The sequence below is a fragment of the Mesoplodon bidens genome, assembly GCF_964165515.1.
Source record: "Mesoplodon bidens genome assembly, chromosome: 9".
Classification (NCBI taxonomy): Eukaryota; Metazoa; Chordata; class Mammalia; order Artiodactyla; family Ziphiidae; genus Mesoplodon; species Mesoplodon bidens.
The window spans coordinates 84,092,286-84,371,174 of NC_138166.1; the positions used below are offsets into that span (position 1 = coordinate 84,092,286).

At 44.3% G+C, this 278,889-nt stretch overlaps 3 protein-coding genes across 11 annotated transcripts; all 3 read left to right on the forward strand.

Annotated features, from left to right (window-relative positions):
* The first annotated feature begins 1,110 nt into the window (after positions 1 to 1,110).
* Positions 1,111 to 45,546, forward strand: STRIP2 (striatin interacting protein 2). Its single transcript, XM_081244454.1, has 21 exons — positions 1,111 to 1,376; positions 7,027 to 7,096; positions 10,337 to 10,411; positions 11,416 to 11,550; positions 12,886 to 13,006; positions 13,782 to 13,850; positions 14,048 to 14,154; positions 14,891 to 15,018; positions 15,899 to 16,102; positions 17,334 to 17,569; positions 17,821 to 17,886; positions 18,573 to 18,636; positions 19,556 to 19,627; positions 23,726 to 23,800; positions 24,474 to 24,571; positions 25,030 to 25,156; positions 27,981 to 28,081; positions 31,420 to 31,486; positions 39,473 to 39,577; positions 40,460 to 40,664; positions 43,184 to 45,546. Exons 1-21 carry the CDS (start codon positions 1,230 to 1,232, stop codon positions 43,432 to 43,434), a joined length of 2,523 nt encoding a protein of 840 aa, XP_081100580.1. The 5' UTR covers positions 1,111 to 1,229; the 3' UTR covers positions 43,435 to 45,546.
* A 6,617-nt stretch (positions 45,547 to 52,163) lies between these two features.
* Positions 52,164 to 59,050, forward strand: SMKR1 (small lysine rich protein 1). The gene is made up of 2 exons (XM_081244529.1): positions 52,164 to 52,342; positions 58,381 to 59,050. The coding sequence occupies exons 1-2, from the start codon at positions 52,340 to 52,342 to the stop codon at positions 58,573 to 58,575; spliced, it is 198 nt and encodes a 65-aa protein (XP_081100655.1). The 5' UTR covers positions 52,164 to 52,339; the 3' UTR covers positions 58,576 to 59,050.
* A 41,141-nt stretch (positions 59,051 to 100,191) lies between these two features.
* On the forward strand, positions 100,192 to 227,403 carry NRF1 (nuclear respiratory factor 1). Of its 9 annotated transcripts, XM_081243786.1 has the most exons (14): positions 100,192 to 100,353; positions 145,015 to 145,246; positions 152,631 to 152,745; positions 155,651 to 155,777; positions 170,612 to 170,752; positions 182,995 to 183,153; positions 184,178 to 184,375; positions 185,373 to 185,474; positions 191,719 to 191,876; positions 192,065 to 192,170; positions 193,681 to 193,739; positions 199,385 to 199,509; positions 223,014 to 223,055; positions 225,290 to 227,403. In XM_081243786.1, exons 2-14 carry the CDS (start codon positions 145,024 to 145,026, stop codon positions 225,451 to 225,453), a joined length of 1,719 nt encoding a protein of 572 aa, XP_081099912.1. In that variant the 5' UTR covers positions 100,192 to 100,353; positions 145,015 to 145,023; the 3' UTR covers positions 225,454 to 227,403. The 9 variants fall into 9 exon arrangements, with proteins under 9 accessions (XP_081099912.1, XP_081099910.1, XP_081099905.1 ...); XM_081243779.1 differs by lacking the exons at positions 192,065 to 192,170; positions 193,681 to 193,739 and adding an exon at positions 136,008 to 136,080 and having other exon boundaries at positions 100,196 to 100,357; positions 225,290 to 227,402; XM_081243781.1 differs by lacking the exons at positions 192,065 to 192,170; positions 193,681 to 193,739 and adding an exon at positions 136,008 to 136,080 and having other exon boundaries at positions 100,196 to 100,357; positions 145,018 to 145,246; positions 225,290 to 227,402.
* Positions 227,404 to 278,889: the final 51,486 nt, after the last annotated feature.

The window sequence follows — 278,889 nt, forward strand, 5'->3', positions numbered from 1 at the left end:
ACCAGCACAGCCTGAGTGGGTTGATGAGGGTCAAAAGAAACGCTCTCTGGAGGAGGAGGTGATGACTAAATAGAATCTTTAAGGAAGAATAGAAGTTAGCCAAGAGAAGAGCAGAGTTTCCTCCAGTGAGAGACACTGAAACAAGATATTAGAATATGATACCTTGGGAACTGCAAGCAAGGAGTAACTAGTCTCTGAGAGTCCCGGTTTCCTTGTCAGTAATATGGGATTAGTGAAAACAGCCTGTAGGAGAGATATATCTGGAAAGAGTCTAGTGCAATGCCTGGAACAAAGTGGCAGTTCAACAATCCCCCCCAACTTGTTTAGGGCTTCTATTACTATCCCAGACTGCACACATATTTACTGTAAGACGCTTTTTACGTAAATTCCAAAGTGGGCAAACCACACAGCCTCATTTGCCCCAGGTAACACTGAGCCCTTAGGAAGGATCTTAGAATGAAGGAAAGGACTGGGGAACAGGTGGCGATGGGGATTTGTTCTCCAATCAACTTTTACTCCCTAGCTCACACCATGAGGAAGATGCCCCCCTTCAGCAGAGAAAGGCAGATGGCCAGGAACAGCCCGGAAAGGCACCAGCAATTTCAGTGAAGTAAAAACGGCCCCCTCAACCCCCAGTCTCCCAGTCAAGCCCTCACTCCGAGTGGAATGAGTTCGCCTCTGAAATCTCAGCTTCCAGAGAGGGAGAGTCGCTCGTTTCCTGCGGTGTCCCTGGCCACCCGGCGGTGCCATCCCTCCCCTTCGACTGAAGCGGGATTTGGAAAGTACTCAGGAGCCAGGCCTTGGGGGCAGAGGGCTGTGATACTGGGGAAACGAAGACTGCAGTGGAGCAGGAGGCGGAGACTAGAGCTCCCCCAAAAGGTCGCTATTTGGGAGGGGGTGAGGGCTAAGGGACACCTAGTGAGAAGCAGAGCTGACCACCTAGAGCTCAAGGCCCAGGACGTGGGAGGTGGAGCTAAGAGCCGACCCAGGAGTGTCAGGCTACCAGCGACGCCGCGGGAGTGGGAAAAAAAAATCCCTTGAATGAGCCCCCTCCAAGTCCCGCTCAGAGAGGTCGAACAGCCAATCGCGCTGCAGGGTGGGGCTGCGGAGAAAGGTCTCAACCAATAGCTGTGGAGGGGGCGGGGCCTGGCTCCCGGCGCGCGGCGGCTGTGGGGTAACCCCTGGCCGAGAGGGCAGAGCGGCAGAGGGGAGCTGCTAATGAGAGCCGCATGGAGGACCCTGCGGCACCCGGGTCCGGGAACCCGCCTGTCAATGGCTACGGCAACGGCAACGGCAACGGCAACGGCGGCGGCAAAGGGAAGCCGGCGGCGCCTAAAGGCCGGGAAACGTTCAGAAGCCAGCGGCGGGAGTCGGAGGTGAGGAGCCCGGAGAGCTTTCAGTTGGGGCCGGGAGACGCCCGGGGCGAGAAGCGTTGGCTGAGGTAGTTCGGTCGCATCCCCCTCCGCCGCCGGGAGACCCCTGCGCGCCCCGTGCCGCCTCTCGGAGCGGGCGCCTGCGGGGCCCGCCTCAGCCTGAACTCCGGGCTCTGCAGCCCCTGACCCTCCGTCTCCTGCCGCGGGTCTGGGGCTTTCTAGCCCCCTGGCCTCCCTCTGGGGGCGCGAAGATAGAGCGTGATATCCACCGTCCCGGATACTTTCACATATTTATCTCACTTAATCGCTGTAGCCCCCCCGGAGTGGTAATTCGTAAGGCCAATTTACGGAGGAGGAACAGGCGCGGAGAGGTGAAGTGAGTGGCCTGAGGGGTGGGAGGCCGGAGCCCGGCCGCAGTGAAAAGGGCCCGGCGTGGGGGCAGCCGCCCTCCCACCCCGAGGCGCCCCGAGCCGAGCAGAGCAGCCGCGTGACTTGGGCCCTTCCCCTTCCCCCCGTGTGCTGGCGAGCCCTTGAGGGAGCACTTTCCACGGACATCAGGCCCCCTCCCCGTAAGGGTTAATGATACAGGAGTCAGGCGGGGCAGTACCGGAGCGAGTGGATGGACACCCCCACGATACAGACCCACAGAGAGGAGTATGAATGTTCCCTCTTCTTAAACCCTAACTAGGAGGATGAAAGGAGTGAATTAACATTCACTCCAACCCCCTCATCCAGCCAGCTTCCATCAACTAGCCAAGAGCAGAACCGGATCTGAGCGGGGAATCAGACCACAAAATGTCAGGTGTGGAAGGGTCTGTAGAGGTCACCGGGTTTTAGCCCTTGCTTTGACGGAAGTGGGAGACAGAAGTAGCTTCTGGCACAGTGGCCAGGGGTACCAGGCTTTGCGTTCAATCAGAGCAGGTTTTGAGGTTTTGAGGTTTTGAATCCCAACCCTACCATTTATTCTTGGTGTGACTTTTGGCAGATTGCCAGCCTCTGAGCTCAGTTTCTTCCTCTGTAAAATGAGGTTAATACTACCTGCTTCAGAAGGTTGCGATAAAGTCAAAATGAGATAATTGAATGTGAAATGCTTAATTCAGTGCAGGCACGGTGCATGTAGTTGGTTAGCGCACGGTAGCTCTTAGTACTATATTATCATCATCATCAAGGGACAGAACTGGTAGTAGAAGCCAGATCATAGGCATCCCAGTCCACGGTTTACCATTTGAATTGTATTTCAGTTTCAAAGGGATTTCATGTGTGCTTTCCATTTTGATACAGGCAAGCAGGAATCCATCCCATTTTATAAAAGAGAGAAGTGGAGGAGGTGAAAAGACTGGCCCCAAATCACACCACCTTTCAGAGGCAGAGCTCAGCCCGCCTGCCATACTGGATCAGGGTTTTATGCACCATATCAGCTCCCTCCCTGCCTCAGGACGAATCTGGCCCTTTAGGGCACCCTGTTTCTCCTTCCCCCATAGAGACATCGTTCTTGTTCAGATGGTTTTTGGGGGGTGGGGCAGGGGGATGAGTCTTTTATTAATTCAGCAGTTGTTGAGTCCTTTCTGTATGCCCAGCACTGTTTTAGGTGCTAGGGATACAGCAGTCTCTCCACAGTCGGGGTGGAGAGACAGTGTGGGAGTGAATAAAATAATTTCGGAATGATATGTTCTGTGGGTGAATTAAAACTCCTCTTGAACCAGGAGGCCTTTTCCCTACCTATCGTCTTCCTTCAGGAAAAGACTCTGATAGTTTTACTCTTGCCAGTGAGTTCAGTATCCAGAGACTCAGAGCTTTCCACCTGCACCACGGTTTACCCAGTTTACCGCCTGATTGTCTGCAGCTGCACTTTTCATGTGGAAATGAACAACTGCAGTGATCCTCACCATCTGAGCTCATTGCCTGCCCAAAGGTTGGCTGGAAACATTAGCTTTCCTTCACCTTCCACTGCAGCAGGAGAGCTGCTCTTACCAGTACATCCCCTATCACAACACCCAGGTGCCAGACTCTCTGCTTGACTCTCAGATAGATGACTATCTGCTTTTCCTTCCCTCCCTCCTTTTGCATTCCTGTGGAAAACAGTCCTGGGGAGGATGATTTTCTTTCCTCTCTAGGGCTTCAGGAATTACTGGAAGAGAATTACTGTTGGCACAAGTCAACAGAGCCTCGTACATCACTGTGTTTATAGGGGCACCGTTGACCTACCCTCTCCCAATGGCTTAGTGTATGGATATCCTAACCTTAAAAGGAAGCTAGAGAATGATTGTTTGCTTAATAAAAAGATTCTTAACCTAACCAAAAGGTTCACCTCAGACCTCTTACAGCCAGATTTCTTGCTTCAGGTGGTTCCCAAAGTCCTTGACAAAGTTTAACTGGTTTGTAGCAAAATGAGGAAAATTCAAGGCATTGAAGTGAGTTTTTCATAAAATGTAGTTCAATACGTTAAATTTAAAGGATGTATGTAATTTAAAACAATGTTTTTCAAACTGTAGGGAGTAACCTGTGAGTTGAGACCAACATTTTTTTAAGGAAATAGACTAATTGGAAGTACTGGTTTATCACATATAATAGTGGTAAATATTCTTTTGTTAAACTTCTGTTCCAGTTTTGTGTGTTGGGACATGATGTAAAGTTTACTTATACTTTGACTTGCAGTCAAAAAAAGCTTCACTGCTTTTAATGGCTCTTATTCTGATATTTTGTCTTTTGCATTTTGGGGGTATTAAACGATTTTTTTAAATTATATATATATTTAAGAGATTTTTAAAGTTTCTACTTAGCAAATAAAACATCAACAACCTTACGTCATTCTCCACCATCCACCTTTTTTTTTTCTTACTGGTCCCTGTAATCCAGAAGTTTGGAAATCTTTGCTATAGTGGATTTAAACATGAATCACCTTTTTGGCAGTGTAAATTCATAAAGTGGTTTTGGAAAACAACTTGTTATGTACAAAGAGCCATACAAATAGTCATAAGGTTTGATGCATTCATTCCCATTATAAAAATCTGTCAGAAAAAAAAAATCTGTCAGAGAAGATCCTAAATATGAAAAAATTTATAAGTGTGTTACAGCTTCATGTATATAGTAAAGAAAAATTAAAAACAAATGTTCAACAATAGAGAATTGATTAAGTAAGCCAATAGATATCTGTCCACTTAGCTGTTTATTTATTTATTTATTTTTAATAATTTTTTTTTTTTTTTTTTTTTTTTGGTTGTGCTGTGCAGTTTGTAGGATCTCAGTTCCCCAACCAGGGACTGAACCCAGGCCGTGGCAGTGAAAGCCCAGAATCCTAACCACTAGGCCATCAGGGAACTCTTCACTTAGCTGTTTAAAGTGACAGTTATAATAATATGAGACAGGGACTTCCCTGGTGGTCCAGTGGCTAAGACTCCATACTCCCAATGCAGGGGTCTCTGGTCAGGGAACTAGATCCCACATGCATGCCGCAACTAAAGATTCTGCGTGCTGCAACTAATGATCCAACAAACTGCAACAAAGTTCCTGCATGTGGCAACGAAGATCCTGCGTGCCACAGCTAAGACCCAGCACAGACTAAATAAATAAATATTAATTTTAAAAAAAGTAAACCTTTATCTTTAAAAAAATAATAATAGTATGAGAAAAATGCCTTTATAATATAATATTAAAACCATAAGTAGAGTAAGTAAAGTTCTTAGAGTAACCGTCCACATAGTGCTACCAGGTGCTGGATTGTGTGCTAAGTGCTTTTCCTCTATTATCTCATTTAGTCCTTACAATGACCCTATGAATTATCCTCGTTTTACAGATGAGAAAACTGAGTACATCATTTTCCAACAATTCCCTGATACCAATTCAGTTCTGACACTACCCGTAGTTAGCACAGACCCCACAAGTTAAGGGCTCAGTCCTACAAGACTGCCCCCACTTCAGATGTCAGCCACAGTGGAATCCCCAGACTACCTGCACTTCTGCCTGGCCAACTACAGATTCAGGGGTTACCATGACTGTCCCCCTCAGGTTCGATAGATTGCTAGAACAACTCGCAGAACTAAGAAAAGTGCTATATTTATGACTACAATTTTATTATAAAGAATACAACTCAGGAACAAAATGAAGATAGGCATAGGACAAGGTATGGAGGTGGAGTGGTGGAGAATTTCCATGCCTTCTCTTCGGCATTACCCTCCTAGCACATTGGTGTGCCCAAATCACATTGTTTCAGAGTTTTTTTTGTTTGTTTGTTTTTACGGTATGCGGGCCTCTCACTGTTGTGGCCTCTCCCGCTGCGGAGCACAAGCTCTAGACGCGCAGGCTCAGCGGCCATGGCTCACAGGGCTAGCCGCTCCGCAGCATGTGGGATCCTCCCAGACCGGGGCATGAACCCGTATCCCCTACATCAGCAGGCGGACTCTCAACCACTGCACCACCAGGGAAGCCCCAGAGTTTTTATATGGAGTTTCATTACCTAGGCATGGTTGGTCAAACCATTGGCCACTTGATTGAACTCAGTCTCCAGCCTCCTCCCCTCCCTGGAGCCCGTTTTTTGAAACTCTCACTCTAAGTCACCTCATTAGCATAAACTCAAGTATGGTTGACAGGAGCTCCTTATGAATAACAGGCACTCCTACTACTCAGGAAATTCTGAAGGTTTTAAGAGCTCTGTGCCAGGAAGGTGGGTGATGGGGCCAAGACCAAATACATTTTTTATACCACACTGAGGCACAAAGAGGTTAAGTAACTTGTTCAAGATCGCATAGTATGTGACAAGACCTGGGATTCAAGTTTTTTAAAATTCATATTTATTAATATATTGGTAGGAGAAATCTATCCCAAAATGCTTAAAGAGGTTCGGGCGTAGGATTATATTAAAAATACTTTAAAAAGGGTATTATAAATTTATACATACAACATCATAGGAAATCTTGCCTTTAATACAATTTGAAGTAGAAATGCTACCTTATTTGACAGTCCTAAAATTGTGGAATATTGGAACTGAAGGACGTCTTTTTATAGATGAGGAACTATGATCCACAGAATGAATTCATACAAAATCATACAGTGGGTTAATAACAGAGCTGAAGTCAGAATCCAGTTTACTTTTTTTTTTTTTTTTGCGGTACGCGGGCCTCTCACTATTGCGGTCTCTCCCGCTGCGGAGCACAGGCTCCAGACGCGCAGGCTCAGTGGCCATGGCTCACGGGCCCAGCCGCTCCGCGGAATGTGGGATCTTCCCGGACCGGGGCACGAGCCCGCGTCCCCTGCATCGGCAGGCGGGCTCTCAACCACTGCGCCACCAGGGAAGCCCCAGTTTACTTCTTTTGTTTTCATCCGTCTTGTTTTTCTAGAGATCAGCTAGATGTTCTTCAGGTCTGTGTTTATGTAGATCAGATACGGGCACAGATTGTAGCTTTCATATCTGTTCATGATCCTGGTCCTTTGCCCAGAGTTTCTGATTCTATATAGGAATCTTCAGCCCAGCCCCACACTGAGCCTCTAATTTTGGCTTGGAGGAGGGTACTTCTTGGATGAAAGGCCCAGATGGAACTCTCCTAGTTGCCTTCTTCCTCTAACTTTGGCCTCCAAGAGAGGTGGAAAATGAAATGAGGGTATGATCTCCTTTTGTCAGCCTTTTCCCCAAGTTACCACAAAGATTTCTCCATTACAGGGCTCTGTGGACTGCCCTACCCTGGAATTTGAGTATGGAGACACAGATGGGCACGCAGCAGAGTTGTCAGGTATGAGATAGATGGGTCTGTAAAGAGTGGAAGGTTGGCCAGGAGGAGAGGGAAGATGCCTGTGCTCTCCCCTGGCAGCTTGTCTGTTCTCAGCAAGTGGCTATAGAACACAGACTGTTCTCCACATTCCCACTTCTCTACGCCTTCCAGTGGTCAGTATCTCTTTGTTTGCTTTCACATTTCTTTCTGTGAATGCTTCCTTGGCTATGTATGGCATTCTCCATTCTTTCATTCTATCCCTGTTTTCTGCTCACCCATCTTTATTCTCTTTTGGTGCACTCTCAAATCTGTTTTCTCTCCAGCTTCTCTCCATTTCTCCTTTCTTTCTCTTCCCATAGTCACCCATATCTTTTGGGTGCCCCTTTCTGCCACCCACTCCATTGCTTTCCCATTCCATCTCTCTCTCCTTTTCTTTTCTACCTCCATCTCACCCCCTTCCCCTAATACTTGCCCCTTATTAAAGTCTCAGCAATGTCTGAAGAAAAACTGTGTAGACAACTGGCCAGCTGAGCAAAGCTGAACATGTCATCTATATCCATCACAGTGGAGCTCTGCTTGGATGTTTCTGAGCTGGGATTGAGTGATCCCATTCTTCTTTTTAGCTTGGCTAAACGTGATCTCCTTGCATTAAGGGCCTCCATGTTACACGTGCTACAAATGCCAGTTATTAATAAATGAGCTTTGGGTGGAAATTATGTGAAAGTTAAATATTCTGTCACATGAAAGTGACACTTTAAGACAGGCTTTTTCAGAGAAAAGAGACAAACACTTTTAAAGAAGTTCTTGTGAATAAGCATAGGGAGTAAATTTTGTGATGAGTGACAGAAATAGAGAGCTAAGTTTAATAACTAACAAAGGATTAGAATCCAGAATATGAATACACACATACACACACACACATAGAGAGAAAGAAATGAACATCCCAATAGAGACTATAGATAAATGGTCAAAGAATATGAATAGGAATTCACAGAACAGAAAACCATGTGTTCAGTAAATATATGAAAAATTTTCAATTATGTTAGGAAATGGGGAAAAACAAATTAAAATGGTGAGATATTATTCAACAATCATCAGATGCAAAATTTAAAAGCCTGGGGTTAGTGAGGGTACAGAGAATTGAGTACTTTTTATACATGGCTTGGCATGAGGGAACAGAGTATAAAATTGGAAAACAGTTTGGTTATATCTAGCAAAGTTGAATTCACACGTATTATGACCCAACGATTCTAGATGTACACTTTAAAGAAATTCTTGGGCCCAAAAAAACACTTACAGAGACGTTTGTTGTCGCCACTGTGAAAAATTGAAAACAACTTAGTAGGGGAATGGATAAACTGCAGTATATCAATATATTAGGCTACTGTATAGTCATTAAAATAATTGATCTATATCAATATGCTTCAGTGTCAATAAATATTAAAAACATATTAAAGGAGAGAAGAAACAGTGACAAAATAATTTATACATGCATCAAAAACCTGCTTAAACACACAAGTCTAAAAGATGTTTCTAAGAAGTCTAGTTGCACACTTGATTGAGAACCGTGTCAGTTAAGTGAATGGATGTGTTCATCACACTGCTTTTCATGTAAACTATTGAAAGACATAATAAAAAATGCTTCTAAGAAAAAATAATTTATACAATATGATACTGCTTGGATAAAAACTTGAAAAACAGAACAATATCATGTGTTGTTTACAGGCACATAGATATGTACTAAAAGTATAAAAATAGGCATGTGAAGCATACATACCATTTCATCATAGTGATTATCTCTGGAGAGGAAAATAAGACTGGGAAGGAAGAAGGGACTTTAGCTGTCTGAAGCAAATATGACAAGTGTTAACATTTGTTTAATCTGAGTAGAAGATAAACACGGTGTCTTTTATGTACTCTGTATTTACCTGTAGTATATGAAAGTTCATGATCTAAACTTTAAAAATAAGACAAAAGCAAAGTTCAGTCCCTAAGAGCCTTGCTCCCTGTTTTAACTGGGTTTGTGCTCTACTCTTAAAATATATATATATATATATATATATATATATATATCTACACTACTCACTAATGACTGAAGAATTTAACAGGCAGAGCTGGGATTTGTTTCTGGTCACTCCAGGATTCTGGAACTCAGGACTCAAAAGCCCTGGCTCCCAGACAAGGTATTCTTTTTTTTTTTTTTTTTTTTTTTTGCGGTACGCGGGCCTCTCACTGTTGTGGCCTCTCCCGTTGCGGAGCACAGGCTCCAGACGCGCAGGCTCAGCGGCCATGGCCCACAGGCCCAGCCGCTCTGCGGCATATGGGATCCTCCTGGCCCGGGGCACGAACCCGTGTCCCCTGCATCGGCAGGCGGACTCCCAACCACTGCGCCACCAGGGAAGCCCCCAGACAAGGTATTCTTGACCATTAGACAGCTGGCTGGAATATAAGTGAATTTCTCTTGCTTTGTGAATTATCTGTGACCTAGTTAAATTTCCAGCAAGGGTCTTAGTTAGGGAACAGAGTTTTGAGGAAGCACCTATTGGCTTAATGACTTCACTTCTTCATCCTCTGTAAGATGAGTGTACTTATGTAATGTTCTGGAGTGTGTGTGTGTGTGTAGGAAAGGGCATTTTTATTTCTCATAAGCTGTCTGCATTTTGTATTGAGAGGCTGCTGTCAGCAAAGTTAGATTTTCCTGGGCACAGGCCGCCCTTTGGCAATCAAAGCTGCTTCTGTATGGTTTGATTCTGCCTCTGCCCGGGTGGCCGTGGGCAGGAACATAAACTTCTGTACCCTTCGAGGAAACTCAGCAGGGAGAGAATGAACTGGCTCCTTGTATAGCACAAGGATCTTGCCTCTAAATTTCAGGAGTTGTGTTGCCCCCTTTTCCCCTAGAGACAGGATTAGTCCCAGTCTGGGTTGACAAGCAGAAGGGGTTGCAGCCCTAAGAACCAGGAGTGATGATATTCAGCCCTCTCTGTTCCAGCCCTCCTCCTGGCCCTCACCAAATGTTGGAGCCTGCCTTCTCTGCTGTAGCAGCCAGCTGGCAGGAGGAGGACAGGTTTGATGGTTTAATCACCCAGGGACACAAGTGGCTATTTTTAACTGCTCCGAAAAGGAGGAAGCTGACTCTGGGTTGAATTGGACACAGGAATGTGTTGGAAGCTTTAGCTCTTTCATGCCACCTTCTCCACCCCAGGCCCCTTCTATAAGGATCTGCTGAATGTTTGTGACTCTGTCCTATCTTTCCTGCCACAGAATTGTATAGCTACACTGAACACCCGGAATTCACCACTAACAGGAGGTGCTTTGAAGAAGATTTCAAGACCCAAGGTGATCCCAGATCCTTATTCCTAGAGATATGCTTTTTCTCTCCATGATATTCAAGGCTGATCTAGAAAAAGCCTAAAATAAAGTATGATCCTTCTTCATCCTCTCCATAGCCATATAACTTCTCTATTCCTTTTTGCATATGGGACACAGAGTTTCCTATATCTCAAGTGGAGAAGTCACAGAGTGGAAGCAAGAGAAGCCTGAACTGGTTCCCTTTCCCTGATGTCAAGGGCCCAGAGAACAGAGGAATGGGGAGGTGGGGCTGGACTGGTTCCCTGCTGCCTGGTAACCCTGTGCCCAGCCTAGTCTTCGACCTTAGTGTTCAATCCCTGTTTCCAATTCTGCCTCACTCCTCATAGCATCTGGTAATAATTTCATGTGCCCACCCTGTGATCCACTCAGACCTCCATTTCCTTATTTGGTCAGTGGCAATTCAGTGTTCAACTCAGAAAATGTGTGGTGAGTACCCATTTTGTGCCAGAGATGCAGGAGGCAAGGGTGAAGGTGAATTTATAGTATCTTTAAAGAAATTGTAGTCAGATAGCAGAGGGGAGATGTGTACGTCACAAAACTAGCTAAGGCCAAGAGAAAAATGGGAAGTGTCATTAGAGAAGTAAAAAGTATCATGGGGGACAGAGCTTCTGGCTGGAGCATTAGTGGAAAAGAGGTGATTTTGTATTGAACCTGTAAGGATGAATAAGAATTGGATACATAGGGAGATAGAGGGAACTCCTTGAGGAAAGGCAGAGAGATGGAACCGTATAGGCTGGGGAGGGGAAGCGGAAATGGAGGGGGTGTGGAGGAAGATGAGGCTCTAGAGTGGGCCAGAACATTTGGGTTTTTTACTTTTCCCATCCCTTATTCTTTCTCAGCTAAACAAGGAAAGCGTTCGAAGAGAAGAATTTATTGGGGGGCTGAGATCAGAGGTACATATGCTATCAGGAGCCTTTCCAGGAAGGAGAGGCAACAGCTGACACTAGATCTGTATGGCCTTCTGTTCCCAGTGCAGGGTAAGGAGTGGCTGGAGTTGGAGGAAGATGCCCAGAAGGCCTATGTGATGGGACTCCTGGACCGGCTGGAGGTGGTCAGTAGGGAACGGCGACTGAAGGTGGCCCGAGCTGTTCTCTACCTGGCCCAAGGTGAGTGGCCAGCTTTGCCAACTTGAGAGGGGTGGACACTAGAGAGAGAGATGGTGTTAGCAGGACTAGGATGAGGCAAGCCACGCTGGGAAAGCAAGCTTCCTGCCTCTCGAGGACAGATCTTGTCATGTGCTAGAAGTAACCTTGTGCTTATGCGAAAGATGAGGAGATGATGGTAGGTACTGTTCTGGATCCCTTGGAATCGGCCTTTCTCTTTCCAGACATGCCAGGATTTCTTATAGGGTTCTTTTTTTCCTTAGCCTGGGCTATAATCCTATGTGGAGACTAGCAAGAGGGTCACTGTGGCCAGAGCCGACAGTGTACCACCAGCTGAGCATGGAGGTTTCTTTTACCAGCTGTGGCCTGGCTCTGACACTGAGAGGAGGCAGGGAGGGTGCCACCAATTTACACATGGACCCGCTGCATTGTTTCTCATTGGCATTTAGAAGGTCCAAGCCAACACAGCAGGAGGAATGGATGCTGTGAGTAATTTGGAGAATCAGAACTCAATGAGATTAACTAAGGAAAGCTTCCCAGAAGAGACCTATTAGCCAGGTGTTGGAAAGAAAATTGAGCCTAGCTGGAGTGGTAAAAGAAAGCCCTGAGGTCAGAAATAAGAGGACTGTTGACAGAACCAACTAGTTGGGAGCTAAAAAAACTGTAAAAGAAAAATCATAAATGGAGAGGAAAGAGAGTGGACATCTGGTGAAGGGACGACTGCAGTAAACAAGGCAGTGCTCAAGCCTATCTCTTGGGTCTGGCACTCTGGCCAAGTTCCAGCTGCCAGTACCTTTATCTTTTTGCCTGAGGACTTTCTGTGCAGCCAGGAAGTGCTAGGGAATTAATGTTCTCCCCTAGCCCAGCAGCATGCCTCAGTGACTGCCAGGGGTTAGTGGATGAGCAGCTTGACCACCTCACCCCTCTTGGGTGGGATGATTCTGAGTTGTTTGTTTTATGTTTTCCAGAGCTTCTCCCCACTTGGGATTGAGCTCTTGGCTGCCTTCTCTTCCCTATCTCACTTCCCCACTTCTCTACCGATGGTTCCTGGGGTCAACTCCCAAATAAACTACTTGCACTTGAATCCTTATCTCTGGATCTGCTTCTCAGGGAGCTCAAACTTAAGACAGACCAGTGATGAGCACATTGCACCTAACCCTGGAGACTGCTTCTCCTCTCCCCTGCCTCATTCCAGGAAGTTCTGGGGGGCACTTGTCCTTCGTTAACCTAATTTTTGGGCAGAGTGTTGGGAGATAGTCTTCAGATCATGGGGCAGGGTGGAAAGAACTGGGATAACCCCCTCCCCCTCAACCCCTGTGGCACTGTCTGGTCCTTTAGGCACTTTTGGGGAATGTGATTCAGAAGTCGATGTACTCCACTGGTCCAGGTACAACTGCTTCCTGCTCTATCAGATGGGGACCTTCTCAGCCTTCCTGGAGCTACTCCACGTGGAAATCGAGTGAGAAGCCTTAGGGGAGGGCTGGCGACCCCCTTCCTTGAAGGGTGCCTCATCTCCTGTGCTGGTTCCCTCACTGTAGAGCCCTCTGTGGAAGCTGGGTCTACTCACACCTCCTCCAAAGCTCACTCACAGTCCCCCTCCATCCAGCCATGGTCTCCGATAGTCTGTCCTGCTCCCTAAGCTTGGGCTCATCAGCAGGCTCTGCCCCATTTACAGCTTCAATCCTGGGCTTCAGGGGCCGATCCTGTATTGCTTTTGTATCCAAATACCTTCTTAGCTCAGCCTAACTGTGGACTCCATGAAGGAAGCTGTTCTACCTGAGAACATGACCCAAGACGGACGGGACCAATTCCTGTTGCTGTGCCCAGTTCTTTCCCTCATGGTTACAGCTCTAGAAGTGGCCTTATCTGCTGCTACCACTATAGTGACCCCTCATATTGTCTCATGCCGATCACCCAGGAGTTTTAGTGGAGCGAATTCTGTTTATTATTCACCAAGTGTTGCTTAGCATCTGTTTTGTGTCCAGCACAGTACTAGACACAGCGGAGATTTTAAGAGGAGCAAATATCATAGACCCTGCCCTTGCCTATCTTCACCACAGATAAGGGTTTGTCTAGGTGGCAGGAGAATTCTATGGGCTCCTCTACCTTAGACCAATTTCTTTAACTACATAGCCAGGGAATGGCAGGTACTCATGTTTGTGCATATGATAAGTGTGCAACACGGAGTAAAGAGGCCTTACGGGTTCCTGTTTTCTCCCTCATCCCTGTGGCAGCAACAGCCAGGCCTGTAGCAGTGCTCTTCGGAAACCAGCCATCTCCATTGCTGATAGCACAGAGCTCCGGTGAGTGGGCCTGCCCATGGGATTGGAACAGGGGATCGTTAGCAATGGGTTACCTTTGCCCAAATTTCAGACGCACCCAGGCCACTAGAAGTTGCTAATTCCACTGGGTTGGGCCACCACAGAGACCATCCCTGAGGTCTCAGACTATAGGTTGGAAACTGCCTTGGGAACCTCTTGTGACCCTTCTATAACCTCAGGGTGCTGCTGAGTGTCATGTACCTAATGGTGGAAAATATCCGCCTGGAGCGAGAGACAGACTCCTACGGGTGGAGGACAGCCCGGGAGACCTTCCGCACTGAACTGAGTAAGAAGTGGCACTCGAGGTGCCTGTGGCAGAGGGGAGGCATAGCATCTGCCTAGGAGAGACAGACAGTTCTTCTTTCTTCTTCTTCTTCTTCGTCTTCTTCTTTTTTTTTTTTAGAACTAACATTCCTTCTTTTAGGACAGAGATACTTTGTGGTGGGCTTGAGGGCCTGGTTTGATTGCCCCTGTGTCTATGAGCTAGGCCCAGTCATATGTCTTCTCTATATCTTGGTTTTGGTTTCCTTGGTTATAAATGGGAATAGTCATCCCTCTCCCATTCGATCACAAATCCCACATGAAAAAAATGAGTTGACTTACCTTGAAAATATGAGTTGGTATTGTCATCAGTCAGGGATAAGATATGAAGGCCTTTGGGATTTAAAAATATATACTATATTTGTTGATGTGGGAAAGTGAGTTGTGATCTATAAAATGCATTGAGTTCCTCAGCCAGGAAGCATCTTTATTACCGTTGATTATCTTTATTACCGTTACTTCTAGTTTGATATCCACCCCCAAGCTTTGGGAGCTATGCCATTTTAACTCCATGACCTCCCTTATCCTGCCCTCAGGGGGTTCACTCTGGGGGCTCTCTAAACCTCCTTCTAAGGACCAAGTACTCAGATTCTTTGTGGGAAGGTGAGTGCCTTCCTCAGCTTCCAGAAACAGGGTTACAGGGACTGCGTCTCAGCTGCTTCATCCTCACTTTCTCACTTGCCTCTCTCCACAACCCCCAGGCTTCTCCATGCATAATGAGGAGCCTTTTGCCCTTCTGCTTTTCTCTATGGTCACCAAGTTCTGCAGCGGTCTGGCTCCCCACTTCCCCATAAAGAAGGTCCTGCTTCTGCTCTGGAAAGTAGTCATGGTGAGTGACTGATTCACCCCTCTCCCATCTCATCAGATCAGCAGTGCCCTCTGCCACCTCAGTTTCTTCTAGTCTGGTTCCAGGAGGCTGGAGCTAGGCAGAAGAATAGGGCAGCTGTTAGCCAGTGGAGGGGCAATAAGGCTGTCCTAGAGAAATCAGATGTTCTGTTTCAGAGTAGGTTACCTATTTCTTTTGGACTGATGGGAGATGCCACTTTTTGAGTTGGGGTGTCATTGCACCTTCCCCTGATAGAGCTAATGTTTCATGGAAAGAACACTGGCTGAGAGTTGGGAGATCTGGCCTCTGCTGATACTGAGAAACCTCGGGCAATTCTCTGTGTCTCAGCTTCTCTAGCTGTAAAATGTGGGCTTTAGTGCCTGCTCTCCATCCAGATAAATAGAGGATTTGCTTTTAAAAAATGAAGTCCTCATAAGTGTATGGTTGCAGTTTTGTTACTAATTATTCAACCCTATCCTTCCTCTGACTGGCTGAACAACATACCCTCCAGGGCAGGCCTTGAGTGATTCTGGGGGGTTGTAGTATCTAGATCTGCTCCTTAAAAGGGGGTACATTTTCCTGTTTTTTTCAGTGGAGGCCCCCAGTAGTCCTTTTCCTTATTTCTGGTGATGTTTCCAGCCCTGGGTCAGTAAATAATGCTTTATCCTGACCCCTGAGCTCTGAGGGTTAATAACCACCTCTGAGACTGGGGATGGTGACCATATTTTTTGCCTCCTGCTGTTTTATTACTTCCTAATTAAGGAGGGGGTCTGAGGGGACTGGAGGTTGTGGCTCTTCCTCTCCATCCATGCTTCCCTGACCTTGCTCCCTCTGACTTCCCTCCCTTCCTCTCTTCTCTGCCCCTTTCCCGTTTAACCCTTAGTTTACCCTCGGTGGATTTGAGCAGCTGCAGGCTCTCAAAGTACAGAAGCGAGAAGAATTGGGCCTGCCTCCACTGGCTGAGGACAGTATCCAGGTGGTGAAGAGCATGCGTGCTGCCTCCCCGCCCTCTTACACTCTCGACCTGGGGGAGTCTCAGCTGGCACCACCACCCTCCAAACTGCGAGGCCGCCGTGGTTCTCGAAGGGTATGGACTAAAGCAGACAGTAGTGTTGTGACACTAGCTGGCCAAAAATCAAGATTCTAAGCAGCTCTGGATATGGTAGGAAAGAGCAGTAAATGAACCAGCTCTCCTGCCCCTGACTGGCCCTGAGACCAACCTGAAATCTTGGAGTCTATACTTCGGCCTCTATTCCCGAGCCCCGACAGGGTCCTGGGCTGTCAAGATGTAACATTGTGATATCACATCATAGATCCATGTCTTGCTAAGTATCACCGGCCTAGACCTCAGTGCCTGGAGTTCCCTAGCACCCTGAACAACAGTTGGGGTATAATCCTGGGCATAGGTACCTGGTTGAGGCACTTTATCATTGTCTTCGCAGTAAGATTTACTCTGAGCCAGCCATGCTCTTATCTGGCCTTGGAACCAGAGGCTTACACTTACGAGATGACTGGTTAGGGTTCTATAGTCTGCATCCCTAGAAAGGTCACAATGACAAGTTGTGCTGAGAGGTGACCATGCTCCCATGAACTTACCTGCCTGATCTACTTGAGTTCACCAACTACAGGTGACAGGCTCGGACAGTCACACTCAATAATCTAGTCTACATTATCTGCAATGTGATTTTTTTTAACCTTTATTCTTTTGTTTTATAAAGTAATGCTTACTCATTATAGAAAATTTAGAACAAATATAAAAATGTGAAGAAGGGAGAAAAAAAAAGTCACCCACAATCTTAACAACCAGAGGCAATCACTGTTAACTTTTTGGCCTATTTCTGTCCAACCTTTTTTTCTTTCTGTGACAAGATTTAAAATTCCAGACTTGCTTCCCTCTGCCTAGCAGCAAGCTTCTGTCCTCCTCTTCCTCAGTCAGCCAGCTGGTGTATGCTCACAGAAGGCAAACTAATTGAATGTTCACCTAAGTAGAGCATAATTAGGAAGGAAAGTGCTGGCAAAAAAAAAAAAGGCATCAGTGCTTTCTGAAAGCTAAGTAACTGTGACTTTGGGATTATCAGTGCTCTGTTTCCCAGCCTTTGGCGTGGTTGTGGGAGAGCTGCTTGCTTGCAATTGGGCCTGGTGGGGACAGTAGGGTTGAGATGGGAAGGGAAAGGTCTCACTAGAGATGGGTTCTTACTTCCATGTTCCCTGCAGTCTAGCAGCCTGTGGGTTGGGGTGGTCTCAGACAAGGATGCCCAGGGTGAGATCTCTGCACACCTTCCCTCTCTCCTTCCACCCACTCCCCTCCAACCCCCCAGCAACTCCTTACTAAGCAGGACAGCTTGGACATCTACAACGAAAGAGATCTCTTTAAGACTGAGGAACCAGCCACAGAGGAGGAAGAGGAGTCTGCTGGCGATGGAGAGCGTACCTTGGATGGAGAGTTAGACTTGCTAGAGCAGGACCCTCTAGTACCACCTCCACCCTCACAGGCACCCCTCTCTGCTGAGCGGGTGGCCTTTCCCAAGGGCCTACCGTGGACCCCAAAGGTCAGGTAGGTTTGATAACACCAAGCACCCTGAGCTTCGGGGTTTCAGTCACTGGAGGCCCAGGGTGGAGTGGTCTATGTATTCAAGGCTCAGTAAGCTGGGCTGGGAGTCAGAACCCCTGGGTTTGAAGTTCCCTGCTGTCTTCCCCTACTGTTCCAGTTCTCCAACTGGAAGAGTAGGAGCCCAGTAAGGGTCCTTCTCTCAAGGTTTGCTTTTCTTCCCTTCTCTGGGATTTGTCTCTCCACCATCCTCTCAGACAGAAGGACATTGAACACTTCTTGGAGATGAGCAGGAACAAGTTCATCGGATTCACTCTGGGGCAGTAAGTGACTGGATGGTCAGAACTGGCTATAGAGTGGTTCTTAGGGGGCCAGGGGAGCGGGTGGCCTAGAGTGAGAGATGTTGCCTGGTCGTGATTATACAACCCAGAGCCATGGGCAGCTCCCAGTGACTGCTTTGGGTTCTTGCCATGGAGTTTTTTCCTTCCAGTTTCCTAGAACTTTTATGTTCTCATCCAGGTGTAGGACCTTGAGCAACAAGTCATTTCCCTCTTGCACATCAATTTCCTCGTCAGAGTGTTATTTTATGGTCCCTGCAAGCCCTTCTGTAATGGGCCAGAATTCTGTGAAGAAGCGACATGGTTGGAACAGATCTTTCCCCATTCCCCCACCCTCTTGAATCCTCACTGGTTGCTACAAAACCTGAGAAACCATTGTTACTACCATTTCACTGTCAAAAGTGTTGGGCAACATGCCCTTTTAAGTAGGAACCTGCTCCCAGACAAAGTGAGTCCCCAAAAGACTATACAGAAATCCTAATTTTCAGGGACACTTCTCTGTACCATTATTCTTTTTGTGTCCTGAAGCAACGATGGGGGACCTGGTAGCTTGCAGAGAAAGATCCAGGATACCAGATGGTGAAAGTGGCATGGTCCACATGACTCCAGGGGGTATTGGTGATTCTCTCTACTTTTGATCCTTATGATCTGGTGTGTCTTGCATTTCACAGGGACACAGATACCTTGGTTGGATTACCCAGGCCCATCCATGAGAGTGTGAAGACCCTCAAGCAGGTGACCAGGGTGGGCTCTAAGTCTTCAGGGATAGGGAGCCATCAAGGCAAGTTGGATGACTAGGGTCCTGGGTCCTGGGTGGTGCTCTTCCACCAGACACGTTCTGAACCTGTTATTCCGTACTTCCTCCGCAGGCATTTTGGCCAAAGAGGTAAAAAATCAGGTCTCTCTGTACCTACTCAGTGTCCTACATTTAGATAGATGAACAAGTTCTCCTTTCTTCCTCTCATTCCTTTTCCCTCCTCCCACCCTTCTCTCTCTTCCCACTTATTGCTTCCTTTCCTTTCCTTCTCCTTAGAGGCTCACTAACTTCCACAGGCCCAGGATTGAGTAGCAGTCTGCTCTGTATCCAAAGTGTGTGTGTGCACGAATAAGAGTAGTCATTCCTTGCACAGACCTTGATCCCCACCCCACCCCATCATCATCACTCTGTACACACACGGACACACATACAGGCACATGCAGCAAAACTCTCAGGGCAGTGGTTCAGGGGCAAGGACCTATTCTTGGCTTCCCCTTGCACGTTTTTTTTTGTTTGTTTATTTTTAAAGGCTGCGCCATGCAGCATGCAGGATCTTAGTTCCCCAACCAGGGATTGAACCCGTGCGCCCTGCGTTGGGAGCACGGAGACTTAACCACTGGACCACCAGGGAAGTCCCTCCCCTTGCACTTTGGTTGAAGGTAAACGCTAAGGTATTTGCTGCCCTTCAAACATGGAAATATGGAATAAACACTGTATTGAAGCACTTTGCTGCTGTTCATGATGCAAAGGTATTAAGGCTCCTGCCTTCAAAGGGTGCGTGGTGTATTTGGGCTGACAGACCCATAAACAGGACATTTCCTTGTCACTGGGGAAATGATCGCTGGTACACATGTGATCGAGGCCCTCAGCCCCTTGTTAATGTCTTATGTTTCCCAGCACAAGTACATCTCCATCGCAGACGTTCAGATCAAGAATGAGGAGGAGCTAGAGAAGTGCCCGATGTCTTTGGTGAGTCACGGGGATCCTGCACAGGAGGAAATCTGTCTGCAGTGCTGTCGCAGAACTCGCGTGCATGCTCTCGGACTCTTACTGTACGCTAGGCAAAGCAAGGTCTCTACTTTCATGATACATTAAAGTTGGAGAAAAACGATAAGTAATTAAGGAAAAAAGAAGACTTTCAGAGAATGGTAGATATGGTTAAGAAAATTTAAATAGGGTGACATATCATGTAGTAGACTCTTTTAGATTGGGCAATCAGGGTATGTAGACCTCTGAGATGGTGATAATTACCTAAGATCTGAGGTATAAGAAGGAGCTGGCCGTAAGAACATCAGGGGAAAGAGCATTCGAAGCAGAGCGAACAGACTTATTAAGAAGGTGAGAGCAAGCTCAGAATGTTAGAGGTAGTGGATGAAGGCTAGTGTGGCTGGAGCACGGTGGGGAGGGGGAAGGTTGTCTGAGATGGGGTCAGAGAGGTGGCCTGGGGCCACTTTACACAGGACATTTAAGCGAACATAGGGAGCTTGAAGTTGATTCAAGTGACAAAGGGAAGCCTTTGGAGATTTTAAACCGGGGAGTGACATCTATCTTTTTATAATAAAAACCATTGGCTACTTTGTAAAGGCTGGATGAGGAAAGAGTGGAAGCAGGGAGGTTGGGAAGCTCTTAAAATAGTCAAGGTGAGAGATGATGGTGTTTTAGATGGCGGTAGGAAGTGTGGAGATAGGGTGAAGTGGATGAATTTGGTTTATATTTTGGAGGTACAGCTGACAGGAGTTGCAGTTCAATTGGCTGTGGATAGAGAGACATAAAGGGCAATAAAGAATAAGTACCGGGGCTTCCCTGGTGACGCAGTGGTTGAGAGTCCGCCTGCCGATGTAGGAGACACGGGTTCGTGCCCCGGTCCGGGAAGATCCCACATGCCACGGAGCAACTAAGCCCGTGAGCCATGGCCGCTGAGCCTGTACTCCGCAACGGGACAGGCCACAACAGTGAGAGGCCCGCGTACCACAAAAAAAAAAAAAGAATAAGTACCATTTGTCAAGATGAGGAGTTCTGTTTTTTGTTTTTTAAATTTATTTATTTATTTTTATTTCTGGCTGTGTTGGGTCTTTGTTGCTGCGCGCAGGCTTTCTCTAGCTGCAGTGAGTGGGGACTACTCTTCGTTGCGGTGTGCGGGCTTCTCATTGCGGCAGCTTCTCTTGTTGCAGAGCGTGGGCTCAGTAGTTGTGGCACAGGGGCTTAGCTGCTCCACGGCATGTGGGATCTTCCCAGACCAGGGCTCGAACCCGTGTCCCGTGCATTGGCAGGCAGATTCTTAACCACTGCGCCACCAGGGAAGCCCTGTTTTGGGGGGTTTTTTAATGTGTTTTTTCCCCCTGTTTTTCTTTTTCTTTCATTTCTTTTTTGTGGGTGGGGGCACCGTGCTGTGCGGCTTGCAGTATCTTAGTTCCCCAACCAGGGACTGAACCCCGGTCCCACAGCAGTGATAACGTGGAGTCCTAACCACTGGACTGCCAGTGAATTCCTAGGAGTTCTGTCTTATCAAGGGTTCTATTTTGGTTGTACTAAGATTTAGATGTCCATTAGACACCCATGCAGAGCAGCCAAGCAATTAGGTATATGGGTCTAGAGTTCTAGAGAGAGGACTGACTTAGGGAAATAAATTTGGGAACTGTTGACTCATGGACAGTGTTAAAAGCCGTCGAACTGGCTGAGATAACCTGAGGAGGGAGTAAAGATAGAGAGAGAATGGAACCCAGGACAAAGCCCTGGGGCACACCAATATGTCAAGGATGGGATGATTCAGGAAAGGAGCCAAGAAAAAGAAAAACCTTCAGTGAGGTGGGAGGAAATCCAGGAGATTGTGATGCCATAAAAGCTAAGCAAAGAAAGTCTTTCAAGGCTTCCCTGGTGGCGCAGTGGTTGAGAATCCGCCTGCCAATGCAGGGGACACGGGTTAGGTCCCTGGTCCGGGAAGATCCCACGTGCTGTGGAGCAACTAAGCCCATGCGCCACAACTACTGAGCCTGCGCTCTAGAGCCCGTGAGCCACAACTACTGAAGCCCACGTGCTTAGAGCCCGTGTTCTGCAACAAGAGGAGCCACCGCAATGAGAAGCCTGTGCACTGCAACGAAGAGTAGCCCCCGCTCACCGCAACTAGAGAAAGCCCACATGCAGCAACGAAGACCCAACACAGCCAAAAATAAATAAATAAAATAAATAAATTTATTTAAAAAAAAAAAGTCTTTCAAGAAGAAGGGGGCGATCAGCTATGTTAAATGTTGCTAATAAATGGTGCTTGATAAGACCTGAGGTGCCCATCGACTTTGGCAACATAGAGATAACTGGTGACCTTGATAAGAGCAACCTCAAGTGAAGTGGTGGGGCTGGAAGCCTAGTTGGAGTGTATTGAAAAGGGAATGTAAAGAAAGGAGGTAGACTTAGTCAACATAGACAAACCACATAGAAGTTCTGTTGTGAAAAGGAAGGTAGAAATGGGATGGTAGCCGAAGGAGGATGTGGGTCAAGGGAACGTTTTATAGCTAGGAGATACTGGAGTGTGTTTATGTCCTAAAAGGTTGATCCAGGAGAAAGGAGATAATTATAGAACTGATGCATTCGATAAAGCAAAAGGGTGTGAGCACCAGCGGAGGGTAGCCTTTGATAGGAGCACGGGTGGTTCATCCTTCATGTCAAGAAGGAAGGTAGAGACTCTGATAGATTTGGTGTTGAGAAAATAAGGCTGTGCCTGTCTGATTGCTTCTGTTTTGTCCATGAAGTGAGAGGTAGGGTCAACAACTGTTGAGGGGCTGTGGGATGAGGGGATTGGTTTGAAGAGAGGGGAGAACGTATGAAATAGGCCTTTTAGAGAACAGCAATGCAAACATGCAGGATTGCCAGGGTTATTATCCATTTAAGCAGCAGCCGAGTTGTGTGGGATAGAAGGGGGCTGGTTACTCCTCCTTGCCTCAGGGTCTCATGGCAGTGACCCTTGTCCTGTAATAGAGCAACCTGTGGGGGAGGAAGGACTGCACGGGCCAAAGATGACAGTGGCGTGAGTAGCCTCTTGATAAAGGGCTACTCTGATAAAGGGCTTAAGTGCGGTCATCACAAGGACAGAGCTGTGCATGAGGGGCCTGGTCAGAAAGGAGGAAGGGATGTTGTAGAGGGTAGTGGAGAAGGGAAGAAAATAGTTTCCACCTAAAATTTTCCCTGCTTATACTCCTTCCTGCCTCTCCAGGCCTTTATTAACCCTCTCTATTGAGTCACCTACCTCTCCTTTCTGACTTTGGAGCAGCCCAGAGCTCTCAGATGGCCTCAGATTGACACCATAGGAAGTGCCTCTGTGTGGGGTGTCAGTTCCAGTGTCCCAGGCGTACCTGTGGCCTGAGCTAAGCCCAAGTATGTCCAGCAAAGCAGTAGTCTGAGCCAACTCCTTGGTGGGAGTTCTTTTTTTTTTTTTTTGGCTGCGTTTTTCGTTGCTTCCCGCGGGCTTTCTCTAGTTGTGGTGAGCGGGGGCTACTCTTCGTTGCAGTGAGCAGGGGCTACTCTTTGTTGCGGTGCACAGGCTTCTGATTGCGGTGGCTTCTCTTGTTGCAGAGCACGGGCTCTAGGCGTACAGGCTCAGTAGTTGTGGCGCACAGGCTTTAGAGCACAGGCTCAGTAGTTGTGTTGCACGGGCATAGCTGCTCCGTGGCCTGTGAGATCTTCCCAGTCCAGGGCTCGAACCCGTGTCCCTTGCATTGGCAGGCGGATTCTTAACCACTGCGTTGGTGGGAGTTCTGACTCCTGACCTAGCAAGAGTGACATAGAAACAATTCTGGATTGATTCCAGATGATAGGACAACCAAAATCATAGATTCTCAGGGCTGGAAGAGCCCTCAGAGGTCATCCAGACCAGCCCACTGATCCTAGGAAGAGGAAATTAGGTCTCAGAGAGGGAAAGTAACTTACCCAAGGTCCTACAATGAATCATTAGCACAACCAGGTTAGGAATCCTGATCTGACTCCCAGATCTTTTCCTGCCACCCTCCACAACCAAGGAAACATAGGTTTTGGTCAACTGGAAAATGGCCTGGGCAAACTGTATGTTTCTTGCCATAGGGAGAAGAGGTAGTACCAGAGACGCCGTGTGAAATCCTCTACCAGGGCATGCTGTATAGCCTCCCCCAGTACATGGTAAGGAGGTGACTGGGCCAGAGTTGCTCTTCTCAGCTACGAGGAATAGATAGCTGAGAGCCCTCTTAAGTTGAGCCGTCTGTCATTTGTGCTTGCTTCCTGAGCCTTCACCCCTCAGGCAAGTCATTCTCTGAGCTTTCCTCAGGGCTCCTCCCAGAGGAAGAAGGACTTGGCTATATTCCCAAGTCCTTCTTTGCGACGGGTGGAGAATGAGGTGGGATCCCTGCGGGATGCATAGGGGGCCCTCCTCCTAAGTAAGTGCCTTAGTCCCCCTGAGGTCTGCCGTGGACTCTGGTGTTCTAGTTGGCCTCAGGCTATGATGGTGAGGACGCTGATGGTCTGAGGTAGAGGAAGGAAAACGGTCGGGGAGGGAGATCTTGCTTATACCTCCCACCTAATTTCTAGGCATTGCCCCTCTCACTCTGCTCCTTCAATCCTCTTTGGAAAGAGCAGTCTTGAAGCAGAACAGCCCATAAGCTCCCTTCTGGCTCCTTAGCCTCACAGGCAGGCCTGTCAGGACAGGGCACCTGTTTGCCCTTCTGGAGGCTGGGCAGATTTGGTTATTGAGGGAAGAACTTAGAGAAAGGCTTTAAAACATTTCTTTTAGGGCTGTTGAATTGTGGAAGAATAACCTTGTTGAATGGGGGGGATTTCCTCATTTTCTACTTCCCAGATTGCTCTACTTAAGATTCTACTGGCTGCAGCCCCTACCTCCAAGGCTAAGACAGACTCTATCAATATCCTGGCAGATGTCCTGCCTGAGGAGATGCCGTGAGTGCTTCAACTGGGGCAGCTGCTAAATATTAGCTACCTTGTCTGCAGGGTCTCTTTAGTCCCCACCTCACCTTGTTAACACTTATAGGGATTGTCTCCAAAGAGATCTCCTCTCTGCCACCAGTAGCCCCTTTCCACTGCAGTGCTCTCTGCTGTGCTCTTTTCAGCTCAGAATTGAGAGTCTGGAGGGTAACATCAGTGCCAGTTACTGGCTGCACATGTATGTGGGTGGACATTGCCAAAGGATGAGCTTGCCAAAGGAGAGAGAAACAAAGAGATCAGAGGAGCTTTTCTCCTGACTCATAAGTGGGAACTCTGGAGGTTTCCCTAGCACAGTTCAGGTTTCTGAAGTTCTGGCTCTCTTGTGTTTATTGTATCTGACCCAAATACCTGGGTCCTTGTAGGCCTCGCTCTAAGGTCACCCTCTGCACTGACTCTTCCTTTCCCCGTTGTAGCATCACTGTTCTCCAGAGCATGAAGTTGGGCATTGATGTGAACAGGCACAAGGAGATCATTGTAAAGAGTATCTCTGCCCTGCTCCTGCTACTCCTCAAACACTTCAAACTGAATCATATCTACCAGGTGAGCAGCTTAGAGCACTTCTCCACATGTCTCAGGTGTCCTCCAGGTCCTGTCTCCCAAAGGAGGAACGAAAGGGCCTTTGAGGTCCAGCTAAGCATCTTTCAGCCTTTTCTTTGTCTCACGGAATCCAGATACCTGTTGCACAAGCTTGGGGTGGGAAGTGGGGAATTGTCCTAGAAAGTTGCAAATGTCTGTGTCCTTTGAACATTATCCAGCGGTTGTGCATAGGAATCCTTAGCTTCTTGGAAATATGCCCAGCCAGCTTTGAAGCAATGGACGACAGGATTCAAGCATGCCACAAAAAGGGGAAGTGAGGGAGTGCTGAGCATACTTTTCTATATGTGAAGCACTTTTTTTTAAAATTTATTTACTTTTTAAATTTTTGTCTGTGTTGGGTGTTCGTTGCTGCTCGCAGTCTTTCTCTAGTTGTGATGAATGGGGGCTACTCTTTGTTGCTGTGCGTGGGCTTCTCCTGTTGCGGAGCACGGACTCTAGGCGTGCGGGCCTCAGTAGTTGTGGCTCGCAGGCTCAATAGCTATGGCTCACGGGCTTAGTTGCTCTGCGGCATGTGGGATCTTCCTGAACCAGAGCTTAAACCCGTGTCCCCTGCAATGGCAGGCAGATTTTTAACCACTGCGCCACCAGGGAAGTCCCGTGAAGCACTTCTCTAACATTTGAGATGTAATTCTATATAAGACACACTTCTGGCTGTTAAGGGCTTTGAAGTTTTGTAAAGGATACAGATGTATAAATTAGCCAATTTTGGCGTGATAAGTGCTGTTATACAGGTAAGCATTGGCTGCTATGGAAACACCTAATCCAACCAGAGGTGGAGAAGATGTGACTTCTAACCTGAGTCCTAAAAAAACAGATGTTAGCCAGGGTACGTGAGTTGTCAGGGAAAGGTAGCAGGAAGCATTTCAAGCAGAAAAGCTAATTTTTGAAAGTCCAGAAGGGAGAGAGTAGAGTACCTTGGAAACTAATTAAATGTTGCTGGAGTTCTGCCTGGAGTGGAGGGAGTGGGGAGGTCTGGTGATACACGAAGCTGGAGGGGATGGCAGGGAGCAGATCATAATACATGTGCCAGCACACAGTTCTGAGTACTTACAATGTGGCCAGCACTCTGTTAAGTTCAGGTAAGATCTTACTTAATTCTCTCAACCCTACGAGTTGGGTCTTATTTTATTCCACTGAGGCTAAAAAAGATTAAGAACCTGCTTCCCTATGAAAGCACTGTTTGCCATGCTAAAAAGTTTGGACTTGGTGCTCTGGATGTTGCCAGGATATAGGAGAACATGGGGGCAGTGAATGGATGTTCTCTGTGGTGAGACATGGAGAGGAGAGGGAGCCTTCTCATTCCTGCACAGGGCCTCTGCCTCATTTTCCTCCTAAGGAGTCAGAACCAAGCTTGCTGGTAGAAGAGCAGGACCTCAGAGTGCAGGGAAGCCCCTGCACGGTATGTGTCCATGGAAGGTTTGACTGTACAACCAGGATATTTCTCCACTTTCATACATTCAGAGACATCTTTGGGTCTGTTAGGTGCCCTGAGTACTCACACTTCTTCTGCCAATGTTTGCCGAGCAGCAGCAGCGCTGGAAGGAGTAGGAATGGATGAGAAATAGTGCTCCTAGTAGAAAGAGAACTGTGTATGTGTGCTTCTGTCTGCTTCTTTTGGTGGGCAATATGTGGATCAACAGCCAGACAGGTGGGTGGCTTGATGCATCTTGCCCTGGTCTGTGCATCCTGACAAGGCTACAGACATGTCTCAAACTGAAAAATGTTTTTCCATCACTTGATAGTAGGTATGCATTGGCTTCTCCATCTGAGGCTTTGGAAAATACTCTGGGTCAGCTGCCAGGGAGAAAGTATTAAGGCAGAAGAGAGAAATGGGCAACACAACCTGACTCCCCACTGCTAACCACACACCTGAGCAAAGGGCAGCTTAGCTTGCTGTCATGGCTATTTCTCGGTGATCAGGAAGAGCTAAGGGATTTAAAACACTACAATTTTCTGCTTTTTCAACCCAGTTTCTACAATTCCCAGCAGTCTAGGTTCTGGATCTGGAGACAAACTGTGTCTGATGTTCCTTAGTGTATCATGGGCAAAATCCAGGTGACACAACTCCATGACACTGCCCCAATAGGTCTTCCTGGATGCAAACCCCATCCAGATTCAAGAGAGCAAAATGTAACCCTATGTTCTGGTGTTCAGCCCATCAAAAAGATCTTGGACTTATTCTCAGTGCAGTGTCTGTTGACTGAAGGACTCTTGTTGATTCATTCATTAAAATACTGATATTCTAAGTATGGGGGCTAATATAGTGAACCAGACTCATGCTGGAGCCCACATTCCAGTGGTTCATTTGGTTACTGTGTGCCGTATCCATCCTGACTGAGTGATGCCAGCAGTTGCTGGGCTGCACCTGTTCCTACTATATCAATCACAGTTGAAACCCTATGAGCCAGAGCTTTGGTATGGAAGACAACTCCCTCAGGGAGTTCCTTTCCTGTAGAGCTTAGGAGCAAATCTCACAGCAATTCTTTCTGTTTATCTGGAGTGGGATTCTCTTTCTGGCTTATTTATGTTTTGTGCTTTTGGTCAGGTGCTTGCAACATACACACACTGCAGATTGTCCCCTTCTCTGTAGGATGGGCTGGCTGAAGATGGTTCTTCCCACTTCCCAGACAGGAAGACTGATAACAGAAGTGGACAGTGGATATTCTTAGGAATGGATATTAGAACTGTACTTGCCTCTTTTTTTTTCATACAGACCTTCTATTCTCCCCCAAATAAGCATCATTTCTGCTTTGATCTTTTAATTCAGTTTGAATATGTATCACAACATTTGGTATTTGCCAACTGCATTCCATTGATCCTGAAGTTCTTCAATCAAAATATCTTGTCCTACATCACTGCCAAAAACAGGTAAGAACTCTGGACAGGTTTATTTCAAAGGGATATTTGGGATGGTTGAGAAGTTACATCGTCTCAGAGCCGACTTTCTGTTCTCCTGGTGTTCCTGGTCCTTTCTATCTTAGAGCTGTCACTGTCAAATTTAATTTCCTTGAAGTGCTACTGGTGGGGTGTATGGTTTGGCCTCTTCACAAAGATATTTGTATTTTAATAGTTTTGAAAACTGAAAATGCCATGACTCAAGGAAATGAAACTGCAATGATGAAATTTCAGCCCTGTGGCAGAAAGATCCAGAAAATATTTTTTGTGAAGTTTCCTACTTGTCTGGTCAACCCTAATTTTAATATAAATCATAAGTTGGATCAATCACACCACTTTGTAAAGTGTTATACAGAATTTGTAACTAAAGATAAATAATAGAACCTTACTTAGATAGATCAATTTGTAGTTTAAAAAAATACAGGATTTTCACATCCATTATTTCATTTAATCTCCTCAAAGTGCTAAGACATATCACAATAAGTTTTATTCCCATTTCACCAATTAGGAAACAAATTCAGAGAGGTTAATTGACTTACTTAAGGATAACATGCTAGTGAGACCCCTTAAGTAAGCAGCAGAGGCAGGGTTAAAGCATAAATTGCTTTCTGATCACAGTTGCTATGGATTGCTCCAGCCAAGTGGGGACTTGGGGGGTTAACAGAGTAAATCCTTGTTCCTCAGTTTGCTACTTACACAAAAACTAGAAGCATGATAATCAGTAGAGTTGACCAGAAGTGTTTTACCAGAGGCAAAGTTCGTAAAGTAGAAGAAGGCTGACCTGACACTTGAGGTGACTGGAGAGGGGCTAGGAGATACTGCCCCACCAGTCTGTCAGCATGGCCAGAAACTCCACCCTGGAGAGGCAGCCTACTTATATGTAGTTTAAAACACACAAACAGAACCTGAAGTCACGGGACCTGGATTCCTGACCTGGATCTGCCACTTGCTAGCTGTGTCATCTCAAGTGTAAGACACTTTGTTTCTCTGAGACACAGTATTTTCATCTTTAAAATGAGAATAATACCTAATCTGACTATATCATAGAGCTTTTATAAGCATTAGTTAAGGTAAACATAGATGAGAGTGCTTTACTTTTCCTGTTTGGAGGAAGCCTTGGAGAATGGGTTTTTCCTAACTGCAGAGACACTTGGGCACCACCCGCCTTAAAAATGGCACTTACAGGAATACCCTGGCCAGTGGTTAGGACTCTGCACTTTCACTCCGAGGGCCTGGGTTTGATCACTGGTCGGGGAACTAAGATCCCACAAGCCGCGTGGCACGGCCAGAAAAAAAAAAGACACTTAAGACATACTAGTTGGGTTACCGGGGAAAATGAAAGTGTAGGTCGGGCTGGGTAAGGGTCACAGCTTCATGAAGGTACCTGTGTGTATCAGTCAACCCTCTTAGTGATAAGGAACCAAAAAGAGCTGGACCTGGCTCACACAGAATGGGGATTTTTTAGGAGAAAATGGGCAGTATATCATCTCGAGGAACCTAGGACAGAGATGCAGCTCTGGGCCTCAGAGTTGGTCTGTAGCATAAGGAGCCCAGGAAGCTCTCCACCTCCATCTATGACCACCAAGCCTCTGTACCTCCACTCCAGTTTTTCCTCTCTCACTGACAGATAGTTTTGTCTGCTTCCTAGGCCACTTAGTGAAATATGCCCACATGAACTAAACATATTCCTGTGCCACTTCAGAGATTGAATTGGCTCTCAATCTCTGTTCCACATTTCCAGGGTTAGAGGCCCACCCTTGGATCAATCAACTGTGACTGGGGAGTGGGGTTCAGGAACTAAATGCCCCCTGTACCATGGGCCTAGAAGCAGGGGGCAGACAATCCAATAGGTGTCCATCAGGTTCAATTTGGAGTTGGAAGAGCGGTAGTGCCAGACTACACCGTTTGCTAAGCTTGGCCTGGATACAGTGGTCCTCTCATGCGTTACCTGTAACCTTTACTGTTGCATGATCTTGAGAACTTGAGCACCTACAGCTCGTTATTGCAGTTTCCTCATGGCTCTTACAATCTAGATATCCTAGAAACTTGCAACTTTATTTTATGCCCCCTTAGGCTAGAATTCAGTACAATGAGATTGGAACAAATCCATCTTTGATTTCCCACCCTCATTTCCTGGTTGCCAGTACCTACTTTGCCATGGGGCTTTGTCAGTGGGAGGTGGGTAGATAAGTAGATGAGCCAGCCAAGAATGTTTATCCTAATGAAGTAGTGCAAAGCCCTGGGAGAATCCAGTAGGTAGGTCCACTGCCCTCCCCTCTCCTACCTTGGTTCCCTTAGGTTACCTTTGTGGGTTTCTTGGACAAAGGTCAACATTTCTAGTCAAATAAATTGTTGCGTTTTACTTGGATAGAAGTTTTGACTTTGAAATGTAGAGACAGGTTGAAGGAACCCCATATTCCTCTTTATAGCCTATGCTTTGCCAACATCCTTTACCCATTTCCAACTGCTCTAGTTCGGATGGATTGGAGTTTAAAACCTTATGGAATGTTGGAACCAGAAGAGGCATTAGAGATTAGCTAGTCTAAATTCTGCATTGTACCAGTGAAGAAGGGAGAAGAAGAAAGAAAGAGAGCCATCATTTCGAGTGACCATGTCCCTGTCATCATGTGGTGCCTTATTTCCCCTGCTGACTCATGCCTGCTTCCCTGGGCTCACCGCAGAGCCTCTAGCTCCCTTGCAGTTCCCCACTGTCTGTTTTGAGGGCAGATGCTATTACCATTCTTGAGCTACTAGATTGGCCCTGCTGCAGGAAGCTGCCTCTGTCTCAAGCTTCCTCTAGGAGTGGCTTCTGTGATCATTCCCCAGAGCTCCTGAGTTTCAGGAACATCTGGTAAGAGACACAGGAGAGGTCTTCATTTCATTCTCACGTCCACAGGTTGTTATTATTGGGATGAGTTTGGGCAGCATCTCTGGGCGCACAATTTTATGTACATGCATACACACAAGCATACACTTAAATGCAGAAACACAAATGCACACAAGCTTAGGTATTCCTTTAAAGAAGGGAGGAGAAAGGTGGCTATACAGAGGCTCTCCTTCTGCTTTCTCTTGCCTCTGCCAGATAGGGGCCAGCCTGAAAGAATTCTGTTGGTTCCTCTCATGGCTATGAGGAGAGGAGACTGGATCTGGAGTTGCCTGGCACCAGAACCCTCAGTTTCAGCTGAAATCACTAAGCAGTTTTGGAAATAGATGCAGCCTGCTGAAGAGAAATACCTCCTGCCCTTTCAGATATAGCCATTTGCTGCCATTGCCATTTACCTAAAGCTTGTCCTTATCTCTGCATCTTGCAGTATCTCGGTCCTGGATTACCCATGCTGTATCATCCAGGATTTGCCAGAGCTTACTACGGAGAGTCTGGTAAGCAAGTGGGGATTTGATACCCTTTGAAATTACCAGATGGCAGAGGTTGGCATTTGCTCTTCCTTTTCTTCTCTAGGCCCCTAATGCCCTGGTTTGGGAGTCTCAGATCAGTAGAGGCATATTGGCAAGAGCACAGAGGTAGTAGGGGTTTAGAGCTGCTGACCCAGTTGAGAAAGATTTGGAAAAGCTAAGCATAGCATTTTGTAGAGAAAAGGGTCAGTGAAAAGCACTAAGGAGGAGAGGAAATTTAGAAAGATAATGGGACTGAAATTGAGTGTGAACATCTGTGATAAATGGCAGGAGAATCTCTTCTGGTCTAGCCTAAATCAATTATCAGGCTTCTTTCTGCTGTGCTACAGAAAATACCCAGGGGTGTGTACTTCAGAAAATACCTTACCTAGGTCTCTCTGAGGCAAAATTCAATATGGCCACAGAAGGATGACCCAGAAAGTTCCTCATGCTGGAAACAGTTCTAGGCAAATCATAGAAGTCCCTCAGTTACTCTGAATCCCATGAAACTGACTGATGAACAGTATGTTGAAATCAAGTGTCTATCTCATCTCTACAGCTCTTTAGATATACCTCAGCCCATACCTTCACCCTGTTGCACTGTAATTGTTTATCTGTATCTTTTTCTCCATTTGACTGAAAGCTCCCTAAAGGAAGAGATAGTATCATCTTCATTTTAGAGCCTCAGAGTCTAGCACCGTGTTCAGTACACGGAAGGACCTTAGTAAATGATCAGATGATGGTACCCGTATGTGCCCCAACCCCTTCCTTGTCCCCCAACTTTAATACCTGCAAGATGTCACATCAGAGAAGTTTATTGTGCAAAAGTAGAATGGTACCTTCTGTGGCACAAGTTTTACAGAACCATAGGATTCTTGGCTGGAGGGGACCTGAGAGCCATTTGGCCAAACCCCCTATTTCAAAGATGAGAAACCTGAGGGCCCAGTGGATGAAGTGACTCGTCAGGTCCACTCCTCATGACAGACCCTGAATTAGAGAAGGACCCATGTCCTGAGACACTAAGTCTAGCACCTTTTTAAGCACCAGGACAGAGATTCCCTTTCTTACTTAGATGTGGTCTCAGCAGCCAAGGAAGCTGGGAGCTTCTTACCTCTGCAGAGAGGTAATAAGTTGTCTAACCCTGTTTATGATGTTACTCAATCTTTAAAACAACTGTATGAGGTTGGTATTAGTGTTTTATAGATGGAGAAGTTAAATAGCTGCCAAAACTTTATAGTTGAAAGTAGCAGAGCCAGGGTGGAGACATGCAGCCCTGTCATTCAGAGTTGGAATGAGGAATGCACTTTCTCACAGAAACAGTGGTACAGGGATAGCATTAAAGCTCTACTGTTACTAGGGTACTTCAAAACATAAAGTCAACTTTTATGACCTGAATCAATTTCTTGATACAATGTGTTCTCTTTTCTCAATCCCATAAGTAGGAAGTGATGGGAACTAAACTTTCTTATCTCTTCTGATTGACCTTTTGGGATATGAACAGAATATTATTGAAATACTCGTTATGCCTCTGAGAAGACTTTATTATCTAAGAGTAGGTAAAAGAATGTATCTATTCTTGGGCTTCCCTGGTGGCGCAGTGGTTGAGAGTCTGCCTGCTAATGCAGGGGACACGGGTTCGAGCCCTGGTCTGGGAAGATCCCACGTGCCACGGAGCAACTAGGCCCGTGAGCCACAACTACTGAGCCTGCGCGTCTGGAGCCTGTGCTCCGCAACAAGAGAGGCCGTGACAGTGAGAGGCCTGCGCACCATGATAAAGAGTGGACCCCGCTCACCGCAACTAGAGAAAGCCCACGCACAGAAAAGAAGACCCAGCACAGCCAAACATAAATAAATAAATGAAATATTAAAAAAAAAAAGCATGTATCTATTCTTAATGAAAAACAGATTCATGCTAGGGATTCCTGTCCTTTCTGTGAAGCAACAGTGGCGCCTGGTGGTTTCATTTGGTAACCACAGATTTTTTTATTTTTTACTTGCCACATAGATCCTCAGTATAGTGGTTTGTTTATCTAAACTGATGGCTTCTGCACTCAGAAAGGAGTAGTGTTTATATGAGTAAGATTTATGTCTTTTTCAGACTCAGTGAATTAAGTGTAAGCACAGAAAATGTACTGGCATTTTAAGTGTATAGGATTTTCTTTAAGTAACATTTCAAATTTTTTTTTCTGACTTTAAAATTGATATATACTTTTGCAGAAAATTGGGGACATACAGAAACATATGGGAAAGAAAATAAACCACTGTTAATATTTTGCTACAGTGGAAGAAGTGCTACAAGTGGAATATTTATATATTCACTCATATATACACACATATTATTTAAGAAAATAAGGACTTTACATATGTTCCAATTCACATAGTAAAATTTAAATGTTCACAATATGATTTTATTAAACATTCTTAGAACATAATTTTTAATAGTGACATATAATATTACACTACTTAATTTTTTTTTTTTTTTTTTTTTTTGCGTTATGCGGGCCTCTCACTGTTGTGGCCTCTCCCCTTGCGGAGCGCAGGCTCCGGATGCACAGGCTCAGCGGCCATGGCTCACGGGCCTAGCCGCTCTGCGGCATGTGGGATCTTCCCAGACCGGGGCACGAACCCGTGTCCCCTGCATCGGCAGGCGGACTCCCAACCACTGCGCCACCAGGGAAGCCCTACTTAATTTTTTTAAATGATTGTTTTCTACTATTGTTGGGCATTTATTTCAGTGTTCTTTGTATAAATCCAAAATGAACATCCTTACACATGAATCTTTGACCTCATTTCTGATTATTTCCTTAAGACAGATTCCTAGAAGTGGAATTACTTGGCTAAGGTAGTCTTGATTCATATTTTCTCAGTTTTCTGTATTTGAACTGAGTTCAACTTCATTTGGGATTCCAACTGCACATATAATGGACATGAAATAAAGGCAAAGTTAATGGCACAGTAAGTCAAAATATCTAGCTCTACAATAGGCCATCTTTACTCATGTACTGAAGAGTTTCCTCACCTACCTGGTGCAGGAAGGCTTACAATTTCTAGATCTCCAAAAGTCTGTATTCAAATTCAATCTACTAAACTAGGAAAAAATTAAAATTAAATTCCAAACATAAGAGAAGGATGGTGAATGTATGATTGTGTGGAAGTTAGGTATGGTCTTTAGAAGGAGGTTGCTAGAGAAGGCAGTGGGTATGGCCTCAAGTACTGTAGGATGCTCAAGATCTGGGTGGTTTAGAGCAATGGTATGAAAAATAGGGTGTACAACATGATGCTTTAGGGGTGGGATATATTAGATCTTTTATATGTATTAATATCCCTTTTTACTTTATATGTACTTTATAACATATATCATGTTATTACAACAATGCATTTATAATTTCTAACTAACCATACACTGTATTTTGGAGTCATTGAGTATCAGACCTAGAAGTTTCTTAGTCAGTATCTTGCCCAGTCTTACCCTCTACTGATATGGAAGCAGGTGGAGTGGTGAAGTGTTGTCCAAAGCAGAGGGTAAGAATTTGCATGACCTAGCCGTTTGCAAAGAAATATTTGTCATTTCCTTTCAGATCTAGGCAAGTGAAATTATTAAGTTAATTCTTAAAAGGTAGTTCACTGCAAAATTCTTCAAATTTGGGTATGATTTATATTCAGAAATACCTATAAAAATATGTTCATATCACTTAAATTTATATACCTGATCCTTTCATCTATCTTTATTAGTTTTTATAACTTCCTAATCCAGATATTTACAGATATTCCAGAAGATTTTTGTTATTGTTTTGATTTTTATTTTCTTTATGTTCAGGTATTAAGGTCTCTAGCATTCCTTTTAGGCATTATTTAACCAGTGATTTGTGACCTCCTTAAATAAAAGTCTTTGTTTTGACATTCACCATCACTATTTAAAACCAATATCACCATTAGCATTATTGTTTCTCTATCCTAGACAAAGTGTGAACATATCATAAGGTATATATCCATTTTCCATGAGGTATTTATACAGAGGAAGGACCATGGATAAATGTTTTTTTTGCATTTTATCAATTTTCCTGGTTGTCACCCTTTCTGTAATGCGGTGATTTTTTAAATTCACATGCCCGGGTCCCTCCCAGGGCACAAGTAGTTTGCTAAAGCTCCCCAAATGACTTTGAAATTTTCTTTTCTCCTTCCTCCATACCTCTTCACATCACTTTTGAGAATCATAACTTTTATGATACCTAGATCTGGGTCCTTAACCTAGCAGTAACTTAATCAGAAGATGAACAGTAAATAAAGACAAAGTGTTAGAATTCAGTAAATACTGGAAATCTAGGTTCAAGCCCTGGTTGGGGCACTTACCATGTGACCTTGGCCAGACCACCTTCCTCTTTCTGGGCCTCAGGTTTTGCTTCTATGGATAACAGAATTGGACTAGAACAGTTAAGTCTCTTCCAGTGCTCAGATTCTAACCAATCTGATTTCCTCAGTACAAAAGGAAGAACCACTCTGTTCTTCCTTTCCACAGTCATCTGAGTTAATTATCCACTTAATTGTCTTAAGCCTGTTTTTTTTAATGTATTTTCTTTTTCTTTAACATTTTAACTTTATTTATTTATTTGGCTGTGTCGGGTATTAGCTGTGGCACGCGGGATCTTTCGTTGTGGGGCGTGGGTTTTTTGTTGCGGTGCACGGGCTTCTCTCTAGCTGTGGTGTTCTCTAGTTGTGGCGTGCAGGCTCCAGAGCACATGGGCTCTGTAGTTTGCTGCACGCAGGCTCTCTAATTGAGGCGCCAGAGCTCAGTAGATGTGGTGCGTGGGCTTAGTTGCCCTGCAGCATCTGGGGTCTTAGTTCCCCGACCAGAGATCGAACCCGTGTCCCCTGCATTGGAAGGTGGATTCTTTACCACTGGACCACCAGGGAAGTCCAGAGCGTGGGTTTTTTTTTTTGGCTTGGCTCACTCAGCTGAGCTATGGATGGATCTTTGAGAGCAGAATCTTGTAGGGTCTTAGAAATGCTCTGAAAGGGTAGGATGTGGTTGCTAAACTGAATCTTCAGACCAAATGTGTATGCAAACAAATATTTATTTGTGAGAGTGGAACATGGTCAATTCTTTTTTAATTTTAGCTGGTTGAAAGTGAGTAAAGGTCTTGCTTTGGATACTGCTAAGTACCAGGAACAAGAGAATATAACCAAGTGCTGCTGTTCACAAAATATATCCCCCTGCAGAAGTTTGCATCTTACTTAATATGCTGAGTCCTGAAAAACAAAAAAAAACAAAAAAAAAAAGAGGAAGGAAGAAGGTAACCTGCTTTATTTAGTTAGTTAGTTTTATAAATTTATTTATTTGTTTTTGGTTGCTTTGGGTCTTCGTTGCTGCACACGAGCTTTCTTTAGTTGCTGTGAGCAGGTGCTACTCTTCATTGTGATGTGCGGGCTTCTCACTGTGGTGGCTTCTCTTATTGTGGAGCATGGGCTCTAGGTGCAAGGGCTTCAATAGTTTTGGCACGCGGGCTCTAGAGCACAGGCTCAGTAGCTGTGGCGCACGGGCTTAGTTGCTCCGCGGCATGTGAGGTCTTCCCGGACCAGGGCTCGAACCCATATCCCCTGCACTGGCAGGCAGATTCTTAACCACTGCGCCACCGGGGAAGCCCAAACCTGCTTTAAATGAACATAAAAAGAAAAAACTCTCAAGACAGGTAGTTCTGAAAGGACACCCATGGACCTAAAGGCTTTCTGGGAAAAAGATTATTTGTTGGGTTGGAAGAAGGGAGAAGGCTTGAGCAGGGCTCCAGCAAAGAAGACAAGCCTGGACTCAGCTGTCCAGGGAGAGCCACTGACCAGCATGTGTGCTTTCAGTGCCCACTCCAGGCAGCATCTGGTGATGCAAGAAGTGGGGCTAGTTATAGACATCAAGGAAGCATTATCAGAGGGAAGGGCCCTGGGCAGGTGAGACTACCTTCAGGAGGGGACTGGGGCAACTCTTGGGACTCTTGAGACTCAGCTCTGAGAAAAAGGCAGCCACAATCAGCATTCTCCCCCTCAAAACTTTAACTTTTAAGCCAACTGGAGAAAGTAAGCCACAGAATTATTGAATGATCAGAGATAAAAGGATTTTAAAGGTTATCTTAGTTCAGCCTCTTACAGGAAACAGGGAAATTACTTGCCTAAGGTGACACAGCCAGGGCTGAAGCCATAACCTGGGTGTCCTGGTGCCTACTCCAGTGCTGCTTCTCCAAGACCATGCCACTACTCCCATATCCCACAAGGGATGCAAGTCTTTTTATGTGGCTACCGTATTAGAAGTCAGGATGAAGAAAGCTCACAGCTGAAATATACTTACTTCTCTCTTATGTTTTTGTTTCCCCTGCTTCTTTTTAAAACATAAACATTTAGAAGTCTGTCTCTTCTGTTAGCCGCACAAAAGGTAACATCTATAAAACCTGATCTGTTTTGCACTAGAGTGGAGGCTCCCATGGAAGTTTCTCTTAGAACAAAACAGATAGCGGGCTTCTCTGGTGGCGCAGTGGTTGGGGGTCCGCCTGCCGATGCAGGGGATGCGGGTTCGTGCCCCGGTCCGGGAGGGTCCCGCATGCTGCGGAGCGGCTGGGCCCGTGGGCCTTGGCCGCTGGGCCTGCGCTTCCAGAGCCTCTGCTCTGCAACGGGAGAGGCTGCGACAGTGAGAGGCCCGTGTACCGCAAAAAAAAAAAAAAAGAAGAAGAAAAAAAACCAGCTTTTCTGGGACTAGTTCTAAACACAATATTGAACATTTACTAGAGGAAGAATAACATTATTATTATTATTTTTGGCCGTGCCACGCGGCTTGTGAAATCTTAGTTCCCTGACCAGGGATCGAACCTGGGCCCCTGCAGTGAAAGTGCCGAATCCTAAGTGCTGGACCACCAGGGAATTCGCAGGAGAACATTATTTCTAAACAATATTTCTGAAAAGTTTCCCTGGACCTTTTTGATCCTCAGTCTTATTTCTTTCTTAGGAGAGCCTAATATTCTCAAAAGTCTTGGCTGTTCATTCCACAGTTGATGTATGTCTGCCTTGCTTGCTTCAAATTAATTTGGGAGAGGAGGGGGTAATCTTCCACTCACCAGAAAGCAGTTCACTTCTGCACATCTCCCACTCCTACATTCTCTTACATTGTAGACGTGAGAAATTTCCAAGATGTTAGTTTGACCACCAAGTGTATTAATTGATTTATATAGCTTCTGACACCAGTATATAGGTGCAAGCCCCAAAATCCAGACTCTTATTTTTGTCCCTGAAAGATGTTTCTATGAGTAGTTACCTGTTTCTGATCTGACATCCATCTGTTATCTCTGGTTGGGTGCTCACAAGCTATCAAGAAGCATTCAAGAGAAACACCTGGTTCCAATTAGCTATCTGCCGTTTTTCCTTCCATGCTAGAGAATTAAGCAGTTTACTGCAATATGGTTTGATAAGGAGGGTGGAGGTTGATTTTTTAAAGAATTAATTGTAATGAATATCAGATCCATACAATATATAGGATTGGCCAAAAAGTTCGTTCGGGTTTTGTAAGCTGTTACAGGAAAACCCGAACGAACTTTTTGGCCAACCCAATAGTTTGAAATCTACCAGAATAACTCTTACCAATTATAAACATAGCTTACTTAAGTGCAGAGTATATGGGGGCAAAATTCTATCATCTCTTTTCTGATGTTAAAGCAGAAAACTACACAAGAAAGCTTGCTTAAATGAAGTTTCTATGTTCATTTACCATCTTTCTAGCCAGTACTTGCTCTAGGTACAGAGTCTTCCAGGATTGGCAGCTGTGTGTTTTCAGATGAAGAATATTGCATGCCTTGACGCCTCACTATGTGAAGAGCGGGATGGAAAGGAGGTAGCATTTCATATGGAAGGCCTCACCTAAATTGACCAACAGTGACTTCCATACTTCTGTGGGAAGGAATGCCTTATAGGTGTTGAGATAATGATGAGTATGCCTTATTACAGGAAGCTGGAGACAACAACCAGTTCTGCTGGAGGAACCTCTTTTCCTGCATCAACCTTCTGAGGCTGCTCAATAAACTGACCAAATGGAAGCATTCCAGAACCATGGTGAGTGGAGCTTCAGATCATGGTGTCCACCTTTTTTTTTATCTTTAGTAAATATGGACTTCTCGCTTTGCGAGCTTTATAGATAGACACTGAATGCTCCATAAGACTTAGCACCTCCTAATTCTGGGTACTTATTCTATGATAATTATTTACTGGTCCATTTCTTTTCAGGGAGCTGAATATGGACCCTCCCTCAGGGCAGCTCTGGTAGGGAAGTTAGCATTGTATTTTGGATTATAGTCACGCATCTCAGATGATACAAGTCTAAGATTATTCACTGCAGCAGTATTTGTAATCATGAAAGATTGGAAAAAACGTAAATGCTCATTAATACCAACTGGTTAAATTATTTATGTACATCTTTATAATAGAATATTAATACAATCATTTAAAAGAATGCAACGGTTCTGTACTGCTGTGGAATAATTTTCAAGATATATTAAATAAAAATCAAGGACCTGCTGTATAAAAAATATTTTAAAATAAAAATAAATAAATAAAATTTAAAAAAAATCAAGGTATGGAACAAGGTGAAAGGGTATGTAGTTGCTATCATTTTTGTTAATAAAAGTAACATACACATACATAGAATTATCTCCAGAAGATACACAGGAAACTGGTAACAGTGGAAAGGGGATGTGTGGCTGACAAAATTTTTTTGCACTTTGAATATTAGAAATTTTGAATTGTGAAATATAAATGGAGTGCTTCCTCTGTTCTTAAAGACTAAGTCTAAGTGGAGCTTGGACCATAGATTTTTCCAAAGCTCCCCAGGGTAGTCTGAGGTTAGCCAGGTTTGGCTTAATTTTTCTGTGAGTTGGAAATTCCAAGAAACTTTAGATCCTTATCTTTCTTCATTCCTATCCCTGTTTAAATGGGCAGATGCTGGTAGTGTTTAAATCTGCTCCAATCTTAAAGCGGGCCCTCAAGGTCAAACAGGCCATGCTGCAACTTTATGTGCTGAAGCTGCTAAAAATACAGACCAAGTACCTGGGGCGCCAGTGGAGGAAAAGCAACATGAAAACCATGTCAGCCATTTATCAGAAAGTACGCCACCGCATGAATGATGACTGGGCTTATGGGAATGGTGAGTATTCTCAGAGCTTTTGACCTCTGGGAGTTGCCCAGGATTGAAACAAAACTAAACAAGCATCTCTACTCTTTTGGTATGAATTGTTACATATTTTAGATGAAAATATATGATTATAGTCAGGTGCTGTTATAACAAACGTTAAGGCACTGCCTCAAATTCTAGCACGTACCCTGTTCCATGTAAACTATGAAAATCCATTTTATAAAACAAGTCAATTGAGGGATAATTACCCCTTTTCAAAACATTCCTTTAAGTGACAGGTTTCTCTGAGAGATTTTTTTTTTAACATCTTTATTGGAGTATAATTGCTTTACAATGGTGTGTTCGTTTCTGCTGTATAACAAAGTGAATCAGCTATATGTATACATCCCCATATCCCCTCCCTCTTGCGTCTCCCTCCCACCCTCCCTATCCCACCCCTCTAGGTGGACACAAAGCACAGAACTGATCTCCCTGTGCTATGCGGTTGCTTACCACTAACTGTTTTACATTTGGTAGTGTATATATGTCCATGCCACTCTCTCACTTCGTCCCAGCTTACCCTTCCCCCTCCCCATGTCCTCAGGTCCATTCTCTACGTCTGTGTATTTATTCCTGTCCTGCCCCTAGGTTCTTCAGAACCATTTTTTTTCTTTTTTTAGATTCCATATGTATGTGTTAGCATACGGTATTTGTTTTTCTCTTTCTGACTTATTTCACTCTGTATGACAGTCTCTCTGAGTGATTTTTAAAAATAAAATAACCTTTTATTATTACAAAGCAGTTAGAAAATACAAGGAAGCAAACATTTTACAATATTACCATATTTATGCCATATTTGAACCGTCCAAAGATTGCCACCAAAACCTTATTGTATGTTCATACAGATTTTTTCCTCTACATATACACATACATTTTATTTATTTATTTATTTATTTATTTATTATTATTTTTGGTTGCATTGGGTCTTCATGCTGTGCATGGGCTTTCTCTAGTTGTGGTGAGCGGGGGCTACTCTTCATTGTGGTGTGTGGGCTTCTCATTGTGCTGGCTTCTCTTGTTGTGGAGCATGGGCTATAGGCGTGTGGGCTTCAGTAGTTGTGGCACGTGGGCTCAGTAGTTGTGGCTCACAGGCTCTAGAGCACAGGCTCAATATTTGTGGCACACGGGCTTAGTTGCTCCGCAGCATGTTGGATCTTCCCAGACCAGAGCTCGAACCTGTGTCCCCTGCATTGGCAGGCAGATTCTTAACCACTGCGCCACCAGGGAAGCCCTACATTTTATTTAAATGAAAGCAAATTGTGTATGCTATTTTATAATCTTCTCATTTTTTTATTAATTTTAATTGGAGTATAGTTGCTTTACAGTATTGTGTATAATCTTCCCTTTTTAGTTAACATTATTTCTACCTTTCTATATCAGTACATTTTCATTTTATCTAAAAATCAAGTCCATGTTCAGAATTTCCCAGTTGCCCCAAAATATTCTTTAAAGCTATTCTTTTCCAAGTCATAATCCAACCCAGGACCGCAAATTTCATCTGATTGTTATATCCTTTTATTTGTTTTGAATCTAGCAGGGTTCTTTTCCCCCCCGCATAACACTGACATAATTGAAGAACTAGGCCAGTTGTTCTGCAGAATATCCACCTTCTGGATTTGTCTGCTTGCTTCTTCTTTTTTTTGGCTGCGTTGGGTCTTTGTTGCTGTGCACGGGCTTGCTCTAGTTGTGGTTAGCGGGGGCTCCTCTTCGTTGCGGTGTGTGGGCTTCTCATTGCGGTGGCTTCTCTTGTTGCGGAGCATGGGCTCTAGGCGCGTGGGCTCAGTAGTTGTGGCATGCGGGCTCAGTAGTTGTGGCGCACAAGCTTAGTTGCTCTGCATGTGGGATCTTCCCGGGCCAGGGCTCGAACCCGGGTCCCCTGAACTGGCAGGCAGATTCTTAACCACTGCACCACCAGGGAAGCCCCACCTCATAATCTTAACATAAGCTGCATATAGATTTTTCGTGTGCTGGAGAAGGTTCCATGGAATCAGGAAAGTCTTCAGTAACTGGTTCATCTAGTTCTCCTTGTTGTGCCCCTTCCTGCCTCTTACCATTCCTTGAAAACTGTGATTTCATTCAAGTGGGAAACTCCTATTCCTAAGGAAAGTTCAATAAAGGGAACTGAGTTGCTGTTTTGGAAAATATAATACATATAACTAGTAAGAAAGTGAAGTAATGGAAAGGAAATACAATAAAAAGAAGTCTACCTCCCTCAGGGCCCTCATTTCCTTCTCAGTGGTAATCACTGTTAACCAGTTTCTAGACTCTTCCAAAGATAGTTTCTGCATATATAAGCATATGTATGTGGGCATGTGTATATTTTTTAAACCTGACTGGCAGCGTGTTATATACTTACTTTGTACATTGCTTTTCACAAAAAAAGGAATTTCTGAGCAGCTGCATTGTTGGTATCCCATAGACCATGCTCTGTGCTAAGAGGAGCAGTGTCCTGAGGTGTATACATCTTTTTCTTTCTAATCTTCCCAACACAGACATCGATGCCAGGCCATGGGACTTCCAAGCAGAAGAATGCACCTTGAGGGCCAACATTGAGGCTTTTAACAGCCGCCGGTATGACAGACCCCAGGACTCTGAGTTTTCACCTGTGGATAACTGCTTGCAGAGTGTGCTGGGGCAGAGGTTGGATCTGCCTGAGGATTTCCACTACTCATATGAGCTCTGGCTGGAGAGAGAGGTTTTTTCACAGCCCATCTGTTGGGAGGAGCTGCTCCAGAATCACTGACTGAGCTCTTGTCAACAAGCATCTGATAGATGGGGGTTGGCTCCAATAAACGGTGCTCTGCCTACCCTGCCCACTCAGCCTTTGTTTCCAGCTCTAGGAGTGCTTGTCCAGGGTAGCGGTGACCCAGCCTTAGGACATCCAGTGTAGTTCAGGACTATTATGGGGGCAGTTAGGCCTGGAGATAATATAAGGCTGGGAGCCTGAGTGATTAAAAAAATTGATCTAATTGCCCTGGGGTCATTTGGGTGCCCAGTTGCCCTTGAAATCTGCTGGATCAGTCCTGGACAGGCTCTTCTGTGGGACTGCTCCCTACTTTAGTCTTGCCTAGAACTAGGCTAGCCTTTGCTGGCCCCAAAAGTGAGAATAAGCTTACTGTGGCATTTGACTCATGGCATTCATCATAGGTAATGGGAAGTGCAGGTCATAAAATAGGGAGAACATTTCCTTCTTGCTCACCCTGGATTACCAGAGGTTTGGCAAACCCAACTTTGAAATTAAGTCTGTATTTTAAGTTTAAAATTCTGACACTCACCTCTTTCTAAAATCATTAGCTCTGAGATGATTTTTAGAGCAACTGCATCTTCTTTGTGAAGGATGATGATTTCCTATTACCTAGATACTGCATGTTATAGAAGGGTATATTGTGTAGTGTTTTTTCTTTATTAAGAGATCTATGTTCAGTGTGAAAAGTATTTCCTTGTGTACTCTGTATAGGGCATGGACTGCTCTGCCACAACCAGTACAAAACAGTCAGGCCTCCTCTAAGGATGTTTCATATTTTTCTGAAACTATTTCAGTCTTAAAATGACTATAGTACATTGCAGAAAATTTTTCTTTTCATCCAATTCATTTTTAAATGACAAGTTATCTACAGGAGGTTTTATTTATTGAGATGGCATGTCCATTTGTGCTCGTGATCGATTTATTTTTTAATTGAATAGAACAGCGAGAGCATCACAGGTTACCATTTTTCTTTGTCTCCTATGTTGATTAATGATTTTTTTTCCCTTTTTACTGCTAGCAGTTTCAAAGTGTCATGTGGGTATTTAGCAATACTGTTTCTACCTAGAAGTATTACACATTTCTTTGAAAATATAAGGGTTGATGTACCAACCTCTTTAAACTTCTCCCTTTTACAGCAGAATCACAGTCTTCCCAACCGAAACATGGTTTTTAGAAAACTTTCTGATTCAATCAGGATCATCTTATTTCTCTTCCGTCCTCAAAATTATGGCATCTATACTTTCAAGCTTTTTTACTTTAAATGCCCCCACCCTGCAACATGGACACTACTGAATCTTTTTTATGATAGCACCAGGCCACTTTAATTGGGCCAGGAGGTCTAGTCAAAATCAGCTTATTTACTCCATCCTTTGTCAACCACAGTCTCTTTTGAAGTCATGATAGATTGCTTAAGATTTCCAAAGGAACTATACCAAAATTCTGATTATAGCTTGAATTTCACCTCTTTGTGCTTTACGGGTAGCAGGATTTCTATTTTTATGGTGAGGTCATGAAGAATGTAAGTATGTAATGGATGAAACTTAAAATAGTCTGTAAATTTTGTCTGAGTAGGACAGCAGTCCTCACTGCAATTAAAGTAATTTACTGAGTATATCATTATTGAACACTATTGAACCCTATTAACCTATGATTTTAATGTGATTTAAGTGAAAAGATAACTTTCAAGGAAAGAACAATTATCAGTCTATTTATTTTGAATAAATAGTATGTAGTATTTAATTTTATCAAGAACAGATAAGTTATCCTCTTAAAAATATGCACGTGAATTCTTTCCAAGGCATAGATGTATGCTAAGCTTTAACATTTCATATTTTTTAATAAATCTTCTCTAAGGGAAAATTAATTCTCAGTGCAGATGGAAAAACTGAGGCACCAAGGATAAATGATTAGTTTCAAATTACATCATTTTTCTACTGACTTTCTGGGACTAGCGTTCAGGTACTGATAGCCAGCCCCATATGTTACAGTAACTGATTTGAATCTCCCAATTTGAGAATACATGTGTGTGGTTAGGAATAAATCAGAGTAACCAACCTCCAATGGTGATTACTGTTACAACACAGAAGAACATTATTTGAGTGATTTATAAAGTAGTAGATTTTTATTTGTGAATATTTCAGTAAAGTTTGTGTTGATTGTTGATAACACTGTTTCTCTACTGAAGCACTTTAATAAAAAGAATTGTACTGGAGTTAGAAATTTGGTCTTTAACTTCTTCAACACAAGAGAATCTTAAAGACATTAGATCTAGAAAGGAAGGGTATAATTAAAGAGACGAATATATAAAATCTTATATTAGTATTCCCTGGGGCTAGACTGATATAAACAGCTGCAAAATCTCAGTGACTTATGACAAACGTTTTTCTCTTGTTCTTGGTTCTGGCAAGCAGCTGCAGCTCTACTCAACTCGACTGACTTGCTAGATTAGCTCTGCTCTGTATGTTATCTCATTCTGGCACTAGGCTGATGGACTAGCCCTTACCTGGGACATACTGTTCTCATAGTGAAGGGCAGGAGCAAAAGACCAAACCATACCACGAAAACACATTTAAAGCTCCTGCTTGGGGACTTCCCTGGTGGTCCAGTGGTTAAAAATCCATCTTGTAATGCAGGGGACTTGGGTTCGATCCCTGGTTGGGGAACTAAGATCCCACAATCTGCAGGGCAACTAAGCCGGCGTGCTGCAACTACAGAGCCCACACACTCTGGAGCCCGTGCACCGCAACTAAGACCTGACGCAGCCAATAAATAAGTATTTTTTTTAAAAAAGAAGAAATTCCAACTGAACAAACACTACTCACAGAAGAATAAATAAATAAATAAAGCTCCTGCTTGGATGTGGCACAAGTTAAATTGCTCATAGTCCACTGGCAAAAAGCAGTTCACATAGGTGAGCCTAACATTGGTCCAGAGAAGCATACTACCTATAGGGAGGCAAGTTGCAACCAGACATATGGGTAGACAGTGAGTCAGAGCAGCTTCCCAGGGAGCTCTTGAGATTGGTGGTGGGACTATCTGAGAGATTCCTCTTTTTTTTTTTTTTTTTTTGGTCGCACTGCACAGCTTGCAGGATCTCAGTTCCCCCATCAGGGACTGAACCAGGCTAGGGCAGTGAAAGCCCGGAACCCTAACCATTATGCCACCAGGGAACTCCCTAGAGATTCTTCTTGAGAATATCAACAGGTTTCCAGTGAATATTTGAAAACACTCATTTCAGTGCTTTATGCTGATACTTGCAGTGTGGCTTTCTTGACCTTCCTTGCCCATAGATCCCCAGCTCTTCCACCTAACAATTATTAATCATTGTTTATTAAAGACAAGTGTTTTGATGGTTTCTGTTTTTCCCCCAAGTAGTGGTAAGTTAGAATTCATTCCTCTAGTCCTTCTTGAGATGACCCATATTTACAATAAAACTAGCTGAGATTAAGAATGCACCTGTGGGGAAATTCACTGGCGGTCCAGTGGTTAGGACTCGGTGCTTTCAATGCCGGGCCCTGGGTTCAATCCCTGGTTGGGGAACTAAGACACCACAAACTGTGCAGCACCGCCCCCCCAAAAAAAAAGTTCACCTGCGCTTTTGGAACAAAAATGACACTTGTTCATACAACAATCAAACTCACAACTTTGATCTCATTGGATGCTATAATTGATGAGCTCTGTAACCACCTAAGTATCCTTAACTTTTTTTTCTAATTAATTTTTTTTTTTTTTTTTGGCTGCATAGTCTTCGCTGCTGCGTGCGGGCTTTCTCTAGTTGCAGTGAGCGGGGGCTACTCTTCGCTGCGGTGCAAGGGCTTCTCACTGCTGTGGCCTCTCCCGTTGTGGAGCACGGGCTCTAGGACCGTGGGCTTCAGTAGTTGTGGTGCGTGGGCTCAGTAGTTGTGGCTTGTGGGCTCCAGAGTGCAGGCTCAGCGGCTGTGGCACGTGAGCTCAGTTGCTCCACGGCATGTGGGATCTTCCCGGACCAGGGCTCGATCCCGTGTCCCCTGCATTGGCAAGAGGCTTCCCAACCACTGTGCCACCAGGGAAGCAATCTAAATATCTTTATCTTTTGCCATATTCACAGGTTTCAGGGTTGAGGACATGGACATACCTTTTGGAGGGCCACCATTCAACCCACTAAAACTCATCAGACACTAACAAATAGCAATATTGATTCATTTACTCTTATCAGTATTAGAGGTTTAAGGCAAGACCCAGGGAAGTTATTTTTATCTAGAAAATACTTGCAGCTATTGATGTAGTCAAAGGAGATTCAAGTAAAGAAAGAGTTTTAGGCTTGGGTAGAGGATATGACATGAGGGAACATGTGTAAAACTGAAGAATACATTTATGTATTGGCATTTTTGTTAAGAAGATACATGCAAAAAATTCAGATGATTTTCAAAGTACACAAAGAAATATGTAATCTCCCAACCCAGATCTCTTGTCTCATTCCCCAGAAGTAATCACTGCCAATATTTTTTTCTATTTTTTATTCTTTCAGAAAATCCCCATGATAATACCCATCTCCTCCTCATCGACATTTTTATTTTACAATGAGGAGCACAATGTACTGTTCTATTCTTGCTCTTATCGTTTATCCTGGAGATCTATTTTTCTATATCAATATTCTCTTATATGACTATAAATTTAATATATCAAATAATTAAATCAGATAATTCTTCCCTAACACTGCTTTCAGACATTTTCTAGCTAGGAAGAAATGTTATATGAAAGGGTATAGATGGGAAGAATAGGGTGTGTGTGTGTGCATCTGCATGTGTGTATGTTGTGGTGGCGGATGAGGTGAAGGGAGATTCACTCAGTTCTCATAGCAATAGGCCAAAGCAATCTGAAATGTAATTTCCTACAAGCAGTTTTTCTGGTCATTCAGACACCCCCAGATCCTGTAAATGGAATAAGATTGGGCCTGAGTGAGCTATGTGGAGATGTTCAGCCTATTTGCTCCTTCAGTAATTAGCCAGATTTAAATTTCAAAAAGGAAGAATTTAAAATTTTTACTTTTATAGAAAAGAAAATAAAGTCTTTCAAAGGAACTGCAAGAGTACAAAAGTCATCCCACCTCTGCTCAAACACCTTTGGTGACTGTGACTTTCTTACTAAATAAGATAGCGCCATCTGTCCCCTTGCCTCCAAATGGAAACATTACTTTGAACATTCTGTAACTTTTTGTTCAAATGCTTAATGGAGCTGTCAGGACAAAGATTCTCCATGTGGATGCCTGTGAAAATATGTCTTTGCTGGAAGATGTGAGATGTTTTACCCAGAAAGGCCTTGCAGCATAAGGGCTCAGATTGACAGTGCTGGACCCAACTTGGTGAGTTATTATACACCCAGGCTCTGCCTCCATTAGCTGTGTGATAACTGACTAGTTATTTCATCTCTCTGTGTCTCAGATTCCCCATCCATAAATGGGGATAATAACACTACCTACTTTCTAGAGTTGTAAGGATTAAATGTGTCAATATAATAGTGCTTAGAATAATGCTTGTTAAACATGAGTGTTCAAAAATTGCTGGTTATTTCCACCTCATTCCCCTCCCTATTAAAGAATCCCCCAGCAAGAATAATAAATAGCATTTAAATTCTCTAGCTCAGGGATCAGCAAACTATAGCCCATGGGCCAAAACTGGCCCACCAACATTTTTATACAGCCTGTGAGCTAAGAATGTTTTTTTATTACATTCTTAAATGGTTGAGGGGAAAAATCCGTAGACAAAAAATACTTTATGACACATGAAAATTCTATGAAATTCAAATCTTAGTTTCCATAATAGTTTTATTGCAACACAGCCACACTCATTTGTTTATATGTTGTCTATAAATGCTTTCATTCTACATCAGCAGAGCTGAGTAGTTGGAAAAAAGAGGACATGAGAACTGAAAAGTCTAAAATATTTACTGAGTTTGCCAACCCCTGCTCTAGATAGTTTCCTGAGTCTGCCCTGCCTGGTCTTACTGTACCCCAAGGTTCTCACTGCTGGGACCCTAGTAACTGACCAGAGATTATCTACAAAGAACATTTTATTTTTTCTGTAACCTCCTGTTCAAAATTAGGACTATACTGGGTGAAGTGAACAGTGCTATACTGTTGAACTTAATGAGATAAAAAGAAAAAGAGAAGGAAGGGAAGGAGGAAGGGAGGGAGGAAGAGAGACCACCAGAGTAGAGAGGAAGAAATAGGATTTTTTTTTAATTTATTTATTTATTTATTTATTTTTGGCTGTGCTGGGTCCTCGCCTCTGTGTGAGGGCCCTCTCCAGCTGCTGCGAGCAGGGGCCACTCCTCACTGGGTGCACCGGCCTCTCACTATCGCAGCCCCTCCCGCTGCGGAGCACAGGCTCTAGACGCGCAGGCTCAGCAGTTGTGGCCCACGGGCCCAGCCGCTCTGCAGCACGTGGGATCCTCCCAGACCAGGGCTCGAACCCACGTCCCCCGCATTGGCAGGCAGACTCCCAACCACTGCACCACCAGGGAAGCCCCAGAAATAGGAATTTTTAAATGTAACTTCTAAGAAAGATAGTGATAGAATATTCTAAGTTTGAATATTCTAAGAATGTGCACTTTAATTCTGGTAATTTTTTTTTTAAAGAACAGCACAGTTAATGTTAGTATTTATAAAGAAGACATAGGATGTGTACTCATAAACAAAATTAACTAGTACTTTTCCAATGTGAGTTTGAATAGTTATCTAAATTTAACATCATCTTCCAATTTATACAGGAAGATTTGTTCGGTTCTTGTAAAATAAACGGATCTTAAGTGCTAAACATTAAGAGATTCTTAAGTGGACTGGTGTTTAAGAAAAATGCTTATGTTGTCAATGACATTTTCCTTTGATTCTAACAGTAACCTGCGTTCTTTGTTATAAGGAAGTCTGCCTTTCAGCCCCACCCCCCAGCAGCCCTCCTCACCTCCCTTCAGGTCAATGCTAGGGCTTTCTCCAGTGCAAAGGCTGACGACCCATTTGGTCAATGGAAGATGGTGCTGCCATTGAAGCTGTACCAATTGTCACTAGACCGTTCATTTTATGTTTCACCTGTCCACTGACAAATCGTGCTTTCTTGTGCTTTCTATCTTTTTTTTCAGACCTCCAATCTGGAACTCAGGAAAAGCAGGACTAGAACAGCTTTGGGAGTGAGCCCGATAGGGGTTAACCTGAGAGAGTTGTGATGACCCAAAGAAGTGTACACAGGCAGTGTGAGCCACCCCTACCCAGGGAGTAAGGCGCCAGCAGAGGAGAAAGCACAGGCAGAAGGCAGGAGAATTTGCCATGTCAAGGGCCTATGTACTCAAAAAAACTACCAGACAAATTAAAAGCCATTGGAACTTGGGTTTGCTTTGTTGATGATTAGAGAAAGCAAATGCATGAGAACCTGGTACACAAATACTCCCCCTTGGAAGTGAGGTCATCAATCAAAAGAAGGAAAACAAAAAAACACCTTACCCTTGGTTGCAGAGCCTTTCAGGACCCCACCCCTGCTTCTGGGTCCAGTCTCATCCTCCTGCCTTGGGCCTGCAATGTCCTGTCCCCTGACCTTGGCATAGCTGACTCCTCCTTATCACCCAAATCTCAGTTAAACCTCAGAGAGACCTTCCCCATTCACCAGTCTAAAAGAGTAGTCAGCTATCATCGTATCAGTTTAATACACCCAATGTAATACATCCTGTTGCACCCATCATTTTTAATGTCTGCCACGTGCCCCATTTGACACCCCCCCCAAAAAAAAGAACTGCGTTCAGGGCTGAATTCCCGGGGCCCAAAACTGAGTGTCAGGCACACGACAGATGCCTAATAACTTGAATAAAAAGAAATGAGTCATTAAAATGAATGAGGGTCCAGCTTCTAAACTGTATATTCAACTGCGGGGAGGAGGATGTCAGGATGACTTCAAGGTTGGAAGCATAACTGAATCCACTGTATCCTTGCGTAATCCCACGACGGGTATGAGAACTTTTTTCAGGCTCTTTTAAAAAACATTTTGTAATGTTTGTATTATTACAGGCTCTTTTACAAACATTTCCCCATGTTATTTTCATTTCAATCCTCAAAGGCTTTATCTCATTTTGCAAAAAAGTTCATGGAGTCTTCGATAACTTCTCCAACGTCAGCCAGTGAGTGACCTAGCTCTCACGCACAGCCGAGTCCGCCCACTCCAAGGTCAGTACGGTACACGCGGAGCATCGCCCGCCCGGCCGGCTTTGGTCAGTAGCTCGCCTGCGCTCTCCTCGGTCGCCCAAAGCCAGCCTCCCCCGCGCGGAGCCCGGGTTCCGGGCGTCTGCAACCTTAGCCGCAGTCGCGCGAGGTGAAATGGCCCAGCCAGGGCAGCGAGGCCAGCAGAGGACGGAGGCTGCTCTCACGAAGGCGGTTGCGGGCGGGCTGGGCGGACTGGGCGGGCCGGGCTCCGTCCAAAGGCTGAGCGCCAGGCCCCGGTGTCCTGGCAACAGGTAAACACTGAGCGGCCCCGCCCCCCGCGGCGTGCGCTGCCCCGGTGTGTTGCTCACCACCCGCCGGCAACCGCGAGCCCGGCGCCTCAGCCCTCGAGGCGCGGTCGTCCGAGACGCGCAGCCCGCAACCTGGTTGCGGTGGGTGCCCCAGCGTGTAGTGGCGGCGGCCCAGTGGCTGACTGCCCCCTCACCCCGCCGGGCTCCCCTGAGCGCCTCGGCCTCCTCGCGCCGCGCCGCGGGAGCGGGCTCCTGAGAAGCGTGGCGAAGTCCCAGGCTTGCGGCGGTTCGTGGGCGAGAGCGGAGGTGGCAGTCCCGTGAGCCGCAGGAATGGGCGTGGGGGCGCCGCCCCCAAGCGACGCGGAGAACTGGGGTCTCTTTCAGGATTAGGAACCCATGCCACACTCACCTGATCAACTGAGAAAGCATTACCATGGTAATACACGTCTTATTTAAGTGTAAGGGGTTCCCAGGCTGTTGTTAAATTAGTTTAATACTGTTTGCCTCGTAGAGGCACGCTTTACTAAGATTTGCCCGCGCCACGAGATTGGTACCTTTATCTCCTCGCGTTGCTGGTGGTGTCCAGTCCAGTGATCTGAACGCTTTGGGTCAAGATGAGGTGGGAAAGGGGTTTGCTAGGTGGTCTGCGCCCGCCCAAGGGGACGGCAACCGCAGAGTCAGGCTGAGCCCTTTGTGTGTTTGTGTGAGTTGGTTGGTTGCAGTCCCTTGGTTCTGTTGAGCAATTTTCACACCCAGAAAATGCCCAGGGCGCCAGTATGTGCCAACGGCGACTGGCCAGGCATCTAGCTTCTGCTGCCCCCGCTAGGGTCCCAGGTGGGATTCCTCTGAGTGGATTACGGAATTAGAAAATGAGCCTTGGTGGGACTCGGAGTGCCCGCTGTAGAGAGTGATTCTTCCTTCCAACCTCAGTTTGAGGAAAGGCTTTGGAAGGAGACCTTTTGTGCAGGGAGTTCTTGGGTTTATGCCCAGGAAATCTTGCAACATCCTTACTTCCATCTGAACCCCAAGTCGTTGGCTGACAGAGCTACATCTTAAACCAAACCTCACTGATGCCAAACCTTCATTTCCAACTTCCTGCTGGATCTCTCCATCAGAGAGCCTTTTCAAACTGTGTGCAAAATCCAGCTCTTTTAACCACTACCATCTCTGCACTTCCCAATGGCACGTTCATTCTCCTGGCCGCAAACTCGAAAGCATTCCTGTTCCTGAGTCCTCATCCAGTCTCTTGTGACCTGCCTGCCACTGTTGGTCAGGCCATCCTTACTACCACCTGCCTGGTTCTGGCAGTAGCCCCCTATCACTGTTCAGGGGCTGTCCATCTCCTCTGTCCTTCCCTGCCAGTTTGATCAACCCATAATGGCTGTGACCAGGTCCTCAGGGACTTTCCACTGTCTGCTGAACTAGGCACTGCTCTGCTTGAGCTTGGCACTGGGAGCCCTTGGTAAGGGGGCCTCAACCTCTTGAGCTTTATCTACCATATTATCTTCTCTGCTTTAAAAAACAAAAACAAAACCACATCCCACATAGACCTGCATTCTTCTGGAAGTCTTCTGCACCTTCCCCACCTCGAATGATCAATCTACTCAAAGACGGACCCACCTCTGAAGTACCTCCTGCTCCCCTGTTGCTTCCTAAGCACCTGTAGCCTTCTGCACCTCACTTACTGTGCTTTGCCTGTTTCTTGGAAAGCCTTACTCCTCACCCCCATTAGACTGTAGTATAGAAATGTGTTTGGTAAACCTGTGTTTCTTCCAGTGTGTTGCGTGTAAAAGCACTAAATAAATATCTCTTGATTTAAATTGAGAGCTATTCCCTGGTTACTTCACGTGGTTGACACTGCCGTTTTCTTTCAGAGGCCAGGAAACTGAAGCAGAATGGTTTAATAAGTAAAGCCATTTAAGCTGATGGCTTCTCACTGCTCCTTGGATAAAGGTCAAACCTTAGCTTGCAAGGCCTACAGGCCAGAGCTGTACGCTGCCTACTTTTCCAGCCTCAACTCCTCTCACTGCCCCCATGGTTGTTGCTTACAGGCCAGTCACACTGACCTTTTTTTTTTTTTTTTGGTCCCTTTGACTTGAAAGGTTGTTTGCTCTGCCTGGGAATTCCCTACCCCTCAGCCCACAGGCCATTCTTCAGGAATCCTTCTTCCTTCATGTCCCAGATGAGGTCACTCCCTGCCCATCCCATGTCATCATAATGCCATGTACCCTCGGCTTCCTTCACAGTATAGTTGGTGACTAAATGTGTTTGTGATTTTCCCCCTCACTGGACTGTAAGTTTCTTGAGGGCGGGAGCCCAGATCTGCTTTGCTCTCCATCTAACATGAGGCCTCATGCACAGGAAGTATTTGTTAAAAATTTGTTAAATGAATGAAAGAGGCATCTTAAAATCCAGAGAAGGAGAAATCTACATTTGCTTTCCCTGAGTTGCATTTTATTCACTCAGGATATTTTATTCATCCCTACAATATGCCAGACATTTTTCTAGGTCCTGAAAGTTCAGTGAACTCATAGACAAAACCTCTGGTTAGGGAAACATACAATAAATACACAAACAAAAAAATATTATTAAATAGTGAATACTTAGGGTAAGGAGATGGAAAATGACACTGCTGGGAGGGTTTTGTTTTGTTTTACATTTATTTATTTTATTTATTTATTTTTGGCTGCATTGGGTCTTCATTGCTGCACGTGGGCTTTCTCTAGTTGCGGCAAGTGGGGGCTACTCTTCGTTGTGGTACACGGGCTTCTCATTGCAGTGGCTTCTCTTGTTGTGGAGCACGGGCTGTAGGCGCACAGGCTTCAGTAGTTGTGGCGCATGGGCTTGGTTGCTCTGTGGCATGTGGGATCTTCCCAGACCAGGGCTTGAACCCGTGTCCCTGCATTGGCAGGCAGATTCTTAACCACTGCGCCACCAGGGAGGCCCTGGGAGGATTTTAAAGAGGCCATCTGTACCTCCTCCCCCTTTGCCTGGGACAGTGCCAGTTAATGTTTGTTGAAGTGTCTTGTTTTGGGCAATAAATTATATGGTCACCCTAATTATAGATAGAATAGAGGCATGATGTCTGGGAGGTTTTTCTGAAGAGGTGGTTTTTGAGCAGAGGCTAACACAAAGGTAAGAAACAAATGATGCTCTCTGTGAAGATCTGCAGGAAGAGGAGGGATCAGGAAAGAGCTTGGCAAGTTTGGGAACTAGAAAGAAGGAATAGTCTTCATTAAGGAGTTCAGAGAGTTTTAAGTCAGGAGCTCTGTGTTCTGCACCCAGGAAGAGTCAAGAGCCATGGAGTTGTATTCAACCAACCAACCAGCTCAGAAACTGAAAACTTTCACTCCCTTACAATAATTTCCTAACAGACTTATTGAGGTATAATTGATGTACAATAGATTGTGCATATTTAAAATGTACAGTTTCAGCTTGGCATAGGCATACACTCATTAAGCCATCACCACATTCAAGACTTATGATTTGCAGATATTTTCTCCCAGTCTGTGGCTTTGTCTATCATTCTTCTAACTATATCTTTTGAAGAGCACAAGTTTTAATTTTGATGTTGAATTTATCAATTTGTTCTTTCACAGACATCAATTTGGATATCATACCCAGGAAATCTTTGCCTAACCCAAGGTCACAAAGGTTTTTTTCTATATTTTCTTCTCTAAGTTTTATAGTTTGGGGTTTTATATTTAGGTCTATGAGCCATTTGAGTTAATTTTTGCATATGGTGCAAATATGGATCGAAGTTCATTTTTTTGCAAACGGATATTCATTGTTCCAGCACCATTTATTGAAAAGATTATCCTTGTTCTGCTGAATTGCTTTGGTGCTTCTGTTGAAAATCAGTTGAATCAATTGTTTGTGTATGTGTTGATCTATTTCTGGACTCTTCTATTAATCTTAATACCAATACCATACTGTCTGCATCCTGAAGCTTTATAATAATTCTAGAAATAAGGTATTATTAGTCCTTCAAATTTGTTCTTCTTTTTCAGAGTTCTTTGCATTTCCATATGAATTTTAGAGTCATCTACAAAAAGAAGAGAACTTTGAATAAAAATGTCAGACTTTGGTGTGAATCTTAGTTCTCAAACCGTTTTAGAGATTAAAACACACACATTATTGGGGGCAGTTATTCCACGTAAGTCAAGCATGTTTGACATGCAAAAAAGTATAAAATCAGAAAGGAAGCCAAGACTCAAAATCTTTAAGAGCTTATGGCAGTGCACATCCCACACCCCAAGATGATGCTTTATCAGGAGATGCAGTTATCATATGGGACTCCATATTGTTTCTCTTCATTTCGATTTCCTCACAGAAGCTGGGCCACTGTGTTGCAAGATATATCTCTCTTCATTTCTAGGTTTTGAATCTAGGAATGTCCTCCATTTCATTTCACAAAGTGTATTTTAGTGTTTTTAACACATTGACTATGTTTCTCTTTTTTTAACTTGGGACATTTTAAAGTGAGATGCTATGAACAGGACATCTATTTTACACAAACATTTAGCCCTTGCAGTCATTCTTTTTTTTTTTTTTTTTTTTTTAATACGCAGCCCTCTCACTGTTGTGGCCTCTCCCGTTGCGGAGCACAGGCTCCGGACGCTCAGGCTCAGCGGCCATGGCTCACAGGCCCAGCCTTTCCGCGGCATGTGGGATCTTCCTGGACCGGGGCACGAACCCGTGTCCCCTGCATCAGCAGGCGGACTCTCAACCACTGCGCCACCAGGGAAGCCCCCTTGCAGTCATTCTTGATAACTTATACACTCCTCCTTTCCCTTGCCTAGAAGAGACACTTTTTCAATAATGCATTCCCATCATTTATTTTCTGTATGGTTGGGTCATAGGACATAGAGAATTCCATTCAGCTTTGTGCAGCTCTAGCAAAACTTTGGAGATAGTTTATTCTCAGGTTAGGATGGTAGCCATTCCTTTGCCGGGAGGGCATTAACCTGGCAGTGTGCTTGTAGCCAGAGCACAGCCCCTGAGCCTGGTGGATGCTGGTTTGCACTGGGACCTTGCAGAGCCTCTGCATTTCCATTTTTAAGGCAGAAATGATACCTCCCTCCCTTGAAACACAGCTCTGAGGATTAGCAGTGATAAAGGTGATGGCAACATCCTTCACTGAGTGCTTTCTTCGTGTCAGACACTGGCTAAGTGCCTTATGTTCGTGCCTCACTTAATCCTCGTGACTGTTTAATGAGGTAGAGACTATCGCATAACAAATGCCAAAATATGTATTTGATCCTAATTATCTGTTTTAATTTAATTTTTATTAGGAAAATTTCCAAACATGCACAAAAATAGAATACTAAAATGAATCGCTATATAGCCGTATCTCAGATTCAGAAATTATAAGCATTTTGCCACATTTGCTTCATCGATACTTTATTTGGGGGGGAGGGGGAGGAGGAAGGTGCAGTATTTTAAAGCAAATCTCAGGCCTTCTTTCATTTCATTCCTACAGATTTTAGTGTGCATCTCTGAAATGTGGGAGCATTTTCTTCCATGACCCAATGCCATTGTCAGACCTAATAGAATTAACAATTACTCGATATTGTCAAATGTCCTCAGTTGCCAAAAAAAATGTCTTTTCATGGCTTGTTTGTTCTAATCAAAATGCAGAGTCCGGGCTTCCCTGGTGGCGCAGTGGTTGAGAGTCCGCCTGCCGATGCAGGGGACACGGGTTCGTGCCCCGGTCCGGGAAGATCCCGCATGCCGCGGAAAGGCTGGGCCCGTGAGCCATGGCCGCCGAGCCTGCGCGTCCGGAAGCCTGTGCTCCGCAGCAGGAGAGGCCACAACAGTGAGAGGCCCGCGTACCGCCACAAAAAAAAAAAAAAAAAAAAAAATGCAGAGTCCACACATTAGTTGCATTAGGTTGGGTCTTTTTTTTTTTTTTTAGTTTTCTTGGCGGGGGGTGGTTAGTTTTTGTTTTGTTTTGTTTTGTTTTTGAAAGAAAGGAAACAGGAGAACACTGCTTCTTTGCTAAAAGAGTGTCTCCTCTGGGGAGGTGTGTGAGAGATGGGGAGCCGTGAACCATGAGAATTACCCTTGGCACCAGCCTTCCCTTCCCCGTACACTCATTCCCCTCGGAGCCCTCTGTCCTTTCGCCTTCTATCCTCACCCTGGGTCACCTCATTATAGTTCACCTTCTCGTTGAATGACACAGCCCACAATGTCTAGGTGTTGAGTCATACTTCAGTTTCTCCGCCTTGCTCTCCCAGTCTCTGGGCGCTTGAATCAGGTTGGGTCTCTTTTAAACTGGGGATCTTAATAGGCATTTGTTGAATCAGACTGCATATGACTTCTTTTCCCACAACCTGCAAGTTTTTTTTTGTTGTCACAGTTTTTTCCTTTTAGGAATTTTTTTCTTAAGTTCGGTAGGAAACGTAGAAATTTATATAATGTCAATGTTATAAAAACTAATCTTTGCCCCGTATATATACCTGTCTTTGAAAGCCAGGTAAAGGGAAAAGAAAAGGCCGAGGCAAGTCCCGTGGGAAAAAGCAGAAGAAACCGGAAGTGGACATCTTCAGCCGCGCTGCGATGCTGAACCTCTACTACATCGTCCACAACGTCGCCGGCTGCCTGCACCTGCGCGGCTTCCGCTGGCCAGGCTCTACCAAGTCAAAGAAGGGGAAAAACAAGACTTAAGCCAGACCGTTTCCCAGCTTCTCTCTACTACAGAGGACAGAACTTGGGGAAGAGAAATCAGGATAATACCACTGTTGCAAGCAAAATAGACTTTACTGAAGACAATCTGAGATGCAAGCTAAGTGTGCTTTTCCGTGGTAGTTAATGCTAAGTGCATTTTACTTCCTCAGCTAAACCTGGGTATGGTGAGCCACTTTGGTTTTTCAGAAGTTAAGAGGGGGAAAAAAAGTCCGAGTAATTCCCACACGGTGGTGGAATTGATAGGACTTTAAAAAATTGTTATAAGTCTGGGTCAGAATTAAACCTCGCTCTCCAAAGGCAGTTGTAGCTTGCATGAGTTGTTTTCTTTTACCAAGGGGGGTCTGTTATTTAGAAAAGACATGGCAAAAAGCACAGAATTTGCTTATGTGTCCCTCTTTTGGGCATAGTTTCCCTTCCTCATCTTTTTCTGGAAAAATAATAAATATTTTGTATCTATAATTTTCTTCTCAGAGCTCTGACTCTTGTCTGATTCGAATTAGCCACAGACAGCGGTAGAGACCAGGGTTGTCAGTCCTGCTCTGAACCTGCTAGTGTGCAGGAACAGCGGCTCAAATGATCTGACCGCGTCAGTGGTTGGAGCACAGGGAGAAGAGGGCCAGTCAGCCCTCGTCCCTCTCTCCTTTCTCTTTCACCCGACTCTTCTTCGTCTTTTTCTACACACTTACATCTTCCCACCTTCTGCAGCCTTTCTTTTAAACTTGGCTGACTCTGAGTTTTGGAGTTGGTGCTAGAAATGTGCCTTGGGCATTCTTTTTTTATATATATCTAAATTTTTTTATTTTATTTTATTTATTTTTGGCTGCATTGGGTCTTCGTTGCTACGCGCGGGCTTTCTCTAGTTGCGGCAAGTGGGGGCTACTCTTCGTTGCGGTGCACGGGCTTCTCATTGCGGTGGCTTCTCTTGTTGTGGAGCACGGGCTCCAGGCACACAGGCTTCAGTAGTTGTGGCACGCGGCCTCAGTAGTTGTGGCACACGGGCTTAGTTGCTCCGTGGCCTGTGGGATCTTCCTGGACCAGGTCTCGAACCTGTGTCCCCTGCCTTGGCAGGCAGGTTCTTAACCACTGCACCACCAGGGAAGCCTGCCTTGAGCATTCTGCTGATGATATTCTGGGATCTCCCCAGCCTGTGTGGAGACACTTAAAAGAGAAAACTGCAGTTGGTTCTGCTCAGCCCCAAATGTGAAACTTGGAAGGAAAGGCATTTTTAAGTGTAAGCACCATCTCTAAATCACATAGCCTCCCATCCCTGCCTCCTGCTCTGTCTTCCTGGCACGTCTTGCCACCTCCCCTGGCGCTGACACCTGCACTGTTGTCTCCATTCACAATTCTGAGCTTGAAGCTGATTCCTCTAGGCAGCACCAGTCCAGAGACGATCTAGTTTGTTTGAATTACTTATAACGATGTCACAGGCTGCCTTGTGAGGATCTCAAATGTTCTTGAAGCTTACTAAGGAAGTCTGTAACCCAGGACTCAGGATTTTATAAATATCAGAGAAAAAAAGGCAATCCCGTGAATCTTTGTACCAGAGAAGTGAGGTGCTCGGAACCCACATGAGTTTGCTGGGGATGACACTTGTCTAGCTGTACCGTCTGTGCGGAGTCAATGTGAGCCCTTGGCTGGTTGCCAGAGGAGCCCTGGCTCAGCTCAGGTGAAACTCGGTCCTCCTCTTAACCTGAAGGGACCTTTTCCGTTCTGTCTACAGGCCTGGGAAACAGGGCCACCTTCCCACTCTGCTGAGATTGCTGGGCTGGATCCGAGCGGTTTCTGTTTGTGGACACACCACCTTTAGTCCAGTCCTTCTCAAACCTGGGTGCGCACCGTGGTCACACGAGGACTCCTGAAAGCGCAGATTGCTGGGCCCTACCCAGTAGGAAGAGCGGTGTTCAAGAATTTGTGTTTCTGGTAAACTCCCAGGTTGCGCTGCTGCTGGACCAGACTCTTGGAGATACTGCTCTAGTTCATGCTGCCACACCAGATGCTGAAAGACTTGACGAATCTCTGAACGTGTAGGATGTCTAAGGCCCTCCTCTGCCTCACCTGGCTGGGTTCAGGAGCTCGTGTCTGAGCAGTTATATTTATGGGAACGTTGGGGAAGTGGCATCTGCATTGCTGCCTTCTGATCTTGTCCACATTAGGATAACATCGCTGAGGGGAGGACAGACATGCCAGTCAGCAGACTTTTACAGGCTTAGGAGATCATCTGGAGGTGGCAATGCCTTCTTCTTTTGCGATGGTTAAATGATGAGCAGAAAGGACTGTAAGCATTGGAATAGAAGAAGTACTGACCTGATTGGATGGGGCGCTGTGCACTCGGGGTCTCCACCCAGGTTTTAGCAGAGTGGCTAAAGGCTATTTAGTACTGTCCTCATTGCAACGCTGGGGTTCTGAGAAGCTGTTAGGAATTTTGAATTCAATAACTATGGTGGTGGTATAGTGAGTGTATACGACATGAACTATCACACGCAAGCCATATAAAAGTTGTGGCACATTTTACTTCGAGAAAAATTCAATTTTTTGGTGAAATATTCCATTTAAAACTTTCTTCAACAAAATTATCTCGTTTTAACAATTTATTGAGTATCTCCTATGCTTGGCATTAGGAGGATAAGACAGGGTTCCTACCCTTCAGGTGCCCCCAGCCTGGTGAAGGGGGCTGACACGCCCAGGTTCCACTGTGACAGCAGCTACGTTTCTATTTCAGCTTCGATGAAGCATCGTACAGTTGATGAAGGTGATTAAGAGGAGGGTGGGACCGCCCTTCGAGGACACCTGGAGCGCCTCTGATGATAAAATAGCTCCTTGAACACTGCTATTTTTATTTCGCCAAACTCAACTCGGCCAGGATCCTGATCCTTCCTGTGGATGAGGACTCAAAGGGGAGTGTGGGAAAGGAGCCATGATGGGAAAGTCCACACGCAGGCCACACGTGGTCTGTGGAGGAAGCATCCTTGCTGTGAGGAAGGCTCTGCTCAAGTGTGGGGGGAGGAGGCAGCACCCCATGAGCAGTGACTACAGGGACAAGCACAATGTCCCCAGAGCAGGAAGGAGGATTTGGCAATGCCTGTGGAGGGAGGACCAAGAGCCACGCAGCTTGTGGGAATCTTAGCTCCCCGGCCAGGGATTGAACCTGGGCCCTCTGTGCAGTCAAAGCCCAGAATCCTAACCTCTGAACTGCCAGGGAATTCCCAAGAGAGGGCATTTTTTAGAATGGCAGTGCCCCTTGCAAAATTGATGACAATTAAAAAGAAGGACAATAACAAGTGTAGGTGAGGATGTGGAGAAAATGTGACCCTTGTCCGTTTCTGATGGAAATGTAAAATGGTGCAGCTGCTGTAGAAAACACTTAGGCAGTTCCTTAAAATGTTATAGGTAGAGTTACTATAAACCATATACCCAGCAATTCCACTCCTACGTATGTGCCCAAGAGAACTGAAAATATACATTCACACAAAAACTTGTACATAAACATTCATAGCAGCATTAGTCATCATAGCCCCAAAGTGAAAACAACCCAAATGTCCATTAACAATGGCTAGACAAAATGTGGTCTGTCCATACAGTGGAATGTTACTTGGCCATTAAAAGGAATGACAGACTTCCCTGGTGGCACAGTGGTTAAGACTCCACGCTCCCAATGCAGGGCGCCCGGGTTTGATCCCTGGTCAGGGAACTAGATCCCACACGCATGTCACAGCTAAGAGTTCGCATGGTACAACTAAGGAGCCCGCATGCTGCAACTAAGGAGCCAGTGAGCCGCAACCAAGGAGCCAGGGAGCTGCAACTAAGACCCAGGGCAACCAAATAAATAAATAGATATTTAAAAAAATAAAAAATAAAAGGAATGACATTCTGATACCTGCTTCAACATGAATGAACCTTGAAATCCTTGTGTTAAGTGAGATATGCCAGACACAAAAGGCCACATCTTGTGTATTTCTTTCCATGTGAACTGTCCCAAATAGGCAAATCCATAGAGTCAGAAAGTAGATAAATGATTGTCAGGGGGAGAGGGAAATAGGAAGTGACTGCTAATGGGTAGGGGTTCCTCTTTGGCTTATGAAAGTGTTCTGGAATTGACAGTGGTGACGGTTGCACAACATTGTGAATATGCTAAAAACTACTGAATTGTACATTTTAAAATAGTGAATTCTATGGCATGTGAATTATATCTCATTTTAACAAGTTGATGACAGCTAGCTAGCAAAGGTCCAAAAAGCCTGGGAGATAAGGAGGTGAGGGTGGGTACCAGTTGCCAGGACAGGTGCCCAGGACAGTGGCCTTTTCTCCATCCTCTTTTTATTCTTCGTTTCATCCTTCAACAACGTGTTTTCAGCAGCCCCATCTGGCAGGCACTAGACTCAGGGCTAGAAGGGAGACCACAGCTCTAGTCCCAGCCACTTATCCAGCCTCATCCTTCACCTCCTCTTCCCCTTCATGGGGAATCAGAGGCTCTCAGGGCCGAATAGTTCCCTTCAACCTTCTGTCCACCCTCACATAGTCCTCGGGGAAGACTGCATGTTTGGACTTACTTCCACTAGGCTTCTGAATCCCTTCCCTTCCATTTTTGGGTGTAGAGTTTACTTAATTATCCCTTTAATAACGTACACAGGGAACACTCTGCAAAAACAAACATCACAAAGAAGGTAATTAGATTCACCCTAATTAACCCATTTGGAGATAAGCTCTACCAACATTTTGGCATATTTGGTATATTCTTGGGCTTTTTCTTACGTGGTGATGTGAATATATCTCCGTATGTGGGAGAGTGTGTATTTTTGTTTTAGGACAGGTCTTTCTCCTGTACTTTCATGCTCTCCCTCTCTGCCAGTTCCTTTCCCTCAGCCTAGAAAAGGAAGGGCTCCCCCACCTTAAGAAGCAGAGATGGGGGCTCACCATAGTCCAGAAACGGGGTTTGAAAGGAGATGCCTGTAACGGTAAGAATGGCACAGTCATCAAATCATTTAATGAATGTTTATGGAGGACCTGCTATGTGCCAGGCACAGGAGTGACAGCAATCAGGCCAACAGACGTGTGATGGGGCTCAGCCTTGAGGTGGACGGGGGTGAATAGTCACTGGTTAGTGCTATGACAATGTGGACCAGCACTGTTTGACAGAATTTTCTGCAACGATGGGAATGTTCTATATTCGTTCTGTCCAACACTATGGCCACCCACACCTGTGGCTCTTGAGCATGGGAAATATGGCCAGTGCAGACTAAAGAGCTGGGTATTTTCTTTGATTTACTTGTAATTCATTTAAATTTAAATAGCCTCATGTTATCAGTGGCCATTGGGTTGGACAGCACAGAACTACATATGGAGGGATTTCACCTAGTGGAGGAGAGAGAGAGGGCAAGTAGATGTAACCAAGGAAGTGATGCTAGAGTTGAGACTGGAAGAGGTGGTGTCAGGGAGAGCTGGTGAAGCCCTATTGATCTTGTATTCTGGCTGTTGTTTTTTCTTAAAGAGGGTGCCACAAAACCTGGGTCTGTCCTAGGAAGGCGTTAACTAGGACTAAATTAGGCAGGGGGCAGAGCCTCTGCAAAGGCAGCGGGGGAGCATGACAGGTCACAGGAACTGAACAAGAGCCCAGAGACCAGGGAGACGTGAGATGAGAACCTGCGGGTCCAGCGGGACTCTCGGGGGCCAGGATTCAGGTCGGAGTCAGGGAGCTCAGCAGCTGGCGGTGATCCTCACTCCTGTGCCGCTGTAGTGATTCTACCAGCTGCTGACCTCTGTCCCCCCACCCACCCCTCCCGTGCTGCACACGTCTTTTCTCAGCTTCTTAAGTTCTGCTTACTCTAGGTTTCTGTTTTTCTACAACCTCAGCTTGTGAGCCCTGTGACTCCAGCTCTACCCCGTGGTCTCCTTCTGTGCTTCCTCCAAGCGTTAGCCTCCTAAGTGCCTCGTTTTCGGGGTCTTTACAGGTGAGAGAATCAGAGACCCACCTCGTCTTACCATAGACCAGGCTCTGTGGTAATAGCCAGTGGATGAGCTGTCAGGGGTTGGGGTCTCCCACTGGTCTGACCTCTGTGCCTGAGGATGGTGCAGGTCTGCTGGTCAGGTGCTATAAGCAGGACATGTAGGGTGACTCTTCATGGCGGGACTGGCAGTGTGGTGGACAGGAGTGCCTTCTTTCTTTCCCTCCAGCTGTAATCCATCCCTTTATAGACAAGATCCTGGAAAGAATCTGCTTACACTTTTTTCTTCACTTCCTTGCCTTTCTGTCACATATTCTTCCTCTCTCACTTCTTTTTTTACATCAACTTTGTATTTTTTTTAATTGCAAGCTTACCAAAAGGTTGAAAGAAAGTGTAATGACACCCAGGCCCTTTACCTAGACCAGGGTTCTCAACCATGGCACTATTCACATTTTGGGCTGCTGGATAAATCGTTATTGTGGGAGCCTGTCCTGGGCATTGTGGGATGTTTAGCAGCATCCCTGGTCTCTACCTACCAGATGCTGGTAGCACCCCTGCAACTGAGACAGACACAAACATCTCCAGACATGGTCAAATCTGGGAGGCAAAGTCATCCCCAGTTGAGAACGATTGACCTAGATTTAGGAACTAAAGTTTTGTCGTGTATGTGTGTGTATACACATATAATAAGTGTATATATTATATATATAATACAAATACATACATACATGTAAACATATGTATATCTACATATATATTTCTTATATACAGATAATCAGAGTAAGTAAATGCGAAAAACTGTTAAGTTGTGGATCTCTACATAAAGCAGCATATACATATAATGTATATGTAGTATATATGCATCTATGTGTATTTTACATGCCTAGCAAATGTGGCAAAATGTTAAAGTATGTAAAAGTGTATATATACATACACATGTACATACACTTTTCTTTCCTGAACTATTTTAAAGTAAGTTGCATACATCATTATCCTTCATTACTAAATAGTTTAGCTCCTGAGAACAAGGACATTCTCATTTATAACAATAGGATTTTCATGGTCAAGAAATTGACATCAATACAGTCCGTTTTTTTCGTTTCTTCCTAATTATCCCAGTTAGCTGGATGAGATTTTGATGGGTGATCTAATCAAGGATCACATATTGTGTTTAGCTATCGTGTCTCTGTAGTCTCTGTTAATCTAAAACAGTTTCCTCCCTTTCACGGTGGGAGGGGGGTGTCTTTTATGACATTGACTTTTTTGTTGTTTTTTTTTGGCTGCTCCGCTCCGCTTGCAGGATCTCAGTTCCTCAACCAGGGACTGAACCCAGGCCATGACAGTGAAAGCCCGGAATCCTAACCAGTAGGCCACGGAACTCCTCGATGTTCCCTTTTTTTTTTGGGCTGCGTTGGGTCTTCGTTGCTGCGCGTGGGCTGTCTTTAGTTGCGGCGAGTGGGGGCTACTCATGGTTGCAGTGCGCGGGCTTCTCATTGCAGTGGCTTCTCTTGATGTGGAGCACGGGCTTTAGGCACGTGGGCTTCAGTAGTTGTGGCTTGCGGGCTCTAGAGCGTAGGCTCAGTAGTCGTCGCACACGGGCTCAGTAGTTGTGGCGCATGGGCTTAGTTGCTCCGTGGCATGTGGGATCTTCCCGGAACTGGGCCCAAACCGGTGTCCCCTGCCTTGGCAGGTGGACTCTCAACCACTGCACCACCAGGGAATTCCACTGACCCAGTTGTTTTGTGGAATGTCCTCTTTTCAACCCATTACATCCAGACTTCTGCCTCCACAACTCCAGCTAAATTGCTTGATAAATGTCATTGTTCCATTAATTCCATTAATGTCATTGTTCCATTAATTCTAAAATTCCAAGGATTGCAAACCATGCTATCATGGTACAACTAAGAACAAGGCAGGGGCGGGGCAGGGCGGGGTGGGGTGGGGTGGGAGACTCACCACCAATTAACAATGAAATGCCGCCAGTTGTATGACACATGGTGTTCAAATGTGGGGGTGGGGGTGGGGAAATGCCTTTGAATGGATGGAATTTGGTAATTGCCAAAGCCTGTTTGTGTCCATTCCCTTCTTCTCAAGACTCTTCTGTCTGGGCTTCTTTGACACTGTCGCTCCTGGCTCTCCTTCTAGCTCTGCCTGTACTTCTATATCTGTTTTACTTCTCCTCTTCCTGTGGTCTCTTTTTGTATGTTGTTTGTATGTTGGTTTGTATGTTGGTTCTCCCCTTGCCTCCCCACATTGGCTGTGCTCCCTACCTCTTTCGCCCGCTTCCCACCCACTACGTCCCACCCTCCGTGATTGCACCAGGGTTGGTCTCCTGGCTGTAAAACATGAGCTAGGTGAATCAGACCTTCGCCCTGGGGACGGAGGTGGCGTGGAAAACTCAGGGAGATGCCCTGCAGGCACTCGGGATTTGGGGACCAGGGCTCAGAAGAGAGCGGCTAGCCAGAGGTGTAGGTTTAGACGTTTGCAACTTCAGTGCAAGCGCGTGGTTGGGACCGAGAGCTTGTCAGGATAGTGCGGAGGTAAGAAAGGAGCAGCGAGTTGGGAACCTTGCGGACCGCCTCCTTTGATTTAGCAGCAGAAGGAAGAAGAGGAACTGTTACAGATGGAGTCGGAGAACGAGAAGGGAGAGGAAACCTGGAAGAAAGGGAGTCTGTGGGGCTGCACGCTGCAGAGATGTCAGAAAGTATGGGGAATGGGAACATGGGCCATGATCTGTTGGACAAGGGGGTCCTCTTGGTCTCAGGAGATATACCAAATAGGAGATGAGAGTAAATGTAGAAGGGAGGGACGGGGTCTTCGTGGCGCACAAACCAAAGCCTGCTGGTGTCAGAATCCCGGTCTGCGCCCCGCCCGACAGGCTGTAGCCCTCGTCTCCTCATCGCCCCCTGGTGGTGGGAGGATGCAGCATGTGTCTCTGAGCCGCGACAGCCCGAGACGCAGCCTGCTTGCAGCAGGGTCACTGCAGTGGCCCGAGACTCCTGGCGGCTGGGCCCACTTGCAGGTAGAGCCACCGTTGCTGGGTTTGGGGGCTGCATCCGTGTTTTGTCTTGCGGGTCAGGGCCAAGTAGGGATTGATTTTCTCCCCATCTGACATTTCTTACCACACACAAATCCGGTGTTAGCCACTGCTCTTTAAAAATACAATTAAGGGCTTCCCTGGTGGCGCAGTGGTTGAGAGTCCGCCTGCCGATGCAGGGGACACGGCTTTGTGCCCCGGTCAGGGAAGATCCCACATGCCGCGGAGAGGCTGGGCCCGTGAGCCATGGCCGCTGAGCCTGCGCATCCGGAGCCTGTGCTCCGCAACGGGAGAGGCCACAGCGGTGAGAGGCCTGCGTACCGCAAAAAAATAAATAAATAAATAAATAAAAATAAAAATACAGTTAAGCTCACATTATTCTTCTGCTTCGAACAGTCCCGTGGCTACCCCGTCTTTCGTGGGATAAGACCAAACTTCCCACCGTGGCCCAAAGACCCTGCGTGGTCAGGCCCCTGTCTCCCTGCCTCCCAGCAATTCTCTGGCCTGTTCTCAGCATCCCTGCTGCTCAAGCTCCCTTCTGCCTCAGGGATTTTGCTCCCGCTTTCCTTCTGCCGGGAACACTCTTCCTTTCACCCAGGTAACTCCTGTCAATCTTTAGATCCCAGCCTTATATCCTCCAAGAAAAGTCTCCCTGACCCACCCAGTGCCAAATTAGATCATTTGCTGTACACACTCTTCAGGGCCCTGTACTTTTCCACACTTTTACAATTGAATGGTGAATTGTACAATTCATTATTTAATGGTTATCTTCCCTGCTAGGAAATGGCTCTCTGATAAGCGGGGCTTGGTGGCTTATTGATGGCTTTCTTCATCCCAGCTATACTGACAGCACCTTGGCACGTAAATATTTGTTGAAGGATTTTTCTAACAAGCTAATTATGCTATGGTAACAAACTCCAGGTCTCAGTGGCTTAAAACAGCAAAGGTTTATTTCTTATTAAGGCTGCAGTTCATGGAGGGCTGTTCCAAGGGTTTCTTTCTCCTTCAGGCTCCGTGTCTACTGAGGGTAAGCTGGGGACCTGCTCTCATCATCTTCACTCAGGGACCCAGGCTTACGCAGCCACCATCACGTGGAGTGTTGCAGGCTGCCGGGCAGCAGCAAGGAAAGAAAGAAGTGAAAATTGCACACAGGCCCTTAAAGTTCCCACCTTGAAGTGACCCAGGTTGCTTCTCTCATTTTATTGGTCAAAGCAAGTCACATGGCCACACCTACCTTTAAGGGAGTGGGGAATAGCAATGCCCAACACGCCCCAGAGGAAAACCAGAAATATTTGCTGGACAGCACTAGTAACTATTGTATTAGTGCGTTACTTTTGTAAGACAAAAAAAAAGGACTCAGAAAACAATTAAAAATGAAATAAGGCTGAGAAACAAGAGGTACTGCGAATCTGGTTAAAGAAGAAATGCATCCTCAAGATGCTACATCTGTGTGCTCAGGTTTTATTTATTGAGCCACCCGTAGAGGTGTCCAAAGCCATAAGGATACCCGAGTAAGCAGTTTTCAGTCTCAAAACTCTTATCTTTGATACCGTTTTCTTCTGCACCTCCAGCTCCTAGAGAAACCATTCAAATAAGATGACTCTTCGTCAGTAGTTTATTTTGATTGTTTAAATTTATCAAAGCAAAATCCATAATCCAGCAACTACATTTGTATCGAGACTGTGTGCTTCCTGATTTCCTGCATAAAAAGGAAAGTGTGAGATTTTTTCAATTGCAAAAAATCCTCCCAGCTCAACCTTCCCATTTGTTCAAAGGCAGAACAACCACAATGAAAGAAGCCCAGGAAGTGTGAGCTACTGCTCCGTGCTGTCTTCTTCCCTGGCCTTCCAAGTTCATGGAGCCTTAGTGATGACCCATCCCAGGAATCCCCTCTCCCACCTGCCACCACTGCCCAGGGTGTGGGCACTGCTGCCACAGTGGGCTCCGGCCCTCAGAGCAGTGTTCAGCCAAAGTTGGTCTCCTGGTGGGTTTCTCCCAGCCCCCTTCTCCCTCCATGGCTATAGAAAGACCTGTCCACTCTGCCATGTCACAGCCTTTCACACGCCTGGAGACAGCTCCTTGTGGAGAGGAACACCTGTTCTTCTCCAGGCCAAACACCCAGTCCCTTCAATCACTTTTACTTTTTTCTTCTTTTTTTTTGGCAGAGCTGTGCGGCTTGGGGGATCTTAGTTCCCCGACCAGGGACTGAACCCGAGCCCTCAGCAGTGAACGCAAGGAGTCCTAACCACCGGACCGCCAGGGAATTCCCATCAACCACTTTTACTTGACATGACCCCTCTTGGTCACCCTCTCCTGGATGCCACCAGTTCTCCATTGACCCTGTCGTTAAGATGGGGCACCCACATTTCACAGCCCAGTGAGGCTGTGGCCTTCCGGAACCTGGACGTTAGGCCATGCTTCCAGGCCAAGTGGACATGAGGCTTTTGGAATAGATTCGTTTTTCATTTAAATAGCTCAAGGCATGGTGTAGTCACTGTGGAAAAATTTGGCAGTTCCTCAAAAAGTTAAACATAGAATTACCATATGATCCAGCAATTTCACTTCTAGGTATACACCCTAAAGAATTGAAAGCAGGGAGCCAGACAGATACTTGTACACCCGTGTTCATAGCAGCATTATTCACAATAACCAGAAGATGGAAACAACCCAAAGGTCCATCAGCAGATGACTGGATCAACAAAATGTGGTCTATACATACAACGGATTATTAGCCTGGAAAAGGAATGAAATTCTGACACATGCTGCAATGTGGATGAATGTTGAAGACATTCTGCTAAGTGAAAGAAGCCAGGCACAAAAGGACAAATATTGTATAATTCACTTACATGAGTTATCTAGAATGGGTAAATTTATAGAGATAGAATGTAGAATAGGGGTTACCAGGGGCTGAGGGGAGGGCAGAATGGGAAGCTGTTGTTTAAGGGGTGTGGAGTTTCTGTTTGAGTTGATGAATAAGTTCTAATGGATAGTGGTGGTGGTTGTTCAACATTGTGAATTAATTAATTAATTAATTAATCTATTTATTTATCCGCGCCAGCTTGCAGGATCTTATTTCCCTGACCAGGGATCGAACTGGTGTCCCCTGAAGCTTGGAGTCCTAACCACTGGACCACCAGGGAAGTCCCATGAATGTATTTAATGCCACTAAAATGTAGCTTTAGAAATGGTTAAAATGATAACTGTTACATATTTTTACCACAATAAAAAACCCCACAAAAATCAAGGATTTTCCCTTTTTGTTGTAGATCTGTGGTAGAGGTGGGAGGGGAGGGCGTATGCAGGGCAGACGCCCCACAAAAGACTTTCTCTTTCCAGCTGGGCATGGTGGGAGCAGGTATGACCCCCCCACCCCAGGACCGCCCCTCACCCAGCTCACTCACTCTGTGAGCAACCTTACTTCTCATCTTTTCCTTGTGATATGGAGAGAACGGTGCTCTCTGCGTCCTCCTGCACAGCTCGCTCTCCAGGCCCTGAACCACATTACCTGCCACGGGACCACCCTCCCCTTTACCCTGCATCTACCTCCACCACCTCCCTCAGAAAACTCTCCCCTCTTGCCTTCCCTGGTTTGGAGTCTGCACTTCCTGCCTGCTCATCTGTACCTGGATCTGTTGCTCTGTGAACAGCCTTCCCCAGATATTTCAACCTTGTGTTTTCTCTCCCTGCTTAGGATGTAAAGTGCATTAATGATAAGTGAGGCGGAGACACTGTGAATGAAAGGTCAGGCTCGAGGCAGTCTCAGCACAAGGAGAGTGCAGACTGAGGGCCGCTGCCCCCATGGGGGTCCCTCAGACCTCGTCTTCTTGGGCCTCCTGGTCCCTGGCTTCTGGGGCAACAGTCACCATTGTACTTGCCACAGATAGGTCAGCAGGAGAGCTATAAACAGCACCGTCTATCCATCTGGGTCCACCCTTTGGCTGTGGGAGTTGAGCTGCCCAGAGCCATTTGGTCTCTTCTCAGTCTCCCTGTGCCCTCCACTTTGAACTCTTAGCAGTCTGTAGGCTTCTGTTCTTCTGAGCTCCATCCACACCGCCAGAGTCAACCTCCAAGAACCCACCAAGACGACGACGGCAACCTGTTGCTACGTTACTACAGTACAGCCAGGCCGTGTATGTGTGTGTGTATGTGTGTGTGTGTGTGTGTGTACGTTACCACCACATGGGCACAGAAGGAAACCACTGTCCAATCATGGAAGGAAGCTATGGAAGGTGAAGGTGTAGCTACTTGTTGACCTTGAGAGACAATGAAAAGAGGGGAAGGAGTTACTATGGGAGCAGTGGTGGGAAGAAGAAAGTCTTTGGCCAGCTTTGCTTTGTTTGATGGATCAGCTTAAGTTCTCCTTCTGGTTTCAGCCTCTGGTCAAAATGAATAGCTTATTTTTTCTTCTTCTTCTTCTTTTTTTTCTTTTTGGCTGTACCTTACGGCATGCAGGATCTTAGTTCCCCAACCAAGGATCGCACCCGTGTCCCCTGCATTAGGAGCGTGGAGTCTTAACCACTGGACCACCAGGGAAGTCCCTATAGATTTGTTTTGAATAATTTTCTTAGAATAAATTCCCATGAATGGGAGTATTGGGTCAAAAATTGAAACCCTCTTATGGAGACTTGGTTTTTTAGGGGCCACCTTGTTTCCCAGAAGACCAGGAATTGGTTCACAAGGCAATGATTCTCACACTTGTAGTGGAGCCTAGTTTGCTTCTGCCCAGGCAGGAGTGGCAGAGTGGTAACACAGAAAGACAGAACACAGGGAACGACCAATTACAACAGGGTCTCTGTGCTGCTGAGTTTGCACAGATGTACAGCTGGCCTTGGATTAAGGATGTCTTTGTAGAACGTAGATTTACTTGGCTTGGTGATCGAGTGCATGGGTTGTGGAGCAAGATGCTTGTAATCAAATCCCAGCTTCACTGGGTAGTTAGTGTGTGTGACGTGGGTCAAGTTATCTAATATCTGTGGCTCTGTTTTCTCATTCGTTAAATGAAAGATTAAAACCAGAATTTACATCATAGGGTATTATGAGGATTAAATGAGATAATACATGTCACGTGTTTCACCATGTGCCTAGCATGTGGTAAGCACAGGATACAAGTTAGTTATATCGATAGGACTAATTAAAGAATGTGTCATCGACACAGCCTCCTATTCAGACTGTGGGGTTGGTTTCTTCCTCCCTTCAAGTTTGTACCCACACACAAATCCTCCGAAATGACTTAAAATTCTCAGCTGAAACTTAATTCTGTGTACATCAGAATAGAAAGCTTAAAGTCAAATCAATTAACAGATAGGACTGTGCAGAGAGTTCTGAAGAGTCATGTGTTATGTCCTTGAACTCAAAGGGCTTACATTTTCCAAACATTCAGCTATGAAAGAAAGGATAAATGCACAGACCTTGGGTCTGAAATAGCAGGGAACACTTGATCAGTTGACATGGCTCAGGGAATGATTACAATTGTGGGGTGGGAGTGACAAATTTGTCTTCAAGGCTGAGGGTAGGAATATACATTTAAAACCAATCTACTCACTTAAGAGTGATAATTAATAGAGCAGCTGAATCTTAAAAAAAAAACCATACACACCTTTTCTTCAAAATACAATTCAGAGAACAAATAAAGTGAACCTCTAGTGGTTTCTAGGATCCACTGACTGAGGATGGCGTCCTTCCATCGGTAAACTACCTGAGCTCTGCTGAGGCTGTCCCTGCGGACGAGGGTTTTGTTTTTTATAAGACACAAAGATAAGCACCACAAGATTCGCTGTGTTGGAAACCACTCCTGTTCTCATGGTAACTGATGGTCCATCAGTGCCGAAATATATAAAAGGCACCAGGGCAGCGTGAAGATGTTACTACGACAACTGGAATTTAGAGTATACATTTTTAAAGGAGTGTGGGAGGGTATAATTTCACTTCACTTTCTTCAAGTGAAGTAGGGTAGGATGAGTCAGGCATTTCAGAAAGCAGGGGTGCCCTGGGGCCCCAAGTCTGAGCTTGCTCCATCACAGCTGGGAGACGGGGGCCGAGAGCACGTCGGCTCCAGAATTCTGTGAAATCACCTCAGTGAAACTCTCTCTCATCAGAAATTATACGAAGATATCTTTGTGTTGGGAGTAGGCAGGATTAAGGAGTATTAGAGGAGATGAACTCTAGATTTTCAGCCTTCGTGGAATTTGTTGAGAAAAGATGACCAGGAAAAATCAGCTTACTTTTTAAAATGTCCTTTTTTAAAGAAATAAATAAGTAAATGGTCCATTCTCCACAGTTTGGAAGATACTGTTCCTGCTACCAGGAACTTGAAAAGGATGTGATATTTCCATTTTCCTCTGAGGATGTGGATTTATTTCTCATCCTGGGCCTAACAGAGCTGCAAATGGGTCTTTTTGTCCTGTGTTCACTGAACACCTGTGACTTCAGTACTGAGGCTCCAGTGGGTCTGTGGACCCAGCCGAGGGGTGCTGGCCCCCTGCGAGTGGCACCAGGGAGAGCTTCTCATGCTCTGTGTCCCGGGGCCTCGGAGCCCAATTCCGGCCTAAGCGATGAGGCTCACCCAGCCTGGCCAAGTCCCCGCCCGCCTGGAGTGAGCTGGCATTGCCCGGGCATCTCCCCCCCGGCTCCCTGAAACCTCTCCCTGACACAGTCACTTCTGGTCTGGCTATCTCTTTACCATGTACTGAGTGTCGCCCAGGAACCGGCCGTAAGGAGGTCGGGGAGGAGCCAGGAAATCTGCGTTTTGTTGCCGGAGGGCTCTCTGAGGCAGGAGTGGTGGAACACACAGAGCCAGAAGCCAAAGTAGAGAAACCTCTGTAAGACGATTCTCTTGGGCACAGAGGGGTGAAGTAATTTCCCCACGGTCACACAGCAGTACCTGAGGACCAGGTGAAATTCAAGTCAGGTCTGTCTGATGCCAGAGCTCTAGTCCACCCCCTACTGTATCCGGTAGAAAAGGGGGAAAGCACAAGAGTCCCCCACTGCAGGCTGAATGGGGTGGTTGATGGAACCTGGACACATCCGACTTTCACATCCCCATTTTGGCTCTCGTGCCCTACCCCACTGGGTGGGGAACTCGGAGAGGTTACAGCGCCCGCAAAGACTCACAGATGCTCTGGTATGTTCTTTCATTCTGCTTTTTATGTGCTGTATTTTATGATGTTTTGACACCTTGGGGGTGGGAACTGCCCCTCCCAAGGTTAACTATCTTCTAGAAATAGCGAACAGCTTGCCTGTGAGCACATCTTTGATAACCCCGCCATGCTTCTCCCTTTATCGTACTCCTATAGCCAGAGCCCACCCAAATTATCCCAGCCATCCCTCTGTGCCTTACTACTCAGGCAGGTCTGCACCAGCAGTATTGGCATCACTTGGCAGCTTGTTAGAAATAAAGATTCTCGGGTCCTACCTCACACCTACTGAATTCAAATCTACATTTGAATAAGATCCCCAGGTTATAGGTATGTAAAGTAAAAGCTGAGAAGTACTGGGCACTCTCCAGGGGAAACGGTAAGAGGGAGGGTAAACCACTGGCACATAATACGTCTTGTTCAATATTCCCGTCTTGGGATTCTCTTTATGGGGACAAACCTAGACCAGGAAGGTGTTAGTTCAGGATCTAAGCAGGACCACAGAAACCACTTTAAAATACTTTCAGGAGGGAGAAGTTAACGGCAGGGAATTGACTACATGTGTGATAGAAGCATTGCGAAGCCAAACAAGGGATGTGAGTTCAAACAAGCCAGAGGTAACAACAGAAGTCGCCTCTTCCCCTACGCTGAGGGGGAACAGAGAGGAAGTGGGGTAACTGGAGCCCAAGATTACCCAGCGGGTGTCATGGAAGAAACTCATCTGCTGCCGAGAGATCACCTGAGGCAGAGGGAGGAGGAGAAACACGTTGACTCCTCCCGACTTCCTGTCTTCCCATCTCCCGATAGCAACAGCGTCTCCCATCCGCTAAAAGCCAGAATTCAGCTGACACAGGAGGCCTGGAAACACAGGCTTCAGGGAGCAGCCCTTCTGATTTATGGAGCAGAGCGGAAGGGCAAGCAAGACACCCAATGAGAAACAGGCACATAAGCCAAGAGCTCTTTACCAAAATGAGAATGATTACTTGTAAAAAGAGATGTACTCGTGGGACCTTCCTGGTGGCCCAGGGGTTAAGAATCCGCCTGCCAATGCAGGGGATATGGGTTCGAGCCCTAGTCCGGGAAGACCCCACATGCCACGGAGCAACTAAGCCCATGTGCCACAACGACTGAGCCTGTGCTCTAGAGCCCACGAGCCACAACTACTGAGCCTGCGTGCCACAACTACTGAAGCCCACGCGCCTAGAGCCCGTGCTCTGCAACAAGAGAAGCCACTGCAATGAGAAGCCCGTGCACCACAATGAAGACCCAACACAGCCGAAAATAAATAAATAAAATAATTTTTTAAAAAAAGAGAGAGAGATGTACTCTTCCCCGGAATGTTAGAGCTTGCCGTGATGACTGCTGGGCTCCAGGAGGTATCCCAGTCTCAGAGCCGTACTTCAGAAATGTTGGACCCACTGGGTCTCATGGGTCATATAACGGAGCTGCTTTCCCCTGCAGCCATCACCACTGTGACCCCCACCTCTGCACAGTGTCACAGCAGCATCCCAGCCAGTCTCTGGGAACAGCACAAGCCCCTTCAGCTGGTGTGGTGCCTGCCTTCCCACCACTCAGCTGTTGAATGCAGAAACTATTAAAGGCACAGTGATCCCCCCATTCCCGGCAAAAGCCATCACTGACCTCCGGGATCGGAAACCTTCCCTTGGGGACCCAGTGCTCTCATCTTCACAGCCTCATTCTGGCTCCATTTCCAAGTCTCACTCTTTTTGCTGGGAGACTCTACCTTCTTTTAGTATCTCTTCCTCCTTTCCCCTCTTGCAATTTAATCAGAAAAGCAAGATGGAGAAAAAACATCTTTTCTCCTCATCTGTCCCCTTGCAGTTAGGAAGTTTTCCTTAGGTGGCTGGGAATCTTAGATCGTCATGCCACCCAGCATGGGTAGCAGCTGTTTGTGTTTTACAACCTGCCGTGCACCTTTGGCAGATCTGCTTAATTTTTTTTCTACAAAAATAATAAGGCACATTTAGAAAGTATAGAAAAGTAAAGCAAAAAAAAAAAAAAAGAAGAAGAAGAAAAAAAAAAACCACCTCTAATCCTGCCACCCAGAGGCAGTCCCTATCAACATTTTGATATATTTCCTTCCTGGATTTTAAATGCATTTTTCTGTAGCCGAGATCATACAGTATAAATAATTTCATGCTCTAATTTTTTTTACTTGTTACAATATTTTCCCATATCATTAAAAATTGGTTGAGAACATGAAAATTTTTTCTGTATTATTTTTTAATTACAAAAGTAATACACACTCACTGTAAATAATTAAAACAATTTAGAAATATAAAAAGGAAAAAGTAAAATGTTCTCTCCACTCCTACTTTTCCTGTCATGCCTCAGAGGTAAACCACTTTTAACAGTTTAGTTTTTATCCTTGCAGACCTTTCTTTATACTCATACAAAACAGGTCTTTAAAAATGGTCCTACAACTAGCTTTTTTATGTCTTGAAGACATATTCCTTATTCCATAGGAATCCACTTCATTTTAAGAAAGCTGCCACATAGTTCATCTATAAATGTGCCAAAACTTATTTTGCCATTCTCCTGTTAATGGATATTTACAATGTTTCCAACTACTTGTGCAACTGTCTTTATGTATGTGCAGTTTCTCTTGGATGAAAGTGGAACTGTATGACAAATGGTACGTGCGCCTTAACATTGGGATAGATGCTGCAAAATTGCCATCTTTTTAGAAGGTTCTAACCATTATAGTCCCACCTGTAATGTGCATGGCTATGAAAACTTACCATGGTTGTGTGATAGTGGGTTGTCTGGTAACCTAGTGGTTGACAGTTGGTGGTAGGACCTAACAGTCTTGGGTTCAGATCCCACCCCTGCTACTAACTAGCTGTGTGGTCTTTGGTGAGCGGCTTAATGTCTCTATGCCCCAGTTTTCTCATCTAGAAAATGAAAATAGTGATGACTATAGTCCTCTTCTGCTAGGTTATTTTGAGCACTTAAACAAAATGAAATAATGCATATAAAACACTTAGGTTAGTACCTAATACAGAGTAAAGTGTACAGTAAGTGGTTACTCATTATTACTGTGATTTACTTAATCACTCCCCTATTGTTGGATATTTAAATGGTCGAAATTCTTTTAACAGGCTTTCTTCAAAGGGCTTTATTAGTTTTCCCCTTTAAATCGGACAGTTTTTTAAAATTTAAATGTTTATTTAATATTTAAATAACTTAGTAAATAACACCCTTGACCCCTGTCATCTCAGTACAACACTTCTTATAGCTAAGTACTTCGCCTCCACACATATGCATAGTTTTTATGGTAATATGTACCACCTACGCTTGTATATCAATTGCTTTAGGGACAAGTACATAGGTATTTGGGGCAAAGATGGAGAAATTATGACAGTTATATCACAGAACAGCCCCCAAAGCCACACAGAATTTGAGAAAGAAATATTCATCTGAACAGATGCCATATTGCTTCTCTGCATTTACGGGAAGTGATCCTAAAGTCTGGGATCTAACACTGATTTCCATCACCTTCAGAGCTCCCTGATGATTTTTTCTTTTTTTTTAAATTAATTCATTCATTTATTTATTTATTTTTGGCTGTGTTTGGGTCTTTGTTGCTGCGCGCGGGCTTCTCATTGCAGTGGCTTCTCTTGTTGCAGAGCATGGGCTCTAGGCGCACGGGCTTCACTAGTTGCAGCATGCAGGCTCACTAGTTGTGGCACACGGGCTTAGTTGCTCTGCGGCGTGTGGGATCTTCCCAGACCAGAGCTTGAACTCGTGTCCCCTGCATTGGCAGGCGGATTCTTAACCACTGTGCTACCAGGGAAGTCCTCCTGATGATTTTCTAAATGGACTGTCCTGGGCTTCACCTCAGAGGAGCTGAGAAAATGCCAGCATCTCCACTTAACACAAGCGGGGGCACACAGGGGATGTCCTGCACTGCGGAGACCCTTTATGGAGAGTGCAGGATTCCACCCAAGGGGGCGAGGCTGGAAATAGAAAGTCAGCCCTGGCATTCAGCTGGCCCATAATGAGGACTAAACGGTTTGCCAAAGCCATACATGCAAAAATTAAACAAGTTTACAATCACCCAGGTAGCCTGGCCTCTGACTTCTGGACATGCCTTGCCTCAAGCATGTGGATTATAGGAAACCCGCCCACAGATGCTCGGCAGCTGAGCCAGGGCTTCTGGAGTTTACAGAAGGAAAGAGAGGAAGCCTCGTGTCCTGGAAACATGCAATATGGAACCGGTCCAGAGGCTCTACTTAAACATAAAGCTCAAAAAAGCAAAGGGCCTCACCTCTCCTTGTCACTGTGTTCAGACTGAGGCCTTCTGGCCTGCTGCTCTGTGGCTGGTCCAGGCCTCAATAAGATGCCCATGAATTCTGCAGCCAACAGAGCAAGTTGCTGGGGGCTTCTTGCCAGGTGTTCTTTCCTTAGTGGAACAACGAAGATTTCCCGTGAATAATTGTCCCTGTGTATATTATACAATATACCATATATATAGCTCCGTGTAAGAATCCAGCATGGCTCTGGGCATGGTGAGATGCTCAAAAATGCCTTTTCCAAACCTGAAAGATGCTCAAAAATACCTTCTCTTAAATTATTTCATGTCATCACACTCACAAGAAGCATTCACATTTTTATGGCATGCTCAAGTAAACTGGAAGGGATTTGAGGACATCTGTATGGGGCTTGATAGAAAAAGTAATTATGTTTTCTTTATATTAAAGAATTATAAAAATAAAATATAAAGTAATTAGAGAACATATTAAATACTGCATTTGTATAAAATTTTCCAAATGAAATATTTTCAAATTCTAATGAGAAACTTGAGCTTGTTCCATGAACATAACTTTTAAAACATTTATATATAACATAGCTTAACTTAATATAGCCACAATATTATGATTTCAACATGTCATCAATATAAAAATTATTAATGAGACATTTTACATTCTTGTTTTCTTACTAGGTCTTGGAAATCTGTTGTATATTTTCACTTACAGCACATCTCCATTTGAACCAGCCACAGTTCAAGTGCTCGATGACCCCATGTAGCTGTCTGATTGGGTGGCACTGCTCTGCAGTGACGATGGTAAATATAGCACGAACGTAACTCTTTCAAACGTTTTTTATATGCTCGCAATGGCGATAAATAATTGCTAATGAAGATTTTTGAATAATGATTTATTCGAGTTCTTAGCAATCACCATCAGTGAGAAATTTTGCCCAACCAGGAGACAAAAAATTGAAGTGTTTTTACCACCCTTCAAAGTTTTACAGCAGTTAAAATTATCTTTAAAGACTTTAACAGCTCTTATGGAAATTTCTTGTGATAAGGCAAAGGATTTCAAACCCATCAAACTTTTCCATACTAACTATTTCAAGATAATGCTGCCGGTCTGGTTAACAGCACATTCACGTGTCCTTAGCGCAAGCCTCACGCAGCTGTCTCAGATACACAGCTGGAAGGGCACATCGGTGCAGAAGGACAGATTCCAGCGTGGGTGAAGACATATTTGCGACCCAGCCTGGGGCTACCCTTCAGCCCGGCCGCCTCCCTGCACCCACACTCTCTATTGCCTTAGTTGGATGCCAGGGTCCCAGGGCACCTGCAACATAAACGCCCCTGCAGCTCCTCCAGCCCCTTCTCCACGTTGTGCATGGCTGATTTGCAGCAGCTACTGATGTAGCCAGCCACTCGGTGGAGCATTTTAGGCAGGGGACTTCCTGTGATAGATGGCACTCATTTTTCTCACTCCCATTCCTACCACTGGCTCCCCACACCCACACTGCTAAGGCCACTCTCTGAGGAGCTCAGAGGCTACTGCTCACAGCTAGAAGGACTGCCCAGAGGGTTTGCCCACTCCAGAGCCCCCGGGGTCCCCACAGACTCAGGCTGTCAGGGACACTGAGCACCCCAGCGACTGCCACATGCTGGCAGGGAGTTCTGGTGTAGCAGACACTGCAAGCATCCACCACCTGCTTCTTTCTTGCTGACAACAACCTGCCTCCGTGATCTTGGGCAAGTCGTCAAACGTATGTGGACTTTAGTTCTCTCTGTTTTGAAAAAGCTTTGATAACCTTCTACACAGCTGGTCATCACTGTATCTTATATATCTAGACTGGGCAAGGTACCTAATAAAAGCTCTGTATTTTTTATTTAAATAAATAAATCAGAAAAAATCTTTGAGAGAATAATCACCTGCCATAAAAGTACAGTTCTATGGCTTTTAGTATATTCACAAAGTTGTGCAGACCTCTGTTTCTTGTCTGTAAAACAGGATAATTGTATGTAACTTCATAAGATTGCTGTGAGAAAGCAATGAGACGGTGAATATAAAGCGCTTAGTACATTGCCTGGCACGCGGTAAACTCTCCCTAAGCGGTCATTGTTCTTTGGACGATGATGATGACTAGGATGACGGATGAAGAGAGAGTGGCCGGAGTTCCTCCACCGAGGGACACTGAGCAATGGCCACAGCCTGGGAGTTTGTTGCATGGCCACAAATCTGTGGAATTTGGGCAACCCCGGCTCTTCCTGTTCCTCCCACACTGGACACCAAGCCAACAGCCTTCTTAATAGGTGCTCACAGCCACCTCTGTGTTGGAACAGGATGTGACAACTGCTCAACAGCTGCTCAGGCTGCAGCACAATTTAAGGCAGGAAGTGGGGAGAAATGCCATTTCTTAGAGAAAACTGATGGAGAGAGAAATTCAAGTCAGCAGCAAGAAAAGTCACTTCCTTGGCTTAAATTTCATCAACAACTACCTGGTTTCATTTGGCTAGGGCTTGGTTTTTTTTTCCCAGAAGAGTTTTACACTCAAGATTATTATAATAAAAATGCTTACTGTTAATGTTTTAGCATAATTGCCTCTCCAGAGGCAGTCTGTATTAAAAGTTTGGACTAGATATTTTTATTTTTTTATTATTTTTTTAAAAATATTTATTTATTTATTTATTTTTATTTGGTTGCACCAGGTCTTAGTTGCAGCAGATGGGCTTCTTAGTTGTGGCTCATCAGCTCCTTAGTTGTGGCACAAGAACTCTTAGTTGCAGCATGCATGTGGGATCTAGTTCCCTGACCAAGGATCGAACCCAGGCTCCCTGCATTGTAAGCGCAGAATCCCATCCACTGCGCCACCAGGGAAGTCCCTGGACTAGATATTTTTAGACTACATATATATTTTTAATATACCTTTATTAAATACAAAAACGGAATAATAAGATAATTCAATTTTGCAGCTTGTTTTTTCACCTAAGAATATATCCTGAATATCACTCCACATCAGTAAATAGACTGAGTTTTTAACAACTTCATAGTATTCTTTGGTGTGAATGTACCATTATTGATTTATAAAATCCCCAATAGATAGGCATTTAGATTGTTTCATACTTTCTAAAAATTATTATTACTGCAATGTCTGCCATCCACATGGCCCCTTTAGGAGTCAGGTGCTCCTGCCCTCGGCTGCTGGGAGTTTGCCTGCTCTGTCCCCATCTGGACCAGTCTTCCAAGGGGCCTGTCAGGCACGCAGTGACTGACCGCCAGTATGCATGAGGAGACAGGAGCACAAAGGCCTGACCCCTTGCCTCAATGGACTAACTCCAAAGGGCCATCCTAGTTCCAGAACTTTCTGCAGGATTGGGTGAAGACTCTTACTGCAATGGCATTGGCGCTTAACGTCCCCCTCTGTTCAGTCCTGCTTCTCCCACTCCTTATAGGAGCACGTCCCAATCAACTTGCTGCACACAAATCTCTGTCTTACCCAGTCTGTTTTCTGATGATCTCAAGTGTAACAAGGGTTTTTTTTGTTCTTTGCTTTTAACAAATTTTCTTTCTGAACAGTAGTTATTAGAACTCCTCTTCAGAAAGGAGGTGTCTTTTTTTTGTTGTTGTTGTTGTACGCGGGCCTCTCACTGCTGTGGCCTCTCCCGCTGCGGAGCACAGGCTCCGGATGCGCAGGCTCAGCGGCCATGGCTCACGGGCCCAGCCGCTCCGCGGCATGTGGGATCTTCCTGGACTGGGGCACGAACCCGCATCCCCTGCATCGGCAGGCAGACTCTCAACCACTGCACCACCAGGGAAGTCCAGGAGGTGTCTTTTGAGGAAAAGAACCTTGCTGAGTCTCCTGCGGATTTGATGCGACCTGTGGGAATGGAGTTAGCAGGGAGAGGAAGGGAAGAGGTTTGCAAGAGGCCAGGGGGTAATTACTGGCTTTGCTCCTGAACAGGGAGCAGGCTAGTGAAAGGAGAGATGAGTGAGAGGAGCAAGCGGAAGACACGCAGAGGAGCCAGAGAGTGGCCAGAAGCCAGCACAGGTGAGAAAGGCAAAGGACTTTGGAGAAAGGGATGACAGTTGTGTGGTTCCGACGTGAACCTCTCTGGTCTGCCCTCTGAAATCATCAGGAGACTCTGCTACACCAGCAGAAGCTCTGGGGAAGTGGTCTGTTTTGTGGAAGTCAAGGAAGGAGCCAAGTTTCAGCCCTGAGACACCCTGGGCCATCGATCGTACATAGGAGGACACAGGTGCCCACGGCAAAGAGGAGGCGTGTGAGTGGAGTCCTGGGTTCCCAGAAGGCTTGGGACTCAACTGAAATGCGGGGCCCAGAGACACCCGGGCCACAGTCTTCTGCTCCAAGCAGGTGTGACTTTAGTGAAGAGCTGTCAGCGCAGGTCCGCAGGCCTCAGGGGAACCTGGAAAGGAAGAGTATTGGGCTGGCCAAAAAATTTGTTCGGGTTTTCCCGTAAGCTGTTTTTGTCCAACTCGATACTGTTTTCTGCCACCTTTCTTCCTTTGGAACCCAGGACACGAAGGCCCAGATGCTCAAAGTGGCACAGAGCATGATGACAGCTGATGCGGGACAGTTACCTATGAAAGCAGAGAAGAAAATGCCCTGTTCTGGGATTCCCTTAACAATTGTGTTTAGAGAGAACAGTTTCCACTCATTTCACGTGTGACCCCCTTACTGAATTCACATACTGTAGTCATGACTGGCATTTCCCCACGGCCTCAGGTTTTATGTGATTGTAATCCTGGTGAGTAGCAGTTTTGTGCAATCTTTTTTGCCTTCCAGTCTTCAGAGGCAGGAGAATGTCATAAGTAAGAGCTTGGGTCCTGAAGTTTGATGGGGTTGGGTTTCAAATCTACTCCAGCTAACCTTCTAAGGCTTCTGAGCCTCAGTCTCCATACCTGTAAAATGGGTTCCTATAAGGACCTCCCTTAAAGCGTTGTTTAAAGATTAAAAGAGGTAATATATGTAAAGCACGTGTGGAGATGGCAAGCACTTAGTAAATAATGGTTATTACTATTATTATCCTTTTTGTCTGCTTAAATTCCATGGCTTTGATATTCCCTATTATCGGACATTTAGGCGGTTTCTAGTTTTTGCTTATTATAAATTGTACTGTCCCACTTTCTCAGGTGGAAATTGGCATATAGGATAATTCAATGCTTTGTAAACTGTGTACTCTTTAGCTAAATTATAATAACCCCATAGTGTGGCTATGAGAATTAAATGAATTAATACAGGTAAAGTGCTTGGAACAGTGCCTGCCACATGGTATGCTTTATAAAAGTGTTTGATGGTATTATTATTGTAAGTATTCTTCACACCTTCACCTGTCCTCCAAAGCCTTCCCTCCTCCAACCCCCACTCTCCCACCTGGATTTTAATGATATGCTGACGCTCTCTTTGCCCTCTGTCAAGTACTTGTCATTTCCTCCAACTCCTGCAGGGAAAGAATTGGATTTGCATCATCTAAAAATTCAGCTAATTCGGAACCTGAAATCAAGTGAAGGGAGCCTCCCGCAGAGTAGCTGAGAAGTCTCAGACCTGCATTATCCCCCGCTGCAGACAGTGCCGGCCCTCGTGGACTTGGCCTTCGTGGGTGAGAAACAGACTGATGGACCCCCCTCCCAGAGCTGCTGAGCATGAGGGAATGTTAATTACTGAGCCTCACGTGGGCACTTGCTCACCTCTCTAGGGAGGAGTGCCAAGCTGGCAGCCGGCAAAATTGTGAGACTCTAGAGAAAGACCACTATCCCCTCCTGGAGCTGATTCCTTCCATTTCATTTGGCATTTACCTTATCACCCGAGACCTCCCAGAGGGCAAAAAGCCACTGGCTTTGAAGCCAGACACAGCTAGCTCAGACAGCTACTGCTTGGGTTGTTTGAACAAGTTGCTTAATTTCTTTCTTTCTTTTTTTTTAATAATTTTTATTGAAGTGTAGTTGCTTTACAAGCGCTTAATTTCTTGAGTCTCTGTTTCCTCGTCTGAAAACTGGGGGCAATACTTTCCACACAAGGTTTTGTTTCAAATTGTGGTAAAATACACATAACAAAATTTACCATCTTAACCATTTTTTTTAGTTCTTATTTTTATTTAAAAATTAAAAAAAAAATTTTATACAATTTTGAAAGGTTACTTGCCATGTACAGTTATTACAAAATATTGGCTATATCCCCCATGTTGTACAACACATCCATCTTAACCTTTATTTGTTTGTTTGTTTGTTTTTTTGTGGTACGCGGGCCTCTCACTGTTGTGGCCTCTCCCGTTGCGGAGCACAGGCTCCGGACGTGCAGACTCAGAGGCCATGGCTCACGGTCCCAGCCGCTCTGCGGCATGCGGGATCTTCCCGGACCGGGCACAAAGCCGTGTCTCCTGCATCGGCAGGCGGACTCTCAACCACTGCGCCACCAGGGAAGCCCTTAACCGTTTTTAAGTGTGGCATTCAGTGGTATTAAACACACCAGGTTGTTTTTGAGGATTAAAAGAAATAATGTATGTAAAGCCTCTAGCACTTAAAACTAGAGCATGGTGAATACTCAGCGAGGGTAGGTTCTCCTCCCTCCAAGCTTCTCCCACTAAACATGCCCCGCAGCGTGGCGAAGCTGCATAGGAATGCCTTGGTCGGTTGGGTTTTAAGTTCAGACCGTGTCCCATGCCTTATCTTAGCGCCCAGCCTGCCCATCTGTGCTGCTGCTTATTGCCTAGTTGAGTTGGTTCTGTGGAAACCATGTCCAGTGAGGAAGAGTGGAAGTAGCTGGGCCATCCCAAGGTGTCTCCTGACATATCTGCTTCACATACCTGAGGCCCTTCATGGGGAGGAGGGAGGGGCCTTCTCTGGGTCTTTCCAAACAGCTGAACTAGGCCACTGGGTGACAATTACAGGGATCCAGTTTTCAGCTTAATAGAAGGAGATTACCCCTGTCATTGCCTGTGACACTAGGACATGAGAGGTCACTCATTGGGTTTTTGGTGGTTTTTGTTTCCTGTTTTGCTTTGTGTTTTTGTCAGAGCAATGTGGCACATCGTTCTAAACATTACATTATACTAAAAGCCTTAAAGTAATAAACAGTGGTCTCCTCCCCCTCCCCTCGCCTCCAGCCTGGCTTCTCTCTGGAGGCGACTACTGTCAACTTTCTTAGCTGTTTCTTCTGGTATTTATCTCTATCTTTCCAAATAATATGCTAATTCTTATATTGCTTGCTTTACCAATTTTAGATGTTATCGATTGACTTTCTGTTACGGTAGATGAGGATTCGACATTTTTTCACAACCTCCATCCTCTTATCGTGAGTTTTAGTTACATCAATATTCAGTGCATACTTTATCACGCTAATGAATCATTCAAGTCTTTGCCACGTCCTGCAAAGCGCTATAGGATCTGGCCCCTGGCTTCCTCTTCTTCCTGCTGTTTCCCTCTCCATCACTTCTCCCCAGCACCAGTGGCCTCCCTGGTTCCTCAAACCTGTGACCACACTGAGTGCATTCCTATCTCAGGGCCTTTGCACTTGCTCTTCCCTCTATCAAAATACTCTCCTCCCTGATGTTTGTCTGACCTGCTTCTTTATTTCAGTCATGAATCTACTCAAATATCACCTGACTAGAGAAGTCTCTCCAGCCTGTCTCAGCTAAAATAACACCCTCCCCCTCCATCTGTTTTCCCAGCTTTAGTTTTCTTCACAAACTTATCACACATACACCCTGATATTATTTTATGTACTTATTGACTTAAATACTGATTATATATTTGTTGAGGGAAGGGACACTGTTTACCGCTGTGTCCCCCAGGCCTAGGAACATGCCTGGCATGTAGAGGGCTATCATCAGTAAGCACCCGGAGTGAATGAGTGCTGAGCCTGCTGATTTACTGTGCTTTAATTTCATTGTTTGTACAATGTACAATCTTCCCTCTCCACACACACCTTCTAAGTTAATATTTACCTTGGTTTTTCATTTAATTTGTTTTCTATGAAGCGCACCCTCCAACAGACTTTCAATTGAATTTTTCATACAAACATATTAGATAATCTGCTGTGTTTAGAATTTCCCTCTGTCTGAGTCCATTCAGGCGGCTGTAAAAGTATACAATAGACTGAGTGGTTTATAAGCAGCAGAAATTTATTTGTTACAGTTCTGGAGGCGGAGAAGTTTGAGATCAGGGTGCCAGCAGATTTGGTGTCTAGTGAGAGCTTACTTCCTCATTCATAGACAGCCATAATTTTGTGGTGTCCTCACATGGCGGAAGGGGTAAGGGGGCTCTCTGGAGTCTCTTTGATAAGGGCACTGATCCTATTCATGAGGGCCCCATCTATTATTATTATTATTATTATTATTATTATTATTATTATTATTATTATTATTGTTATGGCCTTATTACCTCCCAAAGGCCCTGCTTCTTAATTCCATCACTTTGGGGGTTAGTTTTTGACATATGAATTTGAGGGGGACACACATACATTCAGTCTATAGCACCCTCTGTGTGTAGAAGCAGTGCAGAAATAGAGATAAAATATCAACATTATTAGATAAAGGAGATTGGAGAACGGGACTTAGATCTGTAGCCACACACCTCTTGCTGGGTCCCTCCCGCATATTAGAGTCACCACACAGAACTGCCCTCTGGAGGGACAGATCATTTTCTGGAGCTGACCACATGGAGGCCAGGGTCGTCTCATCCAGAAGATAACCTCTCTAAAAGGTCCTTCTCCAGCATTGACAATCGATGAGTGTCACCTCCTGCCCTGGGGAAGAGGGAGGGAGTAGTTCATGGGTGGAGATTTCTTAGGGAGTTTGGAATGCTAGAACACCAGAGACTGGGTGGCTTAAACACAATTTATTTCTCACGTTCTGGAGGGTGGAAATCTGAGATCAGGTGTCAACCAAAAATTGCAAGAAAAAATAAAATGGAAGAACTTATAGATTAAAAGAAATTAAAGACTTAAAAAGAAATGTAACCCATCATAATATATATTCTTTGTTCAAATCAAGATTTAAACAAAAATGAGAAAACTTTTTTTTTGATTTATTTATCTTATTTTTGGCTGTGTTGGGTCTTCGTTGCTGCGCGTGGGCTTTCTCTAGTTGCGGCAAACAGGGGCTACTCTTCCTTGCAGTGCACGGGCTTCTCATTGCGGTGGCTTCTCTTGCTGCGGAGCACGGGCTCATGGAGCACAGGCGGTAGGTGCATGGGGTTCAGTAGTTGTGGCACATGGGCTTAGTTGCTCTGCGGCATGTGGGATCTTCCCAGATCAGGGCTCGAACCTGTGTCGCCTGCATTGGCAGGTGGATTCTTAACCACTGTGCCACCAGGGAAGCCCGAGAAAAAATTTTAAAGAGACATCAGGGGAAAATGAACACTGATGGGATATTTAATGATATTAAGAAATTACTGTTACTTTTTTGAGGGTAGGGTAATGCTAGTGTGGTTCTGTCCCTATATTTTATAGATGCATCTGGAAATATTTATAGAGAAATGATATGAAGTGTGGGATTTGCTTTGAAATAGTCCCGCATAGAAAAAATGTGGATGAAATAAGATCCACTATGAATTGACTTGAAGCTGGGTAACGGGAGGATCATTTTTATGTAATAAAAACAATTTTAAGGCTTATGATGCTCTTAAAGTGATAAAATTTTTTATTTTTAATTAATTAATTAATTAATTAATTAATTAATTAATTAATTATTTTGCGGTACGCGGGCCTCTCACTGCTGTGGCCTCTCCCATTGCGGAGCACAGGCTCCGGACACGCAGGCTCAGCGGCCATGGCTCACGGGCCCAGCCGCTCCACGGCATGTGGGATCTTCCCGGACCGGGGCATGAACCCGTGTCTCCTGCATCGGCAGGCGGACTCTCAACCACTGCGCCACCAGGGAAGCCCCAATTTTTTTTAATTAATAAAATAGTTGTCAAAATTATTTTGGGGCTACAGGGAAGTAAAGAATCATCAATATGATAAGAAAGGAAAAATGGAGCACAACAAAGAGCTTAAGATTTGGGGTAGGTAACGTATTCCACTTATGGATAAAGTTTTTATTTTTTTGCAGTAAGTGGCCATAAAAAATGTTTTTTAAAAATGATAACATGTAATGTGATTACATATATTTTATTGTTTTACTACTCTGCATTATTCCAGATAAACAAGTAACCATGATATGTTAGCAAAGTTCTTCAGAAAGAGGCACCTTCATCCGTTGCTGGGAGAGTATGAGCTGGAACAATCTCTAAGAGAATTTGTCAGCATCTGGTCAAGGAAACTCTTTGACTTAACAATTCCACTTCTAGGAAAGTATCCTGCAATTTTACTCCCTCCCAGGTAAAATGACATTCAGACAAGATTGTTCGTTGTAGCATTATTTATAATAGCAAAAGACTAAAACAAACTAAAATGTCCATCACCAGGGTAATTAAATTATGATGCATGTATATAATAGAACACTATGTAGCTATATAGAAGAATGAAGACTCTCTTTTTGTATTATTATGGAAAAATCTTTATGATATGTTGTTAAGTTTTTTAAAAAAGCAAGGTGCAGAAGAGTGTATAGAGCACACTATCATTGTAAAAAAAAGTGAAAAATATATTTTCATGGTAGTTTATATATGCATTAAAAATGTCTGGAAGAAAAATGAGAAACTACTATCAGTAGTTACTTCTTGGGGTGGATGGAAACTAGATAGAAACTTGATCAAGGTGGAAAGAGACTTTTCATTGTATGCCTTTATATACGTTTTAATGTTTGAACCACAAGTAATATATCCAAAAACTTAAATCAAATTTAAAAATTAAATGCATGATACTTCCCTGCAAAGATACAAACCAAAGTTGAATTCCACATTTCATATACAAGTACATTTAAACTATGAAATGTATGCTCCTACTGTTGTTGGAATCTAAAAATTATTTGTATATCAAATGGTTTTTAGGTAAACAAGTCTCTAATAAAGCATGTAATCTTTGTTGAAATAATTTTGAAAGATCATACTCAAAGCTCAGTGCCTTAAACTGTTGGTACAAAGTGCTCCAGTGGGGAATCATTTTGACCTTTGCTCTGTTTGACCTCATCACCCCTTCATCTATAATGATCTATAGAACTGAAAAAAAAATTAAGTGGTTGACAGTTTATGTTGCAGTTTTGAATGTTTGTTTTTAAAAAACAGATAACTTTGAAATTAAAGCAAATAAAATAATAGTAATGATTTTACTATTTACATATGTTTATAATGAATGCCCCAACCCGTCCCTTTTTCCCTCCTAAAGTTTTTTTTTTATGAATTAAAAAAATCTGTGAAGTCTAAAGGCACAGAATAGAGAACCCAAATCTGGAAACAGACTCACACATAAACAATCACTTGTGTGATGAGGCGGCAATGCAGAACACAGCAGAAAAGGGCAGTCAATAAACAATGCTGGGTCCAGTGGATATCCTTATGTTTAAAAAAAAGCAGCAGCTTGACCTTTACTTCATACCATTACACAAACATATATTCCATGTAGGTGGTGGAGCTAAATGTGAAAATTAAAATGATATAGTTTCGAGAAGATAATATAGGAAACTCTCTTCAATACCTTAGGGTAGGCAAAGATCTTTTTTTTTTTTTTTTTTTTTTTTTTTGCTGTACGCGGGCCTCTCACTGCTGTGGCCTCTCCCGTTGCGGAGCACAGGCTCCGGACACACAGGCTCCGCGGCCATGGCTCGCGGGCCCAGCCGCTGCGCGGCATGTGGGATCTTCCGGGATAGGGGCACGAACCCGTGTCCCCTGCATCGGCAGGCGGACTCTCAACCACTGCGCCACCAGGGAAGCCCGAGGCAAAGATCTTTTAAACAGGAGACACAAAGCAGTAACCATTAAGAAAAAGATTGATTTTGCTGACCAAAATTGACCATGAAGGAGTGAAATGACAATCACAGAGAAGGAGAAGATATTTGCACTGCAAATGACGCACAAAAACTCACATGGTCTCAGAGGTGTTCTCAAATGAACTTCTCCTCCTGTGTCTCCTTTATGTTTGTTAATGGACCTACTGTCACCAGCCCCATACTTCAGCATCATCTTTGGGCTTTAGGGTTGTTTCTGTTTAACAATTTTAAGCAATTGTTTTCATTAGGTAATACAACCAAATGGTTCAAGATTCAAAAGGTTTGATGGTGAACTGAAAAGATGCTCTCCCACTGAACCCAGCCACCCATTTCCCCTCTCAGTGGCCACTAATGCCATAAGTTTTGTGTGTATTCCTTTAGGGATATATACATATATTTTGCATATGTAAGCAAATATGTTTATTTAGATATTTTTCTCCTTTAAAAATAAAACTGGTAGAATATCATATATATAGTTCTACCCCTTTCATTTTTCATATACATGTCTTGGACACCGTTTCACCAAATGCTTTTTCGTCCTTTGTTAGCTGCATAGTGTTCAACAGCATTTCTGATTTCTCTCTTCCCTTGTCTCCAACATCCAATCAACTGCCAAGTTATATTAATTGTACATTATTTTCCCTACAGTCTGTGCATTCCCCGTGCCAATTCATTTAGACTTTCACCTTTCTGCCTGGATTAACACAATAGCCTCCACTGTTTGCCCCAACCTTAGCCCTTCCTTCAGTTCATGCTATTCTGTTCACTTAATATTCTTAAGCACCACTGTATGTCATTTCCCAGCTTCACAGTCATCACTATTTTCTCAGTGCCTGCAGAATCTGACTCTATGATGCTTCCGTTTTTCTTATTATCCTCTCTTCCTTCATGCTCTGAACACTTAAGTCATACTTAAGAGTCTGATTATCCTAGAGCAGACTTCGTGAGTTCTCATGAGAGTATTTTCTATTATGTTACTTTATCTTGAGGTACATGACCTTGACACTAAGTCCAAATCCTCCCTGCTTCTAGGTTTAGCTAACTAACTTTTCTATGAAGTTCTCCTGACCCTCACTATAAGCCAGAGCCAGGAGTGGGGTGAGCCTAGCAAGGCACCTCAGGTGCAGAATTTAAGGAGGCACTCACTCTTGAGGTTCTACAACTGCCACACCCCCCTAAACCCCCAAAGAGCTTGCTTCGTACATCTCTAGTGGGCTTTCTCTTCCTACCTGTATCATAGTTATTGATAACAGAGTTTATCTTCTCCCCAGTGCTCAAATTTCCTTGAGTATAGAACCAAGCTTGATCCATGTTGGATCCCTGGTGCCTTGCCCAGAGTCTCATAAACAGCAGATGTATATTCATTAGAACTCTAGGTTGGGAGTGTCTGCCCATTAGAAACTTTACTCAAAGTGCTTTAAGCAAAAAAAGGCAATTTGTTAGGAGAATACTCAGGAACCTACGGAACCCCAGCCCGGGGATCTGGTGGGTCCCAGGAAGAGAACCAGAGACTAGAGCACTGTGGGGACCCTGAGAAATTCTACGTAATGTTGGCATCTCTGTGTGTGTCTGCCTCATTCTTCTCTCACTACTGTCTGTTTCCCAGTTCATTTGGTGGAAAATGGCTTCTGTCTCCAGCTCCCAAAGTTAAGTAAGTTGTTGGTCAAGGAGAGAGAGAAAGAGAGAGAGAGGGAGAGAGGGAGATCACAATTTCAATTTCAGTATCTCCATGAAAGGATCTGATAATCCAGCTTTAGTCAGGTACCTGCTTCTGGACTAATCATCTGTGGCCAGAAGGCACAATAGGAATACCGCAGCCTTGAGGACCTCAGTGGTGCTCATGGACTTTTTATCTGTAACTCCATCGTTAATGTGACCCAGCTCCAGCACGCTTCCAGTCTCTGTCTCTTAGCCAAACATTCTAAATTTCTAAACTTGGCACAGCGTGGGTCAGATGATTTTATGTCTGCACCCCTCACCAATAGGGATGCGGGGAGGTGTTCCTGAAGTACAGGTGTGACTTCTGGGGGCCATTCTGTAAATGGGGGCAGTTTCCAGAGAAGGCGGAGTCTGTTGAGCTAGTCCCTCCCAAAGTCACACTCAAGGTTGACGGTTACAAGATATTTGTTGAGGGCTTCCCTGGTGGCACAGTGGTTCAGAGTCCGCCTGCCGATGCAGGGGACGCGGGTTCGTGCCCCGGTCCGGGAGGATCCCACCTGCCGCGGAGCGGCTGGGCCCGTGAGTCATGGCCGCTGAGCCTGCGCGTCCGGAGCCTGTGCTCCGCAACGGGACAGGCCACAACAGTGAGAGGCCCGCGTACCGCAAAAAAAAAAAAAAAAAAAAAAAAAAAGATATTTGTTGATTGAATAAATGAAATGAGTGAATAATCCCGTTAAAAAGAGCAACTGTCCAAAGCTACTAGGTAAGTCTTAGAGAGTTATTGGATAACTCACTCACTCGTCACTCTCAAAATCTAATCAGTCTCCAAGCCCCGATTAAGCGCTCTTCCCCGGGTCTCTCAAATCCTTCCCTCCCCTCTGTTCCCCGGCACCTCCAGCACGACACCTCCACGCACGGCCGTTTGCACTCAACGCCTGACTGCTCTGCCTCAGCCTCCCCGCCTCCGCTCCATGGAGAGTGACCTTCTCACAACACACAGCTTCTCTGTTGCCACCCGTCACTCAATCTGTCTGAAACCAAACACATCCTCTTTGCACCGAAATAGGTTGTCCCTTTAGATGACTGTCAATGACACCACCCTCTTTTCATCATCTAATTCTTCAAACCTTGGAATTACCTCTGACCTTTGCCCTCCTAGTCCTTCAGTATCTCATCAGTTATCAAGCAGTGTTGAAGTTTCCTTGATTTCCCTCATTGGTCTTTTTCTTTTCATTTATTTCAGCCATCTCCAGCTTAATTCTGGCCTGTTCAGCTTATCTTTCAGGGACTGATATTAGGATAGTAAGGAGAAGATATTTGGTTGGGGATCTGGGCCTTGGGCAGCCGTCTTCCCTTCCTGTGAGGCCCCGGGGGGACTTACATGTACAGGGAACAATGACACAACCAGGCAAAAGAGAACTTTATTATTAGCTGGGTATTTGGCCTCAAACCACAATGCAGAAGTCAGGAAAGATAGGCTGGACTCTGGTCATCTCTGTCTGCCTGTTCTCCCCCATCAATACCCAAATATGAGTCTTAGACTCTTACTGCCTAGTGAGACAAAAAACCACTCTCAACAGAGAAAGGGAAGCGAAAGACAAATCCGCAGTCTCTTTGCCCAAAGGCTGGGTCTGTCCCAAGCCTTCGGAGATGGGCAGTAGCCCCAGAGCCTGGTAAGCTTGTGGAAGAGGAAAAAAGAGGATGCTGGCTGGGGTGCCTCCAGCAGGGCAAGGGCAGCCCTTGTTACCACTCAGGATATGTTGAAGATGGGAGAAAGACTGTAGCCACTCGTGCTGATCCTCTTTTACCCTTTAAAGGCTCTATCCCTAGAAAATGTAACTTGTCCATATTCTCCAATTTTAGCAAGCTTTTCTTCCTTCATGGGGGTGGGGTGGAGTGGGGTGAAATTTCTTGCTTATCACCCTGACTTCACGCTAAAGAGGGTGAAGAAGGGGAGAGTCTTGAGTGCCCTCTAGGGACCAGTGGCTCAACTCATATTCGGATTCTAGTGAATCTACACTATCCTGATCTTGTTAGTGCCTTGCTCAAAATTGTCATAAGGTATCTGTTGCCTACTGAGTTAAGAACCAGTTCCTAAGGAGGCCATTAGGACCCTCTACAGTCTCAACCTAGCTTTTTTTTTTTTTTGTCATTAGAATGATCTTAGGATTATGGCATGCAGAGCAAGAATAGGAAAAGAATGCAAATATAATCATCCAGTAAAGAGGTCAGTTGGATCTAATCAAGAAGGGAGGGAACCTGGGTGGTTACCAGATTTTTTTCAGACCTCATAACCTAATCAATAGGTCCAGAAAGAACTAGGTAAAGCATCATGGGACTCTAATCTGTACAGGAGGGTCTGGGAGAACCCTGTTGACATAGCATCACACAGAAGGGACTTGGCGTGTTCACAGTGGTGGCAGAAGAATCTGACACATCTTGGCCAAAAAGCAACCTCAGGCTGCTGAGACAAGACTCCCCATTCTCCTGCAAAGTAAGCCCAGGAGGCTTGACGCAGTACCCTCAATGTGCTCGGGATGGTAAATGTCACTTAATTCTAAGACAGTTTAGAATTAAATACGAGAAAGATGAAATACACCAAATCCATAGTATTCATTTTTGTGTTAACTTTAGTACTATTCTGTGTAATTTGGCATTTTCAATGTTTGTAAGATTTAGATAATGTATTAATTAGAGAATCTGACAAATTAGCCTGTGATTCCAATGTAAGATATATAACTGAATAATTGATTTTGGACTCGTGTTAGAGATTTTTACTAGTATGCAAATAATATTGAAAGAGAATCTGACATCCTTTATAAGTTTAATAGATTTATAAGAGTATTCGATTAATAGCTATTTGCTAGATATCTGACTAAGAGCAAGTAACTTGAACTTTTTGCCTTGGTTTTCTCACCTGTAAAATAAGTATGATAACAGTACCTGTTTCATAAGGTTGTTGTGCGGGAATTAATGAATTCATACAAGAGCTTGCAATACTGTTTGACTTTTAATGAATGCTCAATAAGTTATTGTTATTAAGTATATGAGGAGGTTTTGTTTGTTAGATCAGGCATTTAATTACCATATTTAAAAGGCAAAGTGAATATATGATGTATATAAATGCTTATTAAAATGTTTAGGGAAATTTATTGACAATGTTGTAAGTGAAGTAGTTATTTAAGGGACCTTAGTGTATTCCAATTGAGTTGAAGGAGCATTAATCAGCCTCTTCGCAAGAAAGACAAGGTCCATGTTTCCCATTGTAACCCCAGCTCCAAGGCATTTGGTACCTAAGAGGTGCTCAATAAATATGTGTTGAATTGAACTGAGAAGTCATGTAAAAAAAAAGATTCTAAGATCTTATAACCCATAGACACTGTGAATTGAGACAGGGACCACAGGAGGAGGAGCTTTAAGGGAAGATATAGGGGGCAGGCTTTAACCTACTGAAATTATGGCGTCTGTATGACATGAGCTCCTGATCACAGTTTGAAGTCTCATGTGTAGGCCAGACCCACGGGAAACAGTTTGGAACAGGAGATATATATTATGGGGGATCATCAGCAGAGCTTGGGTTCAGTGAGAGGACGGCCCTTTGAAAATGATTGTTAAAACTCCTTGGATATATAGATGAGATTAATGAATTAAGCTTAAAGGTGTAAAGAAAGATTGGTTTTAAATGTTGTTACCTTAATATAGCAAATATTATTTTAAAAAAAAGAAGTAACAATAAATAGTCTTTTCTGTCCCCTCTCCCACAAATCACCCTTAGGTATAAAAGAACTCATCTTGACATTTCTAACCTTGTTACACACTGCTCCCTTACACAAATCCCTTGTCTTGGCATCCCTTGAATGCTCTTCCCAACTTTTTTGGGGAGTCCCCAGGGATAGAAACATGTGTTCAGGAACACTCATTCATCATCATCATCGTCACCGTCACAGCAGCCACCACCTATCATACCTGTATTTTGTACCAAGCAATTTACATGATTAATGGTAATGGGGAGAGCTAATCATACCCAGCACTTACTATGTGCTTCCTGGGTGCCAGGTACTGTCCTGAGTCCTTTGTGAGTATTATCTCCTTATTTCCATGTCATAGGTGAAGAAAAGGAAGCTTAAAATGTTAAACCACTTGCCAAAGTCTCACAGGTAGGAAGTGGTACAGCCGGGCTTTAAACCAAGAATTTGACCCCAGCACCCATGTTATGATGCAACATGCCTCCCCAGTAGTGGCCTGTGGCCTCTGAAAGCATGTGCTCTGGCCACTTGGGCTAGCACTCTCTGGAAATGCAGACCCTGCTTGGGCCAGTCCTTGACGTTCCCAAAGAGGCAAAGCTCCCTTGAAGTTGCTCCACGGTGTCAGGTTCCCATCCATCCTTATTGGGCCGGGGCTGTGCACATTCCTAAGCAGAGATGGGGAAGCTGCTGCTGTTTTTGGAACTCCACGCAGTTTATCAGTGGGTCCTGAAGAGTCCCCAGTTGCCTCAACTCATCTCTCTTTGTTTCTATCTCCCCCTAGGAGTTCTCACATACCTTCAATTCTGATTACCTGAGTGCTTACTACCTGTATCACCACTCACTTGGTATTTAGCACACAGTATAATTTTTTATAGGTAACCAGTCAATCAAATGACCATTCCAACTTTGTTGGAATCTAGTTCTTCTTTAATCTCTTACGGTAGATTTGTCTGCATTTTTTCTGAGACTGATTCTAGAATCTCAGGTCATTTTGAGTCTTTTGAATAGAGCAACTGGGGTTCCCAGGCTCATTTGTCTAGGGAAGTACAGTGGTCCTCTGTATCCACAGGTCCCTCATCTTCGGACTCAACCAACGGTAGATCGAAAATATGTGGAGAAAAAATACAAAAAATTCCAAAAAGCAAAACTTGAATTTGCCATGCACTGGCAACTATTTACATTGTATTTACAACTATTTGCGTGGCATTTATATTGTATTAGGTATTATAAGTAATCTAGAGATGATTTAAAGTATACAGGAGAAGGGGAAGATGTGGGTGAGTTCTATGCAAATACTACATGGGCCATCTTATATAAGGGACTTGAGTATCTTGGGATTTTGGTATCTGTGGTGGTCCTAGAACTATACCCCCTCAGATGCTGAGGGCCATAAGCCAAAGTCGTTTGTATTTCTTTTTATTTCTTTATTTATTTTTGTAATTTGTATTTCTGAGGAGGGTAGACACATATGAGTATTGAAGATCTACTGGGACTTCCCTGGCAGTCCAGTGGTTAGGACTCCATGTTCCCAATGCAGGGGGCATGGGTTCGATCCCTGGTTGGGGAACTAAGATCCTGCATGCCGCACGGCATGGCCTAAAAAAATTTAAAAACGATAATAATAAAAAAAATTTTTTTTAAAGATCTACTATGAGACTGGCATTGCACAAGATGCTGGTATATGGTCGTGAACAAAACAAAATCCCTGCCCTCCTGCAGCTTCTGGATTGTGGAGGATACATGGTTGGAGAAGTACTGTGTAGAAAGAATAATGCAGTGCTTTCAAACTTTTTTGCAACTGAAATCCAAGAAGAAGTGCATTTTATAGCATGATCTAGCACAAATACACACCTATGCACATACATTTATATATCTGAAATGAGTTTCATAGAACAAGAGTCTTACTAAGTTTGATGTTCTCTGATATTTTCTATTTCTTTCATGAAATGTTGGTCATGGCTCACTAAGTTAATTTTGTGCTTCATCAGTGGGTATCCACCTGCAATCTGAAAAAATATGGTAATGGTTCAGAGCACAACTCTGAGGTCAGGCTGATGGCTTTCAGACCTGGCTCCACCTTTTACTGTCTGGGTTTGAGCAAGCAATCTCTATATACCGTTGTTCCTCCATCAGCAAAATGAGATAATAATAATAGTAGTACCTACCTCCTGGACTCCACTTGAGAATTAAATAAGAAAGGAGATAATGTGTGTAAAGGACTTAAAATAGGGCCTGACACAATGTGAGGGCTCAATAAACATAGGTGGTAAATACTGGGTGTGATGATGGAAGGGAGAAATGAGGGAACGTTTCCTGGAGGAGAACTTGAGGAGTAGTAGGAATTATTCAGGGGCAGGTTTAAGCAGATGAATAGAAGGAGAAGACAGAGAAGTTTTGTGCTGAGAGAGCAGCCCTTACAATAGTTGTGAGGTGGGAGAACTTCCTGTCTTGTGTGACCTGAGAGCTTCCCAGTTTGGTTGCAGCCTGAGGGAGAAGTCTTTGACAGATGAGGTTAGAGATGCAGCAGGGGCTGAGATCACGAAAGGCCCTGCAGGCACCTCAAAGAATTGTAGACTTTAACTTATGTGTAATGGGACCTTATTAAGCCTGTTAAGCAGAAAAGTGACATGATTTACTTTTTTGAAAGACCATTCAAGCCGGAGGGTGGAGAATGGATTGGGGACGGCAATTCCTGTGGCAGGGAGACCATGAAGGGTCTATTGCAGTATCTTGATGAGAGATGAGAGTCACCTGGACCAAGGTAAAAATGACAGGGAACAACTGTTTTAAAAGCTCTAACTGATAATGGCACTTCAGGGAGAAAGGAGTAATGGATCATTCCTAGGTTTTGGCTTGAACACCTGGGTGGTAGGCGGTGACACTCTTAGACACGCTGGACAAAAGAGACATTCCGTGTTTAATTATGTTGAATTTTGAGGTAAATGGAATCTTCTTGAAAATTAAAGTATCCTGGTTTTGTCAAATTGTTTTTTGACACTCTTTGGGATGTTTAGTAATTCCCTAAAGCAACGGTTCTTAAACTACGGTATGTATGACAATCCCCAGGAGAATGTGTGTATTTGGGGGTGGGGTGGGGCGCGGGGGGGTGTTAGAAATGCGGGTTCCTGGGCTAAGAAGCCAAGATCCTGGAGAGACCATTTGGACCCCAGGATTTAAATAATTAGTCTGAATGACTCTGATGCAGGTAGTCTTCAGATCACAATTTAAAAAACAAAGAACAACAAAAACTACCTCTCCTGTGTCTCTAACAGTAGTTTTTCTAGTCTCCACCCCTCCCTACTTCTCAGGCACTTGCTTGGGGGGTCCCTATTGCTTCTGACTCCCTCCACTCATCGCTCATGAGAGTAAGGACTTCCTTTTCCAAACAGGTACATCTCCAGCGCGTCCAGAAAAATACTTGGCACCGAATGGGCCCTCTGGAGATGTCTGCCAAATGAATGAATGAGCGAAAACATTTATATATTGCTTTGTACAAAAACTTTAGCTTTTAAATACTCGGGCAGGGTTTGAAATAGGGAAGCAAAGGTCATTTCAAAGAAAGGGTGAGGGAGCGACTGGCAAGGCAGCGCGGAGGAAAAGGTGGGGAAGCCCCTCTCCCATTATCGAGGCACGCTCAGGAGGTCCTATTTCCCGGGGTTGGGGGGCGAGAAATGTGACTATTTACAGATTAGCAACCATCTTGGGTCGCCTGCGTTACTTCCCCGGGGCGTGCACATTTCCCTAATACAGTTGCTTTCGTGATTCCGGCTCCATCCAAACCTCTACAGGGAAATGTGAACGCGGGCCGACCTCGGGGGACGGCCGGGGTCCGAGCCCAAACACCCTCCGGGATGCCCCGCCGAGGCAGTGCCGACCTCCCCATCATGGCGGCGGCCGGGCGGGGAAGCCGAGCCCGTGCGTAGCGTGCGTGCCTCCTCTCCCTCCCCTCCCCCTCCTCGGCGGCGGCGGCGGCGGCGGCGGCGGCTTAGGCGGCAGCGCTCGCCATTGCCGCTGGTGGCAGGAGGCTGCGAGGAGCCGGCGCGGTCGCAGTCTCCACGGCGCAGGCCCACGGTAGCGCAGCCGCTCTGAGGTGAGTGCCCTACCGCGCAATCTCCAGCTATTTCAGCCCCGGCGCAGCCGCAACACGCCGCCCGCCCGCCGGCCGGCCGGCCCGCCCCGCAGCCGGCACCCTGCCGCCCCCGGCTCCAGGCCTGGGCCCCCGCCGGATTCGGCCCGCCTCGGGCGGGGGGCCCCGGCCCGGCCCAGTCAAACCGCCACCCCGAGGATGCGCAGGCCTCACTAGGCCCCAGGCGTCCTGGCGGGCTCGGGAGGGAGGCTCTGCCCTCCCGAGAGCCCCAGGGTTCCGGCCTCCCCCGCTGCCTGAGGCTCTCGGGGCCGCGGCCTCCTCTCCGCCGTGGAACCCGGGGCCCGGGCCCGGCCTTCCCGCGGCTTCGGGAGCAGGAGGCCCGGGAGAGCGCGCCGGCCTGGGAGCGGGAGGTGGGCGGGCTGCGCGGGACGGGAGCCGCGGCTCCCAGCTCGCCTCCTTGGCCCTTCCCGGGTCTGGTCCGCGGGCGGCGCGGCGCGGCGGGCTGGGCCGGGGCGCGGGAGCTGCTGTCTCCTGCGGGAGAGGAGGCTGGCTCTTCGGGCAACCTCCGAAGCTTCCCTCCCGCCGGGGTGGCGTGGGCTTGTTACCCAGGTAGACTGGGGGACGCTGGAATATGGCGCGTTGCCCACCTTCTTGCAAGTTAGGAGGCGGCAGCGGCGGCAGTTCGAGGAGGAGGGCGCAAAGTCCTTTTGTACGCAGAAATAAGGAGCGACATTGTGTTTTCTTCCCTAGCAGAGATGCTGCCCGTGGAGGGGGCTCGGTTCTTCCTGTGCTTGGGGTATTGGTCCCCTGGGTGAGGGACAGGGGGAGTGGCGCGACCCCGGGAAGGAACCGAACCTTTGCCACTGGAACGACAGGGGCTCTGGATGGCCTTGTGCATGGGTATTAGCCCACATCCCCAGCCTTTCGGGGAACTCAAGGGTTTGCCCTTTGCGTTATCCACTTAACTGGGCGATGATGTCCACCACCTCTTTCACCTGTTGTGTCGTTGCTGTACGTCCTAAAGTTTCGACCGTCTGTTTGACTGTGCCCATCAGAACTTGAAGTTGTTTAAAAATCTTAATATTTTTAGGGCTTCAAATGATATCCAGCCAGTTGGAGGAGCTGTTGCCTGGTGTCCATCCCTTCTTAAACATTAGATTAGCGTATATTAATTGCTTACTTTACAGCTGGTGTCACTTGTGCTTAATTCTTTCTGTGGTCAGAGCAAAATTCACATTTTCTTAAGTGTGTAGAGACAATGTATTGGAAACTCTTAAGGTGAAAGGTAGTGTGAGTGAGACTGTCAGCTCTGCGGGAGAATATCTCACACCTTTTGTCGAGGGCATCATCTGTCACAGCTCACAGTGATCCTTTCCCCATTTCACCTTCGGCCAGCCTTTAAAAAAATTCCTTTTCCTTTGGTCTTGAACAGTAAGTTATTGAGTTGTTCCTCACTCAAGGGAGGGGCGACTTTGGAGTTGCTGGGGTTTTTTCCTTCCCTTAATTCAGTAGTGGCCTGACTCCCTAAAATTGTGTTTGAAAGTTCTTGATGTGTTATTTCATAGGTAGTGAAAATATGACTAGCTTCACCTGTGCATCCGAGTGTAATTTCCTTATTTTATGAGTGCAAAAGCAAACATACAATTATCAAATGTAGATGTAATGCAGTATACTTATTCTTTTTAGTATACTTATTCTTAACTTGGGTCCAGAATTGTGTGCAGAATTTTTTGTGGGACTTTTTTTTTTTGACAGGAGTTAGATGTGGCTTTCAACAAGGCCCATCAGAATAAGAATTACTGTTTACTATCTTTTGGTTCATCTTTATTTGAAGTCCTTTGATTTCATCTCCCTGCCTTCCTCCTCCCCCCCCCCATCTCAAACTCAGTATACATGAGGAAAATTACTTTTTGCTTGGGAGTCTTGGTATATTCTCATTTAGGGGGGGGGGAAGGTTTCTTATCCCCAAGACAGGAGTTTTCTTACCAGGTTTTAAGGAAATTCAGCAGATTTAGGGAAGTAACTATAGGAGTAGGAGATAATGAGGGCCCTTGTCCAGATATAGAGGGAATTAAAGGAGAAAGGATTTCAGGTTTCCCTCCCAATTCATGTATACTCCAATGGAACCCAAAATTGTACGGTTTTTTGGTTTTATTAAGTCGCAATTATGTATCCATCTCTAATTTTTTAGGGAGCTAAAGACCAACTTCCCATGATTTAAATATCTGAGTTTGCATTGCCTATACATCATAGATTCAAGCAGACTTACTTCAAGAAGTATTTTATGTGAAATGATAGAAAATGGGTGACTCCTAAGGGAAATTTAAGCTCCTTGTAGTCTGGGGTTAAATTTTTTTTTTTTTTTTTTTTGCGGTACGTGGGCCTCTCACTGTTGTGGCCTCTCCCGTTGCGGAGCACAGGCTCCGGACGCGCAGGCTCAGTGGCCATGGCTCACGGGCCCAGCCGCTCCGCAGCATGTGGGATCTTCCCAGACTGGGGCACGAACCCGTGTCCCCTGCATCGGCAGGTGGACTCTCAACCACTGCACTACCAGGGAAGCCCCTGGGGTTAAATTTTTTATACCTCTTTCTGTATATGTAGTAAGGCATTCAGTAAATGTTTGTTGGGGAATAATAATAATGAACAGTATTACTGAAATTAAAAATTTTTTCACAAGTATTTGAAAAGGTGTGCTGATTTTTTGGTTTCTGGAAGTTCTGTAAGCTGTCAGCCTTTAGAAGCACACCCTCCAGTCTCTGGAGAACAGAAGTTATTGCATAGGTTCAGCTTCTGTCAGATATCTTTAGGCAAGCCCAGTCCTTCATGCTGCAGTGGGCTTGTTCATTTACTCGGTGCCACTCTGAAAAGTTGGAGGGTAAAGGGGAGCTCTGTGGGTTGTTGAGTCTCAGAAGTGTCTGCTCTAACCTCAGAAGTTTTGGCATACTCTCTCTGGGACTGTAATTAATCTAGGAAATTCGATATTTGAATTTAGACATTTATGTATATCTATGTGTGATGCTTAATAATACATATATAAATAGTATTTGGAAAATCAGTCTTACAGGTAAATATCAATCTGTGGTTTTGTAAAAAACATTTCAGAAAATGTTTTATACTGAAGGAAATTTTCTCTCTGTTCTTTCATGTTTTCCTTGAGAGCTAAAGCTAGTGTTTTCAGCCTGAGCTTACCCAAATATAATTTTCCATGAATGCTTAGTAAAACAGCAATGAAAAAGAAACCCACTTGTTAAGTTTATTTTAGAAACATTTTATTTAGACCAAGTCCAATCAGTATTTTTTTAGGCTCTGGATACATGTTAAATTTTGAGCATTATGTATCATATTGAGCATTATGTATCATATAGTTTCTTCCTTATTAACTAGGGAGTGGATTATCCACTTTCTTGGCTTTTCAGCTAGTGCTTTTATCCATCAGTGTTTTACTAAGGAGAACAGGCTGGAAGAGAAAAAGTAAAGGAGGTGAAACAAATCAATTTCAGGTGTTTCCAGAAGATTATAACCACATTGAGCTATTGGAAACTTTTAATCCTGGAGCAACAAGAATGCTTTGTCTGAAGTTATTTTGATGTAATGAGGACAAAACTTAGAAAATGAACAGAATTTTTGATTGCTCAAGGAAAATAAGTGGATTGTATATACCTTGGAATATATATATTTTTTCTGCAGTGCATTTCATAATTACGCTAAAATGTTTTCAACCCCACTCAGTGCAGTTTAGTAACTGAAGCTTCAAAAAGATTTCATCACGTTGTCTTTAGTCCTAAAATGTGAACATTTATATGAACTGAAGAAAAATCAGAAATACAACTTCATAGAGATATTCTAGTATATTTTTAAAAGGACCCCCTCCCCCCAAACAAAAACAACCAAAGCAAAACTAGGGGGTGGTTAAGGCAGGCCTACCACATTTGTGATCCTTGAGGTCAATCTGTATTGTATCATCAGCAGCAGTCACTTAGAAAATAAACCGACCATAAGGAATCTTCTCCAGAATTCCAGACTTGGTAGCCTTCGTTGTCAAACTGCTCCCGAGCCATCAGATAATTTCTGAGGAAGCCATGTCTAGTAAGGGAGGTGTGTGTGTGTGTTGGGGGAGAGTTGGTGGGGAGGAGAGGGGGAAAGGGTAGATGATACTGGTAAAAGAATCTAATTTTACAGATTGGGATGATCGCTGGAATTTTGGAGATGTATTTTTATTTTATTTATTTATTTATTTATTTATTTATTTTTGCGGTACGCGGGCCTCACTGTTGTGGCCTCTCCCGTTGCGGAGCACAGGCTCCGGATGCGCAGGCTCAGCGGCCATGGCTCACAGGCCCAGCCGCTCCACGGCATGTGGGATCTTCCCGGACCCGGGCACGAACCCGTGTCCCCTGCATCGGCAGGCGGACTCTCAACCACTGCGCCACCAGGGAAGCCCCTGGAGATGTATTTTTAAAAGAAGCTAAAAGAGCTACTTTCGTCTGGGTCATCACTTTGGTGATATACAGTGTCTACCATTTGTAGTGTATTGTTTAGTATATAAGCACAGTATTTAGATTAGTTCATGTATGCTGATTTCTGTGGTTACAAATGTGAAAAGTTTGGCTGACAGTTTTAAGTGGACATTTTCTTCAGAACTCTTAAATGGTGCCTGTTGGATAAACTATGACAAGCCTTTCTCAGAATCATGAAGAATGAACTTTGTATGCATAAATGTTTAGACCATTTTAAAAAAAGAGCTTATATTTTACTGTTGGTAGTTGTAAAGTCTTTACTTTTTAGAACTTGAAGAGTCTGTTTTGTTGCTGCCACTGAATGCTAATGTGGTTAGGCTGGCAGCTAAACCTACAAAGAACAAGAGGAAGTGAGGAAATGTTCCCGTGAAACATTGCTTAAAACTAAGCAGTGGGGGCTTCCCTGGTGGCGCAGTGGTTGAGAGTCCGCCTGCCGATGCAGGGGACGTGGGTTCGTGCCCCGGTCCGGGAGGATCCCACATGCCGCGGAGTGGAAAAAACTAAGCAGTGGACTAGCAATGGGGAGTTAGAGACTAGGGGACTTAATTAGTTTTATGTTCAAAAGAGGATGAGGCGTACCTTCCACTGAGAAGTAACCTTAAGTGTGTCCTCACTCTGGAGTTTTGCCATTTATTCACCAGACATTGATTAAAGACATACTATATTCCAGTCATGTTCTAGGTGCAAGAGTAACAAATAAACCATGGGCTTTGTCTATAGCGGAGAAAGATAAGGGTGCAACTAGCTATAATACAGTTTGTTGAGAACTAAAATAAAGAAAGAGTGGTGTGGGATTATAGAAGTAGGGAGGGAATTCTGGGGGAAGGGGTGAGTGATACAGGGAGAGTAAGTGAGGTTAGGGAAGACTTTTCATGTAGTGGATGCTTAAGTAGGACTTTGAAGGATGAGTAACTGTTTTACTGATGAAAAAGAAGAGGCTAGATGAAGGGAATGATAGTCTGATTTTAGAAAGCAAGCAGATTTTGCTGTACTTGGGGAGTAGTGGAAAATGAAGCTGATGAGGTTGTGGCCTGATTGGGAAGAGCATGGGCGAGTTAAAGATTATAGTTGGTTAATGGATGATGATGATGATGCCTTTAATAAGGTAGGGAATGTATAGGGAGAACAGAATTTGAGGAGGAAGGTAATAGGGTATGATGCTAGGTGTGGGAATCAAGATATGTCAAATAGGTTAGTTACCTGAAGACTTGGACTGGAGCGCAGGGGAAGAGGGGATCTATTAGGAGATTTGTATTCATTGGCATAATGTCATATAGAAACTGCAAAAGAGTATAATATCAAGAGTGAGGAAACAACTAAGGCAGCCTTGGGTAGCATCTGTATCTGAAGGTCAAGTGGAAGAAGAGAGGCCTGTGAAGGGAGTTGAAAAACAATGGCTGAAGAGATAAGATAAATGGTATAGGGTTGAAGAAGCTGAGGATAGGGATTAATGGAATTTTAACAGAGGATTTAGCAATGTGAAATACTACGGAGCTCACTGGGATAAAAACTGGATTTGGCAATTAAGAAATAAAGTAAATTTTCTGAATGTGTTTATGTGTGTGTATGTATGTATTGTTTTGCCATGAATCGTGATAATTAAACACAATAGATTTCTGGAGTCTTATTGAATATAGGGGTAGGGCCTTAAAACACAATTTAATAGATGACCTGTGCTTAGAAATAGGTCCTGTTACTCTCCTTCTCTCATGAGAATTACAACATAAAAACTTTGGGAGATGACTTAAATTTTAACAATTAGAGTTTATGTATTTGACTATATATAGTATCGTATATTTGAGTTTATAATCTTTAAAGTTTATAATCTCTTTTGAAGTTTTATGATATTATAGGTTAAGTGCAGGGTTTTTTAACCTGGGTTTTATAGTTCTGGGGTTCATGGATATATTTTGGCTGTGTGATCCTGAATCTTGAAATTGTTTGAAAAATACTGTGTGGGCCTATATGATTTTTCTGGGGAGAGGGTCCTTAACTTTTATGAGATTCTCAAGGGGTTCTTGAGAGACAGAAAAGTCAAGGGCCTTTTGGGTAACGTTAATGATTAAGTCAAATGTTGGTTGTGTTAGTTGGCTGAAATCAGTTATCCTGACTGGGCTAGATCAAGCAAGGGAAAGAAACTTTGAGTAGGTGTCTGGGGTGAGGAACTTTGGGAAGATGTAAGGTACCTTTCGGAGATAGGAGTAGGAGCACCAGAAGGAAGGTGGGAGGAATGCCAAACCAAAGCTTAACCAGCTTCAGAATTTTGTCAAGTCATCTGAATTCCTTGCTTTTTTATATTCCAGAATTCACACTGTATATGACTATTCATGCACTCTATACAATAGGCTTTGTGCAGGGATCAAATTACTGTTGTTTTAAAGAGAAAGTGAGTTTTGAAAGAAAGCTAAATGGTTCATTAGACTGCACTCAAATTCATTTTTAAAAAATTTAATTTTTATTTTATATTGGAGTATAGTTGAATCATGCTGTGTTAGTTTCAGGTGTACAGCAAAGTCAAATTCATTTGTAAGGTGGTAGTTGTTTATATGCACTTTGGAAAACTTCTAAAAGGCACATGTACCAATCCAGAGATTTGGGGCAACACATTTATTCTCTCCTTGCTTAGTTTTTCTGACCATGAAATGAAAATACCATTGGCCTGTCTTATAGGGTGTGTGTGAAATATGACAATTATGAAATGTTTTGAGGTCTAAAATGATATAATGGTAACAGATTGCTAGTGTTCTCATTTCTTAAGCCATTGATAAAACCTGGATTTTTAAAATTATTTATTTATTTACGTATTTATTTTTGGCTGAGTTGTGTCTTCGTTGCTTCTCATGGGCTTTCTCTAGTTGTGGCAAGCGGGGGCTATTCTTCGTTGCGGTGTGCAGGCTTCTCATTGCCGTGGCTTCTCTTGTTGTGGATCATGGGCTCTAGGAGTGCAGGCTTCAGTAGTTGCGGTTCGTGGGCTCTAGAGTGCAGGCTCAGTAGTTGTGGCACACGGGCTTAGTTGCTCCGTGGCATGTGGGGTCTTCCTGGACCAGGGATTGAACCCATGTCCCCTGCATTAGCAGGCAGATTCTTAACCACTGCACCACCAGGGAAGTCCCAAAATCTGGAAATTTAAGCAAATTATTTAGTAATGTTTCATACTAGAACTTATTTGATTCCTAAAATATTTCATATGAAGTTTTAGATAACTGGTCATGTTTACTTTCTTCTTCTAATCTTTGGATCTTTGAAATTGCATTAGGAGACAGTTTTGTCAGCTAGGCCCTGGATTCTGGGCAGTGATCTCCAAATTTTATTGTCACCCTTACAAGTAAATTTTGAGCACACATTCTGAATCACATTTATTTATAAATGGTATTCCTATTATTGTACTAATACATTTATGTACATTATAAAATATGTAGAAGGTAGAAATTTTAAAAGGATCAAATAAAAATGAATATTTTCAAATGTCTTGCTAATTGAGTTAATGAGGGTTCAGTAATTTATGAGTTTGATTTGCTTGTTTTTATAAATATATTTGCTCATAATTCATTTTTTTTCTGTAATTAATGCCAGTTGGCAACTGTATAGGTTACCCTGTAAAAGTATTGGTAAACACAAGAATTACAAAAAAAAATTTAATTTAATTTAATTTAATTAAAAAAAAGAATTACATGAATAAACATATTGGGTAATCTTAAGAAAATTTGTGTTATGCAGCTTGCAATTGGGCTTGTGTTTGTGGATTATGTTTACATTCACTAAATCTGTCCCTAAATAGAACTGGAGTATTTTCTTTGTTCACCTTCTTTTAGTCCTTTGTCTTTCATTAAACAATTGTGAAATAAAATTTTCAGTAATAGATCTTTTATATAAAAATAATCACAAATTAAATAATCCACCAGGGTTTGCTACATAAAAACACCATCATAGAACTAGTCTGTTGACCCCAAACTGGCTTTAGGAACTAAGTCTAAAGAAATAATTCCAGTATCACCAATTATGTGATTGAGTGTTAAAATTTTTGTCTTTTTTCCTTACTTTTTATCTTTATATTTTTAAAGTTTTTCTACATTGAAGATGTATTATTTTTGTAGTGAAAATTTTTAGAAAGGAAACAAACAAAAAACTCCCCAAATCAATGGTTATTTTTGGTTGATAAGCATATATGTGATTTTCATTTTCTTTCCTATAGCTTTCATTATTTTTCAGATTATTTTTAATGAAAATGCATTAACTTTCATAATTAGAAAAAATAAACATAAGTATGAATAATATAATTATGGCCATAGGGAGTCAACTATCAGATTTTAGGCAGGCAAGTCACTTATCCTCACTGGGCCTTTTTCCCCATTTGAAAAATGAAGAGGACAGAAATGGTAAAGTTTCTTCTAAATAAAAATGCCTTCTAAAATTAGTTCTGAGTCTCGTATTATGACATGGTAAACAATAAATATATTTTCTTAATGTAAAAAGGTACGTATATGTGTTTATTATAGAAAAGCAAAGAGAAGAAAATTTAAAATAATTGTAAATCAATCATACATATTTAACAATATTTTAATTATATGGTTTTAGATATTTTCCTAAGTGTACATGTATGTACTTGCATGCACACACACACACTGTGCACGGATATACTGTATATGATAATATGAAATAATACTCTGTATACTGTCGAACCAAAAATGTCTAAGGGTGTTTGATTTGTCTATTTTTGCCCTGAAACATTCTTTTTTTTTTTTTGCGGTACGCGGGCCTCTCACTGCTGCAGCCTCTCCCGTTGCAGAGCACAGGCTCCGGACGCGCAGGCCCAGCAGCCATGGCCCACGGGCCCAGCGGCTCCGTGGCATGTGGGATCCTCCCGGACCGGGGCACGAACCCGCGTCCCCTGCATCGGCAGGCGGACTCTCAACCGCTGCGCCACCAGGGAAGCCCCTGAAACATTCTTAATGGGGCAGTTATAAATCCATTTTAATGAAATGTAAAAGATATTAAAGTTTCTATCCAAATACAAATTAGTCCAGGAAATGCTTACTGTCTGTTTCATGCTCTGTGTGGTTTTGCTGAGGTAAGGGTAACTTGGAGTAAGGGCGGAAGGGCTTGCCTATGAAAGCTTACTTAGTGAAGAATGAGAGCTAAATCCTGGGTTAACCTCAGTTTCATTCACATATTAACTTGCTTTTCCTCCACTCTGCCCTCCCACTTCATGAGCCAAGATTCCTATTTGTAGGATAGTTTCTAAAGCGAACAAGTTTGTCTCAGTATTATTAGTCTTTTATTTTACTCTGGGACCTTCTGTGTTGTTATATTCCCACTGAGAGCAAATTGATAATAGTAGCAGCAACCATAATACAGGAGTGTTAAAAATGCTTGTTTTTTTAAATCATTATTTGTGGGGAGTTCAAAAGATTTTGTGTACGTAAAATATAAATATATTTATAAATATAAAATGCTATGTAGTCTAGTTCATCCTCTGCCTCAATGAAGTATGTGATATATATAATTCTAGTTTTATGTAAAAAATACTGGCTTTTGGGCTTCCCTGGTGGCACAGTGGTTGAGAGTCCGCCTGCCGATGCAGGGGACACAGGTTCGTGCCCCGGTTCGGGAAGATCCCATATGCCGCGGAGCGGCTGGGCCCGTGAGCCATGGCCGCTGAGCCTGCGTGTCCGGAGCCTGTGTTCCGCAAAGGGAGAGGCCACAGCAGTGAGAGGCCCGCGTACCGCAAAAAAAAAAAAAAAAGAAGACTGGCGCTTTCTCAGAGATTTTGTGCAGTAGATTCTCTTTAGACAAATTAGTAATATAATCCAGTTTTCTTGCCTACTCATTTAGTTCTGTCTTTAATCTTTCTGGTAGCTAGTTTGTTTGTTTATACAAAACGGAAACAAATCTAGGGTGAATATTTCCTTAGTTATCACAATATCTAAAGTAGTCTAGTCATTTTTCATCTAAGTATAATACAAAGCCTGCGGAGGTATGTGTTGGAAGACAAAAAGTCTGATTTGTTTATTCTCTTCCCTTCTACTTTGAAAATTAGAATCTTTTCCAGGAGAAAAACTTTATCATTTATACTTGACAATTAAGATGCTTAAGTCAGTGTCTTCAGACATAGGGGGAGGTGGACAATCTGGGAATAAAAAGTACAAACTTTTTGCCTCAAACTTTTTTTTCAGTTTTGTGTTTGAAAGATGTGAGAGCAGTCACTAATCCTGACTTGAGATCCACCGAGATGGATTTTGCTTTCAGTCTGAAGAAGTCCATTTTGTAGCTAAATGAGTGGTGTATATCTAATGTCCGTTAAATAGGTAATCTTTGGTTAGTATTAATTTAGGGTCTTTGGTAAGGTAGTGATTCTTGTGTTTTAGGCTAGCACAATTTTGAAATTACCTTTATTTAAAGAATAGTGATTATTTTATAACAATAATTGTTTTCCCTTAAAGATAAAAGAATATGCAGCTGTTCCATGTAAGTATGTATACTCAGATTTGACCTGCCAACAGAGTGTAAGCACTCTCTATCCAATGGCCTAATTGACACCTCTCAGATGCCTCAGATGCACTTCATCCCAAAATGAGATTCCCTTTTCAAACTTGGCCCTGTTCCATTCTTTCTTACCTCAGTGAAGGGTATCACTGTTTCATCTGTTTTCTCAGAACAGAAACCTTGGTCTTTCCATATTCTCAAATCCTGTTTAAGTTTCTAAATAAGCTCAAATTATCCTCTTCATTTCCAGCATTATCACTTCTGTCTGAGTTGCTATTGTTTCTTTTCTGGACTGTTGAAATAACCTATCACTGGTCCACCTGCATCCACTCTGGCTGAGCACTAAGCCATTCTCCTCATTGTAGGCAGAATTAATTGATCTTTTCTAAATACACAAGTTTGATCATGTCCCACATTTAGGATGAAGACAAAGCTCTTTAATGTGGCTGTACTTACCTTTTGGACTCATTTTGTATCAAACATGCTGCCCTAACCATTAGACCTTTCCTATTGTTCCTTCTGCCTGGAAAGCTTTTTCCTCGCTTTTATCTGGTAAAATCTTGTAAATTTTATTCAACTCTCTACTCAGGTATCATTTCCTCAGGGAAGTTTTATCACATTTCCCTTATTTTTATTCTTTTTCTTCACCATTTATGTCTATACATGTCGTTTTACATTTGTTGGTATATTACTTGATATATGTCTGTCCCTCCCACCAGATTGTAAGCTTTATGAAAGTAGACATCCTGTTTGTGTCCATCACCAAGCACAGTGCCTGACATATAACTAATAGTATTTATTTGAATACATGATAGTAGAAACCTTGCAAAATTCACTTGTAATATTTTATCTTATTACTAGGTTTTTGTGGTAGCATCTAATATTTTATAATTTTTAGCAACTTGGGAATGGGAAGAGGTTCTAAGTCATCTAAGCCATCTCAACTCCCCAAAGTTACATGGTCATCAGTCTTCTTGAACACATCCAGTGATAGGAAATCACTTTGGTGGGTACTAACTACTGAAACTCGGTTTGGTCTTTAATACTTTTTTAGATGGTTAGAAAGTTTAATTTCAACTGAAGTTTCTCCCTGTAATTTTTACCTACTGGTCTCACTTTCGCTCTTTAGGACTTCCAAAAATAAGTATAGTTTTTGTGTGTTTTTTTAAAAATGAAGTCCTTTCAGTCATCTCTATTTTAGTTTAAATATCCCGAGATCCTTAAACCTTCTTGGAAAGGTAATGAGATATGCCGGAAGGATAGAGTTCGGGGGCTATGTTAGTTTCCTAGGGCTACTACAACAAGTTACCATAAACTAGGTACCAGAAATTTATTCAGAAATTTATTCTCATAATTCTGAAGGCCAAGCGTCAGTAAACAGGTGTTTGTAGGACCACAGTCGCTCTGGAGGCACTAAAAAAGAATCTGTTGCTTGCCTCTTACAGCTTTTGGTGGCTGCTGGCATTCTTTGACTTGTAGCTACATCACTGCAGTCTCTGCCTTCATGGGCACACTGTCTCCTACTTTTCTGTCAGTAATCTCTGTTGGCCTCACTCTCATAAGAACTCTTGTCATTGGATTTAGTACCAACCTGGATAATCCCAGATGATCTCCTCATCTCAAAATCCTTAATTTAGTTACATCTGAAGGAACCTTTTTTCCGAATAAGATAACATTCATAGTTTCCAGGAGGTAGGATGTGGACGTATCTTTTTGGGAGCCACCATTCAACCCACTAAAGGGGCTCTTGGGTTTAAATCTTGATAATGCTACCTCCTAGCATTTTGCAACCTTGAGCATGTTACTTAATCTCTCTGAGCCTGAATCTCCTTAATTTTAAGACAAGGATAATAATACTTGTATCACTGATATGAGGAGATTTAAGGAAAATTCAGGTGAAGTACTTGACACATGGTAACTAACTCTACATGTTGCCTTCCATATTATCAAACTACCCTGACCCTACTGCACTTTGTTAGGGCCCCTAGATATCAAGCGTGGCCTAGAACTCAGCACAAGTGCAGCTGGTCTGATAAGTACAAACTACAGTGGGTCCATTTTTTTCTGTTTTTTGGGGCAGTGTATAGCCACTATGATTAATGTAGTCCAAGTTTGAATTATGTTTATTTGTAGCCACATCATAAGATTGTCTCATTAAATTTAGAATTGATTAAAACCCCATTTCTTTTTCATTAATGTAGCTATTAAACTTGTGTAGTTAGGTGTTTAGAACCAAGTGTACGTTTTCACGTTACATTGTATGTTATAAGTGTTACATTATCAAATCATAGTGCCTAGTGCATAATGGGAGCAAAATTTATGCTGAATTTAATGTTGCTGCATGATTTAAAGGAATTTTTTTTTTTTTTTGGCTGCACTGTGTGGCTGTGGGATCTTAGTTCCCTGACCAGGGGTCGAACCCAGGCCCCTAGCAGTGGAAGCGCAGAGTTCTAACCACTGGACCGCTAGGGAATTCCCTAAAGGAATCTTTAAACTTACCTACTTTGGTGTTGTTCAGAGAACACTTCTTAAAACAAACGCTGGGGTGAATATAAAAAGGAAGAGAGGGCTTCCCTGGTGGTGCAGTGGTTGAGAGTCCGCCTGCTGATGCAGGGGACACGGGTTCGTGCCCCGGTCCGGGAGGATCCCACGTGCCGCGGAGCAGCTGGGCCTGCATGTCTGGAGCCTGTGCTCCGCAACGGGAGAGGCCACAGCAGTGAGAGGCCCGCGTCACAAAAAAAAAAAAAAAAAAAAAGGAAGAGAGTTACCATTGAAGTAGCAACTATATCAATTATATTGGGCAGATGGATGGCATCACTAGATACTCTTTCAGGTAATCAATGGCTGATCACTTGCAGGTTGATGGATGGGTTGCTCTTGATACTTCCATCAGGTATATGAGATATGTGTCCATTGCTTATTTAACAAATATGCATTTAATGATTTCCATATCTACTAGTATTTGGAATTTGCATTTGAGATAAAAGACTGGAGAAATTGATGATGTAGAAATGGTGTTTTTTTTGTTTTTTTTGCGGTACGCGGGACTCTCACTTTGTGGCCTCTCCCGTTGCGGAGCACAGGCTCCGGACGCGCAGGCTCAGCGGCCGTGGCTCACGGGCCCAGCCGCTGCGCGGCATGTGGGATCTTCCCGGACCAGGGCACGACCTTGTGTCCCCTGCATCGGCAGGTGGACTCTCAACCACTGCGCCACCAGGGAAACCCAAGGGAAGAGTATTTTAAGAACCTTTTCAGATTACTGTAGATGCTAGTCTTTGATATTACGTGAAAACTCAGCAGTGTTAATTTCTTAAAGGTGAATTGCAATGTGGAATTTGAAACCATATCTGTGCTTTGTTATGTTAAAATCTATTAGTTTATCATGCATGATTTTGTAACATCATACATTGGTCATTTGGAAAATATTAGTTTACTGAGTTATGCAGATCTTCTAAATGTTGACACAAAAATCACATTCATTAACACTACCACTGATCTCATCAGAAAAGGCTTTTTTTTTTTTTAGAGAAGACTTTTAAGTAATGGAAGGCTATCAAGCTCACTGTGGCAGATACAAGTTTTCCAAAATTCGAATTATCACTTGAAATACCCAATTTTATCATTGACAACAAATGCTCTCAGTTATTTTCCTTGAAGTGATAGGCTCACTTTGTTAATTTTTGAGAAAATGACTATCAGTTACCCAGGTCTGAATAGCCATATAGTTTGTCAGCTACTCTTTCAAGTAAAAATGGTATTCCTTGCGGGGAAATGTGGGTAATTCAGTTTGCGACTCAAAGCATGGTTTATGGGCTTTTTGATACAGCCATCACACTTCCGAATGCAGAAGTGCTGTATGTATACTTTCCATTTGATTACACAGAATAGTAAAAAGACATGAATTCAAGGGTGAAGATTTAATAAAATTAATAATTTTTACTCTTTCATCAGCACATTCTTAAATTATGAGATTGACTCTTTCCTTTTACTGTGAGTACATTGAAGGTGAAGAATATAATGATGACTAGTACAGTTTGGTGCCATTGCCTTTAATTAATTGTGCTAAGATGCCAGTAGTTTTACCCTACCATTGCTTTTGCATTCTAAGTGCAAATATAAGTACAGTGAAAAAAGGCAAAGAATGTCTTAGTTATTATGAAAATAGTTTTGACCTCACTGATCCCTTGAAGAAATCACAGGGATTCCCAGGGTTATAAGGTTCACTTTGAGAACTGCTGCTGTAAGCTATTTGAGGGTTAAACGAATCACCCCACATATCCCCCTTCAGTTTCTGATCCAGGATTTTTCACAGAAGAGGTGCTCAAAATATATTTGTTTTATGAATGTGATTTGATGACATTTAAACAGGACAAAACTTGGTGAGTAAAATTACGTAGCAGCCTACATCCATCCAAGCAATCTTGATCAGGCAGCTTTCCCACAGACATTGGTGAGAAAAAGTTGAGCTAATGGAATGTGGATGATAATATACTTGGTAAATGCAAATGATGAAATAACTACAAATAAGGTGATGTGGAAATTAGAACGAGCTGATTTCAGGAATGCACAGGAAAAGGATACACATGTACAAGTTCCTACACAGCCAACAATTTCAGCCTTGTTAGGTTTCTGTTAATGAGTCCTCTACTTTTTGGGCCCTTTAATTTGTAGCCGTCTAAGAGAGGAGCCTCAAGTAAGATGGATCTTATCTGAAAAGCAAACATCTCATTTAAATTTCAGTAGGTCGTGGGTTGTGCTTAATCTAGTAAAGTCTTTTCAAAAAGAGTTACTGACAGTGAATGTTAAAAACAAATCACTTTTTTTGAAGAATAGTGACTAAAAGTCCTGGGTCTATATAAACTGCAGACCCAGGTAGTCATTTTCCTCTTTAAGGGAACCTGTCCTATTAATACCCTACTATGTATTTTGGGGGCAAGAAATTGGGTGATAAGATGGTGTGATATACCTACCCTCTTTTAGTGTGTAAGCCTCAGTTCATCTAGCTACATTTTGATAATCTCAAATTTTGTTAAATAGTACTCCTCTTGTTTTCAAGTGATTTGTTTGTTACAGTCTATTTCTAGTTTAGGGCTAGGATGTAGGAATGGGCAGTAAATTGGGGGTGGAAATGGGAAGGAACAGTATTAGTTCTAAACCATCCCACGCCTTCCTCTACCCCCACCCCCAATCCCAACTTTTAAAAAACTTTTTACTCCTATTTCAAGTAAAGATTGTAAGAGATAAGTTAAGGCATTTCTAACAATCAAAACCACACACTTTTTTTGTTTCATGTTAAAAGTTACTGAGTCTACTTTAAGAAGTTCCTTCAAACATCTTGTGAATTTACCTTTTGTCCTTGAAGGTCATTGCTTCAATTTACAATGGATACTCCCGAAAAGTTGGGTAGGGTAGGCATTACCTAAACTTTGGTCATCATCATACCTATGTAACAGCGTGAGAGGATTCAGCTAGTACAAGGGTGTGTTACTATGTGAGAGCCACTTACTTGTGCTTCTTGTCATAGGTACCATGTCCTGGTAAGAAACCATTTAAAATCAAACTGGAAAATACCAGTCACCTTTTAAGGATGTCATAAAAATAAGGTTATGACATCCTTAAAAGACTAAATACTGTTTTAAAACTGACCAAAGTAAAAAGTCTGCTTTCAAACAGAGTTGTAAGTGGAAGTGTAAAATAAGGTCAAATTAAAAATAATTTATCTGTTACATTTCCTGAACAGATTTAATTTTGAGCTCTGTGTGCAAGGCACAGATTGGAATGGTTGCTGCAGATATTTTATGGAATATAGGTTTCAGATTGTTATTTGCTTGTAAATATACACATGAAAACCCACTTTCAGGACTCCTACTTTAAATTTTTCAAAGAATTTTATCCTTTGTGGAAGATACATTTGTATCTATTGTTCCTCTAGTATCATATCCTAGTTAAGTAGTTTGAGGAGATTAGGGTTAAGTACTACTACTTTGGTATGACTTCTGTAGATGCCACCTTTAAAAATTTGTTAAATACTTCAGGCATAAATAAGGATATAGAACAATATAATGAACACCGTGTATCTTCTACCCAACCTAAAAAAAAAATCACAGATAATAATGCCTCCTGGGCATTCCTTCCTCATCCTTTCCCTTCCCAGCTGTGACCATTGTTCTGAATTTGCTGTTTATCTTTCCCCTGCATCAAAAAACAAAAACAAAAACAGAAAAACTATACCTTTATGTGTTGTATCCATAGGAAAGATATCATATTGTTTTGTATGTTTTTAAACTTATATGAGATTAATCTTTATTGATGCATGTAGTTACAGTTTACTCATTTTACATGCTATATAATATTTGATTTAATGGAGTATGAAAGTAATATATGATCTTTGTAGAGAAGTTTGAAAATAAAAGAAAGTATGAAGATGAAAAAATTTGTAGCTCTGCCATCCAGAGATACCACAGTTAATTTTTTTCCTTAGATTCCCCCCCTCCCACTTAAGTTTATGTATTTTCTGGGTACCTTTTAATATGAATGGGACACAGTTTTATGGATTACATAAAATTGCAAAATAGCCACATAAGGGCTGTAATTGTATTTTAGTTGAAAAAGAAAAGAAAATTAGCTTTCCATATTAGGTATTCCACATATACCAGGTATTCCACATATACCTAGTAAATTTACTATCTATATCAAATATTGATGGCATATTTCTTAGTATGGAAACACTGTGTAAATGACATCTGGGAAGAGTTAGGTAGTATTGTTTAACATGTTTTTAAACTTATCTGAGAGATTTTTCTAGTAAACAGAATTATCAGATGAGTGATGCTTATCTATTTAAGCATTAAGTACTTTTTTGGTTTTAACTTTTTGATTAAAAATGAAAAAGATGAAATATTTAGGTATGCATCTAATATATGTACAAGATCTATATGAGGAAAACTACAAAGCTCAGATGAAAGAAATCAAAGAACTAAAATAGATATTCCATATTCATGGATAGGAAGACTCAATTGTGTTAAGATATCAGTTCTTCCCAACTTAATCTGCAGATTCAGTGCAGTCCCAATTAAGATCCCAGCAAGTTATCTTATGGTTATCAACAAACTGATTCTAAAGTTTATATGGAGAGGAAAAAGACCCAGAATAGCTAATACAGTATTAAAGAAAAACAAAGTTGGAGGACTGACACTACTTGACTTCAAGACTCACTATAAAGCTACAGTAATCAAGGCAGTGTGGTATTGGTAAAAGAATAGACAAACAGATCAATGAAACAGAATAGAGAGCCCAGAAATAGATCCCCATAAATATCTTTGACAAAGGAGCAAAGGCAATACAATGGAGCAAAGATAGTCTCTTCGGGCTTCCCTGGTGGCGCAGTGGTTGAGAGTCCGCCTGCCGATGCAGGGGATGCGGGTTCGTGCCCCGGTCCGGGAAGGTCCCACATGCCGCGGAGCGGCTGGGCCCGTGAGCCATGGCCGCTGTGCCTGCGCGTCCGGAGGCTGTGCTCCGCAACGGGAGAGGCCACGACAGCGAGAGGCCCGCGTATCGCAAAAGAAAGGAAAAGAAAAAAGAAAAAGATAGTCTCTTCAACAAATGGTGCTGGAACACCTGGATATCTACCGGCCAAAAAATGAATGTAGACACAGGCTTCATACCCTTTATAAAAATTAACTCAAAATGGATCACAGACCTAAGTGTAAGGCGTAAAACTATAAAACTCCTAGAAGATAACATAGGAGAAAACTTAGATGACCGTGAGTATGGTGATGACTTTTTAGATACGATACCAAAGGCATGATCCATGAAAGAAAGAATTCATAACTGGTACCTCCATACAATGGGGTATTATTTAGCACTAAAAAGAAGTGAGCTATCAAGCCATGAAAAGACATGGAGGAATCTTAAATGCATATTACTAAATGAAAGAAGCCAACCAGAAAAGGCTACATAGTGTATCATTCCAGCTTTATGAAGTTCTGGGAAAGGCAAAACTGTGGAGATAGTGAAAGGATCAGTGGTTGCCAGGGTTTGGGAGAAGGGAGAGAGGGAGCATGGGGTTTGGGGGGCCGTAAAACCATTCTGTATGATACTCAAATGGAGGGTACGTCATAATACACCTGTCCAAACCCATAGACTGTATAACATAAAGAGTGGACTCTAATGTAAACTATGGCCTTTAGTTAATATTGGTTCATCAACTGTAACAAGTTTACCACTCTAAAGCAGGATGTTAATAGGAGAGGGAGAATTGGTGAAGGGGTTATATGGGAACTCACTGTACTTTCTGCTTCAGCTTTCTATAAACCTAAAACTGCTCTAAAAATAAAATATATTAATGGGAAAAATACATATGTCAAACACCAATGTTCCATGGTAGAGGTGGGGTACAGGGATTTTCAGGTGTAGTCAGGAACTCCTGCAGACTAAATCATCATAGCCTGTAGTTAGATAATGCTGAATAGCTTTATAGTTACATAATGTTATGGTATATATATTTTATAATTACATATAAATGTAAAAATTGATTTATATATAATATACATAATGTATAGTTAATAGTTACATACTGTTGAATACATTTGAATGTGTAGGATGCATGGTGGTGGGGAAAGACTGAAGAAATCGGGGGTGGGTCAACTTCATCTAATGAAGAGACAGTGTTGCTGGTGGAGCTTTCCTAACACTGTCCCTGGTGAGAGAAATGCCTATGAATTTTCCTTCTTCACTTTAAATAATAATTTGATGGAGCTAATGTTTGCCAGCAGTAGCCTATGATGGCACTTGTCTCAAATTTTGTGTCATGCTGTTCCTGTTCCCTTCCTCCCAGTGGAATGGTATGCTAATAAAGGTCTAACTAAAAGTGCACAGGAGTCCAGAGGCACTTAGGTCAAAAGAAATTCCAGTACTGTTCAGTAATCAGTGCTTTCCACCATGACATTTATTTGCCAAGAAAAGATAAAATATAATCAATACCAAGTATTTTGGTGTAAACGGCATACAAATAGTCATTGTAGGCTTCTTTTTCATTTTTTTAAGACTTCATTTTTCAAGAGCAGTTTTAGATTTACAACAAATTGAGAGGGAGGTACAGAGATTTCCTATATACCCCCTTCCCCTCACACATCATAGTCTCACCCATTATCAACATCACTGACCAGAATGGTGCATTTTTTACAAAGGATAAACCTACATTAACGCATCATAATCACCCAAAGCCTGTAGTTTACTTTAGGGTTGACTCTTGGTGTTGTATATTTCTGTGGATTTGGACAAATGTATTAATACAATGACATATCCACCATTATATCATGAAGAGTATTGGCACTGCCCTAAAAGTCCTCTGTGCTCTGCCTATGCATTTCCCCCAACTCCACCCCCAATCCTGGCAATCACTGCTTTTTCTTGTCTCCATAGTTTTGCCCTTTCCAGAATGTCATATAGTTGGAATCAAGAGTATTAGCCTTTTCATTTTCATATTGGCTTCTTTCACTTAGTAATATGCATTTAAGGTTCCTCCCTGTCTTTTCGTGGCTTGATAGCTCATTTCCTTTTAGTGCTGAATAATATTCCATTGTATGGATGTACCACATTTTGTTTATCCATTCATCTATTGAAGGACATCTTGATTGCTTCCAAGTTTGGGCTGTTATGAATAAAGCTGGTATAAACATTTGTGTGCAGGTTTTTGCATGTACCTAAGTTTTCAGCTCATTTGGCTAAATACCAAGGAGTGTGTCGGATCATATAGTAAGAGTATGTTTAGTTTTGTAAGAAACTGCCAAACTGGCTTCCAAAGTGACTGACATATGTATTTTTACATTGCTTACGCTTTTTCAAAAGCACATTTGTCAGGTATGTAAAGGAATGAATGCCTGTCCTATGATAGGATGATGCCCTTACAAGCAATTGAGGTCTTAGGACTGGTTGTCCCTTCATAAATAATACCAGCTGTTTGTACTTTGTTTGTTCTTGTCTGCTTTTTCTTTTATTTATTTGTTTTATTTGTTCTCCCTTATTGTTCTTACTCTCTTTATTCTTCCTTACTGCTTCTCCTTGCTTTGGCCTGGGGAATGAGAGAGCTATGCTTGTTAGAATAGTGTACTGATTTATTTTTATTTATTTATTTATTTTAGCATCTTTATTGGAGTATAATTGCTTTACATTGTTGCGTTAGTTGCTGCTATATAACAAAGTGAATCTGCTACACGTATAGATATATGCCCATATCCCCTCGCTCTTGCGCCTCCCTCCCTCCCTATCCCACCCCTCTAGGTGGTCACAAAGCACCGAGCTGATCTCCCTGTGCTATGTGGCTGCTTCCCACTAGCTATCTATTTTACATTTGGTAGTTAGTGTACTGATTTAAAAGGCAAATAAGACAAAACTAAAACCCTTTCCCAGGGTCTCTTGGCTATGTTATGGATGGTTATGATTGCAGCATTTAGTAAAGTTGTTGCATGATTAGCTTCACTGTACAGATCTTCCAAGATGGGATTAGAGGAGCAGTACATTAATAAAACCTTCTTTGCTTTATAATTTAAAAATAAGGAAACTGATTTAAAATGGTTTAAGTCTCTGTGAGCAGAAGAGTTTTGTTTTTTTCCCTACATTTCTCTAGGAAGACCTTTCAGTTTCTGCTGTTACAGTTCTCAAAGAGGACAAAACCTTTAGTTAAAGCTTGTTTTATAATTATCTATGTAATTCTTTTTGTGTGTACATTTGTACATACCCCAAACTGCAGCAGAATTATGTGTCAATAGATTATATTCTCTCAGTAGATGAAGGTCAAGAACTGTATCAAATCTTCTTTGGGGTATGTATCCAGTTCACCTGACAGTCTTCCTGATACACATTTGTGGATCCTGTGGTTCAAAATCTCCTGGTGCAGAATCTTAGAGTTGTTTTGTTTTTGGCTCCCTTACTTTCTGCATGCTGGCTTGTTAGTATATGTGTAAAGCCCACCTCTCCCATGCTCCCAAGTGGTTGTCTTTGCTTTGCATGAAGATACCTATTGATGGGAGAGCTCACTGCTTCCTGGCAACCTGCTCTGTTTTCACACCCCTGTTAGAAGAATGATCTATATTGGCCACAATTCTGCCCTGTCTACCCTAACTTCTTGGCTGTTTGTTCTTATTGGGGCCACATGATATTTATAATTCCTCATAGCAATTCTTTAATATTTAATAAGAGGTCATTTTCCTAAAGCCCTTTCTTCTCTAGGTTTAGACATATATATATTTTCCCAACTATTCCTTATAATATTGGCTTTTTCACAGTCCCAGTGAAATATAATCTATGTCTTTAAAAAGTACAATGACAACAGGAAATGTCTAGTTCTGAAGTTTGGTCTTGAGGTAATATAAATGCTCCCAAAATGACAATTTAAAAACATAATCCCAAAAAGAATATAATTCCTGGGCTTCCCTGGTGGCACAGTGGTTGAGAGTCCACCTGCCGATGCAGGGGACACGGGTTCGTGCCCCGGTCCGGGAAGTTCCTGTATGCCGCAGAGCGGCTGGGTCCGGGAGCCATGGCTGCTGACCCTGCGTGTCCGGAGCCTGTGCTCCGCAACGGGAGAGGCCACAACAGTGAGAGGCCCGCGTACCACCAAAAAATATATATATATAATTCCTGACTTAGAGACAATGGTGAATATTGAGTAGTAACGGAAGGGAGGGTAAAGTGCAGGTAGAGTATCCTTTCACACCCATATTAAAATTACTGTTCATTTTCTTCTAATCAACGGATAAGAATAAAAAATAAAACATTTTACTCAAAAAAAAAATGTGTAGTGCCAAGTACTAAATACAAGTGTGATCAGGTTGATGCTTTCATTATCCATATTTTACATATGATGCTTGTCATGGTGCTTATTTCCATACTAAATTTAGTGTGAACCAGCACCCCTTGAGTTTTTGTTTGTTTTGTTTTGTTTTTTCTTGTGATGACACAGTCTTCACCATCCTATGTTCTTCTGCAATGGGTTTTTTTAAGCCAGAGTTCAGAATATTATGTTTATTAAAATTTATCCTATGATATTTTGCTCATTATTTTAGGCTGCTTGAGTTTTTTGGAATTTGATTTTACCCTCCAAGGGCAGACTTCATTATCCCTGCCTCTCTAGTTATCCACCTGTTTGATTAACATATCTTTTCTGTCTCTTTTCAGTTTCCAAAACAATGTCCCTCCATTGTTGCCTTTTTTTCCACTTGTTTTTCTCAGTGGCAGATGCCAGCTTGTGTTACTTTGATGGATATGTATAGCTAAACAGGAACCTCAGATAATAGAAAAATATGTACAGTTACAGAGCCACTAGGGAGCTGTAGTGTGCTTGAATCATGTTGAACAGCAAGAAGCTTTATATCTATTTTTCTTCTTTTTTTTTTGGACATTTATTAATTTTGATTATTCATTCTTTTGGTATTTTGGAGCCAGTTCTTTTGTGTTTTCAGCTTTCTCTAAACTTTTCTGTATGTATTTGAAAAGTTTGCAGGCCCCAAGGACTGTGTCTATAATGCCTAGTATATAAAATAACCCTGGAGCCTGCCTGCAAGGCAGAGATCTTAATAGGAGGCTAATTCTTGGGTCTCAGTTTCCCAGCTGCACGATGGAAGACTTGCATTAATCAGGGAGTTTCCACTTGTGCTCTGTGGAGTCCTGAGTCTCAGAGGGTATTGCAGGAGGTGAGGGGGATGAACGCCTATAGCTATCAGCATTCCCCAGCTCCTTCAATAAGAAGTGTTCCACTTGTATCTTATATTTTGAGGTTCTACATAGGATTCTTTTTAAAGAAAGAGTACCCAGAAGACAGTGGGCAGCTTTGATGGTCTTTATATGAGTCTCTCTGATTCCATGAGCTTAGAGGTCGCCCTCAGATTTTTCATTCGGTGAAAGGGTAGAGGGGTTTATCATGCTATTTGTCTTTTCTTTCCCAGATCTGGGATTAACCACCCCTCCAGTCCCCTCATTATAAAAGTAACTACATGCTTATTGTTTTAAAGGGAGAAAAAAAATCTGTAAAACAAGAAGTCTTCATAATTCCATTATGCACAGAAGAAAAGCATTCTTAACAGTTTCAGTATACCTTTCTAGATTCTTTTGTTTTTCCATAGCCATATCTGTAATTTATTTATTTGTTTGTTTGTTTGTTTTAATGAGACCACACTTATTCTAGCAGATTTTATAACCTGGGGTGTTTTGTTTTGTTGTTTGTTTTCCCAGTTTACAGCTGTATATTGTGGACATTTTCTGTGTCAGTACACATCAGTCTACTTCATCCCTTAATACTTATGTAATATTTCTCTAATGATCTGTAACTATACTAAGTCAGTGTGAATGTTCCTTGTTGCACAACACATGGAATCTATTCTAAAGTATGAACCTACTTTTATTTACATATTACTACTGGCATATGCATTTTTTTCAATAGTTTACTCTTTATTCACTGTTTTTGGGGGTTATGATATTTGTTGATTTTTCCAGTTGCTTCTCTTTCCTCTGGTTTGATTACACATCAAGACCTCAGAAGTATTATCCCAGTCAAGCTACAGATGCAGATAACCCTTTTCAATAGCTCTAATTAAATGTCCCCTTTTAATAGTTACAAGACTATTCTTAAGAACAGAATCTTGGCAGACAGAATTATACTTTTATCCCAGTATATTACTACTGATGAGAAAGGCAGTTGACTTGTTTTGACCCAAGTGAGCTTAGTTCTAAGTGCCAGGAAGGTGGATGACAGGCAGCTTTTGGTGGTTTGACAGCCAGCTAGCTGCAGGATGTCTATTGTGGTCAGGACTAAGCGGCTGCTGATAAATATTTGTGGTAAATTACATTTGATGGTCCCTTTTCCCCTTCTGATTTTTAGAATTTTATCAACAATCACGTTGAGAAATTGGTAGTGAGAAAAATGTTTTTTATTCTTACAGGATGATTATTATTTTTTCTTTGTGTAGCGCTCTGTAATTTTTCAAATAACTTATTCTAAATGGATGCAACATTTCTGTAGTCATAGAAAAATTTTGGTGATTTTTTTTTTTTGAACAGGAAATACAGTGTAAATGTTATTTAAGCAGCTTATATTTCATTAGAAACTTAGGATAGCATTTCTTCCTCCCCCTTTTAAGTTTAGGGAACTCTTGTACAGGTTAAACAAATTCAAAAATGGAAATGTTATTCCCAGTTTTAAGGAATTTTAATTTTATATTCAAGCACTTTGTAAATTTTATTCTTGAAACACATGTGCTTTTTACTTTTCTCTAACTTCCTTTCCTTGTCAGGATTCTAAGATAATTTTTCCTTCTTACTACTATGCCTGAAACTTTGATTTTTTGCTATTCTAATTTTAATTTTGGAAGTAATTCAAGATATACTTTGTTTTAATTTACTCACAAAGTAAATATGGGGATTTTAATTTTTGAATAGGTACTATTCAAATTTAGATGTCTGACACTTTCTGAAGTGTTTATGGTAGGGACCATTATTATGCTATTTAGAAAGGTTTATTTATTGTTATTGTTCACATTACAAAATCTCTGAGTACTCTTTGTCTTAAAATGTATTTCATATGTTATTGTCCAGCTTAGGAAGTTCTAATTTCTCACTCATTCAATAAACAAATTTGAGTGATTATTGTGAGCCTTGAACAGTTCTAGGTGGTGGGATAAAGCATTGAATAAAACAGAAAAATCTTTGCCCCCATGAGCTTACTTACTGTCTAAAAACGTAAATAAATATTACATCAGGGGGTAATGAGTGCCATGGGGAAAGTGATGTCTTCTTGAGATTGTCTCCATATCTTTCAGAAGATTAATCCTCAGAAATACCAAGGCTGCAAATGGAAACCTGGGCTGGATATATAATGGACTTCAGATTGACTATTGGTCATTGAGTGGTGTGTAATTTGAACAGATTCCTGTATTTACTGTCTGTTCCCTTTCATACTACTTTCATTTTCACAATTGTGTTGATTCTCAGTGTGGTTCTATTTATTGTTGCTTAAAAATGATACCTTCCACAGTGTTTTACAGTTAAAAAACATTTTCATGTTTCATTTTTTTAAGTGGCTATAGCATAATAGTTTTGGTTGAACCATGTGAAATTGCTGATATTTGACTGTTTTGGACCTACAAAAAGCAATTTCACATTGATCATTCTAACACTGTGCTGTACCTACCTTTAAAAACAAACTATGAACATGTTTTATAAACTGTAAATCACTATTATGCACACTGACAAGACTTAAATTTTGTTTCTGTCACTCATTTCCTGTTTGCTTTAGAGCAGTTACTTAACCTCATTGTGCCTCACTCCATCATGACAGTGAAGATGTAATAATACCTCTTAGAGTTGTGAGGATTACATTATACATTGTAATGTGATTACATATGTAAAGGTACTTCGAAAAGCACCTAGCACATAGTAAAGGCTCAGTAAGTGTTACCTATTATTACTATTACTAACCCATGAGGCAGGCATCATCCTTGTTAGTTTTGCAGATGATCAGTCAGAAGCTCATAGAGATTTTATGATTTTCCAAGATTATGCAACTAGAAATCAAAACCACGCATTTCTCACTCCAAGTTCTGGCCTCTTTCTGCTTGCACTACAGCTATCAGGGAAAGAAAGAAAAGGAAAAAAAGAAGAAAGAAAGAGTATTCATATAGTAATTAATAGAGCACATCCTTGAATCTCTCCAACGTAGTTACTTTAACTTAGTTATCTTGTTTTCATAGACTGTTTTGACATCCATAAAGAAAAATGTTTGACAGAAATCTGAGATATGATGGATAATTGTGACCTAGTGTTATATTGTTACCTTAGAAAGGGTAATAGTGGCACTTTTATAGCTGATTTGTCCAGAAATGAATGAACCTAAATGATAAATGTTTACCTCAATATTTCTAAGAATATAAGTGCAATTCTTAATTATATTCTTCCAAAAAGGAGCAAAAATAAATGTTAAAAAGCATTTAAAAGCATCTAAAAGCAGTTTTAAAAATAGCGAACTTAAGCCTCCAATTCACAATATCCTACTCACATTTCCACGTGGAGATATATATATATATATATATATAAAATAGGTATCTCAATTGTTCCTCTGACATTCATTCCCATCCCAGTAAATGCCTATTAAGTTCTTCCACTTGCTCAAACCAAAAACCTTGGTGTCATTTTTAGACTTCTCTCTTTCACTCTACCATGCATCCCAATTGTCAGGAAATCCTGGCAGCTGTACCCTTAAAACATGCAGAATCTAACTATTTCTTATCACCTCTGATGCTGCTACCCTGGTCCAAGCCATGTTCTTCTTCTTTTTTTTTAAATTAATTTATTTATTTACTTTTGGCTGCGTTGGGTCTTCGTTGCTGCACATGGGCTTTCTCTAGTTGCAGCGAGCGGGGGCTGCTCTTCGTTGCGGTGCACGGGCTTCTCATTGTGATGGCTTCTCTTGTTGTGGAGCACAGGCTCTAGGAGTGCGGGCTTTAGTAGTTGTGGCTCATGGGCTTAGTTGCTCCATGGCATGTGGGATCTTCCCGGACCAGGGATCGAACCCGTGTCCCCTGCATTGGCAGGTGGATTCTTAACCACTGCGCCACCAGGGAAGTCCCGAAGCCATGTTCGTCTTAAAGTAGCCTTATAATTGGTCTTCCTGTTCCCACCCTTTCCTCCCTTCAGTCTACTCTCATATAGCAGCCCAGGTGACCCTTTAAAAATGTAAATAAGAAAATCAGTTTATATCTTAACCCCTGCTCAAAACCTTCCAAAGGTTTCCCATCTCATTCAGAGTAAAATCCAAAGGTCTTAAGTAGCCCTCAAGGTCCCACAGGCCTGATCCTGGCTAAACTGTCTGACTTCATCTGCTTCTTCTCCCCTAGCTTAGGGTGCTTCAGGCACATGGGCCATTTTGCTGTTCCTTGAGCACACCAAGCATGTTCCTGTCTCAGCATCTTTGCATTTGCTGTTCTTGCTGCCTTGGATACTCTTCCCCCCAAGTATTTCATACTGTCTCCCTCACTTCCTACAGATGTGAACTGAGAGATCTTGTCAGAAAGGCATTTCTTGGCCAGCACCCTCTCTTCTCTTGTCCACACCTCTCCTCTCCTTAAAATATTATGTATATATTTGATTAGTTTATCTCCCTCTGGTAGGATGTAAAATCCAAGAAGGGGAGGACTTTTTTTTTATTCATTGCTGTCTCCTGTGTCTACATCAATTCTTGACACACAGTAGGTGATTTTTATGTATGTATTGAATGAATGAATGAATTGAATTTCTTGGCAAGTCATTATTTCAATTCTTCTTCCACCGGATTTGATATTGTTGACTTGTCTTTTCATTTGCCTACCATGACACTTACTATCTCCTGATTCTCATTTTTCCTTTCACCTTCTCATTTGTGTTCACACGTTGTTGTTTTTTTCCTTCCTCTATATGCTTCTCTGAATATCCCTAAGTTTCCTTGCTTCTTTTATCATCCCATTTTACATATTATTCCTGGTCAATTTTATTCATGCTCTGTGCTTTCATTACCATCTCCTTGTTGATGAGTCCCAAACTTACACCTGGATCACAGGCTCCTGCATCACAGCTCCAGATCTGGGTATCTCATTGGACAGTTCATGTAAATATTGTTACGCATTGTCGTCCTCTGCAAATCTGCTCTTTTACTATTCCTTGTCTTGTTTAATGAGCCGCTCTTTAACCCAGGCCAGAACATTGGCATCATCCTGGACTTACCTTTCCTTCACTGTTCACATCCAGTTGTTCACTAAATCCTTTGCATTTTCACCCCCTAAGTATTTCACACGTGCTCTCCATCCCCACTGTCTTAGTTCAGGCCCCCATTAGTGCTCCCTCATGGACCACTGAATTAGTTACCTGACTGGTTTGGGTAACTAGTCAGTCTAGCCTCAGTCCTTCCCAGGTGATTCTTCACACAGCTGGGAGGAGTGTTTGCTCCTTATCACCTTTAGCAATGCTTCATCCTATAACCTAGAACCCTAAGGGTGGCCAGGAGTTATAGCAGTGGGCTTTTGTGACCTGTGGTTATTTGTAGACTGAGTAGATAACACTGTCTCTCAAAAGTATTGCTTACATTTGAGTTTTCAAATAAATTAATTTATAGTGTACTCTTTTCATTATCTGGTTTTCTGAATAAATACAATTATCATGTAGTAGAGGTTCCCCTCCCTCCCTCCCTCCCTTCCCGCCTTCTCTCCTTCCCTCCCTCCCTCCCTGCCTTCCCTTTGTTTGTTTCTTCCTTCCGTTGTTATAATCTTCATAATATTAAGTACCACTGAGCTATAAGATGAAGTACAGATTACTTTGCACAGCACATAGGCCCCCACCATCTGGTTTCCCCCTAGCTGAACCTCTGGTGTACTCCATGTTTGGTCATGTTCCATATGCCACACTGTTTCCTCTGCTCCGAATACTTCCACCCCACCCTCCTTCCCAGCTCCCAGCGGCACCTCTCAAATAGCTGCTCCCGTAAAATCTTTCCTGATCAGAATAAAATCCAAACTCCTTTCCAAGGCCTACAAAGGCCTTACGTGATTTTTTCCAATCTTGTCTCCCTCCACCGTTTCCCTTTTTACCAGGCTCTTCCTGTGACTGCCTTCTTCTCACCCATTCAGGTCGCAAATCAGATGTGCCTCATCAGAGACCACCCCTCTCCCCAGGCATTTTCTTATCATATTGCCTTATTTTATCCTCTGCATAGCACGTCAATTCCAGAGATTCTTGTTTATTCCTTTATGTCTTTATTGTCATGGCTCCCTCCTCCAGAATGTAAGTTCTTTGAGGTGGGACTCTGCCTTCTTGCTTACCACTGTGTCTCTTGTCTAGAACCTGGTCCTCAGTAATTAAAAAAAAAATTTTTTTTTGGAATATAGTTGATTTGCAATGTTGTGTTAGTTTTAGGTGTCCAGCAAAGTGAAGCAGTTATACATATACATGTATCCACTTTTTTTTAGATTCTTTTCCCATATAGGCCATTACAGAGTATTGAGTAGAGTTCCCTGTGCTATACAGTAGGTCCTTATTAGTTATCTATTTTATATACAGTATTGTGTATATGTCGATCCCAATCTCCCAATTTATCCCTCCCCCGCCCTTACCCCCTGGTAACTATAAGTTTGTTTTCTACATCTGTAACTCTATTTCTGTTTTGTAGGTAAGTTCATTTGTACCCTTTTTTTAGATTCCACATATAAGCAATATCATATGATATTTGTCTTTGTCTGACTTAACTTCACTCAGTATGACAATCTCTAGATCCATCCATGTTGCTGCAAATGGCATTATTTTGTTCTTTTTTTTATGGCTAATATTCCATTGTATATGTGTACCACATCTTCTTTATCCATTCCTCTGTTGATGAACATTTAGGTTGCTTCCATGTGTATTGTAAATAGTGCTGCAGTGAACATCGGGGTGCATGTATCTTTTCGAATTATGGTTTCCTCCTGATATATGCCCAGTAGTGGGATTGCTGGATTATATGGTAGCTCTATTTTTAGTTTTTTAAGGAACCTCCATACTGTTCTCCAATTTACATTCCCACCAACCACTGTAGGAGGGTTTCCTTTTCTCCACACCCTCTCCAGCATTTATCGTTTGTAGATTTTTTTTTATGGCCATTATGATTGGTGTAAGGTGATAACCTTACTTACTGTAGTTTTGATTTGCACTTCTCTAACAGTTAGTGATATTGAGCATCTTTTCCTGTGCTTTTTAGCCATCTGTATGCCTTCTTAAATATTTGTTGATTGATTGGATTATCATCCCTCTCCTTTGAGCCCATTCTCCCTATAATTTTCTTCCTTAGCATTTATACATTGCATTGTAGAGTCTTTGTTGCTATTATCGTGTTGATAAGAGCATGTTCTTCTCCCTCTAGCCAGTCAGTTGTTGCCAGTCTGAAATGATAATAACAATTAGCATTTATTGGGGGTGGCGGGGCACTCTGCTGAGTCCTTTACTTAATTACTTCGTTTCATTTAATCCTCACACTAACAGTTTGAGGAAGGTATTAATACATTATCACCAGTTTATAAATAGGGTGACTGAGGCACATAGAGAGGTTGAGTATCACCATACTAGCAAATGGCAGAACTGATTCTCCAGCCCAAGCTTTTAACACAGTACTGCTTACTGGTGGCCCCAGATCTTCCTGATTTTTCAAGAGAAGTCAGAAGTCTGGAACTTTTACTCTTATTTCCCTATTTTAAAATGTTGGCATTTCATTCACATTGCAAAACCAAACAAAAAACACTGCAGACCAGACAAAACAGGTATGAAGGGCTGCTTTGGTTTATATGGTTCTTCTCTGACTAGACCTGGAGCTGCTTATGGTCCAACCCTTAAGATCCTGGTACTCAAATGCTGGATAGATGTAGCAATCATTTCCTCTTCTGCATCACTTTCTTGCTCCACAATAAAATACAGTAAAATAATGTCTTATGTTTCTTTAGCATGTTCCAATTACAAGGTGCTTTCGTATACATTGTTTGACTTTTTTTAAAGCCTCAATTAATGTTGCCACCATCAAACTGTATGTATGTGTCCCTTAGCCCTCAGTTTCACAGTGGATCAGAAGTAAAATGCAGGAAGTAAACCAGGAAGTGATGAGTGTTAGGCTCACTGCTCAGCCTGCTTTTCAATATTAATCTGTATTGCTGTTGCCCCGCTGATCCCATTATGCACAGCTCCATGTGTGTGAAAGCATGCTTTTAAACATTCAGTGTTATTTATTTTAAATTAGTGAGACATACGCTGTCCATAAATTGTGCACAATTTATGGAAAAAACAGTCAATACTGGGGTTTTGGTTTTTATTTATTTATTTTAAAAATAAATTTATTTATTTATTTTTGGCTGCGTTGGGTCTTTGTTGCTGCGCATGGGCTTTCTCTAGTTGTGGTGAGCAGGGGCTACTCTTTGTTGTGGTGAGTGGGCTTCTCATTGCAGTGGCTTCTCTTGTTGCGGAGCACGGGCTCTAGGCGCCTGGGCTTCAGTAGTTGTGGCACGTGGGCTTCAGTAGTTGTGGCTCTCAGGCTCTAGAGCACAGGCTCAGTAGTTGTGGTGCACGGGCTTAGTTGCTCCACAGCATGTGGGATCTTCCCGGACCAGGGCCCAAACCCGTGTCCCCTGCATCAGCAGGCGGCTTCTCAACCGATACGCCACCAGGGAAGCCGGGGTTTTGGTTTTTAGATCTTGACTCTTCTGCATATACTTATTTTTTATTGTTTCTAAATTTACGTAAATAATAATCTATACAAATAATAATTTATATAAATAGACTTTCATACCATTTAAAATTCAATTTAAAATAATTTTTATAAAATGGTATAATGATTACAAACATTAAAATGTGAGCACAGTTCTCCATTTTTTAAAAAAGAGTCAGTCCCTTGTCCTCCTTTTTTTTTTAAAAAAAAAGTTTTGTTCTCTTTCCATCTATTGGAAGTGGGAGTGGGTAATTAGCTAAGTAAACCCATGTAATATGGATGAAGAAAAACATGAAATAATTTGACTGTCCTGGTGCTCACAGAAGACAGTAGCTTCAGAAGACATTGTTTTTTGGCAACTTCATGAGTTGTATTTATTCCTGTGGCTGGGAAGCATGCTGTCAGGCCTCTCAGACTGTAGGAACCATTCCTCAAAGCAGCTGTATCCTCTAAGGCAGTGATGGTGCGGGTTGAAGAGTGAAGGGAACGGAAGGCATGTTAGAGGGACTGGGATGTGTGACTGAAGGTGCAGTTTGAAAAATCACTGCAGTTCAGTATGCATGTTATTTTATAATAGAAATTCACTGGCCCCTCAGTAAAACCCTTGGGTTGAAGATATACACATGATAGTGTGGGATAGAAGTTAATGTGCCCGAGCCATTAATGGCTAGAGACTGTGCTCTGGGACGAAGCGTGGGTCTCTGATGGAGCTGTTGGAGCACTTGATTAGAAGGCAGGGAATGTGGGTTCGAGTTTTGGTTTTGCCGCCAACAAGCGGTGACTTTGGGTAACTCACTTAGTCTTTCTGGGTCTCAAATTAATCTGTAAAATGAGAAAATCAGACTAGATAGTCTCCAAGGTCTTAGGCATTTTAAGTTTGCCTCTGGTTAAAAGAAAGCTCTGTGAGCAGCTGCGTCTGACTGGTTATCAAGGTAAGAAGATATATATAGTTAGGGGGTCCGAAGTGAATAATTACAGGTTTTTCAGCCAATTTTATCAGGGTATTCTTTGTGCTTCCTAACAAATTAAATAGCAGAGGAGAGTTGATGATGAAAAAAACATGTCTCCTGCCTTTTCTCTTTTCTTTCCATCCCTAACCCTACGGTCCAGAGACAACCTTTAAAAACCATTTCACTATTTCTGTTTTTAGCTTCTCTTGGAATTACTTCCATAAGGCTTAATAATATGTGTAAACTTCTATTTCTTGATTGATCAACTTTACACAGTATCTGTGGACTTTTTTTATACAAAAAATAAAAATTTAAGTTACTTTTTCTACTCCCTCCTTTCTCCATCTCCCATTATTTGATATTTATACTCTTTTTGAAAGTTTTTTTAATAATTATCTTTATAATTTTAAATGATAAACTTTAATTTTTTGATCCACCAACTTTCAACTTTCTCAACTTGCCATTTTGTAGAATGGCATTATAAGTGCTCCTGCACTACCCTCTCTCTATATTCCAGCTTCTGGGAGCCGTACTCTACTTTTACATCATTAAGGTTAATATTTTTATTTTGTCTTGCATCCCCCAAGTATTATGTGCTTACCTTTATGTTTAGATTACTGTTTTTACCACATTACCTTTCTGTGCCTGCTATAATAGCATGTCCAGAATCATAACTATACGATTACTCAAAGTTTTTTTTTTAATTTATTTTATTAACTTATTAATTTATTTTTGGCTGCGTTGGGTCTTCGTTGCTGCGCAGGGCTTTCTCTAGTTGCGAGCGGGGGCTACTCTTTGTTGTGGTGCACGGGCTTCTCACTGTGGTGGCTTCTCTTGTTGTGGAGCACGGGCTCTAGGCGCACGGGCTCCAGAGCGCAGGCTCAGTAGTTGTGGCGCACGGGCTTAGTGCCTCCTTGGCATGTGGGATCTTCCCACACCAGGGCTCAAACCCGTGTCCCCTGCATTGGCAGGCGGATTCTTAACCACTGTGCCACCAGGGAAACCCTACTGAAAGTTTTATGTCTCTTAAAAGCTAAGGAAATAATTGAGTATGTACTTAAAGACTTAACTTTTAGTAAACCATTCATTTACTCATTTATTCAACAGATATTTATTGAATATCAAACTTGTCATCACAGTGGTATTTATAATAGTGAAGTATTGGAAACAACCTAAATGATTTAACTTTAGGGAATTAGTAAAATACCTACTGTACATTTTTATAGGGAATGCTCTGTAAACATTAAAAATGATGTAAAATGTTAATAACTTAAAAAATTGTGTTCTAAATTAAATTTTAAAATATTTCTAGGGCCTCCCTGGTGGCGCAGTGGTTGAGAGTCCGCCTGCCGATGCAGGGGATACGGGTTCGTGCCCCGGTCCGGGAGGATCCCATATGCCGCGGAGCGGCTGGGCCCGTGAGCCATGGCCGCTGAGCCTGCGCATCCGGAGCCTGTGCTCCGCAACGGGAGAGGCCACAACAGTGAGAGGCCCGCATACCGCAAAAAAAAAAAAAAAAAAAAAAAAAATTTCTACAACAGTATATACACAGCAGCCTCACTGTTGTTTAAAAAAAAAAAGCATCTAAGAAACTCAGGGGGAAAATGCTAGAAGCATGTATACCAAATTGTTAATTTGGTAATGTAGCTATCTCAGGTGGTGGTGATTTCTGTTTCTTTTTTGTTTTTTTCTGACTTGTATTTTCTCATTTACCCAAAAAAAAGTGTCGCTTTTATGATAATACATTTTTTAAACTAAAGATAAAAAATTAGAATTGCCAGTCATAGTTTTTCTTGGAATACTAATGTTAAAATAATCTAGGAGTACCTGATAAGAATTCAGTAAATATTTGTGGAATGAATGAGAGAATGATTGAATTGCAGAGATTCCTAGGTCCATAGTATTGACACTTAAACATTCATAATATTATCCAGAAACAAGTCCTAGTTCAGTTATCTCAAAAGAAAAATCATGTATTGAAGAATCTAAGAAACAGCTTTAACTGAATGTTGGTTGTGTAAAGGCAAATCCAGCAGGATTGAGGCCCACCACAGAAGCAGCCAGGCAACAATGCTATATTTCACAGTAAGCAGGATCTGAATAAAAGTGTCCTTTGTGCTTGTGAGATTGAGGGGTGAGTCTTGGGGCAATTTATGTTATTTCTCTTTAATGGAAATTGAGGGAGCCTCTAATCCTGCTGTCACATGACAGCTACTTATTTGATTTTTTGGTAATTTGGGGAGCAGCTGTGGAGAAATGATTTTTCTGCAAAGAGAGCCAGCTGTATTCTTACCCATTTGCAAATGCCTAGGCATTACTAAACTTCCTATCTACCATGTTTCTGATCCAGGGATAGCTTCAGCAACTCACCTGCTTTTTGTTTATATTTGTAGCTGTTAATAAGCACCTGAATATTTGAGAATGCATTTTCTAATCTTTTTTATTATTGTCATCAACATTCATTAGGTACCTTCTCAGGGCACTGTGACAGACACAGGGTTGTAAGCTGTAATGTGGAGACGACTTTCCTCTTTGGCAGGTGGGTCAGCATCAGTGTTCTTAGAATCACTTTATTTTTAGCAGGTTAAATTACAGTGTAAAGAAAGATTCTGGTGTGAAGGCAGCTGAGAGCTGTTCCTTTGGTCCCCAGACTCCTCCCGAGTCTGGGTGTTCATTCATGTCCTCTTGCTGTGCCATGTGCTTTCACAAGCTGTTGCCTCAGCCTGCAGTCTCCTTTCATTGTGGCACCTGATGAACTCCTGGCTAAAGACTCTGTCCTCCCTTTCATGGTACCTACTCGATGTCCTTATAGTCCTCTCTTCCCAGTGCTCCTTTAGCCCTTGGTGATGTTATCACTAGAATATGATTTTTTTTATTTTTTAAGGAAAAGCCTTTTTTATTTTATTTTTCAAAATTTATTGGCCATGCTGCATGGCATGTGGGATCTTAGTTCCCCGACCAGGGACTGAACGCTCGCCCCCAGCATTGGAAGCTCAGAGTCTTAACCAGTGGACTGCCAGTGAAGTCCTGGAAAAGGCTTTTTTAAAGGCAAAAGCCTTCTAAGTTAACTTTATTAATTTGTACTTATTTTTTTTAAGCTCTTTTAACCCAGGGTCTTTAAGAAATACAGTCAGGTAATTGGGTAGGCAGGGTTTCTATAATGAGTAAAAGAAAGCTTTACTTTTGATTGTGAACACCTGCAGGGTGAGGGAGAGACACGGACAGTCTTTTTTTCTATCTTTGCAGTGTTGAATTTTCACCAAGGGATGGATTTGCTTGAAATATTGTATGAACCTACTCTATTAGAAATTTCTTTAACAACAATTAGAAGCAAGTACTTTCAAAACTTAAAATTAGAATGTAGAAGAACTGCACTGTTCATTGTGATAGTCACAGCCACATGTGGCTATTTATATTAAAATTATTTAAAACTAAGTAAAATTTTAAAATAATTCCTTAGTCGCAGTTGTCACGTTTCATGTCAGTAGCCACATGGGTTGGTGGCTGCTATTTTGCACAGTGCAAATTTAGAACATTTCCATCATCACAGAAATTTCTATTGAACAGTGCTGATCTAGAGCCTATAGAAGAGTTGATGTATTTTGAAGTATTTGGTGAAGTAGATTCACCTAACTATTTTCTGTGGAAGGATGTTTATTCCAGTTGAAGAATTTTAAGCAGCTTGAAATTCCCTGTGCTTTCTTTACATTTTTCCTTGGTTGTGGCACCCTCTAGTGTTTCAGCTTTGGTATAGCTATACCATCATGAAATAACCTATTTGTGATTTGAGTCCAAGAACGTTGAAATATTTTGGAAAATTTTGTTTGTATATGCATTTTTCTAGGGAGGAGTTCTGTAGCTTTCACACATCCTCAAAAGGGTCTGTACTTCAGAAAGTAACTATGTTCTGATACAGGTCCTTGTATGGTCAAAACTCCTAGTTTGTGATTTATAAGCATTTTTTCTCCCAGTGTATAAATTTTTTTCTCCCAATTTATAAGCATTTTTTCTCCCATGTAACTTTCCCTTTGACATTTCTATGCTTTATCTGTCTTTATGTGGAATAGTACTACTAGTAGTAATAGGTAACACTTATCTAGCACTTATTGTATACCATGTCCTGTTTTAAGCCCTTTTATATGGTGAAACTAAAGCACAGGAGTCAAGTGGGACTTGTCTAAGGTGGTAGTGAGTGGCAGAGCAAGGATTCGAATCCAGTACTCTGGCTCCAGAGTTTGCACTCTTAACCACCCTGCTATGGAAGTAAGGATAAACCTTTAAGCAGGAATGAGGTGGGTTGGAGAGGACACTTTGCATACTCTTGGCATGCTCTGTACTAGATTCTTTGGACCTAGTTGTATAATAAGAAAACAAAACTCTAAATCTCTGCAAGCCACACTGGAAATTATAGTTAGTACCTACTATTGATTTTCAGTAAATATGCATAGATCTCTCCATATAGTCTGCCAAGAACTTAGAGTGGTAGATGAAGGTCAAAGCTGCCATTGCTACCACATTTTCTTTGGTTTGTCCAAATACCAGACCCAGTATATTCATTGAATAATATGACAAATCTTTTTGTGATTGTTTGTCACTATTATTTCCATAAAAAAGCACTTATTTTATTACTGTGATGTTGATTTTGTGGTTTGCTGGAATGTTAGACTTATTAAGTATCTTATTTTAGACTTATTAAGTATCTTATTTAAAGAGCAGGTAAGACAGACTCATAAACAGATAAAAGTTTGTGTTTGTAATCTCCTACTTCTTTTTCTGTCTGTACCCCCTTCTCACTTCTGTGTCCCATTTCTCTCTTCCTGAGGCATTTTATACTCTCTAACTTAGCCTCCTTTTAATGATTAATCAAACTCAAGATTTTGTATTCAACTTCCATTGGCATGTGGAAACAAACCCTAGTGGTAGCCTTATAAAAATGTCCTTAGAATCAATCACTTTATTGATAGTATAAAAATGTCAGTACATTTTATTGTATTGACTTATATAAATCAATGTAAAGTTTTGCTGCTTACCAGCACTCTATGAGTAATTTCAAGAAAGGTACATATTTTCTCCCCTTTGTATCAGTCAGGGCCTAGTAAACCATGTGAGGTACTTCAGAGAATTTAATTGGTTACACAGGTGTTGGAAGACTAAAAGAGCAAAAGTAATCCAGATTTTAATAACCACCCCTTGGGCTGGGGGAACGGAATTGAAGAACCTAGGAGTTCAGAGGGGCCCCCACACAGCTGGTAATCTCACCTCCACGTGGATGCCAGGCAGCTGGTACTCAACCAGCAGGAGAGAAGAGGCACAGCTGGGGTCGGCACATGAGGCTGTCCTCTCTTGTTGGAGCAACTTTAATAAGAATGAAAACAGCAAGAAAATCCCTTCTCCCTGCCTCTTCCCATCTTAACCTGTTGCCTCCCCTTGGTAAAACCTAATGTGAAGCTGGCAGACAAGTCTGGTAAATAAGGTTGGCTGACCCAACCCCGAGTTGGCTACAGACCAGTTCAGAACAAGTATAGGATAGAGGGCTTGGAAGCTGAGAGATGAGAGGAATGGCCAGCACAACCGTATAGGAGAATTGTGGAAACTGTAATTGCCTGGGTCTAGCTTTACTAATTACAATGTGCAGCCAGTTACCCACAAGCATTTATTAAGGAACAAATTATGATGGCTGCTGTTCATAGAGACTTTATGTACCCAGACCCTGCCTTCAGTGAACTTATAATATTGTTTTCACAAAACCGTCCACTCACACTCAAGTCGTTATGAAGTTGTGTGGTAAAGCTTGTTTTTCTCACATATTGTATAAAAGCATTATTATTAACTGGGTTTCTTGGGTTGTTATTAATATTAATGAACATTTATAAATTTTATCAACATTGGAATGAAAAATATTATGTGACTGCAGTCATAACTTAGTTTTAGATGCTCCAAATTAGGAAGTTAGCCTCACTCAAGGCAAGACTATTTCTAAACTTGACCTGTGCTGTTCTCTTGGTACTAACCATGAGAAAGGGACTTGATTTTTCTAGTGACAGCTTGCTCTAGCATGTCATTTAATTTTAAGTTTCAAAATGATCAGTTTGGAGCCTTTATTACAGTTACTTGTTTTGAAAGTTCGTTTTGTTAAAAGTCAAAGTAATACATTCATATGATAAAAGTTCAAATAGAAGGATTTATAAGAAAAAATCAATGGCCCTTTGCCACACTCTTCCCCTATACCTAGTCCCACTTTTTAGAGACAGCTACTTTAACTGTTTCTGTTTATAGTTTAACTATTTTTTTATAGTATTAGCAAGCAGTATTACCTCCATAACTTTAAGAAATATGTCTATACTACTTTTTCTTGATTTATCAAACTTGGACATTTTAAACTTCCTTCTGCATAAGTATTCCCTCACAGTACTCCCTTCCTCTCCCCTCTCCTTTTGAGTTGCATTGTAATACTAATTCTTATATCTGATCTTGATCTGACTCCCTCGATGTGTAATGATAGGATATTAGTGCTCCTAGCCATTCCTCCACCTCTCTACCCTCTCCTACCTCCTTATCTCTCTCAGCCTTGTCTTTGCCTTTACATTGTTATGGTTCATAACTTTTACATTCTGCTTTGTATCATTTTTAATTTTCTGTATTTTTATCTATATTGGAGTCAAAATGGAAAACAAACTGCATCATGACTATGGCTTCTTTTTTTTCTTTTTTGGTAGATCTCGTGATGTGAGGATTTTTTTTTTCCCTTCTCTGCAAGTCCTATATCACCCTTGGGCTATTTAAAAGAGAATATTCCTAGGAAGGTCAAATGGATTCCTCTTGTCTTAAGCTCCATTTATTACTCAGAATTAAACCACATTTTACCTTGCTTCTATTTTCCCTTTGACTTTCTTGTGCAGTTTTTTGTTTGTTTGTTTTTTATTTTTGGCTGCATTGGGTCTTCGTTGCTGCACACAGGCTTTCTCTAGTTGCGGCGAGCGGGGGCTACTCTTAGTTGCTGTGTGTGGGCTTCTCACTGTGGTGGCTTCTCTTGTTGCGGAGCATGGGCTCTAGGCACCCAGGCTTCAGTAGTTGTGGCTTATGGGCTCCAGAGTGCAGGTTCAGCAGTTGTGGCTCACGGGCTCAGTTGCTCCACGGCATGTGGGATCTTCCCAGACCAGGGCTCGAACCTGTGTCCCCTGCATTGGCAGGCGGATTCCTAACCACTGCACCACCAGGGAAGCCCCTGTGCAGTTGTTTTAAAGTTTTTCCTGCTCTGGTGAAATTTTGACCTATTACCCTTTGTCTGCCCAAGAATCAAATATTGTCTTTGGCTTTTTTTGGGAAAGGCTGTTGTGTTGAGTAAAATTTCTATCCTAGTTATGAAATTTAGATTCTGGACATGTCTAGGAATTAAGTTCAGCCTCTTGGTTTTCCTGTCCCTCGTTTTGGCTGTAGACACAGTCTTGCTCTGAGACTTTCCCCTAGGCGGTTCTTGCAGCTTTTCTTTTGATATGGTAATGCTATTGATGAGACTAAGGCTTTCTCTTACTTTTAGTTATACCTTGATTGGATATCCTGAACTGCTCTTCCAACTTTGATTTTTAAAATACTCTACACTTAATCTCATTATGTGTGGATTAGACTAAATTTAGCACCCTTAGACATTTTATCCAAATTCCAGTAGCTCCTTAGATATTGTTGACTATAGCGACCAGCGCCTGACCAGAAAATCTGTTTTTCTGAGTTCTCTTCCATTATCTTTAGTCCCACGCCTGCTGGTCGATAATGGCAAAAGTAGGAACTCCTCTGTACAAAACTGCCCCTCCTCCAATCCCTTATAGATCATATATTAAAGAAGAACCTTTAGATGAAGTATTTGTTGCATCCCAGGTGATGATGATCCAGGCTAAGAAACAGGTTTTAGTAAAATTGCTACCATGTTATGTTATTGTTTGGGGGAATGATTTTTTTTAAGTGGAGTGTTGACTAATCTGCTGAATATCACTGGTTCCAGGTAATAGACACCTATGCCTTTTTATTTGGATGTGATGTTTAGAATCACAGTTTATTACTTGTTGCCCGGGCATTCATCTTGCTTTTCATATCTGTTCAGAGGAATCATTGTCGGGTCCATTCTCCATTTTGTGCACTCTCATGAAATTATGTTAGGGGCATTGGTTCCCTATAATTTCCTTATTTTAATGTTTTGGAGAGCAGTATTTGAGCCGTTGGAATTAATAGAATAAAGAAAGGCTTTTTAGATGCCTGACTCAAAATCTTTTGCACGCAGTTAAGAAAACCATATCCTCAGAGATGGATGTCTAATTTAAAGATGAGGAAATTGAGGCTCAGTCCTTCAAAAGTGTCTGTACCATTTTGCATTCCCACCAGCAATGAATGAGAATTCTGTTCCTCCACATCCTCATCAGCATTTGCTGGTGTTGGTGTTTTGGATTTTAGTTATTCTTGATAGGTGCAAAGTGTTATCTCATTGTTTTAATTTGCAATTCTCTAATGACATATGATGCTGAACATCTTTTCACATACTTTTCATAGGTGTATCTTCTTTGGTGAGCTGTCTTGTTCAGGTCTTTTGCCATTTTTTAATTGGATTGTTCGTTTTCAATATTGTTTGGTTTTAAGAGTTGTATTTTGGAACATAGTCTTTTATCAGATGTGTCTTTTACAAATATTTTCTCCCAGCCTGTGACTTGTCTTCTCATTCTTTTTATAGTGTCTTTTGTAGAGCATAAGTTTTTAATTTTAATGAAGTCCAGCTTTTCAGTTCTTTCTTTCATGGATTGTGCCTTTGGTGTCATATCTAAAATGTCATCACCATACCCAAGTCATCTAGGTTTTATCCTATGTCATCTTCTTGGAGCTTTATAGTTTTGCGTTTCACACTTAGGTCTATGATCCATTTTGAGTTACTTTTTGTGAAAGGTGTTAAGTCTGTGTTTAGATTCATTTTTTTGGCAGGTGGATGTCCAGTATTCCAGCACCATTTGTTGAAGACACTATCTTTGCTCCATTGTATTGCCTTTGCTCCTTTGTCAAAGATCAGTTGACTGTATTTATGGGGATCTATTTCTGGGCTTGCTATTCTGTTTCATTGATCTGTTTGTCTGTTCTTTTACCAGTACCACACTGCCTTGATTACTGTAGCTTTATAGTGAGTCTTGAAGTCAAATAGTGTCAGTCTCCCAGCTTTATTCTTCTCCTTCAGTATTGTATTAGGGACTTCCCTGGTGGCACAGTGCTTAAGAATCCGCCTGCCAATGCAGGGCACACAGGTTCGATCCCTGGTCTGGGAAGATCCCACATGCTGCTTGCACCGCAGCTACTGACTCTGTGCTCTGGAGCCCGTGAGCCACAACTACTGAAGCCCATGTACCTAGAGCCCGTGCTTTGCAACGAGAAGCCACTGCAATGAGAAACCCACACACCGCAACAAAGAGTAGCCCCCGCTCACTGCAACTAGAGAAAGCCTGCATGCAGCAATGAAGACCCAACACAGCCATAAAGAAAGAAAGAAAGATAGAAAGATAGATTGTATTAGCTATTTGGGGTCTTTTGCTTCTCCATATAAACTTTAGAACTAATTTGTCAATCTCCATAAAATAACTTTCTGGGATTTTGATTGGGATTGCATTGAATCCATAGATCGTTAGGAAGAACTGACATCTTGACATTATTGAGTCTTCCTATCCATGACCTGGAATATCTGTCTATTTTAGTTCTTTGATTTCTTTCATCAACATTTTATAGTTTTCCTCATGATTTTGTACGTTATGTGAGATTTATACCTACGTGTTTCATATTTTTGGTTGATAATGTAAATGGTAATCATGTTTTTTAAATTTCAAATTCTATTGTTCATTGATGGTATATAGGAAAGCAGTTGGCTTTTGTATGTAAACTTTGTATCCTACAACATTGCTATAATTACTTACTCGTTCCAGGTTTTTTTTTAATTGTTATTGATTCTTTTGGATTCCCTACATAAACAGTCATGTCATTTGTGAACAAAGACAGTTTTATTTCTTTTTCCTGTCTTACTACATTGGCTAGGACTCCCAGTACAGTGTCAAAAAGGAGTGATGAGAGGGGACATCCTTATCTTGTTTCTCATCTTAGCCGGGAAGGTTTCTAGTTTCTCACCATTAAGTATGATGCTAGCTGTAGATTTTTTGTAGATTTTTTTCTTATCAGTTCGAGGAAGATCCCCTCTATTCCTAGTTTGCATTTCTTCCTTTTTAAGGCTGAGTAACATTCCATTGTATGTATGTCCACGTTTTGCTTACCAATTCATCTGTTAGTGAAGAGCTGGATTGCTTCCACCTTTTAGCTATTGTGAAAATGCTGCTATGAACATTGGTGTACAAATAGCCCTTTGAGACCCTACTTTCAGTTCTCCCAGCATAGCATCCAGAAGTGTAATTGCTGAATCATATGGTAATGCTTCTTAAAGTTTTTTGAGGACCAGTATGCGTAGTTTGATATAAAAGGATGTTCACTTCACTGCTGTTTACAATACCAAAAATTTGGAAGCTGGCTTCCTATATATCAGTAGGTGATTGGTTGCATAATTATTGAACATTGATAAGTGAAGTGTTCTTTGGCTATTTAGAAAGGTCTGGTAGATTTGTATGTTTTGACATGTCAAAATGTCCCGATATATTGTCAAAGAATAATATATGTATTGTGAACCTCTTTATTTTAAATCATATGTATGTATTTATGCTTCAAAAAAAATTTTAAGGTTAAGATACTTCTCTGTAGGTTAGGGAGGAAGAAGAGGGGACAGATCATAAGTACCGTAGGAGAGCAAACCTTTATCTTACTACTGCGTCATTTCAGGGTTTATAAGAAACACAGTTTTATAAGCAGAAAAACCAATTTGAATAATCATGTTAAGTATTTTACTTACTGTTTTCTTTTTTTGTTTTTTTTTTGTTTTTTTTGGTACGTGGGCCTCTCACTGTTCTGGCCTCTCCTGTTGCAGAGCACAGGCTCTGGACGCGCAGGCTCAGCGGCCATGGCTCACAGGCCCACCTGCTCTGTGGCATGTGAGATCTTCCCGGACAGGGGCACGAACCTGTGTCCCCTGCATCGGCAGGCGTACACCTAACCACTGCGCCACCAGGGAGGCCCTTACTTACTGTTTTTATGTCCACAATGTCAAATGCTAGGATCTTTTAAATATCTTTTTTATCATTATATATAATATCAAGGATATTTATTGTTTTGTGACTTGAGGTATAAAATTAGCACAATGAATTTCCATCAAAATAGTTTCACACAAGGAAAATATTCTATTTTTATGTCATATTGGAATGATGCTCCCCATTTCCTACGACTTGGTGTGGTGAGGTATGTAGTAAAATCAAAGGCTTGTCAGAGTTCCTCTGCTCTTGAGGAAAATATCTCTTATTTTAAGCATTGGAATATATTACACACTGAATCCTGTTCTTTGCCTTTTTTCTGACAGTAGATCTTCATGGAGGAACACGGAGTGACCCAAACTGAACACATGGCTACCATAGAAGCCCATGCAGTGGCCCAACAAGTTCAGCAGGTCCATGTGGCTACCTACACTGAACACAGTATGTTGAGTGCTGATGAAGACTCACCTTCTTCTCCTGAGGACACCTCGTATGATGATTCAGACATACTCAACTCCACAGCGGCTGATGAGGTAACAGCCCATCTGGCTGCTGCAGGTAATGTTTGTATTGGGAGCTCTTCATTTTTGGCTTAACTCTGATACTGTGCTTATCTGAAAGAACCTAGGATACAGGCACTCACATTTATTGTCATATCATATCTTCATGATTTCTTTTTAAGCCTTAAATTTATAACCTGTACCTGTATTACACTGAGACTTAAGTTCCAGACTCATGTACTATTAGTGATAAAAACTTGGTTTTGTTTTTTCCTCCATTCCAGCACTCTTCACTTTTTTAAAAAAATTCATTCGTTTATTAATTAATTTTTTTTTTATGGCTGCATTGGGTCTTCATTGCTGCACGCAAGCTTTCTCTGGTTGCCATGAGTGGGGCTACTTTTCGTTGTGGTGCATGAGTTTCTTATTGCAGTGGCTTCTCTTTGTTGCAGAGCACGGGCTTTAGGTGCGTGGGCTTCAGTAGTTGTGGCATGCGGGTTCAATAGTTGTGGCTCTCAGGCTAGAGTGCAGGCTTAGTAGTTGTGGCGCACGGGCTTATTTGCTCTGCAGCATGTGGGATCTTCCCAGACCAGGGCTCGAACCTGTGTCTCCTGCATTGGCAGGCAGATTCTTAACCACTGTGCCACCAGGGAAGTCCCCACTCTTCACTTTTAACTCAAGCATTGAGTCCATTTACATTAAATGTAATCACTGATATATTTGGGTTTAAATTTATCATGTTTACTATATGCTTTCTCTTTGTCTCACTTGTTCTGTTTACTTTTCCTTCAATTTTCTTTTGGAGTAATTGATAAGTTGTTGGGGTTTTTTTTCATTTTTTTCTTGTTAGTTTGGAAGTTATACATACTTTTGCTATTAGTGGTACACCTAGAAATACACACCCTTCACTTATTTCAGAGTCTTATGTAAGTGGTACTTTTGTCCTCTTTAGGGATAATGCAAGTTTCTTAGAACACTTGAATTTCATTCCCCTGCTTCTGACCTATATGCTGTTGTTGTCCTGTGTGTTAATTCTTTGTATATTTTAAGCCCTATACGACATTGTTTTTGTTTTATACATAGTCAATGTTAATTTTCCCCCTTATATCCCACTTGCCTTCTGAGAATTTTTCTTCTTCCTAAAGATACCACTTTATTTCCTTCAGCATGGTTCTGCTAGTAGTAAAGTCTCTTAGTTTATGCTTACCTGAGAATGTCTTTATTTAACCTTCAGTCTTGAAGGATGGTCTCCCTAGGTGTGGAATTCTAGGTTGGCAGTTATTTTCTCTCCTCATATTGAAAATGCTATTCCACTGTCTTCTGGTTTCCATTCTTGCTTTTGAGCATTCAGCTCTTTCATTCTAACAGCTATTCCTTGGAAGGTTATCTCCCACACAGACCCCTCCTCCACTGCTTTTAAGATTTTCTCTGTCTTTAGTTTTTGTGATATATCTGGCTCTGGATTTCTTCTCATTTATTCTGTTTACAGTTCCTTTAACATCTTGAATCTTTGGATTGATGTCTTTCATCAATTCTGGAAAATCTTAGCCATACATTTTGCTTCAGTTTTGCATCCCCTCCATTCCATCTCTTTTCCTTCTTTGACTCCAATTAAATATATTAGTCTTCATATTGAAACCTTTATGTCTCTTTCCTTCTGTATTAATACCCTTTTGTCTCTTCATGCTTCATTCTATGTAGTTTCTGCAGACGGTCTTCCAGTTTATTAATTTTTTTCTTCAGCTGTGTCTAAGGTGATTTTAAGTCTGTCCATTGTTATTAGTTTTGGTAATGGTTTTGTTTTCTAGTTTTAGAATTTCTAGTGTTTTTTTTCCTCACTCCCAAATTTGCAGTATTACAGTTTTCAGTTATTATAGAAAAAAAATTTTTTTTTGTTAATATCCATGAGTAAAGTAAGCATTATGATTTTACAGGCCATTTGGTCATTTTACTTTCTGAAGTGCATATGGGTCTGTTCCTGTGATATGTTACTAGTGCTGTTTCTTGTTCATGTTGGTTTTTCTCTTCACATATTGGTTATATTTGGATGAATGCTGGATGTGTGTGTGTTTGGAAAACCATTTTTAGAAATAATTTGGGAACTAGAATAATATTATCCTCCTCTAGAGAGGATTTTTGTTTGCTTCTACCAAATGCCTGAGGGCACTAGCAATCCTGGATCATCTTAATCCAATTTAAGGTTTTGATGTTTTCTGGGCCTCTAAATGACTTAAAGCTGAGTGATATTTTGTATCATTCTCTTCGCTATTTACATTGTATATTTAGCACTGTGTGGAAGACTACATGTAGACCATGCCTGGATGGGTCTAATATTGTATAAGAAACACTGATGTTAGAAGATATTTAGGAAAAGCTGGACAGGAAATCAATGATCAGAAATGGCCAAAATACTACATTTTTTTTTAGTTTATGCTGTATTTAAGGTGAAGAAGACAGTTGCAATGAAAATAAACTTACTCCTGTCAGGTGTTATGTACTGTGTATTTCTGGAATGGTGAATTTAAAAATAAGGCTTAGTGACAAAACACACATAAAATGTTTGTGAAATATTTTTTTGAAATTTTTATACTTCCCAGAAGAGGGCATCCTAACATAATAAATCCAGTTCAACTTCTTTCCTAGGAAGGAAGATGCTTTTGAGGCACAGTTTTGTGACATTACTGTACTGCACTGTCATAGTTTTAAGATTAGCAAAGAACTTTAACCCTTTCATGTGGCGATGTGGAAACTGAGGCCCAACTGGTAGAAATGACTTACCATTGAATCATTCAACAGTTATTGAGGAATTATCAATATTATGTACCTTATATTATTATATGTAGATACTGTGAACAAAGACTGGCAAGAGCTTGCTCCTAAAGTAGCTTACAGACCAGTGGTGGAGAGAAGGGTACAAATAATAAAGTAAAACAATTTCATAAAGCACTGATGGCTCTGAAGAATATAATGAAGTGTAAGGTAAATGGAGCAGGAAGGGTAGCTGGTTACTGCTTTTTCTAATCCTATTTCCTTCTCTCCCTCTACTGAAGTAACCACTATTCTGAATTTGGTCTTTATCATTCTCTTGCATGTCTTTCATATTTTTTTGTATGTGTATGTATCAGTAAACAATATTTAGCATTGTTTTTGCATGTGTTAAATTGTATATAGATGGTATCACTCTGATATTTTTTGTCTAACAGTGTTTATTTCATTCAGTATTATTTTTCTGAGATTCATTTATGTTGATAATGTGGCTAGATGTTTTCATTTTGACTGTTATTTAGTATTCCATTCATTATCTAAGTATGTTGTATATTGGGAGAACACTTAGGTTGTTTATAATTTTTTGCTATTTACAATTGCTGCAAATGAAAATTATTTTATATGTTTTCTTGTACACATTGAGAGATCTCTTGGCTTTGGTTTTCAAAGTTCTTTTGACAGTGTCCCACAGTAATACATTGTGATCTAGAATAAACAGATGCACATATAACTAAAATAACAATTTCTCATGAAGTAATACTTACTCCTCCTGCAAGTGACACACTCTCATGTGTTCTAATCTCTTTACTTTATTCCATTTGATTAAAAAAACAGAAACAAAAACTACTCATGAGCCACCAACAGGTGGAAATCTGCAGTTTGAAAAGCACTGCTTAAAAAAAACAAAACAATACAAAAACACTGCTTGAGGGTATAACCAGGAGGGGAATATTTCCTTTGTCCATTTTTCAAATGTGTTGTCTTTTTTTTTTTTAGGAGTTACTGATATTTTTTAATACTAGTGTTTTCTTGGTAATATGTATTGCAATTATCGCCTAGTTTGTTGCCCACTCCCTCCCCAATTTTTTGTTACTTCTTTTTGTCCATAAAGGTTTTGATTTATATTATTGTGAAATTATTAGTGTTTTACCTTACAGTTTATGCTTTTGGAGTCTTGTTTGAGCAGTTCTTCTTAACCCTGAGTTTATAAATACTTTCCAATAGTTTATTGTAGAAGTTATAAAGATTATTTTTGTTGTTTTATTGATGTTTTTGTTTTACATTTAGGCCTTTAATCCACCTGGAATTTATTTTCATGTATAGTATGATGTATGAACCTACTTTCATTTTTTCCATGCAGACGGTCAGTTGCTCTGGCACCATACTTTTAATCGTCCATCCTTTTCCCACCTCTGTCTTCTGACACAGAAGGGTGTTTGTGAACTCTCGAGTCAGTTGTCTTGGTTTATTTGTCTATCTTTCAGTCAGTTCCACTCTGTCTTAAAGACTGTAGCCTTATAGTAACTACTGATACTTGGTAGGATGAGTGCCTCTGCCTCCTTTTTAAAATCTTCAGAAATTGTTTTGGCTATTCTTAGGCCTTTGCACTTCCATTTAAAATTTAGAATAAGTTTATCAAGTTCCACACAAAAAAATGGGGATTTTAATTTAAACTGCATTAATTAATTAATTTAGTTAAGCAGCTTTAGTCATAATACCTAAAACTAGAAATAGCCAAAGTGACCATCAGTAGAATAATGGATAAACTGTGGTTTATTCATACTCTGGAGTATTACTCAGCAATAAAAAAAGGATCTACTGATACATATAACAACGTGGACGAATCTTAAAAACATTATTCTAAGTGAAAGAAATCTTACACAAAAGAGTAGATACTGTATGATTCCATTAATTTGAAGCTCTAGAATAGGCAAAACTAACGTAGGGTGAAAAACAATAATTGTGTTCTTATGGTGGGAGGTACAGTGAGAACTGATTGGGAAGGGACATGAGAGAAATTTTGTAGTGATGATACTATTGTATATCTTAGGGGATTGGATTTCATAGTTCTATGCATTTTTCAAAATTTATTGAATGATTTGTACATTTTGTAATATGTAAATTTTACCTCAAAAGAAAAAACTTGTGAATAAATATTGCACTCTAGCTAATGATATTCCTACTGAATTATTTAGGGGGATCATACTGCAGTTTACTTTGAAATGCATTAAAAAAAGCCCAATATGGGTTGATGAACGTGTAGAAAGATGGATAGTTACATATACTAAAATGTTAATGGTAGAATCTAGGTGGTAGATATATGAACGTTCACTGTAAAGGTCTTTCAACTTTGCTATATATGTTAAGTTTTTTTAATATATTTTAAAGTTTTAATAATAAAATGTTGGACTCCCACAACTCAATAGCATAACAAATAACCTGATTTTAAAATGGACAAAGGACTTGAATAGACATCTCCCTAAAGACATACAAATGGCCAACAAGTAAGTGTATGAAAAGGTGCTCAACATCACTAATCATCAGGGACATATAAATCAAAACCACAGTTGAGATACCACCTCACCCCTGTTAGGATGGCTATTATCAGAAAACCAAAAAATAAGTATTGGCGAGGATGTGGAGAAATTGGAACCCTTGTATGCTATTGGTAGGAATGTAAAATGGTTCAGCCCCTGTGGAAAACAGTATGAAAGTTCCTTAAAAAATTAAAAATAACAGCTGCCATATGATGCAGCAATTCTACCTATGGATGTTTATTCAAAGGAATTGAAATCAGGATCTCGTAGAGATATTTGCATTCCTGTATTCATTGCAGCATTATTCACAGTAGTCAAGATGTGGAAACAACCTAAATGTCCATTGACAGATGAATGCATAAAGGAAATGTGGTATGTATATATGGAATATTATTCAGCCTTAAAGAAAGAGGAAATCCTACCGTATATGACAACATGGATGAACCTTGAGGGCATTATGCTAAGTAAGATACACCAGGTCAGAAGGACAGGTACTGCATAGTTCCACTTACATGAGGTATCATATTCAAACTCTTAGAAGCAGAGAGTAGAATGGTGGCTGCCAGGGGCTGGGGTGTGGAAATGGTGAGTTGCTGTTCAGCAGCATAAAGTTTCAGTGCTGCCAGATGAATACGTTTCTAGAGATCTACTATACAACATTGTGCCTATAGTTAACAGTATTGTACTGTACACTTAAATTTTTTTTTTTTTTTTTTTTGTGGTACGCGGGCCTCACTGTTGCAGCCTCTCCCGTTGCGGAGCACAGGCTCTGGACGCGCAGGCTCAGCGGCCATGGCTCACGGGCCCAGCCGCTCCGCAGCATGTGGGATCTTCCCAGACTGGGGAATGAACCTGTGTCACCTGCATTGGCAGGTGGACTCTCAACCACTGTGCCACCAGGGAAGCCCTTAAAATTTTGTTAAGGCAGTCGACCTCATGTTAAGTGTTATTACCTCAATTTTTAAAAAATTAAATGTTGGAAAAAAATGCATCAATAAGATTTTTTTCCTCTACCAGCTGTTTATGATGGAAAGGAAGGTAAAAGGCATTAATTTATTTTTTAATTACTTTGGGGCTCTTTAGAGGGGTTTATTTAAGTCAGACTGAGTATACTACTAAACAACATGTAGAGAGGCTCATCTAGAGGCCCATATCCTCAAGTCCATTCTCAAGTAGGTCTGTGTCTTTATTCCTGTTTTACCCCTAGGTTCTTCATGACATTTTTTTTGGGAGGCCTATTTTAATTGAGCCACTTATAGAACATATATGCCAGGATAACCTGAGCACTTAAACCTAATTTTCATTTAAGCCTTTTACAGGGTTCACAAATAGGGATGAAGGTGGATTGTCTGTTTTTTTTGTTTTGTTTAAAAAAAGGAATGCCCTTGATATGTTGAGATTGCATGAATCGGAGACTGTAATATTTCCTTAAGACCTACCCTTTCTTTCAGTTATTAGTTTCAGGGCAAACCAGACCAAATTTTATTAACATTTTTTCCTTAAAGTGGGACAGTTTTCATCTCTTTCCTGCCAGGATGCTTTCATCAACATGACCTTGTGGTCAACAGTTCCATTTAGGGCATAATTCTCAGATACAGAAAAAAATTTTTTTCCAATTAAGATGGTATCCTTCTAGATATTTCTCTTATATGTGGTGTGGTGGTATTAGAGTTCCAGGTATGAGTGATTTTCTCTGACTTCCTTAACTTGGCAGTTTCTTGGAGTAATGGATAGAGGGACACGGGGATGGAAATGAAATTTGAAATCTGTGACTTTTTTGTTTTGGCAAACTGTTCTTTTCAATGCTGCAATTTCATCTAGCACCTTTGAGAATATTGCCTTAACAGTATGGGTATGCTGACAAAACAAAACAAAAAAACACATTATGTAAAATTCAAGCTGCTGTGTGGTGGGGAAGTATAAATCATTTACTTTTTAAAAAGATTTGTTGTAAGTTTTAATGGTAAACTAAAAAATGATCCATGTTGAACAGTAGTGAAGTATATTGATATCAGGAGTATCTGTATTTATTGATAACATATGAGGAAATAAGTGCTACTTTTTTGTACCTCTGATTGTTTTCTGCCTTGTATAGCTAACAGGCTCTGCCTAATCTCAGCGCATCCCTTCTTATTTCAGGTCCTGTGGGAATGGCTGCTGCTGCTGCTGTGGCAACAGGAAAGAAACGGAAACGGCCTCATGTGTTTGAGTCTAATCCGTCTATCCGGAAGAGACAGCAAACACGTTTGCTTAGGTGAGGGCTTCCTTTCTCATATTGTTGCTGTTCCTCAAATACTTTATGGAGTGGATGACAGAGTTAGACTATACCTTATTAGGTTCATCAAGGGACACCAAGTTAAATTCTTTGATGACAGAATTAGACTTTATAGTACTCTTACAAAATAGATAAATGAAACTAGAAGTATGATTAACAGATGAATAGTATCACATTAATTCATTCAGAGAAAACTTATATGCCTGCTATGTGCCAGGCATTGTTCTAGGCCTTGGGAATATAACAGTTAACAAAATAAATTCCCTTAACGAGCTTATATTCTAGTGGAGGGAGAAAGAAAATAAACAGGTATGTAATATGTCAGATGATGAAAGTGCTATGGGAGAAAACAAAGCAGAGTAAGGAAAATAGAAAGGTTAGGGGATTAGGGGGGATATAGTAGTTTCTCTTTTTCTGTAGGAATGGTCTTCTTTCATAAGCCAACCTTTGAACAGAGACCTGAAGTAAGTATAAGGGCAACCATGTTGATGTCTAGGGGAAGAACTTTTTGGGCAGAGGGAATAGTAAGAGCAAAGGTTCTGAAGTGGGAAGGAATGTGTTAGACATGTTTGAGGAACAACTAGGGAAAGAATGAGAGGAGGCGTGGTCAGAGTAGTAGTGGAGAGCCACACCATGGCGTCTTCTGGTCCAGTATAAGGGCTTTGACTCTTACTCTGAGTGACGTAGGAAGTCAATGAGGACTTTTGGTCAAAGCAATGATACGATCTGGCTTATGTTTTAAAAGTATCACTCAGGCTACTGTGTTGAGAATAGTCTCTGGGGGTACAAGAATGGAAGCAGGGAGACCAATTAGGAGGTTATTGTAGTAATCCAGGCCAGAAATGACAGTGTCTTGAAACCAGTGTGGCAGTAGCAAAGGCAGTAAGAGGTGGTCAGGTTCTGGATGTATTTCAGAAGGAACCCCAACATGATTCCTTGATGGATCGGATGTGCTGTGTGAGAGAAGAAAAGGAGTGAAGGGTGACCTCAGGGTTTCTGGTCTGATTCCTGGAAGGACTGAGATGACACTTACTGGCAGAGGAGCAAGTGTGAGAGTGAGGGTAGGGTAGAATCAGGAATTTGGTTTGGATACGTTAAGTTTGTGATACCTCTTAACCATTAAGTGGAGATACAGAATAAGCAGTTGGGTATATGAGTCTGTAATTCAAAGGAGAGACCTTAGCTGAAGATACAAGCACATAGGTAGTATTTGAAACTATGAGGCTGGAAGAGATCACCTAGGGAATGAGTGTGGACCGAAGCACTTTACCCCTTAGAGAAATGAGAGGAATTATCAAAGGAGTCTAAGAAACGACCAGTGAGTCAGGAGGAAAGCCAAGAGAGTGGTATCCTGGAAACCAAGTGCAAAAAGTGTTTCAAGAAGGAGGGCATGTGATCAGCACTGTCAAATGCTGCTGACAGGTTGAGTAAGATGCAAATTGACCATTAGATTTAGCAACATGGAGGTCATGATTGAACTTGACAAGAGTGTTTTCAAAGCAGCAGTAAGGGTGAAAGGATTGGAGTGTCTTCAAGACAGAATGGGAAGAGAGGAATTGGAGACAGTGAATATATTTTCTATCTTCTTCCTTCAAGGAATGCCACCGAATTTCTTGTTCGGTATGTGGTCCTTTGCTCAGTTTTATTTCTTCTGAAGAGTTTGTAGGTTGCAAAGAAAGACTATTACACATATGTGGTACATGGAGGACTTAATATTTTGACAGGTTGCATAACATGTATTCATATATGATAAGAAATTTAGTCTATAAAATGTTCCAGAAGTTTCTTCTCGTAGTGTTTTAAATACTGTATCCACATATTTAAGATGTTTACTGGAATGTTGAATTCAGAGTGCCAGCCCATGTAAATGATATGTGACAAAAGCTGGAAAATATAGTCTATATTAAGAACATAAGTAAGAAACTGAAGGGAAAATCCAGAAAGTACTTAACAGTAGCTTTCAGCAAAGAAGTTAGATACCACTAGATGGGCCGAAAAATTTCCTTTCCTTTAATGATAAATTTCATTTCCTTTAATGATAGTACAGGCAGGAGGAATTAGAATGTATTATTTATAGAAATATTTTTTCTATAATGGGCATAGACACAATAGTACATGCTTTTGGAGGAAGATGGAAACCTTTCTTGTGATATGTTGGCTTTGCTTCATTTGAATTGGCATGACTCACCAGTCCCTTGAAAGGGTAGACCAAGTTCCCAGAAGAATTATAGGATGTAGAACTTTAATCTCCCATGATTTCAGAGGGAAAGGACAGTGTTTCTATTTCATCCAATGTTGATGTATTTGAAAAAGCTCTTTTACTCCATCCTCATTTGTAAAATACTTTGGGACTAAGAATTATTGTTTATATCACAATGAAAATCTGCAAATGGCAACATTTTTGAAGTAGTATTTTTGGATAAAATTATGTCAGTAAGACATAAACAATGATTATATCAGTCAAAGAAATTAGAAGCAGGTCATTTAAGGCCCCTTCATTAAATATGGAGTTGATATAATAAAGTCTATAAGAGGACATCTCAGCATTTATCTTTGCAGCAGTACGAGAAAACCCTTTTGGTATTGATGAGATCAGGAAGTGTGATATTCGCTGTATTCAGCATTGTGTCATGGCTGTGTCCTGAGGTAAACCTGAGGTAGACCCTTATATCAGTGAGCTAATCGTGGGTCTTCAGGACAAAGGTATGCACATATTTCTACTGAACAGGATATTAAACCTCACACACTCCCTTTTCACAACTCAGGTAAAAGAAACATATCTAATCAGAATAAATTGTCCCGAGTCAAAGTAAATCTTGTGTCTGTATTGCTGTAATTTCTATCTTCTTTAACTGTTTTTGTTTCTTTTCATTCTCTGATTCAGGAAACTTCGAGCCACATTAGATGAATATACTACTCGAGTGGGACAGCAAGCTATTGTCCTTTGTATCTCACCCTCCAAACCCAACCCTGTCTTTAAAGTGTTCGGTGCAGCACCTTTGGAGAATGTGGTAAGAAAACTTGAGTTGTGTTCTCAGATACCCTTTGTTTTCTGTGGGTTGTTGTTCACATTTTTTTGATCCTTAGTCTAGCACAATAGTTATTCTGTCTTCCCCTCATCCAGAGGTTGGAGTTGGGACTGGTTTTCAAACTCCTTTATGCAGATCAAAATAAAAAGGATCATTTCTGTTTCTGCTTTCCATAACAGGGTATTTTACCTCATCAGATGCAATGGAAAAAAATGACTTGTTCTTTAAGAAACCAAAGCAAGATTTTGTAAGAATATTACTGATTTATGTCAGAAACAAATGGTGTTTACTCAAGATGTGAACTTCATGAGGCAAACCTGGGAGCATTTTATTGATCACTGATATCTGAGTTGCATATTTTATTTTATTTTTTTAACTTAAAATAATTAATTCTTTGGCTGCGTTGGGTCTTCATTGCTGCACTCGAGCTTTCTCTAGTTGCGGCGGGCGGGAGCTACTCTTCGTTGTGGTGCGTGGGCTTCTCATTGCGGTGGCTTCTCTTGTTGCAGAGCACGGGCTCTAGGTGCGTGGGCTTCAGGAGTTGTGGTACCCGGGCTCAGCAGTTGTGGCTTGCAGGCTCTAGAGCACAGGCTTAGTAGTTGTGGCGCATGGGCTTAGTTGCTCCGCAGCATGTGGGATCTCCCCAGACCAGGGATTGAACCCATGTCCCCTGCATTGGCAGGCGGATTCTTAACCACTGCACCACCAGGGAAGTCTGAGTTGCATATTTTAAATCTCTTGTATTTCTTCAAAGAATTGATTTAACACTGCTTCAATTTTGAAATATAGTTGAATATTTTGATTATATATTTATCCATAGCTAACTTTATAAAAATAATATTTTACCCTTGCATACTTATACTATGTGAACTACTCTTTTTCTGGCTGAAATAACTTTGAATCATTTGTAGAATGTTGATCTGTCCAGATTTAAATTGCATTTTATTTTTACTAGGATAAGATTTATTAGGTTACAATAACATTTATTAGATCTCCCACATTGAACAGAGATTTCCAGAGTTCAGAATTAGTAATCAGTTGAGATTTTATTGTATTTTTTTTCACACACACAGATGTTGTGGTTCTTTCTTAACATTTTTGAGTTTTGTTTTGAGTTTTCCTTTAAATTCCTGAGGCCCTAGAATAGGATGCATATTAGGACCTTTCCTTAGAGGAATATGGTAAATGGCTTCTAGTGCAAAATAGTACCTGATAGGCAGCCCTCATGTAGTTGACAAACATGAAATCTGGGTATGTCTTCTTCAGTATTAAAATTTTTAGATAGTATTACTATTACTAATAATAATGTGATCTATGAAAAAGCCTCATCTGGAAGACTCAGAAAAATACCTCTGAAAATTACTCACTGAAAAATTCAAAAGAAAGTGTTAGATAACTGTTGGAGTCCTCCATAGAATACAAAAAGTTACAGACTCTATGAAACAGGAAAAAAATGGTCATATGATAGCCTAAACTGAGAAAAAGCAGGAGATATTTTTCTGTTGACTGACACTTGATAAATATAGGCTAAAGAATAAATGCCAGTAGAATTAGAGACAAAATATGTCTTCCAGACCACTAAAGAGGAAAAAAAGTCTATACACAAAAGATAGAAAATAAGGGGAGGAATTTAAAAAAAAACAAAACACAAAGTATAGAACAAAGTAATATAAGTGAGACCAATTAATTCTGTTATAAACCATAAATGTAAATACTATATTTATATTGTTAAAAATAAAGATTTGCTTTTAGATTGGAACAACAGCAACCCAAATCAGAACCCAATTCTATTCAATTTATGTGACATACTTACAGTGACTCACAAATGTTCAAAGTAGATGCAAACTATACCATCAAGAAAATGAAAATACAATCCACAGAATGGGAGAAAATATTTGCAAATTATATATCTGATACAGAATTTGTATCCAGAATATATAAAGAACTCTTATAACTCAACAATGAAAAGACAGTTAACCTGGAATTCCCTGGTGATTCAGTGGTTAGGACTCCGTGCTTCCACTGCATGGGGCATGGGTTCAATTCCTGGTCATGGAACTACGATCCCACAAGCCGCGCAGTGTGGCCAAAACAAAAACAAAAACAAAAAACAATTAACCCAATTTAAAATTGCAAAGAATCTGAATAGATATTTCTCCAAAGAAAATATAGAAATGTCCAGGAAGCACACGAGCACTTGATAAATAATCATTAATCATTAGGGAAATGAAAATCAAAACTACAGTGAAATACTTCACACCTACTAGGATGACTATAATAAAAAAGATGGACAATAATAAGTGTTGGAAAAATTATGGACAATAATAAGTGTTGGGATGTCGAGAAATTGGAAGCCCCATACATTGCTGTTGGGAATGTAAAATGATGCAGCTGCTTTGGAAACTTTGGCAATTTCTCAAAATGTTAAAAACAAAGTTACATATGACCCAGCAATTCTACTCCTAAGTTTACCCAAGAGAACTGAAAACAAAACTTATACACACAGTGTTCATTGCAGCAAAACTTACATACAAAAACATATACACAGTGTTCATAGCAACATTATTCATAATAGCCACAAAGTGGAAGTAACCCAAATGTCCATCAGCTGATGAATGGATTAAAAAAACTTGTATTATCTATGCAGTGTAATTTTTTTTTTTTTTAGATGTTGCGGGTAGGAGTTTATTAATTAATTTATTTATTTTTGCTGTGTTGGGTCTTCGTTTCTGTGCGAGGGCTTTCTCTAGTTGTGGCAAGCGGGGGCCACTCTTCATCGCGGTGCACGGGCCTCTCACTATCGCGGCCTCTCTTGTTGCGGAGCACAGGCTCCAGACGCGCAGGCTCAGTACTTGTGGCTCACGGGCCTAGTTGCTCCGCGGCATGTGGGATCCTCCCAGACTAGGGCTCGAACCCGTGTCCCCTGCATTAGCAGGCAGATTCTCAACCACTGCGCCACCAGGGAAGCCCCCTATACAGTGTAATATTACTCAACAATAAAAAGGAATGAAGTACTGATAAATATTACGGCATGGATGATCCTTGAAAACATTGTGCTAAGTGAAATAATCCATTCACAAAAGGCCACATGTTGTATGATTTCATTTATGTGCAGTGTCCAGAATAGTCAAAGCTATAGAGACAGAAAGTAGGTTAGTGGTTGCCAGGTTGGAGAGGGGGGATGAAGGAATGGAGAGTGACAGCTAGTGGGTATGGAGTTTCTTTTAGGGGGAATAGATTATGATAATGCTTATTACATGACCCTACAGATATTTAAAGAGTGAATTGTACACTTTAAACGGGTGAATTGTATGGTATGTGTGGTAGGCTGATTAATGAATGGCCACTAAAGATATACAGATCCAAATCCCTGGAACCTTTGAGTGTTACTATATGGCAAAAAGGACTTTGCAGGTGTGGTTAAGTTAAAGATTTTTGAGATGGGTACATTACCCTGGATTGTTCAGGTAGGCCGTAAATCTAATCAGAGTGTCTTTATATAAGAGGGAGACAAAGGGAGACTGATGTAGAAGTAGGAGATGTGTTGGCAGAAGCAAGAGGGTGGGTGCAGGGAAGGGGTCAGGAGCGAAGGAATATGTGCTAGACGGCAGCTAGGCAAGATGAGAAAATGGATTCTCCCTTGGAGCCTCCAGAACAACCAGCCCTGCCAACAGCTTGCGCCTGTGAAACTAAGAGAACGAATTTCTGTTGTTTTAAGCCACCAAGTTTGTGATACTTTGTGGCAACCATAGGAAACTAATATGTATGGTATATGAATTATATTTCAGTAAAGCTGTTAAAATTTTAAAAGCAAAATAACAGGCAAAGGTATGTCAGACAAATCCCTACAAAAATAAATCATGGATCACAGCATTAATATCAGACAAAGCCAGATTCTCAAGAGAGATGAGTATTAACTGAGAACCATAGGTCTTCTAGTGTTGATAAGCAGTTTATGTCTCAAGTAACGTTAAAGCAAAGAATGTAGATCAAAAAGCTTAGAAATGGGAGAAAAAAATAAAAAGAAGCCACAGTGGTAGTAGGAGGCTTTGCTATCTTTGTCAGATCAAGGAAGAAAAATATAAATAAGAACATAGAGGTCTGAATAATAGAATTAATAAGGTTAATATAAAGAATAGATATATTAACATTGATATCTTACAAATATATTTTTGAATATACCATATTTGAAAAATTACGTGAATGGGTTATAAGAATTGACCATATGTTATTATTAGGCCCCAAAGAAAATCTTAATAAATTGTAAAATGCAGAAAATTACATAAGCCATGTTTTTGACCAAAGTATAGAAAATTTAGAACTTAATATAAAAAAGATTGACAGGAATTTTCAGCCACATGGAAATTTGAAAAAACAACTTAATTTGCAGACTATTTAAAAACAATTTTTAAAAAACTTTAAAAATTATGATCTACACTGATGCTCAAAGGAATGTTTATTGCCTTGATTTTTTTTTTTTTTATACACAAGAAGGAAGGAAAAGAAACTACATCTAAAGCCAGAAGCTGGAAAGGGAACAACAAAATAGGTCTAAGAAAGAAATAGAGTAAGTAAACATGAGGAAGAAATTAATGATTTTGTAAACAGAAGTAGAGTTGTTACATTCAAGAAATGGTACTATGAAAAATCCAACGAAATAGAAAAACTTCTAGCATGCTAATTGAGAAAAAGGATGAAGAAAAATATACAGTCTCAGAAGTGAGATAAGAATTATAATTGCAGATAAGAATAGATTGAACATTGTAAGGAAATGATATGCACTAATTTTGTTCTTTTAAATTAAAAATCCTAAGTGGATAATTCAATAAGAAAATAAAATAACAAAAATTTATCCACACCTCAGTAGGATAATAAACATGTACAAAACTGAAAAAGTAATTAAACCGTATCCTTCAGAGGGATACTACGCTCCTGATTATTTGGGGTGACTTCTGTTAAACCCTCAAAGTACAGAATACTCTTTAATCTTATATATATATACCAGTACACAGGGTGGTATTAAAGAATCAGAGCTCATGTTTACCATAATCAATTATGCAGTGTATTCCACATAATCTCATATTAACAACAGTAAAAGAAATGATTTGGATTATGTAATAATGTCTAATATTTATTGAATGCTGTGTTCTAGGTTATAAGTTATAAGCACTTTGCATGTATTATCTCATTAAATATTATTAAAATTTTGGTATTTTCATTTTGTCCTCCTACCTGAAGCCATCATTAATCTTCCTTCTTGCTCTTCTTTCTGGAGGCTGCTGGGAACTCTGGAAAATTAAAATTCAGTAGGGCCATTCATCTTTGGAATATGGATTTCAGATTCAAGATTGTCAGTTATTTTACAAATTTGTCAAAGGGGGATTGAAAACTTTACTGGGCCTTTTTTTTTTTTTAACTTATTTATTTATTTGGCTGCGTTGCGTCTTCGTTGCTCTGCACAGGCTTTCTCTAGTTGTGGCGAGCAGGGGCTACTCTTCGCTGTGGTGCGCAGGCTTCTCATTGTAGTGGCTCCTCTTGTTGCAGAGCACGGGCTCTAGGGTGTGCGGGCTTCAGTAGTTGTGGCACCCGGGCTTAGTTGCTCCGCGGCATGTGGGATCTTCCCGGACCAGGGATTGAACCTGTGTCCCCTGCATTGGCAGGCGGATTCTTAACCACTGTGCCACCCGGGAAGGCCCTACTGGGTCTTTTAATAGGTGGTGTTGAGGTTTCTTTATATTTTCCAGGGTTTTATTTATTTCTCCATACTGTGTTCTGCCCATATTACCTCCTTGCCCACAGTTGGGATGTATGGCAAGCCACTGTAAACAAAAACAAAAACAACAAACTGGAAAAAAAAATGTCAAAATAACAACAACTACAATTTACTGAGTGTTTACAGTGTGCCTGTTTCTGCTAAGCACTTTATGATTTTTACTTAATCATTACAGCAACCCTATGATGTATATATATCTGTTATTATCTGTGCTTTACAGATGTAGAAATTGAAGGTTTAAGAGCTTAAGTATTCTGTCCAGGATCACACAGTAAGGAGTGAACTAATGATTAACATTCTTAGTATATAAAGAGCTCTCAAAAATCAATAAAAATATGAACAGATTAATGAATAAAAAGATCCAAAGATATGTTTGAATATGGGTTAGATATTAGAAGATGATATTAAGGAAGTATGTTATTTTTGCAGGTTGTGATAATTGTATTGTAGTTGTATATGAGAATGCCCTTATTTTTCCAAGATGCATGCTGAAATATTAAGAAGTGTTGGGACTTCCCTGATGGTCCAGTGGTTAAAGGACTCCGAGCTCCCAATGCACGGGGTCCAGGTTCAATCCCTGGTCAGGGAACTAGATCCCGCACGCCTCAACTAAGATCTGGCGCAGCTAAATAAATAAATTTTATATATATATATATATATATATATTTTTTTTTTTTTTTTTTTTTTTTTTTTTGCCGTACGTGGGCCTCTCACTGCTGTGGCCTCTCCCGTTGCGGAGCACAGGCTCCGGACGCGCAGGCTCAGCGGCCATGGCTCATGGGCCCAGCCGCTCTGCAGCATGTGGGGTCCTCCCGGACCGGGGCACGAACCCGTGTCCCCTGCATCGGCAGGCGGACTCTCAACCACTGCGCCACCAGGGAAGCCGTAAAATGTATATTTTTAAAAGGTGTTGCAAAGTCTATTCTTTAAGTGGTTAGCCCAAAAAATGTATGTGTGTATAGATGGCAGATAAAGTAATTCTGCCAAAATGTACAACTATTGAATCTAAGTGGTGGATGTACAGACATTTATTTTACTGTTCTTTCCACCTTTCTGTATATTTAAATTTTTTCATTTAAAAATTATATCTTTTAAAATACCCAAAGACAAAAGAGAAAAGAACATAAACAAAAGGAGAAACTACAAATGTTTAACCACCACAGAACTTTTCAAAGAACTGGGAATTAAAACAGAACGTCCTTTTACACGGCTCATGTTGGCAAACGTGAAACAGATGTATAACTTGCAGTGTTGGCGTATCAAACAGGCAGTGTAAATCGGTGTAATTTCCTGTAGGGCATTTTGGCAACTGGTATAAAAAGTGCCCCCAGTGTACACTTTTGAATCCAGTTTCCTTTTGAAATTTTCTCCTAAGAAAATAATTGATTAGATGAGCAAAGATATCAGTCTCTGTACTATTTATAGTATTTTTTTAAAAATTGAGAATAACCTAAAAGTTCAAAGATAAGGGGTTGGTCAGATAAATCGATGGCTCATCCATAGATAGGACTGCTACACTGCCTTTAAGCATGATGACATAGATCTTTCTAATATTTTCAGATGCTGATGATGAATTATTAAGTGAAGAAAACAGGTTATAGAACCATACATAATTTGATCCTACTTTAAAAGTAAATCTGCATTTTCTACATGTTTATGAAATTGCTGAGTGCAGAGGATTGTTGTAACTAACATTTGTATAGTATAGCAGATTTATATTCTCAGTAGTCCTGACAGGAACCCTGAGACGTAGGTATTTATTTTACAGATGAGAATACTAGCTCAGAGAGGTTAAGTGATTTGCCCAAGATTCCCCAATTTCTGAAGAGTAGAGCCAGGGCCCAACATCTCCCATAGGTTTTATCTAGGATATTGAATATGGAGTATCAAGTTTAATCTCATTTTCTTAGTCTTTCCCCCAAATATACCTTCCAGTTCTTCCCAGTTCTGTGAAAGGTCAGTATGGTTGTTATAAGCAAGCACCCACTATAGCTACTGCTAGCTTCTTTCTGGGGAGGGAAAGAGGCAGTATAACGGTCATTATTCTGGTGCCAGTGAACAGCAAAGGTCACTTTCCCTTTCCCTCCTCCTGGTCAGATCTGCAGAACCAAGAGAAGAGGCCAGAGAACCTTGGGGGTGAGTAAGTGATGAGGCGAAAGACAGTAAGAAGTAAGAGAGAGAAACTTCATCTATATGTGCATATGTTTGTATGTAGTTTTTAAGGAAGAAAGTCATTTCCATATATATTGAAGATGCAAATAACACAAAACAGACATTATCAAAAATACTTTCCAAAGACCGACTGAAAGAGAATAGGAAAGAGAAAAATCTCCTCCTGGATATTTTAATAGCATCTCAAGTTCAGCAAAACTAAAGTCTTCTCCTCCCCAACCAAAGAAATTAATGTCTGTTTCCAATATCTGTCCTCCTCATCCAGTTACGCAAGACAGAAACCTAGAGCCATTTTGGCACTTCCCTCTCCTCTTCTCCACCCCACATCCCATCTATTACTTTGTTCTCCATTCATTTCCTAAATATCGCTGAAATTGGCCCACTTTCTCTGTTTCCATTGCCACGACCCTAGCTACCAATCTTGGTGTCCATCCAGTTCCCTTTTCGGTGGCAGGAGCCCTCTGCTTGACTCCCACCTGTCTCTAGCCTCATCTTGCCCCATCCCTCAGCTTCTCTCTCTACTCCAGCCACAGTCTTTGTTCACTTCCTTGCTTCATCCCTCCACAAAGCTGTTGTGTATGCTCTTCCCTCTGATTTGCCCTCTCTTACCTCCTTCTTCACCTTATTAACCTTGACTCATATTTAAGAACTCATCTCAGTTGACACTTCCTCTGTGAAGCCTTTCTGACCTCCCTGTGCAGATTAAAGCCCCTTGTTCTATCCAAGACTCTCACAGCGCCTCTGAGCACTTATTATAGATGCTTTATTATTTACTGATTTGTGTGATTATTTGATTAATGTCTGTCCCCAGCTAGATTGTGAGCTCTTAAGATGGCAGGGACTGGATCGACTTTATTCTCCGTTATGCTCCCACTGCCAAGCACTGTGCCTGCCATGAACAGTTGCTCAGTGATATTTGTTGAATGAATGAAGCATCCTAAACGTTTGGCAGCACTCAGGAATTCAGAATGCAGATTTGGCTTCTAAATTCTGATCCTGCATTTGATCGAAATTGAGATCTTGAGAAGTAAAGACCTATTAAGTTAGATTGTGTCGTCTTTTATAGTACTTGTCCCAGTTTGTAATTGCACATTTGTTTTTGTGATTATTTTTGCGTTTGTCTTCTCCACTAGATTGGAATATATACAACAATGGGGCACTGTGACTGATAACTTTGCTTACCATTTTGTCCCCAGCTCTTTCCTTAGCACAGTGCCTAGCATGCAAATGAATAATAAATATTTTTTGGATGGAGAAGCTACTGGTTCAGAGATTACATATGCCACGTCTATATATGTAACATGGGGGTAGTGAAATAACTTAAAATTAGGGAAACTCTCAGAAAGGGCCTTTGATTATGATGGAGGATGAGAGTCCCTTAACCTAGAAACTCAAGATTTCTCTAAGTTGCTTGGGATCTACTACCTTCAGATCTAATGTCCTCTGCAGTTTAAAACTTTTGTGTTTTTAAGCCTCTGCTCTTTGAAACAAAGCAAGTTAAAAGACCTCCAGAATAATTCCATTGAATGTTTTGGTCTTTTTGAGTATCATTCTTAGTGAATGAAGGTGTGGCTCCCATAGTAAAACATAGAGTTATCAACATTTAGACAGGCTAATTCAGTCCTGCCCATGGGTTGATGTTAACTGGAGTGGGCATATGTAGCTAAAAACTTCCCTTTTGTGAAAACTCTGTTTAGGCTTTGATGTCTTGAGTGGTTTCCCACATTGATTTTTCCTATATGTGGCTCAGTGTCCTCAGGTGTGAAATAAGGATAATACCAACTTCACTGGGGAGCAGTAGAAATTGATGAAAGTTTATTATCATTCCCCTATATGTAATGTTTACAGAGAACTGGCATGAAAGGCATTGGCAAATGGTAGATTTTAAAGTTGCTGTGCCCTAAGGACATTGTCTTGGTGGCTTACTGCCTTATCACATACTTTTAAGAGCTTTGTAGAATAGGCCTAGAAAAATTTTATTGAGGGACAGAGAGAATTTCCATCTTTTTTCAGAAGAACCATGGGAGTTTCTGAAGGTGGAGCGCTTTCCTCAGAGTCAGTAATCCATAGCATTTAGATGGGGATACTCTGGGTATGACTAACCAGTTCTAAGGTACAGAAATTAGTCACAGTCACAGAAGCAAGAGGTAGCTCTGGGGTTATCACCAGCTTCTTTGAAGTCATCCTTCTGCCTTTGTTTAATTCCACCTTTCCAATACTCTCATGATTTCTTGTTCTAAGTCATTCACTTATTTAGATAGGTTTTTAAAAAATGGCTTCAGTTACATGAAATGTGGAAGCATATTTAAAAAGTAGTAAAGGAAAAGCCCTATTGTTTGTTTATTAACTTATTCAACAAGTAACTAACACTGTTAGATACAAAGTACGAGATAAGGATTCCATCCATCTAAGTCCTTTGAGGTTTCAAGCTTCAAAACTAGGGATCCAGGAGGCAAGGGGAAAACTTGAGATCTGGACTGAGGCAGGAGAGGGAAGAGGCTGACATTGGGACTGAAGAGAGAATAGAATGAAGCCAACAGATTTCATGGGCCACAGCCTGTGGCCTGGCTCTGTGCCAGGCATGCTTCAGGATCACAGGTCTGAAGGCAGCTTTGCACTTGAGCATCTCTTTGTTATATACCTCAGATGACAATATATTTTTAATCTCAGAGGGGCTCATAGGTAAAAAAATTTTTAAATCTTTTTTGACACCTTCCTGAAGATTCCTCTTTTATCCAGAAAAGCTTTGAGTATGCAAAAGAATTATGATATCTTGTCTGGGACTGTTTTTGCAACCTCACTAAAGGCCCATTGACCTTATGGTTGTAGCAGCCAATTCCTAAATCCTCAACAAGCGCGTTCTATGCCCAGAACTCTAATGGCTCCTGTAAACACCCTAAACGCTCTCATTTCTGTTAATTATGAGGATGTTTGTTAATGTATTATCTGTACATGTCTGAATATGTGAAATGTTTCGTAATACATATTTTAAAAATAAACAAAAGGCCTGGTTCCTGTGCTCAGTGATTTCATAACACTAGTTGTGTACAGTGTAGCCTGGAAATAACAATGTAAGTGACACATGATTATTTGAATCTGTAGGAGTTTAAAGGAGTAAGAGAATTATGGCAAGAACACTTGGGAAGTTTTCTCAGAGAAAGTGGAAGTTGAGTTGGGCCTTGAAAGATGGATAATATTTGGATAAGAAGCAGAATTAAAGACCCAGAGACAGAAAAGAACTTGCTAGATGCAAAAGTTAGTGAGTAGGATGGCCAGCTAAAGAGGGAGGATGGTGAGCAAAGCTGCCCAGTAGGACTCTGGGTTATGCGCTGGGAACTGAGGAGGGTGGTATTCACATAGTTCTCAGAGCTGGGCATGCACGGCTGTACGTGGTGGCCCTGGTGGAGAGTATTGGGAAAGTAGGGAATGATCAGAAATGCAAGACTGAGAAGTTGAAATGCAAGACTGAGAAGTTTGGACTTCATCCTATAAGAAGTGGGGAACTGTAGGAGTATTTTTGAGAAAAAAGATAAATGATAGTGAAGTGGCTGAACATACAGGCTTTGAAGCTATATAAAAATTAGTTTGATTTTCTGCTGTATTCCTATATACTAGCTATATAAATTTCTGCTATATTCCTATATACTAGCTATATAATTTGGGGAAATACTATATATGAATAGTATATATTCCTATATACTAGCTATATAATTTTCTTATCTGCAAAATGGGTATAATGGCAGTTTCTTTATATAATTATGTGAGAATTAATTGAATAATGTATACAGTGCATGACACATAGCAAGTGTTCAGTAAATGGTATTGATTATAATTTATCATTGTTTCAGAAATTTTAAATGGCAACAGTATAGAGGATGAATTGGGGGAGGAGAGATTGGTAGGCAGACCAGCTGATTTTGTTTTTAAGTGGTTTTTAACTTTAATTGTGAAACGAGTTAGTTGACAGCGACATATTGGTGTGAAGTGACAAAGGCTTTAGCTGTGGTTTTTGGAATAGAAGGTGGAAGTTGGAAAACAAACAAACCTGTATTTCATCATATCTATGATACCATCAATTATAAGATGCACCATTATTTATGTAGCACAAAAAAAAGAAAAAATGACAAACTGACACAATGCTTATTATCACTTAGAATTTTTATTTTATACTTATTGAAAGAGCTCTTTCAGGCTTACTTAGATACAGATTTTAATCATACTGCTTTTGTAAATACATACAAAGGAAAATGTAAGTGAAATAAATGTCTTATTTCTAAATTTTTTTTTTAGCTCTTCCTAAAACTTTTTCATACTCACAGTCCAATTCTTCTGGATTACTTCTTGATTCAGAGTCATCATTGTATGTGTGGTTTCATGTAATATTGTCCTTTGTGCCATCAAGAGCATGGGTGGTGCTTCATTTCTTTAAAAAGAGCTCCACTGTTGTCTCTGAGACTTTTTCCAAGCTGCGACAAGTTTGGTGCCGGTGCTTTTTGGTCTTACCAGAAGGATCACTGGGGAAGTTATCAGACAACAGCCAAGACTCACATTCCTTTCTGAAATGGTGCTAAATGGTTTGTTGATTTAAAAGGCCAGGGGTTACAGTCATGCTTCCAGGGATAACAGCCATGTTCACATATGTGCAGTCAGTGACTGCTATGCCCCATAACACCTGGTCTAAGGCAATTTTAACATGTATTCCAATTTCAGAGGAGTGATAAATGTGGTGGGGGGGTTTCATCTCAGGATTGATAGATCAGGTAGAATTGAAGCCCTAGCTTTTTAATTCTGGGAAAGTTAGTTAACTTTACTAAGCAGACTTAGAAGTATTGTGCTCCAACCTGAAGTTGTAAATTACTCTGACGGATGCTCTACCAGCTTCTTTTTTTTTTTAATCAAGATTTATTTAAGGAATTATATAGCACGGGTAAGTTTAGCAAAATGCCTGGATCTGAATTCCTAGACTTCTGCTGACCCATACAAATGGCTGGAATTGTTTGAAACTAGCTAATAATGTAATAATAGTAATAATCTAATGATTTTTTGTCTTTGAATGCCACGTGTTTCTGCACAATGAAATTTACTCTTATATTATTTTCATTCACTCCTACTATGGGAATACATACTAATATAATGATTTAACCTGATACATTAAAGTTCAAAGACCATAAACTAGTCTTACTCAGTTTTTCTGTGAGTTGGTAGTGTAAAAACTCTACTTAGGATATAGAAACCTAGAAATCAGAAAATATGTATCCTTAAAGATGCCATGACAACACAGCTGTTTAGTTACAATAAATATATCAGCAGTAATTTTTGAAACTTTCTCTTTTATTGGAAACCAGGATAAAACTGAATCTCTAGAGATAATAATGATTCTATATGTTTGCACTATTTTTTTTTCATCACTTTTATTGTTGATCTATTTGGAAAACTCTGTAAATGTTTTGTTTTGTTTTGTTTTTTTGCGGTACATGGGCCTCTCACTGTTGTGGCCTCTCCCGCTGCGGAGCACAGGCTCTGGACGTGCAGGCTCAGCGGCCATGGCTCACGGGCCCAGCCTCTCCGAGGCATGTGGGATCCTCCTGGACCGGGGCACGAACCCGCGTCCCCCGCATCGGCAGGCGGACTCTCAACCACTGCGCCGCCAGGGAAGCCCAAAACTGTGTAAATGTTGTACATCGTAGCCAACAATAATTTTTCCTTTTCCATATGCTTGAGGTTGAGTATGGGAATCTTTCTCTTTTAATCTTCATAGTGAGATATTTATAAGGAAGTGTGTGGTGATTGGAGTTCAGTCCACTTAGCAGAAAACCCAGGACTCAAACATGGTCATAACTTCTGGGTAAACCTCATTTTCTCTTAGCCTTTTTTTCCTAAGATAATGGCCTGAGCCCTGAAAGCAAGTTAATTTTCTGTCCCATCTTGTCACATTTCTATAATTCCGTGGCTTCTTTGTTATCCCCAGAGGTATCCTCATCCCCCTTGTGTATTCTTGTAAGTGAATGAACCCATTATTGGTGGTGGTAGGATCCAGTGTCTGTCTGCCATTTCTGCTCATGATAGAAGAATGTGTACATGTACAATGTGCTGCTGTTAAGTTCTGTTTTTTGAGAGACCTTTCACTGGCAGTGGAAGGAATGGAGTCAGAGTAACAGTATCTGCTTCAGACCTGGGCTTGTCAGAGTTACAAACGCATCATGGGTTTGAAGTTCACCTCTGTCACCAGGGAGTACCAGAAAGGAGGAGGACTTGACCTGTGGTGCTCTCTCTGGCCCTGGGCCTTACTGATAGTGACACCTATGACACCCAGCTTGTTTTTTTTCTCTGATGCCTTTCAGTGCAGCCTCTTGTACACTTGAATCTCCTATTTGTTTGGTAGTCTAGCTTTGCAGGAAAGTAACGGCATAGGAAAGTTTCAAATAGGTTTCTTAGAGTTTCAGAGACATAAGTCCTCAGTGATCTTGAAAATGATTTTGGTAATTAACTGCCACAGCTAGGTTTTATCAAATGGCCTGGGAAATGCAGAATAATGAATGCCATTCCTGTCAGATCTGGAACAGGTATATTGGGGCCAGCATTTATGGAGAAAAGGTGATTTTAACTGAGGAGCGGTATTTCTGTAAAACTTTTTTCCTCTGGCTTCTTTCTACAATTGTTACCTGTAATTTCATCATCTTTTCATTTAATTCTGTACAATGTGATGTCTTTGGGGCCAGCGGGTATTTTTATCTTCTAGTTGTGGACATGTTTGTTCTTAGGGCTCTGCAATGGCTGAGGGAGGCCAGCCCCACCCACTCTCTGGTTGCTTGGCACCAACCCTCCCTGGTTGTTGGACATCTTGTTTACTTCTGCCCTTAATTCCCTGCAGGTGCGTAAGTACAAGAGCATGATCCTGGAAGACCTGGAGTCTGCCCTGGCAGAGCACGCCCCTGCGCCACAGGAGGTTAACTCAGAGCTGCCGCCTCTCACCATCGATGGAATTCCAGTCTCTGTGGACAAAATGACTCAGGTAAGGGGCAGGGAGTGAGGTGGCACAGGTGTGGGCGGGCCTCAGATCACTTTTTTTAGTTTTGTCCTCAGTGATATACCACCAGAGTGAGACACAGGCTGGAGTCTGATAGTGAAACAGTAGCAGCCTTGGAAAAGAAAATGTAGTGCCAGGAGAATGCTCCAGCCGAGGGCGTGGATATGGTCTTCTACTTCTGTTGGCAGTTTTTTCCTTTCACTTGGGCCCTTGGATTAGATAAAGAAACTTTTAGCTGGAGTTGGTTTGGACAGGAGACTGTCAGGACTTTGATGAATCACAATCAGGGGGACAAGTAAACTTTCAGTCTCTTTTGGGCTGAGCTGCTCCTCTTTCCATGTAAATTCTGAATACCACCACACTATTGCCAAGGAAGGCTCGCTTCTCTGGGGAATAAGAATGGAAAACTCAGAAGGACACCCTCCTGAGTCATTGCTGTCCTCCTCTCCCTTTGAGAGGCGAAGTCAAAATGTACTTAGCCTGATAAATCAACATACCTCAGGGATTTTGCTGAGACTGTCCCTTATAAGTTTTTTAGCTTTAAAAGTGATAGCTTGATCGAGATCAAATGCCTTTTTTATAACATATCTTTCTACCTTATTTCTTTATTAATACTTCTAGCTTTAAATCCAGTTGTGAGTTTTCTTATCTTGTTCAGACTTCCAGCAGCATTTAACATAGTCAATTACTCCTTCCTTCTAAAAATACTTTCTTCTCTTGGTTTCTGTATCCCACCCTCTCCTGAATATCCTCCTACCCCACCGGGTGCTCCCTCTCAGCTCTTGTGCTGGCTCCTCTTCCTCTTCTCACCTGATCAATATTGGCAAGTCCCAGGGCTCTATCTGTAGTTTTTCTCCAAGTAATCTCATCCTGTCCTGTGGGCTTTATATCCCATCCGTATGCTATCTGCACCCCGGCTTATACCACTGTTAGATCTCCAGTACCTAACATGCCTGAAACAGAACCCTGGACTGCCCCCACTCTCCACTCCAAATGTGTTCCTCCCCTAGTATTCCTCATGTCAGCTGATGGCACCACGGTCCATCTGGTTGCTCAAGTCCCAGCATAGGAGTAATCCTTGGTTTTGCCCTCACTCCCCCACAAACCTCATCTAATTCATTAGCAAGTCATGTCATTTCATGTCTGAAATGTATTCTGAATCTGACCATTCTTCTCAGTTCCCATCACCACCTTTGCCCAAGCCTTTAGCATCTCATGCATGGACTGTTTACATTGATCAGTTCTATTGATCTCCTTTCTGCTGCAGTCCACGCTCTACAGAGCCACCAGAGATTTTTAAAAAAACTTAAATCAGGGCCTCCCTGGTGGCGCAGTGGTTGAGAGTCCGCCTGCGGATGCAGGGGATACGGGTTCGTGCCCCGGTCTGGGAGGATCCCATATGCCGCGGAGCGGCTGGGCCCGTGAGCCATGGCCGCTGGGCCTGCGCGTCCGGAGCCTGTGCTCCGCAACGGGAGAGGCCACGACAGTGAGAGGCCCGCATACCGCAAAAAGAAAAAAAAAAAAAAAAAACTTAAATCAGGTAATATCACCCTCTTGTTTAAGCCCTTTAATGGCTTTCCACTATTCCTAGAATCAAATTAGACTCTGCCATGGCCTCTGAGACCCTATATTAACCTGGCCTCTCCCAACCTCATTTCTCATTCTCCCCCTCAGTCACTGTGCTCTGGCCACACTCACCCTCTTTCTTCCTGTCAAACACTCCAAGCTCTTTCTTTTACTTTGGCTATTTCCTCTGCCTGAAACATTGTTTTCCCAAATCATTGCATGATTGACCTTATCTTATTCAAAATCTAACTCAGATATCACCTACTGAGACAAGCCTTTCTTGATTATCCCATCTAATGAAGCTTTCTCCTCACCACTGAGTTACAGCCTAATACATCCCCTATTTTATTGTCTTTGTAACACTTATCACTACCTGAAATTATCTTATTTGTTAACATTTATACTTCTGTGTGGTCTGTCTCTTCAGCTAGAATTGAGAGCAAGGGCTTAGTTCTGTTCTTCACTGCTGTCTAGTACAGCTGCCTGACACAGATAATATCTGTATTCTAAATGCAGTTGGCCCTCCATATCCGTGGGTTCTGCATCTGTGGATTCAACTAGCCTCAGATTTCAAATATTGGGGGGAAAATATTGCAGAAAGTTCCAAAAAGCAAAACTTGAATTTGCAGTGCTGCACCTATTTACATAGCATGTACATTGTATTAGGTATTTTGGTAATATAGAGATGGTGTAAAGTATATGGGAGAATGTGTGTAGGTTATGTGCAAATACTGTGCCTTTTTGTGTGTGTGTGTGTGTGGTATGCGGGCCTCTCACTGTTGTGGCCTCTCCCGTTGCGGAGCACAGGCTTCAGACGCACAGGCTTAGCAGCCGTGGCTCACGGGCCCAGCCGCTCCATGGCATGTGGGATCTTCCCGGACCAGGGCACAAACCCGTGTCCCCTGCATCGGCAGGCGGACTCTCAACCACTGCGCCACCAGGGAAGCCCTGTGCCATTTTATATAAGGGACTTGAGCATCCTCGGATTTTGGTATCTGTGGTGGGGTCCTGGAACCAATCCCCTGCAGATACCTAGGGGTGACTGTAGTACTCAGTCGATATCTGTTCAGTAAATGGCCTAAGAGGCAGAGCAGAAATGAATCCAGGGTAGAGTGGGTAACTGGATCACAAGTCTCCTGAGTGGGTCTTCACTCAGTGCAGACATTGACGCTGCAGCTCAGGAGACGGCACTTTATTTTTATCTAAGTCTGAACTAACAACTTGGTTTGAAGTAATGCAGTATTTTATAAATATAATGCTGAATTGTAATCTTGTTGTTGTTGTTGTTGTTGTTGTTGTTGTTGTTGTTTGCGGTATGCGGGCCTCTCACTGTTGTGGCCTCTCCCGTTGCGGAGCACAGGCTCCGGACGCGCAGGCTCAGCGGCCATGGCTCACTGGCCCAGCCGCTCCGCGGCATGTGGGATCTTCCCAGACTGGGGCACGAACCCGTGTCCCCTGCATCGGCAGGCGGACTCTCAACCACTGCGCCACCAGCGAAGCCCTGAATTGTAATCTTTTGATTGTTGCATTCACAGATCTTTCTATGGACACTTGAAGTATCTCTGGATAATGGTTCCGAAGGAAAGCATTATCCAAACTTTTTTCCTGTCATTTCATACCTGCTGTTATTCTATCCCTAGGACCATTCTGACTGGTTAAAGAAAACATAAAGTGAATCTTATCTGATTAATGTACAGAATCTACTCTGTATCCCAGATATAAAGTACATCTAAAGCTAACTAAGCTTCTGATTAAGAAGCTTACCTAATCAGAAGTAAGGAGTCATCATTAAGGAGAAGGAGTGCACTATGTTTAGGTAAACTCCTCTCCTGCGATGGGCATGTTTTGCTTCTTTGTCACATTTGGTGTGTTAGGTTGAACTAATCTGAGGTTTTTATTATATTAAATCATGGCTACTGATAATTAGGAAAATTTGGGAATGGTCACAGAAGTCAGAGCAAGCAGTTTAATTATCACATTGGAGGTAAAACATTTAAAACTGTTGTTTTCCATTTTTATGAAATAGGCACTCAGTAGAGCTTGGTGCAGTGGTACATCCAAGGGAAGCTGGTACTAAGTCATGAGTCGGTCTCAGAGGTACTTTGTTGGAAGCATGCATCTTCTTTATCGTTGTACGTCCCCTCCTGACACGTCTCACCACAGATGACGAGTTAAAAATAATGCATAAGCTTCCCTGGTGGCGCAGTGGTTGAGAGTCCACCTGCCGATGCAGGGGACACGGGTTCTCACCCTGGTCCGGGAAGATCCCACATGCCGCGGAGTGGCTGGGCCCGTGAGCCATGGCCGCTGAGCCTGCGCCTCTGGAGCCTGTGCTCCGCAACGGGAGAGGCCACAACAGTGAGAGCCTTGCGTACTGCAAAAAAAATAAATAAATAAATAACGCATAACAAATAAAACAAACATGGTGAGGAGGAGTGAGCAGGGTGATGAAGAGCCCAGCTCCCAGCTGAGCGGGAATTTCTGAGGAGTCGGATCCTGCGGTTCCTCCCCCAACAACCCTTTTTTTTTTAATTGTGTTTTATTTTGTTTTCCTCACATATTTTCTTCCTTCTTAATGTTAGCCAAACACCTTTTTTTTTTTTTAACTTATTGATCCTAAAGCCTTTCACTATTAATGGTAGTAAAAGCAGGGTTCTATTTCAAACCAAACCTAGATAGGCAAGGTTATGGGAATATAAAGCATCATCAATAGAATATACATTGGTACAGTTTTTCCAGAGGGCAGGTTGGCAAAATTTTAAATGTGCATGTCATGCCTTCCAAGTAAGCAAAGATGTATGCTCATGGCATTGTTTACAATAGGAAAGTCTGAGAACAGTGGGATTGAATTAATTATAATAGTGGTGATTAGAATTTACATGGAAAGAAGAGCAGTTTAGCCCAAAAAAGAGACTAGAAGTGACTGTGCAGTGAAATATTAGACACTAAAAATGATGATTTGCTCTCTATTGCAGTAGAATAATACTGTGGTATATTAAATTAAAAACTAGTTATAAAATAGCATTTCTTATGTACTCTAATTTGAGGGGTTTAGGGCTTTATTTTTGTTTGTTTTCTTGTACTTGGGGCGGGGACAGCTAGATTTCCCCCCCCAGGGAATACAAGATTGAGTTAATTGATCTCATTTGTTTAAAACATGCACACGAAACTTGCCTGTATGTGTGTGAGTGTGTGTGAAACTTTAGGTGGATATACACCAATATATTAACAGTGATTATATATGTGTGGTGGCATTATGGGTGATTTTCAGTGTCTTTGTCTAATAAGCATGAATTTCTTTTATAGCCATAGAAACCCCAAATTGAATTTTTTAAAATTATTTATTTATTTTTGCTGTGTTGGGTCTTCGTTTCTGTGCGAGGGCTTTCTCTAGTTGTGGCAAGCGGGGGCCACTCTTCATAGCAGTGCGTGGGCCTCTCACTGTTGCAGCCTCTCCTATTGTGGAGCACAGGCTCCGGACGCACAGGCTCAGTGGCCATGGCTCATGGCCTTAGTTGCTCCGCGGCACGTGGGATCTTCCCAGACCAGGGCTCGAACCTATGTCCCCTGCATTGGCAGGCAGATTCCCAACCACTGCGCCACCAGGGAAGCCCCCAAATTGAATTTTTTAAAGTGTAAGTTTGATGATGTTTCTCCTTTGTTTTGTCCAATGCTTTTTAATGTTCCAGTGGAGATGTCAGCTCTTTTCTCGCTCTCTCTCTCGCTCTCTCTCTCTCTCTTATTTTTCTCTTCTGTAGCTACTGTGTATTGGAAGGCACAACACTAAGTTCTTTACGGGAGTATCTCATTTAACCCTTGCTCTCCAGTGAGAGAGAGAGAGAGAGAGTGTGTGTAATTTCTATTATAGTCAAGGAAGAAGAGCTCAGATATGGTCTGTAGCCATAAAGGACAACATAAGTTTAAGTGGACACCAATTCTAGAATTGAAACCATATGGATAATTCATGACTTCCTTGAAGTGATAAAATTCCAGAATTATAAAAGTGCACTGGAATAGAGATGGACTTTGGGTTAACCAGACAGCTCTGTTAATCATCTTATCTGCACTGAATGCTGTGGAGATGACTAATGTTTATATTGATGACCCTAATTTACAAATATAATTCCATATACAATCCTAAGATGAGTTCTGAATCATCCAAAGAGAGTAAATTATATTCAATATTGTTCTAAAGTTATGTGTCCCATTATTTTAATTCTTTACAAATTAGGAAGTTAGCTGGAAGATCTAGTCTTTAAATCCCCATTCTACTACATAGTAGCCTTGGTTCTCAGTTTCATCTTACGAAAGTGAGAATAATACCTGCCCTCCTACCTTATGGAGTTGGAGGAAGAAAAAATGAGATGTTACATTGGAAAGTACTTTGAAAACTAAAGAATCACACAAAGGTATTATTACTAATTATTAATACTAGTTATATATGTTGCCTATATTAACTTTTGAATAATCTGAACATACCATTTCTCACCCATTTTTCACTTAGAGAAAGTTAATGAACCTAGATTTTTTTTTTTTTTCTCAGCAGTGAAGTGGACAATACAGGTCATAATGTATTAAAAAAAACGGAGGCATAAAGAGAGGAAGCAACCTATGAAGCAAGCTAGTGACAAACAAATAGAACTTAGGGTGGAGTCCACATTGGCAGTGCTTTCTTCTGCCTCTCTGTCTCCTCCTGCCCCCATTACTCTCTCTCCCTCGTTTTTTCAATGAAACTATACTGCCATCATCGCTCAGACTGAGTATCTCTGGTTATCTACACTGGACAGTTACTGTTGTAAAAGAATTTCTTGACTTGCTCCAGCAACTATCAAAATTGTCTTCTGCAACAGGTTGAAGTTACATATAACATAGTATCTTAAATTCTTTGTGAGGTGAATGTCCTGATTCTTTCAGGAAGTGGCTCTGTAGTTGTGATTTTTGTTGTGTTTTGCTTGTTGGTTTTTGGTTTTGGTAAAAGTATAATTCTATACGAGTAAATAAAATGTTTACCTGAAAAGCTTTTGTTTTTACTATTATAAATATATCTTGATTCTGAGAAAGTCTTTTTCAGTGTATGTGGTAAAAAACACATAGCTCTATAGTATTTTTAATGAAAACTTGAATTTCTAGTCACCTTTAAGAATAGTGGCTAGTGGCTAGAACTTATCCCATTTCTGTCTGCCTCTTTGTGTAAGAATTGAAGGAGGTTGAGAAAAGGCTTAGGAGAAGAAATCATTAATATGGTATAGATTCTGCAGTCCCATTTACAATGAAATAGTGAAGTCATCTTTTTCAGAGATTTTGAAAGCCAGGTCAGCAAAATTTTCTTGGATACTTCAGACCAGAGACCAGAGGATGGGCTAAATTGTGCTTCTCAAACTTCAGTATGCATAGGAATCACCTGAGAGTCTTGTTTGTTTAAATGCAGATTGTGAATCAGTAGGACTGGAGTGGGACCTGAGATTCTGCCTCTAACTTCTAGGTGATGCCAATGCTGCTGACTCACAGACCACACTTTTTGGGTTTTTTTTAACATCTCTGTTGGAGTATAATTGCTTTACGATAGTGTGTTAGTTTCTGCTTTGTAACAAAGTGAGTCAGCTGTACATATACATATATCCCCATAACCCCTCCCTCTTGCGTCTCCCTCCCACCCTCCCTATCCCACCCCTCTAGGTGGACACAGAGCACCGAGCTGATCTCCCTGTGCCATGCGGCTGCTTCCCACTAGCTATCTGTTTTACGTTTGGTAGTGTATATATGTCCATGCTACTCTCTCACTTCATCCCAGCTTACCCTTCCCCCTCCCTGTGTCCTCAAGTCCATTCTCTACGACAGACTACATTTTGAGTTTAAGGACTTGTATTGTTTCTTGTAGAGTCTTTAAGCAATAATTATGATTTTGCTAGTGGAAAATCAGTTATGTTCTTTACCACATTTGAGTCCTATGGGAATCTCTTGTTCTTGGGAGGTTGTTAATCTTTTTGGACTTTGTGTTAGAAGAGATCCAGGCAAAGAATATAATTATAGAAAAAATATCTCTAGAAAGACCAGTCTGGTATTACTGGTTAAAATCTACTCCTTGGGGCTTCCCTGGTGGCGCAGTGGTTGAGAGTCCGCCTGCCAATGCAGGGGACACGGGTACGTTCCCCGGTCCGGGAAGATCCCACATGCCGCGGAGCGGCTGGGCCTGTGAGCCATGGGCGCTGAGCCTGCGCGTCCGGAGCCTGTGCTCCGCAACGGGGGAGGCCACAGCAGTGAGAGGCCCGCGTACCGCAAAAAAAAAAAAAAAAAAAAAAAATCTACTCCTTTTCCCCCTCTCCCTTTCCTCTCCTCCCTTGAACTTATTGCCCTCCTGTTACTCTCACTGGGGCAATCTTTGTTGCTTTAATATTCCCTTGGAGTGATGATGCAACAGGATAGAAATTCTTCACAAGTTTTCAGGGGAAACCTTCAGAAGCACTCAACACAGCGACTGTTTCTTTGAAAGAAATTATTCACAGGGATTGACACGTTTTACTTAGAAAACGTTCATCAGTTATCAGTTTAGGTTTTTTGAGTATTGTTTTGTTTTGAAAAAGCATAGATCTGGCCTCTTCTACCTAAGGAGTAGAAAATTATGCTAAGTGAAATATACCAAACACAAGGGACAAAAAGTGAGTTATACTAAAATATGTGAATACGTGTGTTTTCTTTCATCACATAAAACTGCCTTTCCAGCATGTATTTATGTAAATGCATAGAATTTGGCCTGTAAGAAAGGATGTTCATCAAGTTGATGCCTCTGGACAGGTGACTAGATTGGGGAAGGGTAGATCAAAAAGAGAGCTTTGACTTTATCTGTGTTATTTAAATTTTTATACAAAAGAGTACAACTAGGATAAGGTAGCAGAAACTGACTAATCTGAGACTCCTTCAAAGAGAAGATAGGGCTTCCCTGGTGGTACAGTGGTTGAGAGTCTGTCTGCCTGCCAGTGCAGGGGACACGGGTTCGTGCCCCGGTCCAGGAAGATCCCACATGCCACGGAGCGGCTGGGCCCGTGAGCCATGGCCGCTGAGCCCGCGCGTCTGGAGCCTGTGCTCTGCAACGGGAGAGGCCACAACAGTGAGAGGCCCGTGTACCGCAAAAAAAAAAAAAGAGAGAAGGTAGAATTTTAAGAGCATTTTGATTAATGGGAGAGAGAGAGTGTAATGGGTAGATGGGGTATGGAGATAGAGAAGCAGAAGTGTTGGCTTGAGAGAGGAGTGTCTTCATTGGCTGTCCCTTGAATTCTCTAATTTTATCTTTCCTTCCAAACTTGTTCTTCCCATGTTTCTATGGGAATGTGTTTTATGGGAAAATGTGATTAAGAGAAACCAGTGTTTCTGCTAGCGCTACTAGCGAACATGGGGATATAGGATTGGTGTTTCTAGTAAGGAAAGCCACTTTCATTATCTCTATGAACAGAGGTCAGTGGTACAAATAATTCCCAAAAGTGAGCAAAAAAATCATTTTGCTTTTATTTTCTAATGCCCTTTAAGTATCCATTTGAGTATGATTGGGACTGTCAACCTGGAAGTTCATAGTTTTAAATTACAGTGATGAAGCCACTGTCCGAAAATTCTTCACTTTTCATTCCCTGCTACATTGCTGTTTTCCTGTAGGGTATAGAAAACATCACCTTTCAATGTGGTTTGATTTTAGCTACCTTCTCTTTAAATCTGTTACATATTCTCTGATCTCTTCAATAGATATGGAGTTGGCAAACATTTTGCTTTGAAAGGCCTTTTCTTGGTTACTGAACCTAAATGGACATCTGGAGCCTCAAAATTCCTCATCTCGGGTACATGCAGAGCAAAGAGAGAGGAAATGGGAGGAGAAGGGTACTTGGGAATATATAAGGATAAAGCATTGTTGGACAGCAAAGTAACAAAATTTACAAGTGGAAAATTTCTAGCATCGTAAGAAATATTGTTTCCTTTTGGCCAGATTAAAACTTTCAGAGTTTTAGAAAATCTCTTTTTTTAAACCATCTGTGGTTTCCACATAATCTTTACTATTGATTGCCACTGGCATGAATTTAATATCTTTTTTCTTTGCTGAGTGTGCCCCGGAAGGAGTGGTATTTTCTACTCTCTGCTGGTTTGAGGTGGGCTTACTGACCACGCCGGGCACTTGAAGCCCATCTAGAGCCCTTAAATTAGAATGAGAGGCTGGGAAAGCTTGGCAGCCCAATTAAAGGATAGCCGGAGAGGATAGGCTTTACCTTTGCTGATCCTGTTGATTGTCTCCCCTGCGGATTAAAGACAAACCTTTCTTAACAAGCGCATTGAGTAGCTTGGGTTTCCAAAACTCTCCAGGACCAGTAATTAATCCAACTGGTAATGAGAGCACAGTGCTGAATTCTGGAAAGGAATCATTTAACTCTTTCTATACCGGACAGCTCATTTCCCCTTATTAATATCCCTTTATTAGCACTAGTTATTTGGGACAGTATGAAAATAGTCTGGTGGAAAATTGCTCCTTTCAGTGAAGTCACATTATCTCTGCACTTAAAAGCAAAGATTGTCCTTCATCTCTAAACTATACAGGCTTGAAAAGTTAACTTTTGTAGTAGAAAGTGCTTTTTGCCTCTTGTTTGATGTAGGGGCAAATTTTGTACAGTTGATAGTTAGTACTTTAAAAAGCTAAGATCTGACTCTGAATTGGAACTTATTAATTTCACTCTGGGCCCATTTTTTAACTTAATGAGGTTTTCCCCTGTGGAAGTAACCTTTCCTTTGTGCTGCTTCCGTTTCTCCTGCCTCTCATATTAGCTTCTACTGTCTTCTTCCTGGGGCTTTGAAACATTTCCCATCCAGAAATTCTAGCACATAAAACATCTTTTAAAAACTTTCATTTTTTGTAAATTTAGAGATATTTGGCCTTCTTATTTCATTATCTCCTCACTCTGCTGGGCATGGATATAAAGAACTCTCCTTTTGGAGACTGATAATGGGATTAAAAGAAAGGGGAAGACTTATAAAAGTCTGTGGTATGAGTTTATTTTTTTTATGCATCTGAGAAAGCTATAATTTCTTTATATGAAGAAATGTAAATATTGTGTGTGAGGACTAAGCCTTTTCCTTCTCTATATAACTGAGGCTAGAAAAAGACACTCCCAGGAAGCCAGGATAAAGGGAAAAATGACTTTGAGATGCACTTTCTTAAAATAACTGAAGAAGTGACCTCATGAGCCAGCTGATAGCCTGGGTTTGCAAATGGATACATTTCTATTAGCCTGCTGCTTGATGCCACAGAGCCAAATATATAACGGAGTATATAATACCATATCCTGCATGCAGGAGACTGTCTGGGAGATGGGGTGTACTTAGAAAGAGGTGAAATGGCAGGCTTGGGACAAGAATTAACGATATAAGTTCAGTCAGCAAGAACTATCTTTATTAGGTAAACATTACTGATTTGGTTTCATGCTTCCCTATTATGTACTAATTTCTCTCATCTTCTGGTAAAATAATATTTAAATGAGAACACTTGATATTTAAATAGGCTCTTTAATACACGTTTTGCTGTACTCATTATCTCATTAATACTTAAGTATTCCCATTTCTATTTTTTTCTTTCTCTATTTTACGGCTACAAGCCCATGTCCTTGCGTGTGACTCATGCTAAAATTGTCCTCTCCTTTTGGTCTTAAGAGGCAGTATGAGTGTATCCTTAGATGAAGGTTGCTGCTTATCTCTGGTGTACTATAGACCACCAGGTTCAAAGGGAAGCAGTAGGTCTGAGGAGGAAGATTATAACTTGATAAACTGCTTCTCTTGCCAAAAATCATTGTCAGCAATTGAGAATATTCACAAAGTAGGCTCCCCTTCTCCCCCAGTATACACGCACAGCGTGGTTACCACTCCAGGAGATAAAGAAAGGTAGTTGTCTCTCTGGTTTAACATCTGTCTGATCTGGATTTGATTTGTAAAATAAATTTGAATGAAATTCATTAAGATCAACACATGCTTCATTATGTATATCTATATGTCAGACTCATAGACATTGGAGTATCTTACTAGAAACTTTTTAGAAGAGTTTTACGGTTATTTTCCCTTTTTATTAAGTAAAGCCCATTTATTTTCATATATTTTGTGACCAATCATGTTACCAAACTCTCATTGTTTATAGTAGTTTTTTCATTTTATTCTCTGGGGATTTCCAGATACACTGTCATACCGTTTACAAATAGTGGTGATTTTATCTGTTCCTCACCTCTTATTTCTCTCATCTAATTGTTCTGATTACTACCTCCAGAACAACATGTTGAAGACATGTTGACTTTGACACCAAAGTGTCAAAATGCATGGACGTTCTAGAAAGGAAATAAGCTATAGCATCAATATTCCGCCTTAGCGGGCGGAAATCAAACATGGGGGAAGATATTCTTGATCTTATAGGAACAAGTGTATGAAATACAGCTTAAGATGTACTTTACCAACATATGTATAATTCTCCATCACCCATGGAGCTATAGTAACCTATGAGAAACAGTTGGTTCTCACAGTCACATTTTGGGACTCCCCATAACCCTCCAGGAAGAATTTCTGTTTTATAATCTTAGAATTTGTTGGGAGGCATAAACACATCCCAGATGTCTTTCATGACTACTGATGACCACACTCTTGTTTTCCAGGCCCAGCTTCGGGCATTTATTCCAGAGATGCTGAAGTACTCCACAGGTCGGGGAAAACCAGGCTGGGGTAAAGAAAGCTGCAAGCCCATCTGGTGGCCTGAAGATATCCCATGGGCAAACGTTCGGAGCGATGTCCGCACAGAAGAGCAAAAGCAGAGGGTGAGGGTTCCTCTGGCCTGAGTTTCCTATTGCTTTTCCATTCTGAATCAACCACCTCATTTTTGTTATTCTACTTCTTATGCTATAAAGTCTAAAAACATTTGTGTAATAGTCAAACCTATCCCCCAAAAGAGGTTTGATATTCTCTGATTTATAGCCTTTCCCATTCATCACTCCATCACTGTAAAGACTTGGGCTGGGTCTGTGAATTTACACTTCTCTCTACATAGTTGCCTTTTGGAGCAGTTTTAATTTTATAAGGTGCTTGGAAAAACTAACGAAACTTGAAGTAAAAGGTATTAATCACTTTGAAGACTTGAAATGTCCTTATTTCTTGTTAGCAAGCATCACTGTTGAAAATATAAATATAGAGAGATGTGAAGTTAGTGAAGTCTGCTGATAATGAAACTTATTTTTAAAAAGAAGAAAGACTAAACCAGGTGTCCTCCCTTACTTGTTCTGCATATTCATTTTTTTCAGTTAGCTTTAAAAATCTACTGAGGATCTTAAATAAAGGGACTTCCCTCGTGGTCCAGTGGTTAAGACTCCACACTCCCAATGCAGGGGGCCTGAGTTCAATCCCTGGTCAGGGAACTAGGTCCCTCATGCTGCAACTAAGAGCCCACATGCCACAACTGAAGATCCCACATGCTGCAACGAAGATCCCGCGTGCCGCAGCAGCAGACCTGGCACAGCCAAATAAATAAATAAATATTTTTTAAAATCTTAAATAAAATTCTTGACAAAAGAGTAACCTTCTTCTGTGAGAAGTTTAACAGTTGGCCTCAGGAAAACCCAAAAAGTTAAACCAGACTTTGATCAGGAAGGAAACCAGTGTGAAATTGTTGGTCCTTGGTGCTGAATTTCTTTATGTCCAAATCGGTCTGTGGGAAATAATCCTGAGAGAGTTACTCCATGCAAGTTTGGTTTGGTTTGATAAATAAGCAGCTGCTTATTCCACGGTAGAACTGAATAACCAACATTCTTTGTGACTTAATGTGCTTTTCTGGTCTTTTGATGACAGGTTTCATGGACCCAGGCACTACGGACCATAGTTAAAAACTGTTATAAACAGCACGGGCGGGAAGACCTTTTGTATGCTTTTGAAGATCAGCAAACACAAACACAGGCCACAACCACACACAGTATAGCCCATCTTGTACCATCACAGACCGTAGTCCAGACCTTTAGTAACCCTGATGGCACTGTCTCGCTTATCCAGGTGAGTAAACCTTCTGGTTACCAGATTGTGATTTCTGAGGCAGATCAGTGGGCACCTCACCTCAGACTGGAGAAAGTTGTCTTTTTTTTTTTTTTTTTTTTAATTAATTTATTTTTGGCTGCGTTGGGTCTTCATTGCTGTGTGCTGGCTTTCTCTAGTTGCAGCAAGTGGAGGCTACTCTTCGTTGTGGTGCATGAGCTTCTCATCGTGGTGGCTTCTTGTTGCAGAGCATGGGCTCTAGGCACACGGGCTTCAGTAGTTGTGGCACGTGGGCTCAGTAGTTGTGGCTTGCGGGCTCTAGAGCTCAGGCTTAGTAGTTGTGGCGCACGGGCTTAGTTGCTCTGCGGCATATGGGATCTTCCCAGACCGGGTCTCGAACCCGTGTCCCCTGCATTGGCATGCAGATTCTTAACCACTGCGCCACCAGGGAAGCCCAAGAAAGTTGTCTTTATATAAATTCGTGTATGAATTTTATACAGCTCCCCAAGATCTTCCTACCTGAACTCGATTTTTTGAATAATATTTTAAATTGTTTGCATTTTGCTAAATACAAAGCTGTAGATAGCATTTCTAGACATTTCCAAATCAAAGCACTATAAAAATGGCTTCTTTTTTTTTTTTTTTTTTACAATTTCACTCTCTCAGTGGCCAGGAAATATTCCTTCTGAATTACCACTTCTGAGGCGAAACACAATTTGTTGGTAGATAGAGGGAGTGTCTAAAATTCAGATTGAGGTGAGAGTAGAAAGTTGGTTGACTGACTCTGGGCACCAGTGATGAAACATGATGGCTTCTCATAGTGACTTATATGGTTGAAGTAAAACTCTGAAACTCATGTTAGTGTCTGAGATGTGATTTTAGTAATTCATTTCATATTACAAAGTATATTCATCATTACCTCTGCTGAATTTGGGATTATATGAATCTTAACTTCTGAGTAAAGGAGAGGTTGAAGGATCCATCCACTGACACATCACTTTCCATGTTTTTTCTTTAGGTTGGTACAGGGGCAACAGTAGCCACATTGGCTGATGCTTCAGAATTGCCAACCACAGTCACTGTTGCCCAAGTGAATTATTCTGCTGTGGCTGATGGAGAGGTAAGAAAGGATTCTGTCTGTTTCCACTTAAATACTCAAATGTATAGGTGAGGGAGAGGGAGGGTCCAGAAGATGAAGAGACTGTAAGTAGCCTACACGTCCGTAGCATTGTTTTACTTAAACCGTTTAAGACATCACACCATGTCAGTTTTGCGAAGTAGCTTACTCTGTGTCTGTTAATTATAACAATCGAAATTTATGGATCCTTATGATTCAGGCATAACTGTCAGGAACTTACAATTGTATATTTGTAACGTAGGATTTAGTACTTTTATGCTGTGAATCCCAAAGAATTTAATCTTTGGACTTTATGAAAAAAATTAGATCATTAAAACTAAAGCTGACTAAAACATTCTTTGAAGGGATATATATATTTGTAAATCAGTAGACATGACTTATTGCGTTTTAAATGAGCCTTTGAAAAGACTTCACAAGAAAATCCTTTCCTGGGAATTCCCTGGAGGCCCAGTGGTTAGGACTCAGCCACAGAGCTTTCACTGCTGTGGCCTGAGTTCAATCCCTGGTCAGGGAACTAAGATCCCACAAGCAGCGTGGCACAGCCAGAAAAAAAAAAGAACAAGAAAATCTTTCCCTATCAAAACTGAGATAATTATGGGATGTTAACTTAAAAGAAGGTAGCTAACCTTTATTGACACTCGGTAAACTAAGCACTCCTCAACCCTAGGAAGTATAGGTTCTGTTATCATCTTTGCTTTATACATGATGAAACTGAAAGGTTAGGTGACTTGCCCAAAGGCACAGTGTAAGTGTTGAAGCTGGATAATGCAATTAGAAAAATGTTGTCTAAGCTCTGAGCCATCAGTGAAGTTCAGGAAAGGGCTCGTTAAGTGACTGTGGACTTTTCACCTAAAGGTTATACTTCTGAAATTTGAAAAATAGCCAACAAATGTCAAAGAGCAATATCAGAAATAAAGCTAAAAATATTGTCTCACCCTTGTTCAAAACCATGGAATATTTCCACTCAGAACACCACAAAGTCACTCTTATTTGTGCATCTCAGGAAAGGGAGAGAACTGATACAGGGTCATGGCTAGCAAGGTGAAGAGAAATACAGCAGGCTCCTGTCAGCCAGCATGTGCTGAGCCCCCCGCTGTGCTGCAGTTGAGGTGTTAGATGTGTAGAGTTGATTTACACTGGAACCCTGCTCTCAGGGAGAGAGAAGCATCTCCATAAATGAACTGTGGTTCCTGCTGTCAGAGAGGCTGCAAAGTGGTCTGTAGCTTCAGGAGAGAGTGTTTCCAGTGAGGGAGCCTGGGAGGGTTTGGGGCAGGAGCTACCCTTTGCTTTTCCAGTATAGAAAGGTAGAAGTCAACAGATTTACTTTTAAAGGTATATAAACATCATGAAAGAGAATGGATTAGCTGAGGGGAAAATTCGTCAGTCCCCAAACACTAAAACTAGAGGACAGACACTCCTTGAAGTGTGAAAGAGGTAGCAAAGACAGTGGTGGGTACATTTATGGGATTTGTTACTTTGTGACTCAAAGTTATTTACAGTATCTCCCTAGTGAATGTTTCCTGGGTACTCTTTTAAAGAAAGTAACTTTGAGTTGCTTAAACACTTCTCTAGAGACTAATTCTTTGAAACCCATTTTACAGAATAACTTCACACAACCAATGTATCCAAAAGTTCATGGAAAATATGAAGGATACAAAAATCTTAGTCACATATCTATGGCTTTTCCAGCACACTGACATCGTTTTAAAGTCATCTGTGTGGAAGTGTGTGAATGATATATACAAATAACCTGTTGGTAATACCCAGATTCAGTCAGATTAAAAAAATTCTAACCCTTCCCACACTTACAATGAAACAAAAATATGAAGAAAAGAAGCATAGGTTATCTCAGAAAGTGGCAAAATGTTTTAGAGTCTATAGTTTGCTTCTATGTGCCTTCTGATTAGATGTTGACATGGTTGTCAGCATCTTAGTTTTGAGCCATGAGGACTGTGATTAGTCAGAATATCTCACTGACTTGGGACAGATAAGACCATATTAAGCCAACAAAGCATTGCATCGGGTGACTCAGTAGAAACATCCTACCGCCTGTATGTAACATTGTTTCTCCAGGGAACAGAAAGTTATTTACAAAAATAAACAATACCTATACTTCTGGAAGTTTTAAGGTTATTTTGTTATCCTAGCCTTGCCAGTGAGAGCTCTTACATTAGATCATACTGCATTTAACATCCAGTTAGTTGCAATTGGTTACATTTATAAGAAGGACCTTCGGTGAGCCTGTCTCTTCTGGTAATAAAATGGTCTCCCAACTCTGAGCACTCTGTGTGCTGAGAATATCGAATAATCTAAGTAGTTATAAAGAAACCAAAAGAATCTCTAACCTAATGCAACTTAAAACTAATTAGGGACACAGAACAAATTACATAAACATTTAGAAATGAATAAGGAAAGAACTTCAAAATAATATGAAATAAACTATATATTGATTTCAAAATACACAATTTCCATTTTGATGGCATATTTACAAATACAAATGGATTTGAGAATTTATTCTGCGGTAAGATCACCAGTTGATATGGGTGATATTAATTGCATTATGTGTCAGAAAAATTGAAATTTGAAACAGAAATGATATCTGATAATAGTAGGACATGTGCTTCTGTTAGAAGAAACAGAAGAAACCAAAGTACAGAGACATTAGAGACATGAATTTTAAACTGAACCATCAACACATGTAACAGTTTTGAAGTAGCACAGCTTATTTTAGGTGGGGTTTTTTTTTGAATATCAATTTATGAATATCAATTGAATATCAATTTATTTGAAATATAGGTATGCTGAAGAGCAAGTAGGGAAATCTGAATAAAGGAACATGTTCTTCATGTATCCATTAAGTAAATGCTTTCTGAGCCCTGTGCCAGACACTGTGTATACTATAGGTAGAGGAAAGTAAAGACCATTCTTGCTCTTAAGGAGCACACAGGTAGGTGGTAGAGAAAAACACATCAGAGAAAATGGCAATCAGATAAGGATCTAGTAGAAGCAAGCCCAGGGTACTGTGGGACCCAGAGGAGAGGTCCTGAGCCTTGGACTATAGGGAGTTGTCTTTAAATGGAGTTGTCTTGGCTCTAATCTCACCTGAGCTCAGACTAGAGGGGTGAACAGGAAGCAAAGGATGGGAGTTGTGTTCCTCTCAAAGGGAGCATCACATGCAGTGCATCACAGTGTGAAAGTGTGGAAAAGCCAAGGTGGTTCACGGTAGCCAGAGGGACAAGGATAGCCACAGTTTGAAGGGCCTCACTGTAGTGGGTCTCTCTCAGAAAAGCACAGAAGCTAACTGTACATCCTCTGAATATCTTTCCCTTCTAGAGTTTGTGGCCTTTCTCTGGGACATGGTGACATCCAGGCATAGATAACCACACAGTGGCTCCCAAAAGATGGAAAGGGAGCACAGCAAGAGCTCAAGCAAACACAACTCTAAAGCACTGAGACTCAAGAATAGGAAATTCCAAAGAAGCGTTAACACCTAAGCTGATTTATTTATTACCTGTCATTACTCTGAATAGAAATCTCTTCGTCTGCTTCTTCCCACTTCTCCACCCTTTACCGCCATCCATTCATCTTTAGTGCCACAAATTTAACTTCCTTAAAGTATACTGTGTATGGCAACATTCTGATACCATTTTCACTACAAATGTAGCTGTAACCAAATGTATATGTATTAAGTTGCTGCCGTAGAGCATGAGTACTTGGGAGAGCTGCACTAGGCCATACTCAGCAATGGGATGGGCAGAAATATAGAGGGGGAGATCTGGAAAGAGGAAAATGCTACAGGGCTGGCCAGCTTCAGCTGATGTTCTGAGTGGAATCATCGACCATCTATGGATTGGCAGTGTAACTCGCCATCTAAAGTGGCATTGTTGGCAGTGATGCTCATTGGAATAATGAGATCAAAGAGGTAATACCTTAAGAAGCAAGAGTTTCGTGAATTCCTGAGTGGGCAACCTTGCAGCTCTACAGGAAGGAAGTAAGGGTATCTCTGGCTCTTAATGTTGGGCCTTGAAGGCTTGCTGGCACAGCCCACTGTCTATAAGAACTCAGGGCAAATACTAATGTAGCCCAAAGGAATGTCTCATTCTCTGGGGAGCTTTTGACAAACATTTGGAGGAGCACTATGATAATCTAAGTATAGCAATAGAGCCAAAGCAGGAGGCATTTTATTTCATTTTATTTTATTTTATTTTAAATTTTGTTTATTTTATTTTTGGCTGCGTTGTGTCTTCATTGCCATGCATGGGCTTTCTCTAGTTGTGGTGGGCGGAGCCATTCTTCGTTGTGGTGCGCGGGCTTCTCATTACGGTGGCTTCTCTTGCTGTGGAGCACGGGCTCTAGGCACGTGGGCTTCGGTAGTTGTGACATGTGGGCTCAGTATTGTGGCTCGCGGGCTCAAGAGCGCAGGCTCAGTAGTTGTGGGGCATAGGCTTAGTTGCTCCGCGGCACGTGGGATCTTCCCGCACCAGGGCTCGAACCTGTGTCCCCTGCATTGGCAGGCGGATTCGTAACCATTGCACCACCAGGGAAGTCCCACGGGAGGCATTTTAAGTATCCGTGTCTCCTAGAGCTTGTGACACTTTCTTTGGGACACAGTAACATGAAAGCACAAGTTTACCACTCACTGGGCCCCAGAAAGAGCTCCAGTAAACACAGCTAACATCCTGAGACCTGAGTCTGTAGAAATAGTATACCTGAGCTGCTTGATTTATCACCTACCGTATTTTAGGATAAAAACTGCTCGCACTGCCCCTGTTGCTTTTTGGTTTTGGGTGGAGGGGTGGGGGCAGGGAGCGAGGGGATACTTAACCAGTATTATTGAGCAAAATGGACTGAAGTAGCTAGATTCAGGTATCCAGGACTGAAAAAAAATCTCTAAATGGCAAAGCATTGTACTAAAATCAGTGGTTCTCAACCCGGGGCAACCCCTATACCCCTCAGAGAGGACATTTGACAATGTCTGGAGATACGTTTGATTATCATGACTGGGGAGGATGTATTAGCATCTACCGGGTAGAAACCAAGGATGCTGCTAAACATCCTACAGTCCACAGGACAGACCTCACAACAAAGAATTATTTAACCCAAAATATTAATAGTGCTATTGTTGAGAAACCCTGTTCTAGATCTAGAAAAGCTGAATTCTAATCTACTCTATATAACCAGATAGTATGTTATTTTTTGTTTGTTTTGTTGCTTGTTTCATTTCTTCATAATTCCTCCCCAGTAGGAGAAAAGCAGGTTTTGCTACATTAAAAAAATTGTTTACTGAATTTGGCAGTTTCCATCAAAAATAAAAATACAAAATAATTTTGATATATAATTCCACTTCTAGGAATTTACTCAATAAGTAGACTCACATAAACTATACAAAGTAGTGTATAAGGATATTCATCACAGTACTGTTTGTAATAGCAAAACACTGGAAACTACCTAAATGCCCACTAAAAGATGTCTGGTTAAGTAAATCATGGTGTATCCATATAATATAATGCTGTGCAGCCATTATTATGAATCATGAATGAGTGAAGCAGTTTGATATGTTCCAAAATAAAATCATTTCAGAGCTGTATTGTTTATGAAAAAAAGCAAGGTACAAAAAGCATGTAGCATGTACTGCCATTTTTCTTGAGTGTGTGTATGTGTATGTGTAAATATGCTCACATATCAAGAGAATATCCCTGCAAAGATGCATGAGAAATAGAGAAATAGGTAACAACAGTGACCTTTGGGTAAAGGGTCTGGAGTACTGGCATTATATTCCTTTTGGTACAGTTTGAATTTTTTTAGAATTATACTTATGGTTTATTCAGAAACTTTAATTTTAGAATAGGTACTATATTGATATGACTCATATTTCAAAAATTATGTAAAAGGCTGCAGTGAAAAATCGTTCTGCCTTCTATCCAACCTATTCCCACAACTCCTCCCTCTGCACACACTGAGGGAAATATTTTCAATGGTTTCTTTTGTGTCCTTCCAGAATCTCTTTACGCAAATATAAGCAAATTCAAATATATATTCTAATACCCCCCTTTTTAACACCAAAGATATGCTAAAAACCCTGTTCTATACATTGTAATTCATGTTAATTTAAAAGTATGTATGTATTTGGCTGAGCACGTAGCAGTTTTTTAGAAAAATGACTTTTAAAAATCATAATCCTTTTGTGAGTTTGATTTTTTAACTATCATGTCCTTTTCTGCCTCAGGTGGAACAAAATTGGGCCACGTTACAAGGAGGTGAGATGACCATCCAGACGACACAAGCATCAGAGGCTACCCAGGCGGTGGCATCATTGGCAGAGGCTGCAGTGGCAGCTTCTCAGGAGATGCAGCAGGGAGCCACGGTCACCATGGCACTCAACAGGTGGAGGCAGGGGTGGGCGATAAAAGAGGAGGACGAATCTGTCCCTGTATACAGATGTAAAGAGAAACGTTGCACCTCACTTTGTCACAATTGGCATTTGGAACTTAATACTCTTAGCCCATAGGATACTATAAGTTGTTTTATAATCAGCCCTCACCTACTGCCTTCCCATCCTATCCCATCCCCAGCAACCAGTCCAGCCTGACTTCCAGCTCAAGCCTTCTGGTCAAGGGACATGGGTCCCTTTTGCTTTATCCTATTCTGTGCTCCTTAACAGACCAAAAGCAGCAAGATGTAAGTACTTTGTGTTTTTAAAGGGACCAAAGGATGTAATAAAAAATCAAGAAGTTTCAGGATTGATTTTCCTTTTATCCTACTAAGAAACTGCTTTTTGTTATGGGTATTAAATCCATGTTTTAGCTGGTCAGGAGCTGACTTCACTGACTTTTCAGGAAATTTGTTTCCCTCGCTTATTAGTAACTTTGAAATAAAATAAGTTTTGGATTATTGGGAAAAACTGAATTTTTTTCTTCAGATATGTTTAGGAAGGATACTGCAGAATGGAATACTCTAGTAAGAGGTAATTTCCAAAACTAAATTGTTTCGTTCGTGCTTGGTTCCTTCTATTCGTTGTTGACAGAAAAAAATCATCCCCATATTATTATTCTTGTTGTTCATTGCTTACACAATTTTATTTTCAATGGACCTAGACAATTTTTTTTTTTTTTTTTTTTCGGTACGTGGGCCTCTCACTGTTGTGGCCTCTCCCATTGCGGAGCACAGGCTCCGGACGTGCAGGCTCAGCGGCCATGGCTCACGGGCCCAGCCGCTCCGCGGCATGTGGGATCCTCCCGGACCGGGGCACGGACCCGCGTCCCCTGCATCGGCAGGCAGACTCTCAACCACTGCGCCACCAGGGAAGCCCAGGACCCAGGCATTTTAACTAATGGTTAAGAGTGTGTGCTTTGAAGCCAGGCTACTTGGGTTTGAATCCCAGCTCTGTCACTTACTAGCTGTTTGACCTTGGGTGATTTACTTGAGCTCAATGCCAAGGCTTTCCTCTATGTAAAATGGGGGTAAAAACAGTGCCTACTTTGTAGGGGTGCTATGAGAATGGGAAAAGTCAATGCATGTGAGATCCTTAGGTCAGTGCCCAGCATATGGTAAGGTTGCTGTTAACATTATGTGCAGCAGCTGTTAGCCTCAAATAGTCTTTGAACTCTTGCAACATGCCAGCACTCTACTAGGTAAGGCTGTAAATAAGGAATGCTCTAAGATATAATGTCTGCCCTAAAAGAAATCATACTTTGAATGGGGAGATTGATTTAAGTAAAACACTTAGCAAACATATTACTCAGAGTGTAATTTACTGTCCAAATGTATGGTATAGACTATGAACATAGCAGGAATTCAGAGTAAGGGGATCACTTCCTCCAAAATATAAAAATCAGCTGAAGTTTAGATTGGCTGTGGTAGACACTAGAAAGCCTTGATAGGCTTATGTACAGAAGATTTCCATCAGGCTGTGTAGTATATAGTGGCTGAGAAGAGGGTTCTGAGGTCGTATAGATTCAGGTTTGAATCCTACCTCTGCCATTTAGTTGCCATTCGATCTTGAGAAATTTAACCCCTGAGCATTAGTCTCATCATCATTATAATAAGGATAATTTTCATCATGTAGAATCATAAAGATTCAATGAAATGATGTATATAAAACTCTCATCAAAGTGTCTGGCCTGTAATTAGCATTTCAGGAATTATACTTATTATCATTTAACTTATATTTTAAATTTTGTCTACTTAGAATTGTTTACAGCGAGAAGAGATTAGAAATAGAAGGCCAGTTAAGAAGAGGCAGTCCAGGTATGACTTGTCAAAGGCGTGGAAACTAGTAGTAAGAGTGGAGATAAAGCGACTGATTTTGAAGGAAGTATGGTCAGGACTTGGTGGTTGGTCAAGTATAAAAAACTGAAACATAACACAAACACTTGTCCTTCCAGAGTTACCAGTGAGTCCCTGAGTGACCTGGGATCGAAACGTTTTTCTTAGCCCATTGAACCATATCACTTTTCAGTAACATGAAAGTCTTATTTGATTCCTTACACTTTGACTCAATCCTACTTGTACCTTTGAGAGAGGACACACAGATAAACTTCCTGAAAGCTATGACTAGAGTGAAACCCTCCTTCCTTGTGGTCCGGTAACCCCTCACTGTAGCGTGGGGTCTAAAAGGCCACCATCAAAGACCAGAAAAACTTCATTTCATCGAGCCAGCACCTTTGCTATTCCAGTGAAGTGGGAGTGTCCTGGGAACCCTGTACATAGTGGAAAACATGAGGCACATTCTGGCTCCCTTTAGTGTAAGGACCAGGGCTTATTTCTAAAGGCAGGGAGGGTAATGGTTTCCCCTGAGGGCTTGTTAACAAACTCAGATGCAGCTGAGGTGGCTACAGTGTTTACTCCAAAGGAAGGAGAATACGTTCACTGGCATGTAGGAGGAGTAAAGAGATGTTGAAATCTGTTTGCAATCAGATAGTTCAACACCCCGATGAGTGTTGGGGGATGGTGTGTTGCAGCCTCTGCTGGGGGTGAAGAAACCAAGCCTGGCAGTGAAGACTAGACTATAGCAGGCTACTAGGGGAACATCATGGGCTTCTAATTCCAGGAGCGGTAACCCACTGTCTAACGTCAGGAGGATTGGACTTAAGACACAAGCCCTTTGTGTTTGCTTCTCTATGGGATGAGACCCATTCCCAGCCTCTCCAAAGAATTCGTTGCTGGAAGTCATCTTAGTGAAAAGTATACTGCGAATCTGGTCTTTGTTCCTGTGGTAACAAAACGATTTCCTAGAGCTGCTCCCTTCCAGCCTCTCTTTTTCAGGCACAGATGGAACAAGCACGGTTCTCTAACAGTCACCTGCACCTCTGCTGCACTGTAAACAGCAGATGTGGGTACAGAGCAAAGAGAGAGAGGCAGGCTACATGGAATGGCAGCTGGAGAACAAGAAGGCAGAGGTGTTCTCTCAACTGTTGAGGGTAAAGGGGATCAGGACAGGTGCAGGACAGACCTTTTTTCAACCATGCTGTTAAAAGAATTTTGTATAGCAAATTAGAATGAGGGCCCTGGGCTCAGACAACCTGTAGCCCACCCTCCATACCCAAAAGGGTTATGGAGAAATTGTCATTTAAAAATGGAAGCTAGTTAATTTTAATTATTTTCAAAATACAGAATAAGTTAACACTTTTAGGAAGGAGATGGAGAGAGAATCAAAGTAAACAAATGAAAAGCAGAGTGTCACAGCTCAAAAAAAAAGACCTGTTCACCCTGAACAACCAGACAGGAAAGGAAGTGAAATCATCATTTGCTTGTTGCAATACAGTGATTAATTTGAAGTTTCAGGTTGTTGGTTAAGTTGTCCTAGACTTACATTCCCTCTTAACACAAGTCCTGCAAAGCCAGTACAGTCCTTTCACATAGAGACAGATACATGATAAATATTGGTAGACTGAATCTACATTTGCCCTGGTAGAAATGTATGCGATGTTGTTGACAGGAAGACAGTTTTTACTGAGTGTCTACTGTGTGTAGTGCTGTGACTCAGGGCTGTGGGGAATCAAATGCTCAAGAAAGTTAGAGTTGCTGTTCTTTTGCTGTGAAGAGACTTTGCTTAAAGAAAATAAGTGAATCATATTTTTAAAGAAAAATTTACTCTTACCATTTATTAAAATGGAAATATTGACTTAAAATTAGAGATCTTACTAAAATAAAACATGGCTTTAATATATGAACTTGTATTTATTTGTCCAGTAACATGGGATGGACAACCTAGATCAGAAATCCTCTCTGGAAATAGAGGACAGGGACTATACAACTGCCTCTTTTTCCTATAGGTGAAGGTTGGACACTTGCAGATAAAACGTTGACAGAAAAAAAGGTGGGGTGGGGGTTGTTAGAAACTTCTCATTTGTAACTCTGGTTTGGAAATGACTTGTCGAAAAATTGCTAAGTGGTAGCTTAGAGACATTTTGATCCCTACTCACCTTTTAAGTGAAGGTAACCTTTTTCTCGCAGTACAGTTTGATCACTTCCCATGAAGTCTAGTGGTTAGAATAGATTTGGGAATGGCAGTCTGCTGACCACAGGCGTCACCATTGTCTTTTGCACGATGTAAAAGATCCATCCATTGCTGCTTTGCCCCTGGCCCCTGAACAGGGCATGCAGTAACTAACCTCACCGACCTGTGGACCTGTCATCCCTGTCGGACCCCTCATCCCTGGCATCCCAGATTGCTTTAGTTGTTGCTGCTTCACAGCTTTTCTTCCAGCATAACATATTTTAGAAAGGTACTAAAGAAAATGACTTCAAATATTTAGAGCTTCAGACATTATAAAATGGGTATGACTGGATACCGGGACTCTTCTGGGTCAGGGCTTGGGTGTCTGCTCTTCCCCTCATAGCCTGTGAAATTTCACACTGCAAGCATGTGTCCAAGAGTGGCAGGACATCACCTTTGATGGTCATAGAAATAAGATTATTGTAGATTGTGATAAAAACAGTGGGGAAATGAGAAGTTGCTGAGGTAACCTGTAAACACAGCTCCTATTTCCATATAAACAGTTCTCATATACCAGCTTTCTTCTTCAGAATAGCACACAGCTGAAGCATTTTCCAAAGAATATCCTTTTTGGCTTTCCATGAAGTCTCAGGTCAGAGTGTTAAATATTTTTATTGTTAATCCGTGATAGCTGAACACTGCAGAATTAGCTGGTAATATTATTTGACACAAGTTTCTCAGAAAAATATTAAAAGTTAAGGGTCTAGGCACTAAATAATCATTCGTTTTACTATCTCTAATAAATAATTATAAAGCATCCTAAAATTAAAATCTACCTTGTAAAATGTAAAGAATAGCCTTAGTAGTAATTCCAGATCAAGGGTCCACTTTGGCTCTGAATTCATGTCACAGATACTATGGAATGACTGGCTGTGGGTATCAGATCTGAAGTACGTTTTAGCACAGAGATTGATCTTAGCTTTTAAAGGGGCTGCATGGAAACTCTATGATCCTGTTCAGCTTTTTGCTCAACCTCAATGCCATCCCCCAATTTTTTATAAAGGAAGTAAATAAATTTGAAATATGTGATCATGATCTTGAACTAAGTTGAAGGAAGCCTGGAAATTAAAAGTTACTACAGCTGAACTACTAGAAAAGGGGGTGGGGGAATCAGCAGTTTTACATTTAACCTATTATTTTGAATAAATGTCAAAGAATATTTATATGGGGAAATACAAGTTAGGTAAGAAAAGCAGGCTATAAAACTGTACAGTATGATCCTGATTATCTGTTTAAAGTTGTGTTTAAGATTAGAAGGAAAATAGCTCTTATCTCTGCATGATATTTAAAATTTTTCTTTTATACTTAAATGAATTTTTACAAGTTTCTACATGCATTTTATTATCAGAGAAAAATAACTTTTTAAACACACACATAACAATTTAAAAAGCAAGGCAAGTTAGCAAGAAGGGGAGAATTTTCTATTTAATGAGATTTTCTGTCCATTGGATTTCTTTTTTTTTTTTTTTTTTTTTTGCGGTACGCGGGCCTCTCACTCTTGTGGCCTCTCCCGCTGCGGAGCACAGGCTCTGGATGCGCAGGCTCAGCGGCCATGGCTCACAGGCCCAGCCGCTCCGCAGCTTGTGGGATCCTCCCAGACCAGGGCGCGAACCCATATCCCCTGAATCGGCAGGCGGACTCTCAACCACTGTGCCACCAGGGAAGGCCCATTGGATTTCTTAAACTGCTTCCTAACATCCTTATAGTGACCAAGAAGTCTTCCCCAGAAGAATGATTATGTCAGTTGCTTTACTTGTTTGCTGACTCTCTTAGATGAACACTGTTAAGTTTGGTACACTGCTTTGCCCACAGTCTTGACACGTTTGCCTTAACCAGTCCACAGCCCCCTGCCCCATCCTCCCCTACAGCTTGTTTTTGCGAGATGACTGCCATAGTTGTGGCAAAGTCTGCAGCTTCAGAACAAAGTTGAATCAACTGGCTTATTCGGTGTCAAACCCAGGACTTTGTCCACCTCTGATAAACTAAATGACGCCACCTCCTCTTCTCCCTGCCCACTTTTGACACTTCCTCAGTAACTGCGCAGAGTGGTACCTGGTACTTTCCCAGGAGAGGTGATGAATTTATCTGGTGGGTTCTTTTTTTCTTTTCTTCCACATTTTAACATCTCTGAAGTTTGGATGGTAAACTATAACCTTATGATTACAACTGTCAGGAACTTTTTTTTTTTTGTCTGTGCTGTGGGGCTTGGGGATCTTAGTTCCCTGACCAGGGATCAAACCCAGGCCCTGGCAGTGAAAATGCGGAGTCCTAACCACTGGACCACCAGGGAATGCCCAGGAACTTTTCTTTTTTTGCTGGCACATGAAACAGTAATACATTTTATAGTTTGTATCATCATAGAATCAATAAAAGTGGGTATTTATGCATATAGTAAAAGCATACAATAAGGAAAAGAAAAATGGGATACAAACTGCTAGAATAGTGTTTACTATAAATAGATGGCTAATATCTTTCTGTTCTGCAGAGTATTTGGTTTGCAGTGAAGGGAGAGTTATTATTTCATTATGTTTGTAGAGTCAAGGATTTGGGGATTAGAGTGATAATTTAAACTTTTAAGTGTTAATTTAGTGTTGCCTACATGTACATGAAGCAAAAGGAAGGGCTGAACTTTGCAAGATATTAGTCAACCATTACTTTGTATTTGGAATCATGGATGTAAACCAAATTGCTATTATTTGATATATTTTTATGTATCTTTTAAAAAATTTTTATTTTATATTGGAATATAGTTGATTTACAATGTTGTGTTAGTTTCAGGTGCACAGCAAAGTGATTTAGTTATACATATACACATACCTATTCTTTTTCAGATTCTTTTCCCATATAGGTTATTGCGGAGCATTGAGTAGAGTTATTATTTAATATTAATTGAATAGCAAGTCCAGGTTGCTGACTCCTCACATTATCATCCATCCTTAGCTATAAAAAGGCAGTCTCAGATGGTCTGCCTTGTGTTACCGTAAAGAGAAAAGAGAAAAAGAAAACCTTGTGATTGACAACCAAAATGGCTTTTGCACTGTGACTATGGATCGGAGCTTCCACTATGGCTTACAGGCACTCAATTGATCTTGATAAAGAAGGGACTGGGAATGTGTGCCTTCTGTCCTCAAACACCCATTTCCTAGGTTTAAAGAAAATCTCACATTAGCTGTATAAACGTGAAAGACTTGGGATTTCTCTAGCTCTTTATTATTATCACTTAAAAATTGCTGTGATTCTGTCAATAGCCCTGGAATCCCTTATGTGCTGGTAGGCTCACAAACGTGGAGTCAGTGGAGAGATCCTAGGAAAGGCTGAAAGTTTGGTTTGTCTCGCTGCAGTGCTATACCTTTATTCAACTCATACATCCCTCCTCCTCTTTCTATACCCACAGCGAAGCTGCTGCCCATGCTGTCGCCACCCTGGCCGAGGCCACCTTGCAAGGGGGGGGACAGATAGTCCTGTCTGGGGAAACCGCAGCAGCTGTCGGAGCACTTACTGGAGTCCAAGATGCTAATGGTAAGAGAGCATAAATATTTTATTGAATTTCTTCCCTGTTTCCACTTAAACCTTCATGACATGACTGACAACAAACCCTTCAGAATGAGGTTGAACTTTGATTTGAGTTTTTTTATATTGGTAGGCAATTGATACCTAGGAAAATTCTAGGAGCCTCTGATTCCTTTCACTAGTAGGAGACTTGGGGTTTCCTGGGAGGGAAAAAAAGCCATAATAATGGCTACCTAACTGAATGACTTATTTGAAAAGTGACTATTTGCTGTGACAATACTTGCTGAGAGGGATTTTTAAATTTTCCGTGGGGTACATTTTGTCCATTTTCTCCCATGGGGTAGATCAGTGTCCTTTACTATAGCAGAGACTCTCCTGTGGGCGAGTGCATTGTGGTAGCGAGGAATGTTCTGACTATCTCGAGAAAGGCACCACCATCTCACCACAAGGTCAGTCAGCAGGCTGTGATAAAGGCGCTTTTCTGATTGATGCTATGGGTTCTGCTTCCTATTAAATGTGGCCTCACCAAGGACCTCCGGATTGAGCCAATAACTTGCCACCACCCTGCCCTTCTTTCCCGGCTCTTTGACTTCCTGGATATTGGTGATATCCTGAATAAACAAGAGGGATAAAGTTCATAGAAATATGATGACAAAAATTTACAGCTCCAGCCCAGCTCTTTGGATCTACTTCAGCAGGCTCTGGGAGTCAGTAACGAAGTCTTGAGCTGCCCAGGAAGTACCTCAAAAGTCTGAGTCAAAGAGGAAGACCAGTCCTGTTCTGTGAGACTCTGTGTGACTGTTTATTAAGCTTTTAAAATATACATATAATTAGGTTAAGTAGGACAAATTAACTACTCTATGGTTTTTGGAGATTTGTAGTTTAAAGTCCTGGAAAGAGCATAGATAATGACATACTTTTATTTAGGCAGACAGTTCCTTAATGGCATTTAGTGGCTGAAGGAAAAGTTCCTGGCACTTTTTTTAGGGTAGATCCCTAAGAACTAAATAACATGTTAGTTGGAAAAGTCTTTGAAGCAAGACACAATGCTGCATCCTCCTTCAAAAGTGGGGAGAAGAAAGCACTTCTGTCTCCCAGAGAAGAATAACAGGAAATGTAAAGAGCCATGTGGCTTCTGAGAATCATTTTCTTAAACAAAAAAAACAAAAAATCACATATTAAAACTACATCCTACTTTTTCTGTAGGGCTAGGGGCTTCCATGAACTAACCCAAATTGAGATAGAGTTGATCTTAGCCAAACACTGCAAGGTAAAGGGCATCTTATAGCCATGTATGTTCAGGGTGAAATGGACCATAGTTGGAATTAAGGAAAACCTCGCTCTTTAGCTTGAATCCTACCCCTATTTCCTTATCTTTTTCTATTCCTCATTTCAGTCCTCATCTACCTTGAACAGAAGATATCTGACTGTGTCACATTCTTCTGAAGTGCAATTCCTGTTATTCACTATGGAACTACTAAAAATAATTCCCTGTGTGGGTTTGATGGGAGACTTTGTTATCCCTTCTAGTGGTCTTGACCTGTCCGGGTGAGGAGAAGAGACTGCTTTATAGTTCTGGCTCCTTCCTAGCCTCACCTTTTCAGGTAGATGAATTTATAGGTAAGTGTAAGGACTCTCTGGGGCTCCCGCCAAGTAGATCTATTCAGCCATGAGATAAAGGTGAACCACACCATTACTGTTGATTCCTGGAAGCTGCTGCTTTTCAGTAGCTTGGGTTGTGTGAATCAGTTGTGTTGACATCATGTTGTTGGCTGCATTTGTGATAAGAGAAAATTATGATCTACATCCAAAAAGCCAGTGGTTCCCCAAAGCAGACCATTGCCTAGTTTGTGACCTGCCAACATGTGTGAACTCAGACTTGAGAGTTGGATTTACCACTTTCTTGGTGCTATATCAAATCAGACTGTTGAGTTGTGCCTTATCCTAGTAATATTAGGTGAAGGCACATATCATGTCATCTATCCCTTGGGAATCCAGAGGATGAATCTAATATTGGATATGATCCAGGTAATTCTGATGCTCTTTCTGCCTTCTAGCATTTTTACCCAGAGTGCTATAGGATTTACTCTGGGACTTGGAACCAAAATATTCTCATTTAACCAACTAGTTTATCTGTCTGGAATTTCAAGGGTTCTTTTTGCATTATTCTTTCAGATTGTGTCCTATTGGCATTGTTTGTCACTTTTGTGATGACAAGCTTATGGTATCTGCCAGTAAACCAAATTTATTATCAGGAAGAGTTTATTATCAGGAAGATGATAGCAGAACAGGTGCTATTTAGTAACAGACACTACTGGGGAAAAAAATACATCCCAGATTCCAGAATATGGCTTAAATAAAAATCCTACTAGCAGATGACTCTTCTAAGAACAATGCGGATATTGGCCTGTTCCAACCTGAGGGAGGAGTTTCAGTATCTTCTGGGATGGAACTAGAGGGGATGGAGGATGATTGTGTGTGAAGCTTGATAGAGTACAGTAACCAATGTGAGATGGCTGGGGCAGTGTAGGTCAGTGGTTTTCAAGTTAAGGATAATGACACCTTCATGGCAGAAGTTTAAATTCCAAATTACCAAGGCAGACCTGACAAGAGATCTTGTATCTGAAGACTTCTTTTTTCTGGACCCTATCTCACCCCAATACTAAAGAGACTACTCAAGCACTAGCATTACTCTATTTCATTTATGTTCTCCCTTTTTTAATAGTGGTAAATGAGTCTTTGGTCTTTTATGATGGTGTTTCATGGTTTGGTTCAATTCAAAGATTTTCACAGGTGTCTTTGTCTTTGAAATGCCTAAGTCTGGGAAAGGCCTCTGGTTGAGTTCCTTCCTTTACCTCTTCTTTTCTTTCTTCTTTTTTTTTTCTTTTTAACACAGTTATCCCTTGCTTTTCCCCCCAACACATCTTAAGAGGTTGAACAATTTTAAATTGCCCATTGGTTTCCTTTTACTCTGCCATCCTCTGTACCCTAGAACTCCCTTTGCTAATGGACTCCAGAACCAATGAAGGCAGGCTCACACAGGTTGAAGAACTCTTGAGTGATATTCACCTCTCACCCATCCTTGCCACCCATTGTTAGCAATTCTCTAGGGAACCAGATCCACAGATCTTTCATCTTTCTTCCTATTTCTACAAAAAATAATGAAAAAAGCTAGATGGGGGGAAGACAAAACAAATAATTGAAGTTCATAGTTAATCAGTAAAGGTAATGGGAATCATCTGCTTCAATTATTGTCCATCAAGCTTCATACCAGAGCTGCTGAGAAAGGATCAACATTTTCTAAAATGGCTGACACTTTTTCTAACAACACCACAAGAAAAAAGGGGAGCATAGCCTTTCCTGGGGTTGTTTGTTTTGGTTTTGGTTGCTTTGGTCCTGATTATAAAAATCATCTATGATCCCACTACGTAGAATGTTAATATTTTGAGGGTTTGTTTTTGTTTTTGTGGAGTTTTTAAAATATGGCCTTTTTCCCCCATTCATAAGGGTTTTTTTTGTTGTTGTTGCTGGGTTTTTTTTGTTTGTTTGTTTTTTTGTGGTACGCGGGCCTCTCACTGTTGTGGCCTCTCCCGTTGCGGAGCACAGGCTCTGGACGCGCAGGCTCAGCAGCCATGGCTCACGGGCCCAGCCGCTCCGCAGCATGCGGGATCCTCCCGGACCGGGGCACGAACCCGTGTCCCCTGCATCGGCAGGCGGACTCTAAACCACTGCGCCACCAGGGAAGCCCTCATAAGGTTTTTTAACCTAATTAAGATCATGTTGTACTATTTCATAAATTATTTTGAAATATCTTAACCATTTTCATGTGGTTAAATATTTTTTGATACTTGCTAATATATGTTTAATACTTGCTAATATATCATCGTATTATCCATCATAATAACCAATTCCCTATCATTGATAATTTAGGCTATTAATAATATTTTTACAACAAAAATAATACTCTTCATCTTCGTATAAAAACTTGTCCATACCTTTGATTCTTTGCTCTCTACATAGCTCATACTTACTTATACTTAAAACAGAACTGTTTAGAACCTGCTTCGTTACCCTTCACCGAAATTGGATATTAGCATAATTTGCTTTGTGTGTGTGTGTGCCTATTTGGTAGGCAGTAAGTTGTATTTCATTTTAATTTGCATTTTTTAATATTAGTGATAGATAATTTTACTTTTTCCTTCATGATTTTATCTACACATGTGTTTTTTTGTATTTGTCTATTCGTGTTCTTCACCCGTTTTCTGCTGAAGTCTTTAACATATGAAGAGTTTTTCCAAATCAATAAGAGAAAGAGAAAGATGTAATCCCTTTATTGTATATGTTGCAAGCTTTCCCTGTTTATTTTTATTTCACTTCTGTTACTTTCACTTTTTATTTTATTTTACTTTTATTTATCTATTTATTTGGTTGCATTGGGTCTTCGTTGCTGCACATGGGCTTTCTCTAGTTGCATCAAGCAGGGCTACTCTTCGTTGCGGTGAGCGGGCTTCTCATTGCAGTGGTTCCTCTTGTTGCGGAACTCAGGCTTTAGGTGCTCGGGCTTCAGTAGTTGTGGCTCATGGGCTCTAGAGCGCAGGCTCAGTAGTTGTGGCACACAGGCTTAGTTGCTCCATGGCATGTGGGATCTTCCTGGACCAGGGATCGAACCCGTGTCCCCTGCATTGGCAGGCAGATTCTTAACCACTGCGCCACCAGGGAAGTCCCACTTTCACTTTTATTTCCTTAATTATTTCTCTTTTTACCTTTATGTTTACATAGGCCCCAAGTCAGATCAATATCTATATGCCAGTTATTCTATGGACTCAATATTCATTTTAAATACTTTAAAATATCTGGAATTTATTTTGGTATATGGCATTGGGTAAGAATCTGAATCATTTTTTCCCCTACATAATTAATTATTCCAGCATCATTTATCCTATAAAAAAGGTTGAAATCCATCCTTTTAAAACTGTTTCGAAACAGTTTGTCATCTTTATTATGCAGAATTCTTAAATAGACGGTGTAAGGTCTTGTGTGAGGCTCTTTTGTTTCTATTCATCTGTTTGTTCCATTCTTTATACTGTAATATTTTATTATTGTGATGTTATTCTTAGCAGCTAGTGAAAGGCCTATTTCCAAATTTGAAAAAAATTCAATCAAAATTCCAAAGAGTTTTTTTGCAGAGTGAACTTCACAATAATTTTTTAAGTTCATCTGGAAAAATTAAGCCTCATCCTAGAAAAAAATCCTACCAAGCCTGTTAGCAGAACTGCTAAGAAGTTTTAAAATTGACTAATTTAAGGCTTCTCTTCTCCTTCTGCCCCAGTTTTCCCTGGGGCAAGGGACATGGGGAGTGTTCATTATGACAAAGATGGACCAGCAGTAGGAGACAAGAACTCTGAATACTGCCCCAGTGAATTGAATAATGGGACAGTAATTGTTGCTGGAGAAAACATTGTCCCTGCTGCAACCATGTTCATTCTCTTAAGACCAAACCAGATGTATCCTTCTAGACTAAGAAATTGTGGCCATCCATTCTGTTTATGTAGAATTCTATGGAAGCTCAGTTCTTGCACTTTGAAATTTTAACTTCTCTTTTTTTCCCCAACTTCAATTTCAATTTTGTATTAAAGATGATGGTGGGGGCACTACCCACTTACGGTGTACTCCAAGGTAGGACATAGCATTCTTTTCTGCTGTTAGCCTTGCATTCTGTCTCTCAGTCCCATTGTCCCATTAGATTTATTTATTTAACAAACATTTCTATAATGCTTGCTTATGTAAGCACTCTGCTAAGTGTTTGACATGCATTAACTTATCTAAAGCTCAGAATATCTCTGTAAGGTAAACACTATTATCCCCATTTAACGTATGGAGACACTGGGACACAGAAAGTTTTGCTAACTTGACCAGGTTCACACAGAGCGTAGCAGAGTGACATTTGACTCAGGCAGTTTGTTTCCAAACCGCTCTGCTCTGCTGCCCCCCTTTGATGGGGACTGTTTCTGCCTGGACTCCACAACTACAGCGTGATGATTGTCTCCCAGTGTTGAACAAATAAGTTTGGAAATGTCCGGGCCTTTCTCCCATCTCTGCTGAAGGCCACTTGCCTTTGTCTGGTCTAGCCACAATGCCCATCTGCCCCAGCTGTTCCTCATGGCTGTAGGGATCCTCTGGTGGTTCTGATGCCAAGTGCTCCCCTGCTAGCATCCCCACCCACTGCACACGCATGCACGCACACGCACACACAGGCTTTCCTTTGCTAGCCTGGAGAAGCCTATAAGTCTGTGTGTTTCTCTGGTTCCAGAAGTCACAGAAGCAGTCAGCAGCTGGCTGTCAGATTTAAGTATTTTCAGTGAGCTGGTTACTTTGCACTTAGTGAACATAAGAGGGATGGCTGGGTGCTGTTTATTTTTTATTTATTTAATTTTTATTTTTGGCACGCACGCACGGCTTGTGGGATCTTAGCTCCCCAACCAGGGATTGAACCCAGGCCCGGCAGTGAAAGCACCAAGTCCTAACCACTGGACCACCAGGGAGTTCCCGGGTGGGTGCTGTTTAGAACGAGGGGACACTGTCTGGGGGGGAAGTAGATGATGGTCAGAAGGGAGTAAATGCAGCTGAAGAGTTGTTTTCTCACCTTCTAGAATCCTCTACCCAAGCTCTCCTGCTGCCCTTCAAGTTATGCCAGGGCTCTTTCAGCCTCCCCACCTGTTTCCAGGGAAATAGAGACTAAGGTGTTAGGGTTGGGGAATGTGGGAAAGGGCTCAGGGGAGTTTACATTTCTGCTTAGAGCAAGTTGACTGGCTAATTTGCTTCCCCTGCTACTCGCTGAAGCTTTCCCCTTGGCTCTGCCTCCAGCCCTTGATTTCATTCCCCAGAGTGTTTGTAAAGTACATCTTTCTCTATTGTCCGACACCTGGAGACCATCCACTACCTGCTCTGTCCTGGTTGAGACCTGGGGCCAGCTACCTTCCTCGTGCCCTGAATGAAGAGAAATGGACTAGGGGGCTGGTCTGTTTAAAAATCGAAGCTGGTTACAAGGGCATTCACATTATACTCACAGAAAGAGCAGCCCTTCTCATTTCTCTTCAGTGCCGTACGTCCCTCTCTGTTCTGGCCTGGCCCTGGCAACGGTCCTGCTGCTGAGGTTCCCCCTTAAGGTTCGTAGATATAAAATTTCCTACAACCCAAAGACCCCACTCAGTCTTGCTGCACTGTGTAACACATGTACATTTTACTACCCATTCCAATTGCCAGATCAAACTAAATCAATTTTCAGATTATTTCAGAAAAAACACTTTATCTTCTTTTCACATTGACCATGTTATCACTTTCACCTCCCTGTTTGTCTCTGACCTTTTTATAAACTTTTAAAAAATATATATGTTTTCCCAGTTGAATTTAATCTCAGCCATGCTCATTGGAATGCCTTTTTTAAAAAAAAATTGGCCTTCTTAGCAAGGGGGATAAAAGAGTAGATGGATGAGGACAGAAACATGGAGTTCAAATAAGGGAGCAGGACTTTTGGGTGGGGTCCTTGCATGAGAAACACACATTCCTGTCCTGCAAGGCCTCCCAAATGAGACGGGATGGCTGAAAGGTCTGTCCTGTACTTATTATAAAGAGGTAAGCCCAGCTGGACCTGAAGCGGGGGGCAACATGTGTGTGTTTCAATTTTCTGTGGAAACCTACTTTATGTATATTATACGAATGTTAGGGCATCCTTAACCTGGGTCTGTGGACCCTGAGAAATTCTGCAGAAAAGTTTTATATTTTTCTGGGGTCCACAGCTTTGATCAGATGTGCAAATAGATCAGAGAGAGCTCCCATTTCCCCACCCCCTCCCCAAATTAAGAACCTCTGCTATAGAGAGTGTGGCTAGGGTCATTTCACTTTGTGAGTATCTGGTGTGGCACTGAGAGTAAAAGGAGGGGCAAGGGAGATGGGAGGACCTGCAGACCTAGATGGTTACTCTGAAAGCTGCAGCACTACCAAGCTCTGTGTTCTGGGCAAGCACATTAACCTCTCTAAGCCTTTGTTGTAAAACTAGGATGATGATAGTTCCATGCTCATAAGGGAGTCGTGAGCATTAAACAAAATGAATCCTGTGAAGTGCTTAGCATAGTGCTTGGCACATAGAGCCGTCGTAAACATGAAATTATTATTAGCTGTCAGCCTCAGTTTCTTCTCCAGCATTCCCCCAAATATGTTAAGTTGTACAGAGTGCATAGTACTGTTATAGACCCTGCTTTCCTGTCTTTAGGACAGATCTAAATGCTTACCTTATGCAGTTGAAGAATTTATGCTCCAGAGATGAATACTGTAAAAATGGGAATAGATCAGAGCCTTTTCTATAACCTTGAGTGAAGGAAATTGAAGGTGATGTTGTTTAATGGCTCCTGCATTTGGTTATATCACTCTCCTTGGGCCAGGGCTGCCGTTCTCTTCCAGCAGCATTTCAACTTCCATCATGAAAGGTGACTTTTTTCACTTTTTCCTTATTATCACCACCACCATCATCCATTATTTCTTACAGCATGTCCTTCTGTTCCAGCTCTTCTTTAAAAATAAGAGAGAAAATGCCAGTCTTCATCTTGATAAACTATAAAATACATCTCTCATTCTCCCTTTTCCTCATTCTCTGGACACATTAGTATAAGGACTTGTTCCTAAAGGAGTCAGTGGAGATGTAAATATTAAATTAATTTAGGAAATGTGTCCACGTTGCTCCCTCCAAAAGATGCTAATATGCTATTCTAGTGCACACGAAATTACTTTTTGCCTCAGTATTTTAATTAAAGTTTAAATAAGTAAAGGTATTAAGTAAAGTTTTACTGTAAATGTGCATATTCAGTCACCATTAAAGCATGATAATAGCTTGAAAAGAACTGTTGTGTTCTTTGATACTGTACCTTTAATGCAAAGACAGGGAGTTCAGTGCCTCCTGGACTGGAAGCAGGCAGCTCCTGAGCACCAGTGTTTAGTGTGAGCTGAGAGTCCCAGGCTGCAAGCCCCGCACCCTGACAGTCCCTAGAGAGCAGCTGCCTATGGCGCTCTGGGTTTGCAGGCCACCCTCCCGTAAAGTAAATGGCCCTCTTTTCCACTGACAGAGAGACCTGAAGGGAAGCTAAGATACTAGGATGGTGTCAGTCAGATCAAGCTGAGGCATTGCCTGTTCTGTAAGAAAAAGCACATGAAGGTTCACCTGTAATACAACTGTTCCCCTTCAGAATCATGTCTTTTTTTTTTAAGTGGAGGGGGAGGGGGACGTACTCAGAGACCTGAAAAGATTACTTCTTAGAACAAATAAGATAAGGAGAGCTCTGAGCTGTGGCTCAGAAAGAAGAAGGGTAAGGACTGAGTACATGAACGGGACCTGCATCTGGGGCTGCCTGAGAAGCCGGTGCCACACTGGGGAGCTGCAGTAGCCAGGGCAGCGCTCGGAACCGCACGCTTCGCAGGCTGTCCTCCCCGGGCTGCTCTGGGAAACACACTTTGTTTGCAGACAGGGTTTTCCCCATTTCAGCCAGCTAACTTTTCTCCTGAGATGAAGTTTTCATTCTGGGAAGCATGTTGGTAGATGTCATACCGGGAAAATAACTGTTTAAGTTTTGCTCTTTATTTGCCTTTTGACTGTATGCGTTAAGCATTATTATTTAGGGCCTTCATCTTTTTCTCTTCTTTCTACATTCTTTCCTTTCCTTTTCTTCCTTTCTTGTTTTTGGGGTTTTTTTAACCAATACTACTACTACTACTACCACTACCACCACTGCCTTGCAGTCGACTACGTAAGCAGTCTGCATTGTTCTACCTTCACCCAGTAAGGTGGGTGGGTAGAACGGAGCTTATAGCCCTGTTTTTCAGAGGCAGCTAAAGCTAGGATTTGCCCAGGGTCACTCAGCTACTAAACAGTGAAACTGGAACCAAACCCAGATCTCCAGGACTCTTTCTGCTGCCTCTGTGGGCTCCCTTTTTCTCCCTTCACTCCATCTTGCCAATCCACCCAACCAAGAAAGTAAAGAAGGTATAAAACAAATGAAAATCATCTTTACTGTTTATCCGATTCAATTATTGCTTGGTGTGGCTCACTATTTTGCAAGCTTGTTTTGAGGAATGGTCATAGCTGTATTTTGCTCACTTTAGAAGTCAGTGTCATGATGAATCTTAACAGAAGCCAATAAGTAAACGGCATCAAAACCCCAGATCTAAAGGTGTGTCCTGGGAATTCTCTGACGGTCCAGTGATTAGGACTTGGCGCTTTCACTGCTGGGGCCTGGGTTCAATCCCTGCTCGGGGAACTAAGATATCCTGCAAGCCACGCCAAAAAATCTTTAAAATAAAATAAAATAAAAGTGTGTCCCATACTGTAGCCACTAGCTATATGTGGCTATTTGAATTTCAATGCAAGTTAATCAAAATTAAATAAAATTCAAAATTCAGTTATTCAGTCACACTAGCCACAGTTCAAGTGCTTAGTAGCCATATGTGGCCTGAGGTACTGAATTTTTTATTTAATTTTAATTTATTCACATTTAAATTTAAATAGCCACATGTAGCTAGTGGCTACTAATAGACCACACAGATACAGAACATCTCCATCGTTGCCGAAAGCTCTATTGGACAGCGCTGATCTAAAGACTATGGCAGGAATACTGTAGTCTTCTGGCAAGTTGTGCCCCTCTGCACAGGGGAGGGCAGCAGAAATACGTCATGAGCCTCCCTTCCCAGTGACCTTCTCAGCACAGAGACAGCCAGCCTTTGCTAAAAAACTGCCACGTGACTACAGTAATCCGCAGCCAGTGGACAGCTGGGCAGAGGGTTGCAAGAAGAACTGGCCTATTTTTGTGCACTTCAGAGTTCCGAGCAGGAAAACCTGAGCCAGGAGGCAGTGGCAACACCTATACCCACTTCCTCGTCGCCTTATTCATGACCTAGGCCACTTGCCCATTTCCATTTGGATGCTCCACAAGTGCAAATTTCTCTTCTCAACTACAGCCATCTTCAGGTCAGGTGCTCTAATGGATTTATCATGACCCCAAAAAGAATTAAATATCCAGAGCCTGGTGGGTTACAGGCTGAAAGAAGCCATTACCATTGGATGAATTCCAGATTTCACAATGAAACATGGCTGCTTTTGAGAAATGGGAACATGGAGTTGTGTAATGGGGCTCTTGATTCTAGAACCCAAAGGGGGTTACAGTTCTCTGCCCTATGTATGTTACTCACCCAGCCCTTTCATAGCATAGAAGCTTGTCCTCCTTTCCTACTCCCTTCATTGTGACCTCCTGAAGTCCGAAAGGCCTTCCAAATAGCTCTCATTGTGGGGAATTCCCTGGCGGCCCAGTGGTTAGGACTCCACACTTACTACCGAGGGCCCAGGTTCAGTCCCTGGTCGGGGAACTAAAATCCCACAAGCCACATGGTGCAGCCAAAAAAAAAAAAAAAAGTGTCATTGTGATGTTTAGATTCATCTTTCTCCTTGCAGAGTCTGCAAGTCCAGAGGGGATGTATTGTCTCCACTACACCATCATAAACCGGGGTGGCCTCAGGCATTCATCATTTTATACCAGGAATTGCTAAATCTAGGCCCTGCAGAGAAAAAGAGGGCCTTTACAATGGAATGACCACTATACTTTGGTCTCTATTCTTAGTACTCATCTGAGCCATGGCCATGTCTTTCAGATGCTTTTAGATGCTTTCCATGTTGAAAGTTGAATGTCTGCAGAGTTGGCTCCTCGGGGCCCCAGAGGGAATTAGCACATATGTGAAGCCAGGTTGGTCTGACTGTGTCAGGTATTCTCAGCTTGGGGAAACTTGACAAGCCAGGGATATTCAGGGCAGAGGACTCAGGTCAGGGCTTCAGAGCAGAGTCCCAAGAAGGTGCCTGCCATCAGGCAGATAGATACCACTGACCATGGTATCCTCTCCATCCCCTGTGTCCTCAAGGCCAAGTTACATGTTTCGTTATCTCATTCTCCTTCCCTTTAGGTCCCCAGATCTTTCTGAGTCTTTGTATTCGAAAGACAGATTCTGGTCTTAGATGATTCCAGCTCCTTGTAACCAAGACAGAATCTTGGTGCCTGTCATTGCAGGTAATATTCTGTAAAGGGATTTTTTTTTTTTTTTTTTTTTTTGCATACCAAATCCAGAGCCATAATTGGGCAAGTTTAACTGGAGTCATTTCTATTCAATATGTGGATGAAAAAATGGTTTTAATTGAGCATGTAAAAAGGGGATTAATCACTGTTCACATAAGAACCAGAATATCATAATAGGAAAAATTCTTACAGAATAAAGTTTTTAAGGTTCTTGGGTAAAGGGAACTTTCCTCTTTTTACTTATGCTTCCATTAGGATTTTGAAGGAATGTCAGCACACTGTTATTAACTCTAATAGCTTGCACAGCTCAGCCAGTATGGTTTGGGGCCCTCTGGCTCTCAGATTACCTGTATAAATACAGGGATTCACTTCCCAGCTCTACCGTTTGCTTCATAAAGAGCAAATGTGCAGAACCCTGCAGGAGCAGCCTAGCAGAGCAGTAAACTGAACAGGATGAACGTGCTTCCTTTTTGTGTGATGCTCTTTCCCCATCCTCCTGCCAAGAGCAGGCTATCAAATGAAAGGGAGGTTGTGGTCGGAGTCAGTAAAGTGAATGTCTAAGTGGCACCTGCTTCATTCAGCAGATCTGCTTTCCCGGCGCCTCCCACTGCGTATCTGCTCCTGACAAAGCCTCTTTTCTCCTCCTCTTGGTCAGACTGAGAGCAAAGGCCCAGCAAGGAGACATATTGGTTTTACTTTGTCAGCACAATTGCCTGTGACATTATAATTATACCAAATCTTCATTATTAGAAAGGCCCCAATTTAGAGATTTTCAGAGCCTAAATGAGGTTTTCGAAAGTAGAATTGGTAAAAACATCTTTTCCATTGTAAAGCTAGCAAATGGACCTGAGAATCATTGAAGGGGTCTAAATATGGAAACTGAGACACTGCTCTGAGCGAGACTACAAAGACACTGCTATCAGATTGGCTGACTAAAGAGGCGTCCAACAATTCTCTGACTCTTCCCAGCCCAGCCTCTCCCTACTACTTGTAGCGCTATAATGTATAGCTATACTATAGTACTCTCAAATGCTGATAAATTTTCTCACCCACAGGCCTAGGAGGTAGGGTATGTTGAAATAAGTTGATGGGGTAGGGCAGCAAAGGAAAAAACCTGTGATATAAATAAGAGGAATGCCAGGGAAATATATTTTAGGTAAGTGCAGAGCATCCAATTTCAGATTGAGTTTCCATCTAAACAAAGGCAACACTTATGTTCTACAGTGTGTGTGCAACTGAAGCATGCTTATGGTGTGGAGTTGGCTCACTGGAGGCTCTGGGAAGGTTTTAGAGCTGTGCCCTGGCTGTCTAAACTGAAATTAACTAAAATCAAAATTAAAGACTCAGTTCCTCAGTTACACTAGCCACGTTTCAAGTGCTCTTTAGCCACCTTACTGTCAGTGCACAAATACAATGTGCCCATCTTCACAGTGAGTTCTTGTGTACAGGACTGTTTTAGAGATTGGTGTGTACCTCCTGAAATGTCTTGACTGCTTGAGTGAGCCTTGGACTTTGAATTTCAGGCTTGCTGGAAGGGGAAAAGGAAATGTGCCTGAATGTTTTTGGAACAACTTCCAGCCATGTTACTTGACTATAAGTTTTGTCTTTTCACCTTAAAATTATTTTTCCTCCAAGAATCTCATGTCCTTTCCCCACCCCCTGCTCACTCCTCACAAAACAATGATAATAATGAATTGTAACCACGAGAAAGGACTTTAATTTTAGGAATGCCCACTTACAGCTGACTTGCTTCCTGGCCTTCCCTTCCTTAACCTTTCACATCCCTCCCTACTGTTTGACTTCAGAGTTCTTTTCTCATTAAACAGAGCTTCTCATTGACAAGAGGGCATGTGAACACTCAGGGGCCAAGAGCGTGTATATGGATTGTTCATTTTGTGCACGACATGGGGTGTGAACAGCACTCCTGGGAGTGGAGCGCTGAGCTGGTGCCATCTTCCATTTTCAGCTCCTCTGGGGAGCAAGGGCAGGACCTTTAAGCTTGTTTCTTCTATTTGTCTGCCTCTAGTAGCTACTACATGGTTGATTTGACTCCTGGGAGAAAACCTATATGAAATAATAATACCTCTTTTCTCAGGAACTTAAATCATAAATATAATGTTGCTTATCCTCAAAGCAGCCCTATGAGACAGAAATGGCCTGTCGGTTTTATAAATGTAAACATAGTCAATTCTTAGTTGCCACACACAGATTATCTGGTATGCAGATGACCCATGGCACATTTTAAATCCTTGGACAGTTTCTCTAAGCAAGCCAGGGTAAGCCTGGCCCATCTCCTTCACCCCCAGCCAGCTGCTGTGTCCTTAAGTAATACAAATTAGTTTTCATATTAGCTTAAAGAAGACATAATTAGAAAGTAAGTCTGATACTCCAGTAAAGATGTTTAAAAAAAAAAAGAAAGTCTGCTACAAGAAAAGCACATCATAAGTTCCAGTTTAACGGCGTGGTGCGGAGGAAATGACCTCTCCTGCCTTTGGCTCAGCTAAGAGCTGACTCTGAGATCTACTTTTAGACACACGTGCATCATCGGCACTCATTGTGCTGGCATGTTTGCCGAAGGATTTGTAAACCTCCACAGGTGGATGTCAGAGACACCTCTGTGGCCCAGGCACCAGGGTGTGGGTGGAGGCAGTCTTCCTGCAGCTGCCTCTCCACACCACTTTCTGGGGGCCCTTCCTGCTCAGTGCTTTTTAAAAGTTCTGTATTCTTGTCAAGCCTCTGTAAGGCATATGGCCCATTGCGAGTGGATGCTGACAGAATGCCACAGTGGGGGGTTCATCTTTGCGGAAGGAAGGAAGCAGCTAGAGGGTGGAGTAACTAAGAGGCTATACCCTTTCAGGCGCTGCATCCTGCCTGGGTGGTGGGATTCCTCTATTCTACACTCTTCATCACCCGATCACCTAATGGTTTTAGTAACCGTTGATGACTTTGTGTAGATCCATTATTTCACCAAGAGTTTCAAAATAGTGATTTCTCTAGTGTTGTTATTCCTTCTGCCTTTATTAGCTGGAATTCTTTTATAAAGAACTTGTTCCCATTAACAATTTGGTTATGCTAAATACAGTCCAGGTAGGAAAGGCAGGATAAATAATCGATTAAAATGAAGTTTATAAGATAGATTTCTTCCTTTGTGACCGTCAAACCCCATAACTGTCTATTTCCACTTTCCAGTATGCTGTCTTCAGGTGTCTTACTGCCTAAAGCAAATTTAATTCTGCCCTTTGCATGCTCTTAGAAAGTTCTAGTGATGTTTGTTTGTTTGCTTGCTTTCTAAATGGTGCTCTACAGATTGGGCTAAGTGAGGGGTTGAAGAATCAGGAGAGCATCTTTGGAAGCCTTTTGCCTCTGTTTTTCCCTGTTGAGATAGAGGAGGCAAGGACTGGATGCTGGGCACATGGGGCTGGGGCTGGGGGTCCTTAGACTCGTCTCTCTCCTTTTGTGCCTATTTGAAATTTCCCATAATAAAAAAATTGAAAATAATAACAGAAAAATAAATAACTCTCCATTCTTAACTCTGGATAACTCCTGATTGGCCCTCGTATTCATTTCTACACCTGACTATCGCAAACTCTTAAACAGCTTGGTAGCTTTCTCCTGAGGTTTCTGTCATGTGGGCTCTATTTCCTGTTTAAAGATATCAGCTCTTCACATATTGCTCACACCCTGTCCACAACATAGACTTCGGGGACTTTGGGTGTTCTCCCTACCTCCCTTCCCAGTGATCTCTGGAAATTTACTGTATAGCTCCTGCCCTTCTCTGTTCATCTCTGATCAGATGTCCTCCCTAGCATATACATGTCCCACGGGCTTTAGCTGAACACTTTTCTCTCCTGCCATTATCAGTTTAAAGCCCTCTTGGTCAGACAACAGGCCTTGGAGTCAGCTTGTTCAATCTCACACTGGGAGTTCAGTCTCCAGGATATAAACCATGGTGATTCTGAACTCTGAAGCACAAAACCCTGATTTCTTTAATGTTCTTGGGCACTTCAGTAATTTCAAGAGGGAATTGTGAAATTATATCTCCAAAATATGTTTTGAAATACATTCACTAATAAAGTAAAAATGAATTCACTTTTAACGTTTGGCTTATGGGATACAGGCAAGAGGATTTTCTTGGTGGTCTGCAAAATCAAGGCTAAGGACACAAGTGACACTGTCCTACCCAGAGAGAGTCATTGCTATGGAAGTTATTCCAGAAAGTGGTTTTTCCAAGAGAGCCTTGAGATTGTCTAGCAAGAGGGGAGAAAACTTTGGATGCTGAGAAGTGCCTGTTACACCAGGGTACCTGTGAGGCTGCTATTGGTTTCATGAGAATATTCAGTACTTGCCAGATGTAATACATATTTTAATCCATAAATCCCTCAAATGCCCTCAAAAGCCACGGACTTAAAAAACACGGAAAAGGAAGATTAAATGTCCCAGAAGCAGCTAATATAACAGAAACAGAACCACTGGGAGAGAAATGCTTTTTCTGTTTCCCCCTTGTCTTACTATTATGAGGGTTACCTGGAGCTCCTTTTCATTTGATATCGACATTCTTTTCATGACCTTCCTTTTCTTGCCCTCGTCTGTCCTCTTTCCATCTGGTTCGTGTTTGTTATTCTCAGCCTCTTTATCTGCCTGCCACCTGCCTACTGCACTAGCTTCTTTACCTGATTTCCCTTCATATTCTCCCATTTCTACACCATGCCTATTTTTCTTCATATAATAGTGGCTTTCCTTAGATGTCAGGCACTGATGTAAACTTCTTTCCAGACCTGAAGATAAGATTTTTTTAAAGGACTTCCCTCCTGCCTGTCACCCCTAAAAACACTTAGATACCCTCGATGGCTCTTTAAAAACTGCAGAAGTGACTTAGGTAATACAATACATGGTTTCATTTCTTATTTCTTCCAATCCCTTCCAGTCACAGTCTTCTGGTTCCCCATTTAAGCCAGCATTTTTCTAATATTGATACATATAGTTCGCTTTGATGTCCATAAACCACAGAAGGCATTACATTGTGAATTTTTCCTTTGGGCTTTAAGAATTATTGCGCTTCCACCAACTATTGTGTTTATTTGATAATTTATTTGTTTAGCTGTTTTTCTCTCACAACTATCAATATTTTTCTTCCAACTAAAGATATTTCCATGACCAACTTGGAAGGCCTTTGGGCTGAAAGATTCAGTTACAGCAAACAACAATTCCCAAAGGTTTCCCAGATTGTGAGGGCAAATGAAAGGCCCATTCTTCCTCAGGCCGTCTGTCCTGCTCTATCTTGTCATGGAGTGGGGTCGGGGGAGGGCAGTCTGTGGTTCTGGGTGACCCTGACTAGGCCTGCAGCTCTGTGCTCTACTGGGCTCTAGCCTGTGTTATTAGTTTTGGGGTTTAGAAGTTTATCAGCATGATGACATCATACTGTCCCTGATCATATATTTAACATTCTTAATACTGATTAATGGTTTAGCCTAGGTTGTTTATTTACTGATGCACTGAATCAGCAGCTATTTCATATATGTCATGGTGCAGTTCCAGTGCCTGTTCTGACCATAGCTGCATTCAGAAAGGAAGCTGCCTGCCAGCCCATCTGCCCTGATTTCATGGTTTTTATCTCTAATCTTTACATCTTTGAAGGCCTTTGGCGAATGATGTGCTTCCTGGCAGGAGCAAATCGCTGCTGAAAGGAGATCTGTGCTGTCTCTGCTTTCCTTTCTGCTTCCTGAGAGCTTTAGTCTAACATCTGTGACCCTGGCCAGACCTCATCAAACCTCTTATTCAAAGTCATCTTTGAAAGCAGCTGACATTTATTGTACACCTACTGTGTGCCAGGCACTGTGCCAGACTTTATCTGTGTCAGCACATCTAATTCTCAACAACACTGTGAAATTAGTAATGACCATTTTACATATGAGGAAAATGAGGCTCACAAGCCAGTAAGTGAAGGAGCCAGGATTCACATGTAGGTTTTTCTGACTGGGAAGCCTTTAATGGAAATAAAACCTTCTATTTTACCCTCACATAAAATGCACCTGAACTACCTACCATACAGCATTTGGCTGTGCTACCTTAATAATGTTGTGGAGAAAATCCGACTCATTCTGGAGCAGAGTAAAAGGCTCTAAGCCTCTTCAGGCTGCAGAGGCCAAGGCTAATGGGAATGTAATCAAGTTTCTGAAAATCATGAAGAACATGATCAATTGTCATCTTCAATTATTAACATCTACTATGTTCAGGTTGCTCAGTATTCAAAGACATAGTCCTGCCAACAGTCTAAGTAAGCAGATTTGTATAGGGAAAAATTAATTATTTGGAAACAGGTTAGCGCAGATCTGGTGCCAAATGAATGGTGAGACAGTAAAATCCCCTGAAGGAGAGAACCTAGTGGGCTGTTGTGTCTGGGGGAACCCCTGAAAGACAGGGAAATTGTTGAAAGAACAGGACCTAGGTTGGCAGGGATAATTCTAGGCCAGAGGAACCTGCCTGAGTAAATACATGTGATGGTTAGGGTATACTGAGAGGACAGATATGGTTGTGATGAAGGGGTAATGTAGAGTATTTAAGGGAAAGGCTGGTGTCATCCCTCATCTATTAGCTATTTGGACTTTATTTTTCCCTTAGTAGAGAGCTGCCAAAAAGGCAGGGAGAGGTGGCGGGGTGGCCATTGCCAAACAATATTTCAAGAAGATTTAGCTAACTGTGCTGTATAGATTTATTCATCAAATCTCAGAATACTAAAAGAAGTTAGTCTTGGGAAAAATGAATTAATTCCCCTAAGTAACTTCCAATTATACGCATACGTTTGTGTGTGTGTGTGTGTGCGCGCGTGCACGCGTGTGAGAGATCCATTGCATGGTAGGTAAGTGACGAAACTCATTACCTCACGAGGGGTCAGGAATAGAGTAGATGAGCTCATGAATGATAAATCCAGAGTGTGCAAGGCTGTGACACTAACCTTTAATTTACTCTCGTTGGTGCCCATGGTCTACCACAAAGCCTCCCCTGGTGACACCATCAGAGACCACTGCAGAGCCTCATGACCTGTTTTGCAGAAAACAAGGCCAAGCAAATGTCTGAATTTTCAGAATGTGCCCCCATGTCCATCACCTCGTGTGGAAGTTTTAGAAGATCCCTCTGGCTTCTGTGGGGGGCAGAGAACAGGGTGCAGTGGAGCCAGGGCCGAAGCAGGGTGATCACAGGGGAAGCTAATATATAGTCCAGGCAAGAGAGGATAGGAGTTTGTCCAGGGTGGCGGCAGTCGGCGTGGTTGAATTCTGGGTTTATATTTGAAAGGAGAGTTGACAGGATTTGCTGCTGAACTGCACGAGAAGTCAAAGATGGCTTGACTTCCAAGTTTCTGGCCTGAGCAACTGGAAGGATGTAATCGCCACTCGTTGAGGTGGGAGATGAGTGGGAGGAGTGTGTTTGACCATTTGGGTTCAAGAATGATACCCAGCTGGTAGAAAAACAAAGCAGGGTCAGGTCTCATTTTCTTGTACAAGGGAATGTGGTCCTGGAACCAGCAGTTCCTCCAGGATTTGGGGCTAACTGCTATTTGACAAGGAAATCCTTGTGCTGGGACCTGAAGTTCCTGAGTCTCTTTTGGCCTCTTTTTCCATTTTGGCCAATTCTGTACCTTACCAAGAAGCCTGAGAGGAGGGGCAGCAGTGAGCCCAAAGGGGATAGTCCTCTCCCTTCTGGGTCCCTGCTGGACATAGTGTTTGATGGTAAGGGCTTACTAGTGCATGCAAAGGCTCCCAGATGCTTCACTTAATCACAAGCTCGGTCATCTTGAGGGGGGAAAAAGTCACTCAGTCTCTCTCAGTCCGTGTTTTGTTTTGTTTAAGTAAACTTTTTATCTGTTTACTTTTGAATTTAAAGAAAAGGGGGATTAGATTTTCTAAACTGAAGAACTCTAAGTTTCTTATAGCTTTGAAAGACGGAGGTACTAGAGATTGGGGTACTAAAATCTTCAGGATTTTGTTAAGTACGTGCCTTTATAAGTCCATGGTTCTGCCAAAGGAACTTGCCTATCATTTGTGAAAGGGAAGAATACCTGCCCTGCCTACTGCTCCAGAGTCTTAGCAGAAATCTAGTGATATGCAGTGGGTGTGAGAGGGCTTTGAAAAGTGCTGTACAAATGCCAGGAGAGTCTTATTACTAGGATTGTGCTAGTCTTATTACTAGGAAGTTCTCTTGAAGGGGAACTTGAAGTCCTTAAAGTAGAATGGGAGGGGCTTCCTGTTGCCTAATCAATCAAAATGACCCCGAATACAAGCTTAGATTAACATACGCCTTCTAGATTAGGGCTAATCAGGGGCAGGCTGAGCAGATGCAGGGACAATCCTGGCCTGATTACTGAACCTCAGCATTTAATCATCTCTCTTCCAAGGGCAGCCGGCCGATTTAGTGCACTCTGGGTTTCCAAGCCTCTAGCCCCCTCCCCCTTTCCCTTGCCACAGACATAAAGGCTGCTAGGTCAGAGACACTGAGTCGCTTTAATCTAATCCCATGTCAGAATGGCTGTGTGTGTGAGAGAGAGAGATTCTAAAATCCCCACAATGGGATGGTAATGCACTTATTTAAGGTAGAGGTAGACTGAAACTGCATGTAGAAAATAATGGACTTGGGATTTCAAGGCATTCGAGGTTACGAAATGACCCTGTATATGGAATTTCTCCCTCCGAGAAGCTTTTTAGATAATGTAGTCGCTGTCACCAGTTACTCACCCTCGAGACAGCTTTGTATGGGAGTCATTTTATCACCCAGTTGTAGAGGTCAAATTTACTCCTTCTCTGACTGTGAGGTGAAGTACAGAAGATGAAATCTTTCAAAATGGTTTTATTTGGATGAGCTCTGAGTGTAGTTATTTTCGTATTGCTTTCTCTGGACTGAGAGCTCCCATTCTGAAACAGCCTGATCACCTGAAGACTCACCCACTTCAATCATTTAGTCCCTAGGCGAGGACATCTGTGAAATCTCAGAAGGCAGGTTTCATTCATGAGTGTAGAAAACATTTACTGAGCACCTGCTGGATCGCTAGGGACTCAAGTATGGAGACTCCATCTCTCCCTTAAGGAATTTACAGTCTCCTTGGAGATAAGACATGCAAACAGTGATAAAGAATATGACCATTGCCTCCATGGATGCCAGTGCAAAGTGCTGTGGGCCCTTGGGGAAAGAAGAGCTAAGACAGAGGAGGAGAGATTGGAGCTGACTATTGAAGGAAGAATAGAAACCCATTCAAGGAACAAGCCAGGGACAGTCATTCCAGGCAGAAGTCACAGTGTGTGCACACCATGGAGGTGTGTGTGGAGAGAACCTCAATCAAACAGTTCACCTGCCTGGAATGTACAGTGGGTGGGGATTCATGGATCACCAGGCTGAACTGAGCAACGGGCTGATGTGAAGGGTTGAAATACCTGCAAAGGGATCTGGACTTTACATCCCACAGGCCATTGGAAACCACTGAAGAATTGTAAAAGAGGGCAACAAGATCCATTTGTGTTCAAAAGATCATTCTGGTTATAGCAGTGTCAGCCAAGTTGTATTTTTGCATTTGAACCTTTCTCCATTTTATTTTGGGGCAAATCTTCCACGATACTAAAAAGTGTTTTAACAGCAGTGTTGGGCATGGACCCGTACCTTGGTAACCCAAACACATCATAAGCCAGGGTGGGAGAGATTTAAGTCTCACAGTTCTTCAAGGTTCTCTCCACCCCATCACTAACCCAGGACGGTCGCTCATAGGCAGGAAGAAGCTCCCTGCCCATCGTATTCACTGTTTGTAAAAGTATGTAACTTGTTCCCCAAGCTTGGAGCTTTTGGAACTGAATCAAGCCCAGAAGCAACAGCAGTGAAATGAGACTGATCTTTGCTTCTGGTTTTGGTTGCTGTTTACTAACACGTGGGTTCTTTGGAGGTGTCCTGGTTTTGCCATAGGGCATTTTGGGTTATTTCACTAACTTTTTCTGTTTTGACCAGAAGAGAGGATGAAAGTGAAGATGATCAAGATACACTGGGGTGATGGAAGGGGGTCATTTGGTCTTCAGATACACTCAGGCCCATGCCTGGAGTCTAGACACTGGGGAGTGGAGCCCAGCTGCACGTTGGTTGAGGCCAACAATAGAGTCCCTTGGCCTGCTGCCCTTGAGGCCCTGTTGATGCCAGTGTTTGGCACACCTTGTACCTTATACTGTGGGGAGTAGAACATGGACCAGAGCCAAGCCTGGCCTTGAAGGAGCCTTCAGTCTAGTGGGAAGGCCTATCTACATGCATTAACTGGGCCAAGCCGGATTATACCCCACTGTCGAGCGCTTATTGAGAACCCCAAGGAGGCTGCCATCAGTATTGACTAGGGCTGGGATAGGCTTCCAAGAGGAGGGTTTTAAAGGGGAAGGAGTGGGCAGTAAGGGAATTCTGGGTAGTGAACAACTTGAGCAAAGGCCCAGAGAAAGGAATGTGACCAATATGTTGGGGAACTGAGAATAGTCCAGGGTGATACCCAGAGCACAGGGAGTAAGGGAAATGAGACTGGACAGATCACAAGAGGTTCTGAATACCATACCCAACATTTGAACTTTATTATAGGCTTTGGGAACCTTCTTAACATCAGGGGATTTGAAAATTTGAGGTTGGGGAATGACGAGTTATAGAAAGCTAACAGGTGACAGGAAGGGGTGAATGGAAAGAGGAATTGACTGGAGACATGTAAGAGCCATTTGCAAAGGTCTAGGTGAAAGAAATTGAACCCGACAGCCTTCTGAAGCCAATGCGTGGCCCCTCAGCCTGCTTCCTCCCAGCGTCGCTTGCGAGTGTGAGCTGGCCTCCTCCTTCCTCTTTTTAGGTCCCAGCATCTCAAGTGTGAGGATGGTGGGCCATGCCTTGCATTTCCATTAACACACACCAGAGTGAGCCTGGATTCCCAAAAATGTCGACAAAGCAGAACCTCAAGCCCCATTTCAGGTTGCATCATCGAATACTTATTTCTAAACTGGCAACACTTAACCCTAGAAAACAATTAGATACAATTTGACATTGTAAAATAACATTTTATTTTATGTTTGATTTTTTTTGCATTAGGAAATATTCTGTTAAAACATCCCTTTTTAAAATTAATTTTTATTTCATCAAAGTGATATATAGTTTTAAATGACAAAAAGGAATAAAAGCCTTTTTAAAAAAAATATTTGTACCCCAAGGGCAGCACTTCATGCTCTTTTTTCTGGTATGTATCTTTATTGCTCTAAACAGTAGTCTTGAGTTGAGACGTTATTTGTTATCAATTTTTGATAACTCAGTTTCTATGTTTATATTGTTAGAAACATAAAATTTTATAAACGTAAAAATTGTTCACTGCCAAGACGAGTGGGTATGGTTAATCCTTGCTTTTTTTTTCTTCTACTTTTTAAGGACTAATCACCGGTTCTACCCAATTCTGGAAGACCCCTCGAGGTACTTTATCCCACGAGCTCATGCCACTTCCCCTCTGTCCTCTCAGACGTGCTGCACAGCCCCCTTCCTGGGCCCTCCTGCTGCCCCCAAGCTCCCTACAGTGGATTCTCTGTCTCCTAGACCCCACGGCCACTTACTTCTTAAGTTTTCTCTCTCGTTTCTGTAGGGCACATCCTTCAGAGCTTCCAAAGAAAGTGTGCGTGGCGGGCCAGTTTTTAGAGCCCGTACAAGTCTGCAGATGTGTTTATTCTGCCCCCACGCTTAACTGACCTGGGTGTCGCTTCATAGTCTGGAGAGAGAATTCTAGGCTGAAAGCATTTTCTCTCAGACATTTGAAAACATTGCTCCATCATCTTCTAGCCTCCAGGCTTGCTTTTGAGAAGTCCAACAATATTATGATTTCCAGTTCTTTGTATATGACGATTTTTTTTTTTCCCTTTCTCAAATCTTTTGGGAGCTTTGCTTTATCCCTGGTGTTCTGAAATTTTTGCAAAGCTGTGTCTTAGCGTCTGAATCTTTTTTCATCTGTCCTGTTGGGCACCTAGTGGGCCTTTTCAATCTGAAACTCATATTTTTCAGTTCTCGAAATTTACTTAACAATGTGTCTGATAATTTCCTACCTTCTGTTTTTTCTAGTCTCTGGAATTCTCTTTTATCAGAGATTGAACCTCTTAAGGTCTCCTACTTTCCATCTTTTAATCTTTCCTACTCTCTAGAAGATTTCCTTGACTTTACCTTCTGATCTTTCTGTGGCATGGATTTCATCTATTTGATTTTTAAAGAATTTTTTTCTTATTCCTTTTTAATAAAGCTATCCACTTTTATGATACAAACCTTTTCTCTCTCTGAAGATATTAGAGTTTGGGGGCATTCGTTTTTGTTTTTTCTGCTCCCCACATCGTCTCTGTTCCCTCTGTGTTCCCTAAGAATGAGACACTGAAACACTGATAGTTGGGGTGTGCAGGGCAGAGCTGGGTGGCCTACAGGCCTTGGGGTGGTAAATATTAGGGCTGCAAGCCAGGTTTTTCATTGTCTCCGCACCCCCCTCCCCTCACCTCCCCACCCACCAGATGTCACCGTAGGTCTTCTCTGCAGCCTCCCCGGGTCAGTTTCTCAATACGGTGGGTGAACTTCAGATGTCTTGTCAACAAAGGTCTGGGTGTTGGGGTTGGTGGGACCCACTGGTCCAGTCAGTTGAATACAAGTTGTCAGCTAATGCCTGTTTTTGGCGTCTTCCTCTCGTTCTGCAGTGGCTGAGCCTCCATGTCCTGAGCTCTCTGGGACACAGGAGTTGCAGCTTCCCCTTCTCTGATAAGTCAGAACCCCTTTACGTTTGCTTTGCATCTTCCAGGAATATGTTGACATCCCTCATTTATATCTTTTTTTCCTCCTTCACTATAATTTTTATTTTAGAAGGAAGAGGAATTTTATATGTGCATTTATTCTGTCTTATTTAATTGGAAATCTTTTTTTTAATATGTTATATAAAATTGTCAACTTTCCTTTCTTAGGGAGGACTGCCCTTTTCTGAAATTATTTGCTTCCTCCTTTCTTTCTGTTAAACCCTCCTTTCTAAAATAATAGTGATATTAGGAGGTAGTTGGGGGTCTTTTTTTTTTAAGTTGACCCCAGAACGTATTTAAAAATTTTACTGGTCTGTGAAATCTAATATCAGAAAACTAATTACTTAGGCTTTTTTTTTTTTTTTCTTTTTTAAATAAGCTGACTCTTAGGAGAGGGATAATGGCCAGAAGACAGGATAGGATTGAGGGAGAAGTTTTTTCAAGCTGAGAGAAACTTGAGCATAGGCAGCCAGAGGGTTGAAGAAGTCAAGTGTAGCAGAATATCAAAGAAAATTAATGGTGGCCTTTCCTGGAGAAGAAGGCAGTCAGAGGAGATGGACTTGTTGAGAGGAGAATTCACACCTGATGGGCCTGTGTATGCTTCCTAAAGTTGAAGGTAGGCCAGCAGGCAGGGTCATCTCTTGGCAAGTTGGGGAGGCCCTGTTCTGAGGCATGTTTCTACAGTTTCTCCAAATTTTCTTTCCTGATAGTCTGTTTTAAAGAATTAAAATGGGGTGAGAAAAGGGTTGTATTTGTGCCTGGACAGTGGGTGTGCAATTACCTGAGGCTGCAGACAGTGATACTCTGAGGGCTGGAGCTCATTGCCCTGTCCAGCCAGCATCTGGAAAGCTGCACCCAATCCCCACCAACGGTCTCCCCTTGTCTCCCCAGGACTGGTCCAGATCCCTGTGAGCATGTACCAGACTGTGGTAACCAGCCTCGCCCAGGGCAATGGGCCGGTGCAGGTGGCCATGGCCCCTGTGACCACCAGGATATCGGACAGCGCAGTCACCATGGACGGCCAGGCTGTGGAGGTGGTGACGTTGGAACAGTGACATGCAGCCATATCATGGCATCGTTTTCTAGTCTACTTCAAAATTTTTTACACGTTTGCAGAGGTGCAATCAAATGGAATTAAGTCTCTCGACTTTGGAAGAAAAGTTTTGTTAACCTTTTTTTTAAAAAGGAAGAAAGGCAGCGGATTTTGGAATTGCATTTTTTTAAAGCACCACTCTTGATTTTCTGGGATTAGTGGAACAAGATACTGCATTGTCAATTTCACTGTCCCAAAAAAGCCAAATTGTGGCAAGGACTTCTTTCTGCAAAAACGTGTGTATACTTCTGTGTGTGTATGTGTGAGTGTGAATATATGTATATGTGTACATATGGATATACACATTTACATATATATATATAGTATATATGTGTGTATGTATATGTGTGTATGTGTGTGTGTATATATATGTGTGTATATATATATATATACATATATATATATGTATGTGTGTATGTATGTATGAAACCCACATGGAATTATCTGTATGAGATCAAGGTGAGCTGTGGAAAAAATAATTCACCCAGTTTAGTGGGTGTTGGGTACGTGGCCAGACACAGCCACCAGTTTTTGTTCATACCAGGGTCATGCGTTGAGCTACTGACAAACTCAGGCAGAGGTGACCATGCCCTTCACCAAAGCTGCCTCCCAGTGGCCACCCAGAACTCTCCCTGCTGGACTTGCCTGAGGAAGGATGTTCCAGAATGGGGTGAGGTCCAGAAATTGTGCTTGCAGGGTCCAGGGCCTCGTGGTCTGGCAGCTGGGACGCTCCTCGGGCTGGCCCAGGTGCTGACCTTGCCACAGGCAAGTGAATGTTCTTAAAACTCCCAGGCAGGGATGAGAGGGTTTTCCTCAGCCTCCCATCTCCTCCCCTCCCCAGGAAATCTTCTTGATCTCATTACTATTAACATGTCGCTTTGGTTTTAAGGTCAGTCCTGAATTGGTCGTGTATATGAACTGAAGGTAACAGAAGTATTAAGGGTTTGAGGAGTGCGTGCGTGCGTGTTAAGTGTGCTTGTGGGTGTGTGCGTGGTGGGGAGAGAATGGGGGGGTGGGAGGGGTTGGAAGGGGAAAGGAAGGAGGGAGAGAAAAATCTTCAAAGACCAGGTTACACCAATGGGAGCAATTTTTTCCTTTCCTGTAACTTTCTGTAGCTTAACAGAGGAGACTGGAACTGACGGGGGGCACCTGGCACGAGGAAGGTTGGCCATCACGCTGGGGGATGTTAGAGAGAGAGGGCTTAGGATGCTTCCTGCACTCCTGGATCAGGCCCTGTTTCAGAAGGAACCCTGCAGTTTTCCCAGGTGCATCCTGCTGGGCCCGGGCCCCCGCACAGCTTCCTTCTCACAGGTGTTGATTGGTCTGGGTGTTCTTGTAACTAAATTCTGTGATTTCTCAACTGCAAGCCCCAAGTCTCCAGCGGCTAAATTCACCTGACTTTTTGACAGGCCAAATCTCTGCTCCTTGAGTACAGGGACAACTCTTCCTCCCTCCTCCCGGGCCCCCCATGTGTGATAGTGTATTTAATGTGTTTTTTTTCTTTTAATGCGACATTAAAAGATTCTTCACATCTTGCTCAGCCTTTGAGAAAAGTTTCAGATTCTTGTATTTGCTTGTTTTATATAAAACTATCCAATGTTCTTTGTATGTTTTTTTCTGTACGTAATGGCGGGAGGGAGGGGAAATTTACATAAAACAGTCCTAGTTCTACAATTTGTTATTTTTTTAATTATTATTTTTTATCGTCGTTGTGAAACTGTCCAGGGGCTTTAAAGTCCGTGTTCCTTTGTGGTGAAATAACCTCCTAATAGTTTGAGAAATTGCCAAGAAGAAGAAGAATAAAAGCAAGACCCCAGTAGCAGAGCATGGATTCTGTGTCGTTTTCCATTCTGTCTATTACTGCCTCATTCAATAAATAGTTAACAAAGTGGCAACAGGAAGTGGAACTGTTCATCTCTGTAGGAACACTTAGCCTCTTAGGAATTCTCTTTTGGGGTGGCTTGTTCTGCTTTGTAAAAGGAAAAGGTGCTTTTACTCAAGCTCAGTGATCTTTGAACTGTGCTCCTTGGCGCTGTGGAGCCCTGTAAGGGGAGTGCTAGGGTGGGGCTGGGGCCTCCTGTCCGTCCCCAATCACCAGAGCAGCTCTGTTGAATCAGTTTTGTAAAATGCTGTCCTGGGGGATTAGGGGGATCTAGTTTGAAAACCTCTATTCCGGAGTCCCCTTTATAGGGGTTAATTGCATCCCACATTAAACATCAGGGTGGGTGGGGGTGCCTATCCATCTGTGTCCTCCCCACATGAATGGTGTTCACTGCTGCAGTGGCTTGTTCTTCTTGAAGCAGGGGCCCCAAGCCATTAGCTGTTTCTTTAGGCCCTCACCCCCTGGGCTCACGCACAGCTCTCGCTACTTTAATGTGGCAGCTGCCCTTCTTGCGCCCGTGCCTCCTGCCCCAGCCCCAGCTTCAGGCCTTCCCAAGCCCCTTGAGTCTGCCCCTCCGCGTTGTGCCCCTTGTGCCCACCGCAAGCCTCAGCCTGGAGTGATACGCTCCTTGCCGCCTCCGCCACCCCTTTCTTTCCTTTTGTCCTTGGATGTTCGGGTCGGTTTCCCGGGGATAATGATTAGAACAGTTGCATGTGGAGGCCAGAAGTGTTTTCCTTGCTGACTGATGGTGGCTCGATAAAGCCAGTGCCACCTTTTCCCTCTCTTCTTGAACAAATGGCACGTCGTCACCTGTTGTCACTAGAGAGGGTGGACCAGAGGAAGGATTGATGGCAGCCAGGTGAAGCAAACGTCACTGCCGTTGGCCACCCAGGGAACAGCTGGGTTGTCTAGAGTGCGTCCCCACAGAGGCATAGTACGTTCTGTTTGCCTGGCAAGACCCAGATGCTGCCTTTCCAGCAAGCATGTATCGAAACCTTCTTTGGTGGGGCAGGTGGAGACCTTTGCTTCCATTATTGCCCAAACCACCAGCAGGAGCTGCAAACTCAGCTGCCTACAGGGACCAGGCAGGTGGACTCACTGTGTAAAGTGGAAGCCATTCAGTTGTGAGAGGAGGAGGAGTGATGGAGACGGACGGAGTGGAGGGCATCTGTCTAAAGGGAGCGGCCCCTCCTGAGCACTAGCAGATGGTCTCCAAGCGGGAGGAACATGGGCCCTGAAGCCCCATCTTTTAAATTTTCCAGAGAAACTGGGCAGTCCAGGTTTGTGTATGAATCTCCTCATTTCAACAAATCAAAACTCCTTTACATACTCTGCAGCAAAATAAAACCCACCTGTAGACCAGCTCTGGCCTGTGGGTCAGTTTTGTTCAACTTGGTGAATGCCTACCACTGCCGGGTGAAGAAATCATGGCAGTTGCCTGAGAAACAGAAGATGAGGAGATATTCGTGTGAACAGATCGTGGCAGCCCGGTGTGATAAGGTGCCGTCTGGACAGAGTGCTGTGGCAGGGTGAGTTATATTATCTCATTTTATCTCCTTAAGGGTCCTCTGCATTAAGTAGTTTATCATCCAGGCTGCAGACAAGGATCTGGTGCTCAGCGAAACCAAGATACTGGGCTAGCAATTCTTGGCTTTAAGTCCTGCATTTGAGAAGATCTATTGACGATGCTGGTGACCACTGGAGTCTTCCAAACTCAGATAAGTGAGCCGAGGAGAACCAGAAGGGCAGGGAAGAGAAGGGACTGTTGGCTCTGTAAGAAGAGTTCAGGCTGCCAATGTGCTCTGCCCTCACTTAGACCCAGGCAAGGCTCATCTCCAGCCGCTTCTCGGGTGGAAGAGGGCCTGCTCCTGCATTCGTCTTCCTCCCTACCTGCCGCCATTCCTCTCCCTCCTCTATCATGCCCCCAAAGCCTTAGCTCTGGATGGAGTTGTACTAGGCCCTTGGTGGCTCCCTTTGGTGTCAGCACCAAAACCAATCAGGGGAAACTTCAAAGCTTATTTGGGGCAGAGGCTACGTGGGGTGAGGAAGACAAGCCCACATTTCCACTCTCACCTCCATCTCAGTGGGCTGTGGGCTGCCCAGGTCATCAGCCCAAGCCAGCCTGTGGCCTCAGCACAGCTCCTGCTCAGATGCCAGAGTTAGGGGCACCCGTCAGTGCATTCCCACCTGGCCTCTGCTGGTTGCTCCAGGCTGGCAGCTCTTGGAGAAGATCCACTCAGGACAGTGGAGGCAGCACAGAGGAAGGAGGTGCACAGAGCGGGGAGATATCGCGTAAGGACTGGACTCTGAAATAGCTGGAGAACGTAGGCTTTTCTCCACCTGCCGTTCAGCTCCTGGTGCTGCTGGGCCCCTGAATGAGTCCCCAACCCACTCTGAATTTGTTTCTCCCTCCTGAAAACCGCTGACCTGTTAGCAAATATTTGTTGAGTACTGGAGTGTATTTCTGCAGAGTTGGGAGGGGAAAGGCAAAGGAACAGGGATAATATTCATCTGCAGAGGGGGGAACGAGGATCCCCCGAGAACCCGGGCCTTACCCAGCGCCAACTTATAAGGCAAGGACAGGCCTGTGCCCCCAGCCCTGTTCAGAGGCGTTCCTAGCTTTAGTTTATGAGAACTATGGCTTATCTGCAATTAAGAGTGTTTATACGGTAGCAATAATAATAGTTAACACACAGCCCTTACAATGTGCCTTGTTCTAAGAGATTTGCCTATAAACTTACTTACTAGTTTTTACAAAGTACTGTTATTATCACTACTTTACAGATGAGCAAACTGAACCACAGAGAGGTTAAGAGGTAGCTTATTTAATATTTGGGGAAGAAAGCTAGAAAGAGTGCCCCAAATTTAATGCACTTGTAAATAAAATTGTTGGTGTAACTTAAATTAACTGGGTCTCAACTCAAAGTTCTTCTGAACTTACCCTTTAAGAAACTAATAGTTATAATTACCAGTTACTAAACGGCTGCTCTGCATAGGACACTATGCAAAATGTTTTACACCTTTATTTCTAATCCTTTCCACAACCTCCGATGGAGGTTAGATTCCATTTTATAGGTGTGGGAACTGAGACTGGGCAACTTCCCAAGGTAAATGCAGAACTAGTAAATGAGGACTGGGGTCAGACTCTGCTATGTCTGCCTTTAGAAGCTTTGCCCTTGGTGCCAACAACCCGGGGCAGGTGACAGAAAACGGGCTGCACATCCGGATTCTCTTTTTTTTTTTAATTTATTTATTTATGGCTGTGTTGGGTCTTCGTTTCTGTGCGAGGGCTTTTCACTAGTTGCGGCGAGCGGGGGCCACTCTTCATCGCGGTGCGCGGGCCTCTCACTATCGCGGCCTCTCGTTGCGGAGCACAGGCTCCAGACGCACAGGCTTAGTAGTTGTGGCTCACGGGCCTAGATGCTCCGCGGCATGTGGGATCTTCCCAGACCAGGGCTCGAACCCGTGTCTCCTGCATTGGCAGGCAGAGTCTCAACCACTGCGCCACCAGGGAAGCCCTCTTTTTTTTTTTAATGTTTATTTATTTGGTCTTAGTTGCGGCAGGTGGGCTCCTTAGTTGTGGCATGTGAACTCTTACTTACAGCATGCATGTGAGATCTAGTTCCCTAACCAGGGATCGATCCCGGGCTCCCTGCAGTGGAAGCGCAGAGTCTCAACCAACCACTACGCCACCAGGGAAGTCCCTGGATTCTCTTTTTTTTTTTTTTTTTTTTGCTTGTTTTGCCGTACGAGGGCCTCTCACTGTTGTGGCCTCTCCCGTTGTGGAGCACAGGCTCCGGACGCGCAGGCTCAGTGGCCATGGCTCACGGGCCCAGCCGCTCCGCGGCATGTGGGATCTTCCTGGACCGGGGCATGAACCCATGTCCCCTGCCTCGGCAGGCGGACTCTCAACCACTGCGCCACCAGGGAAGCCCTGGATTCTCATTTTTAAAGTAACCTCTAGCTGAGTCCTGAGCTCAGCCCATGTGCAGCCTCCCCCAGTGGTCCGTGTTTTCTGAGCAGGTCGTAAGGAACAAGGCTGTGGTCCTTGCCCAGGGCTTGCCACACCTAGAGCAGCCTCCCAGTGGCTGGGCCTTTTTGTCACATGCATGCACACACGCAAACACACACAGGAACTTGTATACAGCAGGCACCCAGTACATCCCATCGAATGAGAGACCTTAGTTTCTCAGTGATTCCTTAATCAGAAAATCCACGGAACCCAAAACATCCATTCCCGCACATCCTCATTACTCAAAATATTTCTGCAAAAATCCAGTGTTAAGTGTTTTAACACTGTTTGATGTAAAATAATGTTGATTTTATTCCTAAGAAAAACTGGCCCTGTGAGATTGTCTCAAGGGTGAAAGGCAGTGAAGTTGCTGGTGCTTGAACACATTCTTGGGCATGAGCAGTCACATTACGCTTTTTTCTTTTTTTTTTTAAGCATTGTCTCGATACGATTCTAGCACGAAGCCCACTCTTGGAAAGGTATGGCTCTCATTACAACTTTTTTTTTAATGTTTATTTATTTATTTGGCTGCGCTGGGTCTTAGTTGGCACTCAGGATCTTCGTTTTGGCATGTGGGATCTTTATTTGCAGCATGTGGGATCTAATTCCCTGACTAGGGATCAAACCCGGGCCCCCTGCATTGGGAGCACGGAGTCTTGGCCGCTGGACCACCAGAGAAGTCCCCAGAACTTTTTTTTTTTTTTAATCCTTCTGGGATTTTTTTTTTTTTTTTTTTTTTTTTTTTTTTTGGCGGTGTCGGGTCTTAGTTGCAGGATCTTCCTTGCGGCAGCATGCAAGATCTTTCGTTGCGGTGCGCAGGCTCTTACTTGGCGGCGCACGGGCTTAGTTGCTCCACGGCATATGGGATCTTAGTTCCCTGCCCAAGGATTGAACCCACATCCCCTGCATTGGAAGGCAAATTCTTAACTGCTGGACCACCAGGGAAGTCCCCCCAGAACTATTTTTATAGAGAGCGTTTTTTTTTTTCTTTTTTTTTTAATTCACGAGAAAAGTTAAGGGAGACTAATCACACAATAGGATTCTTTATCCTGGCCCACAGTTGTCATCTATACAAAACATTGGTTAAACTCCGTGGACAATGAACATTTCTGGGGACCCTGTCACCAACAAAAAGTGGAGTCCCTTGCTTCTCCCAATGAAGTAGCTGAGTCTAGTGTCACTCCTGTTCCACAGATGAGTCACGTGAGCTGGGTTGGTCCAGGTGGAGTATCCCGGCTGTGAGTCCTGGCCTCAGTGTGCTGTCCATGCTCTGGCACTGCCCTGCCCGCCTGCGCAGACGGAATGAGATGATGCCGGAAAGCTCCTGGTGCCCACTAGTGATCAAAACCTTTCCGGTTGTGAACAGCAGAAATCCCAGAGGTGCCTGACAAAGACAGACCGGTGTCCTCGGAGCCCAAGTTCGCACCCTGCAACAGGGAGCTGTGGTCTCAGGGAGGAGGGCACAGCTGATTGGCCGGCTGAGGTCACATGTCTGTCTCCGGGCTAATCAGTGATGGGGCAGGGTACCCAAACCCGGCTCGGGGGAGTGGGCGGTGGGAGCCTATACCACAGGTAGAGAAGCCCTCATAGGGGCCGGAATATGGGTCCACCGAATGGGAGTTGCCGTCATTTCCACTGAAGTTGCAGCAACCAGGGAACAGTGAAGCTGGGGTCATAACAGCTTTCCCACTGCCCCTCATTGCCTCTACCAAAGATCCTCCTGAGTCTGAATGTCTTGAGTCCGAAAATTAGGGATCATTGGGTAACTGTGTGCCCATCTCCCCACTCCCACTAGCCCCAATAACCTCGAGGTTTTTAAAAACAGCTTTAATTATATAATTTACATACTATTAAGTGCATCCGCTTTAAAGTGCACAAGTCAAGGGTCTAAAGTGTATTTACAATATTGTACAACCATCGCTACAATCAAATTTCAGAGGGTTATTGTCATCCCCAAAGGAAAGGGGTTCTTTTTAACACTTTTCTCCAAAAATAATTTGAAGCAGTTTACATGAAGGATGTATACAGTAAAATAAGAAAAAAGAATAAATCAAGACCAAATAAAAGGAGGCCACACATTTGCCAACTGTGGAGTCAGCATAGTGATATGCTGAAAATCACCAATCACAGGAGCCACTCTCCTCCACCAGGGCTTACTAAGAGGCAAAAACAGCCCTGTTGTCTCCAGCTGCCACCCCAGCTGGTCCCTCCCCAGTCTGTATAAAACCTGCAGGGAACTGGAGAGGAGCTATTGGGGTCCTTGGTCTTGAGGAAAGTGCTTATAGCTAACAGGATTTCTGCCTTTCCTTTCCCGTCCTCCCTGCCTGCCCACCACGCTCCACCCCCCACCCCCCGCCATCCTGGAGGATCTGGACCACACCCCACCCCAAACACTGCAGGTCCTGCCTTCCCTCCAAGCATGGAAGAGGGTGAAGTTGAACTCAGGATTGAGACTGAAGCTTCAAATGGTCTGGACTTAATGATGGACCTTATTTACAAAATTATGGAATTCACTCAAAACCTCATTAAGGAACTAGAAGGGAGAGTCAACAGAACATCTTGAAGGCAATGACTGCAGAAAGTAAAACCGCTTTGTATTTAAACCCACCAAGGCAAGATGCCTTTGGTTTCATAAAGAGAAGACACCTCAGACTTGCGGGTCCATCCGTGGCAACGAAGGGCTCTATTTCCACACAAGGGGCGCCTCTGCCTGCATCTCACCTCCCCTGATAATCTCCACAGGAAGCTGTCCTTGTTCTTCTGGTCCTAAAGGCTTCCAACCCCCATCCTGCCCCATGCCGCCTTCTCAGGAGAGCTGACGAAGCAGAAGGTAGGGACCTCCAGGGCAGGGCAGGGCAGGGCAGATAACATTGGTGGGTGGGGGAGCACACACATTAAGACCCTCCAGAAACGTCTCTGTTGATGGTGCTGGGCAGGGAGCCCAGACTGGGAAGAGGGAGCCTTCATTGCCACCTCCATCGCCCTCCCAAGGCCAGCTGCCTCCTCTTCTGGCCGGCCTCTCACCCTGAGAAACCCCAGTGGAGCCAGTGCAGGGGGAGACCTCCATTCCCAGAAGGTTCAAGTCAGGTTTCGGCCAACACTTACAGCAGAGCTTTGAGAATCCTTATATGGGACCGAGCCACCATCAAAACCCCATAGCCCACCAGCCCTACCACTGCAGCAATTGGCTTTCCAGTATCTGGTGTTTGAGAAAAGATACAGCCACCATGAATGCAAAACTCTCAATCAGTTTGTAGTTTGTTCATCACAACAGCACTTACACACATTTAAAAAGCTGTGTGTGAGCTGACTAATGCCTAGATTGTGGCTGGGAAGTTTAAGAAGATGCAAGAGGCCCCCCTCCAACCTTGGCTGAGAAACCAGCCTAAGCCTGAACTGACACTTGGAACAGGGACATCTGGTCCAGCCCCCCTCTAAGGCTGCCATCCCCTGCAGCTCCCCAGCACTTTGGCTGGAACATCTCCAGAGATGGGGACTTAACCCGTCTTAAGTCACAGCCCGACATACCAGTAAGGAGGTTCTGTGAGACAAACAGAATCTGCTTCTCTGTAAAGTCTACCCATTGCTTCTGGGGCCACAGAGAACTGTGAAGGTCTCCATGCCTTCAAATACTTGAAAACAGCCTTCACATTCCCACCCAAACCTTTTCATAGCTAAAATCTCCAGTTCCAACATTTCCTAGAGATTGGTGACCTGTTTCCAATTATAAAGTGGACTAGATTTCCTGAAGGACCCTCCCAGGGAAAACCAAAAAAGCTGCATTAAAAAATATTTTTTTAAATACCTCTTTAAATGTATCAACGAGCTAGCCCTAAAGTAATCAGTCTGCAGATGGGAACCTGGGTCCCTGGACTGTCTCTTGTCCAGATCTCTGATGCAGATGCTATGAAGACTGCACCAGCCCCTGACCAAGGTACAGATATGGTCTTTTCACACACCCTACCCCCACCCCACCCCACCCCGCCCGTGTGACCTGCTGCTGTCCCTCCTTCAGTGCCGTCCCAGATGAATATGTAGTTAACCAGAGTCATCAGTGCTTTCTTCCACCTTCATTTCAGCAGTCTGGTCTCCTCCACTCTTGCCCTTGTACAACTGATTTTTCTTCTGAAACATAGGGTTTCACACTTTTTCTTCTCAGATGCCAACTTGGTGCTTCTCATCTATCACTCCATACTGGGGTTTCTCAACCTCTCGACATTTTGAGCCCATCATTCTCTGTCATGAGAAGCTATACTGTGTATTGTAGGGTGTTGAACAGCATCCCTGGCCTCCACCCACTAGATGCTGGTAGCAACCACTCCAGTCGTGACAATCAAGTCTCCAGATATTGCCAAGTGTCCCCAGAGGGGCAAAACTTGCCCCTACGAGGCCACTGTTCTGTACTGTCCTGGTTGTGTCAACTACATGCTCTGACTGTAGCCTGTGGCCAATGACTGTGGGGAGAACAGGATCACGTCCTCCAGGCTGGGCAGACTCTGAGGGGTGAGTCCAGGGCTCCTCAGCCTTACCTCCCACTACTCCTTGTTGACTCTTCTGGCATCTCTTGGCTATGGATTTGTCCCCCTGGAGCCCACTGCTGCCCGCATCTCTCTCCATGTGATCCTCTCCTCTAAGGCTCAGTCTAGGTGCTGCGTTTACTCAAAGCCCTGCCTTGGCCATTCCTTCCTCTGGGCCCGGTGACTCCTACCATCTCCACTGCACGGACCTGCCCTCCATCTACATGGCTGTTACCGTACCTGTCCTGCCACCCCAGTTGAGCTGTATGTGCCGGGACAGGCCCCGTCTACACCCTCCAGCAGCGAGCCCAGCCCTTTGCCGTTAGAGTCCAACAGGAATATCAGTTGGCTCACTGGAGCACCTCCCTTCGACCTAAGGGGGCTGATGGGCCACCTGTGCCATGAGTGTCCCTTCCAATTGGGAACTGGGGCTCTGCGGGTGACCAGGATCCTGGAGGTGCCCAAGGTCATGCAGAGTGTGGAAGCTATAATTCAATGCCCTGTCAGATTCCAGGGCCTCCCTGTCACATGCCCTGTTACACACCTTGCTGGCCCTGGGCATAAAAGTATGAGTGAGATTCGGCCTGGGCCCCAGCTTTCAGCTGACGGGGAAGTGGTCAGCTGATGCTTTCAATAAGGCGGCTAGGACTGGGGAAGAGGTGTGTCCCGGGCATTTGGGTCACTGCCAGACCATGGATGTAGATTCAAGGACACCGACAAAGGTGAGGGGCGGGGCAAGACCCCCACATGGACTCCCCTCCTAGCTGAGCACGAAGGGAGACCAGGAGCAGCGACAAGGTGGCAGGCCAGGTCACACGGGGCCGGGGCCAGCCTCGTAAACCAGGTAAGGCGCTTGGGTTTATCCTGGGGTGGGGGGAGGGGCGGGGTGCGATGGTCAGATTAGCGCCGAGGACGGTCTGGGGAACAGACTGGGAGGCAGCAGTGGTGACGGTGCCCAGGTGCCCAGGTGCCCTCCATCAGCCCTGGCTATTTCCATCGCCCCGGCAACCATGGCTCCCAGGGGAGGGCAGGACCCTGCAGCGGTTGAAGGGGCCACAGCCCACGGCAGCTCCTTCCAGGCATGCAAAGCAGCGTTCGTTCGCAGCCTCGGGAGGCAGATGGCCAGGGGTGGGCTTCCCTGCCCCTCACTGAGATCAAGGTGCTTCATCCATCCTGATCCTGGCTGGCCCGTTGAGTGTGAGGATTAATTGAAATCACGAAAATACACATAATAAGCTGCTCGAAGATGGGTAGCTTTCACCTTGACTAAATCTGCCCAAAGCCCCCCACCCCGATTTCCTCAACTCCCCACCAAGGCCCCAGAATAATCCCATTCCTGTCTGCTCTTCTAGGCCTCAAAATTCCCTGGAGCAGGGAAGAGGCCCAGAGTGCTGGATGTGGGCGCTCTGACCTCCTGCTCTGCCCACCTCCTTGGCTTTGATGACAATTTATTCTCATCAGGCCGTTAGCCCAGTGCTTGCCCTGGAGCGCCACACAAGGCCTGCGCCCAGCGGACCACGGGCTGCCCCTTGAGGGTGCCTGCGGTGTTATTACTACAGCTCACCCTCGCCTCGCCGCTCACAGGCTTAGGAACAGAGTCCTTTAAGGCAGGACACCCGTGTTGCCGCACTCACCTTCCCAAGGGGTCCGTTTCTGGTTACTCTTCTCGCCCCAATCCAGCCTCACCGCCTCCACTCATCCAGACCCCCATCTCCCCCTCAGATCAACACTCAGATCAGCGCCCTCACCAGGGACCCGTGCCCATCTCGTCCCTCCATTCTTCCTCCACCTACTGCAAGTGATCTTGCCAAATCACACACCTGATCACATCCCTTCTCTCTGCCTTCCATGGCTCCCACTGCCCTCGGGTTCAAGGACAAACAGCCTCCAAGGCCCTCAACAATGGCCTGCCTTCCAGCCTGGCGTGGTCCCCAAGGAAATCTGCACTTTCTCCAACGGCTCCTTTCCTCCTCCTCTTCCTCATCCCAGTTCCATGACCCTCATCCTCCAGGGCTCCCACATCCCAGCAAGTGCCCCTCACACCCTTCACACTGCCTGTTCCAGCTGTACAGTGTGGTATGCAGTGAGTGCTTAATAAACATCTGGCACAAGGAACAAACCCACGACCTCCCCATGCCTGGCCATAATTTATCAGGTTTTTAAACTCCTGTGAAAGGACAGTCCCCTTCTCGTTCTTAAGAGCTATAGGCTCAGATGCCCTCTTCTGGGGGACACATGCTCAACAGCCTTCTTCTCCCTCAGACTTCCTCAGCCCATCTCTTCCTGAAAGGCTGCAGCTGCATGGACCAGGGCAAGCCTAGAGCGGGCTGCCTGGCGATGCCCACCATCAGCCCCTGTGTTTGGAACCTCTGACAACCCTCTGAGGGCAGGTGAGGGGGAAAGACAGCTAGAGCTGCAGGGGACAGGATCTTCCCAGAAATGGAAGGCTGGTCAGGCCTGGGGCTGGGGAGCAGGCGGGGAGGGCTTTGCATCTGTATGGCTCCCCGTGAGTCGGAAGAGGCACGCGCACGCATACACACTTGGAGCTCTAGTCCAGCTGCCCCTGAGCCTTCTGTAGGCACAGAAGGTTCCCCAACAGCCACGCCCCACCCCACTCTCCCACCTATCCTGACCCAAGCCAGGTCCTTGACCCCGTGGTCTGTCTCAAGGAGCTCCCGCTACAACCAGGCTCTGGGAAGGCGGGTGCAGGCTTTGTTACCAGACTCTGAGGCATCAGCAGCCCATCCACCCAGCACAGAAGCTGCAGCTGGAGGCAGCAGTCCAGCCCATGGGCCACCAGCTCCCCAGGGAGCCAGTCCCGTACCTATGCAAGCGGCTTACACATCACATCTCGCGGGCCTTTGTCCCATCTGTCTGTCCCTCCACCGCCTCAGGAAGATTACTGGATGCCTGTGTATGGACAGCCAGCCCTCTCTCTGCCCTCACACCCCCAGCCAACAGCCCAATGGGAAGACCTGCTCTCAGTGTGGAAGAGGAGATCCTCCCCAGGGGCCTCAAGAGCCTGCCCTGAACAGGGCCTCCGACGCAGAGAGTGAGGAGGCTCACCACCTAGAAGAGCTGAGTGAGGGCACCGGAACCCCAGTGTTCCCTCCTTCCTAAGCCCGGCACCCCACCCACCCCCTCACCTCGGCCGAGACCACAAGCTCTCTCAGTAGCACCAAGGGCCAGAGAACAGCTTTCCAGCTGATTCAGAGACCTGTGACCTCAGGGGGATGCAGGGAAACACCGAGTGTCACTTCCAGCTGCACCCGCCCTCTGCCACTGCCCGGTGGTCTGCGGATCGGAGTCCCCTCCTCTGTCCCAGCGGGGCAGCAGGTGCTGGTAGAGCGTGGACCCTCCCTCGGCAGCTGGCTGCAGAGTTGCTTGCTGAGCCCTCGCACCATAGTTGGCAAGTCTAGAACCACCGGATCCCAATACCTCACCAGTGTGAGTTCTACCATTGCCAAAAACAGTGGGAGGCAAGCGGTGGCAGACCTGGGACCCCGGAGGCTGGGGAGGCCGAGGCCTGTGCTGAGGGAAGAGACAGGGACAGTTAGTGAGGTCCGGGGAGGGCCCGGAGGGAGGCACCCTCCCCGCAGCTAGAACGAGGTCACTACGGCCTTCTTCCTGGTGGCTGCCCTGGTGTGGGAGCCCGGCCCCTCCTCAGTCCCTCCCTCTCCTCGCAGTCCCTGTGCAGTCCCACTGGACAGGATGGAGGGGGCAGCCATTAGGATCCAGCCCAGGCCTCGAGGCTATGCCCACCTGCTCTCAGGGGAACCCCACAGACAAGGCATCTCTACTCCAGGCCACCAGCAAGGGGTTCAGCAGAGGACAGGTGTGCTGCAGGGGATGAAGGGGGTTCAGGGACTGGGACACCTCTCTAAACCCGGGGGTCCTCTGCCTAGAGAAGAGCCAGCTAAAGTGGCAGAGCTTTGCCGTTTACCAGGCACTCCATGTCACTGGCCCATTTGATCCAGGAAGACCCCTCCATGTCAGTCCCTCCTTCCGCAGGGAGGAAGGCAAGTTTCTGTACATAATACTCTTCCCTATCAAGCCCAAAAGAGGCAACCCGCTCCACTTGCTGCCGTCTCTCCCCTGAGGATGGTCCTGAACAACTGGGCGGGGCCTTCCACCCACGACTGGGCTCGGGTAGCCTCTGGGCGCACTGACCTCGCTCATCTTGGCCAGTCAGTGGCAGGAATGGGCCGGGCCAGAGCCAGCTTAGCCCATGTACACAGCATTCCGTGACCGAGGAACCCACCACATACACCCACACCAGCCCCTCCACTCCATACACCGTGGAGGGTTAGTGCAGTCTGGTTCCCCAAAGTAGCACCTCCTCGGGCCTCCAGGTAACTTACCCCAAAGACAGCACACACCTGTGCCCCACATCCCCCAGATGTGGTCAGGTCCTTTCCTAAGAGGTGTTGAAGCCCCTTAGGTCCTCATGTCTTCAGTCTGCATGGCAGCCCAGCCTTCCAAGGCTGGAAGGATCTATTTGCCCCAAAGGCCCCCTGGCCAGTAAGACCAAATCACAAGTGGGCCCGTTTCCAAACCAGAAGCCCAGGCTGGAGAAGCAGCTGATCCCCACAGGGCCGTGGCCCTCCGCAGGGGCCAGGAGACAACAGCCCCGCCACTGGGAAGAACGGAGATGCCCACGAAAGAGCCAGGCCGTCCTCAGCTGTGACTCACCGGGACAGACACCCCTCTGGGAAGGGGTGCCTGTGGCTCCGGGCAGGCCCAGTGGGCCTGCTTGTTGGGAGAGGCTCCCCTGCGGAGAGAAATCTGCTTGGTGGTGAACGTCACAGCGCTGAGCAAGGGCACGGCTTGTGGGCGTGGGTAGCCCTGTTGGAGGCACCAGCGCAAACGGGGCTGTTGGTCCCAGAGAATTGCCCGGGCATCGACTCGGCCAGGAGGCAGGCTCCCCGGGGGGCTCCCAGCAGTGTGTAGGTGGGCGGGGTCACGCCCTTCCCACCTGCAGGGGCCACGCCCGCAGGGCAGCCTGGGGCCTGTGGACGCCGTTTTGGGAGGGGGGCCTTCTCAGCCACGGGCGCACCAGCCCTGCTTCACTGGCAGCGCTGCTGCTGCGGCCCCCACGGGCAATCAATGGAGCCGGATCGCATTTCGCGGAGCCAGGGCAGGGACTGGGATAATGGCCGGGGCTGCCTACGGAAATGGAGTGCGGGGGAGGGCGGGGAGTCAGGAAAATCCACCTCACACAGCCCCTCCAGGGAGCTGCCAGCTCCAGCGGCTCCAAGCCCCCCAGGCGAGGGGCCCCGCACTGGGAGGCAGACACCCGGAGGCAGACACCCGGGAGCGGCTGCTCTTGAAAACACCCGAAACCAGAGCAAAGTGCTTCCCAGACACCTTCCCACTCTGACAAGAAAATGCTTTCAGCTGCAGCGGGAGAGACTTAAGTCAGACCGTAGGAATTCCTGTGGGGCACAGGGCATTGGACGGATTAAACATCTCCCAGACTCCGAGGTTCCTGTTGAATGGGTAAAACCTTTTGCCCATTTCCCCTGGGAAACACGCAAAGGATTCAGGCCCCATTGTACAGGGTGGTGAGGAACAAAGGCGGGACAGGCGGGTGGGGAGGCAAAGGAAAGCCTTCCCCTTCCACCCCAAACTGCTGGGAAATTGATCTCGGGGAGGAGAGCCGGCTGCAGGGGTCCCATCCTCGTCCTAGGGTCATCACAATTGTGGGCGAACTCATCTCTCAAGCCAGAAGTGAGGGCCTGACTGAAACTAATTGGGGTCTGCGGTCTTCCCCGGGGACCCCTGACTGGGCCCCCAGAGGCAGTAGGGCTGGAGACACAGAACTGGTCCCTCCACACCCCTAACTGGCACCTGCTAGGCAGGGCTCAGCAAAGGTGCCCACCTGGGCAGGTGTGAGGCGCGGAAGCAAAGCCACGGGAAGACGTGGAGCCCAGCTGCAGACCACCCGGGATCTGAGGGGCAGCTGCAAGGGCCACCCTCCAGAAGTCCCAGAGATGCTCTGTCGCACCCAGTGGGCTTCCAACGCCCCTGCTGGCCAGGGGTCACTCCCTTCTTCCCTGCCCCTCAGACCTAGAGCCCCGAGCTCTGGCGGGGAAGCTCTCGGGCAGGTGAGCCATTTTAGACCTGGAGCAGAGACAGGGAGAGCACCGGCCAGCCCGCCCTGTGTGGGGCTGGGCTGTCAGAGGGGAGATCCAGCTGCAGGGGCAGCTAACCAGGGCGGAAGTCCCCTTCCCCGCCTATCCTGAAATAAGCCAACAGCTCCTTTTTTCTGCAGCGCTCCAGAAGAAGAACTTCTGCATAGCAATACCATCACCACACCCACAAGGAACTAGGAAGGGCCTCCTCCCTGCTGGGAAACAGGCAGGGAAATGGGCTGGCCCATCCAAGGTGGTCCTGAGGGTCCTGGGCAGGGGGGGGTTGGGAACAGCCCATTGGATCCGGCCATCCTCCACTGACAGCCTCAACCAGGCACCCCTCCCCCACCACTCCCTGGCCCAGAAACCAAATATGCCTCTTATTTAGGCTCTTACTGATACAGACTAAGTCACCAGCCCTTGCCTGAGGCTCGCCCCACCACGGAGAAGCAGCTCCATCAGGGACAGGGACAGTGACTTCAGGCCTGACAGCTCCCAGGTGGTCAGTATCCCAGGTCAGCTGGCAGGCCTCCTGGGTCCGGGCCTCTCAGCCTCAACGTCTGCTGTCTGGGGGCATCCTCGGGAGCCCAGGCCGACAGGTTCAAGAGCTGAGGTGCCTGCAAGCCCTGGGGGTCAGGGGGTGCCCACGGCACAAAACCCATCAATGGGGCTGGCCCCACCCACGTTGTGGCTGGTGGCTGAAGTGCCACTCAGGCCCAGCTCTACCACTCATTCACTGGGCTCTTCAGCCAGGCCTTTCCTCTCAGAGCCTGTTACCCTGTCCATAACATGACTTTAAAAATCCCACACCCCACAGGGCGGTAGTGGAGATCAACGAGATGACTTATGTGATGTCACCTGATACACCAACAACAGCAAAAGTTCAATAATCAAAGCCCCTATCCAGGGAGCCAGGGAGCCAGGGAGCCACATTCCAGTCTGTGGTGTGTGAAGGGGACCATTGGCCTCTGTCCCAGAACCTTCCAGAGGCAGGGCCTGAACCACACTCCAACTCCAAGCTCACCAAGTACCCTGCTCTTAGTGCTACCCAGATGACCCACTCCATGGCAGGCGCTCCCCCAGGGATGACAGCTCCCCACAAACACCCAGCACGACCTCAAGGCCACCCCAGTGCCAGGAGCTGCCTCCCTCAGTTCCTGCAGCAGAAGGCCAGGCCCTGTGCTGCCAGCCCAGGTCTCACCCCAAGGGTGTGCTGGGAGCCGAGCTGAGCCTCTCCAACCCATGGCACCACCCAGGCTGGCCCTACAGATGGTGACCCACCCCCTCCACTGCCGCAGGGAGCCCCATCTGCTGGCCCAGCTCAGATTGCCGGGCTTCCAGCTCTGCTGTGGCCCCAGGCAGTGTAAGGCGATCTGGCTGCCCACGGGCCATGGCCCTCACAGCAGCTGAGCCAGATGGGCCAGGGAGACAGCGAGGAGCGTTGGGGCCCGGACACAAGAGGCGGGGGGAGGTGAAAGGCTGCAGCATCCCGCTTTTCCCATATTGGCACTGCACATGATTGCTCAGAGCGGAGAGACACAAGCAAAAATGTGCTAGTGCCAAAATCGGCCAAGCAGATGGTAGTGGTGCGGACCCTCTGGGGACCCGCCGGAGGGGTGGGTATCTTAAGCATCCCTGCACTCCCTGGAAGAAGCCCGTTTCCGACGTCCAGGCCCACTGGGGAGGCCAGAGTGGGGTGAGGTGCTCCTGAGACACTCGCGGATCTGTCTCTGCTCTGTTTATGGCCCTTCGGTAATTCACTGACTGAGACTGTTCACAGTGAATTCTACCAGTGCCATACACAGAACAGGAGTCGCACTCTCCAGCCTGCCGACCCTGTGGAGAGACGCCCGCTCCCAAGGCCCGGCCTCCCACCCCCTGCTCAGCAACCCCCTCACCCCACACCTTCACAAGCCAGACAAGGCACGTCTCAGCGCAAGCTGACCTTTGAGGAGACAATGACAGCAGGGGAGAAGGGCCGAACTCCTGGCTTTGAAGAGGGTGGGGGAGATGTCCATATCAAGGTGTTTCCTGTCTCAACCTGAAAGCCCACCACAGCCCCTGCCCCATCCCCCGGCCCACCCTTGCTCAGGCTGGGGATGGAGTAAATCCAGCTCAGAGTAGCCAGCAGCTGCCCAGAGCCTCCTCTCTGCCCATCATGCCAGGCCCCAAGCGAACAGTGACCAGAAGGACATCCAGGGCACCTCTCCTGGCCTCTGAGCATAGACACCAGCAGTCCTGTTCCAAGATGCCTTGGTCTCCACCACCCTCCATCCCCAGCCTGCCCCATCGTGGCAGAAAGAGCCCCAGGGGGCAAACCAAACCTGCTGCTCCCTGGATTCCCATCCCAAACCAGATCAGACCGTGAACTGCCCGGGCTGGGCATCTCTGCTTCTGGCCTATGGCTAGAACCAAGGCAGGAGAAGGCCAGGATAGGAGGGCACGTGGGCCGGAAGACCCATGGCCAAGCGGGCAGCATGGAGGGAGCTAGAGGCACGGCTGCCCTCCAGCAAGGGGGAGAGGCTTCTGGCTGGCTCTGAGGGAACTGCAGAGGAAAGCAGAGGCGAGGGAGGCAAGGGAGGGGCAAGGAGAGGTTGCATCAGTGGTTGCCAGAGCAGCTACCTCAAGAGAAGTCACTGTGGCGGCTCCTGCCTCTGGTGCCAGGCGCCCTGGGAAGGCAGAGGAAGGGAGAGAGGGTCGGCCCCAGGGGAGCTGGTGCCCAGGGCAGAGGGCTGCGGGCTCTGCAGAGCAGTAATTTGGCCTACTCCAGGGCAGCCTGGAGCCCAGAGGTACAGTGGCTAGAAGAGCCCCCTGGAAGCGTCAGCGTCATCTGGTCTGGAAACTCTGAAAACCCCTTGGCGATGCTTCTCCCAGTGACCTCAGGGCTGCTTGCACCTACGCCAAGTTCTCACCCAACTCTGCCCCGGTCACTTGTGCCCAAATCACTGCTCTACGCTTCACCGTCCCCACCCCCAGGTCCTCCCCAGTCCTGCCTCAACACATCCCACTGCTGGGCTCTGGTCTTCCAGAAGCCAACCCAGCCCGGTGGGAAGGAGGTTTTTAGAAGTCACTGCCTGGCAGTCTGCCTCAGTTTCCCCCACTACAACTCTGAACTCTGCTAAAGAAAAGGACAGACAGGGTATCTCCCAGCCTGGGGGGCGGGAGGAGGGTTTTGGGGAGCATCGTTAGCAAAGACAGTGTGTCTAGGGGAGGTAGTTTTCAACGGCACCCTGGGTGTAACCTGCAGACTCAGCCAAGGGACTGTTGAAATGTAGATTAGGAGGCCCACCCATAAATCTGCATGTTAATAGGAACCCTGGCCACTCCACTGCAGGGGATGCAGATCCTCTTTGAGAAACGTCCGGGAGCTCTTTCCCAAGGCCTCCACTCTAAGCAATGAGAAGCCTTACCTGGGGTATTTAAACAGAACCACTAATTCCTTTTTTCTTTTCTCTGGGGGGCAACATTGGGCATTAGCCTGGCACCAGGCAACGAAGGAGCAGGCAGAGGTCTGAGGAGAGGACTGTAGTTATGGATTCTGCTCTCCCCAGCCTGGAAGTAAAAGCGACCACAGGTAAGGGCGCCATAACAGGTCGCCAGGTTCTTAGGTGCTCTCCTGACTAACGGGGCATCTCTGTGGAGACACGCGGTCTCCTGTTTTCCTCATCTTTGCAGAGAACAGCTTACAAGGCCAAATCCCCTTCCAGCCTCCATTTCTCAGCGCAGAGCTGGGCAAGGCTCCTCCCTTGCGCCTGCCTCACCCCAGTGCCGCAGTGCCTGGGTGGCGCCACGACTGCCACCCCCGCTAGGGTCAAGCCCCAGGGCCCTGCAGTACGTCTCCAATTTCAACTAAGGTGGGCTCAGGCCTGGCCCCCGGGAAAGCAGGATCTCCCCGCTCTGTGGAAAATGGGGGGCAAGGAGAGCTGGGAGGGTAGTAAGCAACAAGAATCTCATTTGAAAGGTCAAGAGGGAATACTGCGGTTTGAGAGGGGTCCTCAGAGCAACCTCCTCTTCCCTCCCTGGGGGGGCGGGGTGGGGGGATGACACAGCCCTGACCTTGAAATCCAAAGGCACAGAAATCCACTTCTGGGAGTGGGACGATGAAGATAAGGTCCCCGAGGAGGCTGGTCCCCATCTCCCACCCTGGCCGTGAGTGAGCTCCTGGCAAAGAAAAGAACACCCAGGGCTAGCGCAGGTCAAAAGGAGAGCTGACCTGCGGGGGGGGGCGGTGAGTGGGGCAGGTTGACACCAGTTCCAGCAAACTGCCCAAAATACTTGAGGATCTCCTGTATCCTACACACCCTACAAGGTCTCTGCTGACAAACCCCTTCCCTGGTGGTCTCAGCCCCACCATCCTGCACTGTACTAGGACCTCCTGACATCCTTCCCCTAGAGGTTTCCCTCCCTCAGCGCAGGCGCCCTGGAGCACAGAGCAGGTCCCATGTTCCCCTCCTGTGCTAAGGGCTCCTGAGAGGTCAAGAGGCCGAGCCCTCCGAGATTCCGGGCCTTTGACCATCCTAAAGCCCCCAGGCTCTCCCCTTGACTTCTACACAGTGGTTCTGGAGTTCCGGATCCCAGCTGCGCCACCCGCTCCCGGCAGCGACGGGTCTCCATCGAATGTCCCCGAGGTCCAAGGGGCTGGAGGCTAGGAGTGTTTGGGGCCCCCGGACGTGCCCCCGACGCAGTACCTGCCGCCGTTTCTCCCCATGAGGTCGCAGGGGAGGGGCCCAAAGCTGCTTTCCTCGCTGACCTGGACGCCAGTGCACCCACCATTAACACGGTGGCAGGAGTTGTGTGGGCTCAAGCCAGGAGCCACTGCGCCCCCATTCACCCGCTTCGTAGAGGAAAAGGAATAAACAAAATTCTTACAACCGAGACTGGTACCCCGGAATTTTTTCTTCTTTGCATAAGACCGGCTCCAGAGGCTCCCCCTTCCCTCCCAGTAGCAGGCCCAGGGTCTTCAGTGCAGGAGGGGACGGTCATGAGTGATAAAGAGACAAGCAGCGGAGGCTGCAGGTCAGCAGCCAGAATTTGAACCGAGAACCAACCTCACGGGGAATGTGCTGGCCGGCTGCAGCTAAGAGCTGGGCATGGGGCCACCACGTTCCTTTGGGTGCGCTCGGTCCACAGTCAGGATAGATTTCTTTCTCGGCTGGGAGACCTGCCGACTCGGTGCCCGTTGGGCCCACTGCGGGCTGGGTAGAGGGTGGTGCGCACCCGATTGAGCCCAGTGACCCCCCCCCGAGAACCAGGGGTATAATGCAGACATCCGCCACCTGGCCCCCAGGAGGAAAATCGGGCTTTTAATCCTCAAGAGCTTTGCGAAGCCGGGCAGAATGCAGAGAGGCTCGGTCCTCACCTAACCGATGGGGGTGGCGACGGGGGTGGGGAGAGGTTGATTAGGGCACCGCCGGCTTCCAGTTCCTAATCTCTCTGAGCCAGTATTAGCACCCCCAGCCCCTGGAGGGTACGTCTATACACAGCGTAGAGATGCCAGGGCTGGGGGAAGGGAGAGTGAATGGCTAAGCCTGGAGGGGGCCACGGAATGGAGCGATCCCAGACTCCGGGGCAGCACCTTCCCAGCCCAATCCCTAGGATGCGCTCACCGGTGAGGCGCTGGAGACGCGCCGCCCACCCCAGAGCAGAGCTCAGGGGCCTCGGGTGCTCCTAGAGTAAACAGGGATGGGAGTAGGGGCAAGGGGAAAGCGTGTCTCAGCCGCGTTCTCCGAGGCTCCCAAGATGGGTGGCAGCGAAGCAGAAGGTCCGAGAACTGCTTGCCCCCTGAGACTGGGCGGGGCCACCCCGGGACCACAAAAGTGGTAACGACTCCCGGGGCCACAAAAGTGGTAACGACTTGCAGTAATGCCCGGAGAAGGGACTGAAGGAACTAATTCTCAGAGCAGGAACTCCCTCCCGGCTCTGGTTTGCAGCCCTCCTCCCAGCCTTGCGCTTCCCCCGGAGCCCACCAGGGCGGCGAAAAGCCTACACGACCCCCGCTCGATTCCCCAGGGAGGTGCGCGGGCCCGCGCCGATAAGCACCTCGCTAAACACCAGACGCCCTCAAGCCGCGCTGCCGCCCCAAGTCCGGGGCACAGCCCTGGGCTCACAGCAAGCTCCACTGGGGGACCCGGGACCTCGGGGTCGCGTGGGCGACTCCGGAAGGCGCGGGAGAGCCAGGAGGCCGCACTGCCGCGTCATCCCCGAAGGCCGCCCGCGCCGGGCAGCCCCTTCCTGCCCGGCCACCCGCCCGCAACTCGGGTTCTAGCACTGCTCGCCCCAGGGCGCCCGCCTCCACCTTCTCTTCCTCTCCCGGCGCTGGCTCCACCTGGCCCCGCCCCGGACACTCACCTGCGCCGGCTCCGGGCTGGGCTCACCGCCGCCTCCCAGCTCCGCGAGGAGTCCATACCGGAGAAACAAGGCAAAAAGTACCCTGGTTCGGAGCGGGCCAATGGACAGAACCCAAGGCGCGCCCGGGCCGCGCCGAAGGCGGCGCCCCGAACCTCCACAGCGCGACGCTGGAGGAGGCGGCGCCCGAGCGCGGAGCCCGGCGGGGGAACAAAGAGGAGCCGGGATGGGGCCGCGCGCTTCCTGGGTGTCGGGTGACAGGTCTGCTGGGGGAGGCCCCGGCCCGGCCACCTGAGGAGGAGCCGCCTCCGCGCGGCAGGCGGGGTAGGGTAGGAGAGGCATGAGGGCCCCGGAGCCCGAGGAAAAGTGTGCGCAGGGTACCCTGGACGGCGCGGCCAGAGAGAGGCTCGCAGTCTCCAGCGCAGAGGTGCAAGGGCTACGCCGAACGCAGAGATAATGACTCTGGGAGGGTTTACCGCCCCCTGAGCCCCGCCCGCCCCCTGCGCCGCGCCATTGGCTCAGGTGCCGAGAGGCGGGGGAGGGGCAGGGGGCGGGCCCGGGATGATTCACCTTGAGTGTGGCTCCGGTTGGTGCACAGCGCAGGGCACGCCCGACGGACTGCGGAGACGCCGGGAGCCCCGCCCGCTCGCCCAACTCGTCCGGGTCTGGACACAAGGGGTCTTGCCGTTCGCCCTCTCTCCTTGCCTCCTGCCTTCAGGCCAGGGTGCAGCTGGCCGAGGTGCGCCCCAGCGCCCTGCCACCCCACCGCCCTCTGAGCCGGGAGCTAGCCGAGGTGTGTGTAGCGTAGCAAGCAAGCTTGGAAATCCGATCCTGGACTGGGGGAAGGGAAGTGCGTTTGGAGCTGGGACGCACTGTGGGGCCGCTGGACGGATCTCCGCACTCTCCCCCGCAGAAAGGTGCGCAAGGCTGAGTTGTCTCAGTGGACCCGCCGGGGGCGCAGGGCTGGAGTGGGTACGAGGGGCTTACGCCACGGCCTCACCCACCTGCGCTCGAGCAGCTCTGCGGCCCCACAGGTGTCTGGCCACTGCCGCCGCCGTGAACAAAGGCTGCCTGTCCCAGAAGGGGGAGGGGGAGGGGAGCCGCCCCCAGACCCGTTCCCATCCCCCTTCCTCCTCCCCCCCACAGCGGCAATGGCTCCCCCAGGAGGGGGCGGGGCGGGCAAATGCTGGGGCGCGGGCGTGGATTAGATCCTTTTCAGCCGTCCTTCGCTCGGACACCACCCGGAGCATTCCGAGGGGCGGGGCAGGGGCTAGGAGACTCCCGGGCTGTCAGCGCTGGGGTGGCCTCTTCCTCCCTCCCCAGCATCCTGAGCACCCGAGCGCCCCCACCCCCTGCTGTTTTGGGCGCCCTTCCCTGTCTCAGCCCCGCCTGGCTGCCCCAGACGGCAACCACGGTACAAAACAAGATTAAAATAAAACGTTAATCCGACCTCCTCCCGTTTAGCTCCTAGTTCTCCCGATCGACCCCTGAATGTCTGGCGGTTGAGAAACCCCTAAAGATGAAGGTTCCTGGCCGGTGCCCCATCAAATCTAAAGGTCTCTTGTATTAAGATGGAAGACCGTTAGCACCGTGCCCTGGGCTCGAGAGAAGGAAGGGAGTAGGCAGTGGTGGTGGAATGGGGGTGGAGGTCTACGGTCCTTCCCACCCCCGCCCCTTCCGAACCGGGAGGGGCCGAGAGTGCTCGTGCGGATACGAACCCTTCAATAGGTCCGACTTCTGGGTGGGGCCTGCTCCGGCCCTGGTTGTCGCAGACAGAGGAGGAGGCAAGACCCCCACCCCAGGCACGCTGGCCAGGCGAGTCGCGCAGCCTCGGTGTCGCTCTCAGCGCAGCCAGAGATGGGGCGCAGTGCGCCAGGGCCGGGACTGGGGAGATCAGGAGCAAGGCACAGGGCCCAACAGGCCAAAGGGGGGAGGTGATCGGCTCCATATTAACCCCTCCCCAGCCCGCACGCATTCCCTCACCCAGCCAGGTTGCCCTGAACTTCCCTAGCTGAGTCCCCATCCGCGCCCTACCTGGTCCCCGAGGACTGTAGGATGCTGGGTGGTAAGCTCGCGGTGTGCCTGGGACCGCAGAGCGGGAGCGCAGGCCCTGCCGGCTTCGAGTGGCCCCCGCAGCCTGCAGCGCCCCCTTTATAGCGCGCGCCCCGCCTCCCGTGCGCGGCGCGCCCCGCCCGAGCCCATTCACCTGCTGTTGAGAACCAGACACCAAACAGCGCAAAGCGAGCCACCGGGCCGCGCGGTCCGGCCGTCGGGGCTGGCAGGGCGGGGGCGCAGCCGAGACGGATCCAGTTTCCACCTTTTCTTAAATGCGCGGCTGAAAGTCGAGACGGCCCCGGCCTCAGGAGCCAGCGTTGCTTTCTCCCCCCGTGGTTCCCCGAGCACCCCGACTCCCCCAGCCCCACTCCGGGAGGGGCAGCGAAACTGCACCCGCAAGGGCTCATACATATTTTAGGGAGCAGGCCGGGCCGGTAACCGGAGCTGGACCCCGACGGTGAAGGGGCAGCCCCTGGGGACCCGATACCCCGGATCCCTTTCGGCTCCAGGCGCAGGCGGGGGAGGAGGTGGCTTCGGCCGACCTCAGGTCCTCACTTTGCTGCTCTGTCCCTCGCACCCTACGCCCGCTTCCTGCCTTCCCTCAGCAGGTCCGACTTCTGTTTGGCCCGCGGCGGCGTCCGCCCCCTACAGAGACCCTTTCCGCTTCGCCACCGACATCCGTCTCCGCCCGAAGCCGTGCATCCGCGACGTGTGGTTTTGGGTTCCCCGACCCTCGGGTCGGGCTTAGGAAGGACCCCTAAATTTTTAGGAAGGACTGCCTTGCTTACTCCAACCTGGAGGACTCGGCGCCCTTAGCTCTGACCCCCGACACGGCTCTTCTTTCTCTTGGCGTCTCGACTTTCCTCTCTGGCCATCTTAGTTCTTTTCCTGGCCCTTGCTCCACTCTGCTCCCCTTACCCCCAACCTCGCCCCCTCCATGGCAGTTCCGGTTGTGCTGAAGATGTTGGACGAAGAGGTCATCCATCAACCCTTGGCCTCTCGCTCTCTTCCCACTCTACAAGGCAGGGCTGGGGGGCGGGGTGTGTGGGAGGCAGGCCTCCCCCCCACACCTAGACCCGCCCTGACGGGGGCAATTCTGTCACTGGCCTTGCTCGGACTGGTCGGGTCCCGGCGCTGACCCTGGCTTTCCGCCCCATGACATGCGTAACTAGTACACCCCAGTGAGACCGGGCCCCGGCTTTGGGTCCTCCTGCGCGCTAGTTACCAGCTGGGCGTTCTTCAGTGATTCACTTCACTTCTCAGAGCCTCAGTTTCCCCATTTGCAAAATGGTTAGAGTGACTCCCACCTCTCTGGAAGAAAAAGAATGCACGTGTAGGCACGCACGTACTTCGTGACCCGTAGATCTCTGCCAACTACAGACCCCGTATTATCACTGGCGCGGACCCTGCATCCCGGCCTGTGGGATGCCTTCCCGGTGCCCCACCCCGCCGCCTCATCCCAGGCTCCTGGTGCCGCCCTTCGAGATCTCGCCACCACCACCACCCACGCCGCGCCAGGGCCACGTGCCGGGGGCTCCAGTCCCCTGGGGGAGCCACAGCGCTGTCTTTCGATCTTAGCCCAGGCCCAGCTCTCGGGGCTTTGTTCTAGAATCTTAGATGTGATGTGCTTCGGTCGACACTCGCAGGGGTGTTGGAAACCCAACTAATCCCCCGACATTTTTCTAAAAACGGTGTGTTTGTGCGTTTGTGCATTTTTTCTTCGAGCAGCACAATGTCTCTGTAAGGTTCTCAAAGGGCGGGGAACCCCCAAGATTCAGCTCGGGCTGGGGGCGGGGAGTGAATGAAAGGATGGAGAAACAACGAGAAAAATAGACAAGTGAAAAAAAGATCCTGTCATAGGAATGAATCTATCTAGCTTTTAAAAAGAGTGAGGAAAAAATATATAGTCGTTATATATTCTGGAAAATATCCTGGATGTTAAGTGAAAAACGCAAAGGACACATGGGCTTCTGTTTGTGTAAAAATATAAATGAGGGGGTGCCTAGATGTCAGTTATTTTATGCGCAAAAAGCCTCTGCCCGGAGACCCAAGACACAGCAAATAGGAGTGGTATCCGAGTAGGAGAACCGGGGGCCAGAGAGCAGGGGACTTTCTGCTGTACGTCTTTCTGGACTATCTGAAGTGTATATGTTTACCACATGCTTGTATTAAACTTTCAGTTAAAAAAGAAACTGCAGGAATTGTTTTTTTAAAAATCTGATTCGGGATGCTGAAGCCTGGAGGAGTCAATCGCAGAGAGAGAGAGCTGAGCCCGAGAGACAGCGAACTGGGGCGCGGAGGGCGGAGAGAGGCGGGGGGCGGGGCGGGCGCTTCGGGGTTCTCGGCTCCGGGGCGATGCGGGTCCAGAACGCGTGCTCAGAGTGAGGGCGACCGGGGGAGGGGAGCTAGCGGGCACGGCCAGTGCAGTTTTGCAGCATTCCGTCTTCCACCTTCCCACCAGGTGACACCCCGGCTGAGTTTGGTCCCTGTGGCACCCAAGGCTTGAGCGCCCACCTCAGAGGTGTCCTTGACCGGAGTCAGCGGAGGAGGCAGCTGGCGGGGATAGGGGACCGAGCACTGGGAGGGAGCTCACCGCTTGGGGTTGAGTACAGCCTCAGTTTCCTCTTCTGCGAAATAAGCTGAGAACACCCCCCGCACTTTCCTTCTGGAGAAAAGAGGGAGAAAATCGGTGCATGGCCCTGGAGAGGAGCCCTGTGGGCCAGAGCTCGGCCAGGGTCTCTCCTGGCTAGAAATCTAGCTTCCCACCCCAATCCGAGGCCCGGGGATGTCTCCAGGGCTCGGGAACTCCGAGGTTCTGTGAGAGATTGTGTCTGCAGTTGGTGGGGGAGGGGTCCCGAGGCCTTCAGCAGATTATCCAAAGGTCGGTGACCCAGAAATGGTTTTGACCACGGGCTATGTTTCACTTCCTACGTCCAAAGCAGAATTTAACTGAATAATTCAGCCCCCAAACCAGGCAACTGCTTTTACCTGTATTTCTGTTTTGGGATGCTTCAGAGAGTGAGGATTTAATTGTCTCAAATTAGAAGAATCTGCATTTTTAACCACTTAACACGTCTGTGTTTGTTAGGCGCCTGCCTGACCTTTCTAAGCATTTCTTCAACTGTAAATTGGGAGCTTGTCCAAGTCAGAGAACTGTTGGGGGAATCGAATAACGAAATGTTTTTTTGCAAGCGCTTTGGAAGCTGCAAAGTATTTGTTCAGGGGACAGTTCTTTTTCGTCCTCCCAAATTAGATTTGCGGTCACCACCGCAATTCGAGGGGGTCAGGTTGTCCGCCTTTCTTGGTTGAGAGCCCGGAGCTCCTGCACGGGCACGAAATGGTCTTTTCCCAGCTCGCAGACAGCTGTGGAGGGGGCGAGGCGTTCCGTTCAGGGGCACGGCGTCCTTCCTCTTTCGCTCCTAGCGGGAGGCGTCTCCCGGCGCGCACCCCCTGGGCCCTTTCCCTGCGGCGCGCGCTTCCCCGCCGCCCCTTCCCGGACGCCCTGCGCCCAACCGGCCCCCGCTCGGGTTCCTCTCAGCCCCCGCATTTTCGCGGACACTCGCTGTCGGCCTTGGGGTCCAACTGGTTTGCCGCGCGTCCCCTCCGACCTTCCCAGGGCTGTGGAGGTTGTCTGACCCAACCCCTCAGTTTTTTCACGGGAGGAATCAGAGACCCAGCTAGGCCCCTAATTGGGGCCAGAGCCGCGACCAGAGCACACTTCTCTGGCTGCTTGCCTGGGGCTTCTTCCTCTGGGCTGAGTGTGTCGGATCCAGAGAGAACTCCTAGAACAGTGGTTAAGAAAGAAATACTGAGGGTGCACTCCCCCCCCACCGCCTGCTGGAGCTCCTGGCCTCAGAAACACCCCGGTCCCCTAGGCGGGCTTGGGCATCTAGCCAAGGGCGGGGGTGCTGAGGGTACCTGCAAAGTTGCAGAGATTTTCCTGGGGACAAACCTGAGGGGTGGGCACAAAGCAAGTGCTGGGATGTCTAGAAGGAGGGTATCTTGGGTCCCTAGCTACAAGGGCTGCAAGCCAAGATTCCCTCCTGCCCTAGATGATGCAGGGCTGTGGGGAGTAGCGACTGGGCAGATCAGGAATTCCTGAATCGCTTTGATTCTCCTGGAGTCTGCTTTTCACACAAAGCTCTACCTAGAACCAGAGTCCAGCATTGGCTCCTGCCCTGTGGGAACCAGTTCAGACCGGCCCTCCTGAGGCTGAGGGCAGCTGAGGGAGGGGCTGGCCAAAGTGGTGAAGATGCAGCTTATACAGTAAGTGGAAGCCCTGCCCTGAAAACTGTGGGGTCCCTACAGTAGTAGGAAGCAGCCTTTGGCCTGAGTCAAGGATGTGGAGCTGCTATGAGCACCCTGTAGAGCTGGATCAGGGCTGGGCCCAGCCTCCTTGGGTGGATTGGATTTGGGGGATTACCTGCCCCAGCCTTTAGCACTAGTCCCAGGTAACATAAAATGCAAGCTTCAGGAAGGCAAGGGCCACATCTGTCTTGTTCACTGCTGTATCCCCATGTCCGACTCTTGGAAGGCCCTCCATAATTATGTGTTTGAGTGAATAAATGAGCCAGGGTACAGAGTGCAGTCACAGCCAGGGTCCCACAGGAATCCCCCTGCAGCACAGTGAGACCCATCTTGCAGAGGAGCCAGGCAGCAGAACAAGGACCAGAACCTGTTCCGGTCTCTTTCTCTCCATCACAGCTGCCTGCTCTATATCACCCCTTTTAGCTAGCAATGACCAAGGTCATCTCAAGGGAGGTGGGAACTGCTCAGCATGACTTCTGGGGGTCTTCTCTCTTTCCATTTTCCCATCTCATGGACTTTGGACAAGTCCATTCCCCCTCTAGGCTTCAGTTTCCTCATCTGTAAAGGAAACCCTAGAGCTATGTCTGCTTTTCCAAAGCTGATCTAAAAATACTATTCCTGGGCTTCCCTGGTGGCGCAGTGGTTGAGAGTCCGCCTGCCGATGCAGGGGACACGGGTTCGTGCCCCGGTCCGGGAGGATTCCCACATGCCGTGAAGCAGCTGGGCCCATGAGCCATGGCCGCTGAGCCTGCGCGTCCAGAGCCGGTGCTCCGCAACGGGAGAGGCCACAACAGTGAGAGGCCCGCGTACCGCAAAATAAATTTTAAAAAAATACTTTTCCTTTTCTCCTTCATCCCTTCATTTTTCTTTTTCAAGACACATGGAGGGGGACTCCCCTGGCGGCGCAGTGGTTAAGAATCTGCCTGCCAATGCAGGGGACACCCTGGGAAGATCCCACATGCCGCGGAGCAACTAAGCCCATGCACCACAACTACTGAGCCTGTGCTCTAGAGCCCGCGAGCCACAACTATTGAGACTGTGTGCCACAACTACTGAAGCCTGCGCACCTAGAGCCCACGCTCTGCAACAAGAGAAGCCACTGCAATGAGAAGCCCGCGCACCGCAACAAAGAGTAGCCCCCACTCACCGCAACTAGAGAAAGCCCGCGCGCAGCAACAGAGACCCAACACAGCCAAAAAAAATAGACACGTGGAGGAAGTATGCTGTGGCTATAGAAATGAGCTGGGCTGGACTTGGACAAGAAGAGCCCTACTGTGCTGGATGTGAAGCTCCCACTGTGTGCTGCATGGTGTGGGGCAGCAGGAGTCCCAGGCTGCTTCTGGATGTCACATAAATTAACACATGGTACCCCAGGAGCTGAATCAAGTCCTGGAGTTCTACATCATAAAACAGACTGTTTGGGCATTCTAGGAGCTCACATTCTCTTTGAGACAAGAAGATGAATGCCAGGGAATGCTCCAACTTCCACTTCAGAGAAACCAAAGTTGGCCTAGATCTCCCCTTCCAGCAGAGACTGGTTGGGATGAGGTAGTCCAAGATCGAAGAGCCAAGAGTCTCAGCAAACACATTCCAACAATGTTCCCTGTTCTGTCTTATTGACCTGCAGAGTCCCTGTGGGTACGGGCATGGAAGCCCCATAGGGGGTGACAGGAGGAGTATGTGAGCCAGAGCTGGAGATCTGAGAGCCCCCCTCCCATTACACCCCACCCCCCACACACCCCCCGCATCAGTGTGCTGGGAATCTGCCTTCACTTTGGACCAACCCTGGGCCCCAAGCCTTGGTCTCCCTTCCATCCTCTGCTTTGGAATTGGGAAGCTGCCCCCACCCCCTGCCAGTTCCCACTTCACTGGGTCCCTATCACATGCCCAAGCCTCAGTCTTAGGCCACCTGCTAGCTGATGGGATCTCTTTAAAGAATTGATTTCCACTAGTCCCTAAAGTGTTTCCTCAGCAGTAAATCTCCTGCCACCCGGGCTCTCTACCCCATGAATGATTTAGCACCTTGGAGGGGTTGGAGCAGTCTTCCTGTGCACTCGGAGGCCTGCAGCTGTGACATCACCATCCCTGCTGGTGATGGATGGTCTTTTCTGCACTAATGGGGAAGAGAGTGCACAGGGCCGTCTGGAAGGGGGGTCAGGCCATGGAAGTGAGTACCCATCTGGCTCCACAGGCTTCTGGTTTGGGGGTCTTACTGCTGGACAAGCTAGCTAATTGCCCTCCAAGGTACCTAGAGAAAGGGTCTGAGGCCAGCGCTCTGTCCCCAGCGCAGAGGGACCCAGGCTCATTTCAGGATGAAGTTTGTCTTTCCAATTCCTGAAGTGTTCCAGAGAAAGGAGTTATGTATATCCAGTGCCTTCTTCCCCTGCTCTGGTTTTACAACACGCATGCGCCCTCACACACACACACACACACACACACACACACACACACACACACACATACGTGAGTGAGCACACACGTGTCCACTTTCTCAAGAACTCTCAGGAAGTTCATCACTGTGGCCCACCTAAATCTTTCATGCTACCAATGAAGGCCATTTTTCTCTGAATCCATCTGGAACCGACAGAGACCAGCTGGTTATTATCTGCCATATGCTAACCCTCTAAGCACACATGGTAAATAATGACATGGTCCTGGTCCCTCCCTGCCCTCACCCCCCTCCCATCATCTTTCCTCTAAGCTTCAATGACCCCAGTTCTCTCAGTTCCACCAGGCTTTGGGGGAAACATAAGTTTTGTCAGTCAGCTCCACAGGTTAGTGACTTCTTCATGTGGAGGGCAGAAGGTGGCAAGGATGGCCACTGAATGGGACAGTAGCCTCTGCCCAGTCTTGCCCTCCCTGACTCCAGCAGGCCCTGGCCTACCTTGGAGGAGGTGTAACTTGAAGTACATCTCCTGCTTCAGAATCGCTTTCCCATGGGCCTATCCTGTAGACATCAGGTGAGGAGTTTTCCCTAAGATTGGTCCTGCAGCCCGTGAACCCGCCAGTATCCCATATATGTCAGCAGAGAGAAGGACCTAAAGCAGTGGGACACAGAATGGGTAAGTTTTGGGGTTTTGGTATTGGGGATTTTTTTTTCTTTTTCTTTTTTTTTTTTTTTTTTTTTGTGGTACGCAGGCCTCTCACTGTTGTGGCCTCTCCCATTGCGGAGCACAGGCTCTGGATGCGCAGGCTCAGCGGCCATGGCTCACAGGCCCAGCCGCTCCGCGGCATGTGGGATCCTCCCAGACCGGGGCACGAACCCATGTCCCCTGCATTGACAGGCGGACTCTCAACCACAGCGCCACCAGGGAAGCCCCGGTATTGGGTATTTTTTGGACAACTTTGTTGAGGTATAATTTTCGTACAAGAGGGCCCTTGTCAGATGAAGGCTCGGACCCAGGTTTTCTCACTCCCAACCCCGATGATGCCACTTTGGCTGTTTACAAACAGCTTTTACACACTTCATCTCATCGGATTCTCAGGACAACCCTATTCCACCAATGAGGAAACTGAGTCTCCAGGAGATTGAGTGACTCACTCAAGTCCCACAGCTAGTGAGTGGCAGAGCTGAAACTTGAACCCTAGATTCTTGGCCGTCAGGATCCCAGGAATCCACTCTGCCCCACTCGCGTCTACTGGAGGCGTCAGTAGGGGCTTACTCAGGCCATCTGCCCTAGGCCTCAGCCAGCCCCAAGCTAGTTCTAGCTGAGCCACATTTATAGAACTGTTTTCTTAACATGGTGGCTTTGACCTTGCCTTGAAGACGCCTGGACATCTTGCTTCAGGTTGCCCTCAGTCTAGAGGTTAGAAAACCATGAAATTCCTCCCAAAGACTCTTGTCACATTTGCTGAACCTTCCATTTTCCTCATGAAAATCCAAACGCAAAATGCCTCATGACCACACAGGCTATGTGTCCCTGTGTGTACTTCCTACCTGCAAGCTCAGGCACCACCCCGCAATTGTCTGAGAGCTCAGGTGTTAACGGTACCTGTCTGGCACATAGTAGGCACTCATTAAATGTTTGTTGAATATATAAATGGCATTTGTTAATGAACATGGTTTCTTTTTCTGATCTGTAATTTATTTAAAAACCTAGGAGGTAGGAAATCACACTTATTGCGTGGGCGCTTTACACTCCTCCCCACAGCTGTGCGAGGTTAGCAGTATTATGCCCATTTTAAGGATGAGAAAACTGTGGCTGGAGAGGTTCAGGAATTTGGTCTCTCACCCAGGATGGGGTGGGGCCAGGACTTGAACCAAGTCTGTCTGAGTGCCATGCCGACCCTCTGTCCATTATGTGAGAGTGAGTGTGGATATCCCTGGAGGGACCCTCTGGCTTCCAGTGGTCAGAGAGGCAGTCCCACATCCTGAGCTCCAGACGGGCCTTGGCCCCATCTCGCCAACTATGCCAGTGAAGGTAGTCGCTGCTCACAAAACTATGAGTTTCAAACTTTCTTCTAGAGCTGTGTCTCCGAATCCAGCATCAGCCATAACGAAGGAGAATATCACTCTGCTCCAAAGGATAAAGTCCAGGAGTCTTTCTATCCATTTGAAATCAAACAGGCCAGCCCGGCCAGCCCAGCCATTCCAGCTCGTGCAGGCAGCGGGCTGCACACAACAGCTATTTGCAGCCTGTGGCTTCGACTGGTCAAGGCCACCAGAGGCCTGGGTATCAGCATTATGGGAGGGGGAGATGGTGGTCATTGTGGGGATGGGAATGCTGCTCCATTAACGCCCAACTTCCTGAAAACCACCAGGACACATATCATTTATGCACTTGTTTATTTGAGGCCTGCTTCCAGAAGGAGCAGGTGATGAAAGACCGCCAGCAGAAGAGCTGTGCACAGAAAAAGAACAGCAAAGCCCTCACAGAAGGAGGGGGACAGAAACACACCGAACCAACAGCTAATGTAGTGGTGACCGAAGCTTACCTATGCACCAACCTCAGGGGCCCAGGTGAGTCCTTCTACTTGCATCGTGAGGAAAAGAATAAGGGTGGCCTTGCAACAGGACTGCAGCTTCTCCTGGGGCAGCTTACACTCTCCCTCTACCTAGATGTCCAGGGGACAGGAGGGGACTAGGTCTTGGCCAGAGGCCAGATCTGAGCTTGGGCTATGCATTTGGGCACCTGAGTGCCTCCGTGCGTTCTGCAGGAACCCTGGCCCTCCGGTCTGAGCCCATTGTCTGGCCATTATGGCCCTTTTTGGGAGAGACAAGCTTCCAGCTTGGGAGGAACAAGGTATGAACTGGGGCCTGCCTGGCCTAGACACCCAGCCCCCCTGGGTCTTCCTGGGAGCCCTCTGCAAGAAAGAACAGCAACAGTGATACCTCAGGGCACCAGGAGAAGCCTATCATCTTTCTCTCTTTCCTTCACAGCCCATTCCATGGGGGCTTGAAGGGAGGGGCAGGGAGGCTAGTGAAAGGCCACCTGAGGCTGCTTTTCAATGAAACTATCCGTGTACAGGATAGAATTACTTGTATCAAGTACACAAGACTTTTAATCCACTTTGTAATCAAACAGGGCATCACTCTGGGCCCCTACGAGCCTGAGATGACAGCGTATTTCCACCCACTTCACTGGTGGGGAAACTGAGGTGCAGGGGAGGATCAGAAGTAATCCATTCAAGCCGAGCAGGCAGTGGGGAGTTCAGAGCCCTGGGCTCCAAGGCCAGCCCACACCTTCACAGAGAGCAGGGTGGGGCTCAGCTTGCCAGCGAGGGGGAGTGGAGGTGCTGCCGGAGGCACCTCTGCTATCTTTCTGAAGTTTGTAGAGTCCCTTCTTGCATGAATTGGAATCTACCAAGACTCTCGGAGTGGGTGAAGTTGTTTACAAATACACAAAATATTCCGTCATCCAAGCATGCCCGTTAACTTGAGCTTCTGTCTGCAGAAGCTAGGTAACTTCTCTGGGTCCCTACCCAGACTGGCTGAAGAATGAGCAACAAGTTGCCCTGGGATTCCTCACTTTGCCTGCAGCAAAGATGGCTCCGGTTCTGCTTGGAGCTCTACCACCACCTACCTCTCTGGAAGACTTCGGGCTAGTTTCATATACGTGCCTCGGGGTCTGCATCTGTAAAACAGGGCCAACGCTGGTGGTTCCATCGGCATCTAGGGTGGCTGTGCACCTCAAATGAGACAAGGGAGGGGAGAGAACTTTGTTTTGCTAAGTAGAAAATGTGGGATCCCCACGAGGGACAGTAATATGTCACGGCCACAGGCCACAGTGGTGTGGTGACACTCCACACCGCAGTGGAAAGCACTGCTTGTGAGGGCCAAGGGACCTGGGCTCTGCCCCCAGAACTGCCTCTCTGGGCCTCCGGACACTCATGCCTAAAGCAGAGTTGAAACTCCCTTCCAGCCCAGGTGTTCTATGCTGTCCCGAGAGACTGCCTGGTGTGGGCTGGGGAGTTTCCCTGGTCTCCGCGCCCATGCCTGGGCCCCTGGATACCCTTTGCAGAAGCTGTGCATCCTCTGGGCACTTGCACCAGACCATCTGCTGCCACTCATCCCTGCCACCTCAGCCCACCTGGGCTCCGCAGCGTGGTTTCTGGGAGCTCAGGACGTCACGTCACAGGTCAGGGTAAAGTGGCTTCTGAGTCTGAGCCGGCATTTGAGGGGAGCGCCCTGTCGTGGGTCAGCATACCCCTACCCTGAGGGAAGGCCTGACCCCCACGAGACTGAGCGCGTCCCAGGACGGGGAGGCCCCTTCCCGGCTGTGTGAAGATGGGGGTCAGTGGCCAGAGGGAGCAATTCAGTGCCTTCTGAGTGGCCTCTGCAGCTGAAGAAAACAGAGGCCCTGGGTTTAGGGTTGTCAGATAAAACAGGGGATGCCAGTCAGATTGGAATTTCTGATAACAATGAATCTTATTTTTTTTAGTATAAATACGTCCCAAATATAGTTGGCCCTTAAACAACCTGGGGGTTGGGGTGCCGACCCTCCACCCAATGGACACTTATAGTTGGCCCTTTATATCCGAGGTTCTCTGAGGAGTCAACCTACCTCAGATGGTGTAGTACTGTAGGATTTATTATTGAAAAAATCTGCCTGTAACTGGACCCATGTAATTGAAACCCGTGTTGTTCAAGGGTCAACCGTATTGCATAGGGCATATGTATACCCGAAAAAAGTATTCTTTGTTTATTCGATATTGAAATTGGACTGGGAATCATATTTTTATTTGCTAAATCTGGCAACTCCACCTGGCCTCCATCCCCCACTGCACCCCCAGTCCCCAGAGCTGCTGGGCCCAGTGGGTGTCCCCCTGTGTTCTCCTTGGGCCTCTCCAGATCTTTCTGTTGCCTGTCTCCTTCTGGCCCTCCTGTCCTCTGCTGTCTGTCTCAGACGTTCCCCCCTCGGCCCCCCTCGCATACACCCTGCTGCCCTCCTAGGTGACGCTGGACAGCACACGAAGAACACCGCTGCTGAGGATGCCCCAAAGGGCAGTCCACACAGCTGGGAAGGCGAGACCTCGGAGGGTGAAGGGAGTACGGGGGGTTGGGCCCGGCTCCCCGTGATGTGAGGAACACAAACCCGGGCCTCCAGGCCACACAGCCTCTCGGGAGGCCCTTCTTCACACTGGAACAGGCTGGTGCCCATCCAAAGGGCAGCTGGGCACTTACCCTAAAGGGGTAAACACTGTCCGTTCTGCACCCAGTGAGGGGCAGGCAGCAGGAACAGCCTGTGCATGGCCAGGCTCCCAGGCCCCACCCACCTATGGCAGAACTGGCTGGGCCTGGGAGCAGAGGGCCTCGTCAGACGTGTCCCACCCAGGGGGCCCAGCTGAGCGGCAGCAGAAGGGACCTCCCACTGCCTTCCTGACCCAGGAAAGGGGCTAAGACCTGGCCCCATTGGAACAAGCCTGGGAGACCGGGGCTGAGCCCTGCCAGCGGCTAGGAGCGTCCGCTGGCTTTTGTGGCTGCTGTTACCTGAAACAAGCTACCTCACCTCTGTGAGCCTCAGTTTCCTCATCTGGAAGATGGGGATAAAAGCTTATCCCCCTCATAGGAACATTAGACTTAACTTCAGTGATCTATGTAGAGCTTTGAGCACAGGGCGCAGGAATGGGAGACCCTTGAAATAGGTTTCTCCTCCTTGTCTCTGAAGGCCAGGGGCCATCTCCAGTGTCTCACTACGGGATAACTAACCAAAGGGCAAGAAGCCCCTGGCACACAGGACGGCCCACACAAACTCAGAAGGTCCTGCAGACCCAGCCCAACTCCTGGACGCAGTGAGTGTTGGAATAGAGGATTTTCCTCTTAGCCACGGCCTGGGCTTGCTGTACAGCCTGAGGCAGCGTCTCCCTCTTCAGGCCTGAGCCCTGAGCCCAGGAAACGCAGCCTCAGAAGGAGGAGCCCAGGGGATGGAGACCCTCCTCACCAGGAGGGTCACATTACCTGAGTGACACAGAAGCAGAGGAAAAAGGGGAGGGGAGGGCAGCTACAGAAATGCCAGGCCCATGGGTGTGCCTCCTGGCAGAATTAGTTTGGATGCTTTGGGCTTTTGTTTTTTTCCTTTTTCTCTAATTTTCTTTTAAAACTAATGTTTGGTGCCCCTCCATCATAGAAGTAACCCCTAGACTGAAGACAGAGAAGACCACGAAGACAAATCCCAGAAGGCCACCATCACCACCCATGGACCACCACCCAATGCAGGCTCACCCTTTTTCTGTTGTGCATTTTGTTTTAATGATAATTTTTAAAAAAGAGACCATTTTGTATATACTGTTGTGTACCTCACTTTTCTCACTGAGTAAGCTTTCCCTCTTGGGAAGATTACATTATAGGACAATTAGTTGCTGCAGTATTTCAGCCTATGGTTATTCCTTAATTTATCAAGCTCAGCTTAAGGGCATTTGGGCAGTTTCCGATTTCCTGCTATTACACATTCCTTTTTTTTTTTTTTTTTTTAATTTTGGTGGTGCCCCGTGGCATGCAGGATCTCAGCTCCCGAGGACCAGGGATGAACCTGTGCCCCCTGCAGTGGAAGCACGGAGTCTTAACCACTGGACCGCCAGGGAAGTCCCTCGTATTTTTTTAAATTTATTTATTTTTTATTTATTTTTGGCTGCACTGGTCTTTGTTGCTGCGTGTGGACTTTCTCTAGTTGAGGCAAGCAGGGGCTACTCTTTGTTGCAGTGCGCAGGCTTCTCATTGCCATGGCTTCTCTTGTTGTGGAGCACGGGCTCTAGGGTCGCAGGCTTCAGTAGTTGTGGCATGTGGGCTCAGTAGTTGTGGCTCGCGGGCTCTAGAGCACAGGCTCAGTAGTTGTGGCGCACGGGCTTAGTTGCTCCGCGGCATGTGGGATCTTCCCGGACCAGGGCTCGAACCCATGTCCCCTGCATTGGTAGGCAGATTCTTAACCACTGCACCACCAGGGAAGTCCCCCTCGTATTTTTTTAAAAAGATATATTTTGATAAATATATATATGTATATGTCAAAAGGTGTGCAAATTTAAAACATTACTGGTTCATATCACAGAAGCTACACACAGTGTCATAAATGCCAATGAGCCGGTCGTGTATGTAGTAGGTGCTCGGGCATAGCCCTGGGCGATCGGACAACTGCCCCTGGACCGGGGTCTGCTGGGGGCGAGGCTGAGGGCGGCTCTGGAGGCCGGGAGGGTCCTGCGACTACGTCCTAGGTCCCTGGAGGGCTGTTCCCCTCCCCTGCTCCGGGCTGCAGGGGTTCTGGGCGCACAGAAATACGGACAGTTCAGTACTAATGCCAGGGGACTGGGGCCCGGGCCAACTCCTCCTTCTTTTTCCAGGGCTGGGACTTAGGGCGTTTGTCCCTCTTCCAAAGCCAGCAACAGACCGGGAGGGGCCAGCACGAAGGCGGGGTCGCCTGCTTGAGCTGGGGATGTGTGGTGTGGGTCAGGGGACCATCGTGGGGTGGGGTCAGGACCATGGAGTCGCTATCGTGACAGATGCCAAACCCAGAGATTGTCAAACAGCCTCCCAGGGCAGACACAAGAGGGGAAGCTGATCAAACCCTGGGCTTCTCCCTCCCACTGTCAGTTGGCACAGCTCCATTTTTATCCATTGTTCTTAAGGCTCCCAAGAAAGGCCTCCTTTAAGGAAAAGCTTCCAGGCTCTAATGTTAAAAAAATTTGGAAAAATGACTAGTGGTTTAGTTTGCCCCAACCTATGCCCCCATTTTACAGATGAGAACACTGAGACTAAGCGACCAGAATGACATGACCAAGGTAACAGCTGGTTAGTAACATCCAGTGATAGAACTAGACTATGACCCTCAATCACCCCTCAGGTATTTTGAAACCTCCACCTGAGGGAAGGTTGTCAATACTGCAACCCCTTAATACACCCCACTTCCCATGTGCCATTCCAGGGCCTCCAGGCCCCTCCTGAGGGTTTTAGGGAGGGTAGTGCCCACTCCTGTGTTCTGAGGGGCTGCTCTGACTCCCCTTCCTGGCCAGAGGCCCCCAGACGCTGTGTTCCTGCCTCAGCTTTGCCCACGCCAACTCTTCTGCCTCAATGCTTCCTGACCCACCCCCAGACCACCTCTCCTGCAGGACCCACCTTAAATCTGTGTGAGCCCCAGTATGTGAGGCAATTCAGCACATACATAGTAAGTGCTCAAAAGCTAGTAATGGGTATTCTTACTTCCAGTCATCAGTAGTGGGGGCCCTGCCCTGGGACCCCCGTGTGGTCAGCCTCGGATGCTGCAGGGTGCCCTTAAGGGGCTCTGCACTGTCGGTCCCTGGAAAGGCCTGCTGAGTTATGACAGTGTCCTGTCCTCGGAGCCATGGGGTCTGGGAGAGGGGAGTTGGGGCAGTAAGCAGCCTGAGGCCCCCTCCACCTAGGAAGGTGGGAGTTCGGGTCCTGAAAGCAGAGAAGGGCGTGCCATCCCCTCCCTAAGTCCTTCTGGAAAGCACTCTTAGACCTGGGGAATCAGAGTCGAGCAAGGGGGCCTACCCCCAGGGTACCCACTAATCTGCACAATGTCCCCCATGACCCGAGCCGTGAGATTCACTAAGATATTCCTGAACGCAGGCTGCAGGAGCCCAGCCAGTCCTGGCCCAGCAGAAAGTGGGAGCAGACCCTGCCCAGCACATGTCGGGGGAGTCGGGGTGCCCAGGTGCCTCTACCGCTTCTGCCAGTCTGGCCTGGAGGCTCTGGGTGGCACAAGATCATCGCGGCAGTTGCAGCAGGACTTCCTGTTTGCGGGGCAGTGAGAGGCTGGAGTAGGTGAGGGGCTGGGAAGTGGCTGGAGGATCCTCCTCGCAGAGCTGTGGCCCTGGCAGGGTGAGGGCGGCCCCTCCTCATGGAATCCTGTGATTCCACCGCCCTGAACCTGGACAGAGTTAAGGAAGGGCCCTGGTGTCTTTCAAAAAACAAGCCCATCATCTGCTGAGCAAGAGCTGCTGTGGGTGGCGAGGACTGCGTGGGCAGCCTGGACTGGCTGTTTAGAGTTCAGATTATCTTTGTTTACCACTGAGAGAACATAAAGCCGTCCGCAGGCATTAACTGTGCCCACCTGCTTCCAACATTCATTTGCTCCTCCAGGGTTCCAGCCAATGGTGCCGGTAATAAAGGAAATGGCTCTTGAAGTTGACAGAGACTGAGTCCCTGGGGGGCAGGCGGGCAGGCACCTCCCCACCTGCCTGCTTGCCCCCCAAAGCCAAGGGTGTATAGCTGTCACTGTGGAGCTGGGCAGAGTCCTCCAATTCTGTTGTATGTCTCTTTTTTTGCCCCCCAAAGACCCTTTGCCTATGTCTCCCAGCCCAACACAGGGCATCTGCCAGGGCTGCCGCACGAGGGCCTTCGGAGAGATACCAAGCAGAACTTCCTGAGGACAGGCATCTAGAAGGTAAGGAAGGGCATGGCATCTCCTCCCTCAGTTCTTCTGGAAAGCACTCTCAGGCCTGGGGAATCAGAATCGAACAAAGGGGTCTTCCCCTAGGGTACCCACTAATTTACATGATGCCCCGCCGTGACCTGAGTTGTGAGATTCACTAAGGTATTCCTCTTTCAAGGGGCTTCTCTGCTTTCAGGACATGAACTCCCACTTTTCTAGGTGGGGGGGGGACCTCAGAGAGATGGATTATCAACCCAGAGCCTCCCAGCGCCATCCCCCAAACCGTTGCTCCTGTCACCCTGTCCCTGCAGAGGTGCTCGACTTTCCCTGCGGGCCACCTCAGTCTACTGCCACGTCCCATGTGCTTATGACCACTGACCATTAGCTACTACCATCAGTGACCACTGAGCAGGTGTGTGTTAAAAGCTTCACAGCAACAGCCTATTTCACTCGCTCAACAATCGCCCTCCAGACCGGCACCATTATTATATCCTTTGGCTAGCGACCGGAGACCCTGGGGGTGGGGCGATCTGGAAGGTGGGCTGCCCGTTTCTCTCCAGGTTCTCAAGTGTCAGCCCCTCCCCCGCCTGCCTGCAGCCTCTGGCTCAGAGAGAACCTTGGCGCGGCTGGCCCGGGCACCTGCCCTCCCTCACGCCACGCTGGACCGCTTGCTCACGGCACAGGCCCACGTTGGCCCACCCTCCGTGTGGCTAACGTCGGGGGTGGGGAAGGGGCTCTCCCAGCCTTCTGGGGGCTCACGGTCTAGAAGGCTCTTTTCCCCGGGCACGGGGGGCAGCCAGAACCTGCAGAGTCTGGACTCCACCTCCCTCCCCTCCCCTCCCCAACCCACCCAACTCCTGCCTCTTCTCTGCCTTTTGTATTTCTACATCAGTACCACCGGCGTCCAGAGGCCTCCCAGGCTGGAGGCCTTGTGTAAAGGACACCACTTCCTTCCAGGAGGGCAGGCCCGTTTGCCTCAAGGAGCTGACTGTGCCCTCATTTCCTTTCCCCCAGTGTCTCACTTTGAGGGCCGCTGACACCACCTTGGCCCAGGTGAGCTGAGCCCCCTCTGTTACTCTGGTCCAAGAATTAGGTTCTTTACAACACAGCCAAGACAGACTAGAACTTTCAAAAGAGACTTTGTTAAACTCCAAAGGAAATAAATCCAAGGAGCAGAGTAGCATCAAAGCAAACAAACTGGGCTTCCCTGGTGGCGCAGTGGTTGAGAGTCCACCTGCCGATGCAGGGGACACAGGTTCGAGCCCCGGTCTGGGAAGATCCCACATGCCGCAGAGCGGCTGGGCCCGTGAGCCATGGCCGCTGAGCCTGCGCGTCCGGATCCTGTGCTCCGCAAAGGGAGAGGCCACAACAGTGAGAGGCCCGCGTACTGCAAAAAACAAAACAAACAAAAAAAAAAAACAGCAAACAAACCAGAAATATCCACTCCCACCTTCTCCCATCCCTGAGTGGGTCCCTCTGCAGTCCTGCGGCATCCAAGGTCCAGCCCTGCAGGGTCCAGGTGAGCTCCCACTCACCGAGTTCTTGCCTGTTTCTTCTCCTTAATGGCTGGTGTAGTGGGTTAAATGGTGGCCCCCCCCGAAAAGATATGTCCACCCACGTCCTAATCCCTAGAACCTGCAAATGTTACCTTACTTGGAAAAAGGGTCTTTGCTGATATAATCAAGTTAAGGATTTTTTAAAAAGATAAATTTATTTTATTTTAAGTTTCTGGCTGCGTTGGGTCTTTGTTGCAGTGCATGGGCTTCTCATTGCGGTGGCTTTTTCTGCGGAGCACGGGCCCTAGAGCACAGGCTCAGTAGTTGTGGCGCACGGGATTAGCTGCTCCATGGCATGTGGGATCTTCCCGGACCAGGGCTCGAACCCATGTCCCCTGCATTGGCAGGGAGATTCTTAACCACTGCGCCACCAGGGAAGTCCAAGGGTGATCTTCTTTACTAAATTTACCAACTCGAATGCTAATCTCTTCTGGAAACACGCTCACAGACATAACCACTGCACCACCAGGGAAGCCCCTCGAGTTAAGGATTTTGAGACAAGGAGATCATCCTGGTGGGCCTTAAATCCAGTGACAAGTGTCCTTATAAGATACACAGAGGAGACAGACACAGCAGAGGAGGTGGCAGTGAGAGGACGGAGGCAGAGATTGGAGTGACGCCCATACCAGCCAAGGAAGGCCAAGGGTTGCTGGCTGCCCCCACAAGCTGGGAGAGAGGCATGGAGCAGATTTTCTCCTAGCTTCTCCAGAGGCAGGGGCCCTGCCAACTTGATTTCGGACTTCTGGCCCCAGAACTGAGAGAATATGTTTCTGTTGTTTTCAACCATCCAGTTGTGGTAATTTTTTTTTTTTTTTTTTTTTTTTTTTTGCGGTAGGCGGGCCTCTCACTGTTGTGGCCTCTCCCCTTGCAGGGCACAGGCTCCGGATGCGCAGGCTCAGCAGCCATGGCTCACGGGCCTAGCTGCTCTGCGGCATGTGGGATCTTCCCAGACCGGGGCACGAACCCGTGTCCCCTGCATCGGCAGGCGGACTCTCAACCACTGCGCCACCAGGGAAGCCCCAGTTGTGGTAATTTTTAACAGCAGCCTCACAAAATAAATATGGTTGGTGTTCTGGAACATCACCCAGAGCCCCCCACCCAACCCACCCACCATAGGCTGCCGATGGCTAAATCTGTCTCTCTCAGTGGATCTCCAGCCTGAGGTTCAGATCTCTGTTCCCAGTAGCCTCGTGCGGGTCCCACAGGAATCTCAAAGCCAATATGTTAAAAAATCCATAACCCGCTCCTTCTCCCAGGCTCCCCCTCGCACGAATGGTACACCTCACTCTAACCTGGGAGAACTTTCTTGCCCCACATTCAGGCCACCCGAATAGCTCCTTCCAGGTCTTTCCATCTCCAGGATTGCACCCTCGCGCAAGTCACCGGCTGTTCTCTCCGGGAGTAAGTGCCTCGCTGACCTCTCCATTTACACTCCACCACTTCAAATTAGCCCTGCAATACCGAGGACTGGTGAAGATGACCCTCAGACACTTCTTTCTCATGCAAATTACTGTGTCCAGTGTGAAGGATCCACGTTCAGCAAAGGATTCCCAGGATACCTGCTGGCGAGATATGGCTCCTCCACGCTCCTCTCTTGGTTCTTGGGGGACATATTCCAGTTGGTGGCTACCTGTCAGCCCGTCCCAAAGGAGGTTCTATAGGACACCCCAAGTGAGGGCTCATCAAGCCTCTATTCCCCTAGTATATCGCCTTGAAACTCCAGCATAATTGTTTTATATTGATCCCCAAACTGCCATAAGCACACTGTCACCCGTCTTGAAGGTTAGGATTCTCAGCACAGTTGTTTGCATGCCACCAGGGCCTCATGCCACACCGTTTGAAGGTTCTATAACAATGGCCAGATGTCACATGGGCCCAGTCCACTGTGACCAGTGACCGTGACCAGATGTGGACCTGGCTGTCCCCTGCATGGCCAGGCGTCAGAAAGATGGAGCACAGTGGGGTGGCGGGATGCACCCCAGCCCCTCTTCCTGAAACAGAGCTGACCCCGTCTCTCCGAACTGGGGCTCGCATACTGCATGGTATGGCCCTGCTTTCCCCACCCTCTCACCTCTCCACTCCCCAATGCTTCCTACACTTCAGCTTCACTGAACTATGGCAGTTCCCTGAATGAGGATAGTTTGTACCTCTTCTGGAACATCCTTTGCCTGAATAATTCCTGCTGATCTTTCAAAACGCAGAGCAAACATTGTCTCTGCTAGCAGGCTCTTCCTGATCTCCCCAATCTCAAGGCCCCTGGTGCCTTAGTCAGCTCGGGCCGCTTTAACAAAATATAGACTGGGTGGCTGAAAAAACTGACATTTATTTCTCACAATTCTGGAGGCTAGGAGTCCAGGATCAAGGTGCTGGCAGATTTGGTGTCTCGTGAGGGCTCTCTGCCAGGTTTGCAGACCACCACTTTCTCTGTGTCCTCACATGGCAGGGAGAAAGAGAGCTCTGGTCTCTCCCTCTTCTTTTTTTTTTTTTTTTTTCTCCCTCTTCTTATAACGACACTAACTGCATCCTCATTCCATCATCTAAACCTAATTACCTCCCAAACGCCCCACCTCCAAATACATCACTTTGGGGATTCAGGATTCAGCATATGAATTTGAGAGGACACACACATTCTGTCCATAACACCCCTTCTGTTTGTTTGAACTGGAATCCATATGTGGTCCATACATAGCTGTTGGTTGATATGCCTCTTGTCTCTTCTAACTGATCCCAAGACAGGCTCCCCTTCATTTGCTTTTTAAAAAATATTTTATTTTGGGGCTTCCCTGGTGGCGCAGTGGTTGAGAGTCCGCCTGCCGATGCAGGGGATACGGGTTCGTGCCCCGGTCCGGGAGGATCCCACGTGCCACGGAGTGGCTGGGCCCGTGAGCCATGGCCGCTGAGCCTGCGCGTCCGGAGCCTGTGCTCCACAACGGGAGAGGCCACAACAGCGAGAGGCCCGTGTACCGCAAAAAAAAAAAAAAAAAAAATATTTTATATTCTATTTTATTATTTTATTGTGATAAGAACACAACATGAGGTCTACCGGCTAAGAACACAACATGAGGTCTACCCGCTTGCCCTCCATTTCGTTTTGTTGTTGTAGATACTTTCCAATTTTCTTTTTTTTTTGACTGTGCCATGCACGGCATGCGGGATCTTAGTTCCCTGACCAGGGATCAAACCCGTGCCCCCCGCAGTGGAAGCGTGGCGTCTTAACCACTGGACTGCCAGGGAAGTCCCACTTTCCAATTTTTAGTTAAAGAAATCTGGTCATTTATCTTGTAGAGTTTCTCACAGTCAGGATATTTTCAGTTGCATCCCCGTGGGGTCATTTAATACATTCTTTTGTTCTTGTATTTCCTATAAATTGGTATTTTGATCACATTCAGGTTTTATTTAGGCAAGATACTTTGTAGGTTGTACCGAAGACTTTCATCAGATGTTATCAACCATTGATGACATTTGCTTAGATCAGTGGTTCTCAAAATCCTTGGTTTTAGAATACTTCTATTCTTAAAAATTATTGAGGGCCCCAAGGAGGTTTTATTTATATCAGTTGTATCTATTTGCATTTACTTGATTAGAAATTAAAACTTAGAAATTTAAACACTATTCGTTCTTTCAAAAATAACAACAGTAAGTGTATTACATGTTAACAAAAATAACATATTTTATGAAAATAACCATTTTCAAAAACAAAAAATAGTACTTAAGAAGAAGAATGGCATCGTCTTACATTTTTGCAAATGTCTTCAACGTCTGGACTGTCCTATCAGCTTCTGCATTCAATCTGTTGTGATATGTTGTTTGGGTTGAAATATATGAAGAAAATCCTAGGATCACATGGCCCCCTGTGTCCAGGGTCACACTTTGAGAACTGCTGCTCTAGATCTGTTGCTTCATTAAACGTTTCAAAGCGGTGACCGTCTATCACTCCTTCTCCATTTATTCACAGCACTACTTCCATAAAGAGGGGTCTCCCTTCACCTAGTATTTGATTAGCTCCTTGGTACGGTACAGTTCATATAGGAAAGGCAGTTCACACACTTGATTCTTTCTTTTTATTTGCCAGTTTTCAGAAAGAAGTGGTTCCCTAACATCCTCCATAGATGATCAGAGAGGGCTTTGTTGTGGTGCGAGGGATGGAATGGCATTGATGTGTTTTAGCACTGCAGCTATTATCCTTTAGGATCCTCTCACCTGTGACTTCAATTTGCATTTCCTTGATACCTAATGATGCCGAGCAGCTTATTCAGGCTGGCTCCTGAGTCCTTTTGACTCAGTCCTATTTTTCCTTGAGAGTATCTTTGCTTTCTGGTATGACAAGTTCTAGATTCATCTTGGACATTTTCTGCCTCAGACCTGGAATCAACAATTCCTCCAATGACACCTGTTTCTTTTTAGTGGGAGATAATATTCAGAGTCTAGAATCTGGATGTCAGGGGGTACTCACTGCTACTGGATTGGTCATTATTTCTAGTCCTTTCCAGTCAGCAGAGCTAGGAAATATTATTTGTCTTAAAGAACAATTTTTTAAAAGAAATTCTTTAGGGGCTTCCCTGGTGGCGCAGTGGTTAAGAATCCACTTGCCAGTGCATGGGACACAGGTTTGAGCCCTGGTCTGGGAAGATCTTACATTCCGCGGGGCAACTAAGCCCGTGGGCCACAACTACTGAAGCCCTCGCACCTAGAGCCCGTGCTTGGCAACAACAGAAGCCACTGCAATGAGAAGCCGGGGCACTGCAACAAAGAATAGCCCCCACTCTCTGCAACTAGAGAAAGCCTGTGGGCAGCAATGAAGACCCCACACAGCAAGCAAGCAAGCAAGCAATTTCTATTCGAATTTAAGACCCAAGTGTTTTTAATTAATCTTATTGATCTTCTGTGTTTGCTTTTAACCACGCCAGATCCATGTCAGTTCTCAAGGACACCAACATAACTGCTCACTTGTTTTATTCTACAGTTCATGCACAACGCAGCTCAGAGTAACAAAGCCCACCCCACTAGCAACAGCATGATTGCTGAATTTCAGTGTTTTCAGTTCTTTTGTATGTTGAGTATGTTCTGTGAGGAATATGCAGTTAAGTTACGTACTGTGTTTTAAAGTCACTTGCCGGGGCTTCCCTGGTGGCGCAGTGGTTGAGAGTCCGCCTGCCGATGCAGGGAACACGGGTTCGTGCCCCGGTCCGGGAAGATCCCACATGCCGCGGCGCGAAGCGGCTGGGCCCGTGAGCCATGGCCGCTGAGCCTGCGCGTCCGGAGCCTGTGCTCCGCAGCGGGAGAGGCCTCAACAGTGAGAGGCCCGCGTACGGCAGAAAAAACAAAAACAAACAAACAAAAATAAAAGGCGCTTGCTATAGTTTCTCTCTTTGTGGATATGACCTTTAACTAGACATAAGGGTTCCTTTGTTTTAGTCCACTTCTGATTTTTAGGAATTTCTTTCTTTTTACATTTCATTTTTTAAAAAATATTTATTTATTATTTATTTACTTTGGTTGTGCCCGGTCTTAGCTGCAGCATGTGGGGTCTTCATTGTGTCCTGCGGGATCTTTAGTTGAGGCATGTGGACTTCTTAGTTGCGGCATGCATGCAGTTTCTAGTTCCCCAACCAGGGATCAAGCCTGGGCCCCCTGCATTGGGAGAGAGAAGTCCCACCCACTGGACCACCGGGGAAGTCCCTTACGTTTCATTTTTAAATGGCATTTTAACGAAGTTTTTTAAAGAGGGAATACATTCACATAGTCAAAACCTGAGACAACATAAAAAGATATACAATGAAAATCTTCCGGCCTTTCTTTTTCATTTTCCCCTTTCCATCCACTTTTATTAGTATCTTGAGTATCCTTTCAGAGTTTGTTAAAATGCAGGCAAATATGAATATAGATTACATTCATTATTACATAATTGGTTTATCTATACATTGTTCAGCACAGTATCATTTCATAAAATTAAAAGTCTTCTTCCTTCTTTTTTACAGCTGCATAGAATTCATTTTACGAATGTAGCAAAAGTTATTTAAACAGTTCACTACTGATTGACATTTTAGTTGTTTCATATATTTTGCTATTAAAATAGTTTACATTTAATTTTGTTTTATAATTTTGTAAAATATTTACACAGATCCATAGCCAAATCTACAAAAAAAAAAATCATTTAAATCTGGTGTCCATCCCCATTCCCTCTACCCTATAACCACTCTGCCACTGTAAGTAAACATTTAAAATTTTTGTATGGGTTTTTCTTCCATTTTTTTAAAAAATAGAAGCATATGTATATATGCATTCATATTCCCTTTCTTAGATAAATGAAGCATACAATACATACTTTTCTCTATCTTGATTTAAATTTTTTCAAAAGTGTGAAATAATTACAAACTTACAGAAAAGTTTTCCGTATAGTAAAAGGAACATTTTTTTTTCCATTTGAGAATAAGTTGCCAACATGATACCCCATCACCTCTGAATACTTTTATATTTTCTATTAAAAAATTCTTCTACATAGCCACAATACAAACATTAAAATCGAGAAATTATCATTGATCTTCACCAAATCCTCGAACCCCACTCAGTTTTACCAGTTGTCCCGATAGTGCCCTTTATAACGAAAGGCTCCAGCTCACAATCCTGCATAGTATACACTTGTCAAGTCTCTTTGGTCTCCTTCGGGCCGAAACAGTTCCTTGGTCTTTCCTAAACTTTCATGACCTCGGCAATTTTGAAAATTCCACACCCATTATTTTGTAGAATGGCTCTCAGTTGGGGTTCGCTGACGATGACTCCTCATGATTGGATCCCTCAGGTTATGGGTCTTCTGCATAAATATCTCAGAAGCAATGCTGCATCCTTCTTGTTGCATCAGGAGGTACAATTTCATTTGCCCCATTACTGATGATGTTCACTTTGAATAAGATGGTGTCTGTGGGGCTTCCCCACTGTGAACCTGCTCTCGTCCCCTTTGTTATTAATACATATTTTGTGGGGAGATGCTTTGAGCCTATGTGAATACCCTGTCCCTCATCAAACTTTCAATTTGCGTGTGTCTATCAGTACAGACTTATGGGTTCAGATTTTATTCAATGGATTATGATTTTTACTGTCACTATTTTGATGCTAATTGTCTTAGATTTGGCCTGTGGGAGCCCTTTCAAGGGAACTCCTGTGTGTTTTTGACACATCTCTATATTTCTTTGATCACTTCCTTGGTTTTTGGTGCAAGATATCTCAGACTCATTTGTATATTTCTTGCCCGTGTACTAAAATCAACCATGGCTCCAAGGACTCCTGGCTCCTTTTAGTGGAAAATGGTATTTAGAACCAATCTGGGCACTGGCGGTGGACACTGCCATCATAGGAGCATCATAGGTGCATCAAAGGTGCAAAATAACATTTGCTTTCACTACTGTCGCTGATCCCAGGCCATCTTAGTGGGTAGAGCTAGGAAGTATGTTTACATTTATATTTACTTCTGGATCTATAGATGTAAATACATATTTACCTGGAACTATATTTCTACATTTATGTATAAATGACAAAACACCACAAGTTTTCCAACTCCATAGTTTCTCCTTGTTTTCCCTCTCTCAATATTTGTACCTTCCTCTCCAACAGTGAGAAATCTGGCTCCTGTTGACCTCTTAAAATATTGACTTACTTGGTTAATCCCTCTATGTAACCAACCTCGAATCACAGCCACTTCTCCCCTACAGCTCCCCTCAGTGGAAGAGAAGCTCTCTCACCTCTCTTGGGGTCTGATACCCCATTCTAGTCCACCCTCCTATGGGGGTACCCTCCTACTCCATTTGGCCTCTGACACTCCGTGATGGGTGGGCCTCCCATGGAGATGCCCTTCTCGTCCTATTTGGGCTTTGACACCCTGCAGTGGGTGGCAGCACCGGCTGTATGGATGCCTGCCTTACACTGCTCCTGCTCTGACACCCAGCCCACGCCCTCCTGCACCAATGGCCTCCTTACCTGGCTCAGGGTCCCACCTGCACCACAGCATGCATGTCTACCTTGTTCAGCCCACTTCATGGCTTTTGGAATGAATTGTTCAGAAAGGGAAGGGAAGGGAAAAGACGGACGAAAAAGAGTTCTACCTTAAACATTTAAAAAATTTTTATTTAATATATCTTCCATATCTATCTGTGGAAGTAGAGATATTTTTCATTCCTTTTTTTTTAACAGTTGCAATATGTAAATATATCTTGGTTTATTCAGTTGCTCCTTTGTGGCCATTTGAATTGTTTCCATTGTTTTGCTATTACAAATGGTTAGTTGTCAGGTATGTTTCTGAAGCACCTGGGAACAATCGACTTTGGTATTTTAGAGGTTCTGTACCCTCAGCCCTGTCCTGTATAAGCCACCAGGTGCTCCTTTTAGAACATGCCCCAGATTTCGGAGAAATCCCCTTCACCAGCCTGTCCAGCGCCAAGGATAGATGCTTGTGCCAGTCATTGGACTACAGACTAGACCTCAGGGGGGCCAAGAGCATTTGAGGAGGTTTTGAGCCCCAACTGGGGCTCTCCATGTTGAAGGGGACCAAGGATCCAATCAGAGCCTCTGTTTCAGGAAGCATGAGTTCCTTTGGCATACACGGATGAAGGTCACAAGTGCTCTGGCTGTACCTAAATGGCCCTGGGATTTGTTCCATCAGAGGTCTGGGTCTCAGGACCCAGGGTGCAGCTGAGGAGACATCCTCCCAACAGCCGGTCTCTCTGCCATGAACTCCAAAGGCAAACTTGAAGAATCCTGTGCATGTAATTCTTGTAAGATATATATATATTTTTTTTAAATTAATTAATTTATTTATTTTTGGCTGTGTTGGGTCTTCATTGCTGCACGCAGGCTTTCTCTAGTTGCAGCGAGTGGGAGCTACTCTTCACTGCAGTGTGTAGGCTTCTCACTGCGGTGGCTTCTCTTGTGCGGAGCACGGGCTCTAGGCGTGTGGGCTTCAGTAGTTGCAGCACATGGGCCTTAGAGTGCACGGCCTTCAGTAGTTGTGGCGCGTGGGCTTAGTTGCTCCACGGCATGTGGGATCTTCCCTGGACCAGGGCTCAAACCCGTGTCCCTGCATTGGTAGGCAGACTCTTAACCACTGTGCCACCAGAGAAGTCCCTTGTAGGATATCAAATAAGGCTTTTTTCTCAATTATGCTATTTATTTACTCAACACTTTTTTGCATATAGAATGCAAAGGTACATTTCCTCTTACTCTTTTTTTACTTTTTTATTTTTTTATTTTGCGGTACACGGGGCCTCTCACTGTTGTGGCCTCTCCCGTTGCGGAGCACAGGCTCCGGACGCGCAGGCTCAGCGGCCACGGCTCACGGGCCCAGCCGCTCTGCGGCATGTGGGATCTTCCCGGACCGGGGCACGAACCCGCATCCCCTGCATTGGCAGGCGGACTCTCAACCACTGCGCCACCAGGGAAGCCCTCCTCTTACTCTTGTTATCACAAATGTCAAATTATGAATTAAAAATGCTTTATGGTAGGTGCTCTTGCAAAGTGAATGAGTGAGTGAGTGAGTGTGTGTGTGTGTGTGAATGTCTCATATTTGTGCGTGGGCCAGAACCGAATGAATGATTTTATGAATGAGATTCTAATCAGGATGATGCAAGGCAGCTTCAGGAGATGAGAGGCTCACCTGAGAAGGAAGGAGACATTATTTGTACGGGAAAGAACTGGCTAAGGATTTTGAACACACGGGTTCTTCTGCTCACAGATGCGGATGGGGAACTGTCAGAGGGAGAGCAGAGAGGCTGGCGTTGATGTTCCAGAAAAGTGAGAAGAGGGATGTGGTTGATGACTGCCCTGCCAGCCAGGCACAAATTATTCATGGGGAGGTATAGAGTCTGGTGGAAAGAGCTCTGGGCTGGCGATAAGGAGGCTGGTGTGTGACTTTGGATGAGTTCTGTTTGGCCTTAAGCAAGTCACTTAAACTCTGCGCTCAAGCACCTGTGGCTGCTCATGTCCCACAGGGCAGGAATCCGCCCTCTGTATCTCACAGGACCGAGTAGGTTACTAGGTACAAAATGTCAACGTCTAAAATCCTTTCTGCAACAAGGCAGGGTATAAACAGACAGACAGGAACTTCCCTGGTGGTCCAGTGGTTGGGACTCCACGCTCCCAATGCAGGGGGCCCAGATTCGATCCCTGGTCAGGGAACTAGATCCCGCGTGCCACAACTAAGACACAGTGCGGCCAAATAAATAAATAAATAGTTAAAACAAAACAAAACCAAAAAACCCAGAAAGATAGACAGACCAATAAAACCCAAGGCATTGGGGTCCAGGGTGGACAGTGAGGCCCAGCCCAGGAAAGCCATGTACCCAAGCATCCCAGGAGCATTTTTTTTTTTAAACTTTATTGGAGCATAATTGCTTCACAATGCTGTATTAGTTTCTGCTTTATAACAAAATGAATCAGTTATACATATACATCTGTTCCCATATCCCTTCCCTCCCAGGAGCATCTTGATCCTGACTCTAGGGGGAGAGAGCTGCCTGGTGTGTGTCTGGCGGGGAGCTGTGTGGAACAGAGTGGCCTGCGGGGTGCCAGGCACCCTAGGAAGAGTCAGGATTATCCAGAGTGGAGGCCCTGGCAGGAATACAGGTCATTCCCCTTGCAAAACTGAAATTCACATCTCAGGTGGTATCAGTATAGAGAAGACAGATGGGCACAGAAGTGTCCCGGGAGGCTGTGAGGACAGGTGATCACGTCACGTGGCAGCACTACACAGAGATTCCACCTGACTCCTCCTTTTGGCTG

What these genes read in the sequence shown, in the direction of transcription:
- STRIP2 (XM_081244454.1), top strand. Translation starts at nt 1,230, where the DNA reads ATGGAGGACCCTGCGGCACCCGGGTCCGGGAACCCGCCTGTCAATGGC. An exon ending in TGTTCTCTACCTGGCCCAAG is followed by an intron (nt 11,551 to 12,885) that starts GTGAGTGGCCAG and finishes CTGGTCCTTTAG; the next exon opens with GCACTTTTGGGGAATGTGAT. An exon ending in GACCTTCCGCACTGAACTGA is followed by an intron (nt 14,155 to 14,890) that starts GTAAGAAGTGGC and finishes CACAACCCCCAG; the next exon opens with GCTTCTCCATGCATAATGAG.
- NRF1 (XM_081243786.1), top strand. Translation starts at nt 145,024, where the DNA reads ATGGAGGAACACGGAGTGACCCAAACTGAACACATGGCTACCATAGAA. An exon ending in AGCCCATCTGGCTGCTGCAG is followed by an intron (nt 145,247 to 152,630) that starts GTAATGTTTGTA and finishes TTCTTATTTCAG; the next exon opens with GTCCTGTGGGAATGGCTGCT. An exon ending in GTCACCATGGCACTCAACAG is followed by an intron (nt 191,877 to 192,064) that starts GTGGAGGCAGGG and finishes TCCCATCCCCAG; the next exon opens with CAACCAGTCCAGCCTGACTT.